At 42.3% G+C, this 216,545-nt stretch overlaps 2 protein-coding genes and 2 long non-coding RNA genes across 5 annotated transcripts; 2 read left to right on the top strand and 2 right to left on the bottom strand.

Annotated features, from left to right (window-relative positions):
- Positions 1-629: 629 nt before the first annotated feature.
- On the bottom strand, positions 630-90,331 carry DCBLD1 (discoidin, CUB and LCCL domain containing 1). Of its 2 annotated transcripts, none has more exons than XM_073337138.2 (15): positions 89,966-90,331; positions 57,219-57,431; positions 34,172-34,309; positions 32,281-32,332; positions 31,353-31,425; positions 28,992-29,125; positions 24,055-24,095; positions 22,319-22,534; positions 16,419-16,543; positions 10,861-11,008; positions 10,652-10,768; positions 9,474-9,564; positions 6,759-6,808; positions 5,510-5,629; positions 630-2,959 (listed from the first exon to the last, which is right to left on the bottom strand). In XM_073337138.2, the coding sequence occupies exons 1-15, from the start codon at positions 90,060-90,062 to the stop codon at positions 2,445-2,447; spliced, it is 2,130 nt and encodes a 709-aa protein (XP_073193239.1). In that variant the 5' UTR covers positions 90,063-90,331; the 3' UTR covers positions 630-2,444. The 2 variants fall into 2 exon arrangements, with proteins under 2 accessions (XP_073193239.1, XP_073193240.1); XM_073337139.2 differs by having other exon boundaries at positions 31,353-31,422.
- An 11,819-nt stretch (positions 90,332-102,150) lies between these two features.
- On the bottom strand, positions 102,151-114,930 carry LOC144930414 (uncharacterized). Its single transcript, XR_013635561.1, has 3 exons — positions 114,780-114,930; positions 105,918-105,962; positions 102,151-102,339 (listed from the first exon to the last, which is right to left on the bottom strand). It is a non-coding gene; the product is annotated as an uncharacterized LOC144930414 (long non-coding RNA).
- Positions 110,188-116,606, top strand: LOC144930415 (uncharacterized). Its single transcript, XR_013635562.1, has 3 exons — positions 110,188-110,209; positions 115,779-115,838; positions 116,580-116,606. It is a non-coding gene; the product is annotated as an uncharacterized LOC144930415 (long non-coding RNA).
- A 3,215-nt stretch (positions 116,607-119,821) lies between these two features.
- ROS1 (ROS proto-oncogene 1, receptor tyrosine kinase) lies at positions 119,822-213,568 on the top strand. The gene is made up of 41 exons (XM_078851966.1): positions 119,822-119,884; positions 120,499-120,559; positions 122,563-122,711; positions 123,661-123,799; positions 130,605-130,806; positions 131,603-131,679; positions 135,791-135,913; positions 137,254-137,438; positions 138,641-138,738; positions 139,599-140,110; positions 140,800-141,012; positions 141,694-141,804; positions 145,032-145,213; positions 146,144-146,335; positions 151,326-151,426; positions 155,503-155,717; positions 156,049-156,212; positions 156,685-156,847; positions 157,823-158,085; positions 158,912-158,975; positions 159,922-160,124; positions 160,884-161,095; positions 161,652-161,941; positions 163,009-163,185; positions 164,653-164,870; positions 165,972-166,116; positions 169,515-169,747; positions 172,597-172,773; positions 173,745-173,919; positions 174,440-174,557; positions 179,595-179,782; positions 180,617-180,709; positions 181,280-181,415; positions 181,954-182,116; positions 183,294-183,358; positions 195,558-195,708; positions 196,791-196,888; positions 197,020-197,223; positions 198,197-198,331; positions 201,365-201,528; positions 210,333-213,568. The coding sequence occupies exons 1-41, from the start codon at positions 119,822-119,824 to the stop codon at positions 210,488-210,490; spliced, it is 6,780 nt and encodes a 2,259-aa protein (XP_078708092.1). The 3' UTR covers positions 210,491-213,568.
- Positions 213,569-216,545: the final 2,977 nt, after the last annotated feature.

Genomic DNA, 216,545 nt, shown 5'->3' with positions numbered 1-216,545 from the left:
AGGACAAGTCCCATCCCTCCCCAGCCCGGCTGATTTTGGGGAGATCTTATTTCACGGTCCGTGACATGTTTTTCTTGGCTGTGAAATTGGGCCCTACCAATGGGAGAGAGATCTCCCGTCAGGATAATAAAACCACCTACCTGAGAGCCTCTCCCGCCGACAGAGCGCTGCCCACACTGGGGCTTAGGTCGGTGTAATTTACATTGCTCAAGGGGGTGGCTTATTCACCCCCTTGAGTGACATAAGTGGGAGTGCGTACAAGCCTTTGCTTGTTTGCTAACAAGTCGGACTAATTGTGTGGGTGGAGTATTGGTATCATGCTCATGAGAAGAGCACCCTCAGCCCTTACTCATTATATAAATCCAACACAGAGTTTAATCTTAGTTTCTTCCTTGGCTCTCTTCCCCTGCCCCAAAAGTTACGGGTCAAAGAGACTCAATGAGGTGGGTGATGCTAATTTTTTTTTTTTTAGCAAGGCCTGTAATCACATTAGCAGCCGAACTGTTACTTTTGCACATAGTAAGGAACACCTATTTTGGGGTGTTTGTCAAATTTCTCCTCCGGCAGGATATGCAACAGTGGGGGTGTGAAGTGATGATAAAACAGAGCTAGACTCCAGTCCTGCCTGACACAGTTACAAAGGTCAGTGTCCTTTATTTACACATGTATATAAACAACAGAAAGTAAACAATACCACCCAACGTGGTGTAGCAAATAGGCTGCTGCAGTTTTACTTCAGGACTTGAAGTGTTTTATCCATTTCACAGAAATTGAAGGGACAGCAACATGGGAAGGCTACATAGTTACACTGACTTTTCCGCACAGGAGACACACCAACACACACACACACACACACACTCCACAGTTTAGTTCAGCACCAGCAGAAGGCCATTGCACCAGTCCACAGCACATGCACAGTAAGCGAGCACAGGAAAACTAGTTAAGAGCTCGTTTTAGGACCAGGTATGGCATGTTCTTAAGTAAATTATAATAATAAAATAATAGTAATAATACTTTCTACTTTTACAGCACCTTCCATCCAAGGATCTCAAAGCGCTTTACAAACAATTAATTTAGCTTCACTACAGCTCTCTGAGGCTGGTCAATATCATTTCCATTTTATGGATGGGGAAACTAAAGATCCTGAGAAGCTAAGTGATTTGCCCAAGGCCACACATCTGTTAACAGAACTGCGAGCTACTTATTGGTTCTCAGCTCTGTGCCTTCAATACAAGATTGTTCTTCCTCCCAACAAGAGTAGGGCTTCTTGACATTTTAAAATACGCTTCTGAGTATGAAACAAGGCCCCAGTGTTGCAGGGAGAACAGCAATGGAAAGCCCCTGCATCCACCTGGAGCCCTGTTAATTTCAGGGAGGCTCCAGGTGGGTGAAGGGTCCCAATGCACTGCTAGTATAGTGCCCAAACAAGAACCCAGGATGACCTTCCCAGCAAAAAAAATGATCTGAAAACAACTTTGCTGATGTGATCTCCAACAATTTTAAATGCCATAGCAAACCACATACACATTGCACTGTCTGGTCTGCAAATACTTCAGACAAAAAGGGACAAAACTCTAAACTTAAAAGAAAAATAACCCAAGAGTTCAATGAAAAGTTTAAAACTTACGCTGCCTGTAAATTGTCCTAATTCACATTTTAGCTCTACAGACACTTCTTGAAAAGCCAGATTCACAGATGCATCCAAAAAAGATGACATTGCAGTGATCACCATAACAGAAAACACTCTGCATGAACTAAGACTGGTTTAAATCTTTTCCACAATAACATGGACAGACTCATCTTGCATCCTAACATCAAATTAAATCCAAGCATGTAAAAACTGCTACTAAAAAAGTAGCTGCTAAGTTTGGTTTGAGCATCACCATGAATTGCTCATACACCCTCTTGTGCACATTTATGCTTCAAGTAGTTTTATTTCTTTCACTCTTCATGAATAAAACTATAAAAATGCCTTATTTCCAGCTACCGTGGGAAAGGAAATGAACCACCACAGCCATAGGAGATTACAGTTTAAGACTGCTAACATAACAGAAGATAAAATAAAGTTCAGATGAGCATAAGATTTTTTGTACAGGAATTTCTGCAAGAGCTGTTTTCCCTACCATGTAAATATATAGAACAAAACTGATGGAAAGAAACTCAGTTATGTTTCTTAAATAAAAACTATGTACAAATTGCACATATTACAAATCAGTTACAGAAAGCAGAGTCTTCACTGATAATTTTCACTTGCTATAGTCCGTGATTATCAGTGTACTCTGGTCTTCAAGTGTCACAACACAACAGAACTGCAATATTACGTACACAGGCTGAGTTGGTCTTCTAGCTGCTGGAGTGGAATCCTTTTAAACTATAATACATGCATTCCAGAAGCTATAGAGTAACACTGTTCACTTGAGCAGCAAGTCTCTCAACACAGCAAGTCACAAGAGTGCTGTCATTGCTGTCTGGTTTACTGGTTTTAGGCAGTCTCTGGGTGTTGAATAACCCTCATTCACCAGTGAATTAGTTTGCGGTTTCTGATAGTCAGTACTCACTGAGGTCAAAACACTGTTAACTTTAGGTTTATCATAGTTTATTAGACTCTGCGGTGTTTGATAGTCCCCATTCCTGACATTGGTCCTACCTGAATTACTGAAACTGCCAGCAGAAAGGGAATGTTTATGAGCAGAAGAAATTACAGGTACATTGTAGTCATTCTCAGAGGGAAAAGTGTTGTCTCTTCCTAGATGCCTCTCTATAATAGGGGTGGCATATTCAGGCTCCTGGTTGGTCAAGGGCAGTGCATATTCATGACGGCTAGCTCTGTGCGGGCAGTGATAGTGGTTCTCAATCTCTGAACTACCTTTCTTCTCCTCATCCTCTGTGTCCATTGGTCTGAATGTGGATCCTTTTCTTGCTACCATCCCAGTTCCGATCATGAGAGGCTGCTGATAATCTAGAAAGAAGCATTAAAAGCTCAAAAATATATAGACAGTCTATTGGTTTGTTTGATTTCACCATATATAATGTAACAGGAAGCAGAGTTTAAAAACGTTAAGAGACCCAGCTACTATATCAATAGGAATTCTCATTCGGATTGTAAGAAAACTCCGTTCTTGCCAACCTCTTTCATTCACTAAAGGAATCATTATTTGTCAGAGGTAGTTATGGTTCTAGAGAGAGGATAAAAGTTCACTGTCAGCAAGATATGGGCTTCTTGATAAGTTTGGCAAGGGAACTTGCATCAAGTTGATAGGAATTTTTTTCACACGTGAGAAGTTCTCTGCGATGCCTACAGGATGGTTAACCTCCTCCCCCACCCCCAGTTCCTGCATTACTAAAAAGGAATCTTAGGCCAGTCAAATGGCAAGTGGAAGGAGAAAGCTGAACGGGACAACAACCTAGAAGGAAGGTGTTGGAGTCCAACGGGTCAAGAGAAGTGTGTAATGTCGGCTTGGAGCTGGAGGCGAGGGAACAATGGGAACAGTAAGGAAGGAGATTACTGGACAGGTCACCTAGATCTGGGAGGATAGCAGGAAGAGGATCAGAACCAGCAAATGACCCATGGAGGAGCCAGAGGTAAGATCAGAGGATCTGCAGTGTCAACAGGGGTGTTTGCAACTCCAATCAAGAAAGCCCCTGCTAAAGGATTACCTTGGTGAAAATTACTTAAAAACAAAACCAACAAAAAACAATAAGAGAAAACTGCAACATTTTCACTAGCCTGAATCTAAGAGACTAAAATCTGTCCTCTTCTCTTTGCAGATGAACTGACCTGCACAGCTCTGTTACACAGCACTGATAGAGACTGCCACATTTTGGTGTAGTCCTTAAGAAGTTCAATTCAGTTTCTCTGACATGAGCTGAATTCAGACCTACATCTCCCATTGAAATTCTCTGGCACTTCTTGTTTTGCATCTCAAACTACACGGTAAGCTCTTTGGGACAGAGAAGGTCTTGTCTTTATCTGTACAGCGCTGAGACTATTGGTGTACTAAATAAACAACAAATAATTCTCTGATGCCACTCCCACCTTTAGTTCCATGGAACTCCTAATAGGATTTGATGAAATATCCTGATCCATTCTGGGATTTCTTTAGGAACTAGTAACTACTAGAGAATTTGACAGTGAAGAATTATATCAGGGATTTAAAAAAAAACATATTTCTAAGGTGAATGCCCTCCACAACCTGGTTACAGAGGTGCCTTCAGCACACATTCCTGGGATTAACTCACTTTTTTCAGCTTTACCATTTGCTTTTAAGGCCAGTATACAAAAATACCAAATCTCAAACATTGCCTTATATAAATCCCCAGAATTTAGAAATTTTCACCCCATGGCATGAGTGCTTGGAACCCTCTATAAAGCATTGGCCATTAGGCAAAAAGCGTGGATCCATGCAGGGTATCTCCTCACATAACCACATGTACAAGTAATATTTATTCACCCCTCTGATATAATACACTTTTTATAGACCATCGTAACATTATTTATTCAGAAGGATCCTGTTACAGCTAGCACCAATACATCCATGGTAGTGTCATATGGAATTCAAATTAAACCCTAGTCACAGTTTACTTTATTTGATCTTCACTGCATTTCTCTGACAACTGATCTCAAAGGCAAGCTGGAATTTTGGGGTGCTGGGGATAGCAAATTAGTCTTGCAGGGAAGATCCATGCAGTGCTGACTGATCCCATAAAATGGTTGGGCTCACGAACCTTTCCAGACAGAGAAAACATAGGCAGGGACAAGAGGTGCTTAGAGAAGGAATGAAGAATCCCTTTGGGAAGCAAACAGGGACTAAGGGCTGGAATTTGCTCTGTCCAAACAATGAGTTGCAGCTAAGGTAACACAGCAGATTAATACATCATTGTTTTACTTAACTACATTGACTTCAGGGGGCCTGGCTTCCACAATGGTTCAGACACTAAGTGACATGAACAGAGGTCTCAACAGGATCTCTAGTTGGGCATTAGCTCAAACTGTTGGAGAAACTGACTCTTTGTTCAGGTCACTAAACTTTTGTGAAGAAATGAGACATTAAATACAAACATGACTAAAGACACAGAAAATCCCAATCAGCAATGGCAATCTAGTCTATTCTAGTCAGGTTTTTGTATTGTGTCTATCAATACAGAAGCTTATGCTCAAATAAATTTGTTAGTCTCTAAGGTGCCACAAGTCCTCCTTCTCTTTTTTTTAAATTATAACTGTTTCACCAGGAGAAAACAAATCTCTCTCTACAAAATGGAGGGAAGTTTTAATTTCAAAACTAAAAGAAGAGAGAGAGTTAAGAAATCTCCTGGACATTTTTCCAATATAGTCTCCCATTTCACTAGTTCAATGCACAAGGGAAGGCACATTAATTCTTGGGTCCTGCCTCACATGCTTACTCTTGATGCAGCCAGAGTTTTGCTCAGATAGTATTTGCCTGCCCCTCTCCCCATTGTATACTATACATCCAGAAGAAGGTGACTCTATCTCAAAGAATGTAACTGTTACCTGCCATGTCACTTGTGACTAGATCCAGCTTTTGTGGAGTCTCCTTTTCATTATTATAGCTGATGGTAAATTCTGTTGACTGATGTCTGACAAAGGGCTGCTTGATCTGTTTCCAACAACCTAGAAGAAATAAATGAACGCAGAAAACATTAAAGGCTTGTCCAAATGAACACTTAGCTCACCGGAAGCTGGGGTGTAAATCTACCCTGCACTAGCCTGCCGTGCACTAAGTGTCCGCGTGGACCCTGCTGCTGTGCACTAACCAGTACACTTTGAATTACACTGCTTTGAAACAGGAGTAAATTAAAGTGCACTAGGGAAATTTTAGTGCATGGCAGCAGGATCCACCTGAACATTTAAGGTAAGTCTACACTTCAGTAAAACACCTGCAGTTGACTGAGGCCCGGGCATCAGGGTTATGAACTTGCAGTGTAGATCTTCAGGCTTAGGCTGGAGACTGGGCTCTCGGACCCTCCCCCTTTACAGGATAAGTATTATCCTTTGGCACCTGTTGAGAGAAGAGTATTCTGTGTTGGTCTGTTTCAAGATTACTTCCGAGACAAGTGGAGGGGAAGTTAATTTCTTTTGCTTTCTTCTGTTTCAGATGGATGTTTCACCATCTAATTGGCAGAGGAGCAGGGTGCTCCACTAGAGAGGAACTAAATAGCAGCTGAACTCAGATTCCCTACTCTAAATGAAACCCGCCCTAGACAGCCTAATCAACTGAGACACAAAAGATGTTACTTCAAAAGGATGTTCGCAGACATCTTCCAAAAGCAAAACCCCCCAGCCAATATTCTCTTCAGATATGATGAATGAAGCACAATTCAGTATTATTGGGCTTTTTTTTTTTTTTTTTTTTTTTAGGAATTAGGGAGAGGATCAGCAGAGGAAGCCACATTAAAACCATGTCTTGGCCTCCTCAGGGAGAGGCTAACCCCTGTGCTGCAGAAGAGGGAAAGGAAAGGAGCCATTTGCTGGAGGGTAGGTGTTTTTTCCAGTGGGAACACTCTCAAAGTTTGTGACCCAAAGTCTCTCTTTCACTTGCTAATTGCATTTCTGTTGTGGGCGCCACATAACTGTATTGCTAGGCCTGCTGTTTTCGGGTGGCACTAGTAGTGGTGTCATTTTCCCTAATCCCTTTGTGATACTGTGAATTAAAACGAAAGGAAAATGATGCAATTGATGTTCAATTGTTTGATCCTTCCCATCAACCCATAGAAAGGAGAGAGCATGATTCTCCACTAACCTGTGGTTTGTGCATCAGATGAGCCATAAGCACCTTCTTTTGCCTCTCTCCTGTAAGGCAGGAATATGTTTGTAAGGTTTTGTCCCTCACAGCACTTCACCTTCATGCCTTAGTGTCAGTGGAGTGAACCATCATGTTTACCAGGTGAGGAAAATCATCCCCCATTAGTTTCTGGGTAACAGCACTTATTACAGTAGGGGACGTGAATGCTGAATCTTGTTACAATTTCCATCCCACCATCAACCTCAGCCTAGACCAATCCACACAAGCGGTCCATTTCCTGGACACTACTGTGCTAATAAGCAATGGTCACATAAACACCATCCTATGAAACCTACTGACCGCTATACTTACCTACATGCCTCCAGCTTCCATCCAGGACACACCACATGATCCATTGTCTACAGCCAAGCTCTAAAATACAACCGCATTTGCTCCAATCCCTCAGACAGAGACAAACACCTACAAGACCTCTATCAAGCATTCTTAAAACTAGAATACCCACCTGCTGAAGTGAAGAAACAGACTGACAAAGCCAGAAGAGTACCCAGAAGTCACCTAGTACAGGACAGGCCCAACAAAGAAAATAACAGAACGCCACTAGCCGTCACCTTCAGCCCCCAACTAAAACTGCTCCAGTGCATCATCAAAGATCTACAACCTATCCTGAAAGACAATCCCTCACTCTCACAGATCTTGGGAGCAGACCAGTCCTCGCTTACAGACAGCCCCCCAACCTGAAGCAAATACTCACCAGCCACTACACAACAGAACCACTAACCCAGGAACCTATCCTTGCAACAAAGCCCGTTGCCAGCTGTGTCCACATATCTATTCATGGGACACCATCACAGGGCCTAATCACATCAGCCACGCTATCAGAGGCTCGTTCACCTGCACATCTACCAATGTGATATGTGCCATCATGTGCCAGCAATGCCCCTCTGCCATGTACATTGGCCAAACTGGACAGTCTCTACGTAAAAGAATAAATGGACACAAATCTGACATCAGGAATCATAACATTCAAAAACTGGTAGGAGAACACTTCAACCTCTCTGGCCACTCAGTAAAAGATTTAAGGGTGGCAATTTTGCAACAGAAAAGCTTCAAAAACAGGCACCAACGAGAAACTGCTGAGCTTGAATTAATATGCAAACTAGATACCATTAACTTAGGCTTGAACAGAGACTGGGAGTGGCTGGGTCGTTACACATATTGAATCTATTTCCTTAAGTATCCTCACACCTTCTTGTCAGCTGTCTAAATGGGCCATCTTGATTATCACTACAAAAGGTTTTTTCTCCTGCTGATAATAGCGCATCTTAACTAATTAGTCTCTCACAGTTTGTATGGTAACTTCCAACTTATCTGTATATATGTATATATATATCTCTATATATCTAACTATATGTTCCGTTCTATGCATCCGATGAAGTGGGCTGTAGCCCACAAAAGCTTATGCTCTAATAAATGTGTTAGTCTCTAAGGTGCCACAAGTACTCCTGTTCTTTTTGCGGATACAGACTAACACGGCCGCTACTCTGACACTTGTTACATTTGTTTCCCCACAGCTGTTTGAGCTGGGAAAAGGCACTGGAAAATGGTGATCTCTTAGCAATTCATTTGGTTTGTTCATGTCCCTGTATGCCAGCTCGGATGTTATCTTCCTGGTTGTGTTAGGATTGCTATCCTGAATTCTTTGCACAGTTGTTAGAAACCCTAGATTTGGTACTGGACTCTGAGGAGATGCAAACCCTTTTCATAGGGAGGTGATGTCAAAGGGAACTTTGTCCCTACCCCCAAACTTCATCTGCTGACATTTGTATCCACCGGGCAGAGCTCAAATTAATGGAAGACATGGGGGAGTCTAAGCGAGTGAAATTTACCTTTTTCCAGCCCTCTCAACGTCTGTGACAGCTGCTGAGCTTTACTTCCCAACATGTGTTTTATGCACTCCCTTACATGGCAGCTCTGAATTTGGCCCACTGAGTCAAAGCTGGTCTAATTCACATATCAAGGAACCAGCAGAGATGAATGTAGCAACACCACCAATAAGATGGGGACGAGACAACAATTAAAATAGCTTCCACTCTACTTTCTTTTGGTTCCTAGGTGTGCAAGTTACACCAGCCTAGACGCCGTTATTAGTCAGTAAATGGGGGTAAGTAGGTTTGAGCAGATTAACCAATTACATAGGAATCTGAGCTAGCGTAAAGGGTGCTATTTTACATCACCTCTGTATTTGGCTAGTCTACACTGGCAACGTTAAAGTGCTACTACATGGCTTGTGTGGTCGCGGCAGAGCGCTGGGAGAGAGCTCTCCCAGCACACTAAAAAACCCACCTCCATGAGGGGCCCGTCTCCGTCCAGCACTGTCTACACCGGCACTTTACAGCGCTGAAACTTGCTGCACTCAAGGGCGCGGTTTTTCACAGCCCTGAGCAAGAAAGTTGCAGCGCTGTAAAGTGCCCGCGTAGACAAGTCCTTAGCTTCACAGGGCTACCTACGGCATGGGGCCCCAGGCAATTGCCCTGCTTGTTTCCCATTAACGCTGGCCCTGGCTTTTGTATGCAGAAAAACAGTTGTGGCACAGCTGAGCCATGGAATTTTTATAGCATGTTGAGGGGGGCTCAGAAAGCAAAAGGTTGAGAACCCCCGAGCTATGCCACTGCAGCTCTTTTAATTTAGATGATGAAAAATAAAAGCTCTTACTTTCGTATGACTGCACAGATACAAATCCCAGAGAGCAGGAACAGACACAGCCCAACTAGGACCGGGACAACTATAGCTGTAAGTTTTAACCCTGCAGGGAAAAAAAAATAAAAAATAAAGGTAACACGGGTACAGGTTTCCAGAGCTAGGTATGTTTTGTTTTAGGAGAATACCCTGAAAATGAATAGATGATAAACATCTTGATTCGAGAGTGCATGAGAACGTGAAGGCACAATACCGCAGGAGGCCGTGAGCCAAATTTAGATTTGATGTAAATAGGTGCAGCTGTATTGATCCCAAATACATTTTCTCTAGGTCTCTGTGTTGCTCAATACCTGTATACATCCTTCCAAAGGTAAAATTCTTTCTTATTATAGTCTGGGCTGGTAGTACCACCTATTAAGGTTGCCTGACACTTCCCATTATAAAGACCCTATTTTCAATTGCTAGTAACTTTGTGGGGGAGAGGGGACTCATACAGAATGAACTCAGGGAGGGAGAGCAGGACTAGGAACCAGTCTTAGGGGGAAGGGAGAGAAACAGACTGGAGGAAGAGCCTGGAGGGGGAGACTAGAACTGACTAGGCAAGGAGACAGGGATGAGAAACCTGTAAAGTGAGACTGGAGCTGGGTAGACAAAGAGAACAGGACAGTGACAAGGAGCCAGAGGTGGGGAAAAGACAGGTCAGGGAAAGGTTGAAGAAGAGTCCTGAGTCTCTCCATCCCCTGCTATCATTAAATATCTTTGAAATCCACTGGCAAATGCCTGTCTGAGCCCACTGGTATCAGTTACTTCCGTTAGAGTCAAACACCTGAAAAACATCTGAAAAAAAAGTTTTGTTTAAAAAAAAAGAAAAAATCAACATCACTGACCCTTCAAAGGTCTGAGCAAGATATCAATCTACTTTTCTAAGTCCATCAAAGGAGACAAAATAGGGACGGTAATACCTGATATATAGAAGGTTTAAAAAAAAAAATTTAAGGATTTCAAATTCTCTTTATCCTTCATAAAGAAGCAAAGAGGATTCCCCTCACCCTCACATTTGAAGATAACCATTAAAGAACACTGATGAGATGGGAACAGTTGGATCTGGCAAAGTGTAGATGCCTGGTAGAACAGGAAGTACACCTCTCAAAAAGATGGCACACTTTAGAAAGACTGTACTGTTCTAGTGTTACCTAAGCTAGTGTCTTCTGACGGGATGGGTTCTGTGATGGTTCTGTCTTCTTTTCCAACTGCTACACCTGTGCTTTGACTTGGTCTTTGCCACATTGGGTGAGTAAATGAGTTGTTAGCTGCAAAAGGAAAAGGGAAAACAACTGAGCTGTCGTGGGTTTTGGGATTCCATTGCTCCACTGGGCTCCAGAAAGTATTGCTTACCACTTACCTTGCGTTATTCGACAACCAATCATCTCCACCTTCAATGCTATTCTTTGGTGCCAGGTCTGTGGAATGATCCGCACATATCGGGCCACTATAGGAGGGATAAAATTATTGCGTACTAGGTCCCCATAATTAGAGTTGCCTTGGAATACCTGCAACGTAAAGCACAAACTCTTTAATTGCTCTGTTTTCAGAGTGAGTTTGTTAAAAATACAGAACATCCTACATTTAAAGAGGGACGCTTGTCAACCTAAAACTCATTCAAAAATATCTTAAACTGTGTTGCAGTTTTGTTGTGTTTAAGACTATTAGAAGTAGTCTGTGTTGTTGTGTTTAAGACTATTAGAAGTAAATTTTAAAAGAAATTTACTTTACAGTTTTTGCTAAAGTTCACATTTTGCGCTTAATTCAGCTTGGACAAAGAAATAAGACTTGCCATTTTCATTTTCTGATCAGCATTGTGCTAATGCATGCTACTGTGTTTGAATTAACAATCCCTCCTGCATCAAAAGCAAAACAAAACTTTTTATTGAAATCAAATCATGAAAAACGTTTTGTAGACTACTTCTTTTCTTCAGCAAAATCTCAATGAGTGACCAAAAAGAAGTTATCACCTTGTGCCGTAACGATGGTTCTTCAAGATGTGTGTCCCCCTATGGCTGATCCACTGTAGGTGTATCTGCACCCCTGCACTGCTGACTGGAGAACTTTGGTAGCAGTGTCTGTTCGGCCCACACGTGTGCTGTCTCTCCTCGTGCTGCGCCACGAGGCTAGCCAGCACATGCTGGCTAACCATCCTCAGTTCCTTCGTGGCCGCAGAGTCAATGAGAACTCAGAAATAGAGGAGAGAAGGGCGGGTAGTGGAACGCCCATAGTGGGACACAGATCGATGAACCATCGTTACTGCACAAGGTGAGTAACTTCTTCTTCGAGTAGTGTCCCCATGGGTGCTCCATTCTAAGTGACTCCTGAGCAGTGCCCCACTTGGAGGCCTGGGACTTCGGAGTCAGGTTTGTCACAGATGACAGTACTGTGGAGCCAAAGATGGCACCAGAGGAAGAGTTCCTGGTGATTGTGTAATGTTCTGCAAAGGTGTTGGCTGAGGCCCATGTCGCTGCTCTGTAGATCTCTGAGATGGGGACATTCCTGAGGAAGGTGACAGATGAGGAGATTGATCTCATGGAATGTGTACAGATCGAGTCCAGAGGGGTCATGTTATGAATTTGGTAGCACTGTCTGATTCAATTCAAGACCCACATAGAGAGTCTTTGGGCTGATATCGCTGAGCCCTTACACCTTTCTGCCATAGAGAGGAACAGTCTAGGGGACTTCCTGAAGGCCTTTGTCCTATTGAGGTAGAATGCAAGGGCTCTCATAACATCTAAGGTATGGAGTATGGCCTCCCTATTGTCTTGGTGAGGCTTGGGGTAGAAGGTGGGAAGGGAAATAGACTGATTCATGTCAAACAAGGAGGTAACTTTAGAGATGAACCTTGGATGCGGCCTAAGTGTAACCTTGTCAGGGAAAAACACTGTACGGGGGATACGCCATCAGAGCTGCTATTTCCCCTATTCTTCTAGCCAAGGTAACTGCAATCAGAAAAGCTGTTTTCATCGATTGGTATGCTAGTGAACAGGTAGCCATAGGTTCAAAGGGGGAGCCTGGTCAGTCCTTTCAGCACCAGGTTTAGGTCCTGAGGGGATAGGAAGTCGAGGTTGAGGGAAGAGGTTTGTTATTCTCTGTCAAGGTTCCTTCCCCACTCTGAACTCTAGGGTACACATGTGGGGACCTGCATGAAAGACCCCCTAAGCTTATTCTTACCAGGTTAGGTTAAAAACTTCCTCAAGGTACAAACTTTGCCTTGTCCTTGAACCCTATGCTGCCACCACCAAGCGTGTTAAACAAAGAACAGGGAAAGAGCCCACTTGGAGACGTCTTCCCCCCAAAATATCCCCCCCAAACCCTACACCCCCTGTCCTGGGGAAGGCTTGATAAAAATCCTCACCAATTTGCATAGGTAAACACAGATCCAAACCCTTGGATCTTAAGAACAATGAAAAAGCAATCAGGATCTTAAAAGAAGAAGTTTAATTAAAGAAAAAAGTAAAAGAATCACCTCTGTAAAATCAGGATGGTAAATACCTTACAGGGTAATCAGATTCAAAACACAGAGAATCCCTCTAGGCAAAACCTTAAGTTACAAAAAGACACAAAACCAGGAATATACATTCCATTCAGCACAGCTTATCTACCAGACATTTAAACAAAAGGAAATCTAACGCATTTCTAGCTAGATTACTTACTAACAAGTTCTAATACTCCATTCCTGTTCTGTTCCCAGCAAAAGCCTCACACAGACAGATAGACCCTTTGTTCCACCCCCTCCAGCTTTGAAAGTAACTTGTCTCCTCATTGGTCATTTTGGTCAGGTGCCAGCAAGGTTATCTTAGCTTCTTAACCCTTTACAGGTGAAAGGGTTTTGCCTCTGGCCAGGAGGGATTTTATAGTTCTGTATACAGAAAGGTGATTACCCTTCCCTTTATATTTATGACATTCCCTTAAGGAGCCTTTTAATGGTTGGGTGCGATAGTACTGAGCACCTCTCTATGGGCTGGTGAAATACTGTAATAGTTGCTAGGTGGACCCTGAGAGAGCTCAGGGATAACCCCTATTTTTTCAGGGTCAGGGCATATTCCAGAATATGTGGAAGAGTTGCTGACACCAGGGAGATTTGTTGAGACATGCACCAAAACTGGAACCCGAACCATTTCTGCAGGTAAGTGCATTGTGTGGAGGACTTTCTGCTGTGCAGTAGAACCTCCTGTGCTTCTTTTGAGCTGTGACCATGTAGGAGCCATGCTTTGAGGCAGAGGATCCCCAGGTTGGAATGTGTGGAACACCCTGAGAGAGACAGTGCGAAGTGGACAGAACGGAGATCAGTGGGCACATCACGAGCTGCATCAGGTAAGGGTACCAGGTCTGTCGCGGCCATGTGGGAGCAATCAAAATTATGTAAGCTCCGTCCCCTCTTTATCTTTAGCAGACCCTTCAGCAGAAGAGGAAATGGAGGGAAGGGGAAAAGAAGGCCCTTATCCCACAGGGGAAGGAGAGCATTGCCCTGAGCGTGCTGTCCAATCCCTGCTCTGGGACAGTATTGCATACATTTCTTGTTCTGGTAATTGGAAAACAGATCTGTGGACGGTGTTCACTGTGTGAACAAGTTGTGAAGTACTGCCGGGTGCATCTCCCACTTGTGGTCATATAGGAATTTGTGACTGGGCTTGTCCGCTATCGAGTTTTGCGTGCCCGGGAGGTACGCCGCGGACAAGGTGATGTTGTGAGAGGTGCCCCAGTTCCATAGTTTCATGGCCTCTGTACGTAGGGAGGGTGATCTGGCTCCTCCTTGATGGTTGATATAATACATGTGGGCTCTGTTGTCTGTCAGGATTTTTGTATGTGATCCTGTTATCAGCGGGAAGAAATGGGTTCAGGCATTCCTGACCATTCTCAACTCGAGGAGATTTGAGGAGATTTCTCAACTCGAGGACACGTAATGGGGACCTCACCCATACTGATCTCTCCAGTGCCAGATGGCCCAGTGCTGCTGGTGGTACTGTCAGCTTGCGTACCGGGATGTTTTCCATTCTCTCTCTGTGCCCAAGAGTCAATGCCTGTGCCCAAATAGTCCGTGGGCCTATCAACGGTACCAGACAACGATGGTTGCCATGAGGCTTGGGTGCTAGATGATCTCTGTGCTGGCGGCGCAGAGGACAACAAGCAGGATGGTGATCACTTTCAGCTATTCCTGGGCTCGTTCAGGGGACTTCCTGCTCTCTTTTTCAACTTGTGAGAGGGGTCCCTGGACCGTTTCTTCGACCCACTATCCTTCGAAGTTGAAGGCTGAGGGGAAGGGTCACACCTGCTGGAGGGCTGGGGTCGGAGAGCCACCTCCATGAAGATGATTTTCTGGTGGCGCTCTCTGTCCTTGCAGGATCTCGGTTGGCCCTCACGAAGGCAGCGAGTGCACTGGGAGAGCTTGTCCATGACTGGGATCACCTCACTGCAAGTGTGACACTTGAAGCCCAGAGAGCTGGGCATGACCCCTCCAGCCTTGGAGAAGGGTAACACGAGAATGAAGTCTTCTCTTTCTTCTTTTAGGCACAGCCAAATAAAGAGTCAGAAGAAAGCTAAAAGATTTCTAAAAGCTAAAGATTTTCAAATGAAAAGGCGAGTTAACAATCTGCTAATGGACAGCTAAAGGTTCCATCCCTAGCCAGGGGCAGTTGAGAAGGAACTGAGGATGGTTAGCCTGCACTCACCGGCTAGCCTCATGGCGCAGCAGGGGGAGAAAGAGAGCATGTGCGTGGGCCCAACAGACGCTGCTACCGAAGTTCGCCAATCAGCAGCGCAGGGATGAGCACACAGAGTGGAGGACCCATAGGGACACTACTCGAAGAAGAACTGTTGGATTAGGTTCTCTTCATTGTATTTACAAAATCTGCCTCATCAGCAGCCTATTCTACAAGTGGACCTTTTTATTAGTTTGTTTAAATGAAAATTGTATAAACCGGAAACCCTAGCTGAATTAATTCTATTTAAGATCATGTATAACAGCTTCTTATGAGATTTTTTTTTAAATGATGGAGTAACGTAGAACCAGTCAGAAGTTTACCCTAAGGAAACTTTGATTCATGTGGAATTTAAAAACAATCAAGTCAATTTTTAAAAACTTAAGAATTATCATTGTGGAATAGTGCAAACCCGCAAACTTTAAATATCTAGTTTGCACAGCTCAGAGCCGTTACTGTACCCATTTTTCACTGCAGGCAAAAAACTGAGGTTGTAGGATATTAAAAATCCTGAGGAAATCCACATTGTGCAACTGAAATTTCTCTCCAAACGATTTAAAGCAGGATACGTGGAAGTAATAAGAACCCACTTTCTCGATTCAGAATTTTAGGATCTATAAAGACCCCTCTACAGCAAGATTTTGATTATAATGAGAACTGATGCTCAGTTAGGGCCTGGTACTGCAACATGCTGAGCTCCCACATGTTCCACTGAAAATAATGAGAGGACACTCAGGAGCAGGCTCTTGGGATTTGTTCAGAGTAGACCAACAAGGAAATTCAAGGTAGTTACATCAGTGCGACCCTCTAATGTAGGCCTTGTTTACATGAGATATCTGCACTGCTTTCATTTTAGTTTTTAATCGATTTAAGTTAAACTTGTGCAAACTCCTGCGTGGACATTTATTTTGGCTTAAGAGCACGTATTTTGGTTTTGTATACACCGATTCCTTGAGCTAACCCCCAACAGTGGCCACACAGACTTTTTGCACCAGTTTATCTATATTAGTTTTAAATAACACCTTTGCTTAACCTGGGGTCACTTTTGTGTGTAGATAAGCCCACAGACATACTGCACCAGTAAATTACATTGATGCAGTTACACTGATGAAGACTGATTAATCTTTCATGACAGTGAAAATCTTTCTTTCAATATCAAAGCATCTTAGAGAATTCTGTCTTGTGTTCCCATCCCCCCTTCACCTCCTTTTACCTTTTCTTCATTGCTTAGGATTCCTTTGTAAGTTCTCCATTTTGAGTTGTTATTTTTATAGTTCATAATAAAAGTCTTTACATAAAAGTTAAACTTCAGCATAGTGGATCCTGTAGTCCTAATCCCTTGTAACAAAAGAAAAAACATATTTTGTTAGGTTTTTTTTTTTTTTTAAAGGAACATTTTCATACACAACTCAAAAAGGAAGTGGGTTAAAAATAAAGGTACAGGTCTGTCTAAAAGAACTGTTAATTCACCTCTCTAACTTTGGAGTTCAAAAAAAGCCAACAGGCTGGCGGAAGAAAATGAGTTTTATATTGTGAATTCCATGGCTTCTGTTGTGGACCCCTGACCTGATCTTGGAGAGTCTATAGTTTTGGGTAAAATATACTCCATCTGCTAAGCATATTTATAGAAGTAATAATGGAAGTTATTGAAGCTGTATCAGTAAGGAGGAGGAGAACCAAAACATATGTAGTAAAAATAGGCTTGGCAATAGTTTTAAGCATTAAGGGCTTAGAATGACACCTAATAGAAATTGCAGTTGGCATAAGTTAGCATGAGTATTATGTGCTTGACCAGGGTTATGAAATAATACATGCTTGACCTAAGGTTATAAAATCTAGCAATATGTATCTTTTAATAGTTTAGCAGTGCATCATGTAATAAACAGATAAACCACAATTGAACAATTTTATTGCTAAAATCTTAGGGGCTTTTTGCAATAAAAGCTAACCACATTAACACAACAAAACTACTAGGACAGGGACTTGGAAAACTAGTAGGAAAGTGTGAATTGGGAGTGCTTTGTTCCAGGTGAGCCTTGAGGGGGCCTGACTGTTATAAAAAGCTAGTCAGCTGTGAACCAGCGGAGCGGCGAACAGCAGAGAGGCTAACAGAGGGAGTTTGCCTGGGGAGAGCCCACTGAGGTGTACATCTTGCTGACTTCTCTGAGTAGTTACTACAACTCCTGAGGAAGCTCGTAGAAGGAAGGTAATATGGATGGGGAGCATTCAGCTGTTGTGACCTGCACTGGATGTGCCATTTTTGTCTTTCTTCCACAGGACAGAAGTGACTTTGTCTGTACAAAGTGCAAGCTGGTCTCCTTATTGGAAGAGAAGGTTCAAGGTCTGGAGAAACAACTATCGACCCTGCGTTGCACAAGAGAAACTGAAGATTTCCTGGACAGACGTCAGGATATGCTTCTACGGACACGACATTCTGAAGATTCAGAGCAGGCTGCGCAGTGGGGACAGGAGGACGGTGAAGAAATTTGGCAGCATGTGATCTCCAGAAGAAGAAAGGGGAGTGTCCACGTACCAGCAACGCAGATACAGGTAAGTAACCGTTTTCATGTTCTCTCCACAGATACTAATGCGGAAAGTGGACCAGATGATACATCTGAGGGAAGGGAACAGAAGGAGACTCCGCCGATTGGAAGGCATGAGATGCACTGTCCTACGGATGGGGGTTCCACGACCCCCGCTCCCAAGAGAAGGAGGCGGGTGATGGTGCTCAGGGACTCTCTCCTCGGGGGACTGAGTCATCTATCTGCCGCCCCGACCGGGAAAACCAAGAAGTCTGCTGCTTGCCAAGAGCTAGGATTCACAATGTGACGGAGAGACTGCCGAGACTCATCAAGCCCTCAGATCGCTACCCCTTCCTGCTTCTCCACGTGGGCACCAATGATACTGCCAAGAATGACCTTGAGAGGATCACTGCAGACTATATGGCTCTGGGAAGAAGGATAAAGGAGTTTGAGGCACAAGTGGTGTTCTCGTCCATCCTCCCCGTGGAAGGAAAAGGCCTGGGTATAGACCGTCGAATCGTGGAAGTCAACAAATGGCTACGCAGGTGGTACTGGAGAGAAGGCTTTGGATTCTTTGACCATGGGATGGCATTCCAAGAAGGAGAAGTGCTAGGCAGAGACGGGCCCCACATAACGAAGAGAGGGAAGAGCATCTTCGCAAGCAGCCTGGCTAACCTAGTGAGGAGGGCTTTAAACTAGGTTCATCGGCGGAAGGAGATCAAAGCCCTGAGGTAAGTTGGGACGTGGGATACTGGGAGGAAGCATGAGCAGGAGAGCGCGAGAGGGGAGGGCTCCTGCCTCTTACTGAGGAAAAGGGACGATCAGCGAGTTATCTCAAGTACCTATACACAAATGCAAGAAGCCTGGGAAACAAGCAGGTTGAACTGGAAGTCCTGGCACAGTCAAGGAATTACGATGTGACTGGAATAACCGAGACTTGGTGGGATAACTCACATGACTGGAGTACTGTCATGGATGGATATAAACTGTTCAGGAAGGACAGGCAGGGCAGAAAAGGTGGGGGAGTTGCATTGTATGTAAGAGAGCAGTATGACTGTTCAGAGCTCTGGTATGAAACTGCAGAAAAACTTGAGAGTTTCTGAATTAAGTTTAGAAGTGTGAGCAACAAGGGTGATGTCGTGGTGGGAGTCTGCTATAGACCACCAGCCCAGGTGGAGAGGTGGACGAGGCTTTCTTCCGGCAACAAACGGAAGTTACTAGATCGCAGGCCCTGGTTCTCATGGGAGACTTCAATCACCCTGATATCTGCTGGGAGAGCAATACAGCGGTGCACAGACAATCCAGGAAGTGTAGGGGACAATTTCCTGGTGCAAGTGCTGGAGGAACCAACTAGGGGCAGAGCCCTTCTTGACCTGCTGCTCACAAACCGGGAAGAATTAGTAGGGGAAGCAAAAGTGGATGGGAACCTGGGAGGCAGTGACCATGAGATGGTCGAGTTCAGGATCCTGACACAGGGTAGAAAGGAGAGCAGCAGAATACGGACCCTGGACTTCAGAAAAGCAGACTTTGACAACCTCAGGGAACTGATGGGCAGGATCCCCTGGGAGAATAATATGAGAGGGAAAGGAGTCCAGGAGAGCTGGCTGTATTTTAAAGAATCCTTATTGAGGTTACAGGGACAAACCATCCCAATGTGTAGAAAGAATAGTAAATATGGCAGGTGACAAGCTTGGCTTAACAGTGAAATCCTTGCTGATCTTAAACACAAAAAAGAAGCTTACAAGAAGCGGAAGACTGGACAAATGACCAGGGAAGAGTATAAAAATATTGCTCGGGGATGCAGGAGTGAAATCAGGAAGGCCAAATCACACCTAGAGTTGCAGCTAGCAAGAGATGTTAAGAGTAACAAGAACGGTTTCTTCAGGTATGTTAGCAACAAGAAGAAAGTCAAGGAAAGTGCAGGCCCCTTACTAAATGAGGGAGGCAACTTAGTGACAGAGGATGTGGAAAATGCTAACGTACTCAATGCTTTTTTTGCCTCGGTCTTCACAAACAAGGTCAGCTCCCAGACTGCTGCACTGAGCAGCACAGCATGGGGAGGAGGTGACCAGCCCTCTGTGGAGAAAGAAGTGGTTCGGGACTATTTAGAAAAACTGGACGAGCACAAGTCCACGGGGCCGGATGCGCTGCATCCGAGAGTGCTAAAGGAGTTGGCGGATGTGATTGCAGAGCCATTGGCCATTATCTTTGAAAACTCATGGCGATCGGGGGAAGTCCCGGAAGACTGGAAAAAGGCTAATGTAGTGCCAATCTTTAAAAAAGGGAAGAAGGAGGATCTGGGGAACTACAGGCCAGTCAGCCTCACCTCAGTCCCTGGAAAAATCACGAAGCAGGTCCTCAAGAAATCAATTCTGAATCTAATTGCCTTCTACGATGAGATAACTGGCTCTGTGGATGAGGGGAAAGCAGTGGAGGTGTTCCTTGACTCTAGCAAAGCTTTTGACACAGTCTCCCACAGCATTCTTGCCAGCAAGTTAAAGAAGTATGAGCTGGATGAATGGACTATAAGGTGGATAGAAAGCTGGCTAGATTGTCGGGCTCAACGGGTAGTGATCAATGGCTCCACGTCTAGTTGGCAGCCGGTATCAAGTGGAGTGCCCCAAGGGTCGGTCTTCGGGCTGGTTTTGTTCAATATCTTCATTAATGATCTGGAGGATGGCATGGACTGCACCCTCAGCAAGTTTGCAGATGACACTAAACTGGGAAGAGAGGTAGATACGCTGGCAGGTAGGGATAGGATACAGAGGGACCTAGACAAATGAGAGGATTGGGCCAAAAGAAATCTGATGAGGTTCAACAAGGACAAGTGCAGAGTCCTGCACTTAGGACGGAAGAATCCCATGCACCGCTACAGACTAGGGACCGAATGGCTCGGCAGCAGTTCTGCAGAAAAGGACCTAGGGGTGACGGTGGACGAGAAGCTGGATATGGAGTCAACAGTATGCCCTTGTTGCCAAGAAGGCCAATGGCATTTTGGGCTGTATAAGCAGGGGCATTGCCAGCAGATTGAGGGACGTGATCATTCCCCTCTGTTCGACATTGGTGAGGCCTCATCTGGAGTACTGTGTCCAGTTTTGGGCCCCACACTACAAGAAGGATGTGAAAAAATTGGAAAATGTCCAGTGGAGGGCAACAAAAATGATTAGGGGACTGGAACACGACTTATGAGGAGAGGCTGAGGGCACTGGGATTGTTTAGTCTGAGGGAGAGAAGAATGAGGGGGGATTTGATAGCTGCTTTCAACTACCTGAAAGGGGATTCCAAAGAGGATGGCTCTAGACTGTTCTCAGTAGTAGCAATGACAGAACAAGGAATAATGGTCTCAAGTTGCAGTGGGGGAGGTTTAGGTTGGATATTAGGAAAAACTTTTTCACTAGGAGGGTGGTGAAGCACTGGAATGCCTTACCTAGGGAGGTGATGGAATCTCCTTCCTTTGAAGTTTTTTAAGGTCAGGCTTGACAAAGCCCTGGCTGGAATACTTTAGTTGGGGATTGGTCCTGCTTTGAGCAGTGAGTTGGACTAGATGACCTCCTGAGGTCCCTGCCACCCTGATATTCTATGATTCTGTGACTGACATGAATGATTGGGTTAACTGTCAGAAATGTAATTATGGTCAACCAGAATACCACACATGAACAACCAGAACCCTAAAATTGGTCTCCTGGAATACCAAATATAAATAGGGATCTGAGACTTGATCAGATATGGTCCCAGATGTATGTGGATGGAATGAAAAAAGGCGCTGAAAGGGTTGTCAAACCCATCTCTATTGGGACACTGGGATAATGGCATGGGCAGTCAGGCAGGAAGCCTGGCCCAGCAATTTCCTCTTGTAGTGTGCTCCACTGTTTCTTCTATCTTTGGTTCTAATGGTCTCCATAAGATTGCAAGTATGCACAATGTAAGATTATAAGTAATGCACTTTACTGTACTTAATCTTATTCTTCTACTTAACGTGTATTGATTTTTCTACGGTTTCAATAATATCTGTATTAACTAAAGCTTAAAGTTTCTGTGTGTGTTTCACCTTCTTAATTAACTCTAAGTAACCACCTAAATAAAGAACTTGTTTTTTGTGAAAGGTGTACTTTAAAGCTTAGATTAATACCAGGCTACACAGTCAACCAATCAGTGTTGTTACATGCAAGGTGTATTTATAAAGAACTCCAGCACCAATGCAGGAAGAGATTTCACAAGACAGATTTAAATTATATGGTTAGGAAACTTTCGAGATGCTCTTTATATAAATACATGCCATGGAATTTTAAAAGATTACCGACCCCAAAATGGCAATGGATTTCACAGATTATAGTCCATCTGACTCATAGCCAAAGGTGGTAGAGAAAGAACTGAGGAAGGGTTGGTTGCACAGTGCTAGTGAACCGCCTGAAGCGGTGCGAGATGGGGACTGCGCATGTGAGACCCAACCGGGCACTGCTACCATAAATCTCTCATTAAAAGCGCAGGGATACACCAACACCTAAAATGGAGCGTCCACAGGGACATCACTCAAAGCAGAACTTATGCCTCTGGCTTGGGAACCAGCCATGTTATTCAGTAGGTAACTTACCCGTTATTCTCTTTTTCTCTCCCAAGTCTATTTCCAACCACTCCCGGTGGCTGCTATGGTTGGAAGCCCATGAAATCCCTTGGACTTGAAGCCAGGCCTTGTCAGGAGACCACTGAACACTTTCCCCAATTTCACTGGTCTCTTCCCAAGAGGACGATGCTGTAATATGGCTGTTGGGGATGAATCCATCTTCCAGACTCAAGGATTTATTGCAACCTAGAAGGAATTCCGATACAGAGAGAGATGGAAGAGTCAACTTGCATTTTCCCAGCATATCCCACCAAGGCCACCCACAACAACCAGCTCATATAATTCTCCTTCCTGCTGTTTCTCCCTCCTGTGCTGCCATCCGTTAGGCATAATGTTTGCAGCAGGCAATCCAGTATCAGATTACTATGTTCCCACTCCTTCACCCAGTCTCAGTCCCACCTCCCTCAGAATGGAAGTGGAACTCCATTCATGTACCAGCACCATAGATATAATATTATCACATCATGGCTTCTCAACCACATGCATTTGTGTTCTTCCTGGCTTTCATAGATTCATAGATATTTAGGCCAGAAGGGACCATTATGATCATCTAGTCTGACCTCCTGCACAATGCAGGCCACAGAATTTCACCCACCACTCCTAAAAAAGACCTCACACCTATATCTGTGCTATTGAAGTCCTCAAATTGTAGTTTGAAGACCTCAAGGAGCAGAGAATCCTCCAGCAAGTGACCCGTGCCCCATGCTATAGAGGAAGGCGAAAAACCTCCAGGGCCTTCCAATCTGCCCTGGAGGAAAATTCCTTCCCGACCCCAAATATGGCGATCAGCTAAACCCTGAGCATATGGGCAAGATTCATCAGCCAGATACTACAGAAAATTCTTTCCCGGGTAACTTGGATCTTACCGCATCTAAAAACCCATCACAGGCCATTGGGCCTATTTACCATGAATATTTAATTACCAAAACCATGTTATCCCATCATACCATCTCCTCCATAAACTTATCGAGTTTAATCTTAAAGCAAGATAGATCTTTTGCCCCCACTACTTCCCTCGGAAGGCTATTCCAAAACTTCACTCCTCTGATGGTTAGAAACCTTCGTCTAATTTCTAATCTAAATTTCCTAGTGGCCAGTTTATATCCATTTGTTCTTGTGTCCACATTGGTACTGAGTTTAAATAATTCCTCTCCCTCTCTGGTATTTATCCCTCTGATATATTTATAGAGAGCAATCATATCTCCCCTCAACCTTCTTTTAATTAGGCTAAACAAGCCAAGCTCCCTGAGTCTCCTTTCATAAGACAAGTTTTCCATTCCTCGGATCATCCTAGTAGCCCTTCTCTGTACCTGTTCCAGTTTGAATTCATCCTTCTTAAACATGGGAGACCAGAACTGCACACAGTATTCCAGGTGAGGTCTCACCAGTGCCTTATATAACGGTACTAAAACCTCCTTATCCCTACTGGAAATACCTCTCCTGATGCATCCCAAGACGACATTAGCTTTTTTCACAGCCATATCACATTGGCAGCTCATAGTCATCCTATGATCAACCAATACTCCAAGGTCCTTTTCCTTTGTCTCTTCCCCAATCACAAGCTATAGTTGTAATACACTGGCAGGAAGTTACTCTCCTCAAAGCCACCACGTTCTATGTAGTTTCACATTTTTCAGGTTATTTTAGCTTTTACAGGGAAAAAAATTGCAAGACTTGAATATCTAAAATAAAGGTATTTTTCTTACCATTTGAGGTAAACACAAACCGCTTGTCTGAGAGTGAGCCACTGTAAGAAAACAAAGGGGTGGCGGGAATGACCAGAAAGAGTTATTGAACATGTCAGGAGCTGCTCATACAAACTAGACCAAGATCAGTATATTCACTTTGGGGTGAGAGTATTCTGTATCTAACAATCTCTCAGACCAGATAGACAATCTTCAACATCTTGCTATTCATCCACCTCTTGTCAGGGCACTCCTGTTTTTGCCATGGTCTCATAATGACAAAACTTAGACCATCCTTTACAGGTTCTGGCATATAGAAATTCTTTAAAATGATTCACCCCTCCCCCAACCCAGACTATCATCCTCAAAACACATTTCCCCTTAAGCATCTCCACTACGCAGAACCTACGGTACTTTGGGGCACTTTTATGCTAACCCAATTTCCCCATCTGCTACTGAAAAGCCACCAAAGCAACAGAAAAGCCACCAAAACCATCATAAAGTGCCAAAATGCCGAGTTAACAGGAGCTCTGTATCTAGCCACCATGCACTGCTCAAACAATAAGCCCAATTTTCCTCTCACACGAATGTAAACCAAGAGTAACTCAACTGAAATCAATGGAGTTACACGGATGTAAATCCAATTTAAGTGCAAGGATAATCAGACCCAGTGAGTTAAACTTAGTTTTAACTGAATCACACTTTAGTCTGGTCTTTAAATGTGGCCAAATGATACCACAAACGGGTTAAAAATAAACACTCATGCTCTATCAGGGCTAAAAAATGAGGTTTTAATCTGGTTATAACATGGCTCTGCCATAAGCAAGTTCAACTAAAGTTTTTAAAATGTCTCTTGTCTCTGAAGACAGAGCCAAATTTGTTGTCTTCTCTCCCCACTTCCCCCACCCATGGAGTTATTTTAATATAGGACATTAAACAAAAGATAATTCTGCCTCACTCCACAAAACCTCACATAATAGTGCAGAACAGTAAAATAGCAAAGCTTTAAAAAGTGACAACGAATTATGGGTGCCCATCAAAATGCACCTTAAAGGGGCCTGATGTTCAGAGGGATGGGTGCTTGGACTTCCTAAAAATCTGTTCCCTGAAAGATTTTGCCAGTTAGGCAACCAAAAATCAGTAGTTCAGTGTTGCCCAAACTTTTCCTGTCCTGCCCCTCCCCTCCCCCCAGTATCTGTCTGCGCTCCCCCTCCATTACTGCACAGTTGACTCAGCAGAGGAGCTTGGGCTGAAGGCAGAGCTTGGGGGTGAACTGGGGATGAGGGAGGAGCTGAAGCTAAAGGCTGGCCTGGGAGCAGAGAGGGAATGAGGACAGAGTTGGGCTGGAGCAGGGGCTCTCCCTCCCTGACCATGCCCAGCCCTCCCCCAAAATGTTCCTCTGCACTCTTTTGGGGGGGTGAACCCCACAGTTTGAGGTCTGCACTAGTCCCTTTGGAAAATCTTGGGCAGTATATTATGCTTTAAAGCAACTTCTGTACTGAAATGACAACAGAACTCCCTTCCAGGTTGCTTTTTCACAGTCATCCAGGATAGTTTGTCCTCAACTCTAGTTTGCGGGCTAATAGTGGCCCACAGAATTAAGTATTTTGAGAACCAAGCTGTAGCAAACTGGGAATAGGAAGGGAAGGGTAGCCACGTGAGAAGACCAGTCGAAGTACCACTTCCCTTCACCACTTTCTAGATAGGGAATATTGGTGATTGCAGAAAAACCATGACTTTCAGAAACAGAGACTGTACAGAGGGAGTTGATTTATTTGGGGGTTCAGGTGAGTCAAAGCAGCAAGAGAAACTGGTAGTCCTCTAGGGCATTTCTCACAGGCTATCGTATGGGCTCTGTATGCTCTATGTCAGAATTTTACATTACTTCCAAATGCATATTAAGGCAAAAGCATGTTTGCTTATTTATTAAATACAAAGTGGTCCACTGTCAAAAGCATGGCTCACAAAGCCTGTCAAATCAATGAATTATAAATACTCCTAGAGCAATGTTTACAAAGGTATCTCTTACAAAGTCTTTTTCTTTTTGCATCAAAGAAAGGCACTGAAACTGTCTAAAATAGATGCCTCTATTTCTAAAATATTTTCAAGTTTAAGAAGCTTTTACATTTTGCGGGTCATTAAAAATGGGCTAATTACTGTAATTCATCATTTTTCCATATTGTGATAGGTAACATTTCACACATAACATTCACTTTCTCACATAACATAACAGTCAGTAAGGCACGACTATAAAGCTCCCCATTTCCTTATTAATCTTAAGAGTTCTGTTGAGCAGACAGTGAGAGCTATAAAGCTCTACAAAAGAATCCACTTGTGACAATACTTGTGCAAAGAAAGATTCTCTGTTGCACTACGTTTACTATTAAAGTCCTCTTTTGAATATAGAGTCCACCTTGAGGAGATTTTGTAAACAATGCTGTTGTAATCCAAATCTTAATCTGTACAATTCCTAAACAATTATCTCTATTTTCAAAGACAGAAAAATACTTTCATGTGCAGATGTAAGCCCAGAGTCCCTCACGGGTAAGAGCCCTTTGTTTTTGGTTTTTATTTTGTTTAAACATTTCCTGGAAATTTATCAGCATTTATTTTAAAAAAAAAATTAGCAATGGGTGAAAAATCTGTGAAAACCAAACATGAAAAGCCTCTGGGTGTGGAATTGGAGGGTACCTGGTAGTCACCAGAGGCAGTGGGTTGGCAGGGGGTGATAGGAACCCTGTTTCCTGTGGGGCCTGTTGCTGTAGCAGTCTTGGTTGCTGGAACCTGGCTCCTGACCCATCTTGCTCCTCCACAATGCAGCAGCAGTAACTGCCAACTGGTAATTACCCTTCTCTGCATAGGCACGCTGTGCCATCCAGCAGGGACTTCGAGAATGGAGCCAGGGCTGGAGAATTCCAGCACTTGCAAAATTCGGGTTAAAAACCCAACTACACTTGCTCTTTTCAAAATCTGGGAATTTTGGGAGGGAAATTCTGTAAAAACTGAAGACAAAGGGCCTTACTCATAGGCCAGCTCGGGTGACAAAGTAAAAGCTGATACATTTGCACTTAAGATGTCAGAAATGCCTGATAAATCTGAGCTGTGGCCACTGTATCTTCATTATACAATACATGTGTCTAGATCATGGAAACTGCAAATCACAGATAACATAGCATAAAAAATGAAGCCAGGTGCGCCAAGGTCAGTTCTGGGGAGCTGGTAAATGAGCAATTCATAACTTAACCATCAAATTATAATACAGCCACATTTATGGGCTCAATGCACACAAGCAGAAGTAGCTTTTGATGAGGTCAACTTCTGCTAGAGTCACTAAATGAAATAGATCTTTAATACTGAAATCCACTGTAAATGAGATTTTAAAAAAGTATAGAAAGCCTTTAAATAAAGGGGTATTTGAAGCTCATAAAATACTATTGTTTAGGTGCCAAAGAGTTATCCTTTCCAGCGCTGACAGTTCTGAGGAGTTTTAGTTATAGCGTGTGTGTTGCGAGAACAGAATAGCTATTCAGTGTTTGAAATACATATTACAAAACCCTTTTAAAAACTTAAAATACAGAAACAGTGTTTTTTCCTACTAATTTTGTCTTTTATCTTTCTGGCAAACACTCACTTCACTCATGTTTTGAAATAAGATCAAATTATTCCCCTCTCACCTCCCCATTTAGTTGTACACGGACGTGCCACACTGGTCAGACCAGTGGTCAATCTAATCCTGTATCTTGATCCCAACAGCAGCAAGTACCAGATACTTAAGGGATGGGTTGCATACCTCACAATGGACAGTTACGAAATAACATGCTCATGAGGGAAGTTTCTTCTAATCTTCAGTCCCCAGCCAGTTAGTGGTTGATTTATGCCCAGAAGCATAGGAGTTTATAACCCTGATACATTTTGGATGAAATCCTAGTCCACGGGAGTTTTCCCATTAACTTCAACAGACTACAGATTTCACCTTTGTTTCACTGGATGATCACATGATGTCAGGAGGGCTTGGAAAAAAACTAGGGGGAGTGGGAAACTATAGGTGAAAGAAGAAATAGTCTCCCAGGCACTCAGCTTGCTAGAATGCTTGGGAGAGAGGGCTTCCCTCCCCACCAATAAATACCTCACCCATGTTCCTGATATTTAAAATTTTAAAATATTAATAATCTTCCTGAGTGACACAGACAATTGCTGGAAGTGCTCACTGCACAGTTAGATATTTTAAAAGATTTTATTTTTGCCTCAACTGTAATACATTTAGGGGCAGCAGATAAATGGTAGCTCTAGTGATCTAAAATAGTGCTACAAAAAGCTTGTGAATGTATTTAAAGTTTTCATTTAACTCCCCTACTTCTCAGCACTGCTATTCATTCCTTCAGTCATATTATTTTAATTTTTTTGAGGTTTTTCATTAGTTTATCATTGCTTTTTTAACATATTGACTACTTAAATGTATGATTTTGTCTGCAGAACACCAAAAACTTTGTGTATTTGCAAACCAGGTGATTTGATAAATATGTGAAGAGAGAGAAAGAGTGGCATAATTTAAAATTTCTAGTCATTAATGCACCAAAGACCTGAGATACTATGTCTCTGTATCCCAAAACTAACGCCATTTTACTTAAAGTATCAGCAAATCAAATGACATTGTGTATTACATTTATCTTCCAAAGGTCAACTATTAAGTGATAAGAAAAGCTTATGCTCAAATAAATTGGTTAGTCTCTAAGGTGCCACTAGTACTCCTTTTCTTTTTGCGAATACAGACTAACACGGCTGCTACTCTGAAACCTGTTATTAAGTGATAAACACTTAAACACTTCCAGTTTTTTCCCTTCTGAAAGAAGAAGAGCTGACAGTGTCCCACACGCTTCCTCTCTGATGTGGTGGGTTAATTATGCCTCCAGGGTTACTTTCAAATACAGAATAAAAAGACAAACTACTGTGACACTTACTCCTGTGAAAGGATGCCATTGGCCAGGATGCCTTTGTATCGACTTACTCCTTTCTGCTGAATCACATTGATCTGGCCACCCAGCTCATCTGCAACAACACCTGAGTGTATGGCTGATTTGCACAATAAGGAGGTCTGGAATGCAGAAACCAGAACTCAAACAAAAGGTTAAGTTTGGCAAGTTACTAAAACTTTCAAGCTCAACCCACCATTACTTCTCTCATAAGAAGTCACAGATCTTCAAAATCATAAAATCCTCTGAAGATTTAAGGTGAATATAAAGAAGGAAAGTACAGTATTTTTTTTCTGTTTAAAAAACTCTTCCCAAAAATCAAATGCTTATTAAAAAAAAAGTAAATAAAAAAAAATACTGATTTGCTTGTAGGGAAAGTGCTCCAGAATCACCATCTAACACAACCCTCCCACATGCCCCTCCCCAGCAAAAGTCATTTAAAAAGATATGGTCACTGCTATTTGCTGGGTAAAATTAATGTAAAATTACTTCATGGATTCACTTATTCTGCGGAAGCCAGATACACCTATTACTTTGTGCAGGGTGAAGAACTAAGGTCTTGTCTACATTTTTGGCAAAAGTTTCCCATCGCTGATAACATAGTTCAGTTTCACCATTTTTAGCAACACTAGAAGCTCTAACGTAGACTGGCTGCCACTAGCATTTTAAGGACCATGTCAACTATGTGCACTTTAATCAGAGTTAGATGGCACAGTACTTAAAATGCCAGCAGCTGGCCTACACTACAGCTTCCAATGTTGCTACCACCATTAAAACTGAGCAACTGTTAGCAGTGATGGGAAAATTCTGCAAACTTTTCTGAGTGTAAGCAAGGCCTGAGTGAGGCCATGCTGTTTGTTGCTTTTCATTTCTAATCATCAGGTGTGGTATGCAGAGTGCCCTTTGATACAAGTTGTGGGTAGAATTTCCTTGTTATTTCAGCCAATTTCCCTGTAATTCTCCAAGACAGAGGGGCTGAACAATCAGTGAGTAGTTTGAGGACATGCACTGGCATTTAAAACTCAACTATTGCTCCACTTGTGATGAAGAAAAGTGGAACTTTATGTAAATATGTACTGCAGTATGATCACTTTATAGCGGGATAAACTTAGAGATACTAGAAAGGTGTCATAAAAATCTAAGGATTATATTCTAGAACCATGGGGCAGTCGGTGGTCAAAGCAGGGTGTGGTATAACACAGGCATAAGTGAACCATTCAGACCACTTTCTTCTTTAAACAAAGCACTATTAATATAAGGCCTGATCACAATCCATTGAAGTCGCTAAGGTGCCACAAAGTCAATAATTTAAGAAACTGGTAATTATAAATGGGACAGGTTTAGGAATCATAGAATCTAGAATATCAGGATTGGAAGGGACCTCAGGAGGTCATCTAGTCCAACCCCCTGCTCTAAGCAGGACCAATCCCCAACTAAATCATGAGAAAAATCCCAGGAAATCACTCTGAAATGAAGTAGACATTGGTGTCAAAATCCAGTTCTAACTGAACTGATTTTTTCCCTAGGAGGACAGACTTAAAAAAATGGAAAGATCTGTGATAAGCAGGTATAGCACTGTTCAGGGAGTAACTGAGATCTGGAATTTGGGGTGCACGGATTCTCAAAAGAGAGAGAGGGAATCCTGAGACTGTAGGAATAGTTTAACATGTCATCCAGTACCACTTGGCGGATAAAGAAGGGGAGAGGGAGAACAAAAACCACAGTAGCTAGAAGCCAGAAGCATCTTTTCAGTGCATGGTTTTCTGAGTGACATTACATGTTTCTTGCTCATAAATGGGCGGTTGGCTTGTTTGGTAATATGTAAGTAGTAAAGGTGCCAGTAAATGGGATTACTAATAGAGCTAAAAATGAATGACATTTTTGCTTATTGTGCTAAATAACCATGAATTTTCTAGGGTTGACAACTTTGTAATGTTTAAAAACTGGACACTCAAGCAGGAGTGCCTCTTCCCCCTAAGCCCCGCCCTTGTCCCACCTCTTCCCCCGAGGCCCAGCCCATCGTTTGCTCCTCTTCCCACCTTCCCCCATCACTCACTGCTTTTCCCCCTCTCCTTCCCCCCTCCCCGCGTCAGGAGCTGCAGTTGCTGAATGCAGGTTAGGAGGCGGCTCCAGACGAGTAGGGTCTGGCATGGGTAATTACCTGATGCCTTCCTGCCTCCCCCACCTGCAGTAACCGGACTTTGGGTATCTGGTCAGTAGATCTGATCGGACACCGTCAAGTCCTCTTTTTAACCAGACTTTCCGGTCGAAAACCAGAGATCTGGCAACCCTAGCAATTGCCTTTGTATTCCATCTTTCTAAAGCCCATTCTTTACCCTTCATACTTACATCTCTGTATCCTTCCACTATATTCCCAGAAATATCACCTGCTATGTCTCTGCAACCAGCAGGACAGTATCTGCTGCAGTAAAAGAATAGAAGCGTGTTTAAAACATGGATTGTAATGCCTGCCACACACACACAAAATGCCAACAAACCAAGAAATATTTTTAGAAATGTGTTCTAGCTGAGCATAAATTAGCATGTTTTTAAAAGGCAAATTTGTTCTCAGATTCAAGTTCATTAGCTTACTGCATATAGTAGGACACACAAAGAGCCAAAATAGTAATCATTTAAGTGCATTTTTTTCTCTTTAGTTCTGCTTGTTCTGGAAATATTACGACATAAGGTAACAAACTTTCCAAGCAACTCCAAAAAAAAAAAAAAAAAAAAAGCGCTCAATATTGTTCATGAGCACAGTAAAAATTGGCTTGTGTTCCATTACGATTTCAAAATCTATTGCCAGGTTCACCGACTCAAGAAACTAACCTAGAAACAATTTTAACATATCTTGGGTATGATCCTGGAAGATTCTGAGTGCCCTCAACTCCCAGTGGCATCAGTGGAAGTTCAGGGCTCTCAGCACCTCCAAAGGTTAAGCTCTGTATTTTTAGTTTACCCTGGCACTGCCCACTTATGCCACAAATCAAGATAGTTTGAGCATTGTAGCAGCATCCCCTTGTTTGTTCTGGAAAGTGAAGTCTTGGGGAGATGACTCTTCTGTTACTCACAAATAAGCCACACATAATTACAGCATTATACTGAAAAGGAACGAACGTCTCAAGAAAACACATTCCTGTGGTAAATGCTAGGCTTTTCAAGGCTTTTCAGCATGTTACAAGCAGCAAACAAGATACTTTATCCAGACACAACAATGAACAGGTCAAACAAGACACAGCGAGACAACTGCAGAGCGTAGCGTTGCACTCATATTTACCTGTATTCGTTCTTCACGTGATGGTTTGCTCTCTCCAAACATGTGATTAGATCTGTTAAAAATATTACAACTAGTTATTCCTGACTGCAGAGTACAAAAGTGTAGAGAAAACTTGCCTAAACATGAAATTATATTTTAAAAAGTCTCCAGATATTATTTATGCATTTACATCTTGATAGTTGACATTTTTATTAGCTGGAATGAAAGAGCTATGATATCCTCACACCTTCCCTTCCCCTCTTACCCCTGATTCCATACATAAATCAGATTGTCTGCTACCATTAAAAGTAAACTGCACAGTGAGACTATCACATCATCAGGTGTTCGTGTTAAATGTTAGTCTTCAACAACCTGATACATCATCACCATGTGGTAAATATCTGAGCCTGAGCCCTCTTTTAATAGGACTTTAATGAGAACATGCTCATTTTCTGCTCAGATGAGCCCTATCCCGCAAACAGTCTATGTAGGACTTCGATGGCTGCTCTGGGTGCATGCATTACTACTCTATAACTGTCCCTTGTGTTACTCCTGAGGACATTCTGCGCCAAAAAATTAAAAATTCCATGCCAAAAAAATAAAAATTCTGCACACAATATTTTAAAATTCTGCAAATTTTATTTGTCAAATAAATGTGGAGACTCCAGCATGGCATTGGAGAGCACAGGCCACTGGCTACATGGAGGTGGGAGATCACTGTGCAGCTCCCCCCACACCCCAGGTCACGGACTCATCGGTGAGGCTGCACTCAACCCTAAAACAGTGCAAGGACTGGGCCTGCCCAGAAACACCCCAGGGCCCTGCCCCTCTGTACCAGGCATGGGTGCGCAGGCTCAGCAAAGCAAGATCCAAGTGTGGAGCGGCTTAGTGTGGGGGGATCCAGATGTGGGTTGAGAGGGTTCTGTGCCAGGCAATCTAGGTGCGGGCAGCTCAGTGGTGATCTGGGTGCAGGGGGATCTGGATGCACAGGGGCTTGTTGGGGAAGGAGGGTGGGGTTTGAGTGCAACAGTAATGGGACTCTGCAGGGGGTCCAGGTGAAGGTGGCTGGGGCTCAGCAGGAAGGGGTCTGGGTGTGGGGAGCTCAGGGGGTGGTAGTGTCCAGATGCTTGGGGAGTGGGGCTCAGTGGGGTGGGGATCCAGGTGCAGCTGGTTGGGGCTCAGTAGGGTGGGGATTCGGGTGCGGGTGGCTCATTGGGGTGGTCCAGGTTTAGGGGGAGTGGGGCTCATCAGAGAGGGTCTGGGTGTGAGGGGGTCTGCATGCATGGGGGTTGGGTGGATGTGGGGGGAGCAGCTCTCTGTACAGCGATCCGTCCCCCTGCAGCTGAGGAGTGATAGGTGCAAGAAGTGGGGTGGGGGGAGTTTGCAGAGCTTCCTATAGCTGGGGGAGAAATCTGGGGGTGGGTCTGATCTGGGCCCAGATGCCATGCAGGGGAAGAGGAAGTCCTGTCCTGTCCAGCCCAGCCAGGACTAGCAGCTGAGCCCAGCACAGAATAGGAGCCACCAGCTGGGTCTTCCCCCGTCCTGCACCCTGCCCTACAGCGATTTACCTCTCTGTCAGCTGCTGGGTACCCAAAACTACTGGGGAGGATCGCACAACCACTTTTGTGGCTTCCCTTTGCTTCCCCATCAGAAAGTCAAAGCAGAAAAGCAAAGAAATTTGCAGGGGACATAAATTCTGCCCATGTGCAGTGGCACAGAATTCCCCCAGGAGTACTTGTGTACACTGTATTAAAAAATATAAATAAATTATGGTTAAAGTAGGTAAGTTCCCTGGTAATACTGGGCACCCAGAGATTGGGCTTTATGAATATTAGCAGCATGTTCATCTGTACCCTCAAGTTTTCTCTCTTTAATTCATAAGGACATTTGCTTTTTGGACTCATTACTATACCTGGATGATCACTACTGGCATAGGATAATAGAAAGCCCCGTCCCGATACATGGGACCCACTCTCAAAGCGAATAGTTGCTTCATTAGTATCCAAGATGATTTCTTTAGGAACGGGCATCATATTGCCACAGTATGGTCCTAAACACAGAAAAGAAAAAAAAAAGATTTCAAAAGCTTTAGACGACATAAATAAAATAGGGAATAGGCAGTCTTATCATAACTAAGGAATTTCACCATAAACTCCTTCTTTTGAAGTATGATTACAAATGTTTACTTCAGATGTTTGGGTTGAGACCGTTGTGGGTCTGAAACCTGAAGTTACTGTAACACAAAATAGCAAGAATCCAATCCTGTAAGTACAGTGAAAACTCTGGCATTTACATTTCTTATTATTTTAGCCTCAAGTGGATAATTGATGCTCTTTGGCCTTTGAAGTATAATATTTTTAAACAGCAGTAACCCCATTAAGGAAAGAGTGGAATATTTAAAGGCAATCCAAGGCATCTATGCAGAGTCTGCAAGATAACCTATCTAGATACACACAGGTCAGGAAACTTTAGCTATGACTGCAACTTAAAAACAAAAAGCATGCATGTTCTTAAAAGAAAACATGTAGCATGAGTAGTACAGTGAAACACGCCAGCACCACTTATGGTATCACATATTCAGAAACAATTTATTTTTATACCAATCACTGAATCTTTTTCTCTCTGTCTTAAAAACATGCTGAAACAAGAAAGCTTTGAAGGGATTTTTAAGTAGACAATGCCAGTTTATTTTACAATCTTTAAATAAAAAGGTTTCAGAGTAGCAGCCGTGCTAGTCTGTATTCACAAAAAGAAAAGGAGGACTTGTGGCACCTTAGAGACGAACCAATTTATTTGAGCATGAGCTTTCGTGAGCTACAGATGCCAATGAAGTGAGCTGTAGCTCACGAAAGCTTATGCTCAAATAAATTGGTTCGTCTCTAAGGTGCCACAAGTCCTCCTGTTCTTTTTGTAAATAAAAAGGGGTAGCTTTCACGTTCCCATTGAAATAGATAGGAGTTTTACTGCTGCCAGCTACAATGTCCCAGGATACTGGCTGGCACAGTATTTCCCTGTGACAGACAGGTCAACCTGGAATTATTGGCAGCTCTTCTATTTTCTTCAGGACCCTCCTCCTTTCCCATAGAGAAAATATCTTTGACTGGGAAACTGTCCCCTGCTCTTTCCTACTGAAAGTAAATAGGAAGAGTACCAAGAAGTAACTCAGTCTCCAGCCTCCCCTCAACCACAGATGGCCCCATAAACTAGGAGATAGTTTATACCCATTAGTCTTCATTTATGAGGATGTGTAATACTTACTCTCCAGTAGGATGATGTATGTAAGTTTGCAAAGAGACTTCTATTAAGAAAAAAACATTTGCCCCATAGAGACTACATACATTTAAAGTCAGCATCTCTCTGCAGGGGGAAATTAGGTTGTGTGTGTCCCTGTTGAAGCCTTAAGGAATCTCTCAACCATGACTATAACCCATCTTCCTCTGCCTACCAAGACCAGGCCCGTGAAAACAGCATAGTGGTCATTAGCATGTGGTAGAGGAGTTTCCTTTAAAGAACACCAAACCCTACCCATTAACCATCCAGAAGGGAGTCGTTGCTGAATGAAGCAAGGAAATTAAGATTGGTCACTTTTGGTTATGTAACCGAGAGAGAACTGCATCAAAGTTCAGGGAAAGAGAAGCTGGTAGAAGAAAAGAGTCTAGTATATAAACCAGGACTTTGGAGCCTACACAGCTGATTTGGGATCAGGCGCAATGCTAATCTCAGCCTTTTGTTTTGTTAATAAACTCAATTTCTAGTGCTGTTCCTTTGTGACAAAGGCCTTGAGAACATAAAACAATCATTAGGGATGAAAGTTTGTTACAGATTTTTCCTAAAGATCAGGGTTATTCAACCCTATGTGCCTGCAATGGTGGAGGCCATGACCTTTGGGATCCATGAAATCACAGCCACAGAACAAATTCAGTGGGCTACACTTTGCCTGCAGTCCCCCAAAGATCCCGTCTATTTATATATAGATATAAAAGGAATTGATTATTTACAGCATCCCAAATATGACTCTCAATGACACTCCACAACATTCTCAAGCCAGCCTTGTGCACGGTGGCATGATCAGAAGTCAGTTATATACAGGACAGGGAGGAAAAAAATTGTGTAAGCCCCCTAAGAAAGACTAAGGCTGGCCCTAGGCTTATAACATATAAGGCAAAATCAGGTATGCACAGCAGTAAAAGAAAAGGAAGCAGCAGCTAGGATTAGAACTGGGCAGAAAATTTCCAGAGTTTGGTGGAAAATGCCAATTTGTAAAACCCAACGTGTTTCATGGAAACATGGTCGGTTTAACAAACTTTTGCGTCCGAAACCTGCCTGGTGGGTTGCTGGGGAGCATGGGCTTCCAGGGCCAGTGGCTTCAACGCAGCCTCGAATTGGACCTAAACCACATGTTCAAGTGTCAGAATTCTCGTCAAACCAGAAATTCCAAGTTTTAGCCAGCTCTAGTTAGAACACTTCCTTTGTGAATGCATGTGCTAAAAATGGCCTATGACTTAGTGAACCAGAGGTAAGCAGCACCTGGCTGAAGCCCGCACCCCAAACCCCTCCCGCACCCCAATCCCCTGTCCTGAGCCCCCCCCCCAGCAAACTTCCTCCCAAAGCACACACCGGCAACCACTCCTGCACCCCAGCCCTGATCCCCTGGCCCCAGCCCTGGTTCCTCTCCTGCACCCCCTCCCAGAGCCCACACCCCAATCCCCTGCCCTAGCCCCCTCCCAGAGCCTGCACCCCAACACACTGCCTGAGCCCTGATCCCCCTCCTACATCACAAAACCCTCCCAGAGCTCACACCCCACACCCCCTCTTGCACCCCAATCCCCTGCCTCAGCCCCCTCCCAGAGTCCACACCCTGCACCCCAACCTCCTGGCCCAGCCCTGAGCTCCCTCTTGCATTCAAACTCCCTCCCAGAGCTCACACGCTGATCCCCTCCTACATGCCAACCCCCTGTGCCAAGCTCAATCTGGAGCCCCTCCCACACTCCAAACCCCTCAGCCCCAGCCCAGAGCCCTCACCCCAACCCCTTTCCCAGCCTGCTGAAAGTGAGTGAGGGTGGAGAAGAGCAAGCGACGGAGGGAGGGGGGATGGAGTGAGCAGGGCAGGGCCTCAGAGAAGGAGCAGGGCAAGGGTGTTTGGGTTTGTGAGATTACTGTCATTTCTACATTTTCTTTTAGGTAGATCCTGGGTTTCATTTAAATTCAAAAAGTGGTCCTGTGCTTAAAAAGGTTGGAGACTACTGATTTAGGGGATTCCTGTCTCTTCTACAACTTTATGATTGCAGTTGTTGCTGCAACTAACAGATGGGTAATCAGTTCTTTGTGGCTCTTATATAGTGCAGAATTTTTGGGAAAATAAAAAACACAAACAAACCCAACCCCAACGAGTTATCTGACAGCTGGCAACCAGTCAACTCTTTGAGGATTCTGTTAAACTCTTTCCGAATATCCTAATTTTGGGGACCATATATATATAACGAATTCTGCCCATTTCATTACAGTTTCTCCAGCATTGCCCGTTCTTGTCCTATTGATGCATTTAGCATTAAAGGGAATTAAGTACCACTGGTAGAGGATTTTAACTTTTTTTTTTTAAATGGAGCATGCATATTGCAGTATGTGGGCTGCTGCTTCAGATACTTTCCGAATCCTTGTCCTTAATGTCCATGTTCAAATCCGCATCCCATCTTTTCATTAATGTGCTTTTTTCCTCTTAGTAACAGTTTAAAATAATTTTATATAAGGTAGAAAATGGACCTGTGTGTTTCATAAGTGTGATGAGTAGTTTTTCAAAATATGTCAATTTTACACTTAGGTTTGTCTTTCTAAGGGAGAAACTTGAAAAAATGTCTCTGGTTCAGTTATTGGTAATGCAGAACTTTAAAACCTTTTGCATGCTGTTGCATCTCTTCAGAATGATCTGAACGTACAGACCCAATCTCATAGTAACAACATGCTCCCATGTCCACAAGCTTCCCAGAGATTCATTAGGGTTGAATTTTGGTGTTAACAACTATGGGCATTAGAGGTGATGGGAAAGGGCTTAAATTTTTCATGTTATCCCATGCCTCTATTGTTGCTCTCAATAAAGTGGGTATATACACATTTTTTGGCCTGTAGGTTCTTTTTTTATATAGGCAATTATGAGGAGTTTGACTGTATGACAATATAACTGTTCTATTTCTATCCAATATTTATTATGGTTGGGAATTATCCAGTACAGCATATTACTGATTTGGCTTCCCTGATTATGTTGTTTAGTGCTTGATATCACCAGACCCTTTTGCCAAGGTCTTCGTAGGGTGGCCTGTTTGACTTGGTTTCTTGTGTGTCCAAATGAACTGATGATTGCCAATCCACAGTCTTCAGAAGTTTCCCCACGATGATAATCAGTAGTGTTGGGAAGAGAAAACTGATTTAAGGTAAGATATTAATTTTGACTGATGTAATTTTGCCTAGCTAGGAAATTTTGTATTTTGACAAGTTTTCCTAATCTGTTCTAAATTTTCTAAAATACATACTATAAAATCATGCCTTTAAAAAAAAATGTACTCTGAGGTATTTTAATAAGGTGGTCAGGTCACCCATTTATATTTTTGGTCAGGGCCCACATCAACATCCAGAAGTTTAGACTTACAGTACTTTATTTTAAAACCTGAAACTACCAAATTTCAGTATTTCTTTTTGCAGTTCAGGTAGCGTGCCAGGAAGGTTTTTACACATGCCATTGCATATAAAATACAAGTTTGTTTCCTACTTTTATTTCATTATATTATTATTTCCGGCCATCTGTAAAGATTTCATTACCATGGCAAAGAGAAGAGAGCATCATCGGTATGTCCTCTTAAAAAGGAGGCAATCTTTCTGACAGGTGTCCATCAACTCTTACTGCAGCCTGATCTGAGATTACAACAGATATCCAATTTTCAAATTTGGGGCATAAAGAGGAGTATTTCTAGGGTGCCTTTTAAGGACTGACAATTCTCTCAAAAGCTTTATCAGCATCTAATGATAAAAACGTGTGAGGTTCGGTGGTTGATTCAGCTAAAAAAAAAAAAAAAAGTCAAAAACTCTTGTGAATGTTGTTTGTTAACTGCCTGTTTAACACAAATGCTGTCTGATCTCAGTTACTGTACATAGGCAGTATTTTTTTTTCAGTCTATTTGCTTGGCAACTTAATTTAACAAAGAGATGGCTGTATATGCCATGCAACTAGATAGGTCTTTACCGGTTTTGGTATTACTACAATATGCGCTCCTCTCCAGGTCGCAGTGATCTTTTTTCTTTCAATAGTTCATTAAAGACATTGGACTGGTTATGCCAGTTGTGCTCTGAAAAATTTGCAGAATTCTGGGGGAAACCCATCATGGCCTGGGGATTTACCATTTTTACATAATTTAATAACCTCTATAATTTCTTCAGGTTCAGTGTCCTCCTCTGGGAGCTCCTTGTCTATTTGATCTATTTTAGGTAGTATCACATTAATTACATACTCTTCTCTGTTTAGGATGAGCTGGCTACAAAGCCTATAGCCTCCAGTAAAAATTGGCAAATGCCTCACATATGTCTTTGGACCGGTGGCTAGGTAATATGGAGTCACCCACATTGGAGGAATAATTTTATCAGCATCTTGCGTATTTTTTATATTAGCAGATAGCCTGACACTTTTGTTACCTTTTTCGTAATAGAGTTGTGTAAATCTAGTTGCCTTTTCTGTCTGTAGTAGTTTACCTCTAGCTTCTCTTGTATACTTTCTAGGATTTGATTTGATTTGTGTTTTAAAGTCTTTCTACTTCTCTTAAGAAGTTTGGTGCCTCCTTTTTAAAAAGGATTCTTTACTTATCCAGTGGTACTTTTTATGGTCCTCTCTATCTTCTTTACCAGGTCTCTTTTTCTTTTTAAGTTATTTATTTTTTTTTTCTGTAATAGGCTACTTGCTAATAAATTTGTGTTCCTAAATTCACACTCTCCCCTATGTCTCCTTCCAGGTCAGTCATTCTGCTCCCAATTTCTTCAATATCAACATGACCTCATTAAGGGACTCGTCTCTCCTCTTTGTCTTTAGCCTTCTCCCCACAAACCGACCCCTGTGCAGCAGGCTGCATCTTGCATCTGCCTGCTCGGGCCTCTTGTGTCCCGATGAGTTTGTCGTGGGAAAACAACTTTTTAAATGGTCACTTCTGCATGTGGTTGCCATTTATTAAGCAGGTACTTGGGATGCCCCAGGGGCCAGGGTGGGATGGAGGTGGCAATGGGCTTGGATTATGTTGGCTTCATCTCAGATCTCAAGGCCCAAGATGACACTATGTAGGGCTGGCAGAAAAACACAAATTCCATTTCACAAAAGATTTTGATTTTTGACATTTGTTTTCATTTTGTATCAGAACGAAAATGAGACCTTTTGAAATTTTTCATGAAAGAGAGACACAACTGCAGAACACCCAACAGCCTAGTTGTCAGGGCACTCACCTGGAATGTTGGGAGATCCAGTTCAAGACCCTGCTGTGCCCAATGGAAGCTGGCACTTAAAGTCAGGACTTTCCCAGAAGGCTTCTTGAAAGTTACTATTTTGTCAATTCTCATTTTTAAAGAGCATTAAGTAGTATGGAATGCCTATAAGCTTCGGAAGAAGTGCTATCACTTTACAAAAGAGAGACGTTTAATTCCAGGGAGTGCTTCCAAAAGATTATTAATACAATAAAAGGAGAACAATTCTTTATGTAAAAGCTGAAGGGAAGGTTTTAAAAAAAAAAAGTTATAAGCCCCAGGGAAACAGTGTCATAATAAAAAGTAATTATATTTTAAAAAATTATTTGCCCTGATTTCATATAATGAAAATCTGATGGAATAAGAGCATCGCCTGCATGCCCTACAATTAATATCCCTTGTACTTCTCCTTTGGTCAGAGCTAGTTAAAGAAATGGAGGTGTGACAGATTACAGTTCTTCACACTGCATTATTAAAGCACAGAGCAATAAAGCATAGTGAAAAATGTAAATCTGTTCTGATCTGAAATAGTTAGAGGGTATTTATTAAAAAAAAGGCAAAGATCTTTTTGTTCATAACAATCTTGCTAAGGTTGAAACGTTGGAAAGATACTGCAGCCAAGCTGTTAATGCTTTTCTTTGGATCAAGCCTATTTAGAAACTGCTCAATTTGATGTACAATGAAAGCTTGTCCAGACAATTTACTAGATTACCTGAAATACCAGAAACAATACTACACTCATGAGTTTCCTGTGAAGGGAAAAAGTACCTGTCACACCTATAGTTACACAAGTCATTTAATACAAGATATAATAATGATGATAATAAAACTAGTGGGATGAGTCCTCTTGAGACGTAATGACAGGTATAAGAATCTTTTGAAATAGGTTTAAGGAAACCCAGTTCTAACAAATACAGGGAATAGTCATCACAGGTACCGGATATATAGAAAAATACTCACTTATAAAATTTGTCTAATACTACTTAGTAGCTGAGTCTGGGGAGGAGAAAGCATTTTCCAATAGGTTTCCTGAAGTCAGTTTTGCATTGGTGACTGGCTAATAAAATATGCAAGAACAAGTTACCTGGATTAACTACCCAAATCACTGCTAGCCACTCAGCAGGTTTAACAGCCACCCATGAAGGACCAAATCTGACTCCCATTGACTTCAGTGGGTAAAATATCTATCCTTCAATCACCCTCCTTTCTCAAGAAGGGTTGAAGGTTATTTCACAAAATAAATAAAAATACCCCCAAACAATCTGGGCGGGAAGAGAGGAGAAGCAGAGAGGGCTGGAAGATTGAGTTGGGGGGCAAGAGCTGGAAGCTGACAGGCAAAAGAATTGAAATATGGCCACTAAAAAGTTATTTTCTATCAATCTTAAAAAAAAGAAATGGATTGTTACAATGTGTTACAAACTGGGCAAACAGGTCTGCATGACAATTATTCTAGCCTTCCCTGGACCAGTAGTCCACACAGTTAATCTTGTTTTTACATCAGTAGCTATTATTTAAAAGCTCATTTTTTCTTTTACTAGGCTCTGAGCCTGCAGTAAGCTTCAGTAAGCAGTGCCTGTAGAGAGCCCCACTGAGTTAAGGGTCTGCTCACAGAGTGCTCATTGCAAGAGCAGGGCCTTATTCTTAATTCCTTGATGTTTCAGTCCATCTCGCTCTGTGATTAAATGTGTCTTCGGCTTTAATGCTGTGCCTTTGAGAAGAAGATTGTCTTGCTTCTCTGGAAGGTAGCATGTGCATGGCTATGTTAATATTTAAATGAATGGCTGACAAAGGTGAGCAGTTTTAGTGAAACTGAAGTCAGACTAGTTTTGTCATCTGATTAATAAAATTAATTTTAAACCATTCTAGTGCCTACGTACACAGTTGTCAGAGATTTTTGTTTTAGCGGTATCCATAGGGTCAGCTGTGGTGCCCCCTTGAGTGCCGCATTCATGCGCTGGTATATTAGGAGCAGCCGACCCTACGTTATCTTGGTTCCTTCAACTCTGACAAAGGACAGGTAATGGAATGGCCATGAGCAACACATCTCAAAGAACAACAGTTATGAAATAGTAAATAACCGTTTTTTCTTCGAGTGCTTGCTCATGTCAATTCCATTCTAGGTGACTCACAAGCAGTATCCTCAGAGGTTGGCTCGGAGTTCACAGTCTAGTGACGTACAGCTCTGCTCAAGCTCTGTATAAGTAGGGGCATAGCGAGCAGATCAAGGGACGTGATCGTTCCCCTCTATTCGACATTGGTGAGGCCTCATCTGGAGTACTGTGTCCAGTTTTGGGCCCCACACTTCAAGAAGGATGTGGATAAATTGGAGAGAGTCCAGCGAAGGGCAACAAAAATGATTAGGGGTCTGGAACACATGAGTTATGAGGAGAGGCTGAGGGAGCTGGGATTGTTTAGCCTGCAGAAGAGAAGAATGAGGGGGGATTTGATAGCTGCTTTCAACTACCTGAAAGGGGATTCCAAAGAGGATGGCTCTAGACTGTTCTCAATGGTAGCAGATGACAGAACGAGGAGTAATGGTCTCAAGTTGCAGTGGGGGAGGTTTAGATTGGATATTAGGAAAAACTTTTTCACTAAGAGGGTGGTAAAACACTGGAATGCGTTACCTAGGGAGGTGGTAGAATCTCCTTCCTTAGAGGTTTTTAAGGTCAGGCTTGACAAAGCCCTGGCTGGGATGATTTAACTGGGAATTGGTCCTGCTTCGAGCAGGGGGTTGGACTAGATGACCTTCTGGGGTCCCTTCCAACCCTGATATTCTATGATTCTATGATTCAAGCCAGCATCATTCCGGGCCCGCTGGGTAACTGCATAATGGGACATAAATGTGTGGATGGACAACCAGGTGGTTGCCCTACAGGTGTCCTGGATAGGCACCTGGGCTAGGAAAGCTGCTTCAGAGGCTTTCACCCTGGTTGAGTGGGTGGTGACAATTGTAGCAGCAGTGAATGCAGGCAGTGATCAAAGAAGAAATCCTCTGAGCGGACACTGGACGACCTTTCATCCTGTCGGCCACCACAACGAACAATTGCATCGACCTGAGGAATGGCTTGGTCCTTTCAACGTAGAAGGCTAGCACCCGGCTGACATCTAGGGAATGCAACCTACACTCCTCCTCCGACTTATGCAGCTTTGGGGAAAAAGGTAAATAAATGTCCTGGCCTGTATGAAACTATGAGACTACCTTGGGCAGGAAAGTTGTGGGTGTGGCCATAACTGGACCGTGTCTTTCTAAAAGACCGTATAGGGCAGTTCCAAGGTAAGCGCCCTAATCTCAGAGATGCGACAGGCGGATGTTATTGCAACTAGGAATGCAACCTTCCAGGAAAGGAGAAGAGAACAGGGAGCCAGAGGTTCGAAGTGGGGTCCCGTGAGCTGTGTCTGCACAAGATTCAGGTCCCATAGAGGAACAGGGTTCCTGATGTGCGGGTAGAGGCCTTTGAAGAACCTGGCAGTCATGTCCTAGGTGAAAACTGACATACCCTCAAGTGGTGGATGAAAGGCTGAGATAGAAGAAAGGGACCTGCAGGGTGTAGCCTGAAGATATTATGTCGAGCACCCAAAGGTCCAAGATCAGCCATGACCAGGCCAACTGGGAGTGCAGGCGGTTGAGGAAAGATCAGGGGTATGGATCCTGGGAAGTGACTGGGGTTCTGTCCTCGGGCGCATCCTCAAAATGCCCACTTCTGGCTTCCTTGGCCTCTGGAAGAACCAGGCTGGGCAGAGGAATGGGAAGATGAAGGGTGACACTGTTTTAAATCCTTTGTCTCTGCCCTTCTTCCTGTAGGAGCTGGACTGAGGGACACCCCACAACCTTGACGGAGGTGGCAGGGGACAGATGGCTTTCTAGCCTGCTCAGAGGTGTGTAGGCCCGAAGAAGGGAGGGTGGCATGGCAATCTTTAAGGCTGCGGAGCCGTGCATCAGTCAGCTCCAAAAAAAGAGCCTTGATTCCTCAAATGGGGGTCCTGGAGGGTACTCTGCAGCTCCTGGGACAGCCTCATGACCACCGCAGAGATGGCTACCCTGGCCGCTAAGTCCGTAGCATTCAAGGCCATCTGGAGGGAGCCTCTCGCCACCACTTTGCTCTCTTCCACCAAGATGGTGAACTGCTGGGCTCGGTCCTGTGGAAGGCCATCCTTGAACTTGCTGATGGAGTCCCACAGGTTGAAGTTCTACATGCCTAGCAGGGCCTGATGGGTTAAACACTCAAAATTGCAGGCTGGCTGTCAAATAAATTTTTCTGCCAAACAAGTCCAGCTTCTTGGCGTCTTTATTTTTCGGTGTGCCGCTTGCCTGTCCCTGGACATGACCAGGGATCATGCTGGAGCGTGGATGTACAGGTATTCAAATCCCTTTGCCGGGACACAGTACTTCTTTTCTGCCTTCTTGAAGGCAGACGGAATAGAAGAGGGGGTCTGCCACACAGACTTAGCAATATTTAGGACCTCTGGGTGCATGAGTAACGCAACTTGGGCCAGGGTGGAAGAGGGTATGATATTAAAGAGGTCGTCAGACTCCTCTGCTAGTTCCTTGACCTCCAAGTTCAGTTTGGCAGCCATCCTTTTGAGCAGGGCTGGGTGTTTCTTGAAGTCGTCGGGGGGGCTGCTCATTTGCGAGGGGCCTGTCACCACTTCGTCCGGAGACTATGAAGATGACTGCACCGCAGGGGGAAGGGCTGCTTCCCCTGGCTCATCTGGGGACAGCTACTTGGGCATTGGGGCCCGCTGTGTCGCCCCTGCATCGGATTCAGCACCGTGCTCGGACTCTGGCGTCGGCTGTGCTGGGGGCAGTTTGTCTGATGCAGCCTGGGAGGAACAGTGCGAGTACAGGACCGGAATAACAGATACACCTCACGGGTTCCAGCTCTGCCACTGAGCAGGCCACTGCCCCTGCCTCCAGACTGCTGCTGTAGGAGCCGTGCCAGTCTCACGGCCCGGTGGCAATTCGCCTTTTATAGGTGAGGAGCTGAACTGTTCTTCCAACTCAGACCGTTGCCCTTTCAGTGCCCAGGGCAGAGCTGTAGATGACTGAGTCTGCTGACTGACCCTCATCAGCAACCGGTAAGGAGAGGGCAAGGATCAGTGCCTGCCCAAAGAGCGGTACCGGGGAGCCAGAGACCTGTGCCACGACGGGGAACGATCCTGCACTGGGGGCTGATCGATGCCTGGAAGACCATCTAGGCGATGGTGATCCACGCCATGGCGATCTCGAGTAGGAGGCCTGATGGTACAGGGATTGCAGTTGTGACTCAGGTGTCCTGTGCCTCGTAGGTGGAGACCTTGGCATCAGGGACTGGGATCTTCTGACCAGGAATCGAGGATCCAGTGACAGTGTCTTAGGCCATGGTGATGGGGATTGACACCTGCTGTCTGGGGATGCACCGCTGCTTTAGAGGACAGTCCCATAACTGGCTTGCCCATAGATCCTGGGGCCTTAGCTGGCTTGGTGTCTGTGGTGCTGGCAAGCCTACTTGCTCTTTGGCCACTGGGCCTGCTTTGGGCCAGATGGCCCTACAAGGGGCAGGGACCCCTGCCACTCGCAGGAGTCTGAAGTGGGTCCCTGGCTGGGCTAAGGGGTCCAACCGCAGCAGTACCCCCAAGTAGCTCCGGGGCGGGCATGTGGCCTAACATAAGTCCTTTGCCCGAAGCCCCCTTTTTCTGTGGTGACGGCAGCCCTGTTGACTTTGACCGCGTCATAGGCACCGGCGAGGGGGAGCAGTGCTGGGCAGATTCCAGTGCTGATGGTGCACTGTGTAATGACGACAAGGTGCCAGGCATGGCGTCTGATCAAGAGGGCTCTGAAGCAGGATGAACTGCAGCCTCTGTGCGGAGGGTCCTCAAGTGAATATTCCACCCCTTTTAAGTTCAAGGGCGAGTTTTTCCAGATCCTTCACTTGTCCTTTCTGTGGGACTCCCCAAAACACTTTGAACAGCTGTTGTGAGGGTTGCTAAAGGGCATCAGCCAGCTGCACAGTGAGCATGGCTTAAAGCCTGGTGAACAGGACATGCCCCGCTCTGAGGCGAAGTCCCATCCAGGACTCTAACTACTAAACTACTCTGACACTTAACCTAATGGTTTAACTAAGTACCTAACAACGGAAAAACAAAGGAGACAGAACAATGCACTGTAAGAACCGCTAACGCTCTTGCAATGCAAGACAAGGTGCTCTGACCAACTGACCATCAAGGGAGGTAAGGAGGAATTGAGAGGGCATAGGGTCAGCGGCGCCTAACATACCACTGCATGAGTGTGGCACTCAAGGGGACACCACAGCCTACCTTACAGATACTGCTAAGGCAAAAGTATCTGACGACTGTGTATATGAGTGCGCACGCACCTAGAATGGAATCGACATGAGCAAGCACTGGAAGAAGTACCTTTACACGTACTCTGAGCCCAAACTATTAGTTACAAGTGCAATATTTGGTTTGGAGGCTTCATCAGGTGAACGCTGATTATTAGTATCTTTGTAGAGCAATGAGCCTAAGTAATGATACTTTTGAAATGCTTCAGGTTCCCTATACCTGCACAGCTTACTGGGATTGTAGAGAGCTACCAGTACCAACTTGAGTCAGAGGGATGTGAGAGAAGTGGCATATTAATTGAGGATAAGCAATTTATATTTTGTTTACTATTGGAATGTTGGTCAATAGTGATTTAAGAGTATGATTTATTGACCTCTTTAGCACAGGAGAATCAAGAGCCACCAGGTTATAGAAGTGCAGGATTTATTTTATAGCTACATTAAGCTTCTTTTAATGTTCAGCCATTTAAAAAATGAGATTGTAAATATCGAAGTACAATGGTTTCATACACAGCTTTATTAAAACACAAAAGCATGAAAGGATGAAGAACACTAAAATGTCAGTCTTGTAATGGAGTTGAAAGGCAAGGTTTAGTAGTTTACCATAAGCAATTTTCAATTTATATATATTTTTCAAGAACAGAATTTTTAAAACCAAAATTATCTATGTTAGTCTATAAAATCTGTGTGCTACAAATTTAAATATTACTTATATTTAGTTTTTTTTGTTGTTTAACTCCTAGAGTCACAGACTTAAAGGGGAAACAGGGGGGGAAAAAAAAGCAATCAGGTAATACAAATCCTCAAACCCACTCATTTATATAGCGCAATAGTTTCCTTTAGGCTATGGAACATCAGTAGTTCAAAAATGAACTCGTGTATGCCCTGCTTTAGTAATTTAGTCCCAACAAAAGATAATTATAGAGTCTGAATCATGATTTACTTATAAGGTTAACGTATGAGGGACATACATATATGGGGGAAGTTATCATTTTTGCCATTGGGGAATTGTAGTTGTACTAAGGGGAAATTTACTTGGAAGCCTCAGATGTATTTTGTAAAATACTTTGTGTTTCTGACTGATTCTCTATACTATATACCAGCTCTTCCAATTTTTGTAGTATCCAGGTGTTCTACTATGTTGATTAAAAGAAATAATTTAATAAAGTTCCCTTTGGGGCTTGTCATCTTATTATTGCATACATCATGAAAACACAATAGCTTTGCTCACCAGAACTGTTGACTTTCGGACTTCATACATTGGCATTTTTAGTGCATATCAAAGCTTCTTGGATTCTTTGTTTTAAACATTTGACAATTACAAAAATAATGACATTTTAAAATATTGGTCTTAAATTACTCCTATTAAACGTGTTTTCACTACTTACAGAATCACTGATGATTATTATACATGCAAAAAGAGAAATCCCTGAAGCTGACATCTTATATACTTGGAAGGAAGGAAACATCATCTAGGGGTAGAAGTACATGATGGGGAGGGATGCAGAGAAGAGACCTGGACTCAGGGTCAGAAGCAGCTGATACTTGATTTAAATCTAAGTATAGATGTAACAAACCATTGCGCATCTTGGTCTCTTGGAGTAGGAGGTGCAGAACTTTCAAAAACATGTAAGTGACTCAGAACTGGAGAACAAGTAACCTTGAAAGTCAGAGAGACTTACGATCTTTTGGGGCCTACTTAATTATTCTAATGTATGGGATTGGCAATACTGGATTTTTCAAAGTTTCTTAAGTGACTTTGGAACGTAAATCTCATGGACTTTCGTAGGAATACATGAATTACCATACTGAATCAGACCCTAAATCCATCTAGTCCAGCATCTTTCTTTTTTCCAGAGTAACAGCCGTGTTAGTCTGTATTCGCAAAAAGAAAAGGAGTACTTGTGGCACCTTAGAGACTAACCAATTTATTAGAGCATAAGCTTTCGTGAGCTATAGCTCACTTCATCAGATGCATATGGTGGAAAATGCAGCAGACTTTATATATACACAGAGAATATGAACCAATACCTCCTCCCACCCCACTGTCCTGCTGGTAATAGCTTATCTAAAGTGATCATCAGGTGGGCCATTTCCAGCACAAATCCAGGTTTTCTCACCCTCCACCCCCCCACACAAATTCACTCTCCTATGATAGGTGATAGCCCATCCAAAGTGACAACTCTTTACACAATGTGCATGACAATCAAGTTGGGCTATTTCCTGCACAAATCCAGGTTTTCTCACATTCCCCCCACCCCCATACACACACAAACTCACTCTCCTGCTGGTAATAGCTCATCCAAACTGACCACTCTTCAAGTTTAAATCCAAGTTAAACCAGAACATCTGGGGGGGGGGGGGTAGGAAAAAACAAGAGGAAACAGGCTACCTTGCATAATGACTTAGCCACTCCAAGTCTCTATTTAAGCCTAAATTAATAGTATCCAATTTGCAAATGAATTCCAATTCAGCAGTTTCTCACTGGAGTCTGGATTTGAAGTTTTTTTGTTTTAAGATAGCGACCTTCATGTCTGTGATTGCGTGACCAGAGAGATTGAAGTGTTCTCCGACTGGTTTATGAATGTTATAATTCTTGACATCTGATTTGTGTCCATTTATTCTTTTACGTAGAGACTGTCCAGTTTGACCAATGTACATGGCAGAGGGGCATTGCTGGCACATGATGGCATCTGATGAAGTGAGCTATAGCTCACGAAAGCTTATGCTCTAATAAATTGGTTAGTCTCTAAGGTGCCACAAGTACTCCTTTTCTTTTTTCCCAACAGTGGCCAGCCCCAGATCTTTCAGAGGATGGTTTTAGAACCTCACAACATTTATGCTCCTGAATTACTTAGGAGGTTTAGAAAATCCAGTACTGCTAACCCCAATGACTCAAAAACAAGAAGGCAGGCCCTGAAAAATCATGAGACTAAAAACAACCCCTCCACACACATTATTACATCCTGGGTTCGTTTTATTTGCCCTTTCCACCCCTCCAAGCCTTTAAAGCATATTTTCAAGCTTTCTTCACAGCCATTAGAGCTAGATACTGCCATAAAAAAAAGAGTAAACTGAAATTCTCATATTCACATGACTCCAGGAGCCCAGGTGTTAAGAAAAACACCAATCATCATGAACCTCATGATAAAAATTAAGAGTTGGGAACTCTATCACACCCTACTCAATTAAGAAAAATCTTAGAAATAATTACAAAACCAATAAATTCTTTGGAGATGGCAACTTCCGTTTTGTTGTTTGAACACAGATTAGGCCCTTTGGTTTTACCACAAAATAAATAATATTAACATGACCACCTATGTATGATAGAGTCTCCAATTACTATTTCTCGAATACAATATAATTCCATACATTTCCCCTTAGATACTTTTTGCTCAAATTGCCATTAAAAAATAAAAACTTCATTTTAGGGCAGAAACCAAGCATGGAAAATTTCAGCCTGAAATGTGAAAGTTTCAAAATGTTAAATATGAGTTTAGAACGAAAACCCAAAGAAAAGCTTAAGCTACAGACTACAGAAGTCCTGCTATTTCTGCTATAAAAATAGTCTGTCAACCGAATGCCTTGTTTTTATCCATGAAAATGGAGAGAGAGAAAAAGTCAAAGAACTGACTTATTTTGGAATCTATTTTAATGGTCTAAAGCAAGACCCTTTTATCTGGATATTATATAGAAAGTTGGTGCTGTACCTGCAATACCCTGTACCATTTGAAAATAAGGATATTTTGAGCCATATTACTCACATTAATGGAAATGTTCTGATTCAAACATAGGAAAAAAAGGGCTTTGCTCTTACCCTAAGTGTTTGTCTACATATCGAAGTTGCCCCAGTTTAAGTAAAGGTGTGATTTTATACCAATATAGTTAACCAGGTGCAAACATTTGTGTAGACACCTGTATACTTGAGTTTGCACCCATAAATTTACTGATGCAAGCCTCATAGATATAAAGCCAGATTTAAATTGATTTAAGAGCGTCCACACAGAGGGTTTCACTGTTTTAACCAAATAGATATAAAATCATACTTTTAGTTAAACTGGTGCAACTCTGTTTAGCACAGGGTTAACTCTCTTTATTCCTTTCTGAATATCTTTTAAAAGTACAAGTGGTAAGAAAAGCATTCAAAAAACAAAACCAAACACACAAACAAAAACCACACAAACCTAACACTTAAGGATTCAATGAGCTGTGCACATAGTAAACACCAAAAATGGTGCCAACAAAACTCACAGCGTGCTTACTCAGGTACAGGGTGGATAAAAATCAATGATTTTAAAAAAAAATCAATTTTTTTAAATTTAAATTGGATTTTTTTGATAAAATGCTTTTTGAGGAAAAAACCTATCTAAAGATAGTTTTTATTAAGATACTTTATAGCTCAAAGATATCTCATCATGTAATAGGGATTATAAATTCTAATTCTATAGTATGAGACAATATATTCATGTAATGTTTATTAAAAGTTTTGTAAATGAGTTCCAATAGTTCATGGATTAGGGATCAAATCTTATGGGGTTCCAAGGGCTTTTGTATAGATTATTTAGGCTAATCTTTCCATCTATCCAATGGGACTCAGTGCTCAGTCTGGAAGATACAATCAGAGATGCTTAGTTTTGCCGTTCTCAAACTGTGGATTTGTGCCTCCAGAGATAACAAGCATGTTAACAGCAAAAATGTTTTAAAATAATTATATAGAGGTGAGAAATAACAGACCTCAAGCCTATTGTCCTCTGCAAATTTGTGTACACAGAGTCAATCCCTTACCTCTCTCTAAAAGTGCAAAGTTTCAAAAAGTTCAATGAATAGAAGATTGTTGGGGGAGGAATAGATCTGGACAAGGAGAAGTCTGGAGATAAATGTGAGAAGGGAGGGACAGGCAGTAGAAGACTAACACGGCTGCTACTCAGAAACAAAAAAGTGTTGCCTGAATGAAACAACATCATGGTAAGTATTCCTTCTCAGGAGGAAGCTGCGTTGAAGATGATGAAAGGAACATGTCTGAACATGCAGGATCTTCAGGTTGGTAAACTTTTTTATTTCATACTTCTTCCTTAAGGACTATTAAGTCTTAAGTCTTCCTTCTGGACTATTCTTGAATTCTCATTTTTGAGCAAAAAATATAGCTGTTACTCTATGGTACTATCATTTTAGATGCAGTTGTGATAAAAAATAAATAGCTGAAATAGGCAGATCTTCCTTTTACAATTTCACCTTTAAAGTAGTACTGGGCGTCAGTGAATGCAATGAGTAATACTAAGTGAGCAGTATGGTAATAATAATTAAATAACTGCATTGACTTATTTTGTTTAGGAGAATCCCTCCTCAACATACAGAATTCTGAAGACAATCTACCTTCAAGATCACCATCATTTTCTATAGTTTCAGTTATCTGCCTATGACAGTGTTTCAGTCACATCATGTATGTCACATAGCCACAGTACATCACCTGTAGCAAAAAGAACTCCATCATCCAGAAACAACTACAGATAAGTTTGTGATAAGAACCAGCAGATTACAAAAAGAGGTAATTGATGAAAAAATTGCTTGGTTTGTTTATGCAACAAACTCTCCTTTTCATATGATTGAGAACCCACACTTCATTAATGTGGTTCAGTCATTAAGACCAGGATACAGTCCACCAGACGCAGATGTTGCCGGCAAATTGCTGGATAAAGTGTATGAAAGAGAAATTGAGCAGTGTGCAAAACATGTAGAGGGTGAAATTGTTAACCTTTGATGGGTGGAGCAATGTCCACAATGATCCTGTTGTATGTGCTTGTGTGACAACAGAAGAAGGGAATGTCTTCCTTACAGAAACAATTGATACATCAGGAAATGCACACACAGCAGAATACTTACAAGAAGTAGCAGTAAAAGCTATAACAAACTGTGAAAAAAAATTCAAATGTCTAGTACACTGCTTGGTCACAGACAATGCTGCAAATGTATCCAAGATGAGAAGAAATTATTTAGAAGCGGGTCGAAAGAGTCCCAAGTTAACAACATATGGTTGCAGTGCTCATTTGATGCACCTCCAAGCCCAAAGACTTCAGTGTTCTGGAAATAAAGGCTAATGTTGTTGAAATTGCAAAATACTTCCATAACAACCACTTTGCAGCAGCTGCTCTGAAAAAAGTGGGATGAACCAAGCTAACTCTCCCACAAGACGTGCAATGGAACTCAGTAGTGGAGTGTTTTGAGCACTGTATCAAGAACTGGCCTAATCTGATGGCAGTTTGTGAACAAAATCGTGAAAAAATAGATGGGACCGTCATAGCCAAAGATCTCAACATTGGGCTGAAGAGAAATGCTGAACACCTGCTGAGTACCCTGCAGCCTATTTCTGTAGCCTTGAACAAAATGCAGGGAAATGGCTGTTTTATTGCTGACGCTGTTGAAATTTGGAAGGAACTCAGTGAGATCTTAAAAAGGGAAATATGCAATGACAGGGTTAAATTACAAGCATTAAAAAAACAAACAAAGAAACCACAAATGGGACAAGTACTATCTTCAGCTCATTTTCTTGAAATTATTCTCGATACTCGGTACCAGGGTCAAACCGTAACTCCTGAAGAAGAGGAGATGGCTATGACATGGACATCCAGCAATCATCCCTCCATAATGCCAACTATAATAAACTTCAGTGCTAAGGGTGAACCATTCAAGAAATATATGTTTGCTGATGATGTTTTAAAGAAAGTCACACCAGTGAACTGGTGGAAGTCACTTAAGCACTTGGATTCAGAGACTGCTGAAGTGATAACCTAACTTTTAACAGCAGTAGCTTCTTCTGCCAGTGTGGAAAGAATATTTCCTTCCTTTGGACTAATTCATTCCAAATTGAGAAATCATTTGGGACCTGAAAAAAGCAGAAAAGCTTGTTTTTCTTTTCCAGATTATGAACAAACAGGAAAATGAAGGTGAAGATGACTGAGTTAGCTGCAGAAGCCAATATTTTAAGTTTCTCATGTTGACCTGGCTGACCTAGTCAATTTTCTTTTCCAGATTATGAACAAACAGGAAAATGAAGGTGAAGATGACTGAGTTAGCTGCAGAAGCCAATATTTTAAGTTTCTCATGTTGACCTGGCTGACCTAGTCAATTTAATTTTTGTTTTTTTTTTATAAAATATTTCATTTAACTAATTTAATTTAAAACAGTTTTAACGAAAACAAACCTGATTTTAAAAAACTTGAATATTTAACTACATTCAAAAATTCATATACCTGTTTTGTTAAAATATTATATGTTTGCTGTTGAAGAAAAAATCCAGAATACATAACATTGTTGTTCTAGTTAAACAAAACAATTTAAATGTCTGTCTGATGATGTTTTCCTCCTAATACAGCATGACAAGCAAATCCTCCGAATATAATGATTAAGCTGTTGAATTGGAGATATTTATGAAGTCACTGGGAAGTGAACTATCTACTTCAATTACCTTTGGTAAATGAAATAACCAAACAATTATTCATTTTCTGATATAGCTGTAAAATTAATCTGAAAAGTTTTCAAAACAAATCACTTTAAAAATGCATAAACTACATCTATCTCTGAGTTGTGAAGAATATGTATGAAGGTTATAACAACCAACAATAATGCACTTTTACGTAGAAATCCATGATTAATTTGAGTCTTCCTGACTAGTGATTTAAATCATGATTTAAATCAAATCCACCCTGCTCAGGTATGAGTGAAATCTGCTGACTGTGCAGCTGGTTACTAAGAATGTAAATCATATGAGTAATTATGTAATTAGAAAAAGGATGTGGGAATAGTTAAAGTTACTACATGGTAATTTATTGCATAATGCTTAACACTTCTGTGTCCATGGACTGAAAAACTGCAAAACTGAGCCTCCTGAAGACATGTTTTTGGTTGATGCCTTTGATGCCCCCCCCCCTTTTTTTTTTTTTTAAGGGGGAGGTGGGGTGGGCGGAGGTACAGGTGGTTAGAACTTCATCCAGTATTTAAATCTTATTCTCCACCTCTAAAATATGTACATATTTTTCCCTTTTTCTTATTAAAATTTTTTGATTATATGTCAAGACTATACCAAAGAAAAATTATTCAGAACTGCAATAATCAAATGGCTAGATGTATGTTACTGGTAATCAAGTTAGGTGATATTTTTAAAAAAATGTATTTTAGATAAAAAGGGGGAAATTAATCAGATTAATATTTTTATTTTAGGTTATTTTATTAATATTTTAAATAAGGGACAATATTTGAGTAAGGGAGTTTGGGTCTCCTATGTCAGGAACAGCTAGGAGCCAGACCCCACCCCCATTACAGCCCACTTCCACCTCATGTGAGAGGAGGGTGATGGGGTCCCAGTAATGAGACAGCTGAGACATGGTTAGGGATTATCTGGAAATGATTAAGGAACAATGATGACCTGCCCTGTACAATTTGTTGCTGGGTACTCCCAGATACTTTAAGTGAATAAAATTGCAGAAATAACCTGATTAACCCTTCCCACCATCACATAATAAATATTTTCACACAGTCTCATGATAAGCATGTATGCAAGTGCTGGATATGAACATATCACTCTTGACACTTTGGGAAGACTTTCTATTTTAAAAACAACTCACCCATGAAGGGTGATCATTATCTTTATCTCCATTTGTGAAAAAAAAACCTAACAACTCACTTGGTCTTATTGCACCATATGAATTACAGCTCTATCACACACATGAATGAAAGGCAATCATTCTTTACCATCAAGATATCTTGTGAATCTTTTAACTCCAGAGATTCACACACTACACTGAGACAAGCACCAAGCTAGGGTGACCTTGAAAACCAGCAAACACTCAAAGTAGAATTTATCTTACTCTTCCCCTTCCTTCTACTCCAATGGTTTTCAACCTTTTTTCATTTGCAGACCCCTAAAAAAATTTCAAATGGAGGCAGAGACCCCTTTGGAAATCTTAAACATAGTCTGCAGACCCCCCAAGGTCCGTGGACGACAGGCTGAAAACCCCTGCTCTACTCCAACCCATCAGTAATTTCCAATGTTGCACATACAGGTGAGGAAACAGTACAGATAATTCTACAACCAACAATCCTTGTTTTATATAAAATTTTATCTAATAATAAGAGCTTATACATGTGGTATCTGTTCATTCTAGTTACACACACCTTCATCGGAATATAAAGCAGTGACTTTTGTAAGTGGTCACACTGACATGAAAGGTAATTTACCTCCAACAGGATGAACAGGTGGAAAGGTTCAACATCAACTACGGTTTTGAAAAGTTGATATGGGGGAGGCATGAGGTATCCCCAGAGAGGATCCTAGCTCTTCTGAATAAGCAGTTTCTTGGTATGTATTCAGGATACAGTCTCACAATATCTAGTTGTTCTATCTTTTCAGCTTAACTTCTAGTCCAGTTATTTTACCCAAGTGAAAGTTGGCCGAGCATTTGCCATTTCTGCTTTCATGAAAGTCTGGGTACTAAAGCTTATGAGTTAGCAAAATCTGTTGTTAATTAAGGTTTGTTCCAGTCCTAACTCCTTCTCTAGTCCAGTCTTTCCTTCCAACTGCAGGCTCCCCTTGGCACCTTCTCCTCCCTTCAGGCTTTCCTTTAGCACAATACAGTGAAAATTTACCTTATCTAGCTACAGGTATGAGAGCCTTTGAGACTTATTGCAGAGGGATCAGTTACAATTGGCATTTCAGCTCTGTCTAGTGAAGTAGAGAAGCATTTTATTTTAATTTTATTGCTGCTATACACAACAAGGGTGTAGCAGAGAAATAGCCAAGACTGATCAATTAGCATTTACGATGGCTAACCCTTTGTGCTTTCAATATAAAGTTCATAATTGTTAAATTTCACATATTTGGAGCTAAAACTGTCTGTGAACATGCTAGTACTTGTTGCACATTCACTTTGGCCAGGCAGTTGTACAGTATACACAGAATGGCCATATTTCTAGGTTTCTTACACTATGTGAGACACCAACCACTTTACATGCTTGAGAACAGAATACTCTAATATGTAGGAAGATTTTTCTGATAAGGAAACAAGGTAACAATTCCCATACTTTTCCTCTGATCACAATCAATTAAAACCCAAAATCTTTTAACAATTTATGATCTTACCCATTTTTCTTACATACCATGTATTGTTGAAGAGCTAAGGATAGTAAGGTAGTTAGATTCACATTTCTCGGATTCAATATCCAAGTCTCCAATTTTTAAGATCAGTCGTTTTCCCTGAGGTATCTGAATTTTCTTTTCGCAAACAGTATAGTTGGGGTAAGTCCCAGGATAGTTCTTGGATGCCAGAGTGCCACTGTCTTGATACACCACCATGTGCCCACATCCATCCCCTGTTTGGAGTGGAAGGGGTGAGGGAGAAAGGAAGTAAAAAACAACATATATAAGGCATTGTTATCAATAGTCACTCACCAGTTTCAAAAATAAAGCATTTTATTTTGTATTACTTCTCCTCAGCTTAGTCGCTATTATACAGAAGTCCTTGTAAATTTAAAATTGATGGAGTCACAGCATCCTTCTTTTAAATCAAGAAGGGAGTGTGTGTGTGTGTGGGGGGGGGGGTTTGAGGAGAATGTGGTTGCTGTGTATCAAGATACCAAAATCTCTAGAAACTACTGTTTCAAGTTTGAAGGAATCACACACAGATTAATTTACTCTAATTTTCTGTTTTAGGGCCAAATCCTGCTGAGAATGCGAGCACATAATGTAGCATCTGGCTATCATGATTTCGCCATCAATATTTTTTTCCGAGTTACCACTGCATGTTTCAGTGAAATACAATACACAGTATTGTTGGGGGAGAAGGAAGTTAGACCGTATGTGAAAGCACAGAGAGAATTTAACCCACATTACCCCACCACTATTATAGTCAAGTTTATTCTCTTCTCTCCACTTATCCAGTGTGCACACAGAAAACACACACCCTCAGTGGGCAATGGTGCAAAGGCATTACAGGATGGTTTAGAGCCACTGATGGTGCACAACTGTCAGTTGCAGCATTAGGTATGACAACTGGAAAGTTCAAATGAAAATTCAAGCCACCTCTGTTGGAATGGGCGGGACACAGATTGAATAGAGACAGCATTAGCTGAAAGAAAAAGCATAGGTATAGAAAAGAGACTCAGATTACTAAGGAAGCAATACACAGTGTGAGTAAGAGTAAGTGCACTAGTAGCTTGATGTTTATATTTTAAAAAGCCTTAAGCAAATACGTGCCTCTGGGTTTCCCAGTGAAATCAGTGGAACTTTTTGAGTAAGTAAAGTTACTCACATGTGTGAATGCTTGCAGGGTCAGGTCCTCAGATTTTAAGCTCTTGGGGTCATAGTCAGTCTTTACCTTTGTATCTTGTACAGTATTTTTCACATTATCAGTGCTAAAATAATGACTTACTATCAATATTAACGAATAACAGTAATTATTCAGAATGGCTGGGGAGTCTCACACTGTAATTATCCAGAAGTTTACATTGGGTTACTTTGGTCAAACAGTCATGCCCCTTCTGTTTTAAACTACTAAAGAAAAATACTTAACTCATTTGGGTGAAATGGCAACTAAAAATGAAGTGCTGGCGAAGATGTGATATGCTGGCAACAAAAAAGGTGACATAATTTGCAAAGACAAGCTCCATCCAACCTGTCAAACTTTTACACAGTGCCATCATTCAATGCAACACACACACACTTTTCACAGAAAGCAGCACTTATTTTAAAGCTTTATCATCATTACTAGCTTACGTTGTCTGGAAAAAGAAAGATGAAAATTCAGACTCCTACCACTATAAAACCAAATTCCATTAAAATGTGATTCTGATCCCTACTGTTCACACTACTGGAAAAACCACACACTAAAAAGTCCCTTTGTTATAGTGGCTCTATTTACTTTTGATGTTACAGGCAAATGGTAAGGATAAACAACAATTTAGGTTTTTGAGCAGGTTGTTGCTGTTAGTGATAATAGCCTAGCGATAATAAATATAGCTATCACTTGGTGGCAACATCTATTGGTAAGCACAGCTTTGTCTACACGCAGAAGTTGCACTGACGTAGAATTTATTAGTACAATCAAAAAAGCTATTTTGGAAGAGTACATTCACACTATATGTCATGTAGAACAGTCATACTACAATGCTTGTGTCCACACAGCAGCACAGTGTTACGGATAAAGGTGTGATGCACTGTGGGTAGGTAAATATTGACTTGAATGTGGCTTCACACACATAAATCCATTGGCAGAATCAGAAGATTGGTACGCAACGAGTCCTCACTGAGATGTACTGTCTTTACCAGATTTGAAAGAATTTGGTTTTAATTAGATTTGACCATTTAAATTCATTTCATACGTGTGCAAAAACTAATCACTTAATGTTAAAGCCATGTACTTCTACAGATCATGTGCTTGGAGTTATCTTAGTGTGCAATACACATGCCAGTGCACCTAAAGAAGGTCAATATACCCCAGAGCCAGGAATTGTCAAAATGCCATTGGTTTAGCTAGTAGAGCTTTTAAGTTCCGATTGTTGAAAAGCTCTGGGATTCTGTTTTCCTTTTCTTTGTTTCTTTAAAAATAAAAAATAAAACAAAACAAAAATTGAGGAAATTAAATGCAAAAAGTTGAAATGCAACTTAATGCGGTGGAGCAAAACTCACTAAAACTCAGGAAACATAACAGGTCCCAATAATATCAAATTTCTGTTGGCGGCACTGGGTTACATTCTGCCCTGTGTTATACTGGAGTAAACCAGAGGGCCTCTGTGGTGAAAAATGCACCAGGGGACCTGAGGGGAAGGAAAACCTACCACAGTGATGCAAGGTATTGGCAACTCCACTCTACCTTTGGATCTAGAACCAACAGAACTCAGAAAGCAAGGGCCAGGGCACCATGGGGCTTCACCAATTCATTAAATCTCCTAGACAGTTTTTCTTGGCAGGACTTGTCAGGGTTACTGGACTATCTGTTCCTTCGACCTCTTTCTTGTGTATCTGAATCTACCTTTTCAGGTCTCTGGCCTCCTGTCTTGACCTAATTCCACAATTCCCCGCCCCCCTTGGGCTATAATTTCCAGTGTATCAACTGTGCTTACCTGCAAATCTAACTGAGTTCAGCCCCCGTGGTCCTTCCCTGGGACAAGTGGTTTAGATAGTGCTCAGACAGATTTCTTAAACTATTGTTTATTTTCACAGCAGGAACAACATTTAGAGAAAAAGGATTTTAAGAACAACAGTCTACCCAGGTCTAACTTACCTATATGGTAATCATACACTGACGGTAACCTGGGTGGGCCTAATGTCTTCTAAAATGGTCGTTGAAGGACACTGGATGGGATGGCCAGTGCTCTGGGGTGGCACCAAGCAGACTCTCTGTCAGGTGCTTGGCTAGCGGGCTCTTGCTCATGTTTTCAGGGTCTCACTGATCACCATATGTGGAGTTGGGAAGCAATTTTCCCCCGATCAGGCTGGCAGCAACCTTGGATATTTTTCCACCTTCCTCTGTGGCGTGTGGATGCAGGTCACTTGCCAAGATTAACTGGGTGTCTCTCACTTATCATTTCTGTGCACTGCAGGAGCCTCGGCCACTGGTGCATCTTGGTCCCTCCTATTCTCTGCCTATAGCACATTAGTCTAGTCTCCCGTGGGCTGCAATACTTGGATTCAGTTGTGGTTGTTGGGTTTTATGTGCGGGTGCTCAGTGGTGTTGGTGGCCTGTGACGTACAGGAGGATAGACTAGATGATCTGGTGGTCCACTTCTTGCCTTAAACTCTGATTCTACGACACCTCAGGGGGCGCCTTGGTCTCAGTCTCGTTCTTTTGAACAAAATACCCCATCTCTCTTGCAACAGAATCCCTTTTTAACCCCAGTTATAATTCTTTTGATCTCTCATGTTCCTGAACCTTTACTCTTAACAATTCTCAGATGTTTGTGGAGAAGTGTCTTTATCCTGAGCGTACTTTACTTTCCTGCTTGCTTCCCCTCCCCCACCCCCAGCATCCTCCTATTAAACTAAATCAATATATTATATAGTAAACATCCCAATAACCAGGTCACCATACAGTATTCATAAGATACAAAGCTACTCCAAATCCATCACAAGGCTCTAGTGGCCCTACTTTAAAGTTGTCCACTTTTCAAGGGGACATATCCCCATCAGTGCAGGAAGTTCCAATTTCCATCCCTCTATCCCAGTGGGGGCGATTCTAGGTACAGTAAAGTCTGTGTTATCTGGCACTTTACCAACTGGAAAGCTCTATAAACTGGCATTTCTGATCTTCATAGAAAGTCTGGTTTATAGTCTGGTTGGCGTGGGGCTGGCAGGCTCCCTTCCTGGCTCCATGTGGCTGCCTGGAAGCAGCAACATGCCCCTGCTGCTCCTAGGCGGATGAACAGGTTCGGGGAGGGAGTTAGGGTGTAGGAGGGAGGTTGGGGCATAGGAAGGATTTCGGGGTGCTGAATCTGGGTGGCACTCACCTCAGGCAGCTCCTTGCAAGCAGTGACATGTCCCTGCTGCTCCTAGGTGGAGGTGCAGCCAGGTGGCTCTGCGCGCTGCCCCCACCCCGAGCACTGGCTCCACAGTTCCCATTGGCCAGGAGCTGCAACCAGTGGGAGCTGTGGGGCCAGCGCCTGCAGACAGAGGCAGCATGCAGAGCTATGCAGACGCGTCTCCACCTCAGAGCAGCAGGGACATGTTGCTGCTTGGGGGGAGCCACCCGAGGGGATCATCGCCTGGATCCGGCATCCCGAAACTCCTCTTGCGCCCCAACCCCATGCCCACAAAACCCTCCAGCACCCAAACTCCCTCCCACTTAGTTAACTGGAATTTTTGACTTACTGGCACCCCCCCCCCCATTCTCCCAACATGCCAGTTAAAAAAGCTTTTTCTGTCGTATTTTCTATTCCTATTTTGGGGGGAAAACATGCATAGCTGCATTATCATTATTTATAAATTTTACATAGGTCATTTCAAAAGCAATCATAGCAAGCTACAACTGGAAACTGATCAATCATTTTCAAGACTCTGCCCTTACCGCTTTTAAAATTGCACAGCATCCAAAGAGAATTAGGCCAGGATTACACTTGGAAGGCTTTGCCAGCATATACTATACTAGCTAAATGCTCCTAGTGTGGATGCAGCTAAACTGGCAAAGCTGTGCTTTTACTTGTATAGCTTATTCCAGCCCCTCCTGAGCAAAATAATTGACACCTGCAAAAGCTACATTTTTCTGGTACATCTCTTGTGTACACTAGGAGCTTTTGCTGGCCAACTGTCAGAGATCACACCCAGGACTGACATAGGTATGCCAGAAAAAAATCTGTTGTGTAGACCTGGCCCTAGGCTGCTCTGTCAACCAGATCATAACAATCTCTTCCCCAGGTAGAACTCCATTTTCTGTATGCTCAGATACCTGCTCAAAACCCAATTAGCAATAAAAAGTCTCCTTTGAGGTGAGGAATTAAATGTTATTTTGTGACTTGCTGCTATTGGAATCTAGCTGGGGCAGTCATGCAAATAATTAAGCTGATGAAAGATAAGTGCACATGAGACTGGCTTTTCTGCACTTCTCCCCTATTCCCACGCTCTCACTGTTCACCTCAGTGGCATTTATGACAAAAGCATCTACGCCACAAAGAGTTAAAGTAATAATTCAAAAGGTACAGTCACCCCAAGTCTGAATGCGGTTATATAGTGGCTTGTGTGCATGTTTCCTGTTTTATTTTTTCAGCAACGATTCATACTGCTGGATTAGAGAAAATGCCACACTGAACTCTGCTGGAAAAATGCATTCTGGAGAGGCAATACTAGACAGAAGAAAAAAAACAAACAAACAAAAACAAAACCCCAAGAGCAAATGTCAGAATCTCAGCTTTTACTTGGTTGTGGAGAAAAGCTTGTGGTGGTGAAAGACCTTGAAAATGTGACAAAGTGCACCTGGAATACTCAGAAACCAGAAGATAGAAAACCTAAAACTAGAGCTGGTCAAGAATTGGGGTTTCCTGCACAAAATTTATACACAAACAACAAATTTTGTACTTGTATAAGTTTTCCACATAAAATTTTGATCTTCAGTGGAAGTATTTCAGCAAAACCCCAAAATCTGCTTTTGAAATGCTGCTGCTTTGCCTCATGGGAGTTGTAGTTTGGTGTCTCTCACTCACAATCTCCTCTGTAAACAAGGATCCCTGCTTGGACTGCATCTCCTATAGTGTTCATGGTCTCTCCTCTTGGAGAGAAAAGGCAACTCATCATGGGAGACCCTGGCCCTACGGCATTATGGGAGAGGATATCCATCTGAGAAGCCCATCCTATTGGAGGAGGATAGGGATATGATGCAATCAAACTACAACTTCCATGAAGTACCACAGAAGCAAAATATTTAAGCTTTCGGGCATTGGGGTTTTTTTAAATGAAAATTTGAAATTTTCTGTGGAAAGTAGATAGTTTGAAAAAAATGTTTTTCAATGGAAAATTGTTTTTTCAAGAAGTTTTGATGAAAAATTTTTGAGTAGCCCCACACAAACCATTTTATTTAAAATCTCATGATTGGCATTGCTGTAACCATCATGCAAAATTAATCATCACTTTGACAGAACCCTGCATTCCCATGCTGCCAACTATTACATCCTGGCCCAGTACTATTCTGTGGTCACCAGCCTGTTGGGAGATGACTCAGTCATTGGCTCCCATATACTTCCAAGCTATCTGGGTCTGAGGAAAGTCCAGATACTGCTTCTAGCTCTTCATCTGAGCCCTTCTTTGAGATATGGGGTGCCACCACCAACTGCCTTTGACTCTGAAATCAATGTCCTAGACCACCTGAGCCTCCCAGTCACTTACTTGCTCCCCTGGAGCTCCACCTAGGCTGAGGACACTCTGGGCTTCTAGTTTAACCCCGTTACTGAAAACAAGGCAGGAAAGCAAGGTGCACAGGCTTAGCAAAGCAATTTCTTTATCACAGAAACTGCACTAGTAAAACCATTTGTTACAAGTCTTTGAAAACAACAAGAGTCCCGAGTCACACCCTCCACTAGTCTGAGCTCACTCCTTTCTGCGAGTTCAAGGTTTGCCAGTGTTTCAAGCTGGGAAGAGTCCTTCCAGCCTTCGCCCCCGCCCCCTGTAATCCCTTCTGACATGTGGTGATAAGACTTGCCAGAAAACTACCCCAAATGAAGCCTAATTAGCAGTGGGGGCAGGGACGGAAGACCTACAAAACCCAGAAAAAATAAGCGGAAGGCAGGGTTGGTGTCAAAAAAACACCATGACACTGGGCAGGTCTCAAAAAAACAAAACAATAAAAATGGCCCACGAGAGAAGTAGAAAAACCTGTGGGCCACAACTGCCTAAAAACACTGGCCCAACTGCCTCAAAACAAGCCAAAAATCGCGTTTTGAGCAGACTGGTGATGATGGATTGTCCTGCTCAGAGCAGCGCCACACTCTTAAGGAGAGTCTCCGTCTCTTTGTCATGTGCTCCACTGAGACTTTCCAGTGCCCACCCTTTGTCATGCATGCCCAAACCCCCTGCATGCCCAGGTCAAAAAAACATTGTTCCATGGGGTTGGGCTCGTAGCTGAGAGCCATTCAAAGTTGATGGCGCTAGACTGCTGTGTTGATGGCTTCTCAGGGATGGTCCTTCAATGGAGTGGCAAGCACGTCTCCTGGGCAGGGCACTGTCTGGAATGCAATGCAATGTTCTGGCCACACAATACAAAATGGAGTTCATAAATCAATTAAGACATATTCCACTCTGTCACACCAACTTCATACAATAGTGGAAAAAATAATATAGCCAGAATTTGCTTCTCTTGAAGAACTTGTCTGCACATTAATGCTGGGGGACAAAATTCTGCGGGAGAGGCAAGGCAATTATGCCTTCTGCCCACCAGGGCTGCTGTAGTGGCAGAAGAGAGGGCAGACAGCTCACCAGCCAACAGAGGAGGAGAGGCTGCATTCCTCACAGCGTCCTGCCCGAAGGGTCAGGTGCGGGGGCGGGGGGGGGAAGAGAGACACAGAGCTGGGCATATGAGGTTGCTGTGTGGGGGCGGGGTGTCATAGACTGAGGGGGAAGAAGAAGGGCTAGTGGGGGGGAGAAGACAGACTGGGGTGGGCACTGAATGGCAAGGCCACATGAGGACGGGGGATGCACAGCCGCATGGGGATGGGGGGAGGTGGCTGAATGGGAGTGCAGGGACACATGGGGAGAGAGGAAGATGTGCCTGACTGAATGGGAGAGGCTAAGGGTCAGCTAGGATTTGCATGGGGGAGGCTCCCAACTCCCTAACAATCCCTCTCCCCACCCCAAAACCTGTTCAATACTTCTCTTACCCACAGGCAACCACCGTTCAGATTCACTCCAAGGCTCCTTCCCAGCAATTACTTCCCTTAGCTCCTCCATTACCCCAACTGCCCCAAACCTTTACACTGCTTCTGAGGAGTGCTGGAAATACATTTCTGTATTGTAGTTTAAATGAATTATTAGTCAAAGTTCTGTATTAATATGCCTAGTAAGCAAACTATGTCAAAAACATTTCCTGAATCTTTTTTTTGCCTGCATTGTTACAGACAAACTTGTTGACAGGTATTTTGAAATAAATTACCAAAATAATTGAAGCTGGTGTGATTATATTGGGCTATTTTGACAAATAAAATATACAGAATTTTAAAATATTGTGCACAGAATTTAATTTTTTGGTGCAGAATTCCCCCAGGAGTAGCACATGCAAAATAAATATATCTACTTCAGCAACGGCAAAAAACAGTGAAACTGCACCCATGAAAGCATCGGCATAAGCACTAGCACATCCTGGGTTCAGCTGTCTGCAACCACCATGTCAAAGCAGGTTTTCTTGACAAAATGCCCAAGTTTTGTCTTCACTAGTGGCTTAGTGATTGCGTAACTATACTGTTGCTGAAATATGACTTTTCTGGTGTCACACAAGTAGAGGAGCAATCGCTGAGGGATCCAGGATCTAAACTGTTTAAAATGTTATAGAATGCACCACAACCTAAACGTCTCGTGGCCTCATATACATATTGAAAAGGAAGGGTAACAACAGAACTCAAGACATCACTGAACACTACATTTGCTCACAACCAGACTCCACTACATCATTCGGCACTACAAAACTGGAGTCCTGTTGAGGGCTTGCTGTCCAGGGAGTTGGTATGAGATCACTCATTAACAAAAAAAAGGCAGCATTTGGAAAACTAAAACAGCTGGTGCTGGACCTTCAGCTGGTGCAAACTCACCTACTTCCACTGACTTCAATGGAATGCCATTTACACCAGGTGAGGATCTGGCCCAGGAAGTCCAATATGTGAAAAAAAGTGTATAAATTTGTAATGCATAATCTGCCCAATGACAGGCAATTTTTAGGAATCCAGCTCTATAGCCTCCATGGTAGTGTGGCTCCAACACGCTATACAACATCTTGTGGCGATCACAGACAAAAGTTGAGAGTTTCACAGCTGATTTTTAATTAAAAATGTTCCTAACTAAAAACTGAAAATTCAGGCAAGTATAATATCATTAGAGAGAGCATCAGGGTGACCTCTAGATTAGTATAATTTCATAGATCCTCTTTTTAAAAGGGGAACCCAGCTACTTTGCAAATGCTCAACTGTGAAAGGAAAAGTAAAATTGCTTGTAATGTATTGTCTTTGAATTGTATCCACACATATTTGGCTGTATTAGGTACTCAGGAACCATTTTAACCCACATGCTCCAACAGCTCCTCACAGCAATCACTTAGCTGCCAAAGCAAAGAACAGGCAGCAGCTTGGTGGAGGAGAAACAAAGGATCATTGTAGTGTATTATTTTGTCAGACCAAACTGTTTACTTACTGACATCAAAAAGAAGAAATAGGAACAGGAAGTCAAACAAACGAGAAGATACTTTCCCCCTTTTCTCAGGCATTATTTACTGTAACCTCCCTCTTTGAATAGTAAGGAGAAAGCAGCAAATGATCCTAAATTAGTTCCACAGCAGCAGCACAATAAATCACCAATTTTTACCACGAGTCTAGCTAAAATAGTCTTTCAAACCAGTCTGAAGCTTATTTAAATAGACCCAGTGTAACACCATGTCATTCACATTTTAGGTAGCTGTTACAGGCCTAGCTTTCTCTTTCATTCCATCCCACAAACACAGCTCAGTAGACGCCCCAATTAGAACAACTCCTGATGGGCCATATATGAAGTCACCAAGGTAAACCTGGCCATCGCTACCAAGTAGCTAAGAAAGACACTGTCTACCACTTTTAAGCTCCCCATTTACTAAAATAAAGTCGTGTTCTGTATTCCCAAGATTCCCTTGATGCTCTCCATGGATTATTTTAAAATTAAACAATTAAAAAAATTTATCTCTATACCCAGAGACATAAAAGTCTCAATTCCTCCACAGTGACCTGAACAACATTGTTTTTGTCAGCTTGCCATGGACATCTGCAGAGCCTCCACCATGCCAAAAATCCTCTCTCCCCTGAAAAAGCCCTGGGATAGAGGTAAAAACTACAGTAATAAAGCTTTTACTTAGATTTTCCCCTTCTAAAACTTAAAAGAAAGCAGTAATTTTTTTAAGGATTAAATTGTCCCACTTATAAGAAATTACATTTCTTTAAAGTGGAAAGGGAGTGGAGAACAGGGTATTAATTTTACACCTAGTGTTCAGATTTGCAGTTTTAAAAAGCCTCATGATTCACCTTATTTACAATAGCTCATATTCAAATCCTAAATCCATTATCATAATCTAGCCTCACCTCCTGCATAACAGGCCATCAAACCTCACTCAGTGATTTCTGCATTAAGCTCCTAACCTCTGGTTGGAGCTATATCAGCGGTCTTCAACCTTTTTAAGCACAAGACCACTTTTTTAATTTAAGTGCAATGCAGTATCTACCTCATCCCTTCCCCAAAACCCCGCTCCACTCACTCCATTCCCCCCCCCCACTCCATCGCTTGCTCTCCCCCCGCCTCACTCACTTTCACCATACTGGGGCACGGGGTTGGGATGTGGGAGGGGGTGCAGGCTCTGGACTGGGGCTGAGGGGTTCAGAGTGTGGGAGGGCGCCCTGGGAAGGAGTTTAGGTGCAGGACTGGACTCAGGGCTGGGGTGCAGGAGGGGGTTCAGGGAGCAAAGGGGTTGGTGCTGGCTCCAGGAGAGGGCTCAGGGATGGGACAGAGGGTTGGGGTGCAGGAGGAGGTTTGGGGTGCAAGGGATTTGGGGTGCTGGCTCTGGGACGGGTCTCAGGGCTGGGGCAGAAGGTTGGGGTCCGGGAGAGGTGCGGGCTCCCACTGGGTGGCGCTTACCATGTGCAGCTCCCAGTGAGCAGCGCAGCGGGGCTAAGGCAGGCTCCCTACCTGCCCCGTGACGCTTCCGGCATGTCGCTGCAACCCCTGGGGGAGGGCACGTGGCTCTGCGCACTGCCCCTCTCTGTAGGCACTGCCCCTGCAGCTCTCATTGGCCGCAGTTCCCTGTTCCTGGCCAATGGGAGCTGCGGGGGCAGTGCCTACAGGCAGGAGCAGCACGTGGAGATCCCCACCTCTCCCCCATGCAGGACTCCGGCCACTTCCGGGAGCTGCGTGGGCCCAAGGCACGCAGGGAGCCTGCCTTAGCCCTGCTGTGCCACTGGACTTTTAGTGGCCGGAGACTGCGTTTGATTGGCTGAGGTTCCGCGATCGGCGAGTTGATTGCGATCTACCAGTTGGTGACCACTGAGCTATAGGGTATCTTTTAGAAAAATATCCAGCCTGGTTTTAAAGACTTCAACTGACAGAAAAGCCACCTTGTGCCTAGGTAAATTTTTCCAGTGGTTAATTACGCAGACCACTAAAACACTTGTACTTTATTTCTAGTCTGAATTTGTTTCCCACAATCCTGCCTGGAAATTAAAGTCAAATATCCTGGTGGAAAAAAATTCCAAAATCAGCACACTCACCCATACACTCACCCTGGCCTTTTTTAAGATGAGATATGAAAGTTGATCAGAAGTCTGAGCAGCAAGAAGGTCTTTGTAAGATAGACACCCATAATGGGAGAGGGGAAAAAAGGAAAATGGCCAGTGGAAGTAAAGAGGGCAAATCAGAACCCGGAAGCATAACAAACTTTAATAAACACAGAACTGATATGTAAGGTCCTGTGGAAAGAAAACCTAAGGGATAAAGGAGTTCAGGAGAGACGACAGTTTCTCAAAGGGACAATACTAAAAGCACAAAAGCAAAGCATCTTGATGCAAAGGAAAGATAGCAAAAGGCCAACATGGCTCCACCAGCAGCTCTTTAATGACCTGAAAATCAAAAAGGAATCCAACAAAAAGTTGAAACCTGGACAAATTGCTAAGGATGAATACAACAGAACAGTGCAAGCATGCAGAGACAAAATCAGAAAGGTTAAGGCACAAGATGAATTACACTTGACAAGGGACATAAACTGCAATAGGAAGAGGTTCTATAAATACATTAGGAGCAAGAGAAAGGTGAAGAAAAGTGCAGCAGGGAAGGAGAGATAATAATTGATGACAGGTGTTTAATGCCTATTTTGCTTCAGTCTTCACTAAAAAGGATAATTGCGAACAGATGCTTAAACACAATTAACAACAAAGGGGAAGGAACACAATCCAGAATAGAGAAAAAACAGGTAAAAGAATATTCAGATAAGTTAGATGTATTTAAGTCAGCAGGGCCTGATAAAATTCATCAGAGGGTACTCAAGGATGTAGTGCCCATCTTTAAAAAAGGGAAGGAGGATGATCCTGGGAACTACAGGCCAGTCAGCCTCACCTCAGTCCCTGGAAAAATCATGGAGCAGGTCCTCAAGGAATCAATTCTGAAGCACTTAGAGGAGAGGAAAGTGATAAGGAACAGTCAGCATGGATTCACCAAGGGCAAGTGATGCCTGACTAATCTAATTGCCTTCTATGACGAGATAACTGGCTCTGTGGATGAGGGGAAAGCGGTGGACGTGTTGTTCCTTGACTTTAGCAAAGCTTTTGACACGGTCTCCCACAGTATTCTTGCCAGCAAGTTAAAGAAGTATGGGCTGGATGAATGGACTATAAGGTGGATAGAAAGCTGGCTAGATAGTCGGGCTCAATGGGTAGTGATCAATGGCTCCATGTCTAGTTGGCAGCCGGTATCAAGTGGATTGCCCCAAGGGTCGGTCCTCAGGCCGGTTTTGTTCAATATAGAATCATAGAATATCAGGGTTGGAAGGGACCTCAGGAGGTCATCTAGTCCAACCCCCTGCTCAAAAGCAGGACCCATACCCAATTAAATCATCCCAGCCAGGGCTTTGTCAAGCCTGACCTTAAAAACCTCTAAGGAAGGAGATTCCACCACCTCCCTAGCTAACGCATTCCAGTGTTTCACCACCCTCCTAGTGAAAAAGTTTTTCCTAATATCCAACCTGAACCTCCCCCACTGCAAGTTGAGACCATTACTCCTTGTCCTGTCCTCTTCCACCACTGAGAATAGTCTAGAACCATCCTCTCTGGAACCACCTCTCAGGTAGTTGAAAGCAGCTATCAAATCCCCCCTCATTCTTCTTTTCTGCAGACTAAACAATCCCAGTGCCCTCAGCCTCTCCTCATAAGTCGTGTTCCAGTCCCCTAATCATTTTTGTTGCCCTCCACTGGACATTTTCCAATTTTTTCACATCCTTCTTGTAGTGTGGGGCCCAAAACTGGACACAGTACTCCAGATGAGGCCTCACCAATGTCGAATAGAGGGGAACGATCACGTCCCTCGATCTGCTCGCTATGCCCTTACTTATACATCCCAAAATGCCATTGGCCTTCTTGGCAACAAGGGCACACTGCTGGCTCATATCCAGCTTCTCGTCCACTGTCACCCCTAGGTCCTTTTCCGCAGAACTGCTGCCTAGCCATTCGGTCCCTAGTCTGTAGCTGTGCACTGGGTTCTTCCGTCCTAAGTGCAGGACCCTGCACTTATCCTTATTGAACCTCATCAGATTTCTTTTGGCCCAATCCTCCAATTTGTCTAGGTCCCTCTGTATCCTATCCCTGCCCTCCATTGTATCTACCACTCCACCCAGTTTAGTATCATCCGCAAATTTGCTGAGAGTGCAATCCACACCATCCTCCAGATCATTTATGAAGATATTGAACAAAACCGGCCCCAGGACCGACCCCTGGGGCACTCCACTTGACACCGGCTGCCAACTAGACATGGAGCCATTGATCACTACCCGTTGAGCCCGACAATCTAGCCAACTTTCTACCCACCTTCTGGTGCATTCATCCAGCCCATACTTCCTTAACTTGCTGACAAGAATACTGTGGGAGACCATGTCAAAAGCTTTGCTAAAGTCAAGATACAATACATCCACTGCTTTCCCTTCATCCACAGAACCAGTAATCTCATCATAGAAGGCGATTAGATTAGTCAGGCATGACCTTCCCTTGGTGAATCCATGCTGACTGTTCCTGATCACTTTCCTCTCATGTAAGTGCTTCAGGATTGATTCTTTGAGGACCTGCTCCATGATTTTCATCTTCATAAATGATCTGGAGGATTGTGTGGATTGCACCCTCAGCAAGATTGCAGATGACACTAAACTGGGAGGAGCGGTAGATACAATGGAGGGCAGGGATAGGATACAGAGGGCCCTAGACAAATTAGAGGACTGGTCCAAAAGAAATCTGATGAGGTTCAACAAGGACATGTGCAGAGTCCTGCACTTAGGATGGAAGAATACCATGCACCGCTACAGACTAGGGACCGAATGGCTAGGCAGCAGTTTGGCAGAAAAGGACCTAGGGGTTACAGTGGACGAGAAGTTGGATATGAGTCAACAGTGTGCTGTTGTTGCCAAGAAGGCCAATGGCATTTTGGGATGTATAAGTAGGGGCATTGACAGCAGATCGAGGGACGTGATCGTTCCCCTCTGTTCGACATTGGTGAGGCCTCATCTGGAGTACTGTGTCCAGTTTTGGGCCCCATACTACAAGAAGGATGTGGAAAAATTGGAAAGAGTCCAGCGGAGGGCAACAAAAATGATTAGGGGACTGGAACACATGACTCATGAGGAGAGGCTGAGGGAACTGGGATTGTTTAGTCTGCGGAAGAGAAGAATGAGGGGGGATTTGATAGCTGCTTTCAACTACCTGAAAGGGGGTTCCAAAGAGGATGGCTCTAGACTGTTCTCAATGGTAGCAGATGACAGAACGAGGAGTAATGGTCTCAAGTTGCAGTGGGGGAGGTTTAGATTGGATATTAGGAAAAACTTTTTCACTAAGAGGGTGGTGAAACACTGGAATGCGTTACCTAGGGAGGTGGTAGAATCTCCTTCCTTAGAGGTTTTTAAGGTCAGGCTTGACAAAGCCCTGGCTGGGATGATTTAACTGGGAATTGGTCCTGCTTTGAGCAGGGGGTTGGACTAGATGACCTCCTGAGGTCCCTTCCAACCCTGATATTCTATGATTCTAAGGAAATAAGTGAAGTAAATCTTAAAACAGTTAGCAATTATCTTCAAGAATTCATGAAGGACAGGTGAAGTCCCAGAGGACTGGAGAAGGGCAAACATAGTACCTATCATTAAAAAGGAGAATAAATAGTTTCTGGGGAATTATAGACAAAAGTCAGCCTAACTTTGATACCTTGAAAGATACTGGAACAAAATTTTTAAAACAATAAGCACTAGAAGATAAACAGAATAATTAATTGACAACATGGATTTGTCAAAAACAAATCATACCAAATCAACAAATCTTGCCTAGTTTTCTTCTTTGACAGGGTTACTGGCATAGTGGATGGGAGGAGGCAGTAGATGTAATGTACCTTGAATTTAGTAATGCTTTTGACACTGACCCATATGACATTCTCATAAGCAAACTAGGGAAACACAATCTAGATCAGATCACTATTAAGATGGGTGCAGAACTGGTTGAAAGACCATACTCAATTATCAATTGTTTGCTGTCAAACTGGGATGATGCATGCAATGGGGTCCTGCAGGGACCTGTCCTGATTCTGGTACTATTCAACACATTTTCATTCATAACCTGGATAATGGAGCGGACAGTATGCTTATAAAAATCTGAAAATTACACAATGCTGGGAAAGAGTTGCAAGCCCTTTTGAGGACAGGATTATAATTCAGAAGGACCCTGACACATTGGAGAACGAGTCTGAATTCAACAAGACAAAATTCAGTAAAGATAAGTGAAGTACTTTGCACTTAGGAAGGAAAAAAAAAAATCAAACACACAACTACAAAACGGAGCATAACCAACTAGGTGGTCGTATTGCTAAAAAGAGCTGGGGATCAGAGTGGATCACAAATTGAATATGAGCCAACAATGGGATGCAGTTGCAAAAAAGGCTAATATTCTGGGGTATATTAATAAGAGTGCTGTAAGTAAGGGCTAGTTTACACAGGACATGCTACAGTGGCTCAGCTGCACCTGCGCCGCTGTAACACGTCTGGTGAAGACGCCGTGTGCCAGGGATCTCAAACTCAAATCACCACAAGGGCCACACGAGGACGAGTACATTGGCCCGAGGGCTGCATCAGTAAAACCTTTTCATACGACGACACAAAAGTATAGTCAAAAATGAAAAAAATGAAGAGTAATATAATATGCTATTAAAAGTCAATGTATTAACTTTTTAAAAACTGTAATGTGAAGAGGGGTTTTAATAAAATATAAACACTCAGTAATGCACCCCACTCAAACGACAACACACACATTTACTTTTAGAATTACTTCCTTTAAAGCCTCCCTCTCTTCCCCCGGCCCCACTCCACCCCTTCCATGAGGCCCCACCCCTGCATCATCCCATTCCAACCCCTTCCCCGAAGTCCCCGCTCCAACTCTGCTCCCTCCCTGCCCCTATTCCAACCCCTTCCCCAAATTTCGCCCCCGCCCTCTGAGCGCACCGCATCTCCGCTTCTTCCCCCTTCCTCCTGGAAAGTCCTCAGTGCCACCAAACAGCTGTTTGGTGGCGGGAAGGGCTGGGAGGTAGGCAGAGGAGTGGGGACACGGTGTGCTTGGAGAGGGGGAGGATGTGCATGGTGGGGGAGCTTGGCTGCCAGTGGAGTCAGCACCTATGGCGGGCCACAGGAAATAACTCCGCAGGCCGCATGTTTGAGACCCCTGCTCTATGCCAACAGGAGACAGCTCTCCCATTGGCATTAATAAATCCACCTCCATGATAGGCAGTACACTATGTCGGCAGGAGAAGCTCTCCCGCCAACATAGCGCTGTCCACACTGGCGATTAGCTCAGTGTAACTTACGCCGGTGGGGGGTGTTACCTAGCAGCTCTGTGTTCTTAGGGAACCAGGATGCAGTACCCAGCCTGACTCATGAAAGACCTTCCCCGCCCCCTCCCCAGCCTCTGCTTGAACCAAAGCTGATCAGAAGAAAGATTTACAAAAAGCAATGAAAAGGCAATGGGAGACACACCTAAACCCTTGGGATAAGGATGACAGAATTAAGGAAACTCCCCTAGCCTCATTTACATCGAAGATGGGACAAGAAGGCATCTCCATTAGCATACAGAATGGAGAACAGAGATTCCAAGTCAAGAACCGCATGGAACTCTGGGACCAGAAAAGCAGGAAAGGGGAATCTCTGCTCCAGATATTAATGAACCCACACCTGCACGCACCCAGCTCAGTAGTTATCAGAACAATTCTAGTAATAAATTCTTTATTGGTATCCAAAATAGCAAAGCTCCCTAATTGCATTGTGAGCTCCCGCCAAGGAACACCGGCCAAAGCCAGGAATGATCAGCTCCCACGGTCTAGCCTGAACAAAACAACTTTGGTATACTCCCTTGTTTACACATAAACAAATCTAGTGTTCTCCCTTGAACCATTGTTGTTTCTCTACAAAAACCCCTACCCACGCCCAAGTCAGCGTTTTGATGCCTGGATCCTAAATCTGTATCAGTTCCATAGGGACTTCATCTTCTCCTGACTGATCATGCTGGGGGCTCTGCCTGTCTCCAGCACTCCAGACCCTCAGCTACCATCACCACCTGGGACCCCTGATCGATTCAAGCTTCGTGGAGTGGTGAGAATCAATCAGTCGTGCTCTCTCTCTCGTTTTTTGGTTTCCTCATTCGCTCTGCAGCAACTTTCCTCGTACCCAAGCCAAAAGATCCCTGCAGTGCCCAAAAATCCTGTGGGTTTGCTCATCAAGTGGGTTACTACCAAAACAATTGTAATGTAAAAGTGGGGATAGGGATGTGCTGAACCTATGGCACACGAGGGTGGAAATGCTTGGAAAATGCTTGGAAATGCTGCTTGACACAGCCTACTGAGTCCAGGGACATATAAGGGGTCAGCTTGGGAGTGCTGATTAACCTGGTCCTCTCAGACGCACTTTATTAATGTGTGTGTTTTCATCAGATTTCTCTCCTAGTGGGGGGGGGGGGGAGAAAACCTTTTGTAGTGGTAAACACCCATTTTTTCATGATTTGTATGTATAAGAACATCTTCTGTATTTTCCACTGAATGCATCCGATGAAGTGAGCTGTAGCTCACGAAAGCTTATGCTCAAATAAATTGGTTAGTCTCTAAGGTGCCACAAGTACTCCTTTTCTTTTTGCAAATACAGACTAACACGGCTGTTACTCTGAAACCTATTTAAGTAGCTTGTGGTAGTAATGAGAAACTCAAATACTGCTGATTAAAAAAATGGTTGAAAACAAGGTTTCTGCAGCAACTGATACAGCTGAATCAAAGCTCAGTCAACGTTCTAGTACCAATTAAAGGCAATATTACAGAACACTACTGAGAGGTGGAAGCCATTTCATAGTTGAGCTTCCAACCAACTTCCAAAACAAAGGCCTATTTTAATACCCTGTAACTTTAGCTTGGAAAATTGATTTGGTCTGAAAATTCCCAGATTCACTGTGAAGGCAAAAAGAACACTTCTGCATAGTCTGAAATACATTCATTTAAAGGACATTAACAATTACCCTGATATGGAACTGTCTTGTGTGATGTTTGTCTCTCCAGTAAAGTCTTCCAGAAAAGTTGTGTGCTGGCTATATTTGAAGAAATTATGCAGTAATTTTTGTTGTTGTTGTAATAGATAGTTTGGGGCCCAATCCTGTTCCTACTGAATTCAGTGGAAAGTGTTTTTGTTTGCTTGTTTGAAGTTTGTGTAAAGTTTTCTGATTTGACAAGTTGTGTCATGGCAGAGCATTCAATAAGAACATAACTGTAACAAAGCTAGTCTTGAACCTAAGCCTTTACAGATTCAAGCTAGTGCTTACAACACCAACTAACTCTCAAATATCTACAAATGATGGTGTTATTTCCTTCTACTGTCTTTTCAATAGGTTTCAGAGTAACAGCCGTGTTAGTCTGTATTCGCAAAAAGAAAAGGAGTACTTGTGGCACCTTAGAGACTAACCAATTTATTAGAGCACAAGCTTTCGTGAGCTACAGCTCACTTCATCAGATGCATATCGTGGAAACTGCAGCAGACTTTATATATACACAGAGAATATTTTATCACTGATCAAAACGAATTGATTCTGTATGGAAGATAAACATGTACAGTCTTATTCTCCTCCAATTACACAATATGTGAAAAAATATTATTTCATTAAATTGTGTATATTGCCCTAAAGGTGGCCATCTGTAAAATAAAATCCCTATCCTAAGAACATTACGAGTTAAACTGGGAGGGGAAGAAATTAGTGTTGTGACCTAAAAGGGGAAGGAACAATCACAGAGTCATAGACTTTAAGGTCAGAAGGGACCATCATGATCATCTAGTCTGACCTCCTGCATATTGCAGGACAAAGAACCTCACCCACCCACTCCTATTATAGACCCCCTAACCTCTGGCCAAGTTACTGAAGTCATGATTTAAAGACTTCAAGTTACAGAGAATCCACCATTTACACTAGTTTAAACCTACAAATGATCCATGCCCCATGCTGCAGAGGAAGGCAAAAAATCCCTACGGTCTCTACTAATCTGACCTGGAGGGAAACTCCTTTCCGACCCCAAATATGGTGACCAGATAGACCCTGAGCATGTGGGCAAGATCCATCAGCCAGACATCCAGGAAAGAATTTTCTGTAGTAACTCAGAGCCCTCCCCATCTAGTGTCCCATCACTGGCTGTTGGGGATATTTGCTGCTAGCAGTTGCAGATCAGCTACATGCCATTGTAGGCAGTCTCATCATACCATCCCCTCCATAAACTTATAAAGCTCAGTCTTGACACCAGTTACGGTTTTGCCCCTACTACTCGCCTTGGAAGGCTGCTCAGAATTTCACTCCTCTGATGGTTAGAAACCTTCGTCTAAGTTCAATCCACTTATTGATGGCCAGTTTATATCCATTTGTTCTTATGTCCACATTGGTACTTACCTTAAATAATTCCTCTCCCTCCCTGGTATTTATCCCGCTGATTTATTTATAGAGAGCAATCATATCTCCCTTCAGCCTTCTTTTGGTTAGGCTAAACAAGCCAAGCTCTTTGAGTCTCCTCTCATAAGGTAGGTTTTCCGTGCCTCAGATCATCTTAGTAGCCCTTCTCTGCACCTGTTCCAGTTTGCATTCATCTTTCTTAAACCTGGAAGACCACAATTGCACACAGTATTCCAGATAAGGTCTCACCAATGCCTTGTATAATGGTACTAACACTTCCCAGTCTCTACTGGAAATGCAGTCCTAACATATGTCAGGCAAGGTATTAGCCTTTTACACAGCCTCATCACATCTTCCTGTGATCAACCAATACACCCAGGTCTTGCTCCTCCTTTCTCACTTCCAATTGAAACATCCCCATTTTATAGCAAAAATTCTCGTTGTTAGTCCTTAAGTGCATGACCTTGCACACTGCACTATTACATTTCATCCCATTTTTACCACTCCAGTTTACAAAGTCACCCAGATTATTTTGTATGATATTCTGGCCCTCCTCCATATTGGCAATACTGCCCAACGTTGTGTCATCCAGAAATTTTATTAGCACATTCCCACTTTCTGTGACAAGGTCAGTAATAAAAATGTTAAATAAGATTGGTCCCAAGACCAATCCCTCCGGAACTCCACTAGTAACCTCCTTCCAGCCTGACACTTCACTTTTCATTATGGACCATTGTAGTTTCCCCTTTAACCAGTTCCTTATCCACCTTTCAATTCTCATATTAATCCCTACCTTGTCCAGTTTAACTAATTATTTCCATGTGGAACTCCATCAAATGCCTTACTAAAATGCAGGTACACCTCTACCCCGATATAATGTGAATTCAGATATAACACGGTAAAGCAGCGCTCCGGGGAGCAGGGCTGCTTTACCTCATTATATCCGAATTCATGTTACCGCAAGTGGTTCCTCTGCCCCCCCATCCCAGCTCACCTCCGCTCCGCCTCCTTCCCTGAGCGCGCCGCCACGGCTCCACTTCTCCTTCCTTCCTTCCAGGTTTCCCGCACCAAACAGCTGATCGGCACAGCAAGGCTGGAAGGGAGGGAGGGAGCAGCTGCGGCGTTCTCAGAGGCGGAGGCAGAGCAGAGGTGAGCTGGGGTGGGGAGCAGATCCTCTCCCTACCCTAATATAACACGGTCTCACCTAAAAGACAGTAAGATTTTTTGGTTCCCGAGGACCGCATTATATCGGGGTACAGGTGTATCTTAGATCTACAACACTTCCTTTGTCTAAAAAATCAGTTATCTTCTCAGAGAAGATCAGGTTGGTCTGGCATAATCTAGCTTTTGTAAAATCATGTTGTATTTCATAGAATTATAGAATATCAGGGTTGGAAGGGACCCCAGAAGGTCATCTAGTCCAACCCCCTGCTCGAAGCAGGACCAATTCCCAGTTAAATCAACCCAGCCAGGGCTTTGTCAAGCCTGACCTTAAAAACCTCTAAGGAAGGAGATTCTACCACCTCCCTAGGTAACGCATTCCAGTGTTTCACCACCCTCTTAGTGAAAAAGTTTTTCCTAATATCCAATCTAAACCTCCCCCACTGCAACTTGAGACCATTACTCCTCGTTCTGTCATCTGCTACCATTGAGAACAGTCTAGAGCCATCCTCTTTGGAACCCCCTTTCAGGTAGTTGAAAGCAGCTATCAAATCCCCCCTCATTCTTCTCTTCTGCAGGCTAAACAATCCCAGCTCCCTCAGCCTCTCCTCATAAGTCATGTGTTCCAGTCCCCTAATCATTTTTGTTGCCCTTCGCTGGACTCTCTCCAATTTATCCACATCCTTCTTGTAGTGTGGGGCCCAAAACTGGACACAGTACTCCAGATGAGGCCTCACCAATGTCGAATAGAGGGGAACGATCACGTCCCTCGATCTGCTCGCTATGCCCCTACTTATACATCCCAAAATGCCATTGGCCTTCTTGGCAACAAGGGCACACTGCTGACTCATATCCAGCTTCTCGTCCACTGTCACCCCTAGGTCCTTTTCCGCAGAACTACTGCCTAGCCATTCGGTCCCTAATCTGTAGCTGTGCATTGGGTTCTTCCGTCCTAAGTGCAGGACCCTGCACTTATCCTTATTGAACCTCATCAGATTTCTTTTGGCCCAATCCTCCAATTTGTCTAGGTCTCTCTGTATCCTATCCCTGCCCTCCATTGTATCTACCACTCCTCCCAGTTTAGTATCATCCGCAAATTTGCTGAGAGTGCAATCCACACCATCCTCCAGATCATTTATGAAGATATTGAACAAAACCGGCCCCAGGACCGACCCTTGGGACACTCCACTTGATACCGGCTGCCAACTAGACATGGAGCCATTGATCACTACCCATTGAGCCCGACAATCTAGCCAGCTTTCTACCCACCTTATAGTGCATTCATCCAGCCCATACTTCCTTAACTTGCTGACAAGAATACTGTGGGAGACCGTGTCAAAAGCTTTGCTAAAGTCAAGAAACAATACATCCACTGCTTTCCCTTCATCCACAGAACCAATAATCTCATCATAAAAGGCGATTAGATTTGTCAGGCATGACCTTCCCTTGGTGAATCCATGCTGGCTGTTCCTGATCACTTTCCTCTCATGCAAGTGCTTCAGGATTGATTCTTTGAGGACCTGCTCCATGATTTTTCCAGGGACTGAGGTGAGGCTGACTGGCCTGTAGTTCCCAGGATCCTCCTTCTTCCCTTTTTTAAAGATTGGCACTACATTAGCCTTTTTCCAGTCATCCGGGACTTCCCCGGTTCGCCACGAGTTTTCAAAGATAATGGCCAATGGCTCTGCAATCACAGCCGCCAATTCCTTCAGCACTCTCGGATGCAACTCGTCCGGCCCCATGGACTTGTGCACGTCCAGCTTTTCTAAATAGTCCCTAACCACCTCTATCTCCACAGAGGGCTGGCCATCTCTTCCCCATTTTGTGATGCCCAGCGCAGCAGTCTGGGAGCTGACCTTGTTAGTGAAAACAGAGGCAAAAAAAGCATTGAGTACATTAGCTTTTTCCACATCCTCTGTCACTAGGTTGCCTCCCTCATTCAGTAAGGGGCCCACACTTTCCTTGGCTTTCTTGTTGTTGCCAACATACCTGAAGAAACCCTTCTTGTTACTCTTAACATCTCTGGCTAGCTGCAGCTCCAGGTGCGATTTGGCCCTCCTGATATCATTCCTACATGCCCGAGCAATATTTTTATACTCTTCCCTGGTCATATGTCCAACCTTCCACTTCTTGTAAGCTTCTTTTTTATGTTTAAGATCCGCTAGGATTTCACCATTAAGCCAAGCTGGTCGCCTGCCATATTTACTATTCTTTCGACTCATCGGGATGGTTTGTCCCTGTAACCTCAACAGGGATTCCTTGAAATACAGCCAGCTCTCCTGGACTCCTTTCCCCTTCAAGTTAGTCCCCCAGGGGATCCTGGCCATCCGTTCCCTGAGGGAGTCGAAGTCTGCTTTTCTGAAGTCCAGGGTCCGTATCCTGCTGCTTACCTTTATTTTATCCCATTTACCATTCAAATCTATGTCCTTAACTATTTTCTCTTTCAAAATTTGTTCCAAGACCTTGCATACAATTGTCAAATTAACAGGCCTGTAGTTTCCCAGATCACTTTTCTTCTCCTTTAAATATAGGAATGATATTAGCATTTTCTCTAGTCATATAGTACGACCACGTTTACAGATTCATTAAAAAGCCTTGCTATTGGGCTTGCAATATCATGTGCCAGTTCCTTTAATATTCTTGGATGGAGATTATCCAGGACGCCCCCGATTCATTCCCATTAAGCTGTTTGAGTTTGACTTCCACCTCGGATGTGGAGATTTCTACCTCCATATCCTTGTTCCCATTAGCCACCCTGCCACTATTTCATAGCACTTCATTAGCCTCATTAAAAACTGAGGCAAGGAATTTGTTTAGGTGGTGGGCCATGCCTAGATTATCTTTTATCTCCACCCCATCCTTAGTGGTTAGCAGCGCCACTTCTTCTTTCCTTGTTTTCTTCTTATTTATACGGCTATAGAACCCTTTAATATTGGCTTTAATTCCCTTTGCAAGGTGCAACTCTGCTTGGCTACTGGTATTTCTCACTTTATCCCCACACTTTCTCAGGTTTTGAGAAAGCATCCGGGGAGATGGGACAACAATCTTGATTACAACAATCTGAATAACCATGCTGAGAAGCTTCTTTGGTCCTCCTCTGTTTTGCTTTACAAAACTATCTTGTTAGGCATAGGGATGACAATGGGGAATGCTGAAGTGGAGATTAATTGCATATTACTAGCTGAAAAAAGTGAATTTTGAAGAAAAATCTGAAGGAGTAAGTGAAGTCACTAGGTGCACAAGTTCAGAGAGGCTGTTTGAGGGATACAAAATGGCATGAAAAAGAATGTGGAACTGCAGGAGGAAAAAGCAGCCAAAAGACGCATGAAGGTGAGTAGAGTTGAAGTGAAGGGTCTAGGGCTGAATAGTAGGAAATCAAAGCAAATTTGTAGGCAGTGTTGAAGCAAGAAGAAGCTGAAAATGAAGAACCTGAATGAGACATGGAAGAAGACAGAAAGCCTCTAGAGCGTACTGAAGAAGGGAGTCAGAGTCATATCAGCTGGTGAGGAAGATTATTTTTACTGAGACCAGGTGGGTGCGGTAATATTTTTTTATTGGACCAACTTCTGTTGGTGAGAGACAAGCTTTCGAGCTATATAGACCCTTCTTCAGGTCTGAGAAAAGTCCTGAGGCCAGGTCTATGCTACTCATTTATTTCAGTATAACTACATCACTCAGGGGTGTGAAAAAGCCACTTGCTGTATATCAGAAGGACAGAACTGGTTGTGATGGTGGGGGAGTGGCACTATATGTGAAAGAAAGTGTAGAATCAAATGACAGAATCTCGTAATTCCATGCTCGAATAATAAAAATATAGCAGTGGGATATATTACCCACCATCTGACCAGGATGGTGATAGTGACTGTGAAATGCTCAGGGAGATTAGAAAGGCTATGAAAAAATACAAAAACCCTCAATAATAATGGAGGATTTCAACTATCCCCATATTGACTGGGTACATGTCACCTCAGGATGGGATGCAGACAAAGTTTCTTGACACCTTGAATGACTGCTTCTTGCTACTCCTGGAACCCACAAGAGGAGAGAGAATTCTTGATTTAGTCCTAAGTGGAGCACAGCATCTGGTCCACCATCTGAACTGCTTGGTAGTAGTAACCATAACATAATTAAATTAAACATCCCTGTGACGGGGAAAACACCACAGCAGCCAAACACTGTGGCATTTAATTTCAGAAAGGGGAAAGACACAAAAATGAGGAAGTTAGTTAAACAGAAATTAAAAGGTACAGTGCCAAAAGTGAAACCCCTGCAAGCTGCATGAAAACTTTTCAAAGACACCATAAAAGAGGCTCAACTTAAATGTATACAAATTAAAAAAAACATAGTAAGAGAACCAAAAAAGTGACACCATGGCTAAGCAACAAAGTAAAAGAAGCAGTGAGAGACAAAAAGGCATCCTTTTAAAAGTAGAAGTTAAATCCTAGGAAGGAAAATAGAAAGGAGCATAAACCCTAGCAAATAAAGTATAAAAATATAATTAGGAAGGTCAAAAAAGAATTTGAAGAACAGCTAGCCAAAGACTCAAAAAGTAATAGCAAAATTTTTTTTTAAGTACATCAGAAGCAAGAAGCCTGCTAAACAACCAGTGGGACGATTGAGATTCTAAAGGAGCACTCATGAATAAGACTATTGCAGAGAAACTAAATGAATTCTTTACATCAGCCTTCATGGCTGAGGATGTGAGGGAGATTCCCAAACCTCAGCCATTCTTTCTGGGTGACAAATCTGAGGAACTGTCCCAGATTGAGGTGTCATCAGAGGACTTTTGGAACAACCGATAAAATAAACAGTAATAAGTCACCAGGACCAGATGGTATTCACCCAAGAGTTCTGAAGGAACGCCAATGTGAAATTGCAGCACTACTAACTGTGGTTTGTAACCTATCATTTAAATCAGCTTCTGAACCAATTGACTGGAGGATAACTAATGACATGCCAATTTTTTAAATGGGCTCCAGAGGTGATCCCGACAATTACAGGCTGATAAGCCTGACTTCAGTACCAGGCAAACTGGTTGAAACTATAGTAAAGAACAATATTTTCAGATTTCAGACACATAGATGAACATAATTTGTTGGGGAAGAGTCAACATGTTTTTGTAAAGGGAAATCATGCCTCACCAATCTACTAGAATTCTTTGAGGGGGGTTAACAAGCATGGGGGGATCCAGTGGATATAGTGTACTTAGATTTTCAGAAAGCCTTTGACAAGGTCCCTCACCAAAGGCTCTTAAGCAAAGTAAGCTGTCATGGGATAAGAGGAAAGGTCCTCTCATGGATTGGTAACTGGTTAAAAGATAGGGAATAAATGGTCAGTTGTAAGAATGGAGAGAAGTAGATAGTGGTGTTCCCCAGGGGCCTGTACTGGGACCAGTCCTATTCAACATATTCATAAATGATCTAAAAAAGGGGGTAAACAGTGAGGTGGCAAAATTTGCAGAGGATACAAAACTACTCAAGATAGTTAAGTAGATTACGAAGCGCTACAAAGGGATCTTACAAAACTGGGTGATTGGGCAATAAAATGGCAGATGAAATTCAATATATGGTGCCATTAGAAAGCTTGTAATCCACTAAGTGTGTTCACCCTATTTGTTTGCATGTATTATTTCTATATCTGGAGTTAGGAGAATAAGATAAATTTGAATCACTGATATAAACATATTAAGTGGAGGCCATTAAGGGTGCTTCAGAAACAATCAGTTGTAAATGGCCTTAGTTACTTGAAAGCCTTCCTGTGTACGTGTGGGACAGCCCATTGGGAATGGAAACTAGGGGTCTGACAGTGACATGTGACCATGTCACCTGATAATGAAATCCATCTTAAAACTGGTACTTTTCCATTTAGAAGGAGGGGTGGGGACCCAGAGACAAAAGATTCTCGCCTTGTACCAAAGCTATGAAAGGGGGTAGAGCAGGACAAAAGGGGCTGCCAGTCATGAGAAAACCCCTTCTTTCCACCCGAGATGTCTGCTGGATCTAACGACGACTGTACAGATGCTCCCCGGGTTACACAAGACCCGACTTATGCAAATTTGCACTTACGGAAAAAGTTCCATAAGCCAGAAATAGGATTTTCAAGTTGTGGAAATTTGTGTGTAATATACAGGTATACGTTTCCAACTTACGCAAAATTCGAGTTACACAAGGCTTTCTGGAATGGAACGATTGCGTAAATTGGGGAGGCGTCTGTACCAGGGAAAAGGATTGGGCCCGGACTAGGAAGGAGTCTGGTTCTCTTACTGGGGGTCAAGACCCCACAGGGGGTCATGAGGTTATTACATAAGGGGTCACAAGCTGTCAGCCTCCATCCTAAACCTCACTTTGCCTCCAGCATTTATAATGGTGTTAAATATATAAAAAAGTGTTTTTAATGTATGGGGGGCGGGGGGGAAATCGCACTCAGAGGCTTTCTATGTGAAAGGGGTCACCAGTACAAAAGTTTGAGGATCACTGGTCTAGTCTGTGAAAGAAGCTTATTGGAACATCTCTGAGGGTAAGATATTACCTGTAATCAATTTCTTAATGTATTAGGCTTAGACTTGCGTGTTTTTGCTTTATTTTGCTTGGTGATTTACTTTGTTCTGTCTATTACTTGAAACCACTTAAATCCTACTTTTTACACTTAATAAAATTACTTTTGTTTATTAATAAACCCAGAGTTAAGTGATTAATATTGGGGGGAGCAAACAGCTGTGCATCTCTCTCAATCAGGGTTCTAAAGGGCAAACAATTTATGAATTTACCCTGTATAAGCTTTATATGGAGTAAAACGGATTTATTTAGGGTTTGGATCCCATTGGGGGCTGGGTTTCAGGGTTCTGGAGATAGGTAACTTGCTGAGCAGATTTTAGTTAAAGTCTGCAGCTCTGGGGGCGTGGCCCAGACCTGGGTTTGTGTTGCAGCAGGTTAGTGTGTCTGGCTCAACAAGGCAGGTTCTGGAATCCCAAGGTGGCAGGGAAAACAGGCTCAGAGGTAATTTCAGCACATCAAGTGACAGTCCCAAGGAGATCTTAGTGACTGAACTCATCACAAGGTCCATCAATGGCTATTAGCCAGGATGGTTAACAGGATTAACCAGTTTTTAGGGATGGTTTCCCTAGCCTGTTTGCCAGAAGCTGGGAATGGGCGACAGGGGATGGATCACTTGATGACTACCTGTTCTGTTCATTCCCTCTAGGGCACCTGGCATTGGCCACTTTCATAAGGTGGGATACTGGGCTTGATGGACCTTTGGTCTGACCCAGCATGGCCATTCTTATGTTCTGTACTGACCTTAATGCCCCATGTAGACAGTGCTATGTCCATGGGAGAGCTAAGCCGACAGGAGAGCTCTCTCCTATTAGCTTAGAGCGTCTTCATCAAAGCGCAACAGTGGCGCAGCTGCATCAGATGCAGCGTTTGCAGTGTCCTGACAGTGTCTCAGCTAAATACAAGATTAAACAGATAGTTTAGCATTAGTAGTTAGCACAAATTCTAAGGGACCATTCAAAGTGAAGTAGCCCGTTAAACCCTTGTAGAAAAAGTGGAGTTAGTGTTAGTTTGGTGAGGCATTTTGTATAGAATTAAGGGAAGTCAGTTGAGAAGCAGGGTGGGATAAAGCAGGTGGAAGTGGTAGTCAAGGTGGGAGATGACACGGATATGGGCCATGGGTTTTTCAGCGAAGATGGAGAGGAAGGATGGATGGATTTTGGAGCTACTGAACAGGAAGGAACTGATGAGAAGGTCTGGCAATTTCCCCCCCCCCCAGATATTTATCATCCAGAGACTGATACAAAAAACAAGTACGGCGCTACCAATAAAAACCAGCTCTATTTCTGCTCTCAGCTGCTGGAAAGGAGGACAGTGCCTGGATTAGTGCCAGAGTGCCATTTCTGGACCTTGCTCCTGGACTCCATTGTTTATATAACCCTCTGATTTATAGGTCTCCAACCCTCTCTCTTTCCTCCGCATTTACCAGGTCTAGGCCCCATCATGCAAGGTACTGTAGGACATAATAATGATGGTCCCTGCCTCAAAAAGTTTATTCACTGATGCCCATAGGTTCTACATAGGCCATGTCTACACTACAGGGACTACAGCAGCAAAACTATGGTGCTGTAGCTATGCCAGCAGAATACCATAGTGTAGATGCAGCCTTCAGTGGTGGAATGTGTTTTTTCATCTCTGTAGGAACCCCACCTCCCTGAGCAACAGTAGCTAGATTGATTGAAACATTCTTCCATTGGCCTAGCTACGTCTACATGGGCTATTACATTAACATAGCTATGGAGCTCAGGGATTTTTCATACCCCACAGGGCCACAGCTATGCCAACCTCAATTTTAAGTGGAGGTCAGACCATAGCTGTCTACGAACTCATGAAGACAGAACAACACAGACTGATATTCAGAAGTTGATCTTTGCTTTCATCAGAGCTAGGAATTTTATTTTAAATGTCAGATTGAATTCTACAAGAATAAATCCCACCAGTAATGAGGTAAAGTCCTGTTTCCTCTTTTCCCCCTTGCTTCCCCCCCACAACCTTTTCCAACCGTTAAGGTCCTTTCTTACCCCCCTACAGCCCCTCCCCCCCACCCCCCACTTCTTTTGTAAGTTCTAACAGGAAGAACTTGGCAAGAGCCCAGATGTGCATGGTGGAAAGAAAGAGTCAAATACAACACTAAAGGCTTGTCTACACTGGCACTTTACAGCGCTGCAACTTTCTCGCTCAGGGCTGTTAAAGAACCACCCCCCCCCCCCCCCGCGTGCAGCAAGTTTCAGTGCTGTAAAGCACCAGTACAGACAGTGCCCCAGTGCTGGGAGCGGCTCCCAGCACTAGTAGCTACTCCCCTCATGGAGGTGCGCCGTGACCACACAAGCCATGTTAAAGCGATGCTGCGGCAGTGCTGTAATGTTGCCAGTATAGACTAGCCCTAAATTAAAAGGAGTACTTGTGGCACCTTAGAGACTAACCAATTTATGTGAGCATAAGCTTTCGTGAGCTGCAGCTCACGAAAGCTTATGCTCACATAAATTGGTTAGTCTCTAAGGTGCCACAAGTACTCCTTTTCTTTTTGTGAATGCAGACTGTCACGGCTGTTACTCTGAAACCTAGCCCTAAATTAGTAATTCTGGGCAACAGGTAAGATAGTTAAATCCTTAACTATGAAAGGAGGGACTGGAGAAGAATTAAGGAGAAAGGTGAGAAGTTCAGGTTTGCCTCCTCTTGATCATGAATTTGAGCTGGTGAAAGGAAATCCAGGAAGAGATACCAGAGTTGAAGATGAGAGGCTGAACAGCTAGGGAGAGAGTGGATTTTGGAGTTTGACAGCAGAGAACAGGCAACCACAATCATGATATCACTGAGGGACAGAACATGTTAAATCTCTAAATCCTTTATTACTCATAAAGAGTCAGAGCTGCACTGTTTTTAGTGGGGCCAAGCCCAGTTAAGCTTAAAAAGATGTTTTCCTTAATTAAAACCAGTTTCCAAACCACCTCACCTCTCCCACAGTTATTCAATGAGTAACAAAGATCCAAGTTTCAGAGACTTCCTCAGACAGTATGTGCTTCTGTAATACATTCCACATCAGAAAAACAGTCCCCACTTACTCTCTGCACATGGAGACCTGGACCCAGATTTTAATGCAAATTGTTATTGCTAAATGACTCTCCCTTGGATTGTGTTTTACAAAAATCTTTTTTAAGTGTTTCATACACCATAACACATTTTGAGTCTCAAAACTGAGTAATGTGCCAAAGGGATGGCATCCAAGAGGGAAATATATATAATATATACAATGGGATTAAGCATACTAAACAGAAAAGAAAAGAGAACACAAGTACTCCTTTTCTTTCTAATCTTTACAATGTAAACCCATACACCATGTCTTTTTGAATCTGTAGCTAGACTGAAATAATAGTACAGAGTGAAGCATATACTTCCCCTATCTTAAGGAGGTGCTATGGTTGCATTTTAATAATTATCACAAACTCCAACATTAATTAACTGCTGGCTGTTAGTGAGTTTTCCTAAGAAAGATGTATGGTTACTCCTGTCATGTGCTGATGATGTTCCATGGCAATAAGGTTGCAAGTTTTGAATGTAACTATATACTCTTTTGATTGTACAGGAAATTAAAATGTTAGCCACTTAAAAATTAGGACAAGCAGGTGAGTATACCATCTGTAATAAAGTTTTATTTGAAGTGTGCTTGCACAGTCTCGTGGGGTTTCTATAAACTTGTTCCAGTAATAATGAAGGCAGTTCTGTTTAATAAGCAAATACACAATTGGATCCATCTGTATACAAAGCTGTATAAACTGCATCAAGGCTATCAGCATAGTGCATGAAAGTTAATAGCACGGAGACTGTGTTCTTTACAAAATTGGTCACTGCACAAGTACTGTACCTTTCAAATGTTCCTCTCTGCGCTTTATAATGTATATCCTCTATCATTGTGTAAGATCAGAGCCAGGCAAAACAGATAACCTTTGCAGAAATTAACTCTGCATATTACCTACAACTTGTTGAGGTCTTTCTTCCTTGTTTATTTAGCTTTAGAATAGAGCTAATTAACCAAAGATTAACAAATCATCGTAGTTACTGTAAGATTGATTACCACTTTAATCCTGCGGATACTCAGACACACAGATAAATCAGGCATGGATTAACCAGGTCAAACTATATACAGCCCTGAGACCAGCTAAGAAACCATAATTCATGGTTAGATTGGCAGGGTTAAGTCTCCCAGCTGCCACAGATAAAGCAAATTGATGAAGTAAGGAGGATCTGACTCGAAGGAGGAAATCCCCTCCCGCAAAACGGCCAAGGGGCAGCATTAGTTGGTAGCCCCATTTTCTTAGCCTTGTCCTCGTGGAGTTCAATGCTACCTTTTGCTCTAGCAAACCAGAGAAGGGATCCCGATTCCGACCCACCACCGGTACGTACGGGTTTGGGAGTTTTCGCAGCTGGGGCGCTAACGGGGCCCCATTCTCTAGCCTTAGATCAACGGCACTAGGTCCTGCTCCTGCTGAGAGGAGCTTGCAGTCTCCTGCCTTGCACACACCACACACCCCCCCGCCCGCCCGCCCACGTGGGTTAGCAAGCCAAGGAGCAAAGGGGAAGCCACTAGGGAAGAAGAGGGAGCAGAAGAAAAACCTCATACTAACCCCCCCCCCCCCCAACACACACAACAAAACACCTGGGCACAGAAGTCAGCGTCGGGGACCAGACTGGGACAAGAGCCTGAAACTTGTGTGGCTGGGACAGGCCCCCACAGAGCTGGCTCTGCTGCCCCCCCTCCCCCGGCAGTGCCCCCTACTAGCTCCCCGAGGAGGAGGGGGGGGGACTCACCCAGCTTCTCCGCCTGCAGCCACGGCGGGGCAGCGAATCCGAGCAGCAGCGCCAGGAGCGCGGAGCGGGCAGCCCGCAGCCCCCCGCTGCAGCCCATGGCTCTGCCTCCCGAGGGGAGGGCGGGGAGCAACTTTCCCCGCTCGCTGCTGCTGCTGCTCCTTCGCCGCCGGGAGCTGCGCTGCCGCCGAGAGGCTCCTGCCAACCCCGGCAGCCGGTGTCTGCGTGTGGCGGGGTCACCCGCCTGGCCCCTGCCCCCGAGGGGCGCTGGGCGAGCGAGGGGCTGCGGTGCGGCCGGCGGCGGCTCCCTCCTGCCCCGCCGCCCGCGTCTCTCTCTCTCTCTCTCTCTTTGGAGAGCGGCGGCAGCTCCGCATCTCTCCTCCCCCTGCCCAGGAGCTGGGGGTGGGGAAAGGAAACCAGAGGCCGGGAAGCACCACGGTTCCCATTGGACAGGGCTGCGGGGCGGCCCCCAGCCTCGCCTCCCCTCCCCTCCCCAGGAGAGGTGCAGGCCAGGGTCCGGCGGGTACAAGTGCCTCTCCCTCGGCTACCGGAGTTGCAGCTGCGGGTCCTTCCTGTCGCGGTGCCCCGCTTGCAGCCCAGCTCGTTGCACGGGACCGTGCAGCTCCGTGGCCATGCTGCGCCTAGTGACCTCCGAGGCCGGCAGGCGCTGCTGCTGGTACAGCCGGGCCGGCCCCAGGAGCCTGGCGGCGTTTGGATCCCGGCGGACCCGGGTGGGGTCATGGCTTCAGCGCGTAGCTCCGGGTTGGGAGGGATAAATTAGGGCTGTTGTTTGGGCCCCGCAAATCAGAATGAAAGTCCTGGAACTTCTAAGGCATTGCAGGTGCTATGAGGGTGATCAGACAGCAAGTGTGAAAAATCGGGACGGGGATGGGTGTAATAGGAGCCTATATAAGAAAAAGCCCCAAATAGCACCGTTACTTGCAGCGGGAGTTAGAGTGACCTTTCTGCTACCGCCATGCAGAACTCAAAGGGTTTAGTTTGGAGGGGTTCATACAAACTTTTTTTCCTCAATTTGGCTCAGCCTGGGTTCGCCCTTTCAGAGTTTCTCTGGGTCTGAGAGTCTGAATCAACCTGAACATTCGGATGAAACCATGTTTTGCCTGGTTTAGTGTAGTAACCCTGCAAAGCCACTGAAGATTGGTTTGCAATATCACCACCTCCAAATGTACAAAACATCAGAGTCATGCTCTCCTAAAATCATGAGATCAGTCTAAATAGTATAAACATACATACACACACACTTTGGTTTTTCTTATTTTCTGCTTGTTGAGCCTTTATGGTGCACACAAGTCACGTTTTCAAGCTTTCCTCTGCAACTATGGGGGCTAAAATTAAAGCTGTTCAGAAATGAAAGCTGACATTGTCACATCACCACTTGTCTCGTGGAGCTGGGGCTTTAAGTACAACACCAAATATTGTGAGAGTTGCAATAAAATCATGAGTGGACAAAACTGAGATTGTGTAACCCTTACTCTTGTGAACAGTAATTCTGTTTACTTCAATGGGGCTGATTGTGTGAATAAGTGAGTAAGGTTTACACAACATAGTCCTGAATGAGCCTGGTTTTTCTACTAGAAAACATAAATTGACCCACGTTCACCAGCAGGTTCACAAACCTGGCCTTGAGTTTCTAGTTTCTAAAACCTGAAACCAAGCCCTTGTCTTCACTAGGTAAAAAGGTGTCTTTTTAACTCCTATTAGCTAACATGTTGAAATCCTAGACGGAGGTTTTCATCTCCAGCTCCTTTGTAATATGAAAAAGCCAGAGCGGCATAAGGGTTGGCTTGAGCTAGTACAGTATGCTAAAAATAAAAGTATGGACAAAGCAGCTCCAGCAGAGACAGGGGCTAGCCAGCCAAGCTCAGACCCAGAGGCTGGGTGGGCTTGAGAGCCTGAGCTGCATCATCCATAGTATTTTTAGTGTGATTGCTCAAGCTGAGCTAGGGCGAATTTGTCTACCTAGGCTGGGAAGCTCATTGCAAGCTTTAACAGACATACCCTAAAGAGGCTCCAGTTGTGGGAGGATTCCCTCAGTGCAGACACTGGGAACCTGTTGCTTAACAGACCTCTTGCCAAATATGTATTGGGATCAGGGCTTTAATGTGCAATGTTATGGCTCATGAAGATTTTGGGGAGTGCTGCTCCAGCTCCAGGACACCACAGTAATTTACAAAGGCCCCCAGGGCGGTCTTCTCTAAATTATGCAGGGATCGCAGAGCAGCCAAGAATTGGGAGGGCACAAAGATTATAATATGTTATGTTAATAAACCATATCTTATAATAAAGGCTTTTCATGACAGGGCTGCTATTATTTTGGTAAATTTAAAGGTAGTATTTTGGAAATAATTGTACTTAACTAACTTGTGTGCTAACCAACTTTGATAAGCATTTGTTTCAATAGGGATATTCTATAAATGTTGTTGTCTTTTGGTTTTAACTATGCAAAATAATTGCATCCAAGACATGTTTACTAAGTGTGTTTGCACAGTGTAATTGATAAGATAAATTATCCTTGTTGGATACATTGAACACAGGTTTTTGGTTTGGGGTTTTTAATCTCTGTCCTGGGAATGAGCACTTGAGATCTAGCTTGAAATATCATTGTGGGGAAGCAGTATAAGGTAGAACGTTTATTACTACACCAATTTAATAGTCAAACTAATTCTCATTAGATTTCATCAGTGCAATGCCAGATGATTTCTCACTAAACCAACTAACTTGTTAGGGACTAACCTGTGGAGCCTGTTGGCATTGAGACTGTCAAGTCTAGTCTTTCATAGACAACTTGCAAAAAAAAAGGGGGGGGGGTATTTCTGTGTAAACAGACCTGTTTCTGTTCTCATCAGTTTTCCCACCATACGTCAGAAGTAACTCCACAGAATTCAGTGGCGTTCTGTTGAAGTAACCTTGATGTAAGGGAGAGGAAATCAAGTCAAGACTGGATTTTAAAAAAAAATTGATACAATATTGGTAGGAATATGTGACCAGATAAACTTCAATATTGCATCAACACTTGCAAATTAGATTGTACATAATGGAAAAAAGTGGGGGGAGATGGAATAAGCAGAAACACACAAAGTTTAGAGGAGAATATTTTTCCTTTGAAAGAGTTGCAGAGATAGGAGACAGAGTTATAGAAGAAATAACACTGTTATAAATGATTCAGGAAAATGACTGAGACACTTGTCAAGAATGGACCCAGAAAAGATACCATACATGTCAATACATACCAGAGTGCAAGGAACTAGATACGGAGGAAGACTAGGGATAGACATGGTGAAGAATGACAAAAAACAAAAAGGTTTAAAGATGAACAAGCTGTGAAGCAGATACAAGATAGAAAGTGTGGACAGATTTTCTTTGGTTTCATCATAGCTATTGAGATGACAGCCAGAAATCAAAGAAGAAGAATACGGTAGCTAGTAAGGTTATTATTATTAGTGTCCTGGAACAGCTGAGTGGACCATGAAAACCAATGCAATATGCAAATATGTATTAAAAATATACTGATTTTATATTATATCAGTTCAGTTCTAGAATGCTGCTTTTAAAAATAAGGTGAGATTGGTCTTAACATTTTAATTATCTTTTAGAATCCTAGTGGTTAGAGATGGAAAAGGCTGGCTAAATCATTGAGTTCAGGCCAAGATACAGTCCACCAAAGGAGGTATTAAAATGTCACTCCTTGTCCTTTGTTAGAACACCCTGATGTCCAACAGAAGTCTTTTTTGTTTCCATGCCATATCTAGGCAGTGCCAAAATAAATTGGGTCCTGAGATCCCTGTGCTTTCTAGTAGGCACCGGTAAACCAAAAACATGTTATGGTATTTATATTACAACACAGACTTTGTCGCTAACATTCTCAGCAGAGCCTGTGCTGTTTGATTAGTTGTGACAAAGTGAAACAGCAGGCTAGAAAGCTTTAAGGGATTCCTGTGTATCACATGGCTGTGCAGAATATATAAGGAAGAGGAAGCTGGGGAAGAGGATAGCGGGAAAGGGTGTGTTCTCTTTTTTGTTGGGTGGTGGAGGCGGCAAGGTGATAGTGTCTGGGGGTTGTAGCCAATAGTAGAGTTCACTTTGTGTTCTTTATGACTCTTGTATTCCAACAGTAAGTCGTGCTTTGCTGAAGAAAAGGCCTTAAAAGGACTTGAGTGTGGTATCTGCTTCCCTTCCTGGGCTGGTGAAACAGCCAGCCAGCTTACAGCAGTGTATGGCTGGAAAGAAAGGACCCTCTGCAAGGGCAGGTGAACAGCCTTTTTCTTCTCATGCTCCAGGGGCCTCAATTGGAGCTGCTTCTATCCGGGGCCCTGTATTCTCTGTGTCAAACTGGTCCTAAACTCTGCATCAGGTTCCCCAGATTCTATAATGCTTCAGCGGAAATTTTGGAAATTCTGCAGGTAGTTCAGATGAATGTTAAATATAGGGTTTTTTTAGTTACTTAAATAGTAAAACGAAAAATACAATCAATGCAGTAGCTCCTGTATTGTTTATTTTTATATTAAATGCAGTTTACTTTAGCTTGCCTCCATGTTGTCAGTTTTCAATATACATAGGGTGTCATTATTAGCTTCCAATGTTAACTCATTAAGATGAACAGAGCAGTCTGAAAGCAATTAAAATCTCTCCAGCGCATCATCAAGGATCTACAACCTATCCTGAAGGACGATCCCTCACTCTCACAGATCTTGGGAGACAGGCCAGTCCTTGCTTACAGACAGCCCCCCAACCTGAAGCAAATACTCACCAGCAACCACACACCAAAAACACTAAGGAACCTATCCTTGCAACAAAGCCCGTTGCCAACTGTGTCCACATATCTATTCAGGGGACACCATCATAGGACCTAATCACGTCAGCCACGCTATCAGAGGCTCGTTCACCTGCACATCTACCAATGTGATATATGCCAGCAATGCCCCTCTGCCATGTACATTGGCCAAACCGGACAGTCTCTACGTAAAAGAATAAATGGACACAAATCAGACGTTGAGAATTATAACATTCAAAAACCAGTCGGAGAACACTTCAATCTCCCTGATCACTCTATTACAGACCTAAAAGTCGCAATACAACAAAAAAACTTCAAAAACAGACTCCAATGAGAAACTGCTGAATTGGAATTAATTTTCAAATTGGACACCATTCAATTAGGCTTGAATAGAGATTGGCAGTGGATGGGTCATTACACAAAGTGAAACTATTTCCCCATGCTTATTTTTTCCCCCTACTGTTACTCACAACTTCTTGTCAACTGTTGGAAATGGGCTATCCTGATTATCACTACAAAAGGTTTTTTTTTCTCCTGCTGATAATAGCTCACCTTAAATGATCACTCTCATTATAGTGGGTATGGCAACACCCATTGTTTCATGTTCTAGGGGTGTGTGTGTGTGTGTGTGTGTATATATATACATATATATTCTTCCTACTGTATTTTCCATGGCGTGCATCCGATGAAGTGGGTTTTAGCCCATGAAAGCTTATGCTCAAATAAATTTGTTAGTCTCTAAGGTGCCACAAGTCCTCCTTGGTCTTTTTGCTGATACAGACTAACATGGTTACCACTCTGAAACTGAGCAGTCTATGCCATGCAGAGCTATTGTTTCAGGGTGTGTACAATCTCATGGATGCATCTCTGCATCGGTTCACACATGGTTCACATTTTCAAGTGTTTCTTCTTAAGCAAGGGGCTAAAACATAACTTTTTAACAACAAAAGATGAGATTTTGGGACATAGTTCTGGAGCAAGAGTTGAATTCTGCAGCTTCAGAATTGTGGACTACTGGGGAGAATACTTGTATCTTACGCGTGAGAGAGCTAGGTCACCGCAGGGGTTGTGAGAGCACAGGGATTTTCTATGGTGGTATGCCACCATGTGTTTGTCTGCTGAATTTGATCCTGTGGCATTTGGACTTCATTAAAGATTCAAGATTTTTTTTCAAGATTTTTTTCAAGATTTCAGGTGTGTGGATATAATTCAGACTTGTCTCCTACTGACGACTCACCCAGCTCCACTTGTAGCTTACTTTTGGTATATACATGAGGCCTTCCATTACAGTTACTTCTACCAACATAGCACTCAGGATTATTTTTGTGGCCCTGTTAACAGGTATTAATAATTTTCCAGGTCTTACAATGCAACTCCAAATTATTCAGACCTGTAAACTTATATGTAAATGCTATTATTGTGTCAGAATCCTCTATAATTAGATTCACTTAAGTGGCTGATTTAGCATAAAATGATTTACATAATTAAGTATGAAGTAAAGCCAGATTCCTATTAACAATAAAGATGTAGCTCCATTAATACTTGGCTTCAGGATAACGTCAACTCAAAGCATTTAGGCAAATTACTTTGTTCTCTTGGCACAGTGGTGACAGAGCATTAATTTAGGTAAAGGGTAGTGTTTGTTAGATTTTTACATGATATTACTTTCCCTATGAATAGTTATATATGCAGTTGCCCTTCTGACGCTTCACATTGAAAGACCTTCTAAAGTTTAATACAGGTATCATACAACTAATTAATCTCTAGTATGCCCAGGTGTAGTGATCAGTTTTAAAATATATATGTATTTTGGTGTTCTAATGGGAGGTGGGAGGGAAGGGAGAAGAAAATAAATCAAATAGAGTTTACCTAAGCTTGTCTCACCACCCTGTCAGTGTATACACTCTTCCTTCTGAAAGTGTCTCATTTCATGCCTTGGCTCTTAGAAAGAGACCGCCCTGCCTCATTTACACAGATAGGTTTGAATTTCACCCTGTTTGGGAGTGTACTTGCTTTTCCATTGCTAACAGGAGAGTTCTTGTTCTTTAGAAGTTTTTCGTGCTTTTTTGTGACTTGGGGGAAATCATAATACACAATGAAATGGAAAAGACCCTAGTCACAAATAGAGAGTTTAAAGAACAAATCTAGCCATTGAGAGGTATGTTAATCCCTTCACTTAGCACAAGGACAGTTTGTAAATTGAGACTCCTTTTACAATCTATGGGCAAACTTTGCCCTCAGTTTACACTTTTCAAACTGCCACCAATAGGGTAATCTTGGATTTACAGGGTATAGCTGAGAATGATGGTTGGCTCTCTGTGCATTTTAACACAGCATTGAAACAGAGGCATGGGCTGATGGCAGTATTTAAAAAAATAGAAAAGAAGTCCTGTAAAATAAAAACCTTAGTTATGGCCAGGTATTTACGAATGGTGAAGTCAATCCTGCTATGATGCAGCGGAGGGTGGGCTAGAAGGCCATGAGAGGTCCTTCACATCACTTTTTGCGAACACAGACTAACACGGCTGTTACTCTGAAACCTTCACATGACTGATTCTATAAAACAAGAGTCTCCTGGAATCAGTAACTGAATGAAAAATGACTGAAGTTGAATCATGGGAAGACTAAAAGCGTGCTGGTGGAGAGTGAAAATTTTGAAGAACTCTTCCATCTCTTTAACATCTCTATTAAGGCCTCCAGACAACTGAAGCCAGGGTGGCCACATGGACTCATCACTGCCTCTGGATATACAGATAACCATAGTTGAGAAATGTTGAGTTTTAAACATTTTTGACAAAGGGATTCATTTTGAGAAAAAAACCCTGCTGTAGACAAATTTTCCCATTTTTGACTGATTCTAAAAAGCTCCAACTTGTTCAGCATGCAACAGCCCATTTGCTCAACAACACAAAGAGCTGAGAGTATGTCATCCTAGTGCTCTGGTCATTGCCTCCCTGGGGAACACCAGGTCAAAATCAGCTTTAGGGATCTAGCTGGGACTGGGCTAATTCAGCTGTAGCTGAGTGGCATTCTGTCTGAAACCAGTTTGAACTGTACTGGTACAAGTCACTGTTTATACCAGTGCATTGTGTCTATGGTATGGATTTGAATTGGTACAGCTACATTGATGGCTAAAATCCCCAGTGTAGACATGGTCTAAACTGAAAGAGAGTAGGAGCTCTAAATATTCCATGTAAACAGAATTTATGGCACATGACTAATTCTATATGGTAACCGGATCTGGGTGTAACTCTTAACATCAGTATGAGCCATTCTGCAGATGGATGTATGCCCTTTATCACTCGAATTACTGTTGCATATCGGGTAATGTCAGTTTCTATGATCTAATTATGAATCATGATTATAACTGCTCATTTGTCACTTTTCACAGATTCTGCAGTTTTTCACAGCTGCTCGATAGTTGGCCATGGTGCTCGTTTAGCTTTGTTTTAAATTTTTTTTCTGGTCTTGGTTTTGACGATAATCTGCTAAACATGAACAAAAGTAACCAGTGCAGTGCTGTCATCTTCAATCCTGTCAGCAATTAGCGCTTGTGTGGGACGTTCCTTTTCTTGGTTTAAAGAAGTGCTTTAAGGTCACCTGTAAAACCACATAATTTAAAACTGTATCACAGTCTTTGTTTTTAAAAAAAAACACCTTAGTATTATTTTATAGGTTATCAATATTCCATGGGTGAAATGCTGGCCCCACTGAAGTCAGGGCAAGGCTCCCAGTGTCCAGTGGGGCCACCATTGCACATCATGTGCTTTATGGATTTTTCATATTTGAATTATGTTTTACTACATTTTTAAAATGTACTACCCCCCCATCTAATATATTTTTAAAAGCATGCTATGACTTTAGGGGTTTAAAACAACTAAATTTTGTGGTGTTTTTTTTTTCTTTGCCATGACAAGCAAGCAGCCATCATCATGATTTTTGTTTATTGCCTTTACAGATGTTTGTTCATGTTTTATAGGGATGTCAAGTGAGAATTTAGAAGCTACCCATTGCAAAATACACAGTCATATGGTGGTGATTTAAGCAGTGTTTGAAGGAATAAACAAACTAAGTAAAATTCAGTTTTGTTTTTTGTTTTTTTGGTTTTGTTTTGATAAATATAACAATTCATTTATATTTTGCTAAATATGAACAGAGGATTAGACATTTCAAGCCAGAGTCAACCCCAATCTAAGTGTGCACAATTCCACTGAAGTCAATGAGTCTATACCAAGACTGAATTTGGCCCTTCACCAGTTCCGACTTTCATATTGCAATAAAAAAAAATCTAGCAACATCTGCCATGAACTCAGTCTGACATTCTCTGAGGGTGAGAAACAGGTTCAGAGATGCTCTTTCTATTCTTTCTGTTTCTTTGAATTAAGAAGCATGGGAATCATGCTTGTTAATTCAGGAATTTGTGTTTGTGTGAGACAAATTTCTTTTCTACTCCCTTTGGCTGCTTTTTAAAATCTGCATTCCTCATAAGTGTTGCAGAGAGTAAGCCAGTTATGCATAGTGGAAGCATGGGTCATAAACCTCTAATAATAATTGCATATGTGGAAAAAGCATGTTTTGCAGCTTTTCCACATAGCATAGGGACATTACACCCATGAAGTACAAGGTCAAATTCTTGTACTTCATGAGTGTCACAGCTGCCAATTACAAATTTAAATATAGTTTAAAGGGTCACTGTCAATTAGTTTTGGGGCAAATGTTTATTAGATTTCTTTTTTTGAGGAAAAACTTTTGTTATTGGAGTGGAACTATCACAAAGATGGCATTTAAAAAAAACACTTTTCAGGAAAAACAAGGATGTGGAGGTAGTATTGAATATTTCCATACAGTCCAGTAATGGCAACCAGTTGGAAGGGAGGGATAGCTCAGTGGTTTGAGCATTGGCCTGCTTAAACCCAGGGTTGTGAGTTCAATCCTTGAGGGGGGCCATTTAAGGATCTGGGGCAAAAATTGGGGATTGGCCCCGCTTTGAGCAAGAGGGTTGGACTAGATGATCTCCTGAGGTCCCTTCCAACCCTGAGATTCTATGAGAAGAGCATTATGTCTGTGCATGAACTAAAAATGAAGGAGTCTGTACTAGATTCTTTGTCAAAGGAGAGTGGAATGCAGAAAGTAAACAAACAACATGAAAGATGACAAGTCCAAATATTTGGACATAAGTTTTATGTTTACAGTGTCCCTTTTGTAAAAGTTCTCTCTCAGATGAAAGCTTCCACCTACTGCAGGTCTCTGTTTTTCACTTAATACTTGTATTTGTGTGAGGTTGGTGCTAGGCACTGTCACTTCCCCAATGGTGCAGGGGACTCCCTCAAAGGCCTCGTCTAGAATAAGACTTAAAGATGTGATGTTAGTTCGCTAGATTTCCCTCTTCAGCTTTAATTTGACCAATTTAGTATGTGTTAAAGGCAGTGTGCCTTGTCTACATTAGACTTTAAAATGTGTTAGCTTCCATATGCTAATATCATGCCTTAAATCCTAGTCTAGATTAGGTCAAAGGCCCAGCCCCAAGCAATGTCCCAGCTGGTGGGGGTGGATGGTCCAGAGCTGTGTTAGTGGTGACTCCTGGCTGTGACTTTTGCTGTCTCAACAGACCTCCTTCCTGAAGCTGTCCCAGCTGGTATAGGGGAACAGGCATCTGGATAGAAGCTTCCCCTAAAAATTAGGCCTCTCTATTTCAGTAGCCCCCAGCTTTGGCCCTATTACAGCTCAAGTGCTAGCTGCAAGTCCTGAGACCTGTTGGACACTCTCAACTGCCTCTGACTTTGAAATTAGGAAGTTGAGAATCAGAACAACTCAGGCCATGTCTATACTATAGCAAGAGAGCTAGAGTGCTGCAGCTGTACTCCTAATGGTGACACAGCTTGTCAAAGTTCCTCCCCCACTCTGAACTCTAGGGTACAGATGTGGGGACCTGCATGAAAAACCTCCTAAGCTTATCTTTACCAGCTTAGGTCAAAACTTCCCCAAGGTACAAAATATTACACCCGTTATCCTTGGACTGGCCGCTACCACCACCAAACTAATACTGGTTACTGGGGAAGAGCTGTTTGGACACGTCCTTCCCCCCAAAATACTTCCCAAAACTTGCACCCCACTTCCTGGACAAGGTTTGGTAAAAAGCCTCACCAATTTGCCTAGGTGACTACAGACCCAGACCCTTGGATCTTAAGAACAATCCTCCCAACACTTGCACCCCCCCTTTCCTGGGAAATGTTGGATAAAAAGCCTCACCAATTTGCATAGGTGACCACAGACCCAAACCCTTGGATCTGAGAACAATGAAAAAGCATTCAGTGTTTTACAAGAAGACTTTTAATAAAAAATAGAAGTAAATAGAAATAAAGAAATCCCCCCTGTAAAATCAGGATGGTAGATATCTTACAGGGTAATTAGATTCAAAAACATAGAGAACCCCTCTAGGCAAAACCTTAAGTTACAAAAAAGATACACAGACAGAAATAGTTATTCTATTCAGCACAATTCTTTTCTCAGCCATTTAAAGAAATCATAATCTAACACATACCTAGCTAGATTACTTACTAAAAGTTCTAAGACTCCATTCCTGTTCTGTCCCTGGCAAGAGCAGCATACAGACAGACACAGACCCTTTGTTTTTCTCCCTCCTCCCAGCTTTTGAAAGTATCTTGTCTCCTCATTGGTCATTTTGGTCAGGTGCCAGCGAGGTTACCTTTAGCTTCTTAACCCTTTACAGGTGAGAGGAGCTTTCCCCTGGCCAGGAGGGATTTCAAAGGGGTTTACCCTTCCCTTTATATTTATGACACAGCTGAACTAGCAAAACTGCATTTCTGTCAGTATAGTTTACTCCAGCTAGAAAGAGCAACATAAGCCATATTGGCAGAAGCATGGTTTTTCTGGTATCGCTTTTGCTTTTGCCAGCACAGCTATGTCAGTAAAATACCATATCCCCTCATATCCCTGATTGACATAGACAACCTTAATCTTTTTGTGTCCTCCTTTATTTCAGCGTCATGGCCATTTTCTGTGTTTAGATATATGTAGCTGTGTTGATCTAATGCAACAGCAAGGCTAAAGCAGAAGAAACAAAAACAACATTGCAAAGATACTATAGACACAAAATACTGATAAAATTTGCAGACAGTCTGCTTGCCTTTCCTGGAGTATAACATCTAATTTAAGAAAACTTTAGCACTTTAGCTGAGTATTTCCAAATTTTCTAATAATCAGGGGTTTTATCTAAATGTTAGTACAACATTCTAATTTAAAATGTTTGTATTTTAATGTGAATTTTGATTCTCTTTATTTTCATTTTTTAAATAGTTACAATATTGTAATATATGTAATTACAACCTTAATTTTATCTTAATGATAGGCCATTTCACATGTATACCACCTTCTGTCCAAAATCTGTGTGTAATACTCAGTAAACTATCACTCACCTACATATAAAACAATTAAAATTTCACCACTTAAATTATACGTTCTTATTTAGATTGTAGGTTCTTTGGGGCAAGGACGGTCTTTTTGTTCTGTGTTTGTACAGTATCTAGTGCAGTGTGATCCTGGTCCATGACTTGGCTCTGATGTGCTACAATAATACAAATAATAAATAATAATGAGAACAGTTTGCATCTTAGAAGTTATGTTAGGCAGAAACTCTGCCTTCAGCTCCACTCTTGAGGCCTCATCCAAAGCCATAAAGCCATTGGGAGTCTTTTCATTGACTTCAGTGGGCTTTGGATCAGGCTCTTAAAGACCTTAGAAACTCTGCAGGAGTCCCAGCCCCAGCATCTCTCTTTGATCTTGCACAGTGTATAATCTTTGAAGGCTCCCTAGCACTTCTGTCCATGTGGAGCAAAAGGGACACCCAAAAGCTGCCAGGACACAGACTAAGGAGACCCAACAAGACAAGGCAGCCTATAGATTTTATAAATTGTGGTGTAACAGATACACTTTTGCTCCTGGCTGCTCACGGTCTGGAATTTAAAAGACCCACAGGTGGTCGGTCTTTCTGTAGCATTTATAAACCCTGCATAAGTCCCTGCCAGCTACCCTGTATTTAAAAAAATCTGTGGGACACCCTGCAGAGTTATCGCAGGCTAACATTAAAACATAGCAGATAACTAATCCACCAAACATTCTACAAATGATCAAATCAGTTCTCATCAATGACAACAAAACAGACCAAATCTGGGATTTCCAGGCTGTGTCATTTTTGAGATCAGCCATTCTTAAAAAATGTTGTCAAAAGTGAAAAAACCCACAATTTAAAATGGTTGCATTTAACAGATCTCTTGTTGGTTGCCTGCAACATTTCTCAAAAAAACCCAAATCCCTCCTCTGTCAGAAGATTATACATGAGAGACTTCTGGTGGATTGATTTAGATTTGGTAGCTACTAGAATTGGGTGGTATGTGGCTTATCCTTTGCTATGGAAAAACTAGAGTCTCTGGGTTTGTCTACATGGGGAAATTATTCTGGAATAAGGTAAGGTATTAATGTAAACTGCTATCTGTGCAACTTTGAGTCTAAGGAGTCCCAATCCAGTATCCTGTTCCCTAGGCCACACTACCTTTCAAATGAGAAATGATGTAACACTTCTCTCAGCATTTGAAATGAACCTCAATTTTATTAACTGTTTTGTTTGTTTTCATGCACCTCTGCATTTCCTGCACCTCAGGCATGAAGGCATTTGGTTTGTTTTATACTAGGGCTTGATTCCCTTCTGGTGGAGCAGAAGAATATTGCCCTCCTGCATCACCTCAAGCTGGCACTTCATGCCCAGAGGAGGGCAGATGGTGGTTTTGCTGGGGAAGGTCAGTTTTAAATTGTGGTTGAAACCCCATGGAGGCTACCCTAAGGGTAGCAAATTGATTCATCTCACCAGCACCCTAACCACATCCTTCTCTGACATGTACCAGCCATTCTGGGGACTTCAGTGACCAAATCCAGGCCCTTTCAATCAAAGTGGATGTTGTAGGTGTCTTATGCCACCACAATCACCATCTGAGTGGACTGTTTGCTCCTAGGAGCATGGTATGCTGCCTACAGGCTGAATCTAGCTCTGCACGCAGAACTGCTGTGAGAATAGGGGTTTATGTGCCCCTTCCTGAGGTCCTGCCCCTATCCTGCCCCTTCCACCCCCTGTCACCTGCTGGAGCCCTGAGCCCTCATGCCCTGCCCCGAACCATCCTGTCCCACCCCCGTGGCCGGAGGAGCTCCAGCCGAACCGCCCCAGGCCACCGGCCAACCCGAGCTTTGGCCCAGCCGCCCTGACCCCTGGCCTGGGTTAGGGGAGGCTTAGCCTTAGCTCTTAACCATTCCTTCAGTTTTCATACCATTGTTAATCTCCCCAGCCTGAATTTCCCCAGTCAGTACATTGCTGTACATCATTTAATGAGACATTTCTCCAGTCATCATTATTCCAGATCAGTGGAAGCAAATCCCTGTCTCCTGACTGCTTTAACTAAGTATCTCACACACGACTGTCTTTCCAGTCTGATCCAATTTAACAGTCTGGTTTTCTCTTACTACATCCCTAATCTGGGGAGATGGATATAAATCTTGAGCCAAACTCCATAGGGCTTCTCTTGCATGTTCTTTTCACTATTTGTGCAAAGTGTTCTTGAACCAGTTGGTTGTCATTGCCAAGCAAACAGCTTAGAGGTAACACTGAAAAATAGAAAGCAGGCCCGGGGAGGAAGTTTCAAGACTCCCCCTGGTTCTTGTTCACTTTCTTCATTTGAGAAATTCACAAAGCTATTACCAGCAGGACAGTGGGGTGGGAGGAGGTATTGTTTCATGATTTCTGTGTGTATATAAAGTCTGCTGCAGTTTCCACGGTAAACATCTGATGAAGTGAGCTGTAGCTCACGAAAGCTCATGCTCAAATAAATTGGTTAGTCTCTAAGGTGCCACAAGTACTCCTTTTCTTTTTGCGAATACAGACTAACACGGCTGTTCCTCTGAAACCTGTCACAAAGCTAATGAGAGATCATTGCTGGAGGGTACATGTGAATAACCTCTGATCTTTAGGAAACAGTGACAAGCTTTCAAGCCAGGTGATTCTTTGCATCACTTTACATTTTCAAGGCTATCTGCACAAGAAAAAGGCTTAGGAACTTCTTGGTAAAAGTGGAGATTCTCCTTTTCATTTCTAGGCCCTACAAATTGGGCTGGCTGGACTGCGGCCGTGGGATTGGTAGCCTCCTGAAAGACAGGCTCGGAAGATTTTTGTCCTTCAAGGAGTTTACAATCTAAATCAGAAACAGACAATGCAGTTCAGGCAGAGGGCTCAGGTTCAGTTTTACCTAGGTGCAGCTTTTTAAGGAGATCCCCTCCACCCCCCACCTTAAAATGGGATTTGAATGAAGTGAGGTTGTTTGGCACCAGAGACAGGAGAGTGCTTCAAAGACAGGATGGATGGCTTGTAGTGAAAGCACTTGACCGGAACAGAGTAGATGTGAGTTCTGCTACTGACTCTGTCACAGAGTTCATGTGAGACTTGGATCAAATCACTCAGGCCCTGTTCCAGCTAAGCATAGGCTTAACTCTAAGCGCGTGAGAAGTCTCACTGATTTAAGTGAGGTTATTCGTGTGCTCAAAGTTAAGTATATGCTTAAATGCTTCGCTGGATCAGGTCTCAATCTCTCTGTGTCTCAAACCCCTTATCTGTAAGATGGGGACCGTGCTTCCCTAGCAAATAGGGGTGTCATGAAGATAAATTAAGTGACATTTGTGAGTAAATACATGAAACAGGTAAAGAGTGAAGGTCGTGTGCAAACTGAGAATTTTAATAAAATCTGCTGTTCTCAGCCAATTAAAGTGTTTTGTCCCCTCCGCATTGCGTTATAAAGGTAAAATTTTATAAATGGACTTCAAAAGGGTTGGGATTCACAGTTCTGGGCCAATAGGTAGCCATATCAAACGGAGCAAAAACTGAATTACCTGTATATAGAATTTCACCATTTGTGAACTCTAGTCAAGAGACAGTTTCCTCTCTTGAACTCCAGTCTCTAAAACCCATAAATAATTTCCTATCTGCAGGCACTTCTTGGTATTTAGATGATAAATCCAAAGGCTTTTGTGCTAAGGTGAATATCATTACTTGTTTGGCACATGTATTATACTATATTAGCTCAAACAACAAGAAAGAAAAATATTTACCTTTGTTTTCTCTCCAGCTTGATTTGTGGTATGTCACAGTGCCACCTGGTGGAAAAGAAAATACGTGCTTTAGTAAGGATTTCTCTTACACTGCCAAGTTGTTTCTGGAAACAAAAGCCTTTATTATTACATTTGTATTGCAGTCGTGTATAGAAGACCCAGACAGGGATCAGGGCCTATTGTGCTAGGCACTGTGCATGCGTGTGTGAGCGTACACCCATACAATGTTTCTTTATTGATATTTACATAGATAATTACATTTAAAAAGAAACCTTCAAGTGTATGTCACTGCTTGAAATCATGTACAGAGTTTTATTCCGTCAAAATACAATGGGTCAAATTGATCCCTTAAGTTACACCAGAGGTGAAATTTACTCCGTGTATACAACTCAGTGTATACATCATGCATTGTTTTGTGTTTGTACAGCACCTAACATAATGGGGCACATGTCCATGACTGGGACTCCTAGGTGCCAACGCAATACAAATAATAAATAATAATTCATTAGTATATAAGAATCACCCCATATAAACAAAATATAACTATATTATGGCCTTAAATTTTTTCTCCTGAACTTAGACACTGGTGCGTACCTATGCACCAACTCCCAAGGGCAGGGGCGTGTGCAGGAATTTAAATTTGGATGCTTTTGGATGGGCACATTCTGTGCCCCTGCTGCAGCCCTGCAGGAGCTCGCTCTCCCGGCTGCAGCCCTGGGGCCGGAGAAGTTCTGTGCTCCTGTTGATTACTAGAGGGGAGGAGAGAAGGGAGTGCCCCTGCTTTCCCGCCTTTGTACACAGCCCTGCCTGAGGGGCATACAAGCTCTTTACGCTCATGAAAGGGAGCTCAGCACTGTGACATATTGGAAACTGTATTAAAATGACAGGTTTCAGAGTAACAGCCGTGTTAGTCTGTCTTCGCAAAAAGAAAAGGAGTACTTGTGGCACCTTAGAGACTAACCAATTTATAAATTTCTTTTCTTTTTGTATTAAAACGATAAGCTATTACTTTAGATGTTCCGTTCTTTCCCCTGGTCCTGCTTGCAGGCTAGGGAACTCTGCAGGGAAGTGTGTGAGGTGGGCCTAACAGTAGCAGTCAGTCTGCAAAGAGCAGCTTAGAGTAAGGTGAGTGGGGGAGCTGTCTTTCTTTTAGGAAGCATCCAGCTTCATGTGTCTCTATTTTTGGGTTCTTGTGTATCTGGCTTCTAAAGTCTAAGCAGTAAAGCAGGGTTGTGTTGCAAGCTTCCAGTAAGAGTATTTTATGCTTTGTATCTAATTTCTTGGTGAGGATACTGTGAAGGTAACAAGCACAAGCTTGACCAATGCTGAGGACTTTGATGCTGGCATATTCCAGAACAGCTCCAGGGTCAGGCCGTGAGGAGTTGTTGAAGGGAAGGAGTGAGCTTTGTTCCACAAACGGCTTCAGTTGGTATATTCAGGGTACTCTGTCTCTTTTTAAATTAAATACCACAGCCCTGATTTCTGTCTGGGGCTTCATCAGCCTTTTCCGATATTGTGGACACAAAGTTACAAGTTCAATTGTACCAATTTAGGTGCTCGACTAACAGATTGTGCCGGATTATCTACAAGTTAATTAGATGTCTAAACAGATGACATTGCAGGGATAATTAATTGAATCTGCAATTTTAGACCCCCGGGTTACTGGAGGCCATTTTAGAAAATTGAGCTTCCTAAAATTTAACATCTATTGATCTTCCTTAGAATTTGTTTAAGTAAGCTATTTAGGAAAGGTACTGTGTCTTTGGGCTTGTCCACATGCAGGCTTGCATCAGTTTAATGAAACTGGTTTAGTTAAATCATTGTAAACCCCTGTGTGGATACTCCTATATTAGTCTGATTGGCTTATTTCAGTTTAGTTTAAATATTTTCCTAATAAATATAAGAGAGATCAAAATAAGGCACTCTTAAACTGAAAATGTGTCCATTCAACCTTTTGCAGCAGTACAAAGTCACAGCGTAAGTTAAACTGGTGCAACTTCCCAGTAGGCAAGCCCTTTGTATGTGTTTGTAAAGTACCTAGCAAAATGTATGTTAGGGCTTCCTGGTGCTACCAAATATAGATATTTTTAAAATAGTGATAATTATAACATCAATAATTTTAAAAGTTAATGGGATCAGTAGACAACCTATTGTCATTTCATGTATAGCCTAACCAAGCATTTCAACTCAGATGATATTTTGGGTTTGTATGTGGCTTAGGGTTGCCAACTTTCTAATTGCACAAAACCGAACACCCCTTCCCTGCCCCTTCCCCAAGGCTCCACCCCTTCTCGGAGGCCCCGGCCCCACTTGCTCCATCCCTCCTCACTCCGTCGCTCACTCTACCCAGGATGAGGCGTTTGGGGTGCAGGAGAGTGCTGGGGCGGGGGGTTGGGGTGCAGGGAGGTTGAGGGCTCTGGCTGGGGGTGTAGGCTCTGGGGTGGGGCCCAGGATGAGGGGCTTGGGATGCTGGGTCCCAGTGGTGTTTACGGCAGCTCCCAGGAAGCCACCAGGTCCCTGCAGCCCCTAGATGCATGGACAGCCAGGGAGGCTCTGTGCACTGTCCCTGCAGCTCCTATTCATAGTTCCCAGCCAATGGGAGCTGTGGAGCCTCCCTTGGGGCAGGAGCAGCACACGGAGCCTCCCTGGCTGCCCATGCATTTAGGGGCTGCAGGGACCTGGTGGCCCTACCAGGAGCCGCATGGAGCCAGGGCAGGAAGGGAGCCTGCCTTAGCTCTGGGCCCCCGCTGTACCGCCGACCGGACATTCAACGGCCCAGTTGGCAGCCACCAGGGTTCCTTTTTGACCGGGCATTCCAGTCGAAAACTAGACACCTGGCAACCCTTACCAAATTCATGGTCCATTTTGGTCAATTTCACGGTTGTAGGATTTTAAAAATCGTACATTTCATGGTTTCAGAAATTTAAATCTGAAATTTCACCGTGTTGTAATTGTAGGAGGTCCCAAAAAGGAGTTGTGGGGTGGGGGTCACAAGGTTATTGTGTGGGGTTGCAGTACTGCTTCCTTCAGTGGTGCTGCCTTCAGAGCTGGGCAGATGGAGAGCAGTGGCTGCTGGCAGGGACCCCAGCTCTGAAAGCAGAGCTGCCGCCAACAGCAGCACAGAGGTAAGGATGGCATGGTATGGTATTATCACCCTTAATTCCATGCTGCTGCCTTCAGAGCTGGACCCTCAGCCAGCAGCTGCCACTCTCCGGCTGCCCAGCTCTGAAGGCAGCAGTGCAGAAGTAAGGATGGCATAGTATGGTATTGCCATCTTTATTTCTGTGCTTCTGCTCGTGGGGTGCTGCCTTCAAGCTGGGCGCCTGGCCAAAAGCCCCGCTCTCCGGCCATGCAGCTCTGAAGGCAGCTCAGAAATAAGGGTGTCAATACCGCGGCCCCTCCATAAAATAACCTTCCGACCCTCCCACTGCCCTCTTTTGCGTCAGGACCCCCAGTTTGAGAAACACTGGTCTTCCCCCTGTGAAATCTGTATAGTGTAGGGTAAAATCACACAAAAGACCAGATTTCACAGGGGGGAGACCAGATTTCATGGTTCGTGATGCGTTTTTCATGGCCGCGAATTTGGTAGGGCCCTACTTATATGGCCGCATGTACCATATTTGGAAACAGTTATTAAAAACGGTCTCGGCTAACATGGTTGTGCTGGCCAGTGTGGACTATTTGTTAAAGATGTTTTAAGAAAGTTATTCTCCACCACACCAATCAGCACAGCTGTGTTACCTGAAGCCATTTTTAAAAACAGTGATTAAAAATGGTTTCATCATAAGAGAAAATACAAACAGGGCTCCTCTCTCTCTCTCTCTCTCTCTCTCTCTCTCTTTCGCTCTTCCTCATTCACCATAATAGCAGGATAAGATCACTCCACTTAGTTTTCTTTTCAATGATAAGGAGTCATGTGCCCTTTCATTGGTCGGCACCTTTGTCTGAGTGGTTTAATAAGAAACTGTTAAATAGATGTTGTGCAATTTCAAGACAAGTGATCCAGGAAGCCCCAAAGCCATAGAATGGATGGATTATAAACAAGGATTTTATTAACACTTAGAACATAGAAAACTTCCGCATTTCAATCTGGCATCTAAAATCCAAGGAATCTATGAGGCTGAGACAAGAAAAGTAGCAGACTGCCAGATGAAACTGTTGTTGAAGCTATGAGGAACTTTAACCTGTGGAAGCCTAAGATAGTCAGTCTTATTTCTGTTTACTGCATATGGATTTCTACAGTATATTGTTCTTTCCTGATTAATTGTCAGAATTTATGTACAGGTGGCCTGGTAAGTTTTGGAAAAAATTATACTTAACTCTTAGATATATGATGGTTGTTACCACAATTAGCATTTTCTAATGCAAACCACTTTATTTGAAATTGTACGTAAAGAATCTATGTGAGCAAAACTGGGGGCTGAAATGATGTTTTTAAAATTGAGTTTGCAGTGGAAAAATGGATATCGTATCTATTAAAGGGGAAACCCAATTAATCATATTCCATCTGAATTTTATTTCCCCTCTGTTACAATGACACATCAGATTATTATAACTAGAAGAGACTACAGGAAAAAAAACAAACAAAAATTATTTTTTTTCAGTTTCTTTTTTAATAGACTATCTAATCTACAGCTTTTGCTGTAAAATTAGCTAGTCAAAATAGCCTTCTATTTGTATGGGTCTTTCAGACAGCAACATGGAAGAATAAAACATTTTAAAAATAGGAAAGTGTAATTGTAAAATCACAACAATTGGCAGGGGACTTAAGTGCAGAAGTGGTATCTAAAACTGTCTAGCTTTCAAGTTGTTGGTGTCCCTTTAAGTAGAAGAGTGGGTTGTTATATCTTTAATCTTATGTTTTTGCAGTGTTCCTTTGGGTAGTGAAGTGGAATTTATTTGTTTTCCTTCTGCTGATGCATAAAGATGATAAGCCCAAACTCTTACTGAAACCTGATCAATAACTATGCTTCAAATTTCATTTTTATTTGGCTTACTATGTTGACTGATCTTGTCTAGAAGACCATGTACTTGTGCTCTGTAGAAATGATTTTGTGTGTCTTCTGACTAATTAGCTCTGTCAGTACTGAAAAATATACTGATTATGGACATGAAATGTACAGGATGGGTGTACCAGGTACACAATCTTATTAAAATGGCCAGTCTTTAAAACCTGTTTCTGATGCATAAAAGAGCCCTGGCAGCAGTGAAAGGGTTACTCATCTTTCCTGCTATGAGCTTAGGATGTAATAATATCCCAAACAAGGATTCTCTGATTAATTTTTAAATAAATTCTTGATGAGAAATGCTCTGTCACTCTTCATAGCACTCTTCTTTAAAAGCCAAACATGTGGCATCCATGTTCCATATGCCACTTAAAAATATTGTGACAGGTACTGAAATGAGAAAAAGCTGGTCTCAAAGTCAGTACAGTTCAAAGTTTCCATTTCCCCATCCAAAGGGTACATGTGTGATCACACCTGCTGTGGGACTGTTTTGCATCAGACGAGGGTTCTTAACCATTGCCACTCTATACGCCTCTTATCCTGCAAATGCTTGTGCATGTTCAACTTCTCTCATGAGACTAGTCCTATGCTTAGAGTTCAGCACATGCCGTAAGCGTTTGTAGGATCAAGTCCTATGACCCCACATTCACCTACTCAAAGCTGGTTAGATGCATCCCAGAATCATTTGCACTTCTGAAGAGGTGCTAATCTCGCACACTTCAAACTATGTGCTCTGGGAATAGGAACCATAGTTCTGAGGCACTTTTGGTACCAGAAGAGAATCAGTTGCCATGTGATTAGGTACAGCCATTTCAGAAGGAGGCCAGAAGAAAAGCATTTGTTTTAAAGAAACAAAATCTAGAACACGCATTTTGGAGGTCAGACCCAGTTGGACTTGTGCCATTTGTGTTCCAGGTTTGTTTATGAAGCATTTATTATTGTCTCAGTAAATCAGAATAAATCGGAGACCGCTCAGAAAAGAGTCACAAGAATGATTAAAGGATTGGAAAACATGCCTTATAGGGGCTCAATCTATGTAGCTTAGCAAAGACAAGGTTAATCACAGTATATAAATACATAGGGAATGGGAATTTGATAATGGGATCTTTAATTTAGAGACAATAGTATAGCAAGACCCAATAGCTGGAAGTTGAAGCTAGACAAATTCAGACTGGAAATAAGGCATAACATTTTAACACTGAAGATAATTAACCAGTAGAACAATTTACAGAGTGTCCTGGTGGATTCTCCGTCGCTAGCAATTTTTAAATCAAGATTTGAAGTTCTTTTAAAAGATATGCAGTAGTTCAAAAGGAATTATTTTGGGGAAGCTCAGTGGCCTTCAGGAAGTCAGACTGGATGATCAAACTATTCCCTTCTGGCCTTAGAATCTATGAATCAGGAGACAAAGGTCCACATTCCTCCTTGAGATAACTTAATTGGCTCCAGCTGACTCCACCAACTTCCAGATCCTAATGAGTCTATGATTCAAGCAAGCAAGAAGCAATTGACATTTCAATAATGGTTTTAAAAGTTTCATGTGAGGGGGAAAAAAATGGAAGGAAGGAAGGAAAATGCTGCTATTTTGCTATTTTTTTTTTAGTGGAGGAAGTACTGAATATCTAAACTAACTTATAAATACATATATTTTTTCATTTACAGGAAGGAGAGCTTGTCATTAATACTTGCAATGTTAGTGACATCAGTGTAGCTGTGAGTAATGGTTTGCATTGTTACTTATATTATTTCTGTGTAGATAACTAGGGTGCAATGGTCACATTATCTGGTTATAGCTTTGTCAACATGGTGGATCATATTAAGACTTGACGTAAGTGGTGGCAATTCCCTTGATTACAGAGGAGTTACATCTAATTAGTGCAGGCCTGAATTTGGCATATTCTTAAAAAGACAGAGGTTTTTTTTTTAAAAGTAAATTTGCCATAGTGGAGCATAGGTGCTCTATTCAGGCTCCTATTTCAATTCAGGGTCTACAAAATTCAGAATGAAGAAATATTTGAGATAAATTGAGTCCCCATCAGAATCAGTGCTTCCATGTATAGGGTGACCATATTTCCTAAAGTACAAATGGGATGGCCCGGGGCTTGCCCGAGCTTGCCCCCCACCTCCACCCTCCCGGCCAGCAGGGCTTTACAGAGCTGCTGCCACTTGGGGCTGGAGCTGACTCCCCCTTTCACCCCCCCATGCCATCCAGGCTGGGGCTGAGCATCCGAGCCCTGTGCTGATGAAGTCTGGGGCTGACCCCCACAAGCTCCATGCCTTCTGTGGCTGGGACTGGGGTTGAGTGGCCAAGCTCCATGCTTCTGGACTCTGGGCCTGGGCCTGGGTCCCGCTGCCTGGCGCCTCGTGTTGCCACCCCCACCCCCAATGTTCCTCTGTGCCCCACTTCCGGTTGCGCTCGACTTTTTTTGTAAACTGAGCATTTGTTCGTTTGCTCTTGCCAATTGATCAGTTTGCAAGAGCAAACTGGACAAATGCCCAAGAAATCAAAGATGTCAAAGAAATCAGGACATCCAGCACGGAACTTAAAAAGGGGACTGTCCCGGCCAAAATGGGAAGTATGGTCACCCCACCCATGAGAGGCACATAATTGTTACTATTGCATTCTGGGTAGTCTAGTGAATTTAAAATAACACACCCATTTTATTTTCTCATAAATCTGACAGGGAGGAAACTGAAAATACTATTTTTAAGATGTTGTGTTAGACTTCTATAGAGCTATAAATGTTTGGGTTTATACTGGAGATCTCTACCAGTTAACACAAACTTTTGATGGGGTGATTTTTGGAAGGAGTAGCAGCCTTCAGGAGAGGTTCCCTTAGAGATCTTGGATCTCTAGCACAGTTCATCTTGATAGCCACAGGCCCCTTAAAGGCTCATTCCCACTTATTTGCTGGATGCATGGAGGATTCAATCATCAGTGTTATCCACAATCTCTAGTGAATTACAGTCTCTCTGCAAATGGCCTCGGGTACGGCTGGGGTTGGGGGTGGGGGGAAAGGGGAGGTGGCAGGGGTCATAGAATCATAGAATATCAGGGTTGGAAGGGACCTCAGAGGTCATCTAGTCCAACCCCCTGCTCAAAGCAGGACCAATCCCCAATTAAATCATCCCAGCCAGGGCTTTGTCAAGCCTGACCTTAAAAACTTCTAAGGAAGGCGATTCCACCACCTCCCTAGGTAATGCATTCCAGTGTTTCACCATACTCCTAATGAAAAAGTTTTTCCTAATAGCCAACCTAAACCTCCTGCACTGCAACTTGAGACCATTACTCCTCGTTCTGTCATCTGCTACCACTGAGAACAGTCTAGATCCATCCTCTTTGGAACCCCCTTTCAGGTAGTTGAAAGCAGTTATCAAATTCCCCCTCATTCTTCTCTTCCGCAGACTAAACAATCCCAGTTCTCTCAGCCTCTCCTCATAAGTCATGTGTTCCAGTCCCCTAATCATTTTTGTTGCCCTTCACTGGACGCTTTCCAATTTTTCCACATCCTTCTTGTAGTGTGGGGCCCAAAACTGGACACAGTACTTCAGATGAGGCCTCACCAATGTCGAATAGAGGGAAACGATCACGTCCCTTGATCTGCTGGCAATGCCCCTACTTATACAGCCCAAAATGTCACTGGCCTTCTTGGCAACAACAGCATACTGTTGACTCATATCCAGCTTCTCATCCACTGTAACCCCTAGGTCCTTTTCTGCAGAACTGCTGCCTAGCCATTCAGTCCCTAGTCTGTAGCAGTGCATGGGATTCTTCCGTCCTAAGTGATCATGTGAGCATGAAAAGCTAGATAGTCACAATGTTTACTTGGCCATGCAGCAGTGCCCCCTTACTCACCTAGGTGTCTTTGCTCAGATCGAGAGTTGTCAATTATCATGATTTTCTTACCCTTTGTGATTTTGGTGTTTTTCTTAAAGCCCCAGCTCTTGGAGTCAGGTGATTGTGAAAGAATGTCAACTTTCTTTTTTTTAAAAAAAGGAAGTTTGTAGAGTTCCTGGATGGAGAGAAAAGATTTAAATGTAATTAACACAATTTCAAAACCAGAAGATAAATAAAAAAATCCAACATTTATTATTATTTTTTTTAAGTCTCATGATGTTAAGCCAATGTTATGATTTTTGGAGGGTCTGTTTGTGAATGTTTTGGGCTGTTTATGGCAAATTTGTTCCTTCTCTCTCTATCAGTGAGTCAGGAGTAGACTTGAAAGGACCACTTGCTCCACCCTGGCCAGATCAAGGAAAGAGCTTTATGATGGGGGTGAATTAATTAATTTACTTCCTTCCTGGAGCAAAAGAGAAACTGGGGCTCCCTTGGCCAAAATTCATTCTTTGCTTTGTTCCTGGAGCTTTGCAGCAGGTACCATCCCTCTCTCAGGGCAAAGTGTAAAGCTACAGTCTAGACCAAAATGATGGACTTGCACACCAGCCATTACAGTAACCTCAGTCAGGATGGCCGTGGCAAGGTCCTGTCTAGAAGTGGCTGTGTGGATCACTCACACAAACTTCTGTGTTTATTCATTATATTAATTTTTAGGGGAAACTTTCAGGAGTTTTATCTGTCTATCTAGGCCCCATTACCACAGTGTCTAAGCATCTCAAAGTCTTTGACGTATTTATCTTCACGAGGTAGAGAAGTGCTGTTACCCCATTTTACACATGGGGAACTGACGCATAGAAAGTCTACATTTGCCCAAGGTAATATCAGAAGTCTGTGGCAGAGCAAGAAATTGACCCTAGGTTTCCCAGGTTAGCATCCTAACCACTGGACCATCCTTCTTCCTTATTTGTCTGACTGCAGCTTTTTTAAAATACTAACTATTCACTGTCTTTCTTGCAGTGCACACAGGGATGTCGATTTTGGAATGCAACAGTACAAAAAAGCTGCTCACTGCAATGTGTAAGTACTGTATTAGTCATGGTTCCACTTCCTATGCTTTGATTTTGTCTGATAAATTATCCAAAAGTATTCTACCAAACCAGTCTTTTTATAATAAAAAATGTAATAGCCATAATTTTTTCCCCAGTAAGTTGATATGTTTCTTATTGGAATATGTAACATCATATTATTAGTTCAGAAGTCTTTGAAATAGAGTACATTAACTTGGGAACCACTAGTTGTTGGCAAGGGGGTACCTTCACAATACAAACCTGCATTATGTCTGCCACAGTGTGGTGGGAACAGAGAACACTAACATTCAATGAAAATTAAACTCCCCTGCTGGGTTTTCAGTCTGTTAAATTGTCAGTGTTCAACACCTTTCTGCACCAGGCCCTTTTAGACTCCTATCTGTACAATCCATGTTATCACCATGTTTCCTGCTGTTAACCAATAGTATCTGGACAAGAACTAGCACAGGTTCTGGGACAGTTGCCAGGGAAAAGTTTGAAGTCGCTTTCTCTCTGAGGGGAGCTGGGTTCCTTTTCTTGAAAAATCTGGAGTTCAGTCAGACTTGGCGTAATTCAAATGCTGGCCTTCCAGTTTTGAATTTGGATTTTCTTCTTTTTATCCATTTGTCACTGAAAAGCTTTTGCTGTGTACTCTCTGTGTGTAAGAAATGTCTGATGATACTACCTTATTTGGACTATTGAAGGACTATATTCCTGCTAAGCATATCTCTTTTTGTTTGCTTCTCTACAGAATCAGACCTACGTCAGAGCATGTGAGGTAAGTTAAATACCGATGAGACCAGTATAAACACCCTAAAATGATAACTTCAGTTCACACAGCAGAATGAAACACAGCTAAGATTCCCAAAATTTTAAATCCAGGTGTCTGATTGTGTTGTGCAAACCCTGTGGCATTACATCACTGTTTTCTTGTTAAAAACATAAGATACACAGTGTACATTGGCCCAGAAGTGAAGCTTGAATGTAGATGTGTATGGATGAGATTTTCAAACAGGGGCATAGATTTTCTTTTTAATTTTAAGCCTGTGAAGGAGAAAAGATGGTCTGGTGGCTAAAGACTGGACTGGGACTGAGTTCTGTTCTTGGCTATGCCACAGATTTCCTGTGTGATTTTGGGTAACATGTTAATCTCTGTGGGCCTCAGTGTCCCTTCTGTAAAATGGGGTAATAGCTCTTTTCCTCACAGGGACATTATGAGGCTACTTCATTGATGTATGTGAGTTGCTCAGATACTGCCGTGCTGACTGCCATAGAAAATGTCTATAAACAAGCAATGCAATATTCTCACAGCTGTTGAATAGTATCTTTTCCCAAGAGTAGTCCCATTAAAGTTAGTGGGAGCACTAATGGAATAAGGTGCTACTCAACATGAATAAGGGTGCCAGAATCTGGCACTTAAAGGGGGAACTTCCACCAATAAGGATTTCTTGGTTTCATGGGGAATAGATGGCAAATTTGCTTTTAAAAACCTCCAGGGAAATTTTTTTTTTATTATTCTTCTCAGCAAGAGCCAAAATCAGTTTTAGGGCTGTAGCAATTAATGTTCAGTAGGAAAAGGAAGAAGGAAAACATGAAATAAAGAAAAAAGACAGGAAATATGTCTGTTGAATGGAGCACTTTACAGTTTCTTCAAAGCAGTACAAACCAGTTGATGCGCATATGTTTAAAGAGAAGGTGTGCCCATAGCCTAAACATTCTTGACTGTCAATGATTAAGACATTATGTAGACCTGCAGCTGACAGTTTGTAAAGGATCAACACTAGGGTGACCATATTTCCTATGCTGAATACGGGACACCTGGTAAAATTACTCATATTCAAGTGAGTTCAATGGCAATCAATCAGAACTATGCAGTACAAACATTCAAATTCACATCAAGTTGACTGAGCCCCTGTTTAAAAAGAAATACTGCATAGTTGGATTCTTTTTATTTACCTTCTTATCTTTAAGGCTTTAGGGTTCACACGGGGAGGGGTGACTGCCCCACTCCCATACACCTCTCTCACGGGGTGTGGGGGGGCGACAAACCAATCCGACTCTCTCTGCCCTCCATGCCTGGCTGGGCCCCCGGGATGGACCCACCTCTCCTGGTACCTGGTGCTGTATCTTCCTGAGGCAACATGTGGTGCTAGGAGGGGTGGGACACAGGATCACATGCCCCCCTCCCCAGATTTCTGCCAGGTTCACACCAGAATGTGGCCAGCAGCAGCCTTTTGGCACTGTGTGGGAGGGAGGGGACGGGAGCTAGAAGGTATGACCTGGCCCATGTCTTTGCAGAGCTCATCTCTGCTTTCCCGACTTTGTCCGTCCCCGTCCCCCCCCCCCGCCCCATATGTGGCTGGAAGCAGCTTGTCCCTTCCTGCCTGCACAGTGTTGAAAGGCAGCTAACACCTCCAGGCTGCTACTGGCCACCGACATATCCCAGCTGCCCTGGCTACAGTGCAGGCTGGAAGGGGTTGAGCCCTAACGATGCATTGTGCACCAGGGCCCAGGGAACCTCACTGCAGGGGCTTCATGGAAACCGGCCAGAGAGGTGACTCAGCAGGGGAGGGTGCCTGGGGCTCTGGGGGCAGGACACAGGGCAGGGGTGGTGGTGGTGAAGAGGATACTATGCCCCTCTCCCAGGGGCTGCTGTGGAGCCTGCAGGTTCGGGGTGGGCACAGGATAGAAATTGCTTCCTCTCCCCCCACCCCCATGCTCCAGAGCTTACCTGAGTGGCAGAGAGGCTTCTCTGTACTGCGCTGTGCGGGGCTTTGCCACATGCAGGGCTTGGCTCCTCCTAGCCAGCACCCTGGGCCAGAGGATCTTGGGCTTTCCCTGGATCTGGCCAGCAGCAGGACTCCCCAGTACTGATGCGGAGGGGGGAAGAAAATACCAGACAATTTCCCCATTTTTAAGAAAAAGTCTGGACACCTACAAGAGGGCTTAAATATGGGATTGTCCCTTTAAAAATGGGACAACTGGTCACCCAATTCAACGCTGTCCTAGCAGCACACAGAAGCATGACTGCTGGTATTTGTACTGTTTGCTTTTCCTTTACCAAGATATTTCTCTTGGAAACATTGTGCCTTGCTAATAATATTAAAACACAAAGAGCCACTTCTTTAATGCATGAACTTGGGAAATAAACCTCTACTTTGTGCTAGGACAATTTTCTCTTATCAGTTTCAGTGAGCTGCAGGAAGTGTGTACAGTTGAATCTTTGAAAGTTACCAAGACAAACAATGCCACCTAATATAGCACATCACCTTAATGACCCCAAAGTTAATTATTACTTGAGAGTTGTTTGCTGTATGAACAGAGATTATAAAGCTGGGACATTTTATCTTCTTCAGCTTTTGTAAGCCAGACAATCTTGCAGTGTAAATGACCCTAAATAAAATACAGCAAAGCAAATGCATTCTCACGGTGGGGGAGCTTTGTCTGGACTGGCATAAAAAACAGGATAGTAGCTCCTTTAAGGGTTCCCCTCCTTTGGGAATCGGGAGGGGGAGGGGAGAGGAGAAGGCATCACCTGAATTGATGGGCAGGCCGGTGGGACTCAGGTAAGCGATTGGCCCCTGCACACCTGGGGGAATGTATATAAATCCTGCCCCTCCAGCCTGAGCCCCCTCTCATTCCTGACTAGCAGTCAGAAAGGCAAGCTGGAGTTATTGCTTATTTAGTTATTGACTTTCAGTGAGACTCAGGCTTCTATGTGCTTAAGTCACGATTAAAAGTAGGCTTAGGATTGTCGGTCATTTGGGTGCCTTAGAAAGTTTTACCCTCCGCGTCTCAGTTCAGTGGAGCTGTAAAATAGAGCTAATGAGGCTTCCTTTGTCTATCTTCTCTATTTAGATGGTAAGCTCTTTGGGGCAGAGGCTCTCTACTTACGATATACATATTCAGTGTGGGCTGCATTGGGGCTCCGGGGGTGGTTAAGACCTATAGACACAACTATAACACAGACAAAAAATAATAACAAGAAGTTAGATGGTAGACGTGTTTTTAAAGAAACTTCTAATACAGCGTATTGACCAAGAGCAAGAAGCATTTGTGAGAAATAGGTGGAGCAAGAAGGGCTGGGCTCAGTGTTCAGGCCTTCTCATCAATAGTAAGTTAAATGGGCTATATTCTGCTTCCCTTCCTCAGATATTCTCACTGAAGTCTTAAATGTGTAAAGTGAGCAGGAATTGTCCCCAGATTTCTGCATTGCAGCAAATGGGCAATATAGGGAATACAGAGCCTGATCTAATGCCCATTGAAATCAATGGAAAGACTGACAGGTTTCAGAGTAGCAGCCGTGTTAGTCTGTATTCGCAAAAAGAAAAGGAGGACTTGTGGCACCTTAGAGACTAACCAATTTATTTGAGCATAAGCTTTCGTGAGCTACAGCTCACTTCATCGGCCGATGAAGTGAGCTGTAGCTCACGAAAGCTTATGCTCAAATAAATTGGTTAGTCTCTAAGGTGCCACAAGTCCTCCTTTTCTTAATGGAAAGACTGCCATTGATGCCAATAGATTTTTGGAATGAGCCTAAGGTGTTAATGTTTTTAGAATGAATATAACTACTTTTGTGGTATTCCTGTGTATTAGAAATGTGTCTGGATGCTTCTAACAAGACATCCCATTGAAGCAATACTAACTGGCAAGCTCTCTGTCTTATACAGAGAGTTTCCTGTAAGTTTGGCTGCAGCTGTGCAGAGGAAGCTTATGGTGCTGAAGTACAAGGTAAGCATGGACATAGTGCTGTGTAGTAACCCAGGGTCTGCTGAACTCATTTCTAGGAGTATCCTTTTGCTTTTGTTATATGATTTTCTTTGAACAGGGCCAGGAAAGTCTTGTTCCTTTTCTGATTCTTACACAGCTAGTGTAGCTTAAAAGTAAAGAGATGGCTGCTGTATTCCAGAAACTTGGGAATTTTTGGATATAAATGCTGAAGTTTATGGTGGGATTTTCAAATGCACTCAGCTATGGCCCAACTCTGCTTCTGTTGAAATTAATGGTAAAAACTCCTTTTGATTTCCATGGGAGTAATTAGGCCAATGCTTAGTGCATTTGAATCCCACCCTGACTGATCTATGTATGAGTGCTGGAACAATTTGTCTCATGGTGGTGCTGAGAGCCACTGAACCAAACTGAAAACCCTGTATTTGTTGGAAACCAATTCAAGCTGGGGGTGCGGCAGCAGCTTCAGCACCCCTAGTTCCAGCACCTATGGATCTACCCGATCTGACTGGAAAAATTTAGGGATTTCCATTCAGCAAAGCTTTATAGTAAAAGCTTTGCTGAGCGCTGTATCATAATAAAAATATATTGAAGCGTTCGCATGCTGCCCATTGCTTTGGGAACTTGATGCCTCACATTCAGTTTCAAAACAAGCATGTATATACTAAATATGGGTGATACCAGGGGAAGAAGATTTATATAAAGTTGCACAGTGAACCCATGCTTTGCCTGAATGGAAATATATTCAAAGGCATGACTGAACAGGTACACTTTACTTTGTGTCCTAATATGATCAAACCCTGTCTCTGACAAGATGTCGGACAGCAAGTGACACAACTGGTTGCATTCTTCTGAAAAGTTTTGCTGTCAGCCCCAGAAAGGTAAATCGGAGGGACTAAAAGCACGAATGCCCCACATCAGATCTTCCCAGCTATGACAGGACATAGGGAGGGAGCCATATTGCGATGGTTTTAAGTTACAGTATAATTCTGGCATTCCACAAATATGCATTGAGAAAAGCAGCCCTGATTTTGTTTATGGACTAGGGACTTCACTTAAACCAAACCAAACCAATTAAGAAAGTATTTCTGATTTTGTCACACATAGTACTTTCATCCTGGTTGCAAAATTCTAAGTAGAATGGTATCAACATTTTAAATGGAAGATGTCCTATTCTTTATTCCGTGTCTAGTTTCTGTAGTGTCTGTCATCTGCAAGTTCATCATTTGACAGGTCATCCAATCATGACCTTCCACAGGATCATTTAAATATTGGTCCCCAATCCAGCAAAACACTAAGCATATGCGATAGTAAAACACTTCACTGGGACTATGCATGTGCTCAAAATTAAACACATGCATTAGTGCTTTGCTGGTTTGGGGACCAGTATTTTAAAACATGTGTTTAACTTTGAGCATCCGAGTAATCCCATTGAAGCATGTACGTGACTGCACACGTGCTTAACCTTAAGCACATGCTTTAATGTTTTGATGGAAGGGATTTCCCTTCAAAGTTCTACCCATCACTGAGTGGAGAAGGAAGTGAGGACAGTAAAGAAATGGACAGATCTCCCAAAGCTTCCAATTAAGGGATATAGCTTAACATAATAGGCCAGATTCACCACTAACATAGATAGGTATATCTCCATTAACTTCAGTATAGCTGCACCCACTTACACCAGTGATGCGTTTGGCCCAGTTAATATTAATATCAATTGTCTTATAACATTACTGTGGTTCATTCTGTAACTCTTTTCCTGATATGCATGTTTTCCATGTTTTTATCAGCTTCACAACTGCTGAATGTGCCAGGTCCCTGGGGCAAGATGCACTTTACTTTTACCCAATGTACTAGGTGTGTCACCACCAAAGTGTATTCCAGCTGAACATCAACCCTTCAGAGAATGCTGCTGCATTCTCCTACTGCCCAGAAGCTGCCACAGAATACCACTGGGAGAGGATTAATGACTTAAGCCCTGTTCATGTTTTATTGGTTTTTCCCCTCAGATTATTTGAACTCACCCACAGCACCATTTGCATCTACCATTGGAAGCCACAATGTGGCACTGAGGTGGAAGTCGGCTAATATCTCTGGGGTGACATATATTATTCAGTGGAAGTACAGTCAGCTCCCTGGAGACTGGAGGTATGCTGAGGTAAGGGAGGACAAAATAAGTTCCAACTTATTTTTTAAATTAATCTTTTAATAAAACAACCTAGTCTAATTTACAATCCAGTCTTGATTCAATTGGAAAGGTGTTCTTCACTTCCTCTCCTCACCTATTCTCTATTATTCTTGTACTCTATAAAATAGTTGCCACATTTCACACTAGAAGTGGCTCCATTTGAGTGGTGAATGACATGATTCTTGCGTATAATTTTGTTAAGATTGTAAAGCATTGGGGGATTCTTTGTGTATTTTTTTTATGTTGGTGGTGGATTGTTGGGGATGCTTTTTGTTTATTTTTGTTCTTGGATTTATTTGGGTAAAATGACTATTATGTTAAGTTTAAGTGTATTTGTTAAGTACCCAGAAGCCTGTGGGTGAGTGACAACAATTTAAAATTTACTGATATTAATATATTTAATATTTTACTGTTTTAAGCAATTATTTGCTTAAAATTAGAATATTCTTTAAAATTAATTCAGGCTGGAAATTAGAAGGTTTCTAATGATCAGAGAAGTGAGTTCTGGAGCAATAGGCGTAGTAGGGGCAAACAACCTAACTAGTTTTAAGATGGAGCTTGATAACTTTAGGAGCAGGAGTGTATGTTGGGTCGCCTGCGATAGCATGGGATTTGATCTGACCCAGGGTATCTCTTCCAGGCCTATGTCCTATGTACCTAATATTGTGTTCCATCCATCCAATATTTGATGAAATTTGGCAGTGGGTTTTGAAGGAAGTGTTAAAGGAGGAATCAGTACATACTATTTAAGGAAAATGAATCACCTAGAACTTGTTCTGCTTATAAGAGAGTTAGGTCTGTGACATTCTAATATGTACATATTGTTTTATGTTGTCATATCAGGCTAGACTGACATCCTACATGGTCATTCCAGCTAGAGGAACAGTGATAATGATTATATGTATGTGTATTGATCTAGGTAGTATCTGAGCATTCGTACACAGTGAGTAACCTTCAAGCCTTCACAGAATATGAGTTTCGAGTAGTTTGGATCATCACATCTCAGATGCAGCTCTATTCTCCATCTAGTCCCAGTTACCGGACTCATGCATTTGGAGGTAATTACACTGTTGGTCACAGTTCAAGGGCAGTGCTAAAAAGTTTTAGTTTGTTTTGATGTCATGATTCTAAAGTAGAAAACTACTTACCATTGACTTTCATAAGAACAGCCATACTGTATCCTGTCTCTGACAATGGCCAGTGTCAAATGCTTCAGAGGGAATGAACAGAACAAGGTAATGTTGAGTGATCCATCTCCTGTCATCCAGTACCAGCTTCTGGAAGTGGAAGGTTTAGGGACACTCAGAGTGTAGGGCTGTGTCCCTGACCATCTTGGCTATTGGCCTTTGATGGACCTATCCTTCATGAACTTATCTAACTCTTATCTGAATCATACTTTTGGCCTTCACAACATTTCATGTGGATGAGTTCCACAGGTTGATTGTGTGTTGTGTGAAGAAGTACTTTGTTTTGTTTGTTTTAAATCTGCTGTCTATTAATTTCAATAGCAGAAGAAAACGTAGCAATGGCTGACATGTTAAATGCCTTTTTTGTTTCAGTTTTCACTAGAAAGGTTAGCAGTGATTGCACGATAAACATCAGTGTAAATTGTGTACGATCTGAGGCTAAAATAGGGGAAGAACAAGTTAAGACTTACTTAGACAAGTTAGATGTCTTTAAGTTGTCAGGGCCTGACAAAATACATCATAAAACACTTAAGGAACTGGGTGAGAATCCATGGAGGATGGGAGAGATCCCAGGGGCCTGGAAAAGGCCAAATATAGTACCTATCAATAAAAAGGGGAATAAGGACAACCCAGGGATTTATAGACCAGTCATCTTAACTTGGGTACCCAGAAAGAAAATGGAGCAAATAACCAATCAAGTTGTAAGAACCTAGAAAATAATAAGGTGATAAATAACAGTCAACATGTATTTGTCAAGAACAAATCATACCAAACCAAGCTGATATCCTTCTTTGATAGGGTAACAAGTCTTATGGATGGGGGGAAGCAATAGATGTGATAAATCTTGATTTTTCAGAAAGGCTTTTGATACTGTCTCACATGACCTGCTCATAAGCAAACTAGGGAAATACAGCCTAGACTAACCTACTGTGAGGTGGTACACAACTGGTTGGAAAACCATACTCAGAGAATAGTTATCAAAGGTTTGCAGTCAAGCTGGAAGGGCATATCAAGTGGGGTCCCACAGAGACCTGTCTCATAGATTCTTGAAATAAGCATGCCGAGGGTGCTGCCGCACCCCCTGGTTTGAGGTGGTTTCCATCATATGAAGTGTTTACAGTTTGGTTCAATGGCTCTCAGTAACCCCACTATACAAATTGTTTCAGTACCCCTGATCTGTCCTGGGTCCAGTTCTATTCAATATCTTCATAAATGATTTGGATAATGTCACAGAGAGTACACTGATAAAATTTGTTGATGATACCATGCTGGGAGGGGTTGCAGGCGCTTTGGAGGACAGGATTAGAATTCAAAATGATCTGGACAAACTGGAGAAATGGTCTGAAATAAAGAGGATGCAATTCAACAAGGACAAATGCAAAGTACTCCACTTAGGAAGGGATAATCAATTGCACAAATATAAAATGGGAAAAGACTTCCTAGGAAGGAGTACTGCAGAAAAGGATCTGTTTGTTATAGTGGATCACAAACAAAATATGAATCACCAATATACTACTCTTGCAAAAAAGCAAAAAAGCAAACATCATTCTGGGATATATTAAATACAAGAGTGTTGTAAGCAAGACATGTAAAGTAATTCTTGCAGTCGACTCAGAACTGTTAAGTCTCAACTGGAGTACTATGTCCAGTTCTGGGCACTATATTCAGGAAAGATGTGGACAAATTGGAGAAAGCTCAAAGGAGAGCAACAAAAATGATGAATGGTCTAGAAAACATGATCTCTGAGGAAAAATTGAAAGAATTGGGTTTCTTTAGTTTGGAGAACAGAAGACTGAGGGGGGACATGTAACCGTCTTCAAGTACATAAATATTGTTATAAAGAAGAGAGCAATAAATTGTTCTCCTTATCCACTGAAGACAGGACAAGAAGTAATGGGTTTTAAATTGCAGCACGGGAGATTTAGGGTAGACATTAGGAAAAACTTCCTAACTATAGGGTGTTTAAGCACTGGAACAAATTACTTAGGGAGGTTGTGGAATGTTTTTAAGAAGAGGCTGGGCAAATACTTGTCTGGGATTGTCTAGATTATATTTAGTTCTGCCTCAGTGCAGGGAACTGGACTACATGACCTGTCAAGGTCCCTTCCAGTCCTATATTTCTATGATTCATGGGTGACCCCAGTGTGATGTTGCACCCCATAATGCTTTATGGGAATATACTTATTCCAGTTATGTCATATATACTTTCATATGTTTTATGCTACATATGCCATGTAACATATCTCTGTAAAGGTTTGGGTCTACGGAATATATTTGTAGACCCCTTAATCATCTCTGGTTTGAGATAAAGAGTCTCAGTCTTTTTAATCTTTCCTCATAGGGAGGCTGTTCCATATCCCTAATCAGTTTCTTTGCCCTTCTCTGAACCTCTGCACCAATATTAATATATCTTGTCTGAGACAGAGTAACCAAACCTGCGTGCAGTGTTCAAGGAGTCGGCATACCATGGATTGATCTAGTGGCATTATGATGTTTTCTGTCTTATCTATCCCTTTCAGAAGCATATGTTCATTATATGTTGTAAAATTGCAGACTGTTGGGTAATATTACTAAAGAATCTTTAGCTTAATCTGAAAGAGTTTTGGCTGAATTTTCAGTTATGATTCCTATGAGGACTTGTGGCACCTTAGAGACTAACCAATTTATTTGCGCATAAGCTTTTGTGAGCTACAGCTCACTTCATCGGATGCATTAAGTGGAAAATACAGTGAGGAGATTTATATACACACAGAACATGAAAAAATGGGTGTTATCATACACACTGTAAGGAGAGTGATCACTTAAGATGAGCTATTACCAGCAGGAGAGTGGGGGGCGGGAGGGGTGAGTGGGGAAAGAAAACCTACATCTTAAGTGATCACTCTCCTTACAGTGTGTATGATAACACCCATTTTTTCATGTTCTGTGTGTATATAAATCTCTTCACTGTATTTTCCACTGAATGCATCCGATGAAGTGAGCTGTAGCTCACAAAAGCTTATGAGCAAATAAATTGGTTAGTCTCTAAGGTGCCACAAGTCCTCCTTTTCTTTTTGCGAATACAGACTAACACGGTTGCTACTCTGAAACCAGTGACTTTTAGGTGAGGTTCAGAGCACCAGGGCAGGAAGAAACTATCAATTTAGTAACATTCTTGCTATGGAAAGAAGCAATATTAGTTTAAGCAAATTTCACAATATTTGTCTGCAATTTGGCTTTAAGTAACCATTTAACTTAATGGCTACTTTACCAGTTTGTCATAAAATGGACATAAGAAACGATGCACTAACTGGAGCGTTCAGATAGAACCAGCTTCAGGCTGTGAGCTCTCTTTCTATTAGTGATGTAGACCCTGCTTCACGTTGATAGGAAATATGCTTATATATATCAATAAGACATAGTGAAGGTACACCTTGTTACTTTTCCAACTCGCATCTAATTGCATGTTAAATCTCATCCTGTGGTAACACTGGAAGTCACCGGAGATTTAAAGTTCCCTGTATTTGCAGAAGTCTTCTTCCTAGGCTATGCACAACATGCTCCAGGTGGCACATGACCAGGATGCATCACAAAAATTTGGTCCGCTGGTTGGATCATTAGCTTCCTTGGCTTGGGTTGGGTACTGATGGGGGGTGCGACATGAACACTGATCTGTGCTCCCCTTTGCAGAAACTGATACTGGTGTTCAGTAGGGGAAAGGAGAAATAGTACTCGTTTTAGGCTTTAGGCTTCAAAGCTCATTGAAATCAATGTGAGTCTTTCCATTCTATTCTCTGGGCTTTGGATAAGGGTAGACCCTTAAGCAACTATAACTAAAGTGTTAGTGCAAACCCTTCGTTTGAGGCATAAAACGAATCTTTGTTCAAGTTCCTTTTTGTTGCATTCACTTGTATTGCGCTGGTTGTGAGCCTGTTATGTAAATCATTAGGTTATATTTAAATTAGACGTGGCTGAACCTCAAAAGATTTTAGATGTTTAAGTGGCTAAGTTTCTAAAAGTTTAGACATTAATAGTAATAATGAATTTAGATTTATATAGCGCCTCTTGTGCTGAAGGAAATGGGGAAAAGCTTTCAGAACTAAAGGCAGTGCTATCGAAAATTAGCCAAAGGTGTAGGCTACATTCTGGAGGTAGGATGACAACCAAATGGGTGCACAACACTTTGTACAATGGAGTGGAGGGCAATTTTGGCTAAGGACATGTTCTTACAAAAAGTATCTCAGGATCTATAGTAACTAGTCACAGCAGATAGCCCCATAGTTTTTAAAGTCCCCTCCGAAGCCCCCTCACAGAAAGTTATGTGGTTCTAATTTGTCTACCTCAGAACGATGGAAGGATGGGCTGACTATTGGGATTTTGACCCGTGGCTTCAGGTGATGTGCTGACAAAACAACAAAGGTTCCCGCAAAATTTTCCTTCTTTGGCTTATGATAAACCCTGTGACCCAGGAGTGCATCATACTGCCAAGAGGAGTGTGGGATTGTGTCACGGTTCCTCCCCCACTCTGAACTCTAGGGTACAGATGTGGGGACCTGCATGAAAAACCTCCTAAGCTTATCTTTACCAGCTTAGGTCAAAACTTCCCCAAGGTACAAAATATTACATCCGTTATCCTTGGACTGGCCGCTACCACCACCAAACTAATACTGGTTACTGGGGAAGAGCTGTTTGGACGCGTCCTTCCCCCCAAAATACTTCCCAAAACCTTGCACCCCACTTCCTGGACAAGGTTTGGTAAAAAGCCTCACCAATTTGCCTAGGTGACTACAGACCCAGACCCTTGGATCTTAAGAACAATGAACAATCCTCCCAACACTTGCACCCCCCCTTTCCTGGGAAATGTTGGATAAAAAGCCTCACCAATTTGCATAGGTGACCACAGACCCAAACCCTTGGATCTGAGAACAATGAAAAAACATTCAGTGTTTTACAAGAAGACTTTTAATAAAAAATAGAAGTAAATAGAAATAAAGAAATCCCCCCTGTAAAATCAAGATGGTAGATACCTTACAGGGTAATTAGATTCAAAAACATAGAGAACCCCTCTAGGCAAAACCTTAAGTTACAAAAAAGATACACAGACAGAAATAGTTATTCTATTCAGCACAATTCTTTTCTCAGCCATTTAAAGAAATCATAATCTAACACATACCTAGCTAGATTACTTACTAAAAGTTCTAAGACTCCATTCCTGTTCTGTCCCCGGCCAAGACGACTACAGACAGACACAGACCCTTTGTTTCTCTCCCTCCTCCCAGCTTTTGAAAGTATCTTGTCTCCTCATTGGTCATTTTGGTCAGGTGCCAGCGAGGTTACCTTTAGCTTCTTAACCCTTTACAGGTGAGAGGAGCTTTCCCCTGGCCAGGAGGAATTTCAAAGGGGTTTACCCTTCCCTTTATATTTATGACAGATTGATAAACCTATTCATATGTTTTTCCAATTAAACAGAGATGATTTCTCACAGCCACAGGAAGGGAAGGTGACAAAGAAACAAATCTATACTAAGTACACCTCACTGGAACCTGGTTCTTCATATGTATTTTATAAATCCTAGGGATGAATCATCTGTGAGAGTGATAACTCAACAGTATCCATGAGATCTTAAAAAAAAAAAAAAAAGATGGAAAGTGATTCATTACAGGCAGAGAGATCACCTCAGTCTTTCAGTTTGTTGGCAAGATTAAAAATAGGGGTTCCTGTCAGTGCTCTCCAGAACATCACCGAGTGTAAGCATTCCAGACTTGATGTTTACACTACTGGGGCATCTCCGTGGTTACGTTTGGGTCTTATGATGTATCAGAAACTTGTCTATGGATTATATGAGATTTATTCTCCCCCATTTAGTGCTTTCCTTGCAATACTTTTTTGCTTTCCCCTTGGAGCAAAACTAAGAAACACTGAGACATGTGGGGGAAAACTATGTATGTCTATATAATGTCATAAAAGGTTTGAATGTGCTTTTTGTCCCTAAATGAAATGTTGATGTTTTAATTTTCCTGGGCCAGTTTGCATCCTCCCATGGAAAAACCCACAGGATTTATTTAAAGGAAGGAATAAAACTATGTGAGATGTACTTCATGGAGACTTCTCTACATTGTCCCTTTGGTGGGAGGGACTTTGGGGAGCTGTGGATGTTGGAGGCCAAGCGCCCACCAGACCCCTGGATTTCAGGATCTGTGGGTCTGGGAACCTAAATCTGTGTGGAATCAGAAGCCACCCTGTAGCAATGTGGTTCTTGCCTCCCTTTCCTTTGTGTAGCTGGATCACTCCATAAACATCTGAGAAGGAATCTAAGGGTCCAGCATGGAAAAACAGGCACTGAGCAGAGGCTGGTGCCACATAGAGCTGACCCTTTCCTGCCCCAGTTCCTAGAATTCTGCAGAACCCCTTTTGCTTGGAACAGTCAGTGAAGGGCAGGCATAAAGGGCCAGGAAAGGGGAAGAATGTCACACAAAATTGGCACTCTCCACCTTCCATGATGCTGCATGGAGGGCATCTTCCATGCATGAAACCCCAGGACATGATCCTGGCCCTACTATTTAACTTCTCAGCAGCGTATAACACCAGCAAGAATGGACTATTATATTAACTCATCCCCCACATCTTCTCCCAGCCATCCCCAAAAAATCACTTCTGAAAAACCATGTCTACAGTAAATGATTTCTGTCTTTTACAGTTCCTGTTTCAGCTCCTATCATTAAAGATATTCAAAGTTCGGGGCCTGAAACCGTGGAAGTCAGTTGGTCTCCACCACTTTTCCCCAGTGGATTGATTGTTGGATATAATTTACTGTTAACCAGTGAAAAGCAGGAACTGCGCACAGCATCCAGAGGTCAAAGTTTCCAGTTCTACTCCACCTTTCCAAACACCACTTACAGGTACAAAAGAAAAGGTGATCAGCTGGACAGAGTGTGCCCTTGGTGTCATAAAGTGGGCAGTAGAGTTCCTACAATTCAGAAATCTGTGTGTGTATGTGGGGTGAGGGTGGTTCTGACTGACAGAACAGCATGCATGTTAACACTGCTTTTGCAGAATCAGTGGGCAAAATTCTCTTCTCTGTTGTGCTGTTGTGAAAATTGACATATCTCAAATTTAAATTGATGGAGTTGTTTTAGATTTCCTCATGTATAATTGAGATCAGAACTTAGGCAAAAGCAAATCAATTTGGGGAGTGGGGTGACAATCTGATGCAGTGCCAGAATGTGGAATTTTGAATTCAGTAACCTTTATATTCTTATTTTCCCCCTCTTGGTGCACATTTCTGTTATATTCAGAGAATTATAGGGGAGCCCTCTTCTAATTAATTTAGCTTGTAAATTTCCCTTCAGTTTAGTTAAACTCCAAAGGCCACGTTCTGCTCTCAAAGGTGACTATAGATCTTCCCTTGAGATGAAACTGAGTTGCCCACATAACTCTGAGGGCAGCAGAGCTATAGCTATAGGGTAGCTATGTAATTTATTAGATTGTGTTACCTTATCTTGCAAAGCTAGTGAGTTCAAATCCTCATGTGATTATATTTGTATTAGAATTTGTCCCTGAATGACTTTATTTCAACAGCTTTTTTCACTGAAGGAGAAACATGATAAAGTACGTGAGACTCCATTGTTCTAGTTGAGAAGGCATTTTTTCGAGTATTTATAATGTTCCGTAAGATCTCTCTTTGATTTACTTTAGGTTTACCATTGTAGCAGTAAATGAGGTTGGTGATGGGCCACCTGCAGAAGCTAATATCACTACTCCAGAACACACAGGTACACATGCAACATATTCCTTATATTTCCTGGTAACTGGTAACTAATTCTGGTTCACCTGGATTATGGGGTGTACAGCAGAATAGAATGATAGTTAGACTGTACGCTCTTTGGGGAAGCAACAGTCTTCTACTCTGGGTTTATACAGCACCTATACAATGGAGCTCTGTTCTTGGTTGGTCTCTAGGCACTATGGTAATAAATGTAGTAACAACAACAGCTTGGTTGTTGGGCACAAAAACACAGGCTGGTACAAGTGACAAAAAGGTGAACCAGTATCAAATGGGTTTAACAGAAGATGCTTTCATTTTCTGGAACACATGGTATCATTGGAGCATGTGGGGAATTCATGTTAATATTAACACTGTGACCAGGGCCACAGGGGAGCCAACTGAGGTCACTCAATTAGGGTGAACTGCAAAGAATGGGGTGGCCAATCCCCAAAACTGGTGGATATTCCAATACTTAGATTTACCAAGCCAGCACAAAACAGCTTCTACAATACCTCACAGGTTACCTAGAAGCCAACAACACAGTTCCCTTACAGTAACCCAGCCTCAGGCCTCCGCCCAGATACCCAAGTCAGACACGATGAAGACTACTGAAAACCTTATTCATCATATAAAAAAGTTCTACCAATCCCAAAGGATCGGACATTACCTCCCAGGTTAATGAATATTCCAGATCTTACCCAAATACACGCTTACAGCTAATTCTTATTAACTAAACAAAAATTTATTAAAAAAGAAAAGAGTGAGTATTGGTTAAAAGATCAGTATTCATTCAGACATGAGTACAATTCTTGAGGTTCAGATTCACAGCAGAGATGCTGAGCTTTGTAGTCACAAAATTAGTTCATAGGTTATAGTCCAATATTTATATTCAGGGTGGTCCAGTCAGAACTGGGATCTCAGCCCTATGGCTTGAGCTTCCCTTGCATGAAGCCTCAAGCAGATTGAGATGACAGGATCAGGCCCCAAGGGTCTTATATACAGTTTTAGGCCATCTTGTGACAGTTCTTAGGTGAACAATAGGCACTTATGGGGATTTAGAAGTGGACCCATTTCCTAAGCATCACCAGTAATTATCTACACAGATTAACATAAGGCAATTGTTCGTTTTCCATCATTCTCAGGTGATTTGCTATACATTTCAAAGAGAGATGAATACAGCGATATCTTATGTTCACAGTTCATTTAAATGTTAAGATGTCCTTTTGATCTCTGAATTAACAGAATACAGTATAGACAGGGACTGTTTGATTACATTGTTAACCTCTACCATTATATATGTAAACACACAAAACCACAAACATTATCTACCAATATGTCTTTAAGGGTTGAATTTGAGTCATTTATCCTGCAGGATGCTTAATCCTTTCTGACCAAGCGTCACAAACAAATTTCACATTAGACTTTCAAGTAAAAAATTCCTGAATGATCTCATGCAAAACAACATCAGATCATATCCTTTTTTTTTTTTTTTGGCTATTTCTCTTCCTTTGTTCTCCCCCCCCCCCACTAATGGCATTTCACTATACAAAAAACAATACATTATAGCCACCTATCTATCTGAGTCTCGTAAGGTATTTTACAAATATTAATTTATTCCCAGGGAGAAATATATTAAGATAGAGTTATGGATGGACATAAAAGCATTGTTACCAAACTTAAAAAACCTAAATGCTAGGAACTCAGGAAATTTTCCATGAAGGTTACAACAGTAGCCTTAACTCTGTTCCTGTATCCTCACCCACCTTCCACCTTCTGTGGATTGCAGACACTGAAGCTGTGTCTACATTAGTGTTTTTTAAACTCATGTTAGTTGATTGCCAGTTGACTCAAGTTGGCTAACACACTGGTACATGCTGGACTGGACACTCCACTAACATTTGTTCCAGGGTTAACTGAGCCCTGATCACAAAAATGTGTGTCCTGGAACCAGCATTTGTGGAGTCTCCAGGTTAGGATGCACCAATGGTTTGGTTAACTTGAGTTAAGTGACAACCAATTAATTTTAATTAAAAAAATTTCTAGTGTTAAACAAACCCTCAGTAGCTGCCACATCAGACTGTAGTTTGTCCATTTGCGTATCTGAATTCTAACAATATGTATATGATTTGCATGATGATATAACTTGGACCTCTTCAAGCCTATGTCAAATACAGAATGGTTTTTGGTGCTGCCAGCTATGAGTCTGTCCCAAACCCTTGTGAGGGGCCTGGGCATCCACTAGGGGGCTTCCTCTAGCTTCTCCTGCCCAATTCGCCCCACACCCAGGGCCCAACATAGCTGGTAACTCGTTCACCTGCAGCAGGTGATGCCCTGCAACGGCAATTCCTGACCTTCCTAGAGGCATTGAACAGCGAGTGACAAGCACCCTGTATGTGACCTCATTGGTTTTTGTTACATAAAGGAACATCTCTGAGTACTTAGGATTTGAATCCCATACATTAAAAAGATTGTGTCTGGCCATTGTGCAGGTATATAGGTATGGGGCAGAAGTATAGGGGTTTAACCACCACAAAGGCTGCCTTTCCCTTCAAAACTGCCTGAGAGGACTGTGTTCCTGGGGGATGATGTAGCTGAATAGGTCCAGGTTCCAAATACCAAGCAGTGGGAAGAGAGCATTCTTAGAGTTGGGATGCTGGTTATGGAGCTCTTTGCCAGAAGGAATCAGACTGAGTCCAAGTCTGACTGCATTCAGATCAAACTTCAAAACACGACATTTGATACAGCCCACAGAACTGATACTCTTTAAAAATATTATAATAACAATTCTGAAAGATGCAAACAAACCAAACTACAAACCCTGCAATCACAAAGCCATTCTCCTCTGCTCTGGAAGACTGGAGAGGAAAAAAACCTCCATTTTGGACTTTTGGGCAATTTTGTGTAGTGCTTACATATAATAGTGATAGTTGCTATATAAATCTCACAGAGAAGGAAATTGCTTCCTCCCTGCTCCCAACACAGAAGCCAGGTGCAATTGCTGTCCCTGTGCTTCCCCTTCTCTAATCACTAGGCAACATTTCCTGTATTGGAAGACAGAATTTACCTGTACATGAAGGCATGGGGCCTGATTTCCCCTGTGTTACCCTAGTTTTGAAATGAATTAAATTATACCAGTGTAAAACTAGGTTAACACAGTGGCAAATCAAACCCAAGATCTTTGTTCCTTATTTCACCCACTGCTTCTGATCTAGCTGAAGATCATAGTTTTCATCACAATATTTTCCCCAGCAAGAACCTCATTTCCCTTTCTCTCCCAAGTTCCTGTCTCACTCTCCTGGGTTGCTAGGTAAGGTGAGCTCATTTGAACAACATGTGTTATATCACAGATAAATCCAAAGTTGTACATCTAGTAATAAAGAATGTAGGTTGTTTCTATAAGCTAGGGGACTGTATCCTGGAAATCTGTTACTCTGAAAAGGACTTGGGGGTCATGGTAGATAACCAGTTGAACATAAACTTCCACTGCAGGGTCCAGTCCCTCCTGCTCCAATGACTCTTTAATTATTTATCCACAGTTAACAGCTTCAACAGGAGAGACTGGTGGAGCCCACATCAAAATATCTCATAGCCCAGTGGTTAGGGATGGTTGCAGATCCCTGTTCAAAGCCCTGTTCCTCCTCAGGCAGAGGGGGGACTTGAACAGGGGTCTTCCACATTCCAAGTTTGTAGCCTAACCACTGGGCTAAAAGTTATGAGGCGGGTTCTCCCCGTCCCGGCTGTTTTGTGTGAACTCTCCTGAAGGGACCAATCCAGTAGGTGTGCTCATAGGGCACCTTCTGGATTGGGCCCCACATACGATTTATGTGGCCAAACGCCTTTTGTCCCCTGTGAATCACTTAAACAGTGATGATAAGCTGCGTAGCAGGAAAGTATATATTTCGCAAAAGTTGTCTAGCCTTAGTAATTTTGCATATTATTGCAGCACTCAGGAATTATGTTTTTGCTGGATGTGGTGGTGGACTGCCTTGTGTCTGTGGATGTGTGTGGGAATGCAAATGGTGAATTGTGGATTAATGATGTACAAGTTAGGAAAATTGCCCTCTGATTTTCATTTCTGTCTTCTAGCTTGATTTTAAAATTGTCTTTTTAATTGTCAGTTAAGGAAAAAGTGAAATGGCTCTTTCTAGCCAGAAACCAATCTCTAAGAAAGAGATCCACGGAATCTTTCTTGGAAGTCGCACAATGCCTTCAGAATGACATCATACACCACAATATTACAGGTCAGTTCTCTCTCTTTCTCTCTCCACCATAGGTATTGATACAGCTCCCACTACTGCATTATGCAAGTGCCTCCCAAACACCAGTGTGAGGTAGGAAGCTTGTCTGAGTCAAAGTGCAGAGTTAACGAAACAGCCTATCAAAAGTGACTTGGGCACTTAGGAGCATAAGTCTCATTGCAAGTCAGTAGAACAAAATCCAAACTCACTTGAGTGCTTTTGAAAATGTTATCTTTGGGAGATTAAGTGGTTTTCCCAAGGTCACCCAAGAGATCTTTGGTGGAACCTTGAACTGAAGTAAGATCTCTTGAATCCCAGTCTCATGCCTTATAACTACAAGACCACCACTCCTCCATGCAGCTGCAGTCTCCTCTTTGTAGCAATGTGGGTGATCTCAAACTCTTACCGGTTTTACCCAGACATTTGAAATGATTTTAGATACCAACTGTATGTATTGAAGGAGTTCAAGGGGCACTAGGAATCTGTTGAATGGCCACAGCCTCCTTTGACCTGGTAGAATGCATGAGGGGGCCTGCACCACCTAGAAATGGTCAGCACTGCTGGGGAAAGGATGTGGCCAGAGCTGGAGAATGTGCTGATTCAGCCCCTTCTGCCTCAGCAGTATATGGCTACGTTGTCGTCACTGCTGGTTAACCAGGAGCTAAGCAATCATGGGTTAGTCTGTGCATGGTAGCATAACTGTTTAGAGCGGAGCCATATTGTTTATAGCTGCACGTTGCTGTAACACCCGTGTGTCCACTGATGCTTTGTCTGGGCATGCGACATAAGACAGGTATCTGGGCTCCTATCCTAACACCGGTGCCAACAGGGCTCCTTGGGATGCTGTACCCAGCAGAAATGAAAACTGCCTCAGGCTGCAGTAATCGCCCATCACATGGTGGTGGTGCAGAGACCGGTAGTTCTCTCTCAGGGGATGAGCCCCCACCTTGGAGCAGAGTGAATTGTGCTTTGTGTGGTGGGATGCAAATTGCGTCTTTGGGCCCCAGGTAGGGTGAATTGCTGTCGATTGGTCTGTCTACCCACTAATTTTGTCTTTCTAGCTAATCTGTTCATTGGTTTTCTGCAGTGCCCACTGTAGTATCGATTCTAAGGGCCGTTGTGTACAATCATGCCCCTTTCAAGGATTGTGGGAAATATTGTATAGTATGGGAATAAATACTAGAAATGAGGGAGAGAAATGTTAATATTTTTTCAGGTCATGTAAGGGTTCAGACTGAGAGCTGCTCATCGCATTCTATGACCTTATTTTTAAAAAGTAATGAAAAATCTAAATGTGTTTCTCATATTAACCGTGTGTATGTGTGTTGTTTTGCTATTTCTAGGGATTTCTGTGAATATTTACCAGCAGGTTGTCTATTTCTCAGAGGGAAATTCGATCTGGGTCAAAGGAGCTGCCAGCATGTCTGAGGTGTCCGATTTAAAGCTCTTTTATGCAGGCCCAGGGAAAATTGCATCAATCTCAGTCGACTGGCTTTACCAGCGGATGTACTTTGTCATGAATGGAAAGGTTGGGCTCCGGAGCTTAATTATTTTCTTAATACTCATGAGCTACGCATGTGTGCCCTATTTTATAGATAGCAATAAAGAGCTCAGGGGTTATGGTAGGGGTGTATGGCATACGGTTGATTATTATAATGTTTTTATTTTTAATGTGATTTTTTTTTTTGGTCAAAGGAATAGAACAAAATAGTAACATCTGCCTCTACTGGGGTCTATAGGCATCTCCGGTCACGTTAAAAGTAAACTGACGTCTTAGAATTCCAGCTTCTTAGCTAATTCTTATCCTCATGAAAGAAGTCATGTCATTTCCGAGACTGACTCCACTCGTGGCTCATGCCTTCGGTGGCAAGTCGTTTAACCTTTAGATCTCAGTTCCTCATGCGTACAGTGCTTTCTTACTGTACCTTGCAGGGCTGTTGCGAGAAGTAGTTAGTTAACAAATAGAATGAAAGTGATACGAGAGATTGAAGTGCTCAGTATTTTTTTGTGATGATGAAAGTGATGCAGGATCACAGCTGTTTTGTCCTGAGAGAAAAAATAGATGGCAGCCCTGCATTTAATTCTTCAGTCTTGAAACTTTAATGACTTTAGTGGTGAGGTCTTGGTTGGCTCCTTTGCTCCTCTCATGCATATGAGACAAAGGGTGAGAAAGCTGCCATAAACAGGGATTCCTTGTGCCAGTGCCATGCCACTCCACTCTCCACTTATTGCCCAGGGTGCTTATAGGTACAGGATGAGATGTGGCCAGAGATGTCTGCACTCTGGTAGCCCTAGGTTAAAACAATGGCTGTAGGAGTCCATTGCAGCTAAGGTAAGTTAAAAAAGTTATGAGGACAAACTCATGTCCCAGGCTGCTCACAGGATCAGCACAAAGGTAGTTGTAAACCACCTCTTCCCCGCCCCTGTCAGGTTCTGCTAAAAGCATAGCTTGGCTGGACCCCAAAATCTGGACCTTCTCCAGCTTGGAGACAGCAAGGTAAGTGCAAAGCGAATGGACAGTTCCTTCATGGTAAGCATTAATGGATGCATTCAGGCTTGGCACAATGAGCAAGCCTTGTAATTGAACGACTGGAAATGCAGGTGCTTGGAAGTGCCTTAGGTTAGTGTCTGTCTCTGTGGTTCCCTGTAGGATGCTCAGGTCATGTTGCTGCTCATCAGTAAACATCCTACTGATACCCAAGAGCCTTTCTCTTTATTCTGATTCCCTAGGTATGTGTCTGTAATTTAGAGAACTGCACTGTAGCTGAAGATATCACTTTTCCTTCCATTACCTCCCCTAAGAAAATTGTAGCTGATCCATATAATGGGTAAGTTTTTTCTCCTTTGATGACTTGGTGTCAGATGTGCTGTTGATCTTTTCAGCAATCATCTTCACTTGGTTAGCTATCCAGTTACTAACTTCTTCAGAAACCGTCCCCACACCGTCCCCTGCCCCAGTCGTACAGACTGCCAAGTTTGCTCCTCTGTTGTTCTTCAGCTTGCTCACTCCTCACCATGTTCGATTTGTTTCAGGGTATGAAGTCTTTCCAATGTGTGAAGGCTTTGAAGGCATTGTTTTTTTTTTAAAAGACATTGAATTCTTTCATCAAAATAATTGTTTGAATTTTAAATATCTGTGTCTAACATTGGAGCTATTATATGAGTGCTCTTTTCATTATTCTTCTCATTATTATTTGTATAACTGTTATCACCTAGGAGCTCTAGTTGTGGATCAGGACCCCATTGTGCTAGGCACTATACAACCACAACAAAAGACAGTCCTGCCCCAATGGGCTTATAATTTAAGAATAAGACAAGAGACAACAGATGGTTACCAACAGAGGGGGGTGGGAGCACAAGGAAACAAGAAGGCAATATTGATCAGCATGATAGGCTCAGCATACCAGCTTGACTGTTGTCAAGTTTTGCTAAGTTTTTCTTATATAAATCAGGGGCCAGACCCTCAGCCAGTGTAAATCAATGTAGTTTTATTTTATATTGGCTGAGAATTGGGCTTCTTGTATTTAATTCTCTTAGGATATAAATAAATATGAACCAAAATACTTCCCCTATATTTTTTTAGAAGGACAGGTGTGTCTCTGAGCCAATAGACCACTAAAATATCAGTGACTCATCTACACTGTGTTCTATGGTGTAACTACTGTGGGCTGTTTTGTTCCATTGCTAGGTATATCTTTTATCTGCTCGAGGATGGAATTTACAGGGCAAACCTCCCAGTCTATCCTGGTCAGGTCCCTGAAGCTTTGCCAATTGTGAGAAGCGACACTCTGAAAGACTTTGTGATAAACTTCCAGTCCAAAAGACTAATTTACTTCAACAAAATCAATCAATCCTTTGTGTCTGGTTTTCTGGATGGCTCAGAATTTAATATCCTGCGACCTCAAGTTTCATTTAGAGACATAGAGAGCTTTGTTTATGAGAATAATACTTTCGTTGTCACAGACGGCAGGGCAGTTTTCCGTGAGGAGTTGTCTCCAACTGGGATCAAAGCCTTTAATGAATTTGTGGTGGATTGCGATTTTACCCAGGCCGATTATTTTGGATACAACAACTTGCTTTCTTATGGTGCGGCAACGCAGCCTTATCCTTTGCCAACTCATCCCCAGCTTGTCACAGTGCTGTTTGGATCAGACCAAGCTGTGGTCTGCTGGAGACCACCTGAACCTACTATTGGAACCAGTAAGTTCAATTACTCCATCCTACAGGTCCAGTCCACGTTCAAGTGTACTTAATGGAAAGATCTTCCTGATTTTCCTTTCCCTAACACTGGTGTAAATCAGAAGTGACTCTACTGAAATCTGTGGAGTTACATCAATATGAAACAGGTGCGAGAGAAAAACCAGGCCCAATAGTTTATCATAAAGCTGCCAAAATTTTAAGCAAAGATTTGCTGATAAAATAAAGAACACACCTGGCCAAATTAATGGAGGCTTACTTGAGTGAGTCACTCACAGTCTTTCTGTCTTGCAAGGTTTAAAAAAGGCTGCATCTTAAATCACGGTGTGTAATGACTGCAGTGTTGACTGCTGCTATCACAGTCCTGTCACACATCTACGGAGAGTCACACATGGTGGCTGCTGGCTGGCAAAGTCTGCTCTCAGCTCTACCACACACGCAAGTGTGTTTGTACCGTGGTGCGTAAAGCACAGCTAGTGCTGTGGAGATTGCCGGTCACTCCCGGTTAGGTTGTTGGGAAGGGCATGCTGTCCCCATGGCACCAGGGACGAAAGTTGTACTCGTTTTTAATTTTCTCCCTGGCTGATATCTCTGATATTGGGAGCTTTGAAATGGGTCTCTAAAACTGCAGTTTTCCTGGCTTCTGTTGAAGTAGTTTCTTGTCCAATAATGTGATTGTCTGCGCCATTCAGGTCCTTCCGCCTGGCAGAACTGGACTTACATTGTGAAGGTATCAGCCCAACATGGTGCTGATGAGGATCGGGTTGTCTCCAGTATCAGTGACACTAGGTTTACAGTGAAAGGGCTGACCTACTCCACAACATACGAGGTGTCAGTGAGAGCTCTATCTCCTGCTGGAGAAGGACCCTGGACAGAGTCTTTTAGGGGCACCACTTTAAAAGAAGGTAAGAACTACTTTATTGAGCAGTAAGGAGAAACTTGTCCTGTGCATACTCTCCACCAGGGGTTCAATCCTCTGCTGTGCCTACTTTCCACATAGTACTTCCTTTGAAGTGACACGAGCAGCTGGGACCTCCTTTAAAGTGCTTGGGGACCAGTGCAAAGGTGGCATCTGAAGACCACCAGTGGCAGGTGGCTGAGCATGGGCGCACCGTCAGAAACAGTTGAGTATCCCCATCACCATGTAATGAATGGGAGAGAGTGGCTTGCTGGGGAAATGCAAAAGGCCCTCGACAAGCATGTGTACAATGGCTGTAACATGTACACTGTTGAAATATTTATTTAAACGTAGTTTATGTAGAATAACATATGTGGAAAGGAAAGGAGGGGTTCGTAGTTAAGAGTGAGGCTCAGGAGGTCTGGGATCAGTTCCTGGCTTCACCACAGATTTTGGGCATTGGGCAAGGCACTTAATCTCTCTGTGCCTCCATTCCCCATCTAAATATGGGTGTCACATACTTCTTTTTTGTCAGCCTTTGTCTCTCTTGCATATTGAGATTTACAGTTCCTAGGGGCAGAGGCTGGTTCTTACTAAGTTTTTGTACAGCCCTTAGCACAATGCGCCTCTGATACTGGTTGCTGGAACAGGAATAATGCATAGTTACAACTTTTTCATTGTTTCTCAGTTGAAGAAGAACCTTATATCTTGGCTGTGGGGGACGACGGACTTTGGAAGCAGCCGTTGGATAGTTTGGGGCCAGGAGAATTTTTCTCTCCTAATATAAGAAATGTCTCAGGTAAATACTGTCCAGGCTGAGTGTTCCTGTAGCGGACCTGTCTGCATTGATCAGAGCTCCTGACAGTGTATGAAAGGCAGTGAAAGACGAGAATCATAGAATCATAGAATATCAGGGAGGGAAGGGACCTCAGGAGGGTCATCTAGTCCTACCCCCTACTCAAAGCAGGACCAATCCCCAACTAAATCATCCCAGCCAGGGTTTTGTCAAGCCTGACCTTAAAAATATCTAAGGAAGGAGATTCCACCACCTCCCTAGCTAACGCATTCCAGTGTTTCACCACCCTCCTAGTGAAAAAGTTTTTCCTAATATCCAACCTAAACCTCTCCCACTGCCACTTGAGACCATTACTCCTTGTTCTGTCATCAGCTACCACTGAGAACAGTCTAGATCCATCCCCTTTGGAATCCCCTTTCAGGTAGTTGAAAGCAGCTATCAAATACCCCCTCATTCTTCTCTTCCGCAGACTAAACAATCCCAGTTCCCTCAGCCTCTCCTCATAAGTCGTGTGTTCCAGTCCCCTAATCATTTTTGTTGCCCTCCGCTGGACTCTTTCCAATTTTTCCACATCCTTCTTGTAGTGTGGGGCCCAAAACTAGACACAGTACTCCAAATGAGGCCTCACCAATGTCAAATAGAGGGGAAAGATCACGTCCCTCGATCTGCTGTCAATGCCCCTACATATACATTCCAAAATGCCATTGGCCTTCTTGGCAACAAGGGCACACTGTTGACTCATATCCAGCTTCTCGTCTACTGTAACCCCTAGGTCCTTTTCTGCCGAACTGCTGCCGAGCCATTCGGTCCCTAGTCTGTAGCGGTGCATGGGATTCTTCTGTCCTAAGTGCAAGACTCTGCACTTGTCCTTGTTGAACCTCATCAGATTTCTTTTGGCCCAATCCTCTAATTTGTCTAGGGCCCTCTGTATCCTATCCCTATCCTCCAGCATATCTACCTCTCCTCCCAGTTTAGTGTCATCTGCAAATTTGCTGAGAGTGCAATCCACACCATCCTCCAGATCATTTATGAAGATATTGAAAAAAACCGGACCGAGGACCGACCCTTGGGGCAATCCACTTGATACCGGCTGCCAACTAGACATGGAGCCATTGATCACTACCCATTGAGCCCGACAATCTAGCCAACTTTCTATCCACCTTATAGTCCATTCATCCAGCCCATACTTCTTTAACTTGCTGGCAAGAATACTGTGGGAGACCGTGTCAAAAGCTTTGCTAAACAACAAGGAACAACATGTCCACCGCTTTCCCCTCATCCACAGAGCCAGTTATCTCATCATAGAAGGCAATTAGATTAGTCAGGCATGACTTGCCCTTGGTGAATCCATGCTGACTGTTCCTTATCACTTTCCTCTCCTCTAAGTGCTTTAGAATTGATTCCTTGAGGACCTGCTCCATGATTTTTCCAGGGACTGAGGTGAGGCTGACTGGCCTGTAGTTCCCAGGATCCTCCTCCTTCTCTTTTTAAAAGATGGGCACTACATTAGCCTTTTTCCAGTTGTCCGGGACTTCCCCCGATCGCCATGAGTTTTCAAAGATAATGGCCAATGGCTCTGCAATCACATCCGCCAACTCCTTTAGCACTCTCGGATGCAGCGCATCCGGCCCCATGGACTTGTGCTCATCCAGCTTTTCTAAATAGTCCCGAACCACTTCTTTCTCCACAGAGGGCTGGTCACCTCCTCCCCATGCTGTGCTGCCCAGTGCAGTAGTCTGGGAGCTGACCTTGTTTGTGAAGACAGAGGCAAAAAAAAGCATTGAGTACATTAGCTTTTTCCACATCCTCTGTCACTAGGTTGCCTCCCTCATTCAGTAAGGGGCCCACACTTTCCTTGACTTTCTTGTTGTTGCCAGCATACCTGAAGAAACCCTTCTTGTTACTCTTAACATCTCTTGCTAGCTGCAACTCCAGGTGTGATTTGGCCTTCCTGATTTCACTCCTGCATCCCCGAGCAATATTTTTATACTCTTCCCTGGTCATTTGTCCAATCTTCCACTTCTCGTAAGCTTCTTTTTTTGTGTTTAAGATCAGCAAGATAAGCAAGGATTTCACTGATAAGCCAAGCTGGTCGCCTACCATATTTACTATTCTTTCTACACATCAGGATGGTTTGTCCCTGTAACCTCAATAAGGATTCTTTAAAATACAGCCAACTTTCCTGGACTCCTTTCCCCCTCATGTTATTCTCCCAGGGGATCCTGCCCATCAGTTCCCTGAGGGAGTCAAAGTCTGCTTTTCTGAAGTCCAGGGTCTGTATTCTGCTGCTCTCCTTTCTTCCCTGTGTCAGCACATCACATCTGACTAGACTTGAATGTGCAGTGAAACAGTTTGAACTGAACTGAGTCTTGAGGCAGAAGCTCCTTGCACTCCCTGGGCCAAATTCATCCCTGGTGAAACGCCATGAGTGTGAGTTACAGTAGGGATGAATTAAGCTCTACAGCTGGGTAACCCCAGTGTTACAAAGTAATGCAGTGGTATTGTAATCAGTGGGGCTGCACTCATGAAAATGAGGTCCGTGTAGTAAGGTGATTGCTGTACGTAAGATAGATCATGATGACGATCTCGCAATCAATTGAGTTTTAGAGCTGAGCTGTATCAATCTTTGTACATTGTTCCTGCATTTGTAGCAGGTTTGACCTGTTTCAATCTTAAGGTATACACAATGCCATAAGTGTAGACAGAGGATGGACACTGCACGATCCCTAGCATGGGTATAAATAGCAGTGTAGGCAGTGAGGCACAGCTTGAGTGAGTAAAGACACACCTGTACCCCAGGGTATATACCTTACACAGCTCTCTACATGCCCAAGCAGTGCCTTCCCCATCTACACGGCTATTTTCAGCAGTGTAATGTCCTGCTGCCTACCTGCTGCCAAAGCCTTTCCACACCACAGTGGAAGGCTCCGGCAGCAGAGAAAGGCTCTGGCGGGGGGAGACAGTGGGGAAAGGCTCTGGTAACTCTCTGCCACCAGACTTTTCCCCACTGCGTCCCCCTGCCAGAGCCTTTCACTGCCACATCTAGCTACACACCACACTGTGGATGCAGCCTGCCTTTTACAGTGGCATATAGCAACAGGCATCTTGCATGCAGCCGCTAATGTAGACAAGGTCTTGGTTGGTTGGATATTTTTAATTGTTCTTGAAAAATTGTAGTTTTATTGACGTATTTGAGAAATAGCTGCTAGTGTCCTTTTTCTTGCTTCAAGACATGGACTGGTATAATGATACTCTCTACTGGAGCAACTCAACGGGGGAAGTTCATATGTGGTCATTGACCAGACGAGCTGGTGCCATTGTGAAGTTTCATATATCTGACATCAGAAAAGCAAGGATATTGGCCTTTGATTGGTTGGGTCAGTATTTGTACTGGGCTGGCAAAGCAAATACGGTATGTAAGAGTGTTACACTAAGGATAAACTAAAGTAATAAATAACAAAGATCATTCAGTAATATTTGGGAAGGTGTTTACTATCTCCTATAACTTGAGTTGCTGTTGACCCTTTACTTTTATAGTAGATCAACTTGTAGCAATTACACCTTTCTTTCCATTGAGATATTTCCCTTTCCAGTTATGAAAGGGCTTGAGGTAAAATATAATTATTAATTAAAGCCGGGTTACTGAACTGCAGGTGCAAAATATACAAATAAAATCTACTGACAATAGTTTCATAGTCTTAGTGCTCAGCTAAAGATTGCCAACTGAATCTCAGTTCATGAAGAGATGTACATTTATATTTATCCTTGCATTAGATCCTTGTGTAGCAAATTTTAGGTGTTTTGTTAAATATAGGGGTGGATTTTCAGAAGTCATCTCTGATGTAGTACTTTGATATTTTGTGCCCCCAAACTGTAAATGCACTCTATGCACCCACAAATCAGTTGCTTAGCCATTTCAGTTGTATAAAATAGGTCTGCATTAAAAATGGAGTGCTAATTTATGCAGTGCTATAAAATTGTACCTGTAATTACTGGAGTGCAAAGTTAGAGGCCCTTCTGAAAATGAGAACCGTAGGGTTAGATTCTCCACTACCTTGCGTCCTAATTTACAGCTGTGCTTAGTGAGTGCAAACTGGATGTGAACTCTTATCCGCTCAGAAGGCTGGTGAAACAAGGAACGATAAGAGGGATTAGAAGTTTTAGTTTTTGATATTGTCCCTTAACAGCAGATCCTAAATACTAATTTTGCATAATTCTTTATGACACTTTAAACACTTGAAATCAATAGCTGTGAAATAGTCATATACATGTATTCAGATGCCTTAGGCTGATAAATAATGTGTGAGGTGTTACGCTATTTTCTCCACCCTCCCCTCCCCAGATCTACAGAAAATCACTGCTGGTAGGACACACAGATGTTGTGGTGCATGTGGTATTCCTGGTGAAGGATCTTGTGGTCGATGCAATCAATGGCTATCTGTACTGGGCTACAACTTACACAGTGGAAAGCACCAGACTGAATGGAGAGCACTACTTTATATTACAAGAGCAGCCACGGTTTTCTGGTAAACAGGTGACTGATCTTTTAAAAGGAGTGTTTTAGTGTCTAGCTGCATAGGATACAGTCACTATTAGTGCTTGTCATATCAAATATAACAATATGGCTTTCATTTGTTAGTTGGTGTAACTTGTACTTGCACCGTAATGGTTAATTCATACAATTATTACTTGATTGAGTAATCATCATGGAGGTACAAGTTTGAATAACTGTATTTAACAATATTTGTGTTAACCGAGTTTTAAATTTCAGTGGCTGCCATTAGAAAGTGATCATTTACCTACTGCTATCACATAGAATGTGTGCTATTTTGCATTTGGACAGAGCTGTGGTATCTCATAGAATCATAGAATATCAGGGTTGGAAGGGACCTTTGGAGGCCATCTAGTCGAACCCGCTGCCCACAGCAGGACGAATCCCAACTAAATCATCCCAGCCAGGGCTTTGTCAAGCCTGACCTTAAAACTTTCTAAGGAAGGGGATTCCACCACCTCCCTAGGTAACGCATTCCAGTGTTTTACCATCCTCCTAGTGAAAAAGTTTTTCCTAATATCCAACCTAAACCTCCCCCACTGCCACTTGAGATCATTACTCCTTGTCCTGTCATCTTCTACCACTGAGAATAGTCTAGATCCATCCTCTTTGGATCCACCTTTCAGGTAGTTAAAAGCAGCTATCAAATCCCCCCTCATTCTTCTCTTCTGCAGACTAAACAATCCCAGTTCCCTCAGCCTCTCCTCATAAGTCATGTGTTCCAGTCCCCTAATCATTTTTGTTGCTCTTCGCTGGACTCTCTCCAATGAAGGGCAACAAAAATGAAAATAACCTTGTACAAAATAGCCTTGTACAGCAGCAACTGTTGGCAACTATTGACATTTTAATAATGACCACTGTAGATCCTGAAGATCCTCAGCTGGTGTAAATCACCTTGGCTCCATTGAAATCCTGCCCCTGAGTGTTTAAAATGACATTTAGAGCAAAATATTGTATTACTTGTTTCCTGCTAGTCATTTTGCCATCTCTACCCATATTGTACCCACTGTTTGGCTTTTGTGTCACAACCAGTAACTAGGCTATCACTCCCATGAATTTTACCTGTCTGTAAGCAAGAAGATGGACAACGTGGTCTCCAAAGTTTCCCATCTGTTCCAAAATAGAATTACTCTAGTGGTCGGTTTTGACTCTTGCAAACAAATTAGTCTTATCATAGCAAGTTGTTACCTAAAAAGTAGATGAAGATCCCGATTCTCCATTGCATCAAGGCAGCTTTCTGCCATTTCCCCAGCTGATGTATCCAGCCATTTGAGGATTCCTTTTTCTTGAAGGGATTGTCAGTTGATATGGAGCCACAGTAGCCATTTCTGTGTCATCTGCTCTCTCAGCACTGAGGTAGCTGGGGGAAAGGCATTGTGACCCTATACCCTGGGAAAACCCTGTCTGTGGGAATGGATCCTGGGGGACACTGGCAGTCAGTGCAGCCAGAGGACTGGCCCATGCTCGTTACTCCCAAGATTAGGGGAGTGCAAATTTGGCTCAAAGCTACCTTTCCAACCCCGTTCTCAGCTGCATTGGGCACTTTTCAGGAGCAGCCCAGGATATGGGGCAAATCTTTAAATGCATTGTTTTTCCCTATGAAAAGGCTTTGCGAACTAGCAGTCTCATTTAGGTCCAGCACCATGAATATTCATCAGCTGAAAGCTGTCTTCTTTCATGACATGTACTGAATCACTGTCTTGGGAAAAAGTCCCTGTTCTCAGAGCTTGGATTAGTCATAGCCAAATTATCGTTGAAGAGTTCAAGAATACCAAAAAAAGGCAACCTGCTGTAGCATACATCTTAAATGTTTTCTTTAAAATGCATCCCTTCCTGATACAGGTTTTTCCTTAGGATTATACAAGATGTGCTCCCGTCTTACACAGATACTGCTCATTATCAAAGATCCTTTTTGAACTCCAGATGTTTCCAAATCCACTGACTTCTTCCTGCTACCTTCACCACAGTTCCTGGAATCCTTAAAGTTTTAAAAGTATTTTTCTTCTCCATAGAGAGTAACCACTAACCATCAGGGTTTCTAGAATGTAAAACGTAAATACTGAGCAGAATGGGTTTGTCCTTTTAAAAGTGACTAGCAATTCAAAAGGTCAGTTAATCTTATAGGTCTTTTTTGTTACATCCACTCTGTGTAAGAGGTCTCAGCTAGTACATCAAATGGCAAATTCTAATAGTAAAACAACCATATTATAATCCTAAATACTGAAGAATTAAGAAGTTTTTGCCACACAGAAAAATATTTCCATGGTGCAAGGGATCACTGGTCTATCCAGTCACCTGCCTTACACCCCACCTTGGATGCTGGCCAGTGCTGACTTCTTCAATGGAAGATGTCAATTTCCCATGCCTAACTGTATCAGATTTTTCCCTGGTGATCAGCTTCTGCTCTAACACATAAGGATTGATAATTTCTACATTAAAAATAATCTTTTCCATTTGTTCTGCCCTTATCATCCATTTCTTTGAATTGTTGCAATAGCTTCCCACATCCACTTCAAGCTTCTCATCCTCAACTTCAAGGCCCTTGCCACAACTCTGCAGCTGCCTGCTTAGTTGTTGTCGTGTCACTCCGGTCGCCATTTCTGTGATTGGGGCCTTTGGGTGTTACCGCAATGCAAACAATATAACAGCCAATAAGAATTATTATTGTCCTCTAGCTATTGTAACTGCAGATGGTAAATTTAGTTCTATGAATAACTAATTCTTTGCTGAAATTTACTAAGCTTTTTTAAAAACAAAATTAATAGACTATTAAATAGGTCATTGCAAGATCTTCAACAATCCATAACTATTCACCTTTTGGGCTTTAAACCTGAATCTTGGAGTACATCTCTGATTTGGTATTTCACTGTGCAGGGCTGAGATGGCTAACTATTTTATCCAAAACTTAGCACTTAGGTAACACTTTGTAACCCAGACCCTCAGGTGGTGTATTTTGGCATAGCTCCGTTGACTTCTGACTTACACTGGCTGTGAGGATCTGGCCCAGTATGTTCAAAATGCCATATAAACATTGATTAGCTAATCTTTACAATATGCTTGTGAGGTCAGTAAATTATAAAGGAGCAGCAAAGCATGCTGCATGCAGTATGTGCCAGAACCCTGTTGAGTACTGCCTCATGACATATGGTAAATCAAAGGTTATTTCAAGAGGCTAAATTTATGTTGCATCTTATGATATAGGGTTACATTGCAGGATAACAACTATACATCATGTTCAGAGATTAATGTCTGTCACACCATGGAAAAAATCTGTCTATTTTTGTAGCACATGAAAGGGGAGGTGTTAAATTACTGCATGACCCCTGAATATGAATAGTACACATTTTTCTTTGCTTTAATGTAAGTATTAATGGAGGGAGATGGACAAGCCTGAATTGGTGGAAGAAGGTAGTAGTGGTAAAGAGAAGGAGAGGGGAAAAGAGGAGCCCAAAATGGCTAAAGAACATAGATGTGGGACTGAGGTGCTCATGAGAGACAGGAAGACAAAATTTGATGTAGAACATGTCAGCGAGAGCAGGTAAAAGGAATAATGTATATAATCCTAATCTGACTATACACACTCTCATACCAAAAGTAGTTTTTACAAAGGAAACCTACCAGAGCAATAATTCAAACCTTGATTTTCTGACATGCAATATCAACAGGAATGTGATGGGAATTGCATACGGGCCAACAGAGATCCAAGTACGTGATATGGCATTTGTTTTTCTCTCCCTAATGCCAATATCTTTTGTATCTGATTAGTGAAGAGTAAAAGAATGGATGCTCCATTCACATCCATAGTTAAATCTTAACTTTAAAAAATGAGATAGATCTATTATTTGACAAGAGAGTAGAGGTTGGGAAATGTTGAGGCAAAATTTCAGAGTGGTGTCAACCTAACTTTAATTTTGCACTTGCAATTTTGTACCTGCAACAACATGCAGGCACAATTAGCTGAGGTTTCATATGATAGAATTAATCTACCTAATTTGTGGATGCAAATCTTATTTTCACTCACAAACCAGGTCAGTAGATTCTTATTTCTATCGTTTGTGCATACAGTATTGCACACGCTGTTAATTGCAGATACGAAATTATACGATTTGTTTGGAACTTTTGGTCTAATTTTTAAAAAAACAACTTATTTTTCTGCCATGTAGGTGAGAGTAGGGATAAGGGCCAAGAAGAGTCCTCTAATGTTTTTTCAGGTTACTACTAAATAAAAATGATGGCACTCTGCTCTAACTGAAAGTTAGCTATTTTGAATGTGAACCTTAGTTAAACATTTTTCAACTAATTAGCATATCATTTTCCATAAATAATGAGATCAGACGCTGTACAAGATGCCCTTCTTTTGATTGCCCAGAAGTGATATAGCCTATGTAAAATCAAATTGTAAAAACACAATCGGAGACTGTGAAATATTACTCTAAAGAGTGATACTGCTTTTCAGATTGGAAACCAACAAACTGTTTTGGACAGAGGACATTAAAATGCCAGAGGTGTTTATGCAACCTTAGGTATGGACGGTTCACTAATTAACTAATTAGGTCCCTTCTGACCTAAATATCTATGAATCTAAACTGATAAACTGCTACAGTAATATCTGAGGTCCTGAGGTGCTACAGGGATGCGCAACATAGCAGATATGTATAAATATAATTAAACACTTTATATAAAATCCTCAGCTGCTGTGAATTGGTGTCACTCTGCTGACCTGAATAGAACGATACTGATTTACACTAACTTATTGTTTATTGTTATCCCCTTTTATATTATGTCTAATTTGGACCGAAAAATCATTGTGATAGAGACTTGTCATTTTTGTTTTCTGGTAAAGAGCCATTCTTTTCATGGTGCTGTATAATATAAACAACAATGATGCAACATATCTTTCAGAATTGAAGGGGTTTTTTCCAGGATGTGTTCATTTTGTTCACTTTGCTGTTTGGATTTTTCTATCTTGTAGGTAGTTGCTCTAACCTTGGATCTCAGTGACGGCTTCCTCTACTGGCTTGTGCAAGACAGCCTGTGCCTAAATCTGTACAGAGTATCACTTTGTGGAGAGAGGTAAAGGTACCTGTGTGTGTGTGTGTCTCTCTCTCTCTCTCTCAAATACATTGAGCAATCAGAATTTCACTGCATCCTTTCTTCTGTGTTTCTGCTTTTTAGACTGTAACTGCCTCGAGGCAGGAACTCTTTATTTTTTGTGTATTGTACTATGCTGAACACATTGTTTGTGCTAAACAAATAATAAACAGGAAGAATTGATGTCACCTGTAGCTAATGGATAACTCTGTGTTGTGTTACCAGGAAGTTATTCATATTTTTCATAGTGATAGAAACAGCATGGATATGGACACTTGATTCAGCTGAGGTCATACTCATCTTCATGTTGGACTTGTAACATTAGAAAATAAGTTGTTACAGTTTTCCATATTATCTTGAATCTGGATCATTTTAAAAACCTGACATTTCTCAAATATCAAGGGCAGCAACTAATACTCCTTGCCCTTGCCCTTGAATCTGCAACCCTTACTCACATGAGCAAGCAGTAGTCATATGGTAGTCCCTTTGACCCCCATGAATATAAGATGGCTGCCTTATTCACAAATGCCAAAGCCACAAGTGAGTTCCATGGAGTACGTCAGACGAGTGTTGGTCAGCCTTTTATATCACTTTATCATGCATTCTGCATGTGCCGTGGATGCACAGGAAAAGTACTTACAAGGGCTGTAAATTATATTCATTCCATATGTAAAGCTTCTCTGAATTACTGCAAGTCCAACTGTACAGGATTCAGAGTGAACCTCTACAAATTTCACGTGGAGTCTTTTATGCTGCAGCTAATCTCCGAGCTAGGGGTGCAAGCCCCCGGATTGTCTATGCATATTCCTGCTAGTTTTCATTGAGCTAGCGAACGTATAAATACCGGCGTGGCTGGGGCAGCGCTGGTAGTGGCCGTGGGAGGCATGGCTGAGCCGTGCCCAGTACAAACCCACCGGAAACCAGTGGGCAAGTACTTGGCACAGCTCAGCTGTGCTTCGGCTGCCCCTACCACGGCTACTGGTGCCATGCTGCTATTTATATTGGCGCTAGCTCCGTGGCCGTTAGCGCACGTACGGGCACGTGAGCAGGAGAATCACAACCCGAGCTTGTGCTGTAGACCCAGCCCTGTATGCAAGCAACTGAATTTTAAGATTGATCCCAGACTCACTGGTGGCCAGTGCACTGTGAACCCCGAACAATCAAAATACATTGATTAGATTGCGTGTGAGGGGCTGTACTTGCAACTCAGTTGTGAACCAACTGCAAGGCTTACATCATCGTCTCTGGCATTCCAGAGCAGAGAGAGTAGGAGCAATCAATCTTAATGGACCAAACAGCATGTCTGAGCCTTTCAAATCTCTTCTGGATAGCACGTGTCAAAGCTGAAAGATATTTCTAAGGTGGTAAAATGATGTGTTGGTAATATATCTAATCTGTTGCCCAGAAGATAAATTGGGATCAGAGAAAACCTAGAAGTCGCATGATAGATCAAATCACCATTAATACAGCTGGAAAGAAAGTTTAATAGATTTTAATAAATAAGAGTAGATTACCCTGAAGACAATCAGGCAAATTCAGCTTTGGGGTCTGATCTTGTTGCCATTGAAGCCAATGGCGTGTTTTCTATTGATTTCAGTGGGAGCAGAATTGGGCTCCTAATGTGAGCGGGAAGTCCATTGTGTCACTGGAACTGTGAGGGAAGGGAGATCAATTTTCAGAATGTTCAGTTCTGCATTTAAGTTCTAAAATGAGCATAGATAGGTACTGATTGGTGTACCATCTGGTGGGACCGAGCTTCTGAATTGGGCTCCCAAGTTTAGAGACTGGGCATAGAGTTGCACTTCTCATACGGAAATAATGTGGCAGGGCACTGGAGATTTTCCAGCAAATTATTTGTGTGGCTGCTGATTGGCTGGTTGCGGATTGCCTGTGAGTTATTTATACTTTTTAGGACTAGGTGAACTTTATTACATCAGCAAGAAAATGAAGAAGAAATTAGTGTCTATGCTAATAAGAGCCTTTCCCAGAGGGCTGAACAAGGTCGATGAGGGACATTTACATCAAGTCTCCATTACCATTGGCCCTAACCCATGCAATGGATATGAAACTGTCTGTGTGACAGAGGAGGTTTGTACTGAGCTACTCTGCCAGGTGCACACACAGATCTTTACAGAAAGCCATGTCTCGTTTGTCCTGAATGGATCATTGTATCTTTAATATTTGTTTTCTCTGCTAGGAGCATGAGAGAGGAAGGGTTGGGAAACTGACCACTCTGTTGTGGCACCAAAAGCCAGGCCTAGTTCAGCAACTTTAGTTAAGTTTTTTCACTGCTCTTACCCTCTTTCATATTTGTTTGTGGATAACATCATCATCCTGGAGTCATCATGGCCTTCAACTGGGAGGGGAGCCTGCAGTTTGGTTTGAGGAGAATGCAGCATCTTTTGTACCATGCCTGATGTTAGAGTGGACTTCTTCTAGCTAGTGGAGACATCATCCCTTGGCTGGGCTCACTGAGTGGGCATCCGGACTGGTACTTCTGTGTGCTCTGTTGGCAGCAATTATACCAAGTGAGCGAAAGGGAGAACCCCTTCGGCCAGCCTATAGAACAGGGATGGGCAACCTTTTTGGCCCGAGGGCCACATCTGGGTATGGAAATTGTATGGCGGGACATGAATGCTCACGAAATGGGGGGTTAGGGTGTGGAAGGGGGCGAGGGCTCTGGGGTGGGGCCAGAAATTAGGAGTTCAGGGTGTGGGAAGGGGTTCTGGACTGGGGCATGGGGTTGGGGTGTATGTGGGGGGGTGAGGGCTCCAGCTGGGGGTCAGGCTTTGGGATGGGGGTGCAGGAGGGTGCTCCGGGCTGGGATTGAGAGGCTCAGAGGACAGGAGGGGGATCAGGTCTAGGGCAGAGGGTTGGGGTGCAGGAGAGGGTCAGGGTTGCAGGCTCTGGGTGGCACTTACCTCAAGCAGCTTCTGGAAGCAGTGGCATGTCCCGCCTCAGGCACCTCTGCGTGCTGCCCCAACTGCAGGTGCCACCCCTGCAGCTCCCATTGGCTGCAGTTCCTGGCCAACGGGAGCTGTGGGGGTGGCACTTGAGGCAGGGGCAGTGTGTGGAGCACCCTGGCTGCCCCTATGCATAGGAGCCAGAGGGGGGACATGCCGCTGCTTCTGGGAGCCACGCGGAGCCACGGAGCAGGGCAAGCCCTAGACCCCGCTCCCCAGTGGGATCCTGAGGGCTGGAATAAAATGTCTGAAGGGCCGGATGTGGCCCCCAGGCCACAGTTTGCCCACCCCTGCTATAGGACCAGATCTAACACTCTTTAAACTTGAAGTCACTGTCTGTATATCTTACAAGGCCATCGGGGAATTCCAGTGGAGTGCAAAGGCTGCAGTGCAGAAAATTAAAGGGAGAGAGAAGGACAAGAAAGGTCACCTCTGGACAATGGCACACTAATCTAGAGGCCCCTGTCAATCAAAGTGGGAGAATCGTTTTCAGTTATACAGAAAAACAGGGATATCTTTAATAAATTATAACATACGGTCTCCTTTTGAATAAATTACAATATTTTAGCATAAATGTTTACTTTATTTTAAAGAAAAGGAGTACTTGTGGCACCTTAGAGACTAACCAATTTATTAGAGCATAAGCTTTCGTGAGTTACAGCTCACTTCCTCAGATGCATATATGCATATATGCATATATATATGCATCTGAGGAAGTGAGCTGTAACTCACGAAAGCTTATGCTCTAATAAATTGGTTAGTCTCTAAGGTGCCACAAGTACTCCTTTTCTTTTTGCGAATACAGACTAACACGGCTGTTACTCTGAAACCTGTCTTTATTTTAAAGGTGTCTTCTTATAAGAGCTGAAGAAACAAAGTATTGTGTTTGGTGCTCCAGTGGTGCATCAGACTAAGGAATGTTCAGTGGAGGGGAGGGGCAGGAAATGAAAGAACCTTTTTATTGGTTCTTATTATTTCTGTAGGGGGAAGGAGAACTCGAAGGATAAAGTTTAAGCTATCAAAGTTTATTGCATAGATCCTTTTTTCCTTACAAAGCAAGTTGAGGCTTAGGTAATACCATATTTATTTTCACAGTTGTGGTGATGCTGTAGTCACTGAATTTGCAGAATGGAGTTCTTCAGAAGTATCCCATAGTGCACTGCTGTATTACAGTGGACGGCTGTTCTGGATTAATGGCTACCGGTTCATTACGGCACAAGAAGTCAATCAGAGTGTTAGCATCCCCTTTTCGCAACCAGCAGAGTTTGCAGCTTTTACACTTGCTCAGAGGTCACTTAAACCTCTGCCAGGTATTTGATTTTCTGATCAACAGAACTTAAAAAATGTATCCACTCTCAGCTTGTCATTCTTGGTTATTAACATCTGAGTGGGAAAAGATGTGAATACAAATATCTTGTTAATACAATTATCAGAATAGAGATGGGTAACTTGTAACTAAATAAACCAGTAGAAGCAGAACCAAATGATACTGATGTGGCCTAAACAAACAAAATCATTTTATTATTAATAATATACTAATGGAAGTTAATGGAACTTGTGCTCATAAATCACATAGGCAGATTTGTAAATTCTACCCATTGTTCATAATTCTTATTTTTTTCCTCATTTTCTGGACCACAGGAAACTTTTCATTTCCACCCAAAGTGATTCCAGATTCAATTCTGGAGTCTTCCTTTAGGATTGAAGGGAATTCTTCACATTTTCACATCCTTTGGAAGGCTTCCACAACTGTGGAATGGGGCACTGTCTTCTACTGTGTGGAGTCCAAGGTTCTACAGACCAGGGTATTCATGAGATTCCTTCCCATTATCTAAAATTATTGCTCCTAGACACTGACAGTTTTAAAAATTAGACATATAGTCTGTGTTCTTTTATGCCATATTGTGCCTTTGTGTTTCTTTTATAGATATATGGACAGTTCTTCTAACTCTTCTGAAGTTTGCTTGTATGACTTTGATTTAACAATCAATCAATGTCGACCATAATATGTCTTTGACCACCTGAACCATAGTTATAAACTTCATCTGCACTTGATTTTAGCCCATTTGATAAACTATTGTTACATTTGATTCAAAGGGGCAGATCCTCAGGTGGTGTAAATGGTCACAAGTCCATAAAAATCAGTGGAGCTATGAAAATTCAAAACAAATTTATTCTCATTTTGGTATGGGTTTTTTGGAAAATCAAAGTTAAAGATCAGGAATGTTTACAAAGTTTTTTTTCTGAGAGGAGAAAAATGTTTTGTGCTTATTTTAGTTTGTGGATAGTGAACGGTGCCTGCCTCCTTGGAATCTGACTGTAGCATCCTACAAAGTTGAAGGGCTGGAGCCCTATATGCAGTTTGATTTTATTGTGACTCCTTATACGTACTGGGGGGAGGGACCTACGACATCCATATCCCTTCGAGCCCCTGAAGAAGGTACCGGACTTTCAAATCTCATTCCTAATATTTAATGGGTGCAGTAAGGCCTACTTTATTTCAGGAGGTTGGGCCTTTCTTAAGAGGTGTTAAGCTGCTTGCAGGGCTGGCTCACTGTGAGTTGAGACGAATCACAGAGAATGCAGATACACATTCTTGAATGTCTTTGACAATCCACTGTCACATGTGCATACATGCAGACATTTGAACAGACAATACATGGTGATATCCACTCCCCTTCCTGTGATTTTTAAGATTGATTAACTGAAATTTATTATGAAATGAGCAGTAAAATCCTGCATATAATACTTTAGACGGTTATTTGGGTTTTTAGAAATGGTACTTATTTTTTACTTCATAGGTGTCTTATTTTACTCAGGTCAGATCAAAGATGAATCAGTTAAATGGACACCGCAATATAATTACTGTAGAATTAACGCATCTGAACAAAGCACAGGGAAAAACTGTTTGGTGCAATATGCCAGTTTCACAGAGTTTGAAAGACTGTGGGACAAATGCTCTGCTCTGTGTAAGTGACGTAAATAACGGGCTCCACTGACATTAGCTGAGTTCCATTGTATCGAGTAGTGTCAGTTGTGTGGGTTTTTGATGATCAAGCTAAAATCAAATACACAAGTGACAAGGAAAAACACATAGCCATCACCGTCATAGCTTGGGAGTTTTGGAAGTAGCCAGTGGAACCATCTTACCATTAGAACACACACTCATGCCTTCACATACCTATTTATTTAATGAAATATTCACATTTCTACCTTAAAATCAAATTGTTTTTAAAGGACAATTTTAGGCTGAAGAATGAATTAATACAACTCTGAATGTTTTATTTTCTCTTTTTAAAAGCCTAGGTGCCATAAACTAACTGTAGAGCCCAGGCTCAGGGGTAAAAGCAGGGGCTATCAAACATCATATTTTAACACAAGTTCTCTGCTATGTTTGTGTGTATTTTTAATACAGTTCCTTCAGCCCCTGCAAATCCCAGAATATATGTGTCACATAATGGTACATATGGCGGCAAAGAGAGAGCCGTAGTGGAATTTAGGTGGAATAAACCTAGGAGAGAAAACGGAGCGTTAACAAAGTTCAGAATTTACTATCAAATAGTAAATCAAAGTGGCACCAATGAGACTTTTACAGAATGGACTATAAGCAACATTGCACCCTCTCTGATGTCCTTTTCGCTCAAGGATGTGCTTCCCAGGTTGACAGTGAGGTTTCAGGTATGGAAAATTAATAAGGTGATGATCTGGTTCTTTGGTGTTATAACCATGACAAGATGGAGTGCTTTGTTGTGCCTGTCAGTGTGATGTGGACAGCAATAGTGTTTTACCTCTCATAACTATTCCACAGGCGTGGAGTGGCCTTAAGGAAAATTTCCCATTTTCCAAAGCCCCTGGTAGCAGCAGCAGGTTAGGTACAGATCCTATTGTAGCTCTGAATCCTGGGCTGGCTGAGAGTCAAAGACCCAACAGAACTTAGTTCCACAGATCAAGGACAGCCCCACCACGGAAGAAGTGTGAGGATTCAGGTGACGCCTGGTACCAGCTGGCCTCTGATGACTCATGTTTCAATCTAGCGTGGCATTGTGGTTTTCATTATGAGGTGAGAACGGAGACCCCCCCCCCATAATGCACAGAGCTGGTAATGCATTAAATTCAAAATACCAGGCGCCAGGCGAGCTGTGCTGCATGCTAGTCCAAGAATGAAGCAGCTGGGCCTGCTGGAGAATTACAATATGAAGCAGCAGGAGAGAAATACTTCCTGACCTCTCTCTGAAATGAGAAAAGCCTGTCTCCTTTACTTGGGGATCTAGAAGTGGTTGGTAGACACACGATGAACTATCATTGCCCAGACCACCTTTGGAAGCCCCCCTCCACTTAGGCCCTGATCCAGCAAAGCACTTAAACACATGTTTAAATTTAAACATGTGAGCGGTCAGAGAAACTACTCATGTTCTTATCATTAAGCACATGCTTAAGTGATTTCTGAACTGGGGCCTTAGTGGACATTTCTCCTGAACATTTCTCCTGTTCCATTTATCTCCAGGTGCAAGCCTTCACATCGGCAGGTCCAGGACCGCTATCTAATATAGCAGAAGCTAACTCCTCAGGTATCAATATTCAGCTACCACCCCTTGCAATGCAAATGCTATTGCATGGTGGACTCAATAATACACGTGTTTGGTAATGAGATATCGAGCCTTTTACTACTAGGATGACGGTTCAAATATAGCTCAGATTGGCCGTGGCCATGGATGATTTGTTCAAACAACCACAAATTTACATTCTGTGTATGAAGGCAAATGTCACATACTGAGTCCTGGCCACTTCCCATTGTAACAAACTAGGACAATTATTTGAACTTTTCACTGGGCTGTTGTAAAAAAATCCATAGCTGCAAACAAAAGACACTTTGCCAGTTTAATAGCATGTATGCAGTGTGGGGCATTAGAACCCATGACCCGCATCAAAAATCCTAAATCTCTACCCTTTGAGCGAACAGAGATTATCCATGAGCTGTAGCTAGTATCAAGGCTTACATCCACTTGTACACAGTCCACTAAAGAATGACATAATCACAAACAATGAGCAGCTGGGAGCACTCCATCCAGTAAAAGGCAGTATAATACACACACCAGTCAGCACATTATACTGTGTTGAAACTAATATAAATGTTACCTTGAATGGCACCTTTGTGTACTTGCAGCTCTCAGCTGTAAAAGTTCCTGTGTAGATATTGTTATTCATTTAGTCCCAGTTCTCCTTCTGGTTGAAATTATGCAAGCAACAATTGTGTTAAACTCCAGAGTGGTTAGGGCAGTTCTCACAGTTTCCCTGGACACTGTGAATTGGGATGCTTTTCTGAGAACTGTACTAGCTGAATGACATTCTAGGCTATCTCCTGAAGTAGTCTAGGAAATTATTGTAGAACATGGTTCTTAGGGTGGGGGGATGGCCATGATGCGAAACTATGATAAAAATATGCTTTATAATGATGAATGAATGTTATTGTTTGAGAGTTTGGTATCAGTTGTTCTGTATCATTTTCTCCTCCAGATCTTTTTCCAGTTCCAGGTCTTATAACTATTTCTGCCAACAAGATGGTCTTTACTGACATAGACAGAAATCAGACCATCCAGAGTCTTTCAGCAAAAGGAGATATAAAGGGTGTCTGTTACACTGCTAATGATGAGACAATGTATTATAGCCAGGAAGATTCCCTTTTTCTTCTGAACATACAGAATAATTCCAGGCTTCAGGTATTCTATTGTGTATTTCCTTGTTTGAAAGGCGCATGTAAAATATGCATATTATTGCAGTTATTTTGGGGCCAGCTATGTGATGAATTAAAGCCCAATTATAGTTTAAAAACTGAAAAGAAAAGCCTGACAAACAAATCACTTCTAATGGGGAAAACAGCATTAGAAACATGGCCCATTCTGCTTTAATTATTGCCAGCTTGTATGAGATGCTTAGTTCAAGTTGTAGATGACTGGGTTATTTGATTTCTAGTAATATGATAAAAATCCTCATCCAGTCTGGAAAAATCCATTTTATCTGTAGCTGTTAGAGCTTGTTGAAAAGTTTTATGTGGAAAGTTTTCCTATAGAAAATATGGCTTTGTTGAAACAAAGTTTTTCCCTGGAAAATATCAACGCTGATAAAAAAGATTAGTTTTCCAACAAGAGATGTCCTGATGACAATTTTCATTTTGTATCGACATTTTGAAATAAAACAAATTTTCATTTCAACATAAAATGGCATTTATTTTTTTTATTTTATTTTATTTTTTGATTTAAGAAAACCAAAACAACATGTTATGTTGAAATGTTGATTTGAAATGACAATTTTTGCTTCTGTCAAAGAAGTCAAAATTTCTCATTTGATGATTTTTTGGTATTTTGACTTTTTGTTATGAAATGAAACAGAAACTAATTTCTAAATGTCTACATTTCCCAGGGGATTAAAAATACTACTTTCTGAATTGCTATACTAACTGTTTTCTTATTTCCCTTAAGCTTTTCAAACATGGATTTCTCCGCAATGTCACAGGTCTTGCAATTGACTGGATTGCAAGACACCTCTTTGTTGCCTTGAAAACATCACAGAAAGGAACTCAAATATTTATTATGGATCTAGAACTCAAAGCAAAATCCCTTAAAACTTTGAACATACAGTCAAGTAACCAATACTTGACTATATCATTTCTCTCAACATATCCTTTCTTAAGGTATGGTATGAAATGACTGATAACTTTTGTTTTTAATTGAGTTGAAATACAGCAATTTAAATAAATTAATAGGTTTTTAAAGCCAGAAGGGAACATTGTGATGATCTAGTGTGACCTCCTGCATAACACAGGCCATAGGAATTACTGGGTGAAACTCTGTCTCCACAACTTCTGGTTGAGCTAAAGTATACCTTTTAGAAAGACATCCATTCTTGATTTAAAGACTTCAAGTGATGGCTATACTGACATGAAAATCCATTTACAGTGAAACAAAATGGAAGTCGGTAGCTAAATTAAAATTTTCTGCAATCTGCACATTGCAGTTCTGGTCATAGAGGACCTCTGTTTAAAGATGTTCTGTTTAAAAACGAATAAAACAAACCCAAAAACAAATAGACAAAAACCAACAAAAAAACCTGACACCACTCTGAGGGAATTGCATTTACCCTACAATAACTTTAATGATTCTATGGCTGTATTAATTCATAAGACTGTATTTAAGGTAGGTTGCCTGGAGCAAGGTTTTCTATTGTAAATGATACATTTTATTTGATAGTCGTCTGTACTGGATGGAAGCCTTTGATTCAGGCTGCTGGATATTTTATTATGATATCGTGAATAATACCATGCACCACATTTTGGGACACACACCTTTACAACATCAGACAAGAAGAAGCTACTGCAGTTGCAATGTGACAGAAACAGACCTCGGAAGAGCAATGACTATAGATATGTCTGACTCCAAGAAGTCTCAGATTTTCTTTATCAAAGGAAGGGATGAAATCTGGGCCTCAGATTTAGACGGATGCCACTGCTGGAGGGTTATCAATGTTCCTAGTCTTCAAGGTGAGATTGCTCTGATGCTTTTTTTTTAATTCTCAGTCTGTCCCATACTTTTCACTGTTCCAAAGAATTTACTTTTCAGCAAAAATAATGCAATACTTATCATGGATTTTCTCCACAACATTAACCACTTTGAAGTGAAGACAGAAAAAAGAAGTCTACGTCTGAGTATTATATATGCTTGCCATTGAAACAGAGCAGGGGAAGGAACAGTGTGGGATATTTGCAGGAATTATTGTTTCCCGTTAAATCATCAGTCAGATAGACACAGTGTTGCATCAACTCCTGCTGCTTTTCAATGGATGCCACTGTATCTACCACATTGTCACATTACATAGAGAGGGTTTAATATTGGAAATATCTATTTGTTGATAGGATTTGTGTGTCTCCTTCCCACAACCAAAAAGATATGCCAGAGGGTAATACAGGCCTTAGTGTCTCCCTTCTCCCCATCAGGGGAATGGCTTGAATGTGGTGAAGGTGTTCCATGCACAAAAAGTCTTATAGGATGACTCATACCCTGATAACTCTATAATGGTAATCCAGGCTCTGTTTTCAGCCTGGTCCTAGACACTGTAGCCAGAGAGACTTGGCTAAAACTGTCCTATTACAAAAGGATCTATGGGATGTGTAGTGTTCTTGCTGCACAGAGCAGGTGCTGGTTTTTAACATCTCATCTCAGAAGTGAGGGGTCATCTCCTCCTTAAGTAAGGGTTTCCATTCAAGGTGAATGATAATCTACAATTTTGTGTTCTATAATTACTGGGGTTTATCATCATTGAATTACACTTCCTGTAATTAATCTTAACCATAATAATTGGATAAGAAGAGAAGACATCAAATCTACAGTTTGTTAAAGAGGGAAATGTTTCACCTTTATGAGACATGTCAGAAAATGTCAGAAGTCTTTTTTTTTTTTCAGGAGGAGCTTTCCAAAGACTCAGATGCCAGTTAAATGCTCAACTCATTTTGATGTTCAGTGGGACTGGGTATCTAACTGCACTTTTGCCTTTGAAAATCACCCCCTTAATTTTTATTCTGAAACTTAACTCTGTAATATTTTTCTACAGATATGACCATTGGTAGTTTGGCTGTCGACAGACAGTTTATATACTGGAGTGTTGTAACAAAGGACTACATGACAATTTATCAAGGAAATAAAGAAAGCAAAATCCTCTTCTTTCAGGAAAGAGCACATAAACAGGTGCAAATCTTAGCCTACAGCACAGCCATGCAGCCCTACCCAGGTAGCAGGTTTTTAAAATTTTAACACATCTTTTTAAAATAATTTATTTGGATTGTAAATTATTCTAAAAGTGTTTATCTAAAATTTACCAGCTGACTGCAGATGGATTTCAGAGGAAAATGATTTAGATAGGGCAGTGCAATAGACTGTAATACAATGCCAATTTTAGAAGGCAGAATGAAAGCTAAGAACTGGCCTCATGTTATATCGTGTTAGAGTGCATCAAGATAATAGATGCTGCATACATTCCATGAGCATGGGATGTGAGTTGTGGACAATACCTCTTTAAAAGAATTTGGAACCTGAATGTCATACGAAAAGAGGTGATTTACAGTGGAACCACAGGAAACCTGTAAGTGTGGCATCCTGAAGACAGTATGATGACTCAAAGTAGAATTGTGAGAGTTAATTTGCGAGCATGAACATTGCTAGTGAGCAGAGGGATGAAAAAAGGTAGTGTGAAAAAACATCACTGAAAATGAAAATGAGATTTTGCATGGCAGCTCTTCTGCTATGACAGGCAAATTCAGTCTAATCTAGCTATAGTGCACTCGTAACTAAGGGCCAGTTGTTCAAAGGTATTTAGGTTTCTGTTGGAATTATTATTTATGCAGGGTATTGCCACGACACTAATTTAACCATAAATTTTTTTATTAAATCCTAAGGCTACAATTGCTCTAAACAAGCCTAAAAAGCTAAATAATAAGCAATTTACTGCATCCAAGCAGTAACAAAACATTTATAAGCATTTGATCAAGATACTTACAAAAGGGCTGATCCAGGGTGCTTAGCCCCATGTTGGCTGGCTCCAGCTTGGTCAGGCAGGTGTTAGTAATGAACCTTGAAAGGGTTTACTTTTTTTATACCCTTTAACAAACAAGTGAAGTCATTGCCAGTTATTAGACCTTAGCTGAGGCCAGATGAAGGAATTTCTTATGTAGCCAATTATTTACTGCACCTGGTACCCAGTTAATTGTGTTTTATTTCTATTACTTCAGCTCAAAACTGACATAAAATAACACAGGTATTCTGAAGGCTCTCTACAACTTCAACACAACAATTATTCTTTCTCAGGATCATATTCTCTTTGGTCAAATGCTTTGGGCCTATTGCTCATGCTAATATCCCAACTCAATTTAATACTATTGTTCACCCAAATCTAATGTGGGTCTATATTCCTACAGTGCCTAAGGATGCACCTAAATACATTTAGAAATCTGTCCTTGAGTAACTTACAAGAAAATAAACAAATCCTTCACTTTGAAAAAATTTACTTTTACTGGCTGCAAAAAATGAACCCAAACTATTAAATTCAGACTTTTTTTCTTTATCTGTTTATGAAACCAGTGAAAAGATAGTATTTGCTACTTATACTTTCTGTTGCTAAAGGCAGTAGGATCACATCTAAAATCTGGAATGTCCCTACAGCTGTTATACTTCAGAATGTTTTCCCTCCCATCCCTTCTAGATAAAGGATGCCTGACTCTAGCTTCAAATGCTGAGAAACCTACTATCCTTAATATTACGAACACCAGTTTTACAGTAAGCTTAGCACCTGTCAAAACACAACTTCTGTGCACTGGCATAACCCTCCCTACTTCAACGTACCTGGTGTACTACGGAAAAGTTACTAATGATGGCAGGAGCTCAGCCCGCTGTTTGTCTGGCCTACATTGTACAGTAATGGTAAGACTATTTTGGAGCAAAAACTTGCATGCCATCGTTTATGAAAAGGTGATTCCATGACACTTCTAAGTATTTGATATTCCATTATGAAACCTTGTTTCCACAGACAGACACTACTATGTGTTAATTTCCCACTCCATAAAACCATGCTACCCTTTCTGTGTGACTCTTCTTGCCATAAATGGCAGCTTCCCTGGCTTTCTGTAGCATATTTTGCACACAAGATGATTCTCTGATATTCTACTTTCTTAACATTTCCTTGCTAAAGCTCATTTGAAGGGACCCTTCAGTTTCTACTCCTCAAAAGTAGGTTGTGGCTCTTATTAATCTATTTAAATAACCATTGAGACCAGTTTGATTTCGTATCTTTGTGTGCATCCCATAGGAAATGAGTGTCCTTTTGCTCTTACTTTTTTTCTTTTTTTTTTGCAGTTGCTATTTCTAATCCCTCTGACAGTGGCTGAACAATATGGTTTTGTAACTGTAATTACTGCACCTAGCTCTTGGGCCAGTGCCTGCTGAAATCAGTGAAAAGATTTCCATTTACTTCAGTGGAGGCTGGATAATCCCTAGCTCACATCCTTATAATACCATGAAAATGACAAAACATTTTGTGGGATGGAAGAAGTTCATTTTCTGTGCATAAAACGATACAGTTTGATTATTCCTTGGTACTTTACATGAAATGAGTTGCAGATCTCAGTTACAAAAATATCATTACACTTGGTACTAATTAACTGAAATCCTTGTTGGCAATCTCAGTAGAGAGGCCAGGGATTAAAATGGCACAAAAACAGACATACCCTACTTCATTCCTAGAAGTGACCCACCAAAATCAGGATTAAAGTACATTGGTCAGTTGCAGGACCATGACCTGTCTTGTGCCTGATCTGTTAGAGATGTTAACATTCTAATGTGGTCAATCTGGCACCTTTCATGATCATTAAATTTACTTTTTGGAAAAAGTACTGCGATATTTTGATTTTTTTCCTATGTAATTAAATCATATGTTCCCATTTCATTGCCAGATGCCTGTTTGGACATCCAGTGCTTTATTTTCTAAAAGTATTTATTGTCTGTGATTCTGCCTCTTAATTACAGGAACTTCAGGAAAATACAGCACTTATTGAAGGCCTACAGCCATTTTCAAGTTATGTGATACAAGCTGCTGTGAAAAACTATTATTCAGATTCTTCTGAGCAGCCACCTTTGGGAAAAGAGACCATTGGCACAACTCTTTATGGAGGTGAGTTTTAGGCTCTACTCTGACTTTTGGGCCTAAATCTAATCTCACTTAGGCAAATGTAACTCTATTGACTTCAGTTAGAGTTATTTCTGAATTACACCAATGTAAGCTAGAGCAGAATCAGGCCTTTTATCTTTAATTATGTATCATCTGTTAGAGAGTTTGGAAGTGTCCGTCATAATTTAATCTACTCAGACCTGCACAAAAGCCTGGAGGCCTAACAGTATAAATAGGGTTTCTGATTTTCCGTTTTAACCAATAAACAGAGATAAAACACACTGCTATAACAACAGTAAAAAAACAAAATCGGTGTTTACCCAATAGACACCGGGAATGGTTACTTGGATCTAAGGGCTTGTGTACATAAAGCAGTACTGTGAGCTAAGGGGATGTAATTTCCAAAGTGCATGAACATTAATTGGTCTGTGTCGACTCTGCTGGTAAGCACTAAAGATTCTTTTGAGTGCTTTAATGTAGTACTGCTTTAAGCAGTATACTATGTAAAAGCACACTATGGAACATTACAAATGGATTACTTATTTTGGTATGTACCACTGTAATGAGTAATATATATAATTACTCATTGTGGCATATACAAGAGAAAGTCCTCAAAACCCCGATTTGTGGACATCTACATAAAACTAAAAAGTTGCTCAAACAAAAAACCCTTGAAAAATGAAATTAATAAACCCTGAAAAACTGAAGCCCTAAATATAAACCTGTGAAAGATCTGAGTCCATAGGGAGTGATCTGGCTTGTTGACTTCCTGAGAAGGCATAAAGCAATAGCTAAGAAACTGCAGTGATTCTTTTTGACTGAGGCAGCATTTCAAAATAATTTTATGTGTGCGCAATATGAAGTCTCCTCCCTCCCCCCGGCATCTAACTTCTACACTGCTGTTGGAATGTGTATGTTTCCTGACTTTTGTTCTCTTAGTTTTCTGCATGTGATTACCGGTTTTATTAAAGCTTGGAATTAAATCGGCTGCTGTCAAAGCTTCTTCGTGTTCCTAGCTTATTTAACAACGCATCAGAACTTTTGTGGATCCTCTCTGTCTTCCCATTGTTTCTGTGTCAAAATGAGCAAAGCTTGAATCAACCTTTACATCTCTTCATATATAGAAGAGCAGGGAGAATCAAACAAAATAGGGCTAAGAAAAATAAATGCTTTGGTCTTGCCACTGAGTGTCACTCTTACTCCACATATTGCTTAGCAGGAAATCTGTTTTCCTTATCAACACAACTCATGCAAATTTCACTTGAATAATCTATGATATTGCAGCCAAAACATTAGTGTACTTTAGGGAAAAATACATATAAAATTAAGTAAACCATAGAAGTAAATGATGATGATTTACAAAGCACATCCTCCTCATTCTGATGTGTTTGGGACTCTACCTTGTTATAAACCTAATATGGACATTTGCCTGTCTAGTTCTCCATTTATAAAATTATTTTCCTGTTGAATCTGTATGGACATATCATATATCAGTTCAAAGCTTATCTGTAAATGTCAAAAGAGGATTTAGTTTTTCAAAATGGTCATCAAGTAACCAACTGACATGGATAGGAAAGGAAGTGGAGGAGAAATCTGTAAGCTTGGCTGTAATAAACTTATTTAAAGATGTTATTGAATATTCACAGAAAAATATATACAACGACCACACAGCTCTAGTTACAATTCTATGTGCATCCATATTAATATTAAAATGCCCATATTCTATTATTTGAAATGGCTTGGAATGGATTCCATAGTGTGAAGGTATAGCTGGGAGAAATGGAATGAAATCAAAATAAGCAATATAGAAAACACATTATGGAAAACTTCCTAACAGTTTGATCTATTGGATTAAGAAACCATTTCTCAAGAGAAATGGTGAAAGCCTCATTGTTTGATAAACTTAAAACTGGGCAGAACAAAGCACTGGAAAATATGTTGTAGGAAACAATACTAGATGGAAAGGAACTTGGTTAGCCTAACAATCCTTTCCATGTCTAAGTGTTATGATTCCATGACTTATGAGCTGATATTTTATTTATGTTTCTTTTACAAATTAGCTAATTGTTCATTTGAATGAGATGCAAGAATATGGTGGTTTTCACTAAAGAAAATATCAGTGCAGCGCATCTGCTCAGTTTAAAATCTCATTGTATATAAACCTACGAAAGATCTGAGTCCATAGGGAGTGATCCCTATGTGTGTGCAATATGAAGTCTTTTTTCTCCCAGGCATCTAACTTCTACACTGCTGTTGGAATGTGTATGTTTCCTGACTTTTGTTCTCTTAGTTTTCTGCATGTGATTACCGGTTTTATTAAAGCTTGGAATTAAATCAGCTGCTATCAAAGCTTCTTCGTGTTCCTAGCTTATTTAACAACGCATCAGAACTTTTGTGGATCCTCTCTGTCTTCCCATTGTTTCTATGTCAAAATGAGCGAATGAGTAGGATGACTGATACATTATTAAATATTTCTCCTTATATATGGATGGCTGTGCTTCTCTTGGCAGATCATGAACAGAGTATCATTTCATATGTTCATAGGATATGTGCCAAAGGCCAACTCAAGATCACAAGAGGCAACATTCTTGTACTTTAAGAAAAATCTATAGTGCTTCAAAGCATCTGACATTTTGCTCTGTTTTTTAAAAAAAAGAGAGAGAGAGACAGAGTAACAAAACAAGAGATGTACAGAAACTGTATCTTCTTTAATGTGGAACCTGTCAAACACAGACATCCCTAAAACCAGGCTTTCTAGATCTTGCTATCCTTGCATGAAGCCTCATTCTAACTTTCTAGCTTTTAGATCAAGCAAAGCAAAATTAAAACAGCATTTGACTCCCGGGGTAAATATGCACACTTTATAAAATTTAAGCTATTGAACTTTCTTTCTTCAAACTTGACTTACTCCTTATATTTCAAGAAGATCAACTTAACAAGCCGAACTTTCACATTTCTACCTTCAGACATTGTTGAATTATCAGTGTGCAACATTTCTGATTTCAGTATATGGACTTTTTTTTCTAATGCATGCCTCGAGTAAATTGCATATCTGAGATCCCAGGTAGGAGTCTAGCAAAGAGCATGAATTCTACAGCAACACTGCCAGGCTGGCAAAGAAGAACAGTTGTAAGTGTACCTGCTGGGACTGTGGCATAGCCAAAGACATATTAAGCACTTCAAAATATTTTTGAGTGAGTGCACAGTTTTTGATGTACAAGAATGTAGATTTTATGTGTATGGTTTGTAGGGATAGAGTGTAACTATTAAAAATGGATCACACGTCACATGTTTTTGTGTATATTTAAAGCCTTTTATACTGATACTTTCTTCTTGATTTCTCTGAAAATAACCCTTGCCCCCCAAATCTACAAGATTTTTGTTTTTCCCTTTTGTTTCAGTACCAGAGGCAGTTAACCTCATTGAGATACTGGTTATGTCTGATAACACCATCAATATATCTTGGAGTGAGCCTTCACAGCCAAATGGACCCATAGACTCTGTCCGCTATCAAATTACTGTCAACTTTTTACCCCCAATTCCTGCAGCTCCTTGGAGAAAAAATGAATTTCCAAATGGATCACTTGCCTGGTCTATTAACGGCCTCAATGGTGGAACAAAGAACATATTCAAGGTATAGTTATAAGTGACTTTGTCTACTCAAGAAGCCTGAAAATATGATATACTTATTACCCAACAAGTGACCAAGCCACTGTTTTGTAAAGTAAAAGCATACTTACACTTTGTAAACATGGGTTCAGACCCTTGGCAGAGTTGTCTCGGTCCTTCAGCTTTCTGAGGAAGATAAATCAAACTTCATCCATTTCTCCTTGTGTGGATCTTTCAGATGAGATCTTAAAAACTGAGCTCTGGGGCCTTTCTGTTTTGTGTGGATACTTAAGACCCCATGCATATGTGTAATGCTCGGCTGTGATATCTTTAGCCAGTACTTCTCCTCTTGGCACTGTAATACAGCATGCTGTGAGTTGATCGGATGGCTGCCAACCTTCCCCCTGCAACGTAGAGTTTTTCAGTCCTATTGTATATGCAGCAGTTTGAGTTCAAATGGGATAAACGGAGCTATATAAATGTAAAATGTTATTGGTTCAAATCATGAAGTCCCACTGCAAAACTTCCATCCTGATCCATTGAGGTCAATGGGAGACTTTCCATTAACTCCACTGGCAGTAGGGTCAGGTCTTTGGCCTATTATTAGTATTATTGTTATTATTATTAAAATATTTTTTATTCAATGAAAAATGGAAAATTTCTAGTTCTTCCAAAAAGCTGTTTGATCCAGATCTACCGAGGTACTTACCAAGAACTCCAGGCTTAGGTGCCTGTGTCTGACATTTAGGCTCTACTGAGATCCAGAAAACTTCTGCCTAATGCTGTAGGTGCTAAACTCACTTGATGCCTAAATTGTCAGGGTAAAAGTTCCCTTGGTGCCTGAGTTCCTCCCCAGCATGCACTCTGCTGCCTCACTCTAGGCATTTGGAAGCCTGTTTCCCGCCTAAACCCAGGACGATCCATGACTGGGAGGGAGATAAATGAAGGATAAGTGTGTGGTGCCTGATTTGGTAGGCATGCTCAGAGGCTGCCTGCAGGGTTGGAACCCTTTCAAAATCTGGTCGGTGGTGGTACTCACCTTGCAGCTTTTAGCTCCCTGGCCAAAGCACTCACCTGGGAGATGGGAGACTGAGTTCCATTCCCACCTCTGCCTTTGGGGGGAAAAAGGATTTGAACAGGGGTCTCCCACACATCTCAGGTGAGTGCTCTAACAGTTGAGCTGTGGGATATCATGATATAGCACTCCCTCAGTCTCTCCTGTTGACGCTCTTCCACTGTGTGTAAGTAAAGTCACTGCAGCAGTGGGACTGGATCCTAGGTCTTCCATATGCATGCCCTCACCACCAGGCTACAGAATCATTCTCTCGCGCTCTCTCTCTGGCCCAATAGCTCTTTCATTATTTAATCCACTTTGGTACAGCTTCAACAGAGAGACTGAGAAAGCCCCACATCAGAATATCCCATAGCTCAATGGTTAGTGCACTGTCCTGAACGGTGTGGGAGGCTCCTTTTCCCCAATCAGACAGAAGAATGAATTAAACCTGGGTCTCCCCACCCCAGGTGAGTGCTCCAATGACTGGGGTAAAAGGTGTCACCAGACCTCCCCATGCATTTTGTGTGGAGTGAAGCAGGTGTCTGTCTCACTCTCACAAAAAATGACTTAGGTGTCTACGCTGCCTGACTCTAGGAGAGGGTTCTTGGCTGTGGATCACTAAGCAGAAAGCTTATGCTCAAATAGATTTGTTAGTCTCTAAGGTGCCACAAGTCCTCCTTTTCTTTAAGCAGAGATAGGTGCCTCCCTGCAGCATGAACTAAAAGCCTATCTCGGAGAGAAGGGAAGGGCTTTAGGGCATACCCCTCTCCACAGCATCTCCTACAGGCTTGCTAAGGCAGCTCCCCACTTAGCATGCTGGCTTTTGAGGCTCTCATTGTAAGGTGCTTGTCTCTTCACACATATTAGCCTACACACCTAATTCAGGCTTTGTGCATCATGGTGTTGTTGCTGTGATTTTTTTAGTCACCTAAACGTTAAGCATTGGGAAGCTGAGCATCGCAATGCCTCAGTCCCTTTGTGGCATCCAGGGTTTTCTGTTTTTTTCCATAGAACTATACTTGATTATTTCACTGAAAGTTGACAGACACATAAAAGTGGATTCCACCTTTCAGCAGTTTATAAAATTTAAAGCATACTGCAACTGGAGGAACAATACACAAATTCTGGTATTTCTTTAGTATTAGCAAGGACAGGTTAACAAGGGTCTTAAAAATGCATGCAGCGCGTTGGCTGTTTGGTGGGTTTTAGGAGAAAAACGTCTCTCAAATTAGGATGTGCCTCAGAGAGAGGAGCGCAGGGAATGGTCCTTAACATCTAGTTGGTAAAAATGCCGCAATTCCTTGTGGCTCATTGAATTCCACTGAAGTGTGATGCTATTCATGATACTGTCCAGGCAGGCTGCAGACAAAGGAAGGAGACCTATATGGACAGAATAGGTGATATTTTAATTGGTGATTTTAAACCTAAGGAGAAGACTCGGTGGGTGTCAAAGCGCCATCCAAAGGTTTGCGTGAATGCTTGTGTCCCTCAAGGAAAGAATAGGAAGGGAGCAGTTCTGTGGGAAAGATGAACTGGGGAGTTAAGAAGAGTCTGGTGGATGGGGCTCGTGGCCAAGAGGAGTTTTGTCTCAGGATCCCCAGAGTGTTAGTGGGAAGGCCCAGAATGTTTGGATTCAGGCCAGACATAGTCTTAATCTTCCCCTGAGTATCAACGTTGTTTAAAGCAGTTAAGTAATGTTCCAAGGTACTTGAATGATGGAAGGGAGCATTCATACTGCCATAACAACAGCCACCAAAACCAAATCAAATGCAGTTTTCAGAGTGGCTTGAGACTGTATGTTTCATTGTTTCTCCTGTTAGGTTCTTGCTTTTCATCCAGAGAAGAACTGGTTTTCTGAGAGTGCCCCTGTGTTTGCAGCAACGTTTGAGACTCCACCTGTCCCAGTGAATATAATTGCCCGAAACACCAGTTGTCAGTTAGAATGGAGGTCTCCTTTGCATGGCAACATAACCAAATTCTGGTTTGAAGTGCAGAAGGTAAAAAATACCCTTTTTGGATTAAAGGCCAGATTCTGTCCAGCCTTGTAGAGGGTGGGGAACTAGGGAAGGCTGCAGGGAGTCCCACTGGGTAATTCAGGCACCATAATATCACTGCCAGTAGTAGTACCCCAACAAGGGGCCAGGTGAAGGCAGCACTGGCCAGGAACAAGGGAGAACTGCCACTGCAGCAGGCATTCTTCAGGAGATCCAAAAGATTTTTGGCTGAGTCATCCAGAACCTCTTGGGAAGGAATAGCCTCCTTATGCACTCTCCAGTGTGTGCCATGGTTAGAAAGAAATAGGTGGGCTTCAATTTTTTTTAAATGTTGAAATAATTTTTTTAAAACAGTCTATGAATTTTATTTTCATCTGCTACCTGGGGCAGGCCTAGAAAGAAACTGCTGGGGAAACAAATCAGTCTGGCAGCGTGCACTATGAAGTAAATGCTACAACGGTAGCAATCTACATGGCAACTTCGGGTTTAATGTCTGAACCACGATAGTCAGAAAATAACATAGGCGCTACTAGACTGCATGAATGTCTTAACAGAGCTGATCATAATCGCGAAGGCTTCACTTAGGATCAGCCTGGCAAGCAAAGCTCACAGCAAGCCAAAGGTACTGGCCAAACACAGGTGTGGAAGGGGCAGGCTGCTTATGGTCTCTCCAGCACTGGCATACCTATGCAGATGCCACCCACTCTGTTGTCCCATGTGATTTCTAGGCCTTGTAGATCTCAGAAGAATAACATCAAATTTCTGGGTGGCCTTGGTCTGTCGGAAGAGGGTTTGTAGTTCATGCTCTCCAGCCTCAAGAGCCTCTCAATACTTATGTTTGTATACACACTTCTTTAAGGGCCCCATGCCAAGGCCACTGAAGTCAATAGAAAGACTCTGTTGGTTGCAATGGACTTTGGATCAGGCCCTCACAGAGTGAGACTATTGACTCAGATGATATTTTATTTTTCTAGTGGCAAACAAAAAACGGCTGGTTTTGTCCTGCAAATATTACGTGTACGGAAGGTCCCGTGTATAAATGTCATCTCACGGGAGTTCGTCCTGACACCAACTACTTTGTGCGAGCAGCAGTCATTTACATAACCGGAGCAAAAAGCACCTCACCTCCAGGAAGCTTTAAAACTAGGGGTAAGCCCTTAAAATCATCTGATCCTAGATTAACACTATTCTGAGGGTGAAAGTAAACATTTTCAGGGTGCTTTATATTTGCCACATAATAATCATCTTATAAGAATCACTGATTTCTCTCTGTGTGAACTCAAAAAAAAAAAGGCACAAAATAAATATCTGCCAAAAATAAAATTGGAGGACTCTTTCAAAGGTGGGAGACGGGGAAGAAGAGAGTGGAATTGAAATGAACTACTTTAATGTTATAAGAACTCATGAATCCAAGCAGAAGTCTGAGTGTGTGTGAAAGAACCTTATGAAGTTTTCCATCATGAATAAAAGTCCAAAGGTTCCTTTTCCATGAGTAGCCTTTTAGACCAGAGTCTGCAAATCTTCAGTTCCTTCCCATGTCTCAACACCCCGGTGCATGTTTAAGTTTTGCTCTAGCCCTTGCTCGTGTCACTTTTTTCTCAGAATATGAAATGTGTGTAGTAAAATACTGTCTTTTCAGAATTCTCCATTTTCTCACTTTGCACAATAGCTGGAGTTCCAAGTAAACCAGGAATCCCCAAAATAGCAGAGGAGAATAAAAATTTTGTACAGTGGGAAAAAGCTGAAGACAATGGAAGCAATCTTACCTACCACATTTTAGAAAGCAGGTAAGTGAATTGCAGAGCACGCTCCTGCTAGCAAATGATCGATGGTTCATTTGTATATAGGTATCCAGCAGAATGTTTTACAGTAACAAAGTAGGAAATAGGTTCAGATTAAATACTAATGAACCTACATTCCGGCCCAAATCCCAAATTGAACTCAAGCCATTTTAGAAATTTCTAAATGTTTAATATCCTTGGTTTTGAAATTGTATTTACATGCCCCTGCACATCTTGTTTTCAGGTAAGATGGGAAGGAAGATCACCCATATGATTTGTGGCTGAAGGGGGGAATTCGGGCTTTCAGCTTATTCCTAACCTGTGCTTACTAATAGAAGAGGTAGGCTGAGGAGCTCATGATGAGATTCCAAATTTTCCAAAGTGACTAGAAATGTTAGGTCCCTCAATTTTTTGGGTACTCAACTTGACACAGTTTTAAGGGATCTGATTTTCAGAGGGCTGCTGCTCAATTCATTATGGAAATCACCCCCTCTGAGGTGTCTCAGGCTTCCAAAAATTAAAATGTCCTAAAACACTCAAAATCAATTTTGAAAATTTAGGCCAGAGACCCAAGGAGCTTTTAGTTTTTCTTATGGCTAAGTCTTCCTTATGTATGTGAAGATAATATTGAAATAATAGAATCATAGAAGTATAGGACTGGAAGGGACCTCGAGAGGTCATCTAGTCCAGTCCCCTGCACTCAAGGCAGGACTAAGTGATAACTAGACATTTCCTGACAGGTGTTTGTCTAACCTGCTCTTAAAAACCTCCAATGACAGAGATTCCATAGGTAATTTGTTTCAGTGCTTAACTACCCTGACATTTAGGAAGTATTTACTAATGTCCAACCTAAACCTCCCTTGCTGCAATTTAAGCCCATTGCTTCTTGTCCTGTCTTCGAGGTTAATGAGAATAATTTTTTCACCCTCCTCCTTGTAACAACCTTTTATGTACTTGAAACCGTTATCATGTCCCCTCTCAGTTTTCTCTTCTTCAGACAAAACAAATCCAGTTTTTTCAATCTTCCCTCACAGGTCATGTTTTCTAGACCTTTAATCATTCTGGTGCTCTCCTCAGGACTTTCTCCAGTTTGTCCACATCTTTCCTGAAATGTGGCACCTAGAACTGTACACAATACTCCAGCTGAGGTCTTATCAGCTCAGGGTGGAAGGATTACTTCTCATGTTTTTCTTGCAACACCTCTGCTAATGTCCCAGAATGTTGTTTGCTTTTTTTGCAACAGTCTTACACTGTTAACTTATATTTACCTTATGATCCTCTATGCCCCACATCCCTTTCCACAGTACTCCTTCCTAGGCAGCCATTTCCCATTTTGTATGTGTGCAATTGATTTTTCCTTCCTAAGTGGAGTACTTTGCATTTGTCTTTATTAAATTTCATCCTGTTTACTTCAGACAGTTTCTTCAGTTTGTCCAGATCATTTTGAATTTTAATCCTATCCTCCAAGGCACTTGCAACTCCTCCCAGCTTAATGTCATCTGCAAACTTTATAAGTGTACTCTGTATGCCATTATCTAAATCATTGATGAAGAACAGAACAGAACCAGGACTAATCCCTGTGGGACCCACTTGATATGACCTTCCAGTTTGACTGTGAACCACTAACAACTACTCTCTGGGAATGGTTTTCCAACCAAATATGCACCCACCTTATAGTAGCTCCATCTAGGTTGTATTTCTATAGTTTATGAGAAGGTCATGTAAGACAAAATTTGCGGATGATACTAAACTGGGAGGAGTGGTAGATACGCTGGAGGGGAGGGATAGGATACAGAAGGACCTAGACCAATTGGAAGATTGGGCCAAAAGGAATCTGATGAGGTTCAATAAGGATAAGTGCAGGGTCCTGCACTTAGGACGGAAGAACCCAATGCACAGCTACAGACTAGGGACCGAATGGCTAGGCAGCAGTTCTGCAGAAAAGGACCTAGGGGTGACAGTGGACGAGAAGCTGGATATGAGTCAGCAGTGTGCCCTTGTTGCCAAGAAGGCCAATGGCATTTTGGGATGTATAAGTAGGGGCATAGCGAGCAGATCGAGGGACGTGATCGTTCCCCTCTATTCGACATTGGTGAGGCCTCATCTGGAGTACTGTGTGCAGTTTTGGGCCCCACACTTCAAGAAGGATGTGGATAAATTGGAGAGAGTCCAGCGAAGGGCAACAAAAATGATTAGGGGTCTGGAACACATGAGTTATGAGGAGAGGCTGAGGGAGCTGGGATTGTTTAGCCTGCAGAAGAGAAGAATGAGGGGGGATTTGATAGCTGCTTTCAACTACCTGAAAGGGGGTTCCAAAGAGGATGGCTCTAGACTGTTCTCAATGGTAGCAGATGACAGAACGAGGAGTAATGGTCTCAAGTTGCAGTGGGGGAGGTTTAGATTGGATATTAGGAAAAACTTTTTCACTAAGAGGGTGGTGAAACACTGGAATGCGTTACCTAGGGAGGTGGTAGAATCTCCTTCCTTAGAGGTTTTTAAGGTCAGGCTTGACAAAGCCCTGGCTGGGATGATTTAACTGGGAATTGGTCCTGCTTCGAGCAGGGGGTTGGACTAGATGACCTTCTGGGGTCCCTTCCAACCCTGATATTCTATGATTCTATGATTCTATGACAGCATCAAAAGCCTTACTAAAGTCAAGATATACCTCATCTAATGCTTCACCCCATCCACAAGGTTTGTTACTCTGTCAAAGAAGGTTATTAGGTTGCTTTGACATGATTTGTTCTTGAAAAATCCATGTTGACTGTTACTTATTACCTTATATCTTTTTGGTGTTTGCAAATTGATTGCTTGATTATTTGCTCCTTTATATTTCCAGGTAATGAAGTTAAGCTGACTGGTCTGTAATTCCCCAGGTTGTCCTTATTCCCCTTTTTATAGATGGGCACTAAATTTGTCCTTTTCCAGTCCTCTGGAATCTGTCCCATATTCTATTAGTATTGGAAGATAATCTCTAATGGCTCTAATATCTCCTCAGTCAGCTCCTTGAGGCTTAAGAAATGTCTTAGGAATGGCTATCCTCTCAGTATTTCTGACTCTGATAAACTCAGACAAAACCAGAAAGCTCTAGAAATCTCATAAGAAAACTAGTTCTAATAAGATTTTCAGGCCATTTCCCAGATACATAGATCTGTTTGGATAAACTGGTTAATCAGATGAAGTTTTGGACGCTTTTCCAAATCAAACCTCTGAATCAATTAATGCATATTCATCACTAATTGAAGTATAGATACCTCATTATCCAGAGGAATCTGGGGGGAAATGTTAATTAGTTGTCAGACAAGGGCATTAAATGTTCCAGGCTACTGGGAACTCCTTGAATTAATCCTCTTGCAAATGGTTAGCTTTAGTGAACATGTCTATCTATACTCATAGGCATCTACACAGCAGTAGCTAAAACTTTAAAAAGTCTTGTTCTGGGATCAGATGGGCTAATTGTATAGCCTAGGATATTTTTTGTAGGAAGAGTTGTCTTTGGTTCTTCCAATTCCTGATAAGGAATCTGGAGGGGAATCTTGTCAGGGCATTCCAGAGTCAATGTAAGTATTAAATCTCCTGAATATTAATAGATTGCATAATATCAAAGGGGTTTCTTCTGCTGGGATATTTCTATGACATTTTGTAGATTAGGGGTTAGGGAAAGAACCAAAAAATAAAACTCAGTGCATTGTTTTTCCCAAGTTAATTTTGTGCTCATGATAGCGAAAAACTGACAGCACTGCCAGAGGCTGGCATACTTCAGCAGCATAAGCTTTCACCCAGGCATATCTTCCTGGTGTTGTAAGCTTCTACCACAGTTCTGTGAGTACACGGCAGGACTGAACTGCATACGATAACTGAGATAGATGAGCCCTGAAGATTTTGATCTGCTAAAGGCCAGATTGCACCTGACCCATGTGTGGGAGTCCAAGGTGAGGAAAGGCATGATGAGGAACCTTATCTCATGTAAGGGTTATGCACAGTCACAAGCTTTGTATTCTCCTGGCTCCAAAGCAGCCCATAATCAATCCACAATTCATTTTTGATTTTTCATCAGTTCTGTGAAATTTACTTTTCTCATGTGGTTTTGATGTAAAACCAGGAGAAAGTCAATGGTTTCAACTGAGTTTTGCAATGTGTCCAAGGTTCATTTGAACCCAGTTAGGTAACTGTGAACCCAGCTAATCAATACCAAAGAAACTATTTGCATAATATCCTTGAGGATACCCATTGATTTTCACAGAGCTCTGTCAATAACATGAATAACCCAATAACATATACATTTAGCTTCCACGTGGCTTTCTGGGCTAGAAGTTTTTGTTCTGTTGTTCTGCTTTAGAGTGAGTTGTGGGGTTTGTTGGCATACAGTACAAGGCCATTTCACATGAAGTATACCTGTATCATGTAACATGAAATGACGATTCAGACATGCCCTACAAATCTAATGTATGCTCCTTCTTCAGATGATGTATAATCTGCTCTGAATTTGTGTTAAGTGATCCAATCAAAGCCAACTTAAAAAGGAAGCAATATGCCCGGCAGCCAGCAGATACTGTGGGAAACTGGCTAGCTAAAGGATTGTGTCTTCCCTGCCAATGACATGCTTTCTTTATTAGCTTGTGAAACCTGATCCACAAGGGACACTGAACTGCTCTAGGCCCGAGAGAACTAAAACCTCTAATAGTACAAAGAATAAATGAAGAGTTTTGCCTAAAATGAAATAACAATGTTTTGAGATCCTAGCTATGAGCTGCATATTAAAACAGCAGAAAGGATGCCCTCGCCATGTATGTCCAAAACATGCTGGCATTTCATTTTCTATGCCAGGCTAAAGAGGTGTCATCTCCTGCGTTACTGGAACGGCATGTTAATATCACTGTGTTTCTGCAGCCAAACCCACGTGCATGGAATGGTACTGAATGTGGAACATGTGCACGAAGAGAGTCTTCACGTAGGCCATGCTGTTGAAATGATGTATGGCAGAAGCTGTAAATAACACAAACTAGCTAATATATCTCTCTTGTTTTGCTGTGCGCTTTGTAGGAAGGGGTCCCGGAACACAAGCGAAATGAAGCCTTCTTGGGAGGTGGTTTACAATGGCTCTTGCAGCAATATATGCACATGGAAGTCCAAGAACCTAGTAGGAACTTACCAGTTTCGAGCAGCAGCTGCAAATATGCTGGGACTGGGTGCATACAGTGGCATCAGTGACGAGGTAGTGTTGGTTAAAGGTATGTGCTGTACTTTTTAGTTGGTTAATAAGCTAACATTGAAATGGTCGATCACCAACACAAATCATTGTTAGTCAGGGCAATCCCAATGATTTATGAACAGAGACAACTATTTGTATGAAGATGTTGTCGCATCTATAGTGTACAATGTGTACGTGGCAATTAATAGCAGTGTTTCTGTGAAGATTCCCGATTGGTAGTGCTAGGGCTAACTTTCTTCTCAAAGAAACACTGGGGCCGAATTCTCTCTGCACTTGTTATCACTGGGTTGGATATGTTTCTCTACACTGTCTGGAGATGCCGCGGGATATGGAATGAAGTAAGGGTGGTGTTCAGAGGAGCTCAGCGTTTGCTCAATTCTGCTCCCATTGACTTCAGTGGGAGCAGACATAGGAATGCACTGAGGCTTTTGAAAATCCCATCCTAACTGTTCAACGGCTCAGCACTCGTCTTTCATTTACGACAGTCGGAGGGGTAGAGGAATGGCACAGAGCAGGAGTTCTAACAGGCTCTGTCTACACTGCACACCTTACAACGGCATGTCTGTGCCGCTGCAGCCGCACCGTTGTAAGGTGCACAGTATAGCCGCCCTTTGTCGCCAGGAGAGAGCTCTCCCGGCAACAAAATCAAATGACCCTGAACAAGGGGCAGTAGCTTCATTGACAGGAGGGCGGCTCCCGCTGACAAAGCGCTGTCTAAACAAGCGCTTTTTGTCATTAAAACTTTTGTCATTTTTCACGAAAGTGCAGTGTAGAAAAAGTCACAGTTTTGCTTAGCTGAGTACTGCTCACCCACATTGCATTGTCAGTGAACGACTCGTTTCTTCCTTAACAGATGCTGTGCCCCACCCAGAGGCAACTATTACCACAGCTGTTGTGACTGGAGTGATTGCGTTCATCTTCATTGTGATTGCACTGTTTGCTTTTGGTACGTGATTACGAAGTTTAATACATCTTGTGGGTCTGCCAGACCACAACAAAAGGAAACAAATCAGAAATGTAAGAGAAGGACCAGCTGGTATTTTAGAGCTAGATCTTGTGAGGTGCCAAGCAATCACTGGAGCATGTTTCATGGTCTTAGCCCTGGCTGATTCCAATACTCAGCGCAGTACGAACTTGGATCTCTGCTAGGTGGTGCTGTATAGCCCCATGCAGAAGACCTGGGGCTAGAAGGGACCTGGGAATGCTCATGTTTTGGGTCACCAGAGATTACCAGTTATGCTCACAGGGGCAAGTTTCGTTGTAATGATTTTAGTTCTCTGCAGGGAGAGTAGAGGGACACTGAGGGTGTAGTTGCGTTCTTGCATTGTAAACTCACACTGGTATGGTTAATAATCGTTTTGTCAGGTATGTCACTGATCATATGTATAAACCCAAATGCAGGAAAGGGACTAGAAAAGGGTCTATGATATAGAGGAAAAACAAATGTAATTATTCAGTTTACTTGTGTAAAAGGATGTCAAAGTGCAGTCTCCTGTGTTCTGCTTTTCCCTTCCAGTCTGGCACAGAATATGGAAGTTCAGAAAGTCTGCGCAGAATGGGCAGATAGTGCTCGTCAGGGAAGATAAAGAATTAGATCAACTTAGGGGGCTGGCTGATGCTGTGGGATTGTCTAATGCTTGCTATGCTGTGAGGTATGTAATTGTGACGTGTAAAAGCTACTTACAGAGCAGAAAATTTAGCCGACCTTCGTGGGCCCGATTTTCACAGATGCTGAGTGCCTAAAACTATGAGTGAAGGCAGTGAGATCTGTGGGTGCTCAGCACTCAGAGAATCAGGCCCAGAGAAAGTGACTCAATGCCAACAAATGGGGCCAGATTTTTAAAAGAGTTCAGCTTCCATCTAGGCACCTAGATAAGGTCCAGCTTTTCAAAAGAGCGTAGGACCCAGCTGCTCCCATTGGGACACCGTGAAATATCAGTCCATGAATTCTCAGCATTTTCTGTGCTGTGACGTGTATAAATCTGGCTCTAGGTACACAAGAGGTGTAATTCCCTCCTCTGCAGAGGGCATGCAAAAATCCTGTGCATCACTTTAGTCTTTTGTGAACTGTGTTTGAGACAAACTGTACCAAATTTGTTTAAGGCAAAATGTTGAGAATATTCCTCAACCACATATTTATTTGAATGATTGTTTATTCTGAAAGCTATAACAAGCCATACTGTTTTGTAGCACTCTCCCCACTAGGGCTGAGATTGAATGCTTGCCAGCCTTTCCTCGGGACAAACTGAATTTGCATAATCTGCTGGGAAGTGGAGCCTTTGGAGAGGTGTACGAGGGGACTGCGGTAGATACCACAGGAGCTGGAAGTGGGGAATCCAAAGTGGCAGTGAAGGTAATTTCAGCTGTGTAGCCCCCTAGCAACAGCATGGTCTAAGGTGGGCAAACATGGCTTTGTGGTTAGGCCATAGGAATGGAGGTCAAGAAACATGGGTTTTATTTCTGTCCCTGCCACTAATTCACTCATGACCTTGTGGAAATCACTAAGGGCTGAGCTCCCCTCCATAACACTTGTTAGTGTCCAGTCTTGGGAACTTTCCTTAACTGAGACAGTCAATCACGTTAAACATTTTAACATATTTAAATTCTGGATCACCCTCCTTTAGGGACTCAACTAAGACAAAATCTACATTCAGTTGCAAATCTTGGAATGCGAGACGAACTCACTAGGCAACCCACGGCATGTCTACCCTGCAGCTGGGAATGTGCCTCCCAGACGGGGTAGACAGACTCACTAACTCTACTCAAGCAAGCACACCAAAAATGGCAGTGTGCATGCCGTGGCACGGATGGCGGCTTGGGCTAATCACCTGAGGCCCCTGGATCAGTCCTTGGGTGGCTAGCTTGAGCCTCCACCCATGCTGCAGCATCCACACTGCTGTTTTTAGTGCGCTAGCTCAAGCAAACCTAGTGTAAGCCTGTCTACCCAGGCTAGGAGGTGGGCTTCCGACTGCAGTGTAGATATACCCCAGTAATGTGACTTGACAGAATGATCCAATCTCCCTCCTGTTTAACTGTCAGTCGAAGCAAGAACTGGGGAGCAGGGAGGTGTAATAGCATGTTCAGGAACACTGAATATGTAGCTTTACCTTTATCAAGAGCATTTTGAACAGCCGCAGAAGAGGAAAGCTGAAAACAAACGGGATGCATCTGAAAACACGGTTAAAACCGTCTTGCGCAACTATAGGCAACTCCTTTCAGCTGAACACAGTTTTCCTAAGTGTCTTTAGCCTCAGCTGTTACCCCCCTTCCCCATACTCTGCTCTCGGTTTACTAGTCTGTCCTTACACTGTGAGCTCCTCAGAGTAGGAAGAGGGCATAGATGCCTACTTCTGTTTAGAAAGTGCCTATTACATTGTAGCCACTCCTGGAAATAGAGATTAGGAAAAGTGTGTGTGTGTGTGAGAAGAGGAAAGCAGCCCATTGAATTTTTTCTGATATAAATGCTACATGGGTTACACTGGCAGTGATCGAATTGTGCCAACTACTTGTTTTGGCCTTGTGTTGCATAGACTTTGAAGAAGGGTGCGACAGACTATGAGAAGAGTGAGTTCCTGAAGGAGGCACACTTGATGAGGTAATGCTGGATTTGCCACAAAATTTCTTTCAAGAATGATCTAAATGAAGGCTCTGGCCTTCAGGAGGGATTAGGGAATCACTTTCATCTGAATGGGGTTTGTGGGTATCTTTTGTGTCCCTTATTTTTGCTAAAGAATTAAAGCATCCCCAATGAATCATACCAAAATGAAGCTGCAAAATTTGTTTGCAGAGTAGATGGAGATTGAAAGTTTATTGCACTAATTTCATGGATTGACTGGACCTTTGGACTGGGATGTTTCAGACTCGCTGCTCCTCCCTCTGAGCCAATTAATATAATAATAACAATAGTAATAATTAGTAAACAATAGTAAACAATAGTAATAATAATAATAATTAATAATGACAGTCCCAGTTTATCAAGATAAGAATAGGCCCCAAAGTTTTAATTCCTTGTTGAAAGTTGGTTTTAATATGTGGACATTCACCAGTAGAGGTTGCCACATATCTTTACCTATTCAGGGCGCAAATATATGATATATGTACATGTCCTCTGAGAATGAATTTACATGAAGACGTCAGTGTTTGAGCTGGAAATCCAGGTTCTCTGGAGTCCTCAGTGAATGTGCCATGATTTGAGATAAAAACTTCACTTAGGAGCATAAGAATATGAATAAGGCTTAATTTTCAGAGGTGCACTTGCAATTCTCTGACTTTAAATTTGGGCACTCACAATAAGAAGCCAGTATTGAAAATTTGGAATTTAATTTCCCATACTGAAAATATAATATTATTGAATTATAATAGACAGATAGCAATTATAGTGTGTGCATACTCCCTCTTTGCTTCTGTTTCCAGAAGTTTTTTAAAAATCAGTGTCACATTTCCTTTGCTCATTTGCTGAATCGAGCATGGAATGAGACAGGGCTCCTATGAAAATACTTATATGTGATTACGTAATTAAAGACTATCAAAATGCAGTTTCATAAAGGAGAGGAGTAAAGGTTTTATGTGCATTTCCTGACTTTTGAATGCATCCTTTCCCTTCTTCTTTGAGTGTTGGTCCCTCTGAGTGTGGGTGTGCCTCTTCGGTTTGTCTTCTACTGCCTGTGGTCTGGGACAGAATCCACCTGTATTCTTTTCTTTCACTTGATGTTTTACCTGTAAATAATTGTAAATAGTTGTTTCATTCTTACGTTTACATAGTTGGTTAGCTTAAATCTAGTTTAGTTAGTTAGTTAGAGTTGGGGAGGTTCCTTCCCCCAACCTGTCTCCCCTATGCCCAGGGTTCCTCGCTTCAACTCTGCCTTGTCTGTCCCTAAATCTCCTTCTGAGTGACCCTCACAATACCAGCCCCCACTGCTTCAGGGAGTCATGTATTCTATCCACTTGTCTCCCCCTGTACCAGGCAGGCTCTGGGAGTTCCAGGTCTGCCAACCTCTTTTGGAGCTAACCATGAGACCTAGATCAGATCCAGGGCCATCCCGTTCTCCAACTCTTCACCTGAATCACTGAGCATGGCTCCACTGGCACTGGCAGATTGTCCCACCAAGCCGAAAGACCAAGTGGAAGCATGACAAGGGTAAGAAGCACAAAAGAGCAGAGAAGTCTGTTCATAGGTCCTCAGACAGGAAAGCAGTTTCACTCCTTCTCTCAGGTTTGGACAAGACTCTGTGCCCCATACAGGGTTCACCTAGAACTCATGGTGAGATTGGGCAGGCATCGATGATACCAGCAGCTTCTGCTGTTCCAAAACTGTCCTCTAGTGGCGCAAAGATAGTAAGCAGTGCACACCCTCTACGCTGGCAGTGTCATACTGTGTGCCTAAGCCTGCACCATCGGTCCCGAAACCAAAGACTCCAGCCAGTTCTCTTACAGCTCAACTGAGATGCGCCCTTCAAGATGTTCTGGCAACCTACCTGGATCCAGAGTCCCTGGTCCTCATGTAACCAGTATTAGTATAGGACATTTGTAACCCATGCACCTCCTGAGCGTGGTGTTCTGTCCCCTCTTGTGGCACCAAGACCACTTAAAGGTTAATGAGTCTGCTTTACAGCCTTAGCTAAGGGCCAGTTGGCTTTTAGCTTATGCGGTAGAGGCTCATGCACTAATCTCCAGAGGCCCCAGGTTTGATCCTCTCTGCCGACGACCGGAGTCTGTCGGTGTTACACATTGAAACACCATCTATTCCCCAACCCCACCTCCAACAGAGCTATGATATCAGGATGCTGTCTCTGTCCCACCTCCAGCCACACCACCCTCACCCAGGTGACACCATGGCACTACCTCCTGAATCAGAGAAATTCTACTCCGAGAGCAAGAGATGGTAAACCAGTTATAACAAGGGCTTCCCTATAAGAGTTTAGACCTGACAGGGCTTCATGGGGACCCTCCCCTGCCCAGGACCCATATTCACCCCCAAAGGAGTACTGGTACCAACATATGGTCCACCTCCGTACCCATATGACCCTATGTGGTCACATTAGGGTGCATGGAACCCTTGCCACTGGGCCCAGAATCGTAATACTTCAGATACCAACCTCAGCCTCCAGCGTTTAGAGAGAAAGCGCTGGCAGAATATCAAGAGACACAGCTGGAGCAGCTGGTATGGCCAGAACCCTCTACGGCTTCATCCTCGTCCCAAGATGAGGCGGTATTGCCAATCTTCCCCCCTCTGCCTGACAATTACAGGCTATACCAAGAACTGCTTAGGAGGATAGCTGACACCCTCCAGATCCCATTGAAGGAAGTGCAGGACCTACATGCAGAGCTTTTAGCCATCCTCCACTCTGCAGCTCCTGCCAAGATGTCCTTATCCATGAATGAAGCCATCTTGGACCCGGTTAAGGCCATTTGGAGGACCTTGGCCACCTGAGAGAGAGAGAGAGAGAGAGAGAGAGAAAGAGCGAGCCAAGAATAGATGTTTTGTCCCCTCTGGGGACAAAATATTTATATTATCACCCAAACTTGCTGGTAGTCCGGATAGCCCCTGAATGCAGTAGACCCCATCACCCAAAAATCCAACCCCTCAGAGAAAGAGGCTGAGAGGCTGGACCATTGGTACGAAGAACTTCTCTTCAGTCAGCTTGCTTTTCAGGATTCTGAATGACCATAATGTCCATATTGAGTAAGCCTCAATTTCAGGCCGGACCTGGTGAGGGGAAGGCCAGGTCATCATTAGTGGACATGGCATCCTGCTCAATAGCAACCTTGCTGGTCATGAGATGAGCTTACTGGTTACAGACATCTGGGTTCCCTAAGATACAAACAACAGAGGAGGCCCTCCCTTTAGAAGGGAACACCCTCTTCAGCAAGAAGATGTATGAAGAACTCCACACACTGAAAGAGTCTCATGACTGCAACAAGGCAGATACACTGCTCCATTAATATCTTCCCTCCAAACTCATCAGCCCTCTAAAACGGTGCTTTTATGGATTGCTCAAGAGCCATTAACCAGTTGTTCTGTCACCACCATCACCCCCATTTGGCACTCACCTAACCCATTTCCTTCCATGATGGTCAATCTGAACCTTTGGCAAATGGGTTGTGGACATTATTTCCATGGGCTAGATCGCTCTGCAGGGACATGGTACAGCTATAGAACTGGTGCATCCATCACATCACCCTCTCCGCAATGCACCTTCTGGGATTCATGAATTCCCTGGCAGATCAGATCAGCAGGCAGTTCAACAAGGACTATGAGTGGGAGCTCAACTCTTCAGTGCTTCAGCAAATCTTCCACCAATGGGGGTACCCATTCTGGGACCTCTTTGCCACCCAAGAAAACAAGAAATGGCAAACTATTGCTCTTTCAATGGCCAGGGTCTGGACTCTAGAGGGGATACCTTCCTGCTTCCATGGTCAAAACCATTAATGTATAACTTCCCTCCCATTCCCCTCATACCTCATGTCCTCTGGAAAATACAGAATGACAGAGCAACAGTAATTATAATAGCCTATGATGGCCCTACAAATGACCCCACATATGTGCATTCACTTACAATCATCCCCAACACTTCTCTCTCAGTATGGGGGCAGAACCAACTATTCCAGCCAGAAAAAAAGGAGTACTTGTGGCACCTTAGAGACTAACAAATTTATTTGAGCTTGAGCTTTTGTGAGCTACAGCTCACTTTATTGGATGCATGCATCCGATGAAGTGAGCTGTAGCTCACGAAAGCTTATGCTCAAATAAATTTGTTAGTCTGTATCCGCAAAAAGAAAAAGAGCACTTGTGGCATCTTAGAGACTAACATGGCTGCTACTCTGAAACCTATCCCAGCCAGGCTTCCCTCCAGCTCCCAGCCTGGTTTTTAGTGATTGGGTGACAGACTTTGAATGAACCTGCTCAAAAGAAGTGCAATATATCTTGCTTAATATTAGAAAACCTTTTACACTGAAGTGTTATGCTGCTAAATGGAAGTGCTTTTCCTTGTGGTACCAGCAACATCACCTCTCTCTGGAAAAGTCCTAACTTTCCAGTATCCTGCATGACTTCCTCTCCCTAAAGATATCAAGATTTCCAGTCAACTCACTGAGAGTGCATCTCGCGGCTATCAGTGCATTTCACCCTCCAAGAGAGAGTTACTCAGTTTGCACTTATCTCATGACAGTCCAGTCCTTAAAGGCTTTGTTAACATTTCCCCTCTGGTATCTTGCTCTCTCTGGGATCTGAATTTAGTACTAGAAGCACTTATGAGGCTGTCCTTTGAGCCCTTGGCTTCATGCTTCTTCCTGTATTTATTGCTGACGGTGGCCTAGATCCTGTGTTTGTTCTTATGATCCTGTCGGATTTCCATCTGAGTCAAATGATTCATCTACCTGTATTTCACCCGAAGCCCCATCTGAGAGATGAAAGGAGATGACATGCTTTAGATGAAAGTCTCTCCCTGGCTTTCTACTTGGATTGGACAAAGCCATTTTGAGGAGCTTCTCGACTATACATTTCATTTGCTGGAATGAAGGGCAAGGCCATATCTTCCCACAGATTCTTGAGGTGAATCTCTGGCTGCACCCTCCTTTGTTATCAGCCTGAAGAAATTCCTCCTCCTCCTCCATGTTGTACCAAAGGTCACTCACATAGGGCACAGGCTGCCCCAGTAGTATCACTGCAAGGTGTCCCTCTTTCCAAAATCTGCAGGGCAACTACTTGGAGCTCTGTCAGTACATTGACTTGGCACTACTCTCTGACTTATGCCTTGGCAGATGATGCATCCTTTGGTTCAGCAGTCCCAGAGTCTGTGGTGCCAGGTACCTTCTTGCACCCTTCTCCAAAATAAACATGGTTTGGGAATCGCCCATAGTTAATACAGTACCAATGTTCCCTCTAATTTTTTCCATCCATGTGCGGAATAAATTTTGTTATATGCACCAAAGTATGTGTGGATGTGCACCACCAGTAGAAACCAAAAACCTAGATAAAATACATAGTTTTAAAAAGTTACCATAGGGATAATTACTCCAGCCAGCACAGGTTAGGCATTTTAGAACTCACTACTCAAAGAATTACATTTAAGTGTAAGAGAGAAATAAAAGTGATGAAATGCATAGACCAGTCAAAAAACTCAAATAACACACTTTGAAAAAATAAAATTACAGAGAATATCTGTGCATTGCAGGAAGTACCAAGAAGTAACCACAACAATAATACAAGTATGTGTTGGGAGGTGAGGGTGAAAGACTGTGTGTGTGTGTGAGAGAGAGAGACACACACACACACACACACACACACACAGACAGTGTGTGTGCTGGCTACTAGGGAAGTCTCTGAGAGACACCGTGCACTGTCTCTTTAAGGTACCCTCACTGACCGTGGGAAGGCTCATTCAGACCTCAGACCACAGCAGCTCTCCTGCTTCGGAGCACTGCCCTCCTCCCCTGCTCTGTGGAGATGGGGTACATGGGCAGGGGGGAGGGGAGAGACTCTCTGTGTGTGTGTGTGAAGGTTCCTTCCCCACTCTGAACTCTAGGGTACAGATGTGGGGACCTGCATGAAAGACCCCCTAAGCTTATTTTTACCAGCTTAGGTTAAAACTTCCCCAAGGTACAAACTATTTTGCCTTTTGCCCTTGGACTTTATTGCTGCCATCACCAAGCGTCTAACAGATATATAACCAGGAAAGAACCTGCTTTCTCCCCAAATGTCTTTCCCCCCAAAATCCTCCCCAAACCCTACACCCCCTTTCCTGGGGAAGGCTTGATAAAAATCCTCACCAATTTGCATAGGTGAACACAGACCCAAACCCTTGGATCTTAAGAACAATGAAAAAGCAATCAGGTTCTTAAAGGAAGAATTTTAATAGAAGAAAAAGTAAAAGAATCACCTCTGTAAAATCAGGATGGTAAATACCTTACAGGGTAATCAGAGTCAAAACATAGAGAATCCCTCTAGGCAAAACCTTAAGTTACAAAAAGAGACAAAAACAGGAATATACATTCCATTCAGCACAGCTATTTTATCAGCCATTTAAACAAAAAAAAATCTAATGCATAGCTAGCTAGATTACTTACTAAGTTCTAAGACTCCATTCCTTTTCTGTTCCCGCATCACACAGACACAGAGAACCTTTGTTTCTTCCCCCCCTCCAGCTTTGAAAATATCTTGTCTCCTCATTGGTCATTTTGGTCAGGTGCCAGCGAGGTTATCCTAGTTTCTTAACCCTTTACAGGTGAAAGGGTTTTTCCTCCGGCCAGGAGGGATTTTAAAGGTGTTTACCCTTCCCTTTATATTTATGACTCTGTGTGTGTGTGTGTGTGCTGGCTGCTGGGGACATCTCTGAGAGACCATGGGCTGTCTTTTTAAGGCACTCACTCACCGCCTGGAAGGCTCGTTCAGATCTCAGACTGCAGCAGCTCTCCTGCTCCCGATCCCTGTCCCCACTCCCCTGCTCTGCAGAGATGGGGTACAAGGGCAGGGGGAGGGGGACACCCTGGCATCAGTGCCTCCCCCTTCCCCCCACTCTGCACAGCCTGCAGCTGGCCAGGGGCTCCAAGGGCAGGGGGAGGGGGACACCCTGACATCAGTGCCTCCCCCTTCCCCCCACTCTGCACAGCCTGCAGCTGGCCAGGGGCTCCAAGGGGCTCCAACATGGCTGCAAAGTAGCAGGGGGAGGGGTACCTGAATACATGCTGCCAGATGTGTGCAGCTCTGCTAATCAAGTGCATGGCACTTGAATCACTCCTGGTCAGCCACCCAATCGTGCAGCTTAGCGGGAACACAGATGGGGACCAGCACTAGAAGAAGCAAGGAAGGTTACTTACCTTATAACAACTGGATTCCTTTGAGATGTGTGGTACTTGTGGGTATTCCTGACCTGCTCTCCTTCCCCTCTGATTTGGATCCTCACGTGATTCGCTGTGGAATAGGAACTGAAGGGGCAGACTGTTGGCACCACCATTTATGCCCTCGGTTTGTGGCATGAGGAGGAATAGCATTGCAGATATGGACCAATGGAAAAAGGGGTAAACAGTGAGGTGGCAACATTTGCAGGTGATACAAAACTACTCAATATAGTTAAGTCCAAAGCAGACTGTGAAGAGTTACAGGGGATCTCACAAAACTGGTTGACTGGGCACCAAAACGGCGGATGAAATTCAGTGTTGATAAATGCAAAGTACTGCACATTGGAAAACATAATCCCAACTGTACATATAAAAGATGGGCCTAAATTAGCTGTTACCACTCAAGAAAGAGATCTTGGAGTCATTGTGGATAGTTCTCCGAGAACATCCACTCAATGTGCAGCAGCAGTCAAAAAAGCTAACAGAATGTTGGGAATCATTAGGAAAGGGATTAGACAGAATGTATCATATTGCCTCTGTATAAATCCATGGTACGCCCACATCTTGAATACTGCGTGCAGATGTGATCACCTCATCTCAAAAAAGATATATTGGAATTGGAAAAGGTACAGAAAAGGGCAACAAAAATGATTAGGGGTATGGAACAGCTTCCATATGAGGAAAGATAAGACTGGAACTTTTCAGCTTGGAAAAGAGATGACTAAGGGGGATATGATAGAGGTGAATAAAATCATGACTGGTGGGGAGAAAGTAAATAAGGAAGTGTTATGTACTCCTTCTTATAACACAGGAACTAGGGGTCACCAAATGAAATTAATAGGCAGCAGGTTTAAAACAAACAAAAGGAAGTGTTTCTTCACACAACGCACAGCCAACCTGTGGAACTCTTTGTCAGAGGATGTTGTGTTTTTGAAGGGGTTCAAAAAAGAACTAGATAAATTCAGAGGATAGGTCCATCAATAGCTGTTAGCCAGGATGGTCAAAGATGGTGTCCCTAGCCTCTGTTTGCCAGAAGCTGGGAATGGGCGACAGGGGATGGATCACTTGATTACCTGTTCTGTTCATTCCCTCTGGGGCACCTGGAATTGGCCACTGTTGGAAGACAGGATACTGGGCTAGATGGACCTTTGGTCTAACCCAGTATGGCCGTTCTTATGTTCTTACATAACTGACACTGTGATTGAAGAATTTCTGGTCCTAGGCGCACATAGCGGATGCACACCCTACAGCAAATACCCACAGGGAGAACACATCTCTAAGAACTCCACTTACTGTAAGGTAAGTAGCCTTCCCTTTGCGACCTTAAGTTCCAGCTACATTGTGCTATAGAATAAGTTCTCCAAAAAGTGTGACAACTCTTCACTTCCTGGAGGACTTTAGGAAAGTTTGTAACCTTAGTTTTATACATCGTTACTGTTCCTAGTAAGAGTTTAACTTAAAATCAGTCTGCTTGTCACTAAGATACTACAAACATATATTTTTCTAGGTAAAATGAATATGGTATATATCTGTAGACAAAATATTTTATGCATCCCTACTTACTGCATTATTTCTTACAGATAAATAATTTAAACACAAAATTCCTGGAAATAGAGACCCCTGAAAATTAGTACAATTAAATTTACACACACGAACACACACAATGGGACTTAGAGATAGGCAGAATATGAAACAAAAATTAAAAATTCATTGTTCCCATTAACCTTCACTAAACCAGGAACTTTTTCATGTGTTTCATTTGTTACTGAATTTTCATGTGAGGCACTTACCAAAATGGGAGATATTTTCATTAGCTGTCAAGAAGGTCTAATGGTAGATGCTTGATATTTATCTGTTAGGTCTCATAAATTATTGAAGCTGAGGACTGACTGGGCAACATAATTGCAGCTGTTTAAAAAATCCTGATGTGCTTTTTATCTAAATATAATCTTTCTGTTGCTTGTCTGTCTAAATGAATATTGCAATGCAGACTGTAATGCTATGCACACTGTTGTGTTTAAACAAGGAATATACATTGCTTCTGTTACTATTATTATGCACCAGTGATAAAATACTTGGGTTACATTCTGTTTTCAAACAATCATTTGATATTGGATATTGGTAACTGAGTCTCTTGTGTTCAAAAATATATTGCAAAATCTCAGGAGATAAAGAATGACAAGTCTGTGGAGAAACTGTTGGAGACTTGTAAGGGAAGTACCAGGTGCTCCTACTCTTACTATTGTTCTTGAGAGCCAAAGTTTATGTATGATTGAGAGGTATGTGCCAGGCGGGGGAAGGGAACTGTCAACTTAAAAATCACACTTCTCACGGAAAAGTTTTTACCTACTATTGTTACAAGCAACACCTAAGATTCCTGGAACTGAAAGAGGTTAGAGGAAAAAAGTTTCTCCGTTTTATTTGTTTGTTTATATTTGACAGCACTTTGACTAAAGTCAGTTTCACTCTATCCCCTGGATAGTTTCCCAGATTGTTTAGAATCTTTCATGCAGCAGTGGGGAGAAAAAAACATTTTAAATCATAAGAAATTGTGATTGTAGAAACACAGAAACGGACAGAATCTGGAACTGCTTTTAATTCCTTCTTTGAAATGTACTAGATTTTAGAGAGTCCCTATAATATCCCTATTTGTTTGGACACATAAAAGTCTGTTTAATGGGTTTATGCATGCAAACAGATGTGATTGCAAGTATTCTTCACACAGTTTTAGATTTCCCTTGAAAATGTACTATAGGAAGCAATACTGCATAAGCAAGTGGTTGGGCTGGGTAACCTAATAGGTCTTTTACATCTCTAACTCTCATGAATCTATGGTCATTTGCCCCTAAAAACTATATGATGGCAACCATCTGTTTCAAAAAGTGATGGTGTAAGTGCCAAAAAAGTTCAGTTACTGTGTGTCATTCGGCAGCATCACAAGTGGCTAAAAATTCCAATTCTTGAGTGACAGTCCTTGCCTCAGATAACGCAGGCGTAAGGTACAGGGCCAGAGGAAGAAGTCAGCTCATTACTAGCGCTTGAGAACTGCTGCACTTTGCTATTCGCTCTCTTCACTTTCCTCTCTCACAACCACTCCCTTCAGCTCTTTGACTCTCTGCTAAAGTGCAGGCCTCTAGAGCAGCCTGTTGCTAGCTGCACCTTTCCCAGCTTATGGTGTCAATGTTGAAAGTTTTCAAGTCCCTCTTGCAAACGTCCTTGTACCTGACCCTAGGTCAGTCTAGTGGCCTCAGGGTATTTATAAGTTCTCCATGCAGGAAATCCTTTGGACTATGTTCATCTTCCATTGGGTGTAGATGACCAAGCCAACGGAGACATCTGTGTTCGAGAAGAGTGATTAGACTTGGCAATGTTGCTTTCTCAAGTGTCAGGAACTTTGGTTTCCCACTTGATATTTAGAATACGGGAAAGGCAGCAGGTGTGTGAAAGATGTTTAGCCTTCTTTCATGTCTGTGGTAGGTGGTCCAGGCCTCGCCACCCAACAGCAATGTGCTCAAAATGCAGGTCTGCTAGATGTGTATCTTGGTGTTCAGTGTTAGTTTCCTGTTATCTCACATGCCCTTGGTTAGTTGGCTGAATATGGCGGCTGCTGATGCAAGAATTAAGCTTGTCATCTCGCAATAAGTTCTCTAGTACAGATGATTCTAGATAGCAGAACTTGTGCACAATATCTAGTATGGTTTTAGCTATTGAAACCTCTGGTGCAGCCAACACACCCTGTGCCATAATCAGAGTCTTCTTTAGACTGTTGGTTAGTCGAAATTCATGACAAGCTAACGTAACCCACACACCTCCTGGGTGTGGTGTTCTGTCTCATCTAGTGGCACCAAGACCACTTTAAGAGAGAAAGTTAAATGCATTTGCTCTACAGCCTTAGCTAAGAGCCAGTTGACCCAGGTCAACAGTTGACTCCAGAGGCCCCAAGTTCGATCTCGCTCGCCCATGACCGGGGTATGTTGGCGTTACAAGTGGGGGCTCATCCATGATTCCAACTGGGAAGTCTCTGAAGCTCAGGATGCACTTCCTTGGCTAGGGGAAGTATGTAACCCACACACCTCCAGGTTATGGTGTTATGTCCCATCTAGTGGCACCGAGACCATTTAAAGCGAGAGAGAGAAAAACGAGTCTGCTCTACAGCCTTAGCTAACAGCCAGTTAGCTTTTCATTCATGTGGTAGAGGCTCATGCACTAAGCTCCAGAGGCTGCAGGTTCGATCCTGCCTGCTGACGACCGGGGTCTGTCAGCGTTACACGAGCACAAAGCTATGGCAAAGCTGCTGAAGCTCCTCTGCACTAAGATGATATGTTGCCCCACAGACTATATGATGGAATGGATTTCTCTGGGTGAGTCATTCCACTCTAATAATAGTAATTGTAAAATGTCCTCTTTTTTCTCATTTAATGTTATGTTGCAGAAAACACTATAAATGTAGTAAATCTCCAGAATATCAAGGACAGATTGCAGTTCGTATTAACTTCAACCAAGAGGAGACAATCACATGGGTATTCTTCCTCTGCACAGTTCCTTTTTTTCTAGGAACACTAGGGTGACTGGATAGCAAGTGTGAAAAATCAGGACAGGACATTGGGGGGGGTAATAGGCGTCTCTATAAGACAAAGCCCTGAATATTGGGACTGTCCCTAGAAAATCAGGACATCTGGTCACCCTAAGGAACACTCTGAAGTCCATGCCTAACCACCCTACCCCATAGAATAACATAAAGCTACATTTTTGGTATATATATTCTTGAGCTCTCTTTAAGGTTGAGGAGATACAGAACTTTGCAAGTGTCAAAAGCCTGCAATTGGTACAGACAGGATTTTAGAGATGAAACACTTAGTACAGTACTGGTAGCAGGAAATGGGTGCAAGTCCAGTTAGGTAGTAAAGTCCATGATTTTTGTTGGATTTTTCCTCCTACGTATGTTTTGTTTTTTTCAGCAAATTTGATCATCCCCACATCCTGAAGTTACTTGGAGTTTGTCTGTTGAATGAACCCCAGTACATTATCCTGGAACTGATGGAAGGAGGAGATCTACTCAGCTATTTACGAGGAGCCAGAGGGCAAAAGGTAGGCAGTGGACTCCAAAAGGTATGTTTTATTTTTAGCTGCTGGTGGCATTCCTGAAGGATCCCACTGTTTTCCTCTTTTACCCTTGATGAAAGGCCCTGTGTCTGTCCAACCCTTTTTTCCATCTGAAGGTCTCTGAACTGGCTTCTTCATAGCAGCCCAGGAACTCAACATTGAGCTCATAACCAACTTCAGGTCTCTTGTGTGGCAATAGCTTGATCTGCCAATAGGCCTAGGACTATATTTTCAAAAAACATTTTTAGTCCTAAAATGCCCATTGAATTTACCTAGTAAAATCATGTACCCCAAATAGGCATAAATAAGGCTGATAATATAATATTTTCTCTTTTTATGATTTGTATTGCAGAAGCATCTATAATGGAAAGGCAGTTCTCAGACATATAGGAAAATGCTGTCCCTGTCTCAAAGAGTTTATATGCTAGTGGAGATCTACCAACTAATGAAGGGTTGGGGAGGAGGGATAAATCTCTTACTTGGGTGATTCATATTTAGTATGTGGAATAATAACATGGATTATAAAGTCACTGGCAAGGATGACTTAAAGTCAGGATTTTATGGCATTGTAGCAACAACCTAATTCACCGCCATTCCTATGCCTAGTCCAGATCCAGTGTACTGATCTTAGCTATTGATCCATACTACAGAAAGTTTGCTTGTCTCTGGCCTGATGAGAGTGTTTAGTGATTAGCTCTTGAGTAATTAGCCTGTCCTCAATAATGCCTTAAAGGTGGGGGATAATTTCCAGGGGCCCAATTCTCCCACTACATGGTACATATATCTCCCATTGACATCAGTAAGTATTATGTTTACTCTGAAGTCGGCAAATAGGGTTTGTTTTGCTATCTCTCACTGATATTACTTAGATAATAGAGAATCCTCTTGTTCTTGAATCATGAATACCCAGAGTTGTCTGTCCTGGTAATATACAGAGATTTTTCACCTACCTGCTTTTTGCACTTTTGAAAATCTCTGGTAATCTCAAAAGGAGACAAGCAATAAATTTTGTCATAACAAGTGGTCTTTTTTGTTTTGCCTTTGTAAAGATGGAAGACATTGCTAATCACAGCCTCTCTTTCTTTTAGTTCTGCGGTCCTTTGCTAAAAGTGGCTGACCTTCTGGCTATCTGTCTGGATATTTGCAAAGGTTGTGTCTATTTAGAGAAAATGCACTTCATTCATAGGTACAGGGTTAATTTCCTTGTAGCTCTTACATGTTGTTACCTACACTTTGTAGGAGCAAATAAACTAAACTGAAAATGATTGCGTGGCAAAAACTATTACAATTCCATCATTGTTTATGCTTGTATATTAGGGACCTGGCAGCTCGTAATTGCCTTGTGTCAGTGAAGGAATACACCAACCTCTCCCGAATAGTGAAGATTGGGGATTTTGGACTTGCCAGGGATGTCTATAAAAACGATTATTACAGGAAAAGAGGAGAAGGGCTTCTCCCTGTGAGATGGATGGCACCTGAAAGTCTTATTGATGGTGTGTTTACTAACCGATCTGATGTATGGTAAGTTCCTGGGGGTACAAAGAGGTGGGAAAAATAATAAATAGTAAAGCAGGGAAAAATCAGTTTGCAGTAGCAATGGTGTGTTATTTATAGTGCCATCTCTGGTCATTTTTATACTGAGGGAAATAATGTCTGCTTGTTGATGTTTTCCTGAGTTGATAAAAGGTCCCGCCTTCTGACAAATACCTGCATGTATATATTTCATTATTTAAAGCCATGGAGTCTCACTTCAGTCCAGCTGGAAGTAACTAGGGTCACATGACCAAAACAAATTTATATGTATGTCCACAAAGTGTCTATTTTGCTTTTTTTTGTCAATGAACTGACTGCTGACATCACATTCTTCCCACTCCACTTTCCATTAGACCAAATGGTGCATCCTCCACAGAGGCAAACCTTTTCTCCTTAGCACTATTTCCCCAAGCTCCTCAATGACCTTAAGTTTTTAATACACTTCTTTAGACCTTTGTCCCAGTCTGGATCCTAGCATCAGCACAGTTAGAATTTTCAACAGTACTTCACTGCAGCCATTTAATTTTCACTCTTTTTATTTACATAAGGGAAATGTATAGTGCTTCAAGTCCAGGCCCCAGATTGTAGGTGCTGACTGCCTCCCGAGTGATATTAAGCAAGTGTAACTCCCAGTGACGCCACTAGAGGCTGCTTAAATAAATATGATACAATTGTATATTACAAGGTGTCAGTGGAGGGTGAGGGTGCTCAGTTCCTTACAGGATTGATCCCAACGTGCGTGAAGGATAGGTGGCATAATAGGTTACTTCCTGTAGTTTTTTCTAGGAGCTCTAGAGACCTGGTTAAGAATGTATGAACTGGTTCATATGAAATTAAAACCCTTTAGCTCTGTTTTTTCTTATTTAGAGGTTAGCGAAAATTAAGTTAAATAACAGTAGACATAATTGCCTATTTATGACATCCATTAAGCTCATTAAAATTCTCCCTTTGCCTTCCTTAGGGCTTTTGGAGTCTTGGTTTGGGAAACTTTAACTCTGGGTCATCAGCCATATCCAGGTTACTCCAATCTTGATGTTTTACATCATGTACAATCAGGAGGCAGGCTGGAGTTGCCAAACAATTGTCCGGATGATCTGTAAGTTAATTTTGTTTGAATAGAATCATGAACATTAATGAGATACTGAGGGCCACATGTCCACCTGCACATCATTTTGCATGGGAACTTTTGCACATGCAGTAGCTTTCCCCTGCAGCATTCAGTGTGTTCTCTTTTTGGCAGACAAAATAATCTGCATTTGCATGCCCCAGCTGGCTAGCTACTCATCCAATGGCCCAGTTTGTGAGTGTAGAGCTTTGGTTGTGGCTGAAAATTCAGCCCTAAAATTAAATGGTGTGTATTTGTTGTTGTACATGCAGGAACCAAGATATAATTTGGACATTCAGCGTTGGGAATGAATCTTGTAGCAAGAGATGTATCTAATCAAATTCAGTGGTAATTTCAGAGAGTTCATCTTCTGTCCCTTAAATTTAACCACTTGAGTGCAGAAGTTGGGTTTTCTCAGTCTGTGCATTATATTGCCACTCACAGAATGTATCACATCCAAGCAGTTAAACATAAGATGTGTGGACTGGTAATGGCCTAGGTAGCCTTCACTTATATAGGTCACAGGTTTGACTGCAGCCAGTTCAGTAGTCAAGAGAAGTCATGATGGCTTTAAGAATTTTAGTCTCAGTCTAGTTCCTAGTGTACAGGTGCCTATGTAACCATCATGGTTAGCACCCTTGTTGGCAATTTCAGAAAACCAGCCATAGATGGAATGTGTTTGGAGACCAGGCACCCCCTCACCCTAGAAGTACTCTCTACAGAGAAAGGTTGAGGCAAAGTGAGAAGTTTATTCTTCTTCTGATTGTTCTGTACATATCTGTGGATAAAAACAGCACCTTTCCGGGCTATCTTAAGCACTACATTAAAATGAAATTTTTTAAAAAGACTGATGTGCAGAATGGCTCAAAATGCCTGTCGCTTGAGGGAGATGGAGCAAACCCATTTCACCCTTTAAACTCTCTGAGGAGGACTTATATTTGAAGTTGCTATTATCATCTAAGTAGTCACAGCAGGGCATTTGGCATTCAGTCCAAAAAATGGAAAGAGAGACCAGTTGACATGCAAGATCCCTGCTGGTGTAAAAGTCCCACAAATGTCTGCTTTATAGAAGTGGCTTGGGAAGAATTGGTGAGCCCTGCCCTCTACGGCAGGGGGTTAGTGAGTAGCAGCATTAGTTTCATGGATCATTGCTGGAGAGTATTTAACAAATACATCACATGAAATTTATTTCTAGTAGGAAGCTATTCAAGGCTCTGTGTTGCCTTGATAAAGATTAAGTAGACCTTCAAAAGGAACAAGGAAAATCTGTTTTAGCTGAAATAACCCGCTAAGGCTTCAGTCCTGCAATTTACAATGTGCAGGTGGACCCCTGCAGAGATCCATACTTCAGGGGGACTGCACGGAGGTGGTGGGGGTCATTCACACGTTGTAACTTGTAGGATGAGGGCCTAAGATCAATAACCTGATCTTTAAAAGCTAGGAGTCTGAATTAGCTCTTTAAGTCTTGTACCTTCATTTATCTCATTGGCCAACCACTCAGCACCTGCACGCCGATTCTGTCAGTAAAGTAAATCGCTTGTTGCTGCTTTGCTCAGTTATTAATGGAATGCCTAGATTCTTGGCATTCCTGCTTCCCAATTGAACCTGCACTGGACATCAGCAGTCATTAATCGTCTCCTCTGCACTTCAGCTCGCTCACTGTCATTTTACAAAACAAACGGTCACCGATAGGAAGAGGGTTCAAAGGCCAAACAACTTCAATTAAGAAGTGTTTAGGAATTTGTGGTAGGCTTTCACTGCAGGGACAAGTAGAACTCACATGAAGCCTAGGACATAAAAGGCCTTGAAGGGGCAGGGACTGTATTGGTAGGGAGGAGGATGTGAATGCCCCCCCCCCCGCCCCACACACACCATTTGTTTATCAAAATGTTAATCCAGGAAGATAATAATCCACTTTCCCTGTAGGAGTGGAGGGGGTAAATTCTAGTACTGAGTTGGGACAGGGTCTATGTGATCTACAAGCATTTACACTTAAGTAAATATTGACTTTATCAACACTTAAACCCTGATATAGTAATTGATGGCCATCAGTTGGCATAACTACACTGGTGTGAACCCCTAAGTGTAGACAAAGGCAAACCAAAGTTTGAACAATTGAGCTAAATCAATGCAAACCCCAAAAGGCTCTTGTCTACATGTAGGAGTGTGTACCAGCACAGCTACCCCAATAACTGAATTATGGTGGTCCCTGAATGTAGATGAGACCATCGTTTCCACACATAACCCCTCGCTATCCATGAAAGTTCTGCTGCTGAGTTTGGTGAAGAAACATTTTTGATTATATGTGTAGCTAAGCAGTTGTACTTGTAACACTGGCCAATATTGAGAGTTCCTCCCCAGTAAAAAGCTTGATTAAATAAAAAACAGACAGAGAGATTAACTGTCTTGAGTAATTTTGTATCGTCTGCACATTTTGGCACCTCACTGTTTACCCCCTTTTCCAGATCATTTCTGAATATGTTTAATAGCACTGGTCCCAGTACAGATCTTTGGTGGGGACCCCACTATGTACCTCTCTCCACTGTGAAAACTGGCCATTTATTCCTACCCTTTGTTTCCTATCTTTTAACCAGTTACTGATCCATGAGAGGACCTTCCCTCTTATCCCATGACTCCTTACTTTTACTTATAAACCTTTCGTGAGAGACTTTGTAAAAGTCCAAGTACACTATATCCATTGGACCACCCTTGTCCACATGCTTGTTGACACCCTTAGAGAATTCTAATAGATTAGTGAGGCATGATTTTGCTTTATAAAAGCCGTGTTGACTCTTCCCCAGCCTATCGTGTTCATCTATGTGTTCATTAATGAAACATTCTAGTGTAAGTCACCATAGACTCATTAAAGTCAATGGAGATATGCCAGTTTACCTCAGCTGAAAATCTGGCCCTCAAAGCTATTGGTGGTGAGGATTTAATGATCCACTAACATAGCTTCATTATAATGGTGGCTATAATTACATTAGAATTAATTTATTTATTTTATCATTTATTTTTTTCTAGACGGGATTTAATGACAAAATGCTGGGCCCAAGAACCTCACAATAGGCCTACGTTCTGTTATATTCAGGACCAACTGCAAGAACTGAGAAACTCTCCGATGTGCTGCACTCTCCAGCTTGAGGACAGAATGCTTTCTACTGGAGTCCTCAACCATGCCTTTGAAGGTGAGTTTGAGTCAATGCCTTCAGTCCCACTTGTTTCCCCTGTTGACAAGGTACAGGATAATTTAAAGTAGGCAACATTGTAGTTCAGCTTTTCCTTCTGTTCTTTCATTATCATGTCTTGGTTCCATATTATTTACAACTTAGCTTTTAGTTAGTAGCTTATCACTCTCTCTATAACTGGCATTCTGTGTATGATTATACAAAGCAGAATAGGTAAATGCTCTTGTAGCTGTAAAATAGTGATGTAGTTACAAAACATAATGTTGCAGGTGTTTTAGACATGAAAAATATTTTGTTTAAATGGGCCACATAGCAATCTCACATTGGTACAAATTTGGGGTAACTCCGTTGGCATCAAGGGAGTTACTCCAGATTTCATCTAGTGTAAATGAGATTGGGTTGTGGCCCAACAAGTCTGTCAGCCAGAAAATACTATCTCACATGAAACAAGTGTCCAAGGTTATGAGCAGTGGGAGAACAGCATGTTCTAATGCTCTGAGAAAAGGAATAGGATTCAGGAATTCATTGTCATACAAATTCAGACGGACAGACACTGATACCCTTAGTGATTTCTTTACCTCAAATTCACCAGTGACAAAATGGGAACAGTACTACTTATCTCCCTCACAGTGGGCTTGTGGACATTAATTGGATGATATTTGTAAACTGCAGAGGAGATCACCAAAAGAAAGGGTGAGGTATTCTTGTTATTGCGATCGTTACCATAGTCATACTGCATACTCACAAGAGGGATGAATTAAGGTTGCACAGACGAAATGGCTCATCCATTTTGGCTGAAATGTTCCAAAACAATTCAGCCTGAGGCAGACACCCAGCATAGAAAATTTCAGCCCAAACAGTTGAAGTCTGGCAAAATTATATGCCGCTGAAAAACGGTCTTATTGGGAGAAGTGTCGGGCAACCTTAATAATAGGTGGTGCTACCAGTCTTGGCTAAAATATATGTTGAAATCAGTGGGAACTGTGACTGCTCAGCACCTTTGTGAAGGAGGTCACTAACATTTTAAGTCGTTTTACACTATCTTTTGGGGGGAAATCTTCCACTACTGTGCAACCAGCATTGCAGCTCCATTGGTGGGTAGCAATGGTGGAAGTACAAGTGTAGGCAGGGCACTAGTGACAGTAAGCAGCTTTATTGGGTCATCTTTCCTGTTCTGAGTTGGGTTAGACACCCCGATGGTAAAAATGCCAGTGCCCTGTGTACACAAGTGCATCCTCTCTTGCTACCTGCTGGTGGAGCTGCACCCGTGTTAGTGCACTGGTGGAGATCCTAGAAAATCTAGTGTGCCTTAGTTGGACCATCTATAAAATGGAGATACTAACTCTTACCTACCTCCTGGGGTGTTGGGAGAATCAGTTAGGTAAGAATTCTAGAGCACTTGGAAGATGTAAATGCCAAGTAAGGCTAGGTATTATTATTATTAGGCCTATCACTTCACTTCCCTCGGCATGTGACTCTTTCTCTTGGAACCAAATCTCTTGGTGACAGTGAGCATTTCTTGGCTGGAGATTTGTAACAGGAGTTTCATTACACACAAAGGCCAACGGTCATGTAACATTTTTGGAAAACAGGTCTCGGATAATTCGTCATGGAACAGACCTTTGGTTTATTTGATTTGGCCTTGGTCTTACCAGTGCTAACATAAATGTGCTTAATTTAGTCACAGCTAAAATGATAGCATGTGTAAACTCAGGATTATTCTTATTAAAAATCACTTCGATATTATGGAGCGTTTGACATTCATAGACTGAGACACTTTCCCTGCCCAAAACAATTTACAACAGAGTAATTAAGGAGTGCTCATTTTAGTTCAGGATCCCGAATTGAATTGCCACCTCTTGCTTAAATCAGCCCCACATATGGAGGCAATATTTGGGTGAATGCTATTTCAGGGGATTTACACTGCAGACAGATAACTGTTTGAACTGACCTTGGGCACAGAGATCCATGGAAAATCAGGAGACCTACTTGCACATTGCATTGACAGGAGAACTTATCTTTGAAGTTGTAATGACACTACATCAACCCTACAGCCGGGGCTGTGGAGGGAAGCTCATGTGAATGTACCCATACTAGATGCACAAACAAATATGTATCCAGGGTGTCAGGAGGATTAGTGCAGCCCATGCTGAAGCCTGGGCTGTGACATCCTTACTTCTATTTTTAGTGAGCTAACTAAAGTACAGCTAGAGCAGGTATATCTAAACAACCTGCCATTCCCAGCCCTGGCTGCAATGCACCATATACCCTAAGGACATTGAGGACATTAGGCATGCAGGTACCACAGTGAAGGGCACAGTGTAGGATCTAAAGAGAAGCCTGCTGTTGGGGAAGGAGATAGATGAGTGCTACTTTATAACCCCTGACTCTTAGGAGAAATAAGAATGTATGTAATAGAGAAGTGTGAATGACATAAAGACCCCAGCAAATATCCAGCCTCTTAAAATACAACTATACAGAAGGATGATATCTAAAACAGACACGTTCAGGAGACAAGGTTCTATGCCAAAGTTCCCCAATCTGCAGGGCAAGAAATTAATTAGGAGAGGGGGAGAAAGGAGAGTTCAAAGAAGAGGAGCAGTGAGGAAGAGGATAGCTGTTGGACGCCTGATCTCTCTCCCAGTCCAACTGTATAAATGTCTCCACACCTGCAGAAAAAGCGGCTTGTAGCTCCTGGAAAGCTAGCCACTTTACCTGCCTGCCTCACTGGTGACCGCCAGCTATTGTACACGCAACCTGTCCTTTTTTACATGTCACACAACATCCTATTGGTGACACCAAAATATTGATGTGAGCATGGCAGTGATGCACCAAGAACAATGACCAAATACCATGGGTTGTTCTTCAGAGGGGAACATGAATCTGTAGAATATCCAACTCTAGAGTAAGCACAGCAGTGTGAACATTATAAAGGTGCAGAAGAGAGAACTTCTTTCTGCTCCATTACTCTGAGATTCAGCCTTTAGTCTGTAGCCTTTCGCTGATCATCCACAACCAAAGTCTTTGTGTTCTTCCCAACAACTACTGCAAGTGCACTGCACTGTGGCAGTTTCGATAATTTAACCAATGTGAGTGTATAGCTTTCCTCCCACAGTTGTTATTTCTATGGTTTTTATCACTGTAGTTTCTGAGTGCCCACAAACAATGAATTTATCCTCAGAACACCCTTGTGAGACAGGGAAGCACGGTTATCCCATTGGACTGGGGAACTGAGGTACAGAGTAAAATAAGTGAATTGCCCCAGGTCACATAGGCACAGCCAGGATCAAACCCCAAATTTTCTGAGACCCAGTTCAGTGCCTGAAACATAAGAGCATCCTTCCTCCAATTTCAAAAAGCCTAAATGAAAAGTATCACTAACTACCATGTTAACATTAAGGCCCCAAATTTCTGTCAGCCTCCAGAAATGTACCTGTAGAATTGTCAGGTTTATCCAGGTTTCTACAGAACAACCCTCTGCATTTGCACATGCAAGCTGGGTGTTTGGTTGTGCCGTTCCCAGACTGCTTCATTTGTGGATGCAAACATGGAGTTTATACCTACAAGTGCAATTGTAGGTTTGCCAATGTCTCAGTCTGCTGGATTGGATATTTAGCAAAGCTGAGGGAGCTGATCAGCTCCCTGCCTTTTAGACCTGGCAGGACTAGTTGGGTATTTATTTATTTGGGACATTTTAACAAGTTCACAAATCCTTTCCAGAAACAAAACAATCATTACAAGAGTTGGCTTTTCTTTATAGAGACCCTGTACTGGAATATGGTCAGCAGATCTATTTTATGGGGCGTTACCATATTACAGACTGAGCATCATTACACCCCCTAGGTCTTTTCTAGTGATTTTATTAAATGGAGTGAAAGCTCTGTGTACCCACTGAACAGACCAGGCGTGTCTACCAAATGTTAATGTTCAAAAATATTGGACAGATGTGCTGGGCTCTTTTTGCAGCTGAATGTACTTTGTCTGAGGAGTATTGAATAGAAGGTAATCGAATATCTAAGTATCTGTCTGTCTGCTGGGCAGCACTAGTTTTGATCAGTGCTCTACTCAGCGCCCACTTCTTGCTCCAGCTGGATGTATCAGGCAAATCTCTAGTTGCTCAAAGTGCCAGTCTGAGCCTCTGCTACTCTGTCCCATCTAGAAATGGTCCTTCCAGACAGATCAGACACAAGGGTGGGGAAGTTTGAAGAAGGCAGCAGTGCCACTGTCCATGGTAAATTATTTTGTGGCTATATTATTTTCTGTCTTTAGAGCTGGCAAGCCACCACCATTCTTAAATGTTCAATTCACATTTTGAAAAAAAAAAAGAGTAATAAACTAACCTGCAGGGTGTATGTCATGAGTCTTTTTTCTGCTGAATTCTCTGTTGCTCAGAGGAGTGATCAGATCTATTTAAACTTCTCTGCAGTGTTAAAATCTGGGATTAGAGAGCATAGCATCTGCTGGATGACGAGTAATGGTTTTCAACTCATGTACCTTGTTAAAACCAATCACTCTTACCTGCTTTTGTTCTGCACACCTGCCTGTGTTTAAGTAAATCACTTGGACAAGCAGAAGTTTCTCTAAAACAGGTGTGCTGATAAACTACATCACCTAAACCTTGTATCTGGCCTTCTGTGCAGGCTTCTGAAATTCCATTATCCTCTGTTCTATTTAGTTCAGTTAGTGTCTGACCTAAAGCCAAATGAAGTCAATGGAAGGATTCCCATTGATTTCAGTAGGCTTTTATTTCAAGCCCTTTTGCTGTAGAGGTGGATGGCTACAACACTGCACGCAAAAACAGTACAGCACAGAACAGTCATTTCATCTCTGTTTCCTTGCCAATTACTCTTTCATTTCAGAGAGAACAAATAATGGGTACTACTTGGTTAGGGAAACAACAGTCACATCTTCCTTTAGATTTTGAAAAAATACAAAAAGTAATAATTACAATAAGTCATTATAAAGCAGGAGAAGAAATTGTCTTCTGCATTACAGGTATGTACAGTGCCTAGCACAATGGGGCCCTGATCCTTGCTAGGAATTCTTAGATGACAATACATTTTAGTCTAACAAACCAGTCTGCATCTATCCCTGCTTTGACTGTGGCCCACATTGTGTTTACCAAGAGTGCTTCTTGCATACAGAGGTTTCTCTTGATAAACATCTCTTTGAAAAATGGACTTTAACTTTTTAAGTGTTGCTTTTATTTTTTAAACACTATATAAATGGGTGCACAGCACAGTTGTCCCTTGGCTAAGCAAAATTCTCACTTTTAGCATCCTTAGGATGACAGAATAGCAAAGCTTAGTGAGTCATCCTAAAAACATGTGAGATGATATGCTTGATTAGACAGGAGACACAGATGGATCTCCACTGATATATAATACAGTGTGAAGTATTATAACAGATATATTTTTGTTCTGTTAATACTTGTTACTGAAATACAGTACCTGCACCTCCAGGTAGTCGATAGGTATCAGCATAATACTTTATCTGTAGGAAATACTCCCTCATACTATCATACATGTCTGAGACCGAGAAATCCAAGGTCCCGTAACCAAATTCTTACCCTTAATATTCCTTGAATAAAGATATGTAACTGAATACTTGTCTGGAATATACTCAACTTTATGCTCTCTCCAGAAACATCTCTTGCTCCCCAACATATGAATAGTTTGGTGTGCATAGAGGTGGTGGGCGAGAGATGTCATCTCAAATAATTATTAAAAAGAAAATAGGAAAGTAACTTTCAATTAGGGAAACAGTGCTAATCAACATATAAAAACTGTACGATATCAGACAGCTTGTGTTGCGTCTTTATTACAAAATCATTAACATCTAGGGCTAGATACTTAGCTGGTGTAAATTGATATAGCTGCACTGATTTTGCTGGTGCTGCACTGATTTGCACCAGCTCAGGATCTGGCCCCTAAAAATAGTTTCAATGGAAAAAGTAACATTTCTAGGCCAGCTTTAAAAATGTTCTGTTTGCTCCTTCGTCACCAATCACCCCTTCTGCTGATTGATTTCCTCTTATAATTTTGTCATCTCTGAAAATAAAGGATACCAAAAGTTTCTTTAAATAAAACTATACTGAAAGTACACAGAAGATATTTATATAAACTTTATAACTATTTGCACCTTTCCACACCAGATCTCGGAACATTTACTTACATGAACTAATTGCATAACACCCACAAGGTAGTTAGGGAATATGCCTAGCGATTGCTTCTCCCACCACTGTGGTGGAATGCAGTAGCTATTTAACAGCACTGAACAACACTGCATATCAATTTAGAACAGGAGGTAACTGAAGAATACTGCAGAAAATTGGCAGTGGAAAGTGCAGGGTGAATTAGGAGAGGCCCAGTGTAATTAATTCAGCTGCAGTTTGGCCAGGGCGTTGCATTTAACAATGCTTTTCTTGGGAAAAGTGCTAAGGGAGTAAGCGCCCACTGGTGAATCACCCACACCACTGCATATAGCATTCAGACGTTGCTTGGAGGTCTCCGATTTGAGTGTTTAACTGGCTCAACCAGGCTTTGCATGTGAAATCTGAAGCGATCACAAAACAAAATTTAATGGCTGCATCTACTCACATATAACCTAGCCTGGGTATAAATCAAACATCTAATGTTAACAATGTTGAAACTAACAACAAAATCTGACAAGACCCAGGTATAAACCAGCTCCCACCCATATGTCCCTCCCTCTTTGTTCGCTTGAGAACCTAGCAGTTTTCTTTTGCCTCCCAAGGCTTATCCAAACTCAGCTCAGATGCTGGTCTATGGCTTTTCTGGCCTTTAGTGCTGCTTCGGGTGCTCACAGCCTTTTCTCTAATTTCCTGAGGCTTTCCTAACCAGCCATGACTTTTCTGTAATTGTTCATCTGTGTATCCTCTACTGGTCTGTTGGTGCTGTAATGATCCAGGTTAGCTTTTCTTGCCTTGCTAAGCTCACCTATGCAAAAGGTGACCGCTGGACTCAGTAACTTGACATCTTAGCATATATTTCTCAGCTTGTACATTAGTGTAAAAGGTGCAAAGTTTTCATTGGTGTCTTCACCTGGAATGTTATGCCAACAGAAGAATAAATAGAGGCAAATGGAAAGAGCATACACATTTAACCATGTGTAAAACTTCAATGTGTAAAGCATCAGTTCTGTAGTGGTTTTGTAACTAGTTGCTGTCATGATATAAAGTAAGGTATATTTAACAGGGTTGTATTGTTTCCCTGGCTTTGTACACTATATTGAATGCTTCTGCAAAATAGTGTTTCTTCTTATTTTGTCTCCAAAGCTAAAAGATTAAAAACAAGGCAAGAAGTTAGTTGCAAGATGTCTTTTTTTTTTCTTTAATGGGAGTCACAGTGGCATGTCAGCTAAGGAGAAAATTATATTTTGTATGTTCTGTGATCCTTCAGGACTGATGGGGAAAGAATTAGTAATGTATCTATATATCTGGTAAAAATATCCCAGTGACTTCATGCTCACATTTCTGTAACCATCACCTCATCAGCTCCAGATACTTATACAGGAAACAAATCCAAATGCTCCTCTAGTGTTCTATACTTAGGCTGGTCAGCCGGCATATGTCTGGTCCGTAAATACCTGGTTGTACTTGGAAGTCCTTATTTTAAGGTTTCCCTCTTAAGAGTTTGTTGAGAATATGCCCTCAGTGTGTAGCCAACATGCCTATTCCAGGGCAGCTTGCCCCTGAGGGTTTCCATTAGGTGCTCTATTAAGCAAAAAACCAAATACAAAGAAGAGCCACGTTGGTGAGTGAAATCTCAATAAGGATTGGCTTACTAAATATTGCCATAATGACCCTGAACTGACAAAGAGTGTATCAAATGATTGTTCTTAGCTGTCAGTCATCACAGTACATCAACATAGTTTGATCTGTCTCCAAACTTCCCTCCTCTCAATAGGGTTCTTAAATTAAACTTCTTTTTTCTGATAATCTTTCCGAATTGACTGTATCATGTGGACCCGACTCACTTCTGAGTTCTTCATAGTACAGAGAAGGATTAAAAAAAAGCTGGTGAATCAACATGAATAATTAAATGTTATCTGGGTAGAACAGCGCAATGCTTGTGGTTCTGAAGTGTAGATAAACCTGGATGTCACATGCTTCATTTTCATATAGATGAAGCTGGGTGTCATATGCTTTATTTTCCAGTAATGAAATAAAGTAAGTAGGTATCTAATAAAAAAAGGTATGTGTTACTAAGAATAAATACCCAGAATAACAGCAATGATAACTCAAGCCTTTTAGTTATTCAGTTATTTTTCAGGTTTTAAAGGATATGCCCATTCCCGGTTCTGGGCACATGTGCAAATGTTAAGCAATACAAAGTTGGAATAAAAACTGTAAATTAAAGTAATCAGAAATGGACAAAACCTATTAAGTTATATGTTTCTTCCCCTAGAAGCTCAGTAGAGAATGCATCAATCTATACTTTACTTGACCTTTTGCCAGTAGGGAAGAACCTGCCTAAATGGTGGGACAGTTTTGGTTAGAAGTAGGGTCCAAGAGGTTACGAACATTCTTGCCATATGCACACAGTCTTTCCTACCAGGAAAGGCAAATCACTTATTTATAACTGTATTACTGTCCTTTTCAGCATGAGTAGTGATGAATTTTTTGTTTCAGGATATAATCCAGGCATGCTGCAGTAGAGAATAAATGCAAGCTGTCACTCCTTCTGTGGTCACTAGATTCACTTTCTCTACCTGCTGCTTGACTCTCTTTGCCTTCTAATGGTGCATTTGAATTGGTAGTAAAACAGCAGCCTTTCTTTCAGATGCAGATGTTGATGCTCCGTGTACAGATTCGGAAAGTACTCTTTCAGCTGCATTAATGGAAACCAGGAACATCGAAGGCTTAAACTATTTGGTACTAGTCACAGAAAACAAACCAGATCAAGAAAACAGAGATTCAAATGAGCTGGGTGAAATCTGATTCCTTCAGTCTGAGGAAAGAAGAGAAGGCACCAGTGCAGATGAAGAAATAAGCAAAGGAAAATATCCTGCACTCCGCCATACTTTCAGCAGTCCTGAAGGTGTGAACTATGCCTCTGATAATGACGAGTGATCTGATAGGTTTATTTTCAGGTTAAGTACCTTGCAAGCATGTGTCTCTTGTCAAAATTAGAGATATCATCTGGGGTTTTATTTAAAAAACTGTAACGACTAAAAATACTGGAAAATATTGCAAAGGAATTAATAATATATAACAGAATAGTAACCCGGTGACATAGGAGTTCTTGGATCAAGAATTCCTGAATTTTATGGCCCCTTGGGTATTTCATATGAACTAGGTTAATTGGACATGTAATCAGATGAGAAGTGATTTTAAAATGAAATTTTGGCACACATGCAATCATGCTCGAAAGAGAGCAATGATGTGCTATTTCATATATTACAGGAGTGGCCATCTGCAGCTTACGAGACACATTTGGCTCTTTTACAGTTAAAGTGTGGCTTATACAGCCCCCCTCCCCCATAGCTCCCATTCTCAGCTTACCAGACTGGGAAAGTGGAGCTCAGGGCTTCTCCCCTGTGGTGGGGTGGGGGGACTAAAGGCTTCTGCCCAGTGGAGAGGGGGTCCTAAGGGCTTCAGCATGGCAGGAGGTGCCTGCTGGGGGTCGGGGCTTCAACCCTGAAGGAGGCACCTTCCAGCAGCAGCGAGATTGACGCCCATAGCCTCACCACCCTGCTGCAGAGCGGAAGCCCTGAGCCCTGGCAGGTGCACCTGGCTCTCAGCTATCTGAGGTTTATCGTATGCAGCTCAGAGGGTCAGTAAGTTTGGCCACCCCGTTATATTATAAAGCTGGTTCTCGCTGGCTTATGGCTTATGGCAACAATATTGCCTGAAATTTGGCCCACATTTAGATTTTTGTAAAAACAAGCTTTTGCAAAATATAAGAAAAATGTCATTGTTTTTATTTATTTTTTTCAAATTCCAGTTGAAACAGCTGCAATCAGAGATCAGCCCACTGGCTGTGCATCATTGGGTATAGCTTAGTTTATTTCTTAATTTAAAAGAAAAGACTTTGGAACCATTAAGTTGTGCAAAAGTTTTTCTGTGAATCTACATGATCCTATTTTTGTTACCTCCTCCTTTTGTTTGTCACAATTAGTGTGTCTTGTTTCATGTCTGGTTGTAAGCTCTGCAGGACAGAGGCTGTCTCTTACAATGTATTTGTACTATGGATAGCACCAATGGGGTATGCAGGGACTGGGACAATGCAGGGGTACAACAGATCAGGTTAACAGACCCTGATGCAAGACCTTAGATCAGAAGATGTCAATATCCTTTTCTGTATTTGGAAATCAAACCAAACTGTTTGACAAGTTTTCCAAATGGAATGTACTGACTAAAAAGTATGGATAGTCAATTGGGACCATAATTATAATTGAATGAGTTAGACAGAGTTATTAAATGGCATCTCTTGCATTATTTATCTATTAGCGGTTACAATATCCTGTTTTCATGCAAATATATTTAGTAATAAAGGACACAGGAGAGAAATAAAGAAAACATGGTATATGGGCAGAGTTCTTTTGAAACAAAGAGCCAAATCCTCAGCTAGTGTGTAACTCCATTGAAGTCTGGCCCAAAATGTTTGTTAAGTGAGTAGAATAAGGTGTTAAAATTCTGGCCTTCTAAGAGATTATTACAAAATAAATACAGAAAATCTATTTTTAAAGTACCTGTCAAATCCCCTATAAATGATCGTTAAGAGTAGGTGATTACAACTAAACTTGAAACCCTGACCTGGTGATGCTGACAGAAAACTGTAAAACTTCTAGCACTTTTTTCCAGATTATGTTCACTGGATAAGAAAAGTGTATATTTTGCTTTCTCTTAATATGTTGGCTGATGAGCATTTTATATACATTGCTCCCATTTGGATAACCTTGAAATAATAAGTAATAGAATCTTTACATTAGGATTCTAAAGTGTAGACAGCGAGTCCCCCGCCGCCATTCCTGCTAACACATATGGGTAACTTAACGCCCAGGAATAACTCCCTTTCATTCAATAGCATCACTCAAATGCAGCAAGGGCCTGCCTGAGCCAAAGATAATTGAAATTGATGGAAAAAATCTCCCATTGATGTCAGTGGGTTTTGCTTCAGGCCCAAAGTTATTCACAAATATGGCATTCACAGGATTGGGGGGCTTGGTTTGGAGGAGCAGGGCTTGACCCTGCCAGTGGTGCAGGACACTGCCAGGGGTACCACTACACAGATGGGATCCTCAGAAGCACTGAGCATGGTGTGGTGACCCTATCACTGAGGATCCCTAGTTGCCCCTGATGTGGAGAGCTATGCACACTTGACCACCCCCCAACCTGCTCTGCAGGAGTGCTCAGAGGACAGAAGGGTCGGGGCAAGAGGGTAGAGGCAGGACATGGAACCATACCCCCTGCAGGCACTGTGATCCAGGAGGTGGCAGCTACTCCCCACCCACCATCCAAAATCAAATTCCCCTGTGCTTACTGGCTGCAAGTGTAGGGGCCAACCATACAGACAGGGAACTGCAGGAACCCAGCTGTTGCACCCGAGCACCATGGCCCCAAGCCCAGGTAACTCTGCTGGAGAAGAAGTGTATCTGAAGGTTGGCCAACCAATGGTGTGTCTATCTCAGCCAGATGGAGCGGTGACCCCAGACACAATCCCCCTTGCTGCACTGTTTTGAAGCCATGTGCCTCTCTGTGGCATGGGCATCAGTACACAATGGGGCCCTGTCTGCTGCTGTGTGGGCAGATCCTTGTGTGCAGGCTGTCTTTGGACTGCATGCTGGCCTGCTGGCTGCTCATCTCACTCCCACGGGTGTCCACTTGGTTGGTGATGCCCTAGGACCTATGCAGCAGCAGGATTAATTCCCAAACCAGTGCAGGATTGGGTGACAAGAAGTTGTGCTGCACAGCCTTGAGCAAGTCACTTCACTTCTCTTTCCCTCACTTCTCCCATCTGTAAAATGTGAATAATAAAACTGAACTATTTCACAGTGATGTGATGAGGTTTTATTCCTTGATATTTATACAGGGCTTTGAACATGTGACGTGTTACAGAAACGCAGATCAATAGGCGGCATAGGGAGTTTGTGTAGTGCACATTTTCAGTAGAGTAAAGCAAAAATTCTGAGAAGAGGTGCAGAAGAATGGATTTTCTTTGAATGAAGCTGGAAAGAAAGATCTATAACCAATAATCCATGGTTCTGCGTGTCCTAGCAGATGAAAATGTCTTCTCAGTGCCATTTTCCCCAACGGTACAGTGTGCTGCTTCAAATCTAGCGAATGTCTGTTGGGACTGAAAATCACTGCTGCTGGGTGACTGGTCAGTGGCCTATGCAAACTAAATTGGTGGTTCAATCCCGTTCGTACAGCATAGCTAGCTACATTACAAAGACACTATAGACTGCGTTGGTGACAAGCATCAGCGGGGCAAAGAGCATAATTTATCTTCTTAGCTTTAGAGCCACACTCCTGGCTTGTTATCTGAGTGCGGAGGGAACTGCCACTTGTCTCCGAACTGTATCACCTCCAGCTGTGAGAGAGGAAGGTAACAATGGAGTAGACACCTCAACCCTAAACGTATTGGGTTTTGAGGCTAGAAATCAAAACGTCAAAGTAAGTTTAAGTGTGTTAATGAGCTTTTAAGCAAATGATATTTTTGAAGGAGGAAAAGAATCCTCCATGGCACATATGAGATGCTTGTTATCTAAGTTAGAAAGGAACTGAAATAGCCATTATGTGCATGCTGTAGTGGTAGAAGAGGTTCAGTCTCCAAACACAAATTACTGTTTCTCTTGACCTCCTCTGTTTAAGACACTCCAGTGTGCTTGGCATAAAACACAATATCCACAGTAGAAATTACATTATGGAGAAGTACTTGATGAACATATGTAGTTCCCACTTTCTTTGACTTTCAATATCTGGGCTGTTTTAGATAGTAGACCACTTTATGGACTAAGGGGCAGATTTCTAATGAGGCACCTAATTCCCATTCATTTCAATGGATGACTTCCTTCCTAAGTCTTCTCTTCTTGAGACTAAACATGCTCAGTTTTGTTTAACCCCCAGAGCAGATTTTTCTCAACCTTTTATTATTTTTGTTGCTCTCCTCTGGACTCTCTCTAATTTGTCTACATCTTTCCTAAAATGTGGCACCTAGAATTGGACACAATATTCTTGCTGAGGCCTCACCCATGCCAAGTAGAGCAGGACAATTACCTCCTGTGTCTTACATACAATACGCCTGTTAATGCACCCCAGAATGATATCAGGTTTTTTTGTAGCTGCATCATATTATTGACTCTCATTCAAACTGTAATTCACTGTAACCCCCAGATCCTTTTCAGCAGTACTACCAGCTAGCCAGTTTTTCCCTGTCTTGTATTCCCTTGTATGTCTATGGGCAGTGTTTTGGACTTATCTTTACTGAATTTCATCTCGAATTCAGACCAATTCTCCCATTTGTCAAGGTCTTTTTAAATTCTAATCTTGTCCTCTAAAGTGCTTGCTACCATTCCCAGCTTGGTGTCAACTGAAAATTTTATAAACATATTCTCCATTCCAGAACAGGGCTATGGTTGGGTGGCTATTTCCTGGTGTTGGCTGTTGCTGTCCTGGTTAGGAAAGGGATTTGGGCCTGACTGCTTTTTGCTATGGCTGGTTGGACTTCTGGCCCCTAGCTGGGTGTCTAGTTCTGGCTGCTCCTTGCCCCTTGGTGGGAGGACTTTGTAGTCAGGCCATTGCTCCCAAGCTGATGAGGGGGAGCACCTCTGGGTCTAGCACTTCTAGGTCCCTGCAGTCAGGAGAGCACTGTCTAGTGTTGCTTTAGCCAGAGTTGTATGGAAATAGGAGGTTAATCCTCCTGGGTGGGTGTCTGTGATTAGAGTCTTCACCATAGAGATCAGGCCTAAAGCAGCTGTAGTCATCCAGAGACAGCTTGAAGTGTCTCCTCAGTTCTCCAGATCAGGAGTGTGAACCTCCCGATCAGAATAGGAGACTTCAGAGATCTGGTTAAGTGGTCTGACAAGTACAGTACAGGTTGTCCCCTTGTGGGTGGACAGCACTTGTGTGAGCTCTTGCAGACAAATTACCCCATGACACCATTAACATTGTCTCATTTCTAATGAGCAAATACCCTAAAAATTATTTGTTGAGTAGGAAATTCCAAAAGCAGCTACCCTCCCTTCACACCCCAGCCGAGCAATTTCAGTACTTTAGACTGCAGTTGGGGTCCTGCAACATGAGGCCTGGTCCAAAGAGGTGCTAAGCACCCAAAACATCTGCACCCTAAAGCAGTCTGCATTAGTAGCAAGACTCACTTGACACCAACACCCTTGCCTCTGACAGAGGTCAACTGCAGCCATGTCCAGTATGCTGCAGGATGAAGATCTCCCCTTCCTCTGACACCAGTAGCAGACATGGGCATATTTCCATAAGAGGAAAAAGAGGATTTAAAAACAATCACCAGTGATATTTTTTAAAAAAGTTTTGCCTATAATTCTGCTTCATAGATTTGTAGATATTAAAGCCAGAAGAAACCAATTAGATCATCTAGTCTGATCTCCTGCATAACATGGGTCACAGAATTTCATCCAGCTACCCTTTACTGAGCCCAATAACTTGTCTTTAACTAAAACATATCTTTCATAAATGATCTGGAAAAAGGGGTAAATAGTGAAGTGGCAAAATTTGCAGATGATACAAAACTACTCAAGATAATTAAGTGCCAGGCAGACTGCGAAGAGCTACAAAAGGATCTCTCAAAACTAGGTGACTGGGCAACAAAATGGCAGACGAAATTCAATATGGATAAATTCAAAGCAATGCACATTGGAAAACATAATCCCAACTATACATATAAAATGATGGGGTCTAAATTAGCTGTTACCACTCAGGAAAGAGATCTTGGAGTCATTGTGCATAGTTTTCTGAAAACACCCACTCAATGTGCAGCGGCAGTCAAAAAAGCTAAAAGAATGTTGAGAATTATTAA

This window comes from Lepidochelys kempii, chromosome 3 (genome assembly GCF_965140285.1).
Source record: "Lepidochelys kempii isolate rLepKem1 chromosome 3, rLepKem1.hap1, whole genome shotgun sequence".
Classification (NCBI taxonomy): Eukaryota; Metazoa; Chordata; order Testudines; family Cheloniidae; genus Lepidochelys; species Lepidochelys kempii.
The sequence above is the reverse complement of the archived record's forward strand: the minus strand, read 5'-3'. Positions and strand labels throughout refer to the sequence as shown.

Excerpts from the sequence above, each read along its gene's own strand:
- DCBLD1 (XM_073337138.2), bottom strand. The coding sequence starts at position 90,062 with ATGGGCTGCAGCGGGGGGCTGCGGGCTGCCCGCTCCGCGCTCCTGGCG. Across the intron at positions 22,535-24,054 it reads GTTTGTGTTTACCTCAAATG|GTTGCAATAAATCCTTGAGT; the intron begins GTAAGAAAAATA and ends AATTCCTTCTAG. Across the intron at positions 10,769-10,860 it reads TGGTTGTCGAATAACGCAAG|CTAACAACTCATTTACTCAC; the intron begins GTAAGTGGTAAG and ends TTCCTTTTGCAG.
- ROS1 (XM_078851966.1), top strand. The coding sequence starts at position 119,822 with ATGGTAGACGTGTTTTTAAAGAAACTTCTAATACAGCGTATTGACCAA. Across the intron at positions 155,718-156,048 it reads GTCACTTAAACCTCTGCCAG|GAAACTTTTCATTTCCACCC; the intron begins GTATTTGATTTT and ends TCTGGACCACAG. Across the intron at positions 169,748-172,596 it reads GAACAAAGAACATATTCAAG|GTTCTTGCTTTTCATCCAGA; the intron begins GTATAGTTATAA and ends TTCTCCTGTTAG.